This window comes from Zalophus californianus, chromosome 16, assembly GCF_009762305.2.
Source record: "Zalophus californianus isolate mZalCal1 chromosome 16, mZalCal1.pri.v2, whole genome shotgun sequence".
Classification (NCBI taxonomy): domain Eukaryota; kingdom Metazoa; phylum Chordata; class Mammalia; order Carnivora; family Otariidae; genus Zalophus; species Zalophus californianus.
In genome coordinates this window covers 30,780,714-31,047,977 of record NC_045610.1, presented here as the reverse complement: position 1 = coordinate 31,047,977, position 267,264 = coordinate 30,780,714, and the positions used below count along the sequence as shown (strand labels likewise).

The following is a 267,264-nucleotide window of genomic DNA, read 5'->3' as shown; positions in this document are numbered from 1 at the left end:
TTCAACCATTTGGAGTCTATTTTTGTGTGTGGTGTAAGGAAATGGTCCAGTTTCATTCTTCTGCATGTGGCTGTCCAATTGTCCCACCACGATTTGTTCAAGAGACTGTCTTTTTTCCATTGGACATTCTTTCCTGCTTTGTCAAAGATAAGTTGACCATAGAGTTGAGGGTCCATTTCTGGGCTCTCGATTCTGTTCCATTGATCTATGTGTCTCTTTTTGTGCCAGTACCATACTGTCTTGATGATGACAGCTTTGTAATAGAGCTGGAAGTCCTGAATTGTGATGCCGCCAGCTTTGCTTTTCTTTTTCAATATTCCTCTGGCTATTTGGGGTCTCTTCTGGTTCCATACAAATTTTAGGATTATTTGTTCCATTTCTTTGAAAAAAGTGGATGGCATTTTGATGGGGATTGCATTGAATGTGTAGATTGCTCTAGGTAGCATTGACATCTTCACAATGTTGGTTCTCCCAATCCTTGAGCATGGAACGTTTTTCCATTTCTTTGTGTCTACTTCAATTTCTTTCCTGAGTATTTTATAGTTTTCTGAGTACAGATCCTTTGCCTCTTTGGTTAAATTTATTCCTAGGTATCTTATGGTTTGGGGTGCAGTTGTGAATGGGATCAACTCCTTGATTTGTCTCTCTTCTGTCTTGTTGTTGGTGTATAGGAATGCCACTGATTTCTGTGCATTGATTTTATACCCTGCTACTTGACTGAATTCCTGTATGAATTCTAGCAGTTTTGGGGTGGAGTCTTTTGGGTTTTCCACATACAGTATCATATCATCTGCAAAGAGTGAGAGTTTGACTTCCTCTTTGCCCATTTGGATGCCTTTGATTTATTTTTGTTGTCTGATTGCTGTGGCTAGGACTTCCAATACTATGTTGAATAGCAGTGGTGAGAGTGGACATCCCTGCCGCGTTCCTGACCTTAGGGGAAAAGCTCTCAGCTTTTCCCCATTGAGAATGATATTCGCTGTAGGTTTTTCGTAGATGGCTTTTATGATATTGAGGTATGTACCCTCTATCCCTATAGTCTGAATAGTTTTGATCAAGAAAGGATGCTGTACTTTGTCAAATGCTTTTTCTGCATCTATGGAGAGGATCATATGATTCTTGTTCTTTCTTTTGTGAATGTATTGTATCATGTTGATTGATTTGCGGATGTTGAACCAGCCTTGCAGCCAAGGGATAAATCCCACTTGGTCGTGGTGAATAATCCTTTTAATGTACTGTTGGATCCTATTGGCTAGTATTTTGGTGAGAATTTTTGCATCCATGTTCATCAAGGATCTTGGTCTGTAATTCTCCTTTTGGATGGGGTCTTTGTCTGGTTTTGGGATCAAGGTAATGGTGGCCTCCTAAAATGAATTTGGAAGTTTTCCTTCCATTTCTATTTTTTGGAACAGTTTCAGGAGAATAGGTATTAATTCTTCTTTAAATGTCTGATAGAATTCCCCGGGGAAGCCATCTGGCCCTGGGCTTTTGTTTCTTGGGAGATTTTTGATGACTGCTTCAATTTCCTTTGTGGTTATAGGTCTGTTCAGGTTTTCTATTTCTTCCTGGTTCAGTTTTGGTAGTTGATACATCTCTAGGAATGCACCCATTTCTTCCAGGTTATCTAATTTGCTGGCATAGTGTTGCTCATAATATGTTCTTATAATTGTTCGTATTTCTTTGGTGTTGGTTGTGATCTCTCCTCTTTCATTCATGATTTTGTTGATTTGGGTCATTTCTCTTTTCTTTTTGATAAGTCTGGCCAGGGGTTTATCAATCTTGTTAATTCTTTCAAAGAACCAGCTCCTAGTTTCGTTGATCTGTTCTACTGTTCTTTTGGTTTCTAGTTCATTGATTTCTGCTCTGATCTTGATTATTTCTCTTCTCCTGCTGGGTTTAGGCTTTCTTTGCTGTTCTTTCTCCAGCTCCTTTAGGTGTAGGGTTAGATTGTGTATTTGAGACCTCTCTTGTTTCTTGAGAAAGGCTTGTATTGCTATATACTTTCCTCTCAGGACTGCCTTTGCTGTATCCCAAAGATTTTGGACAGTTGTGTTTTCATTTTCATTGGTTACCATGAATTTTTTTAATTCTTCTTTAATTTCCTGGTTGACCCATTCATTCTTTAGTAGGATGCTCTTTAGCCTCCATGTATTTGAGTTCTTTCCGACTTTCCTCTTGTGATTGAGTTCTAGTTTCAAAGCATTGTGGTCTGAAAATATGCAGGGAATGATCCCAATCTTTTTTTACCGGTTGAGACCTGATTTGTGACCTAGGATGTGATCCATTCTGGAGAATGTTCCATGGGCACTAGAGAAGAATGTGTATTCTGTTGCTTTGGGATGGAATGTTCTGAATATGTCTGTGAAGTCCATTTGGTCCAGTGTGTCATTTAAAGTCTTTATTTCCTTGTTGATCTTTTGCTTAGATGATCTGTCCATTACAGTCAGGGGGTGTTAAAGTTTCCCTCTATTATTGTATTGTTGTCAATGTGTTTCTTTGCTTTTGTTATTAATTGCCTTATATAATTGGCTGCTCCCATGTTCGGGGCATAGATATTTACAATTGTTCGATCTTCTTGTTGGATAGACCCTTTAAGTAGGATATAGTGTCCTTCCTCATCTCTTATGACAGTCTTTGTTTTAAAATCTAATTTGTCTGATATAAGGAGTGCCACCCCAGCTTTCTTTTGGTGTCCATTAGCATGGTAAATGGTTTTCCACCCCCTCACTTTCAATCTGGGGTTGTCTTTGGGTCTAAAATGAGTCTCTTGCAGACAGCATATTGATGGGTCTTGTTTTTTAATCCAATCTGATAGCCTGTGTCTTTTGATTGGGGCATTGAGCCCATTTACATTCAGGGTAACTATTGAAAGGTATGAATTTAGTGCCATTGTATTGCCTGTAAGGTGACTGTTACTGTATGTTGTCTGTGTTCCTTTCTGATCTTTGCTGTTTTTAGGCTCTGTCTTTGCTTAGAGGACCCCTTTCAATATTTCTGTGAGGGCTGGTTTCGTGTTTGCAAATCCTTCAGTTTTTGTTTGTCCTGGAAGCTTTTTATCTCTGTGTCTATTTTCAATGACAGCCTAGCTGGATATATTATTCTTGGCTGCATATTTTTCTCGTTTAGTGCTCTGAAGATATCTTGCCAGTCCTTTCTGGCCTGCCAGGTCTCTGTGGATAGGTCTGTTGCCAATCTAATATTTTTACCATTGTAGGTTACATATCTCTTCTCCCGAGCTGCTTTCAGGGTTTTCTCTTTGTCTCTGAGACTCGTAAGCTTTAGTATTAGATGTTGGGGTGTTGACCTATTATTATTGATTTTGAGAGGGGTTCTCTGTGCCTCCTGGATTTTGATGCCTGTTTCCTTCCTCACATTAGGGAAGTTCTCTGCTATTATTTGCTCCAATATACCTTCTGCCCCTCTCTCTCTTTCTTCTTCTTCTGGGATCCCAATTATTCTAATGTTGTTTCATCTTATTCTATCACTTATCTCTCGAATTCTGCCCCCGTGATCCTGTAGGTGTTTCTCTCTCTTTTTCTCAGCCTCTTTATTTTCCATCATTTGGTCTTCTATATCGCTGATTCTCTCTTCTGCCTCATTTATCCTAGCAGTTAGTGCCCCCATTTTTGATTGCACCTCATCAATAGCCTTTTTGATTTCGACTTGGTTAGATTTTAGTTCTTTTATTTCTCCAGAAAGGGTTTCTCTAATAACTTCCATGCTTTTTTCAAGCCTAGCTAGTATCTTTAAAGTCATGATTCTGAACTCTAGGTCCGACATCGTACTAATGTCCGTATTGAGTAGGTCCCTGGCTGACGGTACTACCTCTTGTTCTTTTTGCTGAGGTGATTTTTTTCATCTTGTCATTTTGTCCAGAGGAGAATAGATGAATGAGAGAACAAAATGCTAACAGGTTTACAACGTCCCCAGCAAATATACTGTATACAAATCAGAAAAGACCTGAAACCAGGGGAAAAGAAAGGGAAAGAAAGAAAAAAGAAAGAGAAAAAAAAGAAAAAAAGGTAAAAACAAAAACAAAACAATAGAAAAAAAGCAGAATGTGATCAAATACGATCAGGCTAGTGCATAGATCAGTGCCACACACTAGATTTTGGGCGTATTTTTGTCTGTTAGAAAAAAGTGCCTCCTAAAATTTTAAAGGAAGAAAGACATATATGTACAAAATAAGGGTTGATACAATGAAGGGATAGAAGATGACTGTAAAGATGAAAATTATAAAAGATTTTATAAAAGGATTTGATAAGATAAGAAGTTGTTTGAAAAAAGAAAGAAGATTAAAAAAAAAGAAAAAAGGGAGAGAATGTGATCAGGCAGGAGACTAGAACAGAGCCATACACTAGTGATTTAGGGTATATTTTGATCTGTTAGAAGAAATTGTATCTCAAAATTTTAAAGAGGGAACAACTTATATATATATGCCAAAAATAAGGGTAACTACTATGAAGGGATAAAATATGACTCTAAAAATGAAAAATAAAAAATATTTTTTTTTTAAAAAAAGAGATTGATAAGATGTTGTTGAAAAAGGGAAAAAGAAAAAAAAACATTTAACAAAAATTAACTTTGATGAACTAATGAATCATGGTAAAAAAAAGCCATGAATTCTATGTGCAGTATTCCCCTAGCGCTGGAGTTCTCCCATTCTCCTTGATCAGTAAACTTGGTCTTGGCTTGCTGGCTGTTCCGGCTGATCTTCTGGGGGAGGGCCCTGTTGCTGGGGTTTCCAAATGTCTTTGCCGGAGGCTGAATTGCCCTGCCCTTGTCGGTCCCGGCTAAGCAAGCTGCTCAGGTTTGATCTCAGGAGCTTTTGTTCCCTGCAAGCTCTCCGTACAGCCTTGGAGGACCAGGGCACAAATGGTGGCCTCCCAATCTCCATCCGGAGGAGCTGAGAACTTGGGGCCCCGCCCCTCAGTGCGCCCACAGAGAAAAGCAGTCACTCCCTTGTCCCTGGTCTCCGGCCGCTCTCCGTGCTCACCCGGCCTGTGATCGAGCGTTTCGATCTCTGGCACCTGACCCCGTGTGGAGTCTCCAAACCTAGCAGATCCCTGCGGTGCGTTCCCGTGCCGCTCCTCCCCGGGAAGGAAGGGGAGTCTCCCCGGATCTGCCGCCTGTTGGGTCCCTGCTGGAGGAACAGTGGCCCGACTGGGCCGCGGATCACAGTTTATGGCGACCCCAAGCTGAGAGCCCGCGCCTCAGCTCCGTCTCTGCAGCCGGCTTCCCCGCTCCGATACCTGGGAGCTCTGGCACACTCGGGCTCCTCCGGTCTTTCTGTGACCCCAAGGGTCCTGAGACCACACTGTCCCGCGAGGATTCCACCCCCCGCTTAGCCACTGCAGTGACATCCCTCAGCGGAGCCGACTTCTCAAAGTTCCGATTTTGTGCTCCGCGGCTCTATCACTTGTCAGAAGCGGCCGACGGAGGCCCCTCCCCCGCCGTCTATCCTCCCGAATATCGCCTCAGATTCACTTCTCCGCACGTCCTACCTTCCAGTAAGTGGTCGCTTCTCTGTTCAGAGAGTTGTTGCTACTCTCCTCTTTGATCTCCTGTTGAGTTCGTAGGTGTTCAGAATGGTTTGATCCCTATTCAGCTGAATTCCTGAGACCAGACGAAATCTAGGTCTCCTACTTCTCCGCTGAAACTTTTTTTTAAGTAAGGAAAATTTGTCTTTATACTATAAAGTTTTAGTAACAAAACTGTATGATGGCTGAGATAAGAATAGACAAATGGATTTGTATAAAGGAAAAAAATGAAATTGTTGGATATACTATATATTTATTATGTATTATATATAAAGGAGGCATTTGACCTCATTTAAAATTAATGCCAGATCAATTAAAGATCTAAAGATTCAAACAGTCATAATATTGAAGTAGATTAAAGAAATCTTTCCTAGGTTAACACACAAGTAAAAACAAATTAAAGATAGTCTACATTAAATAAAACTTTTGTAGGGCAAAAGATAACATAAGCAGTGTTAAGAGATAAACAGGTAAGCAATAAACTGGGAAAGATATAAATGACAGACATTTATATGTATGGACATGGGGAGATTCAGAGAGAGACAGATATATCTGTCATATATATAGTCCTTCAGCCTGTGTGTATACATGTACATAGAGAGAGACACAGAGATAGAGAGATGCAGAAAAAACTCTTAACATTGTCAACAAAAAGATAATTTATCTAATAGAAAATTGTGCAAGGTGAACAGACAATTTACATAAAAGCAAAAATTTAAAAACCTATTTGAAGATGCCCAACCTCACTACATTAAAAAAATCTAAACACAAAATAATAGTAAGATAGTTTTTTAGCCTTTCAAATTAACAAATATTTATATACATTCTTGGCAAGGGTGTGAAGAGATAGGAGCTCTTATGTACTCTTGACGGGAAGATAAATTGATGCAAATTTTATGGAAGACAATTTGGCAGTATTTACCAAACTTTAAAATATGCATATCATTTCACTTCTAGGAATCTCCTCTACAGAAATATTGGCACTTGGATAAAAAGAAATACACTGAAGCATTATTTCTAGTGGTATAAAATTGCAAACTATCTAAATGTCCCCCATGTAAAGGAATGGTTAATTAAATTTTTGTGCACACATTAAATAGCATACTATAAATCTATTTAAAAGTACAAGGCAGTTCTAGACTTACTATAATAGACTATATATTGATTAGTGAGGAAAGCGAGTTATAAAAATTTTATGGTTTGATGTCTTTTTAAAAAACTCTACTGCTGTGGTTATTACATATATCATGTGGATGTATTGGTGCGCATGTGCGTGACTGGCTTAATATGTGAGTTGAACTCAGTAACCAGCAGAAAATGGCCATGCTTTTGTTTCCATGAACCCCTTCCCAGTCATATAACTAAAACAGGCAGCCCCATAACCTCCTTTCTGATCACTGGAAGATAGATCAGTTTTGCTTCTGCAAAACTTCAGTGTCACATCCAATTCAAAACTTCTCCCCTCTACCAGCACAGTTCTAACCATAGTTTGGAGACCAGTAATGGCAAAGAGGAGGGGGGCATGTCTATTCTTGTACTCTTTCTTCCTTTTTTCCACCCTTACTGTTGGCATGGAAAAGGTGGTTTTAAAGGAAAGAGCTAAATGTCCTATGTGGCCACTGCTGTGATAATCCTATGTCAATGACCTCTGTCAAGGCAGGCTCTCTCATGTAGCTCTCTTATGGAGGTGTATCTGGGAGTTCTTCAGAAACACTGATGGAGGGGCACCTGGGTGGCTCAGTCGTTAAGCATCTGCCTTCGGCTCCGGTCATGATCCCAGAGTCCTAGGATCAAGCCCCGCGTCAGGCTCCCTGCTCAATGGGAAGCCTGCTTCTCCCTCTCCCACTCCCCCTGCTTGTGTGCCCTCTCTTACTCTCTCTCACTCTGTCAAATAAATAAATAAAATATTTTAAAAAAAAAGAAACACTGATGGGAAAATTCAACATAACCTAAAGGAGTCACTCTCCGTCTGTCCTCCTATAACCTTGTACCCACAACTTCTTACTTCTGGGGTCTCTGCACCCCAACAGACCACCCTTTGGAGAAGGCTCCAAAGGTGATTCTCCATTTGCGAAGCTCACACTTTCTTTCCCCACCACATACAACTCGCCAGACTGCTGACCCTCTCCAGTCTGTGCCACCCCAGGCAGCCGCAGACAGCCTCCTGCCCTCCTCAGACTCCTCCTGGAGGGAAGTAGTCACCAGTCACTGTGTGCATACACATCCCAAACTTCTGCGAACGCACTGCAGGTTCTCCTTGGAACCCTCCAGCCTTGCTTCACGTTAGAGCCCTTACCAACTATCCAGCTCTGCAGGCATTCAACCTGGGAGTCAGATCTGTTTTCTTTCTCACCCATATGAGCCATTCATGTAGGGGGTCCCCTTACTGGGCCTGAAATAAAGGAGGAAAACCAAAGACCTCTCTCTCTCTCTCTCTACACCTATAAATTACTTTCCAAATTAATTTCCAGCTGCTTTTACATAAGTTTAATGGTGATGTCACTGGTCTCATTTTGCTTAGTTTCAGTAAATCCCGTGTGAGTGGGTATTGTGCTTCTCTTTAGAATATGCGTCACGTATACCTATCGTCTTCATCTTTAGTGCATTAACTGCAAATCCAAAATAATAAGAAATATCCCATTTAGCATCCTGTCACATTTATACCATACATGCCCCTCTGCTTCATGCAGAGAGATATATATGTAGTTTGTTTATGATGGAACAAGATGTAGGATACCCCCAAACTGAACACCGATCAACTTTACAGTGGAATTGGGGAGCAATGTGAGGGTAACTTTTGCTTTTCACTCTATATTTCTTGTGTTGTTGACTTTGCTTACAGTAAGCATGCAATTCTTTTATAATTATAAAAACAATAAAATAGTAATGATAGTAATAATAATAAAATATTGATAATATCTGCCATTTTTAAGTCTCAAAGTACCAGGCTATGTGCTAGATGCTTTATTAGCATTATCTGTTTTAATCCTCTCCACAGCCCCATGGGTATGCCCTTTTGATAGATAAAGAAACTGAGACTCTTTGAGGCCAACTTGGCCGAAGTTCTAAACTGTACTGGGCTTAGAAACCAGTGTAGTCTGCCCCTGGAAAGCCATGGCGATTCTCCTGGTATATCCTCATGCTTTGTAGCACTTAGCAGGATCACAGGTGAGAAACACTCAATGTTGGTTGACTTAACTGCAGCCTGAGAACTGCCTCTTTGCTTCTTTAGCACCCAGCAGTGTCCTATGTGTAGTAGATCGTATATTAGATGCTCAACAAATGCTTGTTGACTGGATTGAGAAATCATATAATTTATCACTCACACCAGGACATCTCTGATAGTGAAAGTAGGTGAATGTCATAGGTGCACTGGTACAACATGTGACAATCAAGACTGTTCTGGGAAAACAAGACTGTATGGTCACCTTCTTTTTTTTTTTAAGATTTTATTTATTTGACAGAGAGAGACACAGCGAGAGAGGGAACACAAGCAGGGGGAGTGGGAGAGGGAGAAGCAGGCTTCCTGCAGAGCAGGGAGCCCGACGGGGTCTCGATCCCAGGACCCTGAGATCATGACCTGAGCTGAAGGCAGATGCTTAACAACTGAGCCACCCAGGTGCCCCTATAGTTACCCTCTTGATGAATGGATAGAAGGAAGGAAGGAAGGAGAGAAGGAAGGAAGGAAGGAAGGAAGGAAGGAAGGAAGGAAGGAAGGAAGGAAGGAAGGAAGGAGAGAGGGAGGGAGGGAAGGGGGAAGGAAGGGAAAGAAAAAGAGGGAAGGAGAGAGGAAGGGAGAGAGGAAGGAAAAGGAATAGAAAGGGAAAGAAGGGGGAAAAAGATATCCATGGTGATTTATGGTCTACACATTTTTGTAGAGTGGATAAAGTTTGTTCCTCCACAATTAATTACATGAGCCTTGAAAACAAAATAGGCCTGAGAGAGGTAGTATATCTGTGTAAATGAGTTTTAGTTATTAGAAGTTAGTGATTTTAAGTCATATTATAAAAGGGGAGGGGGGTGCCTGTGTGGCTCAGTCAGTTAAGCATCTGATTCTTGATTTTTGGCTCAGGTCATGATCTCAGGGTCATGGGATCAAGCCCCCAGTTGGGCTCCATGCTCAGCTGGGAGTCGGCTTGGGACTCTTTCTCTCCCTCTCCCTCTGCCCCTCCCCCTGCTCGTGCAGGCCCTCTCTCTCCGTCTCTCTCTCAAATAAGTAAATAAATCTTTAAAAGGGGAGGGATGAAGAGCTATCAGGAAGAAAGAGAAGGCTGAAGGTTTTGAAGGAAAATAATTCTATTTATTTTCAACTCTCAACAGACAGTGACTGTGTGAGGAGACCCAGTGATATACCAAAGAAAAAATGCCCTAGAAACGAAGTTCTTTCTAACAGTTTGGGTAGAGAGGAGGACTGGAGAGGTTCGGGTCTTCTCTGTCAAGGGCTGTGCTGGAAGCATGGCACAGCTGGCACCTCATGTCCAGACCCAGCCGAAGCCTATCCGGGGCTGTCCTCTTAGCTGAGAGAAGAGCAGTGGTGGAAGAAGGGCCTGAGCTGGGGAGTAAAAGACCCAAACAAATGAGGTAAGCTTCTCTGGACCTTTGTTCATCTGCCCATTTGGGACAAAAACACTTACGTGACAGGGTGAGGTGAAAGCTCAGTGAAACAAATATGGTGAGCACACATCTTGCTCGTCAGGGCCAGTTGTTTTTAAACAGTGGTCCATTGTTCTTAGTAAGAAAGTGAGCAGCCTGGGATCTGTGATCAGATGGTCTATGCTCTTTCCCGTCTGCTGCTGATGCTTTGGACAGTGCTACAGACTAAATATTTGTGTCCCCCACCCCCAAGTCCTATGCCAAAATCCTACCCACACCCATGTGATGGTAATTAGGAGATGGGCCTTTGGGAGACGCTTAGGTCATGAGAGTGGAGCCCCCGTGAATGGGATTAGTACGCTTATAAAACAGACCCCAGAGAACTCCCTCATCACTGCCACCCTGTGAACGCAGTAAACCCTCACCAAACACTGGATCAGCGGCCATTGCCATGACCTTAGGCTTCCCAGCCTCTAGAACTGTGAGAAATAAATGCTTGTTGTTTATAAGCCACCTAGCTTATGGCATTTTTGTTATAGCAGCTCAAATGGACTAAGACAGACAAAGCACATTATATCAGTGTTGTCCTGCAGGTCATGTCATAGGCTGAAAGATGGTTTCGGCTTGCAGAGAACATCACTGTCCATCCCACCACGTGTTCCCCTCTTCCAAGAGGATTCTCATCTTGGTGTCAGTCATAGGCTTTTCATTTTGTGGGATTCAGAGCATCATTAAGAGGCAGGCTGAATGTGAAGTCTAGACTGCTCGCCAGTGGTGGGTAGGTTCACCAAAAAAAAAAAAGTTAGGGTGTACGTGTGTGGGGGAGGTGTGCATGTGTGTTTGCTAGGGAAGAAAGATGTGAGATGAAAAGGGTTGAGGTCACCGATGAACCACAGATTATCTCCCAAACATGCTGACCCCTGCGTCTAGAATCTTCACTGTTCAACATTCAGGCAGAAGAAAACTGAATCACTCACAAACCTACATTTTCTAATGACATTCTACGTTATTAAACATTTAATGAGAAAAGCCTGAGCAGAGGAGAAGTCTAGCTTATTAAGCTAATTTTTTGCTCTATTTTTCATTTTAAAAAAGATTCAAATTCAAAGCCTGCACAACAAAGAGGTGCTCATTTCCCTTTATGGAATAATATGTTTGTTTTGTTTACTTTAAATTGGACTTAAATTAGGCCTCAGAAGGAGGGAATTCATTAAAATCCCGATCTGTGATGTTGGCAAGTTGCCATCTGAAAGTCCTGCATTCCTTTCTTTGATAGGATTCAAAGGAAAAATTATAAATGCCAAAAATAAGATTATAGTTTTGCTTGATGTGTCAATTTATAATATTTTCATCAGATTATGAAATTATAAAAGTAGAAAGATAAGGAGGAAAAAGATTAATTCTTGATAGGTAGATTTCCTTTTCCTCACTTAAAATATACATGGATGGATTACAGGCAAAATGGCGGAGGAGTGGGAGACCTGGATTTCATCTGCTCTCAGGAATTCAGCTGAATAGGGATTAAACCATTCTGAACACCTACGAACTCAACAGGAGACCAAAGAAGAGAGTAGCAACAACTCTCTGAACAGAGAAGCGACCACTTACTAGAAGGTAGGACGTGCGGAGAAGTGAATCCGAGGCGATATTCGGGAGGATCGACGGCGGAGGAGGGGGCCTCCGTCGGCCGCTTCTGGCAAGTGATAGAGCCGCGGAGCACAAAATCGGACCTTTTAGAAGTCGGCTCCACGGAGGGACGTCGCTCCAGTGGCTAAGCCGGGGGTGGAACCCTCACGGGACAGTGGGGTCTCAGGACCCTCGGGGTCACAGAAAGACCGGGGGTGCCTGAGTGCGGCAGAGCTCCTGGGTATTGGAGCGGGAAAGCCGGCTGCAGAAACAGAGCCGAGGCGCGGGCTCGCAGCTCGGGGTTGCCATAAACTGTGATCCGCGGCCCAGTCGGGCCACTGCTCCTCCAGCAGGGTCCCAACAAGCGGCAGATCCGGGGAGACTCCCCTTCCTCCCCGGGGAGGAGCAGTGTGGGAGCGCACCGCAGGGATCTGCTGGGTTTGGAGACTCCACACGGGGTCGGGTGCCAGAGATAGAAACGCTCGGTCACAGGCCGGGTGAGCAAGGCGTGCGGCCGGAGACCGGGGACATGGGATATTATGCAGCCATCAAAGGGAATGAAATCTTGCCATTTGCAATGACGTGGATAGAACTGGAGGGTGTTATGCTGAGTTAAATAAGCCAATCAGAGAAAGACATGTATCATATGACCTCACTGATATGAGGAGTTCTTAATCCCAGGAAACAAACTGAGGGTTGCTGGAGTGGTGGGGGGTGGGAGGGATGGGGTGGCTGGGTGATAGACATTGGGGAGGGTATATGCTATGGTGAGCGCTGTGAATTGTGCAAGACTGTTGAATCACAGATCTGTACTTCTGAAACAAATAATGCAACATATGTTAAGAAAAAATTAAAAGAAGAAGATAGCAGGAGGGGAAGAATGAAGGGGAGTGAGTCAGAGGGCGAGACGAACCATGAGAAACGATAGACACTGAAAAACAAACTGAGGGTTCTAGAGGAGAGGAGGTGGGTGGATGGGTTATTTCACTCAGCATAACAGCCTCCAGTTCTATCCACGTCATTGCAAATGGGAAGATCTCATTTTTTTGATGGCTGCGTAATATTCCATTGTGTATATATACCACTTCTTCTTTAGCCATTCATCTGTCGATGGACATTTTGGCTCTTTGCACAGTTTGGCTATTGTGGACATTGCTGCTATAAACATTGGGGTGCACGTACCCCTTCGGATCCCTACATTTGTATCTTTGTGGTAAATACCCAGTAGTGCAATTGCTGGATCGTATGGTAGCTCTATTTTCAACTGTTTGAGGAACCTCCACACTGTTTTCCAGAGGGGTTGCACCAGCTTGCATTCCCACCAACAGTGTAGGAGGGTTCCCCTTTCTCCACATCCCCGCCAACATCTGTCGTTCCCTGACTTGTTAATTTTAGCCATTCTGACTGGTGTGAGGTGGTATCTCACTGAGGTTTTGATTTGGATTTCCCTGATGCCGAGCGATGTTGAGCACTTTTTCATGTGCCTGTTGGCCATTTGGATATCTTCTTTGGAAAAATGTCTGTTCATGTCTTCTGCCCATTTCTTGATCGGATTATTTGTTCTCTGGGTGTTGAGTTTGATAAGTTCTTTATACATTTTGGATACTAGCCCTTTATCTGATATGTCATTTGCAAATATTTTCTCCCATTCTGTCGGTTGTCTTTTGGTTTTGTGGACTGTTTCTTTTGCTGTGCAAAAGATTTTTATCTTGATGAAATCCCAGTAGTTCATTTTTGCCCTGGCTTCCCGTGCCTTTGGCGATGTTTCTGGGAAGAAGTTCCTGCAGCTGAGGTCGAAGAGGTTGCTGCCTGTGTTCTCCTTTAGGATTTGGATGGATTCCTGTCTCACGTTTAGGTCTTTCAACCATTTGGAGTCTATTTTTGTCTGTGGTGTAGGGAAAGGGTCCAGTTTCATTCTTCTGCATGTGGCTGTCCAATTTTCCCAACACCATTTGTTGAAGAGACTGTCTTTTTGCCATTGGACATTCTTTCCTGCTTTGTCAAACATGAGTTGACCATAGAGTTGAGGGTCCATTTCTGGGCTCTCGATTCTGTTCCATTGATCTATGTGTCTGTTTTTGTGCCAGTACCATACTGTCTTGATGATGACAGCTTTGTAATAGAGCTGGAAGTCTGGAATTGTGATGCCGCCAGCTTTGCTTTTCTTTTTCCATAGTCCTCTGGCTATTCAGGATCTTTCCTGGTTCCATACAAATTTTAGGATTATTTGTTCCATTTCTTTGAAAAAAGTGGATGGTATTTTGACGAGGATTGCATTGAATGTGTAGATTGCTCTAGGTAGCATTGACATCTTCACAATGTTGGTTCTTCCAATCATGAGCATGGAATGTTTTTCCATTTCTTTGTGTCTTCTTCAATTTCTTTCATGAGTATTTTGTAGCTTTCTGAGTACAGATCCTTTGCCTCTTTGGTTAAATTTATTCCTAGGTATCTTATGGTTTTGGGTGCCATTGTAAATGGGATCGACTCCTTGATTTGTCTCTCTTCTGTCTTGTTGTTGGTGTATAGGAATGCCACTGATTTCTGTGCATTGATTTTATATCCTGCTATTTCCTGAATTCCTGAATGAGTTCTAGCAGTTTTGGGGTGGAATCTTTTGGGTTTTCCACATACAGTATCATATCATCTGCAAAGAGTGAGAGTTTGACTTCCTCTTTGCCGATTTGGATGCCTTTCATTTCTTTTTGTTGTCTGATTGCTGTGGCTAGGACTTCTAATACTATGTTGAATAGCAGTGGTGAGAGTGGACATCCCTACCGCGTTCCTGACCTTAGGGGGAAAGCTCTCAGCTTTTCCCCATTGAGAATGATATTCGCTGTAGGTTTTCATAGATGGCTTTTATGATATTGAGGTATGTACCCTCTATCACTATACTCTGAAGAGTTTTGATCAAGAAAGGATGCTGTACTTTGTCAAATGCTTTTTCTGCCTCTATGGAGAGGATCATATGATTCTTGTTCTTTCTTTTGTTAATGTATTGTATCACGTTGATTGATTTGCAGATGTTGAACCAGGCTTGCAGCCCAGGGATAAATCCCACCTGGTCATGGTGAATAATCCTTTTAATGTACTGTTGGATCCTGTTGGCTAGTATTTTGGTGAGAAGTTTTGCATCCATGTTCATCAAGGATATTGGTCTGTAATTCTCCTTTTGGATGGGGTCTTTGTCTGGTTTTGGGATCAAGGTAATGGTGACCTCATAAAATGAGTTTGGAAGTTTTCCTTCCATTTCTATTCTTTGGAACAGTTTCAGGAGAATAGGTATTAATTCTTCTTTGAGTGTTTGATAGAATTCCCCTGGGAAGCCATCTGGCCCTGGGCTTTTGTTTGTTGGGAGATTTTTGATGACTGCTTCAATTTCCATAGTGGTTATAGGTCTGTTTAGGTTTTCTGTTTCTTCCTGGTTCAATTTTCGTAGTTGATACATCTCTAGGAATGCACCCATTTCTTCCAGGTTATCTAATTTGCTGGCATAGAGTTGCTCATAATATGTTCTTATAATTGTTTGTATGTCTTTGGTGTTGGTTGTGATCTCTCCTCTTTCATTCATGATTTTGTTGATTTGGGTCATTTCTCTTTTCTTTTTGATTAAGTCTGGCCACGGGTTTATCAATCTTGTGAATTCTTTCAAAGAACGAGCTCCTAGTTTCGTTGATCTGTTCTACTGTTCTTTTGGTTTCTATTTCATTGATTTCTGCTCTGATCTTGATTATTTCTCTTCTCCTGCTGGGTTTAGGCTTTCTTTGCTGTTCTTTCTCCAGCTCCTTTAGGTGTAGGGTTAGGTTTTGTATTTGAGACCTTTCTTGTTCCTTGAGAAAGGCTTGTATTGTTATATACTTTCCTCTCAGGACTGCCTTTGCTGTAGCCCAAAGATTTTGAACAGTTGTGTTTTCATTTTCATTGGTTACCATGAATTTTTTTAATTCTTCTTTAATTTCCTGGTTGACCCATTCATTCTTTAGTAGGATGCTCTTTAGCCTCCATGTATTTGAGTTCTTTCCGACTTTCCTCTTGTGGTTGAGTTCTAGTTTCAAAGCATTGTGGTCTGAAAATATGCAGGGAATAATCCGAATCTTTTGGTACCGGTTGAGACCTGATTTGTGACCTAGGATGTGATCCATTCTGGAGAATGTTCCATGGGCACTAGAGAAGAATGTGTATTCTGTTGCTTTGGGATGGAATGTTCTGAATATGTCTGTGAAGTCCATTTGGTCCAGTGTGTCATTTAAAGTCTTTATTTCTTTGTTGATCTTTTGCTTAGATGATCTGTCCATTTCAGTCAGGAGTGTGTTAAAGTCCCCCTCTATTATTGTATTGTTGTGTTGTCAATGTGTTTCTTTGCTTTTGTTATTAATTGCATTATATAATTGGCTGCTCCCATGTTCGGGGCATAGATATTTACAATTGTTCGATCTTCTTGTTGGATAGACCCTTTAAGTAGGATATAGTGTCCTTCCTCATCTCTTATGACAGTCTTTGTTTTAAAATCTAATTTGTCTGATATAAGGATTGCCACCCAGCTTTCTTTTGGTGTCCATTAGCATGGTAAATTGTTTTCCACCCCCTCACTTTCTTTTTTTTTAAAGATTTTATTTATTTGTTTGAGAAATTGAGAGAGAGAATGAGAGATAGAGAACACGAGAGGGAAGAGGGTCAGAGGGAGAAGCAGACTCCCTGCTGAGCAGGTAGTCCGATGTGGGACTCGATCCCAGGACTCCAGGATCATGACCTGAGCCGAAGGCAGTCACTTAACCAACTGAGCCACCCAGGCACCCTCCACCCCCTCACTTTCAATCTGGGGGTGTCTTTGGGTCTAAAATGAGTCTCTTGCAGACAGCGTATTGATGGGTCTTGTTTTTTAATCCAATCTGATAGCCTGTGTCTTTTGATTGGGGCATTTAGCCCATTTACACTCAGGGTAACGATGGAAAGGTATGAATTTAGTGTCATTGTATTGCCTGTAAGGTGACTGTTACTGTATATTGTCTGTGTTCCTTTCTTTCTTTTTTTTTTTTTTTTAGACAATGCCATTATTTTTATTTAAAGCAAGACATGAAAAATTAAACACATCTGAATTTAAATTAGGGAGGAAGAAGGGATAATACATAGTGCCCAAAATATGTTCTGTGGTCCTCATGGTGACAGTATTAACCAGGCCACCAGGCCTAGGAGATGATTTTTCCCTCGGCTCCAAGGATCAACCTGCCCAGCAAATGGCAGAGAGACTGTGATAGGTGACTTTATGTGTCACCTGGACTGGCCACAGGGTGCCCACATTAAAACCTTATTTCTGGATGTGTCTGTGAGGGTGAAGGGATTAGCATTTCAATCAGTGGACTCAGCAGACTGCCCTCCCCAGTGTGTGTGGGCATCATCCAATCCATGGACGACCTGAATACAACAAAAGGTGAAGGAAGGAGGAATTCACTTCTTTTTTTCCTGCCTCACTGCTTGAGTAACAACATCGCATCTTCTCTGCTTCACAGGCCCTCAGACTCAGGACTGAATTACACACGGCTTTCCTGGGTCTCCAGCTTGCAGACGGCAGATCGGGGGACTTCTTACCCAATTTGTCATAATCTCTCTCTCTCTCTATCTCCTCTTGGTTCTATATCTCTGGAGAACACTGACTAAAACACACATAGCCAGACAGTCTCCTTAAGCTGTCTGTGTTCCTTTCTGATCTATGCTGCTTTTAGGCTCTCTCTTTGCTTAGAGGACTCCTTTCAATATTTCTTGGAGGGCTGGTTTCGTGTTTGCAAATTCCTTTAGTTTTTGTTTGTTCTGGAAGCTTTTTATCTCTCCTTCAATTTTCAGTGAAAGCCTAGCTGGATATAGTATTCTTGGCTGCATATTTTTTTCGTTTAGTGCTCTGAAGGTATCATGCCAGTCCTTTCTGGCCTGCCAGGTCTCTGTGGATAGGTCTGTTGCCAATCTAATATTTCTACCATTGTAGGTTACATATCTCTTCTCCCGAGCTGCTTTCAGGGTTTTCTCTTTGTCTCTGAGACTCGTAAGTTTTACTATTTGATGTCGGGGTGTTGACCTCTTTTTATTGATTTTGAGAGGGGTTCTCTGTGCCTCCTGGATTTTGATGCCTGTTTCCTTCCTCACATTAGGGACGTTCTCTGCTATAATTTGCTCCAATATACCTTCTGCCCCTCTCTCTCTTTCCTCTTCTTCTGGGATCCCAAATATTCTAATGTTGTTTCATCTTATTGTATCGCTTATCTCTCGAATTCTGCCCTCGTGATCCTGTAGTTGTTTCTCTTTTTCTCAGCCTCTTTATTTTCCATCATTTGGTCTTCTATATCGCTGATTCTCTCTTCTGCCTCATTTATCCTAGCAGTTAGTGCCCTCATTTTTGATTGCACCTCATTAATAACCTTTTTGATTTCGACTTGGTTAGATTTTAGTTCTTTTATTTCTCCAGAAAGGGTTTCTCTAATAACTTCCATGCTTTTTTCAAGCCCAGCTAGTATCTTTAAAGTCATGATTCTGAACTCTAGGTCTGACATCGTACTAATGTCCGTATTGAGTAGGTCCCTGGCAGACGGTACTACCTCTTGTTCTTTTTGCTGGGATGATTTTTTTCGTCTTGTCTTTTTGTCCAGAGGAGAATAGATGAATGAGAGAACAAAATGCTAACAGGTTAACAACGTCCCCAGCAAATTTACTCTACACACATCAGAAAAGACCTGAAACCGGGGGAAAAGAAATAGAAAGAAATAAAAAAGAAAGAGAAAAAAAAAAAAGATAAAGAAAAAGATAAAAACAAACAAAAACAGAACAAAACAAAAAAAAAACAGAATATGATCAAATATGATCGGGCTAGTGCATAGATCAGTGCCACACACTAGATTTTGGGCGTATTTTGATCTGTTAGAAGAAAGTGCCTCCTAAACTTTTAAAGGAAGAAAGACTTATGTATGTACAAAATAAGGGTTGATACAATGAAGGGATGGAAGATGACTGTAAAGATGAAAATTATAAAAGATTTTATAAAAGGAATTGATAAAATAAGACGTTGTTTGAAAAAAGAAAGAACAGGATTTAAAAAAAAAAGAAAGAAAGAAAAGAATAAAAAAAAGGGAGAGAATGTGATCAGGCAGGAGACTAGAACAAAGCCATACAGTAGTGATTTAGGGCATATTTTGATCTGTTAGAAGAAAGTGTATCTCAAAATTTTAAAGAGAGAACAACTTATATATATATGCCAAAAATAAGCGTAAGTACTCTGAAGGGATAGACTATGACTCTAAAAATGAAAAATAAAAAATGTTTTTTTTTTAAAGTGATTGATAGGATGTTGGTTGAAAAAGGGAAAAAGAAAAATTAAAAAAAAAACAGTTAAAAAAATTAACTTTGAAAAACTAATGAATCATGCTAAAAAAGCCATGAATTCTATGTGCAGTATTCCCCTAGTGCTGGAGTTCTCCTGTTCTCCTTGATCGGTAAACTTGGTCTTGGCTTGTTGGCTGTTCGTGCTGATCTTCTGGGGGAGGGGCCTGTTGCCGTGGTTCCCAAATGTCTTTGCCGGAGGCAGAATTGCCCCGCCCTTGTCAGTCCGGGCTAAGCAAGCTGCTCGGGTTTGCTCTCAGGAGCTTTTGTTCCCTGCAAGCTCTCGGCACAGCTTTGGAAGACCAGGGTGAAAATGGTTGCCTCCCAATCTCCACCCGGCGTAGCTGGGAACTCAGGGTCCCACTCCTCAGTGCGCCCCCAGAGAAAAGCAGTCACTCCTGTCTCCCCGGTCTCCGGCCACACTCTGTGCTCACCCGGCCTGTTACCGAGCATTTCTATCTCTGGCACCCGACCTCGTGTGTCAGTCTCCAAACCCAGCAGATCCCTGCCGTGTGCTCCCTCGCTGCTCCTCCCGGGGGAGAAAGGAGAGTCTCCCCGGATCTGCCGCTTGTTGGGTCCCTGCTGGAGGAGCAGTGGCCCGACTGTGTCACTGATCGCAGTTTATGGCAACCCCGAGCTGAGAGCCCGCGCCTCGGCTCCGTCTCTGCAGCCGGCTTCCCCGCTCCGATACCTGGGAGCTCTGCCGCACTCAGGCACCCCCGGTCTTTCTGTGACCCCGAGGGTCCTGAGACCACACTGTCCTGCGAGGGTTCCACCTCCCGCTTAGCCACTGGAGTGATGTCCTTCAGTGGAGCCGACTTCTAAAAGGTCCGATTTTGTGCTCCGCGGCTCTAGCACTTGCCAGAAGTGGCCGACGGAGGCCCCCGCCCCTGCCGTCAATCCTCCCGAATATCGCCTCAGATTCACTTCTCCGCACGTCCTACCTTCCAGTAAGTGGTAGCTTCTCTGTTCAGAGAGTTGTTGTTACTCTCTTCTTTGATCTCCTGTTGAGTTCGTAAGTGTTCAGAATGGTTTGATCCCTATTCAGCTGAATTCCTGAGAGTAGACGAAATCCAGGTGTCCCACTCCTTCGCCATCTTGCTCTGCCCCCTCCTATTATAACTTCTTTATAAGCAACCCCAAAGAGTAGCCTGGCTCCTGTCATTTTCATTCATTCATTCACTCAACATGTATTCAACAAATATTTGATTAGCAGCTACCACATGCCTGGCATTGGACTTGAAACTGGGGGCACAGTGGAGAACAAGACAATGATGGTCACTGACTTCGTGGAGCACATACTCCAATGTTCTAATTATCTTCCTTTCCAATAAACTTCTGATAATATCCTCAGATGCAGAGAAACATCTGGGGTGGCACCTTGAGGCTCACGCTCAAAAGCATTCATTCCCACCAGTGGCTACCCCGCATCTCAGAACTTTCTTCTCTTTCCACCTGGGGATGAACTTTCTTTTCACCCAGGCATTTTCCCCCTACTTACCTTTCTCAAATGTTTTAATCCCCATGTCACACAAACCTACTTGTCCATTCCATTTCTCACCATTTTTTCCCAAGAGGGGTAGAGGGTCATTATGAAAATGGAATTTTGTCAGCCCAAATTGGTCAGTCATATTGATCTTATTATAGTCAACCTATAGAGTTGAATATTCATATTATAAAACTTTATAGGCAACGCACAGTGAAGTTCATGATGAAAATAACAAATAGAGGGTGAATTTTGTATGTTTTGCATACTTTTCCCCCTAGCTGAATAGTAAGGAACCTATTCACAATTTTAGAAAAGAGTGACAAGATCACTTTTATACTTCCCATCCTACACAATGTATTTACTATTTACAAGAGCTTTGAAAATGGGAGTACTTAAACAGAATTGGGTTAAACTATAATGGGTCTCCAGCTTAAAGGGAAAAGGTATCCAGTTAATTTCTTTACACTTTCTCTTCAGGATAGTGCTTTTACCTTCCCTAAAATGCTGCATTGCAGGAACAACCAGCATTCCCCTTCTTCTCAAAGGATTTTCTGATCAAAATATAGATAGGACTGTAATTTTACCTTGTGCATAGTTACATGTTCTTCTCATGGTTAAAGACATTTGTGATTCTTTTTTTTTAAAGATTTATTTATTTGAGAGAGAGAGAGCACAAATGGGAGGGGCAGAGGGGGGAAGAAGAGAGAATCTCAAGCAGACTCCCTGCTGAGCATGGAGCCTGACACAGGACTTGATCTCATGACCCTGAGATCACAACCTGAGCCTAAATAGTTGTAAGCTTAACCAGCTGTGCCACTCAGGTGTCCCAAGACACTTGTGCTTTTGAGCATCATTCCCTGAGATGGGGAGGCTAGAACATCTGGTCTCCTGATGACAAGCACCTCTGAACTGGTGTCAAAAGTCAGGCTTATTCCTCCTGTCTTGAAAACACTCAGAACTGGGAAGGAATTGAGAAAGATGTTGCAATACAGGTGGGGCAGGGCCTAAATCAACATAAACTTTTGTGAAATTTTGATTCTCTCCACTGTCATTGACTAGCTCACCCCTGTGATGAGAGGGTGCTCATGAGGTCAGTAAAGCTGACTAAAGATAGTCAGGCAAAGCCAGGTTATTCAGGAACCTCAGAGGAGTAACAGCTGCAAATAGGACATCCTATGTTAGTGACAACAAAAGAGAAAGCTGGCATGACAGTCTCGAATGCACGGGTATAAAAATGATGCCTAGAAATAGCCTAATTCTCTGCAGTGACTTTATTGACTAAAGGCAGAATCATCCGAGTGGAAGAAATGAAATACACTTGAGAATTCTGAGTTTGTCAGCAAAATCAATGCAGAAATATGATATGGAAAATTTTCCTGGACAAAGGGAAAAGCTAAGTTGATCCCAGACTAATAGATATTAATCCATGCAAAGGAAGACTATGGCAATAGAAGGAGGTTGGTCAGTCAAAAAAGTGTAGATAAATGGGGATCAGAGCAGCAAAACCTGGCATTGTGTGCTCAGTCCTAACCAGGGGAGAGAGGTTGTACATTTGGAAGATTAACCACAGTCTGCATATCCTTCAAGGAACCACACAGTGCATTTGTTAAGAATGTCTCTAGAGTTGGATTAACCTGGTTGGAACACCGGGACCCTAGCTTACCTACCTACTTGCTTATTTACTTACTTAATTACTGTCTGGAACAAGATACTTAAATTTTCTGAGCCTTGGTTTCTTCATATGTAAAATCAAGATAATATTAACAGTTCCTTGCTGTTCTTTCTTCCTGGGAATATGGTGAAGCTACATTTCCCAACCTCTCCTAAACTTTGAGGGGTGGCCATGTGACTAACCTCCAGCCAGTAGTATATGAGCAGAAAGAATCTGCAGTTCCTCCAGGCCTGACCCATTAAAAACTTCCTATATTCAAACTTCCATCCTCTTTACTTTCCCACTGTTAGATGTGGTAAAGCCTCTAACATCCTGGATACCTGAGTGAGTGTGTGGAGCAAAGGTCCTTTACTACCTGGAACCACCTTAGACAATATGTATGATAAAAAATTAAATTCTATTGAGTAAATCATTATTCCTTTGGAGACATATTTGATACAGCAGTTAGCCATCTTAACTAGTACACCACTGATTGTTTTGATGAATTTAAAGAGATGTGTCCACGTATAAGATGTAGGATAGCACCAGCACAGAGAAAATGCTTAAAAATTATAGCTTATTATTTTTTATTCTTAGCTAACCCAGACTTCTTTGAGGCTGGTGAAGGCTTCAAGGTGGAAATTGATAAATCAGACTCAGCTGAAGTTTCTTTGTTTTTTACTTGCTATATTAGCCAAAAAGCACAACACAGGCTATAAAGGAGATGATAAATACATGTTGGCATGAGTGAACAGGTCTCCAATGCCTTCCTTTTCTTTTCAGGTGACATACCCAAGATGGGGTGGGCTCAACAGCCCACACAGAGTGAGGGAGTTGTCAAGTCAGAAGAACCCAGAACTGCACACTCATTGTCTTCATCACTTTTAGCTTGGGATTAGGAGGTGAAGTAAAGAGAGAGGCTACATCAGATCATATTTGTAACATGTCATTTGAGCTTAGGTTTACATTTTTTTTCTTGCTGAACCACAGTTATGTAAAGTTCTTTCTTCCATATTTCATTTCCTACCATTCCACTGGGTCTACTAGAGGTTTCAACACAACAGGACAAGCTACCAGACTTTTGACTTTCCTACCATCCTTCTAGCTTTCCTTGATTTCCAAATTACCATGCATTCCAATTAGCTTTCCTGCCCTCTGTAAGTAAAAACTAAAGCCCAGGAGTGAGGACACAAGCACTGGCCACAAGAAAGGAAATCCATATTACACATGAATATATTAATATGATCAGTTGTCCATCAGCCACAGGGTCATCATTCTTTATCCCCCATCCTGCATTATTTTTTTCATGATATTTACAGCTATTTAAAATTCCATTTTTTATTTATTTGCCTACTTATTTACTATCTGCCTCTTCCCACTGATGTAACACTATGAGGACAGAGACTTTATCTTCTTTGCTGCTGTATCCTAGTGTTCAGAACCAGTGTGCCAATCACCAAGTAGATACGAAAGAAGCATTTTTTTTTTCAAATGAATAAATGAATTAGTTGAATGAATGTATGTTTGTCATGGGTCGGGTTTCCTGGATCTGTTCAATTCTCGAGGACTGATCGAAGAGTCTAGACCAACAAAGCTAATTATTGGGCCCCAGACCAGATCTGGTACCAAGATAAGGTTATTTTGTGGGTATGTGCCTGGATATCCAGACAGCTGGAATCTTCAGGCAAAGTGACTCTAGACAACAATAAAAATATTTGGGAATGAATATATTTGGGAATGGAAATTTGTATATCACCCAACTGGAGATGAATCTAGCTTATTGTCACTCTATTTATTGCAATTCATTATTCTCCTTTCTGGTATCAGGAAAAGATTAGAACCCTTGTTCTTACTTAACCTGGAGGGGAAAATGCTAAGACAAGATATAATCTGCTCACTAGAACAAGTCTTGTCAAATTCATCTCATGTCTTTTTTGGTTAGGGTCATTAAACCGATGGATCTGGGGAAATGTTCTACAATAAAGGATTTCATGGGGTCTCTCAGGTTATCCTCAGAGACAAGAAGGAAAGTGGTGGAAAGTTGGCCTATGATTGAATGACAATCCCCAGAGGATGCAGCAGGGGTCTTTGGTGATGGATTTCAATGGATTTGGTATGAATACCTGGAATACACAATGATCAAATCTGTGGATCACAGACAGAGTTAGAAATAAGAACTAACACATGGGTGACAGAATCAGGTCCCACAAATTTCTTATTGAGCTGTAAAAATGGACCAAATATAGCAAGACTGAATTTAATAGAGATAAGTATCAAGGCACGCTGAACTTGGGTTCAGCATATTAATCACATATTCCATCCAACTAAATTCCTTTAAATCGACCAAACCATTTCCAAGCTGCACAGTGAATATCCTGGAAAACTCAGTCCCTGACATCTTCCAAGAGCACAAGTCTAGAGTCCTATTTCCCAAGGTCAGAGCTAACTCATTTTTTTTAAGATTTTATTTATTTGACAGAGAGAGACACAGCGGGAGAGGGAACACAAGCAGGGAGAGTGGGAGAGGGAGAAGCAGGCTTCCCACGGCGCAGGGAGCCTGATGCGGGGCTTGATCCCAAGACCCTGGGATCCTGACCTGAGCCGAAGGCAGAGGCTTAACAACTGAGCCACCCAGGTGCCCCAGAGCTAATTCATTTTTTGACCCAGTCTGTTACCAAGGCTCCTGATGCCTTGCTCCATTTCTTGACATTGGCCAAACACTTGCCCTTTGGCTCTGACCATGAGCTCCCCTCTGCTACTATAATCCCATTTCCCCTGCTTTGACCCCATCTGGTTTATACTCTAGCACCTTTGAGCCCAGTCTCCAGGACCCATACCAGCACCTTCTCTGATCACAGAAAGCTTAAGGACAGAATGCTTGAAGCATTCACCAATCTTGGTACACATAAGGAAAATGTGGGCCCTTAGTTTGCTAGAAGTACAACACAAATGGTCTCACCATGAGACAGGTTAACAAAACACCACCGTAAACTTGAGTCATAATGCCATATTCATGGTGCCAGAAATTAGAGAGGTTGTTGATGCTCTCTGCGTGCTCTGTGATAGTCACACCACATCTTGAGATAGGTACCGGCTTCTATGTATTGAACATGCTGGTGTATCTTGAGAAATAAAGTGGAGAGACTTGAAACCATATCCTATGAATGAATGTTCCCCCTTTATTCCCAGGGAAGAAGAAGGGAAGGAATTCCCTTGGTTTTACAAAAGTAAAACTTAGCTGAATACAAAGATATGCTCAATGCAGAAATTTTGGAGTAGACAGATAAGCATAAAGGTATATGTATCTTCATTCTTTTTTTTCCATTCTTTCATCTTCTGTGTGTGTCTATACGTGTGTGTGTGTGTTTATGACATTGATTCATACTTTACTGCTACCTTTTTGTACTTTATAATATATTAGGGTGGTTTTTTTTTTAAAGATTTTTATTTATTTGAGAGAGAGAGAGCATGAGAGAGGGGAGGGTCAGAGGGAGAAGCAGATCCCCCCCCCCCCCCCCCCCGTGGAGCAGGAATCCCGATGTGGGACTTGATCCCGGGACTCCAGGATCATGACCTGAGGTGAAAGCAGTCGCTTAACCAACTGAGCCACCCAGGCACCCCTATTAAGGTGTTTTGATCATGAGAATGAATATTACTCTGTAGCAGGTTCATTGAAGAATGCATGTGAGAACTTTTTAAAAGTACAGAGAGGGGATTTTTGTTTTTAAATGTTAAGAAAATATTATGTATGACTCCATGCTAATTTAGATGTTTTTTAAAAGGAAAACATAAATTATCACAACTGACCCCCAAAGATGTCCACTTAGCTGTGTCTCTAGCTTGAGGCTCTCTGGATGAAGACCCTTGTCCACCTGATCACACACTCCCCACCTTTGACACGTTTCTACCCTCTCTCTAAGGTAGAGGAAGTAGCCCTCCATTTGCCATGCTTCATCCCCTCTCCCATCTCCCTTCTCCCCTCTCACCTTTGTGAGTTCTGTCAGGTGGCTGGCCTGGGGAAGTGCCAAAGGAACCCTAAACACTGTTCTCAAACTGGCTGAAGAAGGCTAGTAACTCCTGGTAATTTCAGGCTGGTTTCCAAGCTGCTTGCTGAAGTTAGACGTGGGGACAGAGTTCTTAGGCAATTCCATTTTGCCTGCCACCTTTCCAGACTCATTGCTTGGCCCCACAGATCATCAGCTCTCACCTTCTCCCTCTGGGAAGGAATGGATGAGAAGATGAGCTGTTGTATCACCTGGAATTGGGCTGTCTCTCCCCAATCCCGGCTTCCTCTCATAACGCACCAAATCTAAATCCTCCAAAAGCTACTATGTCAGCTATGGCCCACAGCATTCCAGGAAATAGGGCCACCTGAGGACATCCCCTCAAGTTCTAGAAAGAATGGGAGAGTTCCAAAACCACCTTTCAGAGTGTATAAGCAAGACAGACTAAAGTATCCCCACTCCCCATACAGACATAGTGATGACCTGTCTCTGTGCCTTGTCTCCTGCTGTGTCCTCTGGACGGAGTGCTCTTTCCCATCTCGTGATGGCTTACTCGGCTTCAAGGGCCAGCTCAAAGCAGCCCTGCACCAGGAGTGCCAGTGATTTTCCCTTCACAAATGGCTAGCCCACAGGGCACACATTCTCCTATCTCTTATGGTACTCTTTCCTTCCCCCTCCTGTTATACTGACAAATGCAAATGCCTTAACTTCCCCCCTGGTCTATACGCTTCTTTATGGCACGGCCAATGGCTGATTTACTTTTATTTCCCCCAAGGGCAGTCAGCAAACAAACGAAGGATGCATTATTATCCTAAAAGCTACCTGAGTTCCTGGTGCCCAGGGAAAAGCTGCTTACATCAGTTTTTCCTGGGACACTTCTTAAGCAATCTCTCTTTCAAAACACACTAATTCCTGCCACCTTCCCATTTCTGGATTCTTTTCTAGCACACTCTCGTGTTCTACACAAGAAATTAACACCACCTTGACCTGCAGGCAGGGAGAGGTGCTAAGCAGTAGCCACAAACCTCTTCCACACTTCTCCATTCCATCCCCAAAGTGAACCCCTCACAGGACCTGTCTCCAATCACTTTAGGAAGAAACTGGGGGCCCCCTGCAGACGTACCCCTCTGCACAGTGAGGCAGTGTGGCCCAGTGGGAAGTGCCGTGGCCCCAAAGTTGAAAACCCAGGCTCTTGTCTTAGCTTTCTCTGACTCTGATCTGTTGAAGAGCCCCTTTCTTCCCAATTTCTTCTGTGTAGAAATAAAATCAATGCCCCCCCAAACCTCTTCCAGCTTCCTAACCCTTTAAGTAAGATCTTATGTGAAAATGAACACAAATAAAAACAGAGCTGTCCTCATTGAAATTAAAAGGGATGTGGCTTAATCTTTCCTGTGTATTTCTCTTTGTCCCACTGACTCACCTCCACCTGCCTCTGTTGGAGCCCCTGGGAACCTGAAAGGGCTGTACAGGACAATCTGAAAGCCACTGAAGAGAGACAGTCACTGAGGAGTCCTCCTAATCTGAGTTTCTGATCCCATAATGTGGATACAGTGATGGCCCAACACGGAGGGGAGTTGAGGGCAGCAAAAGGTGGTGGAGGAGAAGAACCTGAGATCCACCCAGGAACATGATCCCCCGTGTGCACAGACAGACTACATACCAACATCCCAGGTCTTACTGGTTGTGGGGCTGCTTAAGGGCAGGACCCTGTTTTATTAATCCCTCCATTTTCACTACCTAGCGCTGTGGCTGGATCAAAGCTGTCGTTTCTCCATCACATCTAATGACTCTCCGTAAGTACGAGTCCCCTTCTATGCCTCCTCTGATAAAGCATCAGGTTTACCCTGCTTTGCATCTAAACGATTTGTTTATATGCCTACCTTGTCACCATGCTGCAAGATACTCAGGAGCAGGGATAGTATCTTATTCATCTCTGTATCCCAACCAGGCAGAGAGGACAGAATGAGCCATGAGTGAAAAGTCAGGAGAATCAACCTGGAGGTGTTTGGAAAACAACAGAAGAGCCAGCAGCAGGAAGTCTAAGTGGGTAGAGGACAATAAGTTGTAAAGATAGGTCAGGATTAGAACACAGTGCCAGACTCAGGTGGACAAAAGGAAGGCTTGCAAAGGCAGGCTGGTAGAGAGTTCCTAAGTGTGGGCTCTGCAGTAGGTAAGACCCTGGTTCTGGCAACCAGTACTGTAACTTCTCTGTTCCTCAGTTCCTCCTCTGTCAACGTGAGTGGATAGCATTACTCACCTCATAGGGTTCTTTTGAGGATGAGTAAGGATGCACGTAGAACAAATCAAAACCTGAGATACCACTTCACACTTGTCAGAACGGCTAAAATTAACAGCACAAGAAACAACAGGTGTTGGTGAGGATGTGGAGAAAGGGGAATGCTCTTGCACTGTTGATGGGAATGCAAACTGGTGCAACCCACTCTGGAAAACTGTATGGAGGGTCCTCAAAAGGTTAAAAATAGACCTAACCTATGATCCAGCAATTGCACTACTAGACATTTACCCAAAGGATACAAAAGTACAGATTTGAAGGGGTACATGCACCCCAATGTTTATAGCAGCTTTATCAACAATAGTCAAACAGTGGAAAGCGCCTGAATGTTCATCAACTGATGAATGGATAAAGAGGTTGTAGTATATATGTACAATAGTACTGAACCATTAAAAAAAGAATGAAATCTTGGCATTTGCAACAATGTGGATGGAGCTAGAATGTATCATGCTAAGCGAAATAAGTCAGAGAAAGGCAAATACCATATGATTTCACTCATATGTGGAATTTAAGAAGAAACACAGAGGAAGATATGGGAGGGGGAGAAAAAGAGAGAGGGAAACAAACCATAGAGACTCTTAATAATAGAGAACAAACTAAGGGTAGATGGAGGGCGGTGGGTGGGGGATGGGCTAGATGGGTGATGGGCATTAAGGAGGGCACTTGTTATGATAAGCACTGGGTGTTGTATATAAGTGATAAACCACTGTATTCTACTCCTGAAACTAATGTTGCACTGTATGTTAACTAACTAGAATTTAAATTAAAAAAAAATTTTAAGGGAAAAATAAATAAACATCTCAATTTTAAAAAAAGATTGCACATAGAGTAGTTAGCATGGTGCCTGGCATATAATAAGCTCTCAGATGTTAGCTATTATTATTTTACCATTTTTGCATGCAATTCATAAAACATTTTTCCCAAATCAGCAGCAATTGCTCAAAAATATTTGGTAAGTAATTCCCTTTGGGGGCTGTGAAAATAGAGAAAATATAAAGGGGAGACTCTCAATAAGCTGCTTATAAATAGTTAGGCATTGTCTTAGTCTGCTCTAGCAAAACAGCACAGATGGGTTGGCTTATAAACAACAGAAATTCATTGCTTACAGTGCTAGAGGCTGGCAAGTCCAAGATCAAGGTGACAGCCTGGTGGCCTTCTGGTGAGGATCCCCTTCCTGTTCAGAGCAGGTGCCTTCTGGCTGTGTCCTCACACAGTAAAAGGAGCTAGGGATCTCTCTGCAGCCTCTCTTAAAAGGCACTAATCCCATTGCTGAGGACTCCATTCTCATGACCAAAGCACCTCTCAAAGGTCCACTTTCTAATACAATTTGGGGGGGGATAGGATTTCAACCTATGAATTTAGGGGAACACCAACATTCAAACTATAGCAGGCAAAATATGCAGACATAAAAAGAAAACACACTTAGAGATACAGAAGCATGCCTGATCTCTCTCTGTCTCTCTGTCTCTGTCTCTCTCACACACATACACACCTTTTCCGGGTGTCTCTTGGATTAGAATTCTGCAAACAGTAACTCACAGTAAGCACTCTTGACTTGGCCTCTCTGGGGTTGATCCCTGAGCCAATATGGAGGAAAGCATTCTAATCACTGTTTCCCTCTAGGAGCCTGTGGTTGCTGGGCATAAGGATAGCCTGTAATAAAATGTTGTGCATGAACTGATAAAGTAACTATTATTACTGTGGACAATGGAGTACAAGAAATAGTGCCTAGTTCATTTATTCATGCTTTTGAATTTACACTTCCCTGGTTTTGTTACACACCGAATCCATCCTTTACAAAGTGAAAGTAGATATAGATAGATAGATAGACAGATAGATAGATGAAATATATGAAATCAGTATGTTCCACTTCATAGAACTGGTTTATAAAATAGATTCGTTTTACTGTTAATAATAAAAATCTCTATGACTCTAAGGTTACACTTGCTGCTCCCAGGTTATTCTTCCCTGCCCTAGGATTACCTTTCCTGTGATTCTAGCTTGTTGGGAGAATTAAATTATTACAGGGAAAGTGCTTAGACTAGTGTCTACCTCGATTCTAATACAGTAGCAAGTACTCGAGAAATATTATTTATTATTATTACCATCAATATCATTCCTAGTATTTCCAGTTTGTCCGTTGGAGCCTGAATTTGGCAAGCCAGCTCAAGGAAAAGGGTGCCACACGCATAGTAGTAATTCACAAGTATTCCAACTCCCTTACATTCCTGGCACCGGCTAGAATTGCGCGCACTCAACTATTTGTGTTTGGGTGGGACCACGTGACTAATTCTGGCCAATGGGCTGGGACTGGAAGCAATGGCCGGCTCCTCCCAGCTGGAATATTTGTTGGAACATTGCTGATGCAGGACCCGGCAGGGTTCTGTTTTCCCTATGCCAAGACGAGCAATTTTTCAAATAATGGCTCTTCCTTCTATCTCAGTCCCGAACTGAGAACAATGACAAGATGGAGCAGAGTCCATGCCAACCTGCAACGGATATGTAGTATGAGCAGGAAATACTTCTTTATTATTTTAAGTCAATATTCCCTTGGTGATAAGATGGCTCAGCCTTGAACACATGTGTCATCCTCAATTTGACCATCAGGGCCCTATCACCAACCACACCACCTCTCCATCACTGTGACATTTTGCTATCCTTTTGTATCTCCTAGTATCAGTCAGCACTATCTCGGGCATCAGAATTTACAGTGTTGAACATCGAAAAGGAAAGAAAATGGGAGTTTCCAGCCCTTGAAAAACTTGGTTCCTTATGCAAATATGCTCAAGCCTGCTCAGTAATCTTTAAGCTGTCTATACCAGGAGAATGGGTAGCTTTGTCACACCCCAAACTTGTCTCCCAGTTCCCACACATCAGGCACCTGGCCCTTTCTCCTGTCCCTTCAACACACTGGGCAGAAATCCTTGTTGATCACTTCTCAGGACTTTTGCAATTTTCTGTCTTCGGGCCTGTCCCCAAGAGGACTGTAATTTTTTTTTTTTAATATCTGAGATTTAATAACTCTCCATTCCCTACCCCAACTCCTTAACACAATGCCTGGCTTATGAGGGGCCTGACCTCTGAAGACGTGTGTCAGATATCACATCCTACCTGACGCCCTTTCTTGACTTCCTCCTATCTCCCCCACACTGCCCTCTATGGTAGAGATAGCCAATCACTTTCTCTCTCTTTTTTAAAAATTTTATTTGTTTATTTGTCAGAGAAGAGAGAGCATAAGCAGTGGGAGCAGCAGGACAAGGGAGTAGAAGATTCTCTGCTGAGCAGGGAGCCCGACGCAGGGCTCGATCCCAGGACCCTGGGATCATGACCTGAGCCAAAGGCAGATGCTTAACCGACTGAGCCACCCAGGTGCCTCTAAATGCTGTCTTTTTAGACCAAGCTCACCGGAGATGTGTGGTATTTGTCCCCCATTCACTCTTAAGTTCTCCCAATCCTAATAAACTTTTATACTTGTTTACTACCCTTATTTGTTGACAAGCTTGTCTTGTCCTTATAGACCCTCTCCCCTAATAGGCTGAGATTTCCTGGAAAGCAAGCCTTCCACTGATTTTTGTTTATTATCTTCATAGTCCCAACTAATGCATCCCTAGTCTATTCCTGCAGGCGCTTCATGCATGTATGTTCAATTATCAGATGAACACATGACTTATATTTCCATACACATTCGCATATCTAGTTTGTAACTCAAAGTCTGTAGTGATTTAGGCTTTAGGAAAAAAGGATGAGAAAAAAAGACTTTCACAAGAAAGAAATAGAGAAAAAAACAGACAAATATATGGGTGTCATTCAAAATCAACATCTGTCACTAACAACTGTTAAACCTTCCTTAAAATGCTATGTGTCTAAAAGTCTCAGATGGACACTTTGAGGTTTCTAGTTTTGGCCTCTCCAGACCACAAAACAAAGACAATGGCACGCCATTCCCATAGAGTTGCCCTTGTGAGATCCAAGAGTAGGTGCCTCCTCAAATTTTGCAACTGAGGCTTCATTTGCCTCATGCTAGTCCAGATTCTGCCCTGGGGAGTACTCCTTGATCTTGAGTTGACAGTTGTGGAGTATTTGAACACCTAGTGTGCTGGAGGAGATCCTTCCCCTTACAGTACAAACATGCCAGTGACGGGCATGCTCTGTGTGTCATGTATACCCCGCTGACATGGCATGCAATAGACACGGTGTGTACTTTTGGAATCGCTCTTGACTCCTCTCTCTCTTCCCCATATAACCAGTCAAGTGGTGGTGAGCCACCTTTCATCCCTCTTTCCTGGGAAAAGATGATAGGAGGGGGACCAGGGCAGGACAGGAGGAACCTGGCGTAGGGTGACTGTAATTGGCTAACTGATGTGTGATCACATGTGGAAGACCCTTAAGTACTCTCTCATATAACTGGATGAGCTTTGGAAAGGATGAGCAAGTGGGAGCAAGAGTCAGTGCAGTTTAAATAATTACTCTGCCTCTGTATGCACAAGGGATATAAACCTGCAGCACAGGGTTCCTTACATTCCAACATCATCTCCCACCCCGTGCCAGTAAGTCTGGTCTCTGATCTTGAGAGTACTAGATTCATTTTGACTTCCACGCCTTAGCTCATATAGTGTCTGACCATCTATACAGCCCTTCTCTTCTCCCCTGTTTATCTTACCTAATCTGAGCATTCTGTCAAGGCCCTCTTCTATTTGCTATTTTGTTCCAGCAATCTCTGCCTATGTGGTCTCCCTCTGCTGTGAATACCTGCCATACTGCATTATCATCTACGTAGGACTTAATTACATGCTGTCTCATATCATTATTTTAACATTTTCCAAGCGTCTATCTTATCTGCCTGACTTGACCATATTCCTTCTGGGGCCAGGGTCTTGGTGGTGAATGTCTTCTGTTTTTCTCCAAGAGGCCATGTGTGTCCATATATATACAGTAGGAGTCAGATACTTACAGGAGGGGTGGATGAAGAAATAGCACATAAGTGTGGTGATTGTACACTTCCTTTATATGATCCTGCCAAAGTGAGAAAATTTTATTGCTCACCATAACTCAAGTTGTTTTCCTAGTAGTGGAGATAGATTTCCCCTAATTCATTGATGCTTTTACTCCCTCACTGGGAAGGTATATAGGGAAAATGCTAATGCACTGGCTGCATAATGTGGGGCAAGCCAAGGACTATCACCCAATCCATACCTGGGAAGGGGGGAAATACAGTTGACCCTTGAACAACACAGGTTTGAACTGTGTAGGTTCATTTATACTTGAATTTTTTTTCTGGTAAATTCAGTACAGTACTATAAATGTATTCTTCCTTATGACTTTCTTAACATTTTCTTTTCTCTAGTTTACTTTACTGTAAGAATAGAGTATATAATACATATAACATACAAAGTTTGTGTTAATCAACTGTATCATTGGTAAGGCTTCTGGTCAACAGTAAGCTATTAGTAGTTAAGAGTCATACGTGGATCTTGGACTGTACGGAGAGCCAGTGTCCCCAACCCCTGTGTTGCTCAAGGGTCAACTGTAATAGTGATAGCAGTGATAGTAGAAGTGATGTGAGGGGCATCATCATTGCTTCCTCAACATCCAAACCCAGTTTGTTTGTTTTTTCTAGTTCTCCCCAACTTACTAGTTCGGGTATGGGTACTTGATCCAACTCAGGCCAATGAATTATGAGATGTTTGCTACTGCCTCTAGGAAAGAAGCATTTTCACCAAGTGAGACCTTCCCAAAGCTTTAGATGAAGTTCACACCATGAAAGAAAGGCATGGCAGAGGAATGGAAAGAAACCAAGTCCTCATGACATTGTTTAGCTGCTGAATCAAACTATTCCTGAAGTCCACCCTACCCTGGACTTCAATTAAAGGAACTTTGTTCAAGACACTTAGTTCGATTTTCTGTTACTTGCAATCAAATATATTATAACTGACACATATATAATAACTACAATGACAGTAATAGTTGCAATACAAACAGAGTAATTGGGAGAGCTAAGGGTAATTACCAATGCAGTAATGTTGTGTAGGCTTTATTGTACAAATGTTTGTTGCTGAGAGTCCCCTAATTAAGATGTCTTCCTTGAAGAGATTGAACTTGGAGAGTATCTTAACCACATAGAGGACCTATTGGGTTGTTCATCTTGGAAGTTAAAAAAAATCTCTCATCAGAGTTGATCAGAAAGCCTGAAACATTAAGATACAAGCTGAACAGAATAGGAATGCTGCAGATACTGTATGTGACAAACTTTCTAGAAGGAAATGATTTACATCACACCTGATGCCCAGCACAGAGTCAGTGCTAAATAACTCTTCATTTTTAAAATTTTTATTTAAAAATAAATTAAGCATACAGGGTACGAAATGTAAAGGTTCCAAAAGTGTGTAAGTGTACAATCTCTTTCCTCCCCCCCACCCCTCAGTCATCCAACATACCTTCCTTTTCTTATGCATATTTCCAGAGCTATTCTATACATTTACAAACATATATGTGTATCTGTTCATACAGATGTCAGCATCCCATACATGCTGTTCTGCTCCATTTAAATTTTCTTGGATCACCGAATGGATCTTAGAGGTCTCTCCATATCAATGTCTATTGAGCTGTCCATTTCTTTTTAACAGCTGCAGAGAATTCCAAATACGCCCAATCATAATTTATGTTCCCATGAATTTGACCAGTTTTATTGTTGGACAGACCGTTTCCCATCGCGTGTGATATCAAACAGTGATGTAACGATTACCCTCCTGGAGTGACATTTCACAGAAGTGGGAGCCCATCTGTAGGACAAATTCCCAGTGGTGGAATTGCTGATTCAAAGGGCTTATGTGCAGGAACTCTGTTTTAATTTTTGCCTTAATACTGAATTCGATGAATTAGTGGGAAGCCCCCCGGGGCGCCGAAACACCGCTCCAAGGCTGCGAGTAAAGGGTGGAGGGCTGCGGGATCCGCACGCTCTACCCCCGCTCCCTCCCGGCACACTGGTGGGTCTCGCAGCCCCAGCCCGTCTCCTCACGCGGCCCCGCCCTGCGTGCGCCCCGCCCCGAGCCCTGGGCGGGGAGCACCCGGCACGTGCGATTCCACGTGAGCCTCCCGGCAGGCGTGCACCCCGCAGGTACGCATGCGCCTGCCGCCAGGGAAAGTAGGTCAGACTCCTCCTCTCACGTGACCTGCTCCCCTTAGCTACCCCCGGCGCCTCCCCGCCAGGGCGCAGCCGGGATGCGCTCTGCAGCCAACGTGACGGGGCCGGGCGCGGGTGGGGGCGGGCCCCGGTCCGCGAGCGCCCGGAGCCCGCGAGGATTCGCCGGTTCTCCTCCCTCCGGAGCGCTCCGCTCAGAAGTCGGGCGGGCAAAAGGGAGCGCGGCGCGGAGCCTCCGGGAGCCCGGCTGGAGAAGATGGGCGAGGAAAGCGACCTCAAGTCCCTGACACCGGCACTGGGCTGAGCCCCCTTTCCTGCTCTTTGAAGCAGTGCTGCCTGAAAGGAGGGAACGCGCGGCGCGTTTCTGTGTAAACCGAATCACCCCGACCGTTTGCAGTCTCTATTTGTATATAAGGTAACTCAGACATTCATAGAAACAAACTTTGTGGAAGGAAATGTGAAAGAATGTTAGCGGTTCCTGGAGTTTTGCAGGAATATTCCATAGGCCTCCCATTTCCCAACTCCTGCCCACTGCCCCCCAAAAGACACTCCCCGTAGAGGGATTTTAAGCAGATTTCTCACCTTCCACAAGAGACTGAAGAGGTGACCGTGGTGCTGTTGGGGCTGGGTGTTTAGGGGCAGGGGTGGGGTCGGTAGGAAGGCAGACTGAAATCAGCTGAAGCCTGAGTTTTCTGTATTAGGAATAATATTATTTCTTGCCCCCGCCCCTTCTGGTTTTTAACTTGTTGCACAAAGGACAGACTCCGCCTCAATGAGTTGCAATCAGTGGGGGAGACTGACAAGCACAATCAATGGCACGGGCTAGAAATCCTTTCACAGAGGTGTGCCCAGGTGTTACATAAGCACGGAGGGGGGGGGGGGCAAGTATGGCGTGGGTACCCTGAGTCTTGAAGGCTAAGTTGGAGTTAGCTGGCAGGAAAGTAAGGCAGAGGGGGTGGAAAAGGGTTCCAAACAAAGGAAGCTACTAATAGTTACTTAATATTTCCCTCAAGGAGCCCTTTACTATAATTGTGTTAGCCGTGCATGTGGTTAGAATGTGTACTGTTTCCATTTATGTTATTCTAAGCCAGTCTTTAATGAACATAGTTGCGCATAATGCTTTTACGTGTCCACTTCTAAATAAGTCCCAGGAGTGGGATGACTGTATAAAAGATACAAATATTTGGTAACTTTTAATAAAGCATGACCAAATTATGTTCCCAAAAAGTTGCACTAAGTTGTGCCAAGATAGCGTTGAAATATTTTAGCATTCGGGCAGTTAAGTGGCCCATTATTTATTTCAAATCAGTGAAGCCTGATGAGATTAACACCTGATTTAGTAGAATGCCATAAATCATAATACATGCACTTCTGGGTTTTGTGACCCATGATAAAATTCAAATTGAATTCAAGTTTAAAAAAATGGAAACTATCAGACTAGCGCGTTTAATCCTTTACAGGGAACCACCCAGCCAGGTACAAGGTTGGGGTTGGAAGGATAGGAGTGAGACAAACTAAAGTAGCACCAAATGTCTGTCTCTGATTGCTCCTTTCTTACTGTGAATTAAGAGTAACAGAGAGTAACAGAGAAGGTAGCGCCACACAAGTCAGAACAAGCCAAGAGGCTTCCACACAAATGTCACAAGAGCAGCAGATTCAAAGAGGCCCAGATTTGACCCAAGAGGCCACTGCTGGTGATGTGTTTGGGAACAAATCTCCAGAAACCTGCGTGCCTCTGAACTTGGTCTCTGTTGGCATCTGTGCCTGCAAGGAGAAAACAGTCCAGTGACATTCAGAAGAACATGGAGGAAAAGGGTAATTTATGTCATATGGACAATGAAAGCAGAGAGGATCTTGCTTTTTGCCTGTATTAAGCTAGGTCATGAAGGATAACTGAAGCATGGTGCAGTTATAATTTTCCAGAGATGTGGCTTTGTTCATCCCGTGGGGTGTCCTTAATATCCATTCTGCACGTTGTGTAATGACCGTGTATTTTAGGAGCAGGGGGCTTACCTCTCCTCAGCTCCAGGGGTTGGCCTCAGTTGAATTAACAAATCAGGGCATTGCCTTTGCTCTTTTTATGAGGATTACTGGAGTTAATTCACCAAAAGCAAATTCAGTTAGAAGAGTGTCTGGCATGTATTTAGTGCTCAATGAACATTTGTTGTTGATACTAGTGTAACAATGACTGGTTCAATCAGAGAAGCCTGGACGTGTTTCAGTGGTTATGGGATGCCAGTCCTTCTTCTTGGATGGGGGTGAAGAAGTGTGTATACCTACTGATGTCATCTTTCCACCTTGAGGGGAGCCAACCCAACCACAGGCCTGATAAACAAGGAGGGGCAGAAGAGGCCACACCCTGATCCAACTGTTCTTGCAGCCTGAGCTACCTCTGGACATTTCACTTGTTTGAGACAAATACATCCTGTCTGTTACTTCAGTTATGGAGTTGGGTTTTCTCTTGTTTGCCAGCACCCTAACTGATACCAAGCCCAGGTCCTCATTTTAACTCAAGGGTCAAAATGATGACACTGGCATTCCTTTATGAGCATGAACTTGTTAAAGAATGGGATTAAATCGTATCTCCATGGCAGATGAATACAGTGATTCAGAGTATTCATTTTCTAGGGCTGCCATAACAAAATACCACTGGGTGGTAAGACTGGGTATCTGAAAGAAAAGAAATTTATTCACAGGTCTGGAGGCTAGAAGTCTGAGATCACAGTGTTGGCAAGGTTGGTTTCCTCTGAGACCTTTATCCTTGACTTGTCACCTTCTCCCGCTGTTTTCACGTGGGCTTCCCTTTGTGTGCATCTGTGTCCTAATTTCCTTTTCTTATAGGGACACCATCCATATTGGATTAGGACTCACCCTAACAACCCTATTTTAACTAAGTTACCTCTTTAAAGACCCTCTTTTCAAATATAGTCACATTCTGAGGTAGTGGGAACTAGGACTTCATGATATGAATGGGGTGAGGGGCACAATTAATGCTATTATATGGATTATTTAAAATCAGATCCTCTCCCGGGCGCCTGGGTGGCTCAGTTGGTTGAGCGACTGCCTTCGGCTCAGGTCATGATCCTGGAGTCCTGGGATCAAGTCCCACCTCGGGCTCCCTGCTCGACGGGGAACCTGCTTCTCCCTCTGGCCCTCCCCCCTCTCATGTGCTCTCTGTCTCTCTCTCTCTCATTCTCACTCTCTCAAAATAAATAAATAAATCTTTAAAAAAAATAAAATAAAATCAGATCCTCTCCCTTATTCTAGTTCCCATCTCTAAAGTTTTTGTTAAGGGGGGGGTGTATGTGTGTGTTTGTGTGTTTGTGTGGGGGGGGGCGGAGCTGGGGAAAGGAGAGAGACTGTGTTTGGAAGAGCAAGTACATACCCAGAAAACAGCACACAGTGAACTTCTGGCTAAGTCTGCCTTTAAATATCTGTCCTCAAAGAACAATTCACATTGATGACAGGAAAGCAAATGTTAAGGTAGCTTTGGTTGTTTTACTCTTTGGGGAGATGGGTAACTTTTCTAAGGAAACTGTTTCAGGCTGACTTTTCTTTTCTCCCTTAACACTTCTTGGTTAAACTGTTGGTGCTTTATCAAAGAGTAGAATCTCCTTTCTAGACATGGTTGAGCAGCTGTTTGTGTTCTTTCTAATATCAGTAAGGCAAGTTTCCAAAAAAGAATGGACAGCTTGGTTTGCATTCCTAGGTAGATCCCTGAGATGCATGGTTTGTGCTGTAGGGAAAAGCTGTGTGACCCACTTGGGGCTGTTTGTTCACATGTCAAATGAACCTGTTGGATTCCATGATTTCTAAGTCGTTTCTGTCTACTCATCATATGATTGGATGAAAAGAAAGTGTTTTGGTTTCTTTGTTGGGCTTTGCTAGTAAAATGTGTATTTATTGTTCTCAAAAACTCTTTCCCAGCATATAAGTGGCTATGAAACCCCAGCATACAAGTGGCTAGAAAACGTCAGGTATTCACAGCAGACAAAAAAGGTGCATTTCTCTGAGAATGAGATGATTCATATCTGCCATCTTTGACTATCTGCCCATGTTTATTTCATTGAACAATTCTTTGATTGATTGATTGATTTTACAGGGGGGAAGGGGGAAGGGAAGAATTTTGGGTAGTGGAAACCACCATTATTACATCATTGTTACTCAGGGTGCCGGCCCAGGGAAGGCATGCTCCAGCCCAGAGTTTCTTAACCAGCAATACACATCAAAATCACCTTTTTAAAAATACACATGCCTGTGATTCCACTTCTCAACATTTTGAATCAGTGAGTCTGGAGAAGGGCCTGAATGTGTGGAAAGTTCTGCGGGTATAATGTCATGTACCACCAGCTCTGAGCTGCAGGTTTGGTCCAAATCCTTACCTCCTTCCCATTCCCGGGTCCTTTTAGTCAATGGTACTAAAACACCTTGTATTACAGATACAGCTCCCATTAATGAAAATATATCTGCGATCAGGACAGGCACCTCTTTTTTCCAAAATTTCTAAATGTTTTAGTTGGCTGTGCAAAAAAAAAAAAAAAATCTAAATAATTCATAAAATTTTACCTATTTTGCCACTCTGATTGCAGTTATTTCTGAAACTAGGTAGAATGTTTTGCTACAGAGCCAATGTCCTCTAAACAACAATAAAACTTTGTATGGCACTGGCAATAGATTAAGAGTAATATTTGGTATCTGTGTTCTTTGTTAAATCACTGAGGTACATTCTGGAATTACAGCACTAACATAACAGGAGGTTTGATTCCATTAACACTCCTGGAGGGTTTATTCAAGGGAGTTACGTGTGTTTGCTGAACTGTAAATTAAACAGGTTCTAGGCTTCCATTCCTTCACATTTGCTGCATATGGAATTTGTTCTGTAGCTGCATATGGAATTTGTTCTCACTGGACACCAGGAAAGAACATCCAAGGAGAGTAAAAGAGGAAACGTTACTCAAAACATAGAAAAACAAAGAATTTCCTGCTTCCTCCAGAAGTCCAGTTCTTGGAGGAGTGGAATAAGCGGATATTGTGGAGTCGAGCAGAACTGGCTCAACCCCCAGCAACTCTTGCCACAACTGGTTGACACGTGTAACTACTTGTCACCCCTTCGGAGCTTCAGGACCCTGACCTGTAGAGGGTGGAAGTCACACTCATTGGAGCTGGTTGCTCTGAGGATCGGGGTAGAGACGGTGCATGCAATATAATAGGCATCCGCAAGTAGTTCCTGACATCATCATTATTATCTCCTTAGGAACAAAAATAGGTGCAATAAACAAGAATTTGGTTTTTCTTCATAGTTTCCTCTTAATGAGAGAACTCAAAAGGAATTAGACTAAATTTAGAAAGCTCTAATTTGCCTGTTGGTAAATAAGAATATGCCAGCTTGGAAGTAGCTACCTCTCTATAGATGAAGCACAAAATGTGTACAAATACTAAAGTGTATGTGATTTTCTCAAGGGGAAAAAAGAAAGAAGCCCTTAAACTTCCTTTGAACTGCACATTAGCTGTGAATTAATAGCTTTCCTTGAAAAATAGTGAAAACTCATACTCCCTGGAGTTGACCTGCTGCTACAATTTGGCACCACTTTTTTCAGTATGGGGGACCTGGATTCAAACAGGATAGTAGTATTTACAAGACCTCAATTCTTACAGAATCTAAGATTAGTAAAGTACAGAGCAGGTGACTGTAAACTGTCCCTTAGTTGTTGTGAGGGAAGGGGAGAAGAACAATTGAGCCTTTAAAAAAAAATTAACTGGGGCACCTGTGTGACTCAGTCGGCTAAGCATCTGCCTTCGGCTCAGGTCATGATCCCAGGATCCTGGGATCGAGTCCCGCATCAGGCTCCCTGCTCGGTGGGGAGCCTGCTTCTCCCTCTGCCTGCTCTGCCTGCCCCTTCCCCTGTTTGTGCGTGCGCTCTCTCTCTGACAAATAAATAAATAAAATATTTTAAAAAAAAAAAGTGACCTGACTCTCCTGCTAGGGTGCTTGCAGAGTGTAAAAACTTTGGAATAGCAATTCCTTAAAGATTATGGACAACATTGGTCAGTATTTAATCATTTTAAAAGAATATTGTAGACTCTTCAGTGTATAAATTTCTGGCTTCCATTATTTCATTTTCTTGCTATTTAATTTTTCTTTTTATTCTGTTGTCTTAAAAAACACCATCATAATTTACTCATCCATTCAACAAATATTAAATAAATGTTGGCTACCACTCTTTTTTTTTTTTTTTGAAGATTTTATTTATTTAGAGAGAGAGCAAGGGGAGGAGTGGAGGGAGAAGGAAAGACAGATCTCAAGCCGACTCTGTGCTGAGCTTGATGCTCGATGCAGGGCTTGATCCCACAACCCTGAGACCAGGACCTGAGCTGAAATCAAGAGTCAGACAGTCAATGGACTGAGCCACCCAGGTGCCCCAGGCCACCACTCTTCATATTACTGTGTGCCAGCCAGGCATTGTTCCAGATGCCAACAATAGAGTAATGAAGAGGATGGACAAAGTTTCTGCTCCATGGAGCATGCTTTTTAGTGCGAGGAGGCAGAAAATAATTAAACAACATCATTTCAGATGGAGATACGTTTTAGGAAGAAAAACCAGGATGATGTGACAGCATGACCACCACAAAGCAGTGGATCAAGGACAACTTCAGTGTTTGAGCTGAGCCCGGAAGGACCTGAAGAAACCGTTCACCCAAAGAGCCTCAGCTCCTTTTTGTCACATGGCACATTTAACCGCTTAGGAAATCCTGCTGAGGGTTTCTGAGAGTGATTTCAAAATGTATCTTGAGTCAGATCACTTCTTAGCACCTCGCCTACTACCACCCTGGACCAGGCTACCTTCATCTCTCCACTGGTTTCCCTTTCTTCCACTTGTGTCCTCCAGTCTGATGTCCTCCAGTGTCCAGAATAACTTCTGAAAATGTAGTCACATGCTGTCATTGGCTTGCACAGATCTCTACACTGGCGTCCTATGACAAAAAGGGTCACTTTCTACCAGAAACCATTTATTTCCTCTTTCTCCAATAATAAAATTACCCAGTTTTAGTGAAGCACATTTCCCAGCTTCCCTTGCAGCCCATTTGACGAGATGATCAAATCCTGGCCAATAGGAGACAAGCAGAAGTGACGTGAACACTTTCTAGCTTGTGCCCTTAGGAGGAAAAGAGTTGTCCTTTCCTTCTTATTTTTCCTAGTTCTCTTGGCTGGCACATGGACCCATGTAGTGGTGAGCTACCTTCCACCACGGAGAAGGCAGCAAACTCTGGACGGTGGGGGAAATAACAAGAAAGATGGTTTCTGACACTCTGGAGGGCCTTGGACTGCTTACCCTCAGACTGTTACATGAGAGAGGAACTTCTGTATTATCTAAATCATGGCTATTCAGAGCTGTCAGTAGAAATGATGTGTGGTACTGCTGGACCATTCCATTAAAAGAAAAGATGCTCCCTTTTTCTTTTAAAGATTTTATTTATTTATTTGACAGAGAAAGCTAATGCGAACAGGAACACAAGCAGGGGGAGTGGGAGAGGGAGAAGCAGGCTTCCCACCGAGCAGGAGCCCAATGTGGGGCTCAATCCCGTGGGATCATGACCTGAGCCGAAGGCAGACACTTAACGACTGAGCCACCCAGGCGCCTCAAGGTGCTCCTGTTTCTGAATCCGCAATGCCTGCTCCCTCTGCTGCATCATCTTGATGCTGCCTACGTATGGACAGTTCTATGAGAGGGAAGTATACTCTAACCTATTGAAACCTCTCTACTTTTGGGGTCTCTTTGCTACAGCATCTTAGATCCTGCCTAACGGATATATTTCCTTTCACACTTAAATGTGAACTTCTTAATCTGAAGAAGAGTATGCCTATCTCCTAGGGAGACTAACACCTAGCACAGTGTTTGGAACAAGGTATATACTAAAAACATATCAGTGCCTTTCCCCGTCCCCTTCACTCAGCACCTCCTTTTCATGCCTGGAGGCCCTAAGGTGAGTGTGACTGAATTTTCATGGGAAATTAAATATTACCTGTAATTAGAAAAGGTGGTTCTTAAGAGGATAGTGTCACTACACATGTATGTCAGGAGCTGTTATGTTTTTGACGTTAAAAGGTTTCCATTTCTTTGGGAAAGTGAGGCATTGATTTCTTGCCTTTTCACTGTTATGGATAGCTTGTCATCAGATCTCTACCTGGGTTTTCTCTTCTCTGAGAACCTCAGGAATGGATTCCTTAGATATTCAGTGGCAGAAGCTCAGTGTGTAAGCACCGCTCTGGTCTTAGTCTGTTAAGGCCTGTGAATATCAACCCACTGCCAGGGCATTAATTAAACTGGGCAACAGTCAGAGCCATGATTGGGAACGCATGCTCAACCCCCACCAGCTGCTGCCACAGGATGGAAAAGGCTACCAGTGGGGTTTCTACCAAATACTAAGAATGAGGTGGGTGCTTTACATACACTGTTTCTTTCATTCCTCACAAGAGCCCTAGAAACCGTCATGATGATCCCCACTTTATTGATGAGAACACTGAGGCTTGGGGGGTTTGGCTGTTTGTCCAAGAACGCTGAACAAGGCTGTTAGAAACAAAGCCAAATTCTCTTCCATGTCTCTGTGTATTAAAAACTCTTGTTCCTCCTCGCCCCTGCCCCCAACCCCACACCCTACCCTGAGCTTCCAACATGTGAGAAAGAGGGGTGATCTTGGGATTAGGAGTCAGGAGAAGGGAGTTCTCATGACCTTGGCCACTTTGAACTCTATCTCCTCATCTGAAAATGGAAGGATGTGGAACCTGCCACCGCTGAGAAATGACCCCAGATGCCTCACAATCAGCTTATTAGGCCAATTTCTCTGCTCCCATTACTTAGGTCCACACACATCCCAGGGGCCACAGCCTCCCTGCATTCCCCAAGGAAGCCGGGGGTTAACTGCTTCGTTCACTCAACATTTGTTGAGCATGATCTAGGTGCCTGGGTCACACCAATGAACAAGATGCATAGGGTATCTGGCTTCACCGAGCTTACACTGCGGGGGGTGGGGGGGAGCTGGCCATAAACAATTACACAGTTTTAAAATTATTTGGAAAGAAAGCTTTGAGAAAAAGAGCAGCTCAACTTGAAAACGGGTAGCTATTTAGGCTGAGCGGGACAGGTTGCAAAGGAGGTGGGAGTTCTAGGGAAAGTGGCGGGAAGAGCACCAGGCAACAGGAAAGGCATATGTAAAGGCCCTGAGGCAGGAAAGAACTGGGCAGGTTTGAGGAACCTCAGTTCCTCAAACCTGAGTCAGCGAAGCTGGAAATATGATCAGGGACCAGAATCTGTGGGGCAGGCCTTGAAAAGCTGTGACAGGGGGCTTAGATTTTTAATTGTAAGGCTGCAGAGAGCCAGAGAAGGATTCTAAATAGGGAAGAAAAGTGACCCAATATCCCTATCCATTTTTAATCCTACTGCTTTTTCGGGGTAAATTTTATTGATGTATAACATATATTCAGAAAAGTCCACATATTTAAGTGTTTGGCTCAATACATTTTTAACAATGTAGAGATCGCTATTTAACCAGCATCCAGAAACAAAGTGTCACCCCAAGCCCAGAATCTCCCCCTCCTGCTTTGTTCCATTCCCTTATGCACCCCTGTCTTATGCTCCTAAAGTCCTGCAAGTGCTGATGATCAAATTGTTTTAAAGATTTGTTTATTTATTTGAGAGAGAGGGAGTGGGGGCTAGGGACAGAGGGAGAAGAAGTCTTAAGCAGACTCTCCACTGAGCCCCTATGTGGGGGGTAGGGGGATGGGGGTCTATCTCAGGACCCTGAGATCACCACCTGAGCCAAAACCAAGAGTCAGACTCTTAACCAACAATGCCACCCAGGAGCCCCAGTGATGATTAAATTTTCAGGAATTTATCAGCTGGTTGTTAAACACAGCCACTATTTTTTTTTTAATTTATATAAATTTGCATTTAAATAAGTTATTTTAAAAGCAAAGCCACGAACTTCTAGGAAATATAAACAAATATATAGTGACAGAAAGCAGATCAGTGTGGCCTGGAGATGGAGGAGGGTAGGGAAGGGTCACCAAGGGGCACGGGGAAATTTGGGGGAGGGTGAACACGCTCATTATCTTGATTGTGGTGATGGTTTCATGGGTGTATATAGATGTCAGAACTTATCAGATTGCATACTTAATCATGTGTAGTTTATTGTATTTCAGTTACACTTCACTAGAACTGTCAAAAAGAAAAAGTGCTTGGAACATAGCTCACTAAGTATTTGTTGACAAGTTAAATAAATATAGACTAGACTAGGAGAGTTTGAGGATGGTGGAAATCAAGAGTGTAATTGAACATTATTTTAATCCTGTATTCTCAGGTAACATGAGCTGTTGGGGCTTTCAAATTTGTATGTGAGTGAGGTGCTGGAAGATTGTTTGGTACACACACAAAAATGTAATAAATATTCAAAATTCACCACTTCCTAAATATTCTACATTTTATTATTATTTATGCTCTTCAGGTTACGTATATCTATTATTGTATGTGTCTAGTGGAAATCCCAGATGATGTACTACAGCACAGCCCGTCCCAACTCTGTATTAACTGACATCACATTAAGTAGCCTGAGAGTGGCCAAAATAAGGGTATTTACATCAGAGAAATCAGCCAATACTACAAAACACAGCTTTCTTTTTTTGGACAGCCAATTGCTAACCCCACATACACCCCCAAGGGTAGACACTACTAAACTGGCTTTTAAACCCATAGAAACTTTATACAGAGGACATACTCTTGGGGGGCTGATCTCTTTGGCTTCATCCACATTGTATTTGTGAGATTCATTCAGATCATTGCATGAACTGGATTCATTAGGGGAGAATGAATAGCAGGGGTCCAAGGATGGGAGAGGCGGACACCAGTAAAGAGGTACTTCTGGCCAGACTTTGCTATTGGGATAATATCTGACAATGGAGTAAGGAGAGGGAGGCAGAGCTCTGGGATGGAACCCAGTGACTGGCCCTGATCCCAATGTCAAAGAAGGTCACAGCTTCTGGAAAGGTTCTAGGACCCGGAAACTGCCCAGAGGAGAAGGAATTGAGGTCAGTATAGTAGGTGAAATGCATCTTGCCTGAAGTGGGGGCACCAGCTAAGGGATTTGTAACTGATAGTTGCAGGATTAGGTGTATAAGAAGTGAACGTATGGCAAAGGAGACGAGACTCTTGTAGACAAGGCAGATTGCAACCACGAAATGAAGACACCCGTACTTTAGCAGAAAAAGCAGGTATTATCGTAGATCCTTTGTTTTCAAGACTTCTTTGGTTTGAAACAGGATGGGGAAGGTGACTCACACACAGGAAGAGAAAGAGGATTCTTATCGCAAAGGTAAAATTATACTGATAAGCTATAGAGAGGAGAAAGCCAGGGTAAGGATTATAGGGAGGAAGGGTTGATTATTTTTTTCAAGGTTCAATATACAAAATCCTGAATGAGTTGAAAGAAAAGGAAATGCATCCATTCTTTTGTGTGTTTGTTCATTCATTCATATATTTAATATTTGTGTTTCAAGCAGCAGGCTCAGCACATTTGATGAAGAGGCAATGCCTGAGCCTAGAACTTTGCTTTAAGAGGGAGAGAAAGCATACACAATATGGAATAGCCCTGCTTTTCCTCCCCTTCCTTCCCCACCACCATAGCAATGCTCAAGGAAGATGTGCTCTGTCAGGGGGGAGAGCATTCGTTCTTTTATTGCTTATTTTTTTCAACTCTCTAGTATTCCTACTGTAGCACTGTCAAGATACTGTGAGAATTAATGTCAAGATAAACTAAAACTGATCTAGGGTAGCATTGTTTACTGTATGATCCCGGAACTCCACACATCAGGATAATTGTTCTGTAGTAGGTTGAATTTTGTACCCCCCAAAAGATATGTCCCCAAGTCCTAACCGGTGAATGGGGCCTTATTTGGAAATAGGATCTTTGCAGATTAAATTAAGGATCTCTAAATGAAATCCCCCTATACTTAGGATGGTTTTATTTTTTATTGTTATGTTAATCACCATATATTACATCATTAGTTTTTGATGTAGTGTTCCATGATTCATTGTTTGTGCATAACACCCAGTGCTCCATGCAGAATGCCGTCTTTAATACCCATCACCAGGCTAACCCATCCCCCTACCCCCCTCCCCTCTAGAACCCTCAGTTTGTTTTTCAGAGTCCATCGTCTCTCATGGTTCGTCTCCCCCTCTGACTTACTCCCCTTCATTCTTCCCCTACTTAGGATGGTTTTAAATCCAATGACTGGTGTCCTTATAGGAGAAAGTAGAGGGATATTTGAAACACACAGACAGGCAAAGGAGGCAGAGATGGGGGTGATGTAGCCACAAGCCAAGGAAAGCCTGAGCCTGCACAAGCCAGAAGAGGCAAGGAAGGAGTCTTCCCAAGGGCCTTTGGAGGAATCCTGGCTCTGCCAATACCTTGATCTTTGGCCTCCGGAACTATGAGAGAAAATTTCTGTTGTTTTCAGGCACCAAGTTTACTGTAATTTGTTAGGGCAGCCCTAGGAAACTGATACCTTGTCAAAAATGAGATGCTCAGGCACTAACCCAGTCTACTGAAAGTGAATCCTTAGCCGCAGGCCTGGGAATCTGCATTCTAACCAACTCCTCTAAACTTCGGTCTATAAAGTTTGACAGCTCCTGATAAGAATGACTGAGTGTGGCTTCTGTCATCCAGGACAAAAATAGCCCCAATAGCCCAATATTTCAAGATTTTTTTTTTCAATTAGGAAAAAAAAAGGAAATCCCATAGACTGCCTGCCATTTCCTTAGCAAAGAACACAGGATTATTAGACAATTGTATTAAATACTCAGATTACTAGTTATTGGAGACTTACAATTACTTAAGCACTGACTGCGTAGCAACTGGATGCACAAGCAAAACATGGTGGCAGGTTTCACTGGATGGGAAACCTTCTGAATCAGTGTGTGCAGAAACGAATGAGGAAGGAGAGCTGAAGGGTCAGGGTTTATTCTGGGCAGGTAAACAGAAACCCAAGCTGGAGAGGTAATGGAGAATCTGGGAGTTTCGATAACAAACACGACTAACATTCATTTTGGGATAAAAGCTGACAGGCAAAGGAGAAAGGACCAAGCTACTGAACTCTGTAAATGGTATTTCTCACTCCTTCTGAAGTAGGCATGTAAGAATAATTGAAATGTGAGCGTTAGAGGAAACAATGCTTGGGAAAACAGATGAGCACGTTTAAGTGACCTAGGCAGCTGACTCTATGTTTTGGTCTTGTTCCCATGAAATCTATATATTTATGCATCCAGTTATTGAGTGTCTTCTAGGTAGTAGTATGGTGTTACAGTGATGAATGTTGAGAGGAAAGAGCCATACCCTAGAGGGGGAGTGGGAGTGATGGACATGTAAACAAGGGTTTCAGGAATCCAAAGAAGGACTAACTTTTTCTGGGGTCTTGGGGAAGGTTTCAGCAAGGAGTGACAGTTAAGCTGAACCTAGAAATTTGAGTAGGCGTTCATCAGGTGAAGAAAGGAAGTGAGCATGAAGTATGAAAGCATGACTCCTCTGATTTACTGAGTTCATACTTTGTGCCAGGCAGGAGTCTAAGGTCTTTGTGTGTATTAATGCACCTAATCCCTACCTGTGAGGTTGGTACAGTTGTGATTCTCATCTTACTGTTGGGGAAACTGAAGCACCAGGAAGCCTAGTGACTTGCCCAAAGTCACCCAGCTAACAGATGGTGGAGCCAGAATTTGAACTCCAGTAGTGGTCTTATTCCAGAGCTGCCCACCTATATACTGCGTGCTGCTTCCTCCTAGTGGGGCTATGGTATAGATGTAGGGAAGGGGGTGGGCCGGAGCCTGACCTGAGTCTGGAGATTGGTGCTCAATTGGAATGGGTCTTCTGCACCATAGGAAGTTTGCGATTCATTCTACGTGTAGCATGGAGACACCGATGACTCATAAGCAAGAAAAAATAAAATCAGGACTTTTAAGAGACGATTTCAGTGGATGATTATTTTGGGTTGGGAATGTACAAGGAAAGTGCTAGGAGAGGAGTAAATAGGCCATTGGGATTTTCTAAAGGAGAGCTGAAAAAGTCTTCACTTAAAGGCCATGGCACAGAGGATGGAAGGAAGGGGGTATTTCTTTTTTCTTTTTCTTTTTCTTTTTCTTTTTTTTTTTTTTTTGAGAGAGAGAGCGAGCATAGGGGCAGTGTGGAGGAGGGGCAGAGGGAGACGGGGAGAGAGGGAATTTTAAGCAGGCTCCAGGCCTAGCACAAAGCCTGATGCCTGACTCAGGGCTTGATCTTAAGACCCTGAGATCATGACCTGATGAGCTAAAACCAAGAGTTAGACATTTCACCAACTGAGCCACCCAGCTGCCCCAAGGGAGAAGGTATTTCTGAGAAATAGTTAGGATCTGGCCTTAAGAACTGCATTTTGTTCTCAAAAAGCCAAATTGGAGGATAAGGAAGACAGGAGGGTCAATTCTGCAGCTTTTAACTTAGTGATTGGGTAAATTGGTACTATTACGGGAGGGAGGTAATACAAAAAGATGAATTTGGTTTCTTTGAGGGTAGGAAGAAAGAGAGATTAAAATTAGGGTTATATTGCAAAGAGAATTAGAGTCTTAGATATTTGGGACTTACTGCAGGGCTTGTGGCATCTACGCTTACTTGGTTGAGTTAGAAAATTGTACTAGCTAGTCCATATTATTTTTATTTTTATTTTCTCTATATTATGATGCCTTGACATCTTAACATTTTTCTGGCTGGAATAGGGTGAGAGGCTGTGCCCTTAGGGGTAACCAGTTCTTAAATGTAGCAAAAGACACAGCTGGGAGTATGCCTTTGATATACAGGTGAACCAATCCAGAGCCATTCTTCCTCTATCCAGCCTGGAAACCTGAAGGTTTTTTTTTTGTTTTTTTTTTTAAATACTTTGAGAGCGAGCAAGCTAGCATGAGCAGGGGGAGCTGCAGAGGGAGATGGAGAAGCAGACTCCCTGCTGAGCAGGGAGTCCAATACAGGACTCGATCCAAGGACCCTGAGATCATGACCTGAGCCGACGACAGACGCTTAACCAACTGAGCCACCCAGGTGCCCCAGACCTGAAGCTCTTTAATCATCCCAGAGTCAGGTGCTGGGCAACTAGGGATCCCCAGAACTATTCAAACTGACTAATCCTAAACTCTTCACCCTGCCCTGCCTTGCCTTCCCGTGTAAACTCCAGCAAAAGCCATGGCCTTGGCTCTCCCCTTGCCGCTGCCCTTCTGCCTCTGCCTGGTGCTGGTGCTTCCCTGCATGGTATGCCCTGCATCTGGTTTCTAGGACCTATGAGTATAATAAACTTGTTGTCCTCAGCCTCTCTTTTGTCTCTTCCTATAGCCATGCCTGACTGACCATCACCTAAAAGAGCACAGAACACCAGCAAATTCACCAACTCTGTCACCAAAAGAACCTTTCCATGGCCTCAGATTGCACTCTTATCCTTGGCCACAAACAACTGAGAGGAGAGATGAAAGAATATGTTCACCTCATTGCAAATCCAGTTGTCCTCATGGAAAAACTGTTCTGGGTGGAGAGAGGATATTATCCTCATAGTTCGAAGGCGTTTTATTAGACTATCAGCTTTCATTTGGATAAAATACTTAAAAGGATCTGAGTTCAATTTGTGCATTGTTTTGCATTTAGCTAGCATTTATAGGTGGTTGGTGGGAGTGGAACCCAGCACCTGGAAGCAAGGTAGCTAGTCTGTGACTGGGAAACATAAGAATCAAAACATAAGAAGATGAGGTTGTAATACCCAAACAGATGATCTGTAAATATGTAGGGAGGAGATCAACCAGGGCCCTTTAGGAGAGGGGAGCAGTTGTAGGGTAGTGGTGGCTTGGTATTCAGATAGACCAAGGTTTCTGAAACTCAGCACTATTGACATTTTTGAGCCAGATTAATTCCTTGTTGGGGGCTGTCCTGTGCATTGTAGAATTTTAGCAGCATCCCTGGCCTCTACCCACTTGATGCCAAAAGCGGCTCCACCCCCGGACCCCCAAAGTTCTGACAAATAGAAATATCTCCAGACATTGCCAGATGTACCCTATGGGAGGGGGCCAAACGCTCTCTGAGAACCACAGAGAGAGACTTAGATTGGTTCCCAGTTTCTGCTGCTTATAAGCTGTGTGACCTCAACGTGTTGCTCAACCTCTCAAAGCTTCAATATCCTCATCTATAAAATGAAGAATGCAGTGGGCATTTGTGATGTTGTCCGCCAAAGATTCCCTCCTCTTGGGAATTGCTCTTCCTTCCACTCCAACCATTTGATCCCAGTTGGAGTGGCCTCACTCTTACCAGCTACAGGCCACTGTGACTCAATCCAAGAATGGGCAGCTGATCTAAGCTGGGCCCATCAGAGCCCTTCTCCTGGATTTCTGGAGCTAAAACTCAGAAGGTCTTTCCCTCTCTAATGGAGGAAAACTAAAGACATGAACGCCCTGAGCTGCTGGAAGTCACGGCCCCAGCGTAGAGAAGAAGCCAGCCTGCAGGGAGAGAATGAAGTCAGCCCAAAGAGAGAAAGCATGAGACCATGAAAAGACAATGAAAAGGTTTCCAACCCCCATCCCACCCCCATTTGCCTGGGGCAGTGTGACTTTGGTTTAGGACACAACCAAGGATCTTCATCACTGGGAAGTATTAACACCTGTCTCACAGGGCTGTTCCGACACTAGGCTGCCGTGGTGCACACAAAGCAGGTAGCCTGATGCCTGGCCCATTCAGTGCTCTGCAGGCGGTGTTAGAAGAAAGTTCATTCTTCCTCTGTCAACTTTGCGTTCCAGCAACTGAACAGCCTATAGTTCAGACCGTGCTCTACCGTGCCTGTGTCCCCTGTACCTGGCATTCCCCTCCTCCCTGAGCTACTTCTATCTATAGAACCTTCCTTGAGGCCCCTCTGTGAAGATTTCCCTGAGCCCCTCCAACACAGGTTATCACTGCCCTGTTCATGCTCCCTTTTTATCTATCAATTATACATATCGCACGGAGATAGGCATCTGGTTAAGCTGCTGTCTCCCCACCTGATTCCATACTTCTTTGCTTTACTCCTCAGCATCCAGCACAGCACTTGGCCCAGAAGAGCCTTCCACTAGTGTTTTGTGCATTGAGGGGAAGAGATTAGGGTACTGTCTCAGGAAGGCAGACGTGCTAAGCTCAATCTTTTTTTTTTAATTTTTATTTATTTTTGTTATGTTAATCACCATATATTACATCATTAGTTTTTGATGAAGTGTTCCATGATTCATTGTTTGTGCATAACACCCAGTGCTCCATGCAGAACGTGCCCCCTTGAATACCCATCACCAGGCTAACCCATCCCCCACCCCCCTCCCCTCTAGAACCCTCAGTTTGTTTTTCAGAGTCCATTGTCTCTCATGGTTCGTTTCCCCCCTGACTTACTCCCCTTCATTCTTCCCCTCCCGCTATTTTCTTCTTTTTCTTTTTTCTTAACATATGTTGCATTATTTGTCGCAGAAGTACAGATCTGCGACTCAACAGTCTTGCACAATTCACAGCGCTCACCATAGCACATACCCTCCCCAATGTCTATCACCCAGCCACCCCATCCCTTCCACCCCCCACCACTCCAGCAACACTCAGTTTGTTTCCTGAGATTAAGAATTCCTCATATCAGTGAGGTCATATGATACATGTCTTTCTCTGATTGACTTATTTCACTCAGCATAACACCCTCCAGTTCCATCCACGTCGTTGCAAATGGCAAGATCTCATTCCTTTTGATGGCTGCATAATATTCCATTGTGTATATATACCACATCTTCTTTAGCCATTCATCTGTCGATGGACATCTTGGCTCTTTCCACAGTTTGGCTATTGCGGACATTGCTGCTATAAACATTGGGGTGCACGTACCCCTTCGGATCCCTACATTTGTATCTTTGTGGTAAATACCCAGTAGTGCAATTGCTGGATCGTATGGTAGCTCTATTTTCAACTGTTTGAGGAACCTCCATACTGTTTTCCAGAGGGGTTGCACCAGCCTGCTAAGCTCAATCTTAATGTTCTATGCCTGACCACAAGAAAGGAAAGAAAGGGAAAGAAGAAAGAAAGAAAAGAAAGAGAGAGAGAGAGAGAGAGAGAGAGAGAAAGAAAGAAAGAAAGAAAAAGAAAGAAAGAAGAAAGAAAGAAAGAAAGAAAAAGAAAGAAAGAAAGAAAAAGAAAAGAAAGAAAGAAAGAAAGAAAGAAAGAAAGAAAGAAAGAAAGAAAGAAAGAAAGAAAGAAAGAAAGAAAGAAAGAGAAAGAAAGAAAGAAAGAAAGAAAAAGAATTAACAGATGAGGAATAGTGTGCTTGGGGCCTAGTAAATGCAGAATCCAAGCGTCAGGAATTACTACCTCTAGTGCCTTGCAAAACCAGCAGATGTGATGCCTCCCAGACATAATGAATAGATCCTTCAGGATGCTTCCTCCTGCTCTTCTCACCCTGGCTGTGAGTCCCCATGATGGAAATGTCCACATCCACTCGGTTACTCAATTGGAAAGAAGTCACAGCAAGGCCCTGTGCACCTGGCTGACACTGCCTGATGTCATTAAGGCCATCCACCTTGCTTGCCTCACTCTAATTCCATGCTCAGCAAAACACTCCCATGGAGAGTGTCCCTACAGGGCAGGAAGCACACTGTCCAGCTGACACCAATTTTTAAGTACTGCTTGAAGTTCAAACATATCTGACATGCCCGGAGCTTCTTTCTAAAGGAAAGCCACACCAAATTAATCTGGTTGCATATGGTTTGTGCCATTTGTCTGAGTTAAAGCAGTTGCCTTGGCCTCTAGTAATTGGACCAATTACCAACGTCCGGACAAAGACACCCATTTATAGGCATTTGGTTGGCCAATCACTTATGAGATGGCTCCGTGAAAGTCTGCCCAATGCCAGAGCTCCATTTAGGATGGTGACAATGTCTACAAATCAGAACATCTGTCTTGGGATGAAGGCACAATGGATGGAGGGAAGCTGGTCCTATATCCCTGCATGATGAAAGGCCATTGCTCCAATTCTCCCTGGGTCAGCAGGATGTTTGTACTTGGTCCCTGAGCACGTGTATGCTCCTAGCAGATCGAACAAGAAATCCATCACCTCAGGGCATCTAGTCTTATATTTCTGTTGCACCTAAAGAGCCTAACATGTAGCTGAGAAATTATATTTTAGAGTGTGGTTGATGTAAGCCAGTTTTGCTAAACTTGATCAACCCTGGATCCTGAGCAATACTAAATTCTGAGTCACGGTGATTGCATGCCTCTATAGCTCAAATGTTTCTAACTTTAGCAATATTTCTTCGATTGGACACTTGTCCAATCTTCGATTTTCAAAGATTGAAATCGAAACACTTCGATTTTCACTTGTTAATCCACAAATTTCTATTCCTCTCATCCCTTAGGAAGATAAAGGAAATGGGCTTCGCTTCCCTACCCTGCCTGAGGGGCTATTTGGAATCTGCTATATTTTGTTTTCCCACTCAAACTCATATTTCTTTTGGATCCTGAGAGCAGTAGAAGGTGTCTGCCCTGGTGGGAGGGAGAAAGAGGTGAAGAAAAAAGGACACATGTGTTTGGATGGAAAGTAGCCTCTAAGATCAGACTACACAGAGATGCAGACTCTCAGGTGCGAGCATCTCCACAAAATGCAAATATGCCCCAATTAACAAGTCATCGCATTTGCTTAGCCCTTCACAATTTACCAAGCACCTCCAGATGCGTGATCTCGTTTAGTCCCCCTAGCGACTCTGCGAGCTGGGAAACACGGGCCTTAGTTTCTATTTCCCACAAAGAAAGTTGAGATCAAAGAGGTTATCCAAGGTTACAGGACAGGGGCAGAATTTGAACCAGTTGGAAGCCCAGTGAGTTTATTGGATGGATGTTTGCCATTCATTTATGATATCCAGGTTAAGAGCACAAACTTCAGAGTTAAGCAGAGCTGTTTTCAACGCATAGCTTCTCCATGTATTAGATAGCCACAGGACCGTGTCGTGTCACTAATTTCTCTGACCCTCACTGTCCTCATCTGTAGAATGGGGATAATAATGCTACATACCCTATACCATCGTTGAGAGTTATATATGAGATAATATATTAAAAGTGTTTAATGCTGTGCCAGAACCCAGTTAGGCACACAATAAATGTGCCTTCTTCTCTTCATACTGTCATGGTTATTACTTTGGTAGGAGGAGTAGTAAATACCTGGGTATGTCTGGCCCTAAACCATTCCATTGGAAAGCACAGCACTGATCTTTTTCTCACCTTTTACCACATGTATTCTTTTCTTTCTTTCTCTTCCACACCGTTTTCCTCCTCCTACCTTCCTATTCCATTTACATAAAGCGTCTGACTCTCAAACACACACCCTTGGCTTACTGCCTCTTATGTCTGTCTTAGTCTTTCTCACTGGAATTTACTAGAGCACCACAGGACTCAGAGAAAAGGTAGGAAAGCCTAGCCATGGTCTTTGACATGAGTCATCCTTCGGAGGAGAGCTTAGCGTTCCCAATCTGTGGGGTTTTTTTTGTTTCTGGTTTGCATGTTCCTGTCTCAAGCAAATAGATTTGAGGGTCTCCAGGAATTAAGCCAGTGCAATATAATTTTCCTTTTCAGTGTTTTAGCTGGGTTAGAGGTCTCAGAACGAGGAGGACGAGCTAGTTAGGCGTATCCAGCTGAACTCCCATGTGATGCCTTTCGCTTCTGAATTAATTCCCTGGACAAAGTGCCCTTTTTGGCAACGAGATAAACAGGTTCATCTAGAGGTTTGGCTCGCTGGTGTATAAAGCCCTTCATAACCACAAAGTTGGGCTCTTTCCACCCCAGGCTGCCAGCCCCTGGTCGGGTACAGTGGCAGGCATTGTACACTCAGCAAGGTTTCATACCCATTGGGAATCTGAAACACAGACACTGCTTACACCTCAAATGAGCTCTTTCTGCAGACCTGTGGACCTGTGGAGCTGGGGCCAACAATGGGCGCCTCACACCTGCACCCACGGGGCTGCAAGAAAGACTTCCTTACCCAACCTCACTACTCAAAATCCTGAAATGACTGCACAGGTGGAAACCACTGGCTGGGCAGAAGCCGATTTCCAGAGCTTCAGATCAGAGTCAGGCTGTGCTGGCATCTTTTAAGAAGTTAATTCTGAGAAACCTTTCTTCTATGAGCATTCCTATTTTTAGAACAGTTTCACACCTCAGAAGCCTCTACTATCCTTCCCTCCTTGAAGAGTTTTCCACTGACTTGTCAAATGTTCTTTGTATAATATTTGTTTGGCTTTTTCCAACAAAGGATTTTATTTTTACTTTTTTTTTAAAGCATTGAAATATTGATAGTGGTAAACAGGAGCCTCCAAGAGATGAATATTTGCTCATGTACATAAAAAAACAAGTTAGCCATTGCTTCTGCCTTCAGGCTTTTACTTAGGTTAATGTGGACAACTTTGTAGAAGGTCTTGTAACAAACCAAATGAGCCATTGAAAGCAAGCCATTTATTTTAGCCATGAACTTTGATGAACTTTGTTTTGTTGCCTGATAACAATCAGAGCCTAGGAAACTTACAAATAACATTATTCTATCCTTGAATATTTTCTCCCTTGAGGTCAAAGGTTTTGACCGGGGACGCCTGGGTGGGTCAGTTGGTTAAGCGTCTGCCTTGGGCTCAGGTCATGATCCCAGGGTCCTGGAATCGAGTCCCACATCAGGCTCCCTGCTCAGTGGGGAGCCTGCTTCTCCCTCTGCCTGCCGCTCCCTCTGCTTGTGTGTTCTCTCTCTCTCTGACAAATAAATAAAATCCTTTAAAGAATGGTTTTGACCACCCACACTTATACAGTTGTATAAATGCACCAAATCAAGGGGGAAATGAACATCTTTTCAACAATTGCTGCTAGAACAATTGGAAGTCCCCACGAGACAAATGAAAAAAACAAAAAAACAAAAAATCTTCAACCCCTACCTCAATACTGTATACAAAGTTAATTTGAGACAGGTCATAGACCTAAATAGAAAAGCTTTAAACTATAAAAGTTTTAGAGGAAAATATCTCCAAGACTCCAGGTGGTCAAAGGTTTCTTAGTTCACAGAAAGTAATAATCATAAAAAACAAGTTGGTAAATTGAACTTCATCAAAATTAAAAACTTCTGCTCACGGAAAGACAATGTTAAAACAATGGGCAAGCCACAGACTGGAAGAAAATATTCACAACACATATATCTGGCAAGGGAAGTTCTATACCAAATAGGTAAAGAACTCTTAAAATCAATAAAAACAAGACAGACAACCCAATTTTAAAATGGGCCAGAAGCTTGAATAGATACTTTGCAAAGGGAGATACAGAATGACTAATGAGCACACGAAAAAGTGGTTAACATCATTTGTTATCCGGAAAATTCAACTTAAAAGCACAATGAGACATTACTATCCACCCATTTAACACGACTAAAATTTTAAGAAACTGACACCACCAAATGTTGGTGAGAATCCAGAGCAACCAGAACTCTCAGCTGCTGCTGGCAATGCAGGAGAATTCACCTAATACAGAAAACAAAACTGTTCTGCAGTTTCTTATAAAGTCAAACATATCTCTACCCCGTGTTATAGCAATTCCACTCCTATTTGTTTATGCAAGAGAAATGAAAACATGTTCACAAATTGTGTCTGCCAATTTCCTTTCTCCGTATCTTTCCCCATGCCATTCTCTTCTGGAGTTCCTTTTTTCCTATTCCCATCCCTCTGACTTCTGCATGTACAAATATTGTGCATCCTCAGCATCCTGGTCTCAGGGGCCGGTCCTCAATGTGGCCCATGATCCAGAGTTGATCAGAGGAACTGAATTATATGAACCAAATTCCCAAGAGACTGGTTGATCAACCAGGATGCCAGTGTATCCATTTGCAATGAGAAATCTAATTTCAAGCCACAGTGTTAGGCTTTCTCCAGTGGTAAGGAAAAGATCGCTCTGGGAAACCAGATCACTTGAGCTGACAGGGGTTTCATGGGAAAGTGAGGAAGTGCAGAAAACCATGAGCAGGTGGAGCATTTTGGATGTGCCAGGGAATGCTAGTGGACTGTTACCCTTTTGTGCACCTGGAATCTATAATGTTTCTGACCAGTCTGAGAGGATGCTCTCAGCTCTCCTAGTTAGTAAGTTTACAGGTAGGTAGGGGAATGAAGGCAGGGAAATAGCCTCTTCCTCTCTGAAATGAAGGTGGAAGAGTCCTTTCTTTTGTGAAAAACAGTATAGTAGAATTGCGGGATTTGGGAAATTGATGAACGATCTTTAGCTCCATGCCCAGCTCAGACACCTTCTCTGGAATCCCTCTTTTATATAAGTACCTGTGTCACCTTCATCTATGCATTTTTGCTCTTTTAAGACTATATTATAATGTTTGCATATGTCAGGCTGTAACCTATTACATTAGAATTATGTCTTACACATCTTTTTCTCCCCAGTCCCAGCATAGTCCTTGGCATACAGTTGGTACTCAGCAAATGTAGGTGGCATTAGCTAAAAGTCTGATGTTTTCAGAATTTGGCTGAAATTTGAAACATCATCACACTATCTCAGAATGTTACTTTTTAATTATAATTTTAGAGTGAAGAGAACTGTAGAGGTCACTTGATCACAGCCCAGCTCAGAGGGGAAGGTATTTGCTAGAAGTCATCCTGCCTGGTGCCCATTTGTGGCCCTCCAGGTCTCCTGGCTTTTAGGTGCCTTCTCTCTTACACTTCTCTCCTGGGGTGAGTTTCAGGGAAGTAGAATCCATCAAGACTCCACCATATCCCACCTCAGAGACAGCCTTGACGAAGGCCTTCATGTCTCACTGAAAGAACATTTTCTTTAATTTGTGCCTATTCCTTCTTGCAGACCCTTCCCCAGATCATGCTACCCTGATCTTAGCGTGGAGATATGGGGCGAGAGGGGAAGACCCTGCCTGCCCACCTGGAGATCTCCATGCCTGAGGCCAGTGGCCACCCCAGGTGGGGAGAAGGCTCCCGCCACCGCGGGCTCCAACCCTCAGGGCCAGGTGCTTACCCCGCTGTTATGGCAGTGAAGACTGAGACCTTTCTTAAGGAATACTTCACAAAACTATTATAATTACTGTGCAAACCTTGTAACCTGACCAGGGCACTGTCATCTGTACTCTTCTACAGCAAATATTTCTGAAACTCCATTTAGTGTGTGTGTGTGTGTGTGTGTGTGTGTGTGTGTGTGTGTGTGTGTGTGTGTGTCTCCTCTGCCCTTATTCAATCGCAGGCAAATGTGTATCCCTCTGAATGCCCTCCTGACAGCGTGGGAAACCACTGATGGCGCTCCCTCTGTCACTCCCCTCTTCACACTACTTGTGTATCTCATCAGAAATTCTAGCAAGTTGTTATTTTTCAGTATTTTTGGGAATGGGGCAAGAGAGAGTGAGTGCTAAGCTTGGCTGTGGCCAGGAGAAATATTTAGAAGAGCATTTACCTTCTATTCGATCTAAACCAGACATTCTCAAACTTGCTGCTCTTTGGAACCAACCCCTGGGAACTTTAAAAACTAATGATGCCTGGATGTCAGCCCAGAGGTCTGATTTAATTGATCTGGGATGCTGCCTGGGCATCTGGGTTTTTGTTTTTGTTTTTAACTCCCCAGATTATTCCCAGGTTGAAAACTACTGAAAAACATTCCTCATTCCTCTTCCTACTCTGAAAAAGTTGAGCTCTCAGCCCTGGTCGGTGATCCAGGGGATCTAGCACCTGTCTCTACTGCGGGCCAGCTCGGCAGGGTCCTGGAAAATCCGCGCGCGCGACGACGCTAAACACGTGGCGGCGGGGCGGGCGGGGCGGGTGGGGCAGGCGGGCGGTGCCGCGCGTGGCTCCGCCCCTGCACGCCTATCGGCGCGCGGTGCGGGCCCTGACGTCACTCTTGTCAGGGCCGCGGCACATGGGCGGCCGGATGCGCTGAGCCCGGCGCTGCGGGGCCGCGGAGCGCGGGGGAGCAGCGGCCGCCGGCGCGGGGAGGGGGGTGGGGTGGGACGGCGCCCAGCCTCCGGTGCTGGTGCGTGGGGGCCGGGCCGGCGCGGTGCCTTCCGCCCTTCTGCAGCCATCTGCATATTTTTTCTTTCTTTTTCGCAATTTTGAACATTTTGCAGGACGAGGGGTTCGAGGCAGGTGAGAGCATCCTGCACGTCGCCGAGGAGCCCGCGGGCACTTGGCGCGCTCTCCGGGGACCATCTGCACTGGGAACCCGAAAGTTTTTTGTTTTTATTTTCTTATGCAGATGTATTTATAAAGATATAAGTAATTTTTTTCTTGTCCCCACCGCCTTGAAAGCGAGTACTTTTGGCAAAGGACGGAGGAAAAAGCTCAGCAACATTTTGGGGGGCGGTTGGGTTTTTTTTTTTAAGAAAAAAATTTGAGTGCATCGCGATGGAGAAAATGTCCCGACCGCTCCCCTTGAATCCCACCTTTATTCCGCCTCCCTACGGCGTGCTCAGGTCCTTGTTGGAGAACCCGCTGAAGCTCCCCCTTCATCACGAAGACGGTGAGCGCTGCCTTCCTGGCTGCCCTGCTCTGGGAAGGAACGACGCTCCTGGGGTCCCCTTCCTCGGCTGGGCAACCCTGCTGGAGCATCCATCCCCTCCCTCCCTGTCCCCTGGCACCCTATCCCTGCTTTGTTGAAATTTGAAGAGCTTACCCATCACCCCCCCCCCAAAAGAGGTGAGGGGAATCCCCTCACTGAGCAACGTTTAAAATAATGCTGGGACCGACCCAGGCTCTCTGGGTCCCGGTCCTGCGGCGCAGGTGGGAGTCGTAACTTGACAGGTCAGTGTTCCCTAGATTGAGGCTTCCCCGCACGCAGAGCAAAACCGCCTGCTCGAGGGCAGAGCTTCCCGGGCTGGGGAGGAGAAAGCAGAGGGCCTGGTTCTGTTGCGGGGGAGGGGGGTGGTCTCGCAGCGTAGCCTAGGTACTGGGATCGTGCTACTGTTTGTGTGTTAGTTGGCGTCCGGAACTCGCGAGGTGTGAGCGGAGCCTTGTGCTCTCCCTGCCAGGGGTAATTCAGAAAGCGGGGTGGGGGCTGGGGCTGGCGGGGGGAGTGGTCTCTGAGCGGGAAGCTGTGCACGCCTCCAGCTCTGACACTTTTCCAGTGCACTTTTCCTGGTGGGAGGGGAGAGCGGAGTAGGCTCACGTGTAACCGCGCAGGAGCCTCCTCTGGCTTGATCCCTTTCTTGGTAAGTTCCAAACCTCCCCCAGGCAACCTTGGCTGGAGCGGGAGAGGAGGGGTCGGGCGAGGAGGCGCCGAACCGAGCTGGTGCCGCCAGGGTTTTGTCATTTGGGCTGATGCTGTTTCATGCCTTCGATGTCACAGTAGCCAATGCGGACGGTGCGGCTTAGAGTGTAAAAGTCTTGAAAGATCATTTGGCTACAAATAGCTTGGGAGTACTCTCATCTTCTCTCCTAGCAGGGGGACAACCTGTTGCATTGCAAGAGTTGAGGGTTTTGGTTCGCCTTCTGCAAAGTATAGCTTCCCTTTTAACTCTCCTTTAAGGAGTAGCACTTGGGAGGAAGGTGCTGCCTGCAGTCTTTTGCATCTGTGGGTGTTTTAAGTCAAATTCTCAGGAGATGAGACTAGAGGATTAGAATGGATGGCAGCGGAGGCTGTGTTTCTCTGAGGAAGAAACTCAGAAGCCAGATTCCCTAATCCCAGATTCCACCCGCGCCTGAGTACTAGAATGGGCAAAATCCAGAGCAGGTTTTAAAGACGACCTGGGGTGAGCGGTACTTCCAGGTAGGACATAGCTGCATACCTCCATCGAGGGTATGTAATCACCCTTCCCGTAGCTGTGCCTTTGACAGATTGCATACATGTGTAATTTTTGTGAATTGGATCATACTTAAGCCTTTGGGGAAGAGGAGGGAAAAAAATACTTAAAAAAAAAAAAAGAAACCCTCCTTTTGTAAAATACGAGGTGCCCCAACGGCTTTCTAAACAAACATATGTGGGCTCAGGAAGTTCTCAGTTTTTCTCCTCCGCCAGCGTGAGGCATTGGTCAAGTTCCTTCAGGTTTTAGGGCCTCTATGTCTTCATTATAAATGGGGATAATAGCTGTTTGCAGGTTTATTATGAGATTTTTGGAGATAATATATGGAAAGTATCAGGTATATAGTAGGTGCTCAAAGCATGGTTTCAAAGGAGGGTGGAGAGTCCCTGCTTTACCAAAATTAGAATCCCCAGCTCACTGGCTAAGTCTGAATGACCTCATGTTGTTACTGTAATGAATTTCCTGGAAGAGAAATGATGCCTGGTTATTGGCTCTTTTTTTAAAAAATCACAGCAATTGTATGTAACTGCAGGTGTTACTTTCTCGCTGTAGATGTAAATTATTTGTCTCCTCAAATCATGTACTTGAAAACTGCATTCCCTTGTTTATATCGCAGATCAGCCTGTAGCCCTGTCCCAAGGACTAGGGCTTTCTTTCCAAAGTAAATAGGAAGATGTTGAAAAACAGGCAGAGATCCATGTCCTGTCTGAACTTTTAACTCTAGATCCACAAAAGCCAGCAGCCAGAGAAGAACCCTGGTGTTTGTGAGAACATTTTGAACGAGGTGTTTTGTAGCAGAGGCCAGGAGGGGTGATTAAAAAAGCGACACTTTTTTTTTTCTTTTTTAAAGTCCAACTTTCCCCCTTTTCTGCAGCATTTAGTAAAGATAAAGACAAGGAAAAGAAGCTGGATGATGAGAGTAATAGCCCGACGGTCCCCCAGTCTGCGTTCTTGGGGCCCACCTTATGGGACAAAACCCTTCCTTATGACGGAGATACTTTCCAGTTGGAATACATGGACCTGGAGGAGTTTTTGTCGGAAAATGGCATTCCCCCCAGCCCGTCCCAGCATGACCACAGCCCTCACCCTCCTGGGCTGCAGCCAGCTTCCTCTGCGGCCCCCTCCGTCATGGACCTCAGCAGTCGGGCCTCTGCACCCATTCACCCTGGCATCCCGTCCCCGAACTGCATGCAGAGCCCCATCAGACCAGGTAAATTCTGAAAAGGTTCTCCCTTCAGATGGGGAAGAGGGTGAAAGGGAGGGACAGGGTGGGGGGGGGGGGCACAAATATCTTCACAGTCAGGGAGAAGGGCTGGCTCTGAAAGAGGAAGCTTGTATTTCAATCACAGCCCTGATCGTCCCACATCAGTGAGCATCCATATGTCTGGGAGAGTTAGCTAAATGCAGATTCTGTGGACCCACCCCTAGAAATTCTGATTTTTCAGGGTTGGGGTAAGGGCCCAGGAATATGCATTTTGAACCCCGGGGGGTACTGATGCAGCTGATCCAAGGACTGCAGTTTAAGAAACACCAGCTTACAGTGAATGGTTTGGATACTGTAGGCACCCATCTCCTCCTGCCGCTTGCCCCCGTTCCCCAAATACATAGATATAGGATCTTGCTGAAAGATGTGGGTAGACTCTCCAAGGCTGTGTGTGGTTCACCTACATTCATTTTCTCTCACCTGAAGGGAAAAAGAAAATAGGAGTTAGAGGTGTAGGGCTGATCACTTTTTCATCCTTTCCCTGTTGCATTCTCCTTGATTGAGAGATTGAATCTAAAAGCACCTCTCCCTGTTAAGCATGGTTTAGCCTTTTCAGGACCAGAACTCCATTATTCCGATAAACCAAATTGTTCTTCCAGTAACTTTTTTTTTTCATTTTCATCTGTTCATCACACTTATTCCATGTATGTCAAAGCCTGCAAGGTCGGCTGTAAGTGGTGTTGAAATACTACGTAGAAACATCACCCAAAATGTCCAGAACTTCAAAACCCCCTGCTCAGTGCTCAGATATATACACAGGTTGAAGTGGCTCAGCCCTGGCTTTTATGCCGTTAACACTCTGGTGCAAAATGAACAGGAAGAAAGCACATTTCATGTGCACAGGTAACCAGGAACAAAGATTCAGCCAGATAAATTGTCAGGAAGGTCACCGAGCTGAGGGCCTTTGCTGCAGGGAACACAGAAAACAGGACAATGGAGGACTTGTGCTGGAGATCATTCCTGAACTTTGTGTCCTTGCCTCATGAAGAATTTCTTTGACATGCAGAGCAAGATTAAAATGGAAGGAAATGATTCAAAGGAGGAAGAGAACATCCCTGCCTTGAAGTATTAGTACTGGAGTTCAGGTCTTTCTGTGCTGGCCCCCTTCTCCAAAACCTACTTTGAGTGATAACTCAAGGCCACTGGCTGGAATGGAATTAAGTCTTAACCTCTGCCCACCTCAGGAGGCTGCAGAAGCTGGGGAATGTACTCCTTGGTGTGACCCCAAGCCCTTATTCCTTGGAATGGACAGTGCCATGGTTTTGTTTCTTCCCAGGAACAGATAATCAGTGAAATAACCATTGAAACCAGGGAGAAGGGGCTGGAGCCCCAGTGAGAAGGTGCCTCGTATCTCAGTCACTCTGCTCTGCAGAGTGAGACTTAACCACCTTGTAGCTTTAGGAAGTGTTGTAACCTCTCAGAGCTTCAGTTTACCTTTGTATCAAAGGGCATGATTTTTATGGGATTGGGTTAATGTGAACATTATATGTAATATATATATAAAGAGTCCAGTGACTAGCAGTAGATGTTCTGTTAATGAGAGCAGTTGTCATTGTACCTGTGTCAATTTTTATCGTTGATTTCAATCCTGCCTTCTGAAATACCTTCTTAAAATACTTAGGAACAGTATATAACCCTCCCCCCTTCTGGAAAGAAATGTCAAAAGATTTTGGCCAATAGTTACTGGATTGGTGTGTTCCAGCCTTAACACGGATACTCAGTTGACGGGTATTTCTCCGTTCCCTGGCAAATGCAAGATATGTGCCTGGTTAGAAATATGTATTTTTTCCCAAAAGGCATGTAAATATTGAGTCCCAACATCTTTGTTCCTACTGAGAATCAAGAATCAGGGTTTGAGATTTGGAGGCTTCCTTAGAAGCCATTTGTCAGAGCTTGTTAGAATAAGTACTAATCAAAGACTTTCAAAAACTTCGAGTGCCCCAATGTTTATAGCAGTAATGTCCACAATAGCCAAACTGGAAAGAACCCAGATGTCCATTGACAGATGAATGGATAAAGAAGATGTGGTATGTATATACAATGGAATACTACTCAGGCATCAAAAAAATGAGATCTTGCCATTTGTAATGACATGGATGGAACTAGAGGGTGTTAGGCTAAGCGAAATAAGTTAATCAGAGAAAGACAGTTATCATATGATCTCACTCATATGTGGAATTTAAGAAACAACAGAGGATCATAGGGGAGGAGAGGGAAAAATAAAACAAGATGAAATCAGAGGGAGATAAACCATCAGAGACTCTTAATTATAGGAAATAAACTGAGGGTTGCTGGAGGGGAGAGGGTGGGGGGATGGGGTAACTGGGTGATGGGCATTAAGGAGGGCACGTGATGTAATGGGCACTGGGTATTATATAAGACTGATGAATCACTGACCTCTCTACCTCTGAAACTAATAATATATTATATATTAATTAATTGAATTAAAAACATACAAAAATGTAGCAATATTAAATATAATATTTGGGAGGAAAAAAATAAAGCTGCCCAAGAATAAAAAAATAAAAAACAAAACAAAACCAAAAAAACTTGGGGTGCCCCAATCAGATTTGTAATCTGTGACAAAGAACTCCTGAGTTTCAGCAGAAATCATTTTGTTAGGTACTAGGATCAAAGGGGGCACTGGAATCTAGAAATAAGCTCTTCATTTAAATGTCTTTTTTTGGTAATGGAAACATACTTCAAAATAATCTTTGAATTGAAAACTCACTAATCCTAACGAGAAGGGGGCGGGGAAGCTAAAGGTCTTCTTCAAATGCCAAGTACAGAGACAATAACACTCTGCCATGTTGGTCACTACAAAGTTTATAATGCAAAATAAATGTCTAAGGGATGTGGACAGGATGGACAGATGGTATGTCCCAAACAAAGCTGAAAAGGAAGAAGGTTCTTGATCGTTCCATGCAATCCCAGTCATGACCAGAACAGAAATACCATGTTAACCTTGAGGAAAAGAAGTCCCCAGAAGGGAAGAGCACATGTGTAGCCTTGAGCATTCTGGGAACTGTATCATTTCAGTCTAGATCAAGATTTCTCAACCTTGGCACTGTTGAGGTTTCACATAAGTCTTTGCTGTGGGCCACTGTCCTGTGCCTTGTAGGATGTTCAGCAGCATCCCTGGCTCCTAGCCCTTAGAAGCCAGGGTGGGGGGGTGACTTTTGCCCCGCCCCCCGTGACAAGTAAAAATGTCTCCCGTTACTGCCAACTGTCCCTGGGGGGGGGGGGTACAAAATCACCCCTGTTGAGAACTACTGATAGAGACTTTCAATTTGGACAGCAAAATCTGGGCATAACTCAGGATCCTGTCACATGCACATGGATGCTTTTTGTCTCCTGTAATTCTTTCTGGCAAAACTTTTGAGAAGGTCAGGTGACATTGGGTTGCCAAGAAGAAATATCATGCTAATAAGAGCATGGTTATACGCTGTTAGTTGATAAAAGTCTGGCGTCCAGCGGATCGGGAGATAATTGCAAAGCAATTCTATTAAACATTTGTTTTCTGTATTTGCTCAGCATGCATCTTTTGAATTATGCTCAGTAGCCTGGTGTCATTAGTGCCACCTGTCTGGTTGAAAGGAAATTAAGCCATAAGCTGACAACTAATGCATTTCTAGGTCTACCCCAAGTGTGTCTTGGGAACGATAAGGTGAGCGTTCTTACTAATTCTCTTAACCACTTACCATGATGGCCCCCAACCCCCTTTCCTGTTTTATGTCCCCCATCCTTATTCCTCTAGCTGTCTGATCAAAGAATAAGTCAAATATCCGAAGAAATACAGTTTTCCTTGAAGAAGTAACTCAGGGATCCTATGAAACCTCCCATGGCTATGGGGTGATGGCTCAGCTTTCTGGGCTGACGTCTTGATGACGGTGGTTGCTGGATGCTGTAGCCACCTGCACCGTCTTCTCTGGTGTCCAAGGTGCCACATTCCTGGTGGTCTCAGGTCCGCGGAGATAGAGGGAGTCATCCTGACCGCTTCGATGTTTGCCTTTCAGTTGCTATCAGAGATGGTCCCCAGGAGTGCTCTCCTGGAGGTATGCGCTGGGTACTGGAAAAATAAGAATCTGTTTGCCCAGAGAATTGAGCGATTGCTTTAAGGACAGCAGTCCCTTTAGGGAAAGTCATCTGTAGCAGACAAAGGCAGAGTTATTTTTAAATCACATGCTTGTAAAGCCAGATTTGAAATCGTTTCCTCTGGTGGTTTTTCTTTGAATAGCTTGGGGGTGTCCTACCACAGTTAGACCCATATTCAGCTGAGAATTAAGAAGGCTGTCTTTCTAGTTGTGAGCACAGAGACCGGGTCCTGATGAAGGCTGGTTACAGAGTGAAGTGAAAACCCTTCCATTCGGCGGGTGCTGTGTGGGAAGAGGAGGGCATGAGTGGGTGGCAAAGGAAGCGTGGGGAGGTGGGGGAGAACCCATGGTACCTTTGCAAGATGGCATTTGTGTTCTGTTTCTGCTGACCTTCCTTCCTGACACGGTTTTGGCGTGGAAGGAACATGCTGGCTGTGGGATCCGAGTAATGACAGACGGGAGTTCTGTGCTGGTGGGTCTGGGCTTGTGGGAGGTCCTGCGCAGGCAACGGGAAGCTCTTGCGTTTCTCCACATCATAAGGTGAAGCTTCAGTTTCTCCCTCCCCTTAAGGGTTGTGCGGTTCTATATCTTCCCATCCAGCACATTGATATGTCTGCAGGTTGGGAGCATCGTGACTGATAGTTGCTGTGCACTGCGTCTCAAGCAGCTTGGAAGTGTTTTGCATTCATTGGGATCAAGGACATCATGAAGGGGAGAGAGTCAGCTTTCTTCTGGAGGCAGTCAGACGTTTTTCTGTTTCTTGTTAGAGTGATTCTTCCCCACCACACCCTGTAGAGGACAGGCTTGTCCTTTTCTCTTAGCTTTGATCTGTTGTGACATTCCCAGGACAGGAGTTCCTAGTCTTCTGGCAAGAGGGATTTTCAGGTGGGTGTGGAAGGCAGGTCGGCGGTGAAGAGCATAAGCTCTGGACCTGGGGGTTTGGGTTCCTGTCCTGGCCCCACATGGGCCTGCTGGGCAACTTTTTGTCGATTTCCATACCTCTTTAAGCCTCAGGTTACTCTCAATAGCAGGGAGATGATAAATAGTCCCCCTCCCGTGGGGTTTTGGCAGCATTACGTGGGGTGGCACCTGACAGTTTGGCACGGCGTGTGGCACATGGATACTCAGGGTCTGGATCTGCTGTTCTGATGTCAGTGGCATGGGAGCAGGGAAAGAACTAGACTGTATTCCCAACCCCCGTTTTCCATTTAGGGATTTGTTTCATCCAGTCCCTTTCTATCTGCAAAAATAGGACATGCTTTTCTTTTTTTTTTTTTTTCCCCCTCCACATGCCCAATCCTTCTTCTGTGTAGCGTGCTTGACTTTGGTCCTTCATTCTGGGTTAGGACAAGTGACTTCCTAGTGTTAACCCAGCAGCGGTGCTTCTAGGTTAGCAGCTCTTGTTCTGCCAGTGTGGAAAGAGCCACCGGCTTGGTGCCCAGCCCCCCTCCTACTCCCCACCCCCGGCTCTCGTGCGAGCCCTGCAACCCTGGCCGCCTGCCTGTGTGACCGTGTGCTTCAGGCACGTGGCAGTGCCCTGTTGAGCTTGCCCAACTCCGGGTGGTGTGTTGGCTTGCTTCCGTCCCCCACCCCAGCCCTTGCTTCTCTTCCCAGGCGAGCTACAGCAAGTGCCAGCAAGAAATTGTAATCCTGACCCTGGCATGAGAAAGCTGAGCCCTGTAGGGCTGTTCATACGCCAGGGAAACCTGCTCTGCCCAGCCCTGTAGCCAGACCCCAGACTCGGCCCTCTCTCCTGCGCCTGTCCGCCCAGAGGTCCTGTCTTCGCTGCACCACTGTGGCGGGCAGGATTCCTGGAGGCCGGCTCCTGCCAAGGGTCTTGGCAGAGTCTTTCCAGTTGAGCACTGTGCCTACCAGACTAGAAAAATAGCAAGATGAAGACAGAACTAGGTGGAGGAGAAAGAAAGGGGTGGGCAAGGTGGAAAGCGAAAAGCTTTGATAACATCCAAGTGTAGAAAGCCAGAGGATAAGAAGACAGCAGTGATTTATTAGGCTTCTCTGGAACCTCTCCTGCAACCGCACTGATCACTCTTCCCTGGGAGTCATTTTTTATGTCTCAGCAGTGAAAATGGAGGGAAGAGGGAAGTAGCAGGGGAAGTCACAGGATTAAAAAAAAAACACTGGGAAGGAACACGTCAGGGAGGGACAGGGAGGGACAGGGTCTGCATTTGATTCATTAATGGAGATGGTTGAGAATATCTTTCACTTAGTATATATTTGATACTCCTCCAGCAAATGTCTTGACCCAAAAGCCCCTAAACCATTGTTTTGGAATGAACCTAAATTTCCTGAAGACCTAGATGTTTGGTGCACCCCCCCCCACCCCACCCCCGTTCACAGCACCCATCAGAATGGCCTGTCTGAGGCAGCTCTGAATGGACCATAGAGCAATGGCTTAGAGCTTAAGATCCAACAAACCAGCCAACCTGGGTGTGAATCCTGACTCGTGCTTGCTCAGGATCTCGGGCAGGTCATTTACATGATCTGCTTCTGATTTCCCATCTCGAACCTTGGAAATAATCACTGGATCTGCCTCGTGGGATTGGGGAAGGTCCTGTGAGCTGGTGCATATGGAGTACTTGGCACAGTGCCTGGCACACAGTAAGCGCTCAATAACAGTTTGTAACTGCCTGTGAGTCGCATCCTCATTACCATCTCTCTTTCTCCCTGGAGGACCTAGAATTGGTCTCCTGGTGAGTCTGCATACGCTGCCTTTCCTAGCCCATGAAGGCCTCTGGTCAAGGAATTTGAATTTGTCCTCTGCTCCTCTGCCCAGTCTTGCTTGCCCCTCTTAGCTTCTGAGTTTTAAGTAACCTGGGGTAGCTGACTGCAACCTGTAATCATTCCTCCTTGCTCGTGAGATTAAAAACTAAAACAAGCAAAACGCAGTTCAAAGAAATTCCTGATTAGAAGGTTTCTCCCTGACATATGTGCTAGCAAATCAATCAATCGATGTTACCATTGAATTTTTAATAATAGGCATTAGTATTTCTACTTGAAGGCAATATAAGGACCTCAGGGGTAAAGAAGCCGTAAGGCATATCACGGTGCTGGAGGAGGAGAGAGGTCTAGTTTACCTTCCTGCTTATAAGCAAGACTTTGCATAAGCATTCCAGAGTAGTGATTCGTCTCTCCCCCAAATGGTCCTATAATGGATAAATCCTTACTCTTCCTGTACTTTCTTTTCTCATCTATAAGGTAATATCTTTTTTTGGTTTCTGTGAGCTTTCTAAATGTAATGTGCAAGGGTCCAGCATGGCCCCTGGCCCACAGGGGGCCAGCCTTACCACGCATGAGTCAGTTCTGTTACTTTTCTCTTGTCAGTGATGTGAAGGTTAGGGAGCGACAGGGGAAGTTTTAGGAGCAGTGTGGCTTGTCCTCAGAAATAGCATCAGCTTTCACTTTGTGGTGTGCCCTGGGGAGGACAGACAAGGGTACAGCTTGGCTTCTGGTCTCAAAGAGATGGCAATTTAGTAGGGAAGATAGAACTTTGAGGTAAAAAGGTGAGCGACAGGACAGAGTAGCATGTCCTTGGTGCCAAATGATGGGGACAGAGAGGCCTCCAATAAATCTACTGAAAAGAGGAGGTGGAAGAGTGATCAAGAAAGTGAGTAAAATGCTTAAAGATAAATAAGGGAGCAGTGCAGACAATAGGAAACCACCAGACCTCACAGGAAGCAGCCGCTGCCTCGGGGGTAAGAGAGCCTGAGGTGAGTCCTCTTGGAAGCGCTGGCCCCTGTGTTGGGTCTGGGAATGAGAGACGGAGCACCAGAATGGCAGAGTGGGAGAGGCAGGAACGCCCGCCGGGTGTTGAGGGAACGAGGTGTAGATCCAGTTCGGCTGGTGCAGGAAAATCCTATGAAGGAGTCAGGGAGAGGCGTCGGGAGAGGCCGGTGCCAGGCAGGCTAGCAGCTTCATGAATGCCCGGCTGTGGAGCTTGAACTCTATCCAGTAGGCAGTGGGGAGCCACTGAAGGTTTGTGCGGAGGGAAGTAGCATGTGGCCGTTTCCACTTGGGTTCAAGGTTGGATCTGAAACATTTTAGATACTTCACAATAGTTTCCTCTGGCAAACTGGGACTTCCTTATTATTATTATTTTGAAAATAAATACTCTCCCTTGAACATCAAACAGCTTTTGCAAACACAATGTTCTAATGATCTAGAGAAAGTAATTCAAAAACACAGGGTTTAGGTTTCACTTACAAAGCCCATCATTTTGGGCTTTATGATTTTAGTGATTGGGGGAAACACTCTTTGGCAAGGAAATAGTTGGAGGGATTTGAATGGTTCAGAATTTAAAAGTCCAAAAGCAGGCCTGGTCTCACAGGAGTAGAGAAACAGATTTTAATAAACCCAACCCATTAACATTCATCACTTCTAAATGCCTCTATTTTATAAGCTTACTAGGTTTGCAAACAAGTGTATTGAACTGACTTCTGAGTGTGGTTTTGTTGTTGTTCTTTGTGTATATGTGTATGTGAGAAAAAGATAGAAGACCTTAATGCCTCAGTGATACAAATCGTGCTTGATTATAAGGATTACCTGCAGCAGTAATATCCAGCTAAAAATACTTAGCCAAGTTTCTGGCCAGCTTATTAATTTCACTCCTGAGAGACAAAGGAATCATTATAGTTTTGCATTCTTGAGTCCTGACCTTGTATTTGTGGCTTCCTTCTTCCCTGAAACCGGAATTAACTGCGCATCATGCTTAGATATGGTGGATGTGGGGTGTGTGTGTGTGTGTGTGTGTGTGTGTTGCTTCAGGAATGCTGCTAGAGGAAAGGGGCCTTGTGTTGTGGGGACAGGGTCTGGGGAATGGGATGGGGACGCCGAATGGCACGTGCATAAGGTGACTTGCCCGCATTCCCCTGAAGTGTACTCTGGTATCAGGCCAAGATGACAGAAAGCTGGAGGAGTTGCCCTCACCTAAACCAGTTAACTTAAAAATAGCAGTCAATGTGTGCAGTTTCACCTCCAGTTATGTACAGTAGACAATTACGGGAGTGTTGGCAGAATTGAGGGTCTGTTGGGGGAAAACCGTACAGTACTCATTTCTGTGAAATTGGCTTCTGGTGGATACACACTCCATGACTGAAGGTGGAAATTCCTAAAATGTTTGTTTTCTTTCTGACTTTAACAAATATCCTTACTGTCTCAGCTCCCTACCCATCCAGCTCAGGATGGGAATCCAGTCTCACCTTCTGTCCTGAAAAATCACACCATTCCACTGTCACAACGAGGTTCCCGAAACTTTTGTTTTTAGAAGTATAATCTGGGATTTTCTTTTTTCATTAATGATTTTTGGAAGAATGCTTTAGAATTTGGGGTCTTATAATGAGAGATGGCTTGTGGCTAATAAAACCTCTTTCCCTCTCAAATCTTGCCTGGGAGACCATAGATTCCTAAAAACAATGAGCGCCTGCTACAGAAAGATGCTCCAGGGAGCTACAACACTAAATCATCTGTGACAAAATGTTCTCTTAGAAAGTGGGATTGCATAAATGGATCAGCAAAAATAAGTGCTTTGGCAGAAAACTCCTTGAGTGGGGAAGAGCAATGCTTTCTTTTCTAATTAGCTCTGGGTTTAACAGTCTGATTTGATGTCTTTGCTATGGAATCCAGGCCTGGACAGCAGAGCAGAGAAGAAAAGTCTCTTTGCTGCTCTGTAAGTGCTTCTGCTCTTAATGGAAAGAGTTAAGAAGCGAGGCTGTCCATTCATGCACGATAAACGCCTCTCGAATTGAATTGAATGGGAAAAGGGAAGGTTTGTTTGGGGAAGGATGCCACCGGGCCCTGACCAATGGAAATCCGTGCTGTAAAGCAGATGAACAAGATCATCGAGATATGCAGTAATCAGATTATCCACATCAGAGATCTCAATACCCCAAGATAGGAAGAGTACTACTATTTTTTTTAAAGATTACTTACTTACTTATTTATTTTGACAGAGAGAGACACAGAGAGGGAACACAAGCAGGGGGAGTGGGAGAGGGAGAAGCAGGCTTCCCGCCGAGCAGGGAGCCCGATGCGGGGCTCGATCCCAGGACCCTGAGATCATGACCAGAGCTGAAGGCAGACACGAAACAACTGAGCCACCCAGTACTTCTAAAGGAGAGTGGCAAACAGTTAAACTCCGTCCGCCCTGAGGATTAAACAGAACACTCAGTTCACCTTAGAATGGATTCATTATGCTGTGGGCTTCATTAGTTAGTATCACTAAGGAGATTAGGGAGACTTCTACTAGAGAAAAGTTTAAAAATAGGATGGGGATCTCAGATCCAGTCAAAATAATATTGCTTTTAAGAGACCAAAGGCCACTGAAAGATTTAGAGAGGAAAGAGTGATGATCTAGAATGTGTAAAGAGAGAAGTAAAAGCCTTAATAGACTTTCTGAGGATAAATTTATGAAACTGACTTTGTAAGAATTTCATAGATTTTATTTCATTACAGTTGATTTCTTTATATTAAGACACCTTCCCAGGGGAAGTAAGTGTCTTTTTTCCTGGTAGAATCTAGCATATATTTATTTCAAATGACCAGTAACCACCTGAATGATTTTTAAAATAATATCTACATCTGTGTAAAAAAATAAGTTATTTTTTAGCATTGTAAGTGAAATTTACTCAAACAGAACAGGCCATTTAGTAGCATTTAGTTACTAGATTCCTTACAAGTTTGAAGATGAATGAAATTTCACTACTCCTAAAACTAGGTGTGAAGAAGCAATTTGAATTTATTTATATTCTGTTTCTCTTCCTACCCTTCAGCTTTCCTGATAGTCACATCGCATTGATTCAGATTTTGTGATCATTTGACCTTTAATTGATGAAGCTGAAATTTACATCTTCTTTATGAAGAAAGATATCACCAAACAGATTAATGATGCAAATATAATCTTAGGCACATTTACTTATTTGAGTACAAATTTGTCTTTAAAGACCTTACCCGTGTGTGTATATAAATTGATGTTCATAATCACAGTGTGTATCAGTGAGTGGCAGGAGAAGGTCTGTCCTTTGGACATTTGTGGCAGTATAGATTGGCGTTCCCACCAAATTGTTGCAGCTTCTCTCTGTCTGCCTCCCTCCCCCATCTGCTCCACCACACTTACCTTTTATATTCATAAACTTAAATTTTCCTATACAGTAAGTGTATGGAACCAAAAGAGCATTTTTGTTTATTTACCTACCATCTAGGATGTCCTAGACCAATCCCCAAGGATAGTGTTTTTGTTTTTGTTTTTTTTTCTTGAATTCGACTAATGAAATAATCATCTGTTGGAGCAACTTCCTCTCAATCTTCCCCTTCTCTGCATCCAATAACGTGGGGGTTAAACCTCTGGCCTGAACTTAGATCTCGGCTCTGTAATTCTTCTGCCTTTGTTTTTTGCTCTGAATGTGGGGGAGATCATACCTGCTTCAGAGGATTCCTGGAGGAGTAAATGAGGTGGTACCTGCAAAGCACTTGAGCAGTGCTCAGTACAGGAGTGGTAGCTTTCATCACTGGAATCTGTATTCTCCTCTTCCTCTGCCTCCATCATCATCACGTGGACACTTAAGTAGGAGGACGTCTCGTGCTACAGTACTGATGGCCTGGAAACGGCTCTCCCACCTTCTGTTTCCCCCGTTGGTAGGGAAGAAAGAGTAATGAGGAGGCAGAGCAGCTGAGCATCCTGTGTATCAACTTCTGGGGAAAGATCTACTCCACCTGGAAACTCTGGTTGTGGTCCTGTAACAGTGTAACCACTTGCTTTCTTGGGCAGCTCTGCTAGGAGATGTATGCTCCATGGGCCAGGGCTGTGTCTTTCATCTCCGTCCCCCTACCAGCCTCTGACTCTGTGTCTGAAAGAGCGTGGGAGGGGGAACGGAGAAATGGAACTTATATACATTTCTCTGGGGACTCTCAAGCCTTTCCAACATGCTATAAGATTTGTGAGTTGGGTTTCTTCTTTTTTCTCTTTGGTGACACCTTAGAGTCATGTGATGGAGAACTAGCAGCCCCCCTCGTTGTTGGTGATTGGCTGTTTGGTGGGGAGAGGTAGGAAGGCAGGTCCCCAGTGGTAGCCAACTCCCTGACCTTCTGCTCCCCCTAGTGCAAACCTCTGAGACACTTTCTTCTTAAATCCCCCTACAAGATGGAAAAGTGGCGGGGAGGTCTCCAGATAGGAAAAATGGACCCTTCTGTTGAAGTGGAATGGGAACGTGAGGAAATTGAGAAAACCAAAGGAGATTATTTGGAAGAAAAGTATGAAAATAGTTCTTTACACAAAGGAGATGACGAGAAGTTGATTAATTTAAGAATTGGAATTAACCTGATATGACTTTGTTTTTCAACCAGATTAGAGATGTGGAGTTCTTGGCATAGGTCTTGCTATAGTACTTTGTGTACTGTACATATGGGTGTGGCAGGATAAAGCTTCTCAAGGTACAATAGTCCTGTCTTAAGATTAACAAAGTACATCAAACTAGGCAAGATTTCCCCCTCTGGATTCCAGCTAGAGCTCCCTGAGCATATTTTTACATCTAATGAAATATCTCTGCTCTTTCATAAAGGAGTGGGCACAATGCTCCTAAGTTTAAATCAGCTAAATGCATATGAAATCATAGCAATACCCATTATGTGTTAAAGCCAGGATGGTGCTAAGCACTTAATGGAAGGGGTTATAGAAAATCAGCTCATATTAGAAATGATGTTGGTTCCTGGAGTTTAGTCTGCTCCCAAGAGGATTGCATATTGTGGCTATGTCGCCAAAGTACGTTTTCTCTTTTCTTCATCAGCCCTTCCACTCTGATTACAGGCAGCTTAAAAATAAATTTGGGCATGTCTCGGTGGCCAAAAACCATGGAGATCAGGATGAAATCATCTTTGAGGCAGAAATAACAAGCTTTGATAAAGATATTCAAAGAAACACAGTCCTAATAGCACGAGCATGTCATGGTTGGACCCTCTAGGAACTAAACTAAATTGGATTTGGAGTTGAGGTCCCCTGAGAACCCATGATACCTTGGGTAGGTCACTTAAATTATGAGCCCCTTCCCCACCTTTCCTCACCCGGAACGTGGTGGCCAATCACAGGATGGTCATGGGGTTAAATTACATTAAATGGGCTAATCAGTGAAGGGACCTGGGATTGTGCCTGTTCACAGTTGTCACTCAGTTTTAATTCAGAGTGAGAATCCGGTATTTATTTATGTATTTTTAAATATTTATTTGAGAAAGAGAGAGAGAAAAGGGAGAGCATAGAGGCAGAGAGAGAAAGAGAAGCAGACTCCCCATTGAGCAGGGAGCCTGATGTGGGGTGCATCCCAGGACCCTGAGATCATGACCTGAGCCGAAGGCAGATGTTTAACCAACTGAGCCACCCAGGTGCCCCGAGAATCTGGTATTTAAAGATTACTTTCTAAAAGGTACTTGTAGTTCAGTGTTTGGACTCTCCCAGATTTCTGTGTTGTCAGGCTGAGTCTTTGCAAAGCCTCATGATGCTTCTCTAGGTACACTAAGATCTACTTTATAGTCCCAGCTGTGCTATCACATGTCTCAAGCAAGTTATCAACCTCTCTGGGGTTTTACTTCTTCATCTGTAAGGTGAGAATAATCTACATCCTTCTAATTTACAAGTATGTCATAAATATAAGTTAGCCACTAGAAAATTGACCAAAGTATAATTCAAAGTATACATTGGGTTAGCATTCTTATTTCCATTGGGTTTTAGGTGGCAAGAGGGGATAGGGCACCTGGGTGGCTCAGTCAGTTGAGCATCTGACTTTGGCTCAGGCCATGATCTCAGGGTCCCAGGATCAAGCCCCATGTCGGGCTTCCTGCTCAGTGGGGAGTCTGCTTGTCCCTCTGCCCCTCTCCCTGCTCGTGCTATCTCTCTCTCTCTCAAATAAATAAATAAAATCTTAAAAAAGAGAAAACACGTAGCAGCAATTTGGAGGTAGGCCATTTACAAGGAGCACTGAATTTGGAGTCAGCCAAATCGAGGTTCTGGAGCTAGTTTGCCAGGATTGGGTTGTGTGTCCCTGGTCACCGAATCTCTCAAGGACTCCATTTTCTTATCTGTAAAATGTGGCTGCTATTTTTAGCTCTGTGACTCTGTTCTAAGGCTACTATGAGCTGGAAGACTAACATTCAAATTTTGGTGCAAAAAATGCAGAGCCTCTTGGGGTGATGGTATTGCTCCCAAGCAAGGAGATGGATTAAGACTCTGACCTTCTGCCACTCATAAAGAATGATGGAGTTTAAACACTAAAGCTGAAAAGCAAAAGACATTTGACACCTTTGGAAAAAATAACAGCATTGGGGCGCCTGGGTGGCTCATTCGTTAACATCTGCCTTCGGCTCAGGTCACAATCCCAGGGTCCTGGGATCGAGCCCCGCATCGGGCTCACTGCTCTGCGGGAAGCCTGCTTCTCCCTCTCCCACTCGCCCTGCTTGTGTGCTCTCTCTCATTGTCTCTCTCTCTGTCAAATAAATAAATAAAATCTTAAAAAAAAATAACAGCATTAAAAGCTAGTTTCTTCCTTAAAAATGGCCTTTGTTCTGAATGGGGACTCCTGGCTTCTCTGTGGTATTCACCATTCCCGAGTAACCCTGAAAGCAGGTTATCTGGCTGGAATTACTGCTTCAGGAGTTGGGTTTTTTAGCAGTGGTTTACTAGCCAGACAAAGTAATTTTTTTTTTTTATGGGGGGGAGAAAAGGAAAACCCCAAGCCCCACAGCTCGCTTTTTTGATGGCAACTTCTCTAGGAGGGCAGTGGCCAGCTCTGCTTCCGGCTTGCTCCCCTGCATGTCTGGATTCAGGTTTGTGGCTCCCCACCCCTCACCATGGCAGCAGGCTGCAGCTCCCAGCTGGCTGCAATGCACTGGTAGGTGCCTGGAACGTCATCTTGGAAGACTGAAGCCTGGGCCGGGCTCAGTGCAAAGAGTTCTGTGATGAATTAAGGATGTCTGCCACGGGCATAGGTGGGACAGTATTTGTGCCAGGTATCTGCTGCCCCGACAGCAGGTTGGAAAGATCCTTCAGTACTTGTCCCTCCTTTGGGCAGAAGATGAAGGACTCGGGCCTGTGCGGTTTCTGGTGTTCTGGAAAAGTGTTATTCCGAACCCCTGGCACATACTATTTTGTGCTCTGCGGGAGGCTGCTTCTGGGGAGCTTGATAGAATGGAAGAAGGGAAGTCTCTTGATTCTGCACCGTGATCACAGGGCAGGAGTTGCAAGGTGGAGAAAAGTTGTAAAAGCAACAATCCCCATCAGGTTCCAGGGGACACTGCAGTGGAGGTCGGGCTTGGGTGGGTGTTCACTGCTTCAGCAAAGGCCACCACAAACCACCGAGCCTGGCAGTTGTGGCCAGCAGTCATGGCTGCAGATTCCCTGAAAAACCTGTACCTTGGAATGAACAGGAGGCTGGGCCCCTCAGTGCCTCCACACTGTGATTCTTGTGCTTCCACCTTCTTGAAGAAGGCATTGGAGAATTTAACAGTCTGCTTGGGCCTGGGATGACCTTCCGTTATCCATGCTGATGGAACCGATATTCTGAAGTTTATTTCTCTTCCATTTTAGAATGAGTTTTATGTGTCTGTGCTGTGGATCTGCTTTCCTGGTGATGTTTGAACCTGTGATGCTGCTCACAGCTCTCCCAGTATGCCTCCCATAGCCAGCCAGATGTCTCTAGCTTGGGATCCATGCACTGCGCCAGTGGAATAATAGTGGTCACATTTTATTGAGAACTTACAATGTGCTCCCTGGGATCAAGGTTACTGTGTGGCAAGGGGTGGGTCCGGGAGTGTGTGAGGCAGGGGGCGGTGGCCCTGAGGTTAAACATTGTCTGCGGAGAATCTAGAAAGCGGACCGAGAGAGTTCGCAGAGAGTGGACCTGGCTTCCTCTGCTACTGTGGTTTCTTGCTGTTTCCAGTGACTGCACTTGAGTTCTGCATACGATTAACTTTTCAATTATCCTGAGGCCGATTAACTGGTTTGCAGATTAACCAAGGTGAAGGCTCACCTGGGCCTGGGAGGTGCTCATCAACTTCGCTGCTCCATAATTAGCTGGTTATGGCTGATTGCCTGCCCGTGGTCAAGGAGCCCGGGGGATGGGCTGCTGCAGGGGAGGAGAGCAGAGGTGCAATGTCTTCCAGGACTTTCCACTCCCTTTAACCAGAGGAACCCATTGGCCCATAAAGTCCTGCCATCTCCAGCATAGTCCCTGAGAGGTTCAGAAGCTCCCTTGGGAGCCCCTGGTACTCCAGCCTCCACACACTCTCCACATTGGGAAGATCAAGTTGGCCAGAGGGCATAGTGAATTGGAAAATCCTGGAGATTGTGATCTGCTGTGTTAAAAGGAGGCTCAGTGAGCAGGGGTGGCTAATCCCCCCTTTTCCTCCTCAGCCTGTGAACCTCCCCCCCCACAAAGATACAGCTTGACAGGCTTGAGGCCCTGAGCAGTGGCTCCCTCCTGGGGTCAGAGGAGGCCAAGGCCACAGTGGTTAACGAGGCAGGAGTCGGCCACAGAAGCAAGCTCTTCATGGTCCAGGCAGGCCTTCCCATGGTGATTGTTTTGGTTGCTTATGATTCCCTCCCCATGGTTGCCTGTGTTCATAAAAAGTTGACTGCATCTGCTGGGCCGCTGTGGGGTGAGGGAATAGAAATATGTGTTTACCACCCCTTACACCAGATCAGAATATATACAATTGAACCTGGGAGTCAAACTGCCGTATTTGGGGTAGTCTCAGTTTTGGGGCGAGGTGCCCAGAATGCCGGGTCTACTCCAAATCTTGAGAAGGTGTCCACAAAGGACTACCAAGAAACATTTGCATGGGATCATGTTTGATAGGATTCCATGGATTATTTTTATTTCTCTAGCAGCATTCCCCCAAGCACCTGACAGGTCTTTTCCTCCCAGACTCTGCTCTCCATTTGCACTTGCAGGCCTGGAAGGCCTCGCCTTGACACCAATGAGTTTGCCGGCAACTGCCGTCCCTTTGCAGCCAGGACTGTGCGTGGGTTTCCCCGGGTCCTTCTCCCTGGCTCACGTTTTCCCAGGGCTGCTGGTGTGTACTGTCTAGAGATCACATTTTATTAACACAAAGAAATCTGCTTGGGCTGCCTGGCTCTTGCAGTCACGTGGAGGGAAATGTGCTCCTTCAGTACCACCAGCCTGCAGCTCTGTGCAAAATACAGTCGCGAGCTGGGCACCGGGCCAAGCTTACATTTCACTTTGGAACACACTTTCGCATCACTCCTTGGCAGAACATCCTCGGCAGGGTCTATTTGGGGAGTAAGTTAGAGAAGTGTTGTTTCCCTCCTATGAGTGGAGAGAGATAGGACCTTTAAAAAATATTTGACTCTTCCCCATCTTTGCCGTCTGCAGGGTGCCCAGGTAATGAGGCCCTGCAGCCAAAGGTGGAAGCTGGGCCTGAGAGACGCCCCCCTCCCTCCCGGGATCTTTTGTTTCCCTTGCTAAATCAGTAAACACAGCCAGGACTGCCTAGGACAGAAGCTTAGGCCAAGGTAATAACATCAAAACCAAAGTCCTGGAACTCTTGAGTAAACTGGTTACCCTCCCAGATAAAACAGCTTTGTTGTCCAAATCTTTCTTTCCAAAGATCTAAGACTTTCAAATGTTGGTCCAGGGCCAACCACTGAAGGCAGGAACTTCAGCAAGCCTCCTGGAATGGCAAACACTGTGAAAATAAACAAATGGACCTCTTCCATTCAGTTTTCCCTCCCGGTCCCTTTTTATTTACCCCCCCGCCCCTTGTACGTCACGGTTTTGTAATACCCACCCTCACCCCTCCCCCAGCCCACTTCACCTCTGGTCCTGTCTCCGTCTTCCTTTTCTCAGGGACCAACCTGATCATTTTTCCTTCAGGAAAACATAGATCTCATTTCAAAAAGAGGTATCAGGGGGCGGCCTGGGTGGCTCAGTCGTTAAGCGTCTGCCTTCGGCTCAGGTCGTGATCCCGGGGTCCTGGGTTTGAGCCCCGTGTCAGGCTCCCTGCTCCGCGGGAAGCCTGCTTCTCCCTCTCCCACTCCCCTGGCTTGTGTTCCCTCTCTCGCTGTCTCTCTCTGTCAAATAAATAAATAAAATCTTTTTTAAAAATTAAAAAGAGGTATCAGAAGAGAGAGGTTAATAGAATATACTTCTTTTGGTATCCCCTTAGACTCAGTTATTCTAGGTGGCTGCCTGGTGCCTGACTTGGGTTTGAAAATAACATTGCTTCTGGAATTTTAAACCCTCCTTAGGAAAGATCAAAATGATTCAAAAAAGATTTATGGGAATAAGGCTAACTTCTCTTCTGTCAATGAAATAGACCCATCTTGTAACAAATGACTGGAAGTAAAACTCCTCCTTCCCCGTCATGCCAAGCCATAAATTCCACAGGGATTTCCCAAGTGCTGAGCCTTATTATGGTTCTAGTGTTTTCGGCTATGGACTGTTGCTGTTGTTGTCAGTCCCATCCAGCCAAGCCACAGTGAAGTAAGATTTAAAGGACCTTTTTCCAGCAGGGTGCCTCTGCCAGGCTGCTGTTTCATAGGACAGGCCATCAATGGGAAGCCCCCTCGTTCGCCCAGAACCTCGGGGAGCAGGCTGCAGCCTCCCGCCGGTCACCTGGTGACGCCTTTGCTTACTCTGCGGAAGGGAAGTGACAGAAACGCATTCCACCTGTCACAAAAACCTGCTGGTAATTAGCTTTAAAGATAATGCCAAGTTCTCACATGGCTGGTAGATGCATCAGCTCAGTGGGGGGGGTGGAGCGAGTGCTACTTGACAGAGTAACACTGTTGCAATCACATTAGTCATTCCAGGTGAGGTTAGAGAAGGTTACTGGGGAGATGGCGGTCGCCCTGCCGTTTCAAAGAGGTCTGAAAGTACTGAGAAAGGGTTGAGGTTCAGAAGTTTATTTGAAGCTTTGTTCTCCTTCCCCTTATAAGCCAGACAGGTGTTTTTTAATCGCATTTTCCTTCTCGACCAACTGACGGCAGCTCTAGCAGATGATGGAGATGGCCTGTGGTCAGCGTCAGGTGTCAGTTGTCCATTGCTTGTGCGGATTCTCCGCTTGGTATGTCGGCCATGGTAAATGTGTAAGCCCTGGCTAGTTGTCACTTACCACCCAGCCAGGCGCCTCCTTCAGGCCTCTACCCCTTGCCCTCACTTGGGAAAGTGTCCAGGGAATGTAATTTCTCTTTATAATTAACTGGGGCAACGCACAGTGCCTTTCTTCATGCGTTATAATGGCAGAGCAGTTATCATTGGGAACAGATTATACCTGCACTGCTTTGAAAATCAGTAAGTTGTCGGTCTTGAGTCTGGCCTATCCTCATACCAATGTGAGTATTTTAATCCTGCAGGAATTTTTTTTCCATTTTGCATAAAATGAAGTCCGTGAAGGTGTGTTGCACTATGCTCTTGTCTCACAAAGCACTTCTGCATGTACGCGGTAGGTGCTTGTTGACTCTGCACCCGACTCGGAGTTTCTTAGAGGACGAGGCTTTTATCCCCAGCACCTAAACCATGCTTTAGACCACAGTTGGCATTCAGGAAACATTTGTTGAAATAACAAAGACATTACTTTCATTATAAGTGGTTTTTTTTTTTAAGATTTGATTTTTATTTATTTGACAGAGAGACACAGCGAGAGAGGGAGCACAAGCAGGGGGAGTGGGAGAGGAAGAAGCAGGCTTCCTGCTGAGCAGGGACCCTGGGATCATGACCTGAGCCGAAGGCAGACGCTTAACTGACTGAGCCACCCAGGCGTCCCTCATCATAAGTGATTTTAAAAGAGAATTTGCGCCAACTTTCCTATCTTCAGGGGTGCTGGCAAGATTGTCTTTGCAGAGGGTGAGGATGGCCTGATGAGCTCCTCTGGGACAGAGCTGAGCCGGGGTGGTCTCGGAGGAGGCAAGGTGCAGACACACACCCCTGCTGACACGGTGAGAGCCCCCGAGCTCCTCATAAGGCTCCAGTGAGCTGCTCTTCTGTGTTAACATTTTGCTGTTTTCCAATTGATTCTTTAATAGGCAAGGATGAAGAGTGTTTTCAGACAAGAGCATTTTGATGCTCACAAATAAAAGTGGATATTGACCCCCCAATTTTCCTTCCCTCAGTGACAGAGTTGGAAGGCGCTAGCTCCAGCCTGCATGTTCCCAGATCACCTGTAACAGTTCTTAAAACTTATCCAACAGGTTCTTGATTGGGATTTTAGCTGGGTAAGTAGAGGAGTTCCATGTTGGGTTGGGGGCAGGGAGAAGTGCAGAGGGACGTTTATTTTTTAAAAGCACCAACTTACTTTTCTTTGGTTCATGCCCCTTGGTGTGTGGCATGTTGGGGGTGACTTCTCTGAGTGTAGGATTTGGTTGGTTTACAGAAGGGTGCTTCTGCCCATGCCCACTGGAGTTGGGGTGCGGAGGCAGACATGCCCTGCTGAAGAGGAGGGGGGCTTCCCAGGTCCCCACCCTGAAGGCTTGCAGCCCCACACTCAGGGGCATGCTGTGGGCCCACCATCCCCCGCCTCCCCCGCAGCAATAGGTCAAGAGCTGCATTTGTGATGTCCTCAGCGTTGTCTCTGCAGAGTCCATTCTAAGTGTCCCACATGCCGTGTGCAGGAAATACAGCTTGAACCTTCTAGCGATGCCCAGAGATGCTGGAGCCTTCCCGCAAGTGCCGTGGTTCCTCACTTTACTCTGCCTCAGTTTAGCAGTATGCTGAGGAGAAGCACAGCCCTCCCACCAGGGTGAGGTGGCAAAGGTCTCTGGTTAGAAGAGTGTGGAGAATTAGTCAAGCAACTGAGGTACTGGAAACATTATTTTGAAAAAAGTTTTAAAATACAAAAAATAGTACATAGCAGGCTCCCTTCCTTCTTTCTCCCAGAATTAACAATTGAACATATTGACCTTAGCTATTCATATGCAAATGTATGTACACAGTCGTCTATGAATTTAAACATTACAGATCGCGTGGTGGGGAACTTTTTAAAAAAGAGAAATGTATTAACTCCTGAAGCAGCCCTGAAGTCGTTCCGAGTCTGTTTCCTCAGGTCTTAACTCCCTCCTAGCACCTTGCTTCCATGATATTAATAAATTAGCCTGTTTTTAGTCTAGAAAAAAAGGCCAGGCTAGTTCAGCTGAATGCTGCCTTTGCTTGGGTTGCCCCTTGTCACAGGGCCTAGGGTGGCTCTTGCTCAGGCGCTTCTGGATATCTCCCTTTGAATGTAAAAGGAGCATCCTCTAACCCTGGAGGCACATACCTTCCTCCCTCCAAGCTGAAGACAAGCAGACAAATACACAAAACCAACATTAAAAGAAGGAAAGAAGGACTTGGTGCAGCCTGAGGACTCCAGGAGGGCGTTGTGATGCTGGCTTACCCCAAGGACCCGGGGTTCCTGCTTGTCCCTCTGCTTTTTCTCCTGACTGATGAGATCCTGAGGATCAGTCAGCAGTGGGGACCAGTTTTTCTCTGAACATAGAGCTTCCATCAGACAGGATGGATAGAAAAGACACAGACTACCTCACCCTTCTTTTGCACTTAACTACGGTCTGGGCACTAGGCTAGGTGGTTTACGTGTATGATCTTATTAAAACTCAAAACAACCTCTGCGTACTACTATTATTAGTACTCGGTAGGCACTCCCAGCATTCTTTCGCAGGTGAGAAAACAGGCCCAGGGAATCGAACACATGCTGAAGGGAGCATGCTCAGTGGACTCAGGGCTGGAATATGAAGCCCCACAGTCAGACGCCAGAACCCGCCACTGCTTCTAGTCTAGAAGGCATTTGGCCTGTGGAAGGCAGAAGTCCTGGAACGTCTGAATACCTGTGTCCATGGTACACCACAGTGATTCATGATGACCCGGGAAGCTAGATGTGGAAGGGATGCAGACCGAAGGAGCCACCTCAGTCTGACCCAAGCGCGTGTCTGTGGCGGTCCTCAGTTTTCAGCAAATTCCCAGGGAGTCTGATTTTTAAAGGACACAGAGAGGCTAGTTTTCAAGAGACAGGCTTTACTGATAAATCAGGAAGGATTTAACTGAAAAATGAATTCTGCGCTTTTGTATGATTCTCAAATCCACCGTGCCTTCCAAGATAGTTTTAAATGTGAAACACCATGAAATGATAAACACGCAGATCCAGGAAGATACAGGGATGCTCCAGTTGGGTAATAGGAACATTTACTGCCTCTGAGCTCAGCCCACAGCACAGTTTGTGTAAGTCAAGACAGGATTCAGCCTTTTTGAGCCCAGCCTCCGCTGACCTGCTCCAGTGCCACAGGGAGACCTGTGGATTTCCCGAGTCCGCCACCCGGAGGAGTCCTGGGTGGGGGAGCATGCATGGGTACTCGGAGATGCTGGGCATCGGCTCTGCATTTGCTGTCGGCCGGATGAATGGAAGCAGTTGGAAGTGCTTGCTCCGTGTTCCCCTCCGTGTGCCTCTCAGAAGCATGCTTGGGGGGTGCTCCTTGCAGACTCCGCCCATGGGGCTGACAGCTCCTGGAGGGCTGTGTGTGTGAGGGAAGCAGCAGAACGTGTGCAGCCGGCACTTGGTAAATGTCGGTTCCCTTCCCTTTCCTGTGTGTGAGGCAACTTGTATGAGTGAAGCATCAGCAGTTCGGAATGCAAAAATAGATCTCCATGTGAGGATGTGGCCTCTTTTCCCCGAGTGCGGACCAGATGTCACGCTGCCTGCTGAGGACTCCAGGAATGTGGTCGCTTCCTTCTTTGGGGCTTCGTTGCTTCTCCCCATATGGAGAAGCCTCCCTTTCAATGCACTTCTTGGATCAGGGAAAAAAAAAAAAAACAAGAATGAAAAAGAAGATGGTATAAAAGTCTCAGGAATGAACTTTCTGTATTCTTCCTCTTAAAAGGGATTTGTAATGTGTTGTTTAGGTCTTAACTGCAAGTCTGATACCCGGTCATCACATCATTATCCCTGTTACTTAATAACAATAACATAATAAAAATTAATGGAGAACCACAAGCAAATGAACATTTGTTTTGGAGTCCATTTACCCATTTTCTTACCAGATATTTACTGAGAGTCGACTGCTTACCCGGCACTGCACTAGGTGTTGGGGATTCAGAGATGAGAAAGATACTGGCCATTGAACTTGAGAAGCTCTTGAGGCAAGAGTGGTCAGCTCCGAATGAGGTGTAGAGGGAGTATCAGAGATAATCCTTGATTGTGTCTTGAAGAATGAGCAAAAATTATGTTAATAGGAAGGATACATTTAAGTGACTCATTGAGTTTTTCTTGACTGATGTTAAGAATTAGTCTCTATTAAATATGCAGAGGAAAAAAGTGCACTGGAAACAATTCAGATCATAGAGTTATGTGGTAACATTGAACTGGAATAAAAAAGGGGGGGAGAGAATAAAATGAATGTATATGGTAGTTAATCCACAAAGGGGCTAACTCCCTCCGACCCAGAGAAAGGAAACTTTGCTGTACAGTGAGGGGCCTGGTGCTCGGCACTTCCAGCCACGTGTCTCAAGCGTGGTATGTTTAAAGAAGCTGTTGGGAGGTTAGAGGCGGCATAATTGATGTGATTTGACAGTTGCTGTGGCAACACACCCACTTCCAGAAAATCAGTGTTAGTGGGAGGGCAGAAAAACTCGTGGCACTTGCCCTGGGCTGCCCTGTGGCCCATACTTTCTGGGCCAAAGGTGTGGATAGATTTAGAAGGACGCATGCCCCACATGGCTGATTACCACCTGCCTTTGTGGCATTGACTCTGGAATAAGATAAGGAGATGAGTAAACCAGAGCAAAGACAACAGGGAAACAGTGCGGAGGTGGAGGGGGATGATCTGAGCAAGGAATATGCCAATTCCTTTCAGGAAAACATCTCCCCAATGTTGTATTTGAAACTATTGAACAGCCTGTGGATTTCTATGAAAAAAAAAAATACATATGACATAAATATGGGTAAACCTCTGTTTATGGAAGCAGCAGCAAAGAATGCTTTGGGCACACATAAAATCGTCCTTGGAGTAGTAAAAAGACTGTGGTTAATGAAAAATTGGTTTTGACAAGTTTTGACTGAAGAGCTGGATGATTGCCTCTAGAGCGCCATCTTCTGGCAAGTCGGAAGTATGACATGGTGTGCACACTCCTGCTTGTGTGGGCGGTGGGTTTCCTTAAGAAGCTTGAGTGTCTGATCTCCTTACATCCACAGGGGCTATTCCCCCTAGACCATTGGTTCTCACCCTTGGCCCCATGTGAGAGTTGCCAGTGGAGGTCTTTGAAACAATTTCTTTTAAAATATGGAATTACAAAAGTAATACATGATCGTCGTAAAATTAAGTCAGAACTGTACAAGTGTACAGCTTGAGTTCTTATATCTCATTCCCAGATTTAAGTGTCAACAGTTTCTTGGACACTTCCATTTTCTTTGTGTTTATAATCACATGTGTGTGTGTGTGTGTATGGGACTATGGAAATATATGTACACATACTATATACATAGAATAGCATGCATACTGGGGCACCTGGGTGGCTCAGTCGGTTAAGGGTCTGACTCTTGATTTTGGCTCAGGTGGTGATCTCAAGGTCAAACATCGTGAGATGGAGCCCCGCCTCCGGCTCCATGCTAGGCATGAAGCCTGCTTAAGATTCTCTACCCCTCCCTTTCCCTCTGTCCATCACCTCCCCACCACCAGCTCACACACATGTGCATGTGCACTCTCTCTCTCTAAAAAAAAAAATGTGTATATTACACATAGTGTATGTATACTATCCATAATGTTATGCAACTTCCCCTTTTTACTTAATACCTTTTGGGTGTCTTTCCACAAGAGAATATATAGAACCACTAGCTAATGGAATCCCATTGTCAGGACATATGCCATAATTTATTTAGCTTGTTTTCATCCCTGGTTGCCATTTTTTTTTTTTTTTTGGTATGTTTGGGTGGCATATCTAAAGTTTAAATTTCTAGATGTGGAATTGCTTGATCAAAGTGTATAGGACCCAAAGGAATTGTTCTAGTTCATACTCCCACCAAAAGTATGTGAGAAGACTATTTCCTCTTTCATTAAAACAAAACAAAACAAATGAAACACAACAAAACTACAGAGCCCAGGTCCTCTTTTCAGAGCTTCTGACTAAAATGGGAGGGGTACCGAGCATCTGTAATTTTTAAAAGCTCCCCAGGTGAATCTGGTCCCTAGCCAGGATTGGGAACTATGGCCTTACCTAGAGGGGGTAAAATTAAGAGACCGTGCTCCTAAATGATGATGCGTTGGTCATGCCCTTTCAGATCCATACAGCAAGACTTGCCTTAATGTGGTTGGTCGATTGGAGAAATAGAACAATCCGTCTTCTCTGAAGTTCCTGTTGAACCAGAGATCTTTATTTAGACAGATAAAAACATTAAATGAATCTGTATTAAAATAGTGTAGGATTCAAGTTACAAGAGTCAGAGAGTGAACACCTAGGTAGAGTTTGATACTTTTCTCACTATTCTTTAATTATTTAACCATAACCCATTTCTTCTTTTTATAGGCCTTTAAGAAATAATCATTTCATTCCTTTTGGTGTGGCCTCAGATTCTATCAGAAGTAGGTAGAGTTTGTGCATATTAAAAGTCAATACCTGCTTCTCTGATTTCAGTATGAAAAGTCCCCAGGCTGGAAAAGTCCCCACAGCTTGCCAGCTCTGGGAATTAAATTGTCTCCTTTCTCTTGCTTAGTTAGCTTCAATAGATTGAAGGGGGGAGGGCGAGGGGGAGGAAGAGAGAGAGAGAGAGAATGAGAATAGACATTTCTTCTCCAGGAGACTGGTTTTATGAATTATCCATCTTAAGGAATTATTCCAGTTATTGACCTTCTTTCGTAGCCTGTTTCAGGGAAAAAAAAAAAAAAAACCTCACCAATCTTCAGTTTTTTATCCTCCCCCTTGAGGCCATGCCTTGCCATCTTCTATATGCCTGTCCACTGAGCGGCTGCCAGAGGCCGTGTCCCTTGCTGTGTGGCTTTAGGAAGCCGAGTTACACCTTCACCCCTCACACCGCCACCCACCCGAGGACCATTTGTCTTCATCTAACAGCAGGTACTGACTCCTGCCTTTCCCACCTGTCATTTGCCCAACATCTCCTTATAGTTGGTGTCCTTGTCAACCAACTCACCCCCGATGACTAGGTAAGACCTGCCTTCTGTGAAGGGAGTCTTGTGTTAGGAAATCTGAGCTGATTGGCATTGGGGTCGGGGGGGAGTTGTCAACACATTGGAACGGCCAAGGATTTCAGAGCTAATGGGATGTTCTTGGTCCACTTAGACTCTGGTGGGACTTCCCTTCACATGCCTGGTCCCAGTGGGCGCTGGCTTGAGGAACTAAAGGAGAAAGTGTTTAGTAATGACTTGGTGTCTAGTTTCTGTTTACCCAAGAGGCACACAGATCTCACCCCATGAGAAATGTAAAGGCAGATTTTTGTCCTGTGCTGATTTCTCCATAGACCACATTACGCAGGAGCCAGATGGGTTTAGCTTGGCTACAAACCCTTTGTGCAAGGTGGAAATTTTTCAGTTTTTCTGAAACCACACATTTCTCAGAAACTGTCTGGTCTAGGATATTATGGTAGCGTATGTTAAGGAACTGTAGGACTATAGGCTGACTTACCGCAGGCTTAAAATTGGGTGAAAATTTACTGTGTCTCCCCCTCCCCCCCACCAACATGGTGGTAAACACTAGATTTAATAAACCCCTCCACTTTTATTCCTCATGTGAATCAGTGGCTGTTTGGCTTTTTTTTTCCCCCCTAGGTGGGATTTGAATTTACTTAAGAAAACCTGAGTGTATGCCTTTTCCCAAGCCTTGGCTTGCACTTGAATGTAAAAACCAGGTGACCGCTGTAAACTATATATTTTACTTTTCCCTCTCCCTAAATGACTGAGACTGAGTTGTCACTTCTTTATAATGTAATTCCTTCCATGACACCTCATCACAAAGGTGTGTGCCCATTGAGCAATGACCAGACTTGTGCAGTGAATACTTATATGAAGCTGAAGTGCCCCCTGCCCCCCACCCGGGCAGCAATTACAAGGGCTAGCATGATTAGGGGATTGCTCACCTCACCCCAAATGAGATGCTCGGGGTACAACATCCATTTTGTTTAGATAACAGCTGACTCCATGGAATTAAGTTGACTTTTTTTTTCCCCCAAGAATCCACATCCCTGATTTAGCATAACCTCCGCCCCCCCGCCCCCCCTCCCCCGGCAGTTCCTATTGCCTATGATTTCGCAACCTTTAAGAATTATCATTAACTAATAAGGAGGGAGAAAATATCCCTCTTCCTTGTTATACACCCAGCCTGTGGTATAGACATCTCGGACTGTGGGCTAGAGAGGGAATCCCTCCAGACATTCTCATCCAACATCTTCCCTACCTCCACTGCTCATGCCCTCCCAACATAAGCTTGCCAGACCAAGAATACAAAAATAAAAAGCTGTTGTGGGAACTTCAGGCAGTAGGTGTAATGGACACACAGCAAAGGGAAATATACCTCTGTTAGGCTGGGTTGTTCAGCATAGGAACACCCTTGCAAGCACCCCTCACAAAATACCCCCACAGAGATTGGAAGGTAGACACCTGACATCCCAAGATCCATGTCAGAACCGTAGGATCCCTGCCACATGCAGGGGGCCCGGGAGTGTTGCTTGAAGAAAAGTGTTGGACGCCAGCCTTTGGCCCGTTTTGTGGGTGGATGTGTGTGGGTGCCGGTGGACGTGTAGAAAGAACGTGAGGGCCTTGGAACTAGCCCTACTTTGAATGTAGGCTCTTCCAACTATTTGACCTTGAGTAAATTACTTGATCTGTCTTGTTGTATTGTTTCTCATTTGTTTAATGGAGGTAATAATGTAGCTCCTTGATTAGGAGGCACAGTGACTGCCCATCAGGGATTAACAATATAATTAGGAGAACCATCTTTTTGGTCAGTCCCATTTCACCAGCTTGTCCAAGAACTAGTTTACCTCCTCTGTCTCTGGCCTCTTCGAAGTATCCTCCATGGAATGCTTTTCTCCCTGGCCCTACATGTCCCTAAAATGTCAGTATTCCCCTAGGATCTTTTTTCTCTGCTTTTCTTAATGCCCTGTGTCCTCTCCTGGGGGGATTTCAAGATTATTAAGTCTGTGTGTGTCGTTCGGGTTGCTCTCCTGAAGCCTAGACTTGTGGACAAAGCTGAGATCCGTGTGTTCCAGCTTCTTCATCTGGACAGCACCAGCACCTCGGACTTGGTGGGCCCACAACCAGACACCATCTTTTTCTTCTGATGTGCTCACTCCACTGTGTTCCCTGTTTTCAGTGTATTTTAACCACCTCCTTTCCTGCTGTCCAGGCCAGAAACCTACAAGTTTATCTTACTCTCTCCTTCTCTTTTCCCCATATCGAGCTGGCTCACAGTGAACCCACCTCATCAGTAACTCTTGCACCTACCCGGTCTTCTGTCATTTTGTGGGGGGACCCTCATTTCTAGTCCCCCTCTCTGATCCCTCATCCACTTGGGTGCCACAGCAATATTTCATCCATTGCTCGCATCCCCTTGAGGATAAGATCTGAGCACCTGAAGCTAGTCTTTGCTCTCCATTCTTTCTACTCCTCTCTCTGCCCTCTGAGCGCCTGCCATGCCAACCGTTCAGTTCCCTGACTGGCCCATGAATTTCCTCACATCTTCATGCCTTCCCATATTCTGTTCCCTCTGCCTTGGCCGCCCCTTGTGCCTTGACTTGTGTGGCCAATTTCAGGAGTCCACCAAGATGCCAGCTCCATCAGAGAAGCTATTCCTGATGTCCCTGCGGTCTCTGCAGGGATCTGGATTAATGATCAACCTTTGAACGCCAACCTTTGGTTCCCTGGGCAAGGCTCTCTCAGAGCACTTAGCACTTGTATTCTAACCGTCCGCTTGCTCACTGTTTCTGCCTCCAGTCTCTATGCTCCCAGGGGTTGGGTTTTATTTATAAATTCTCAGAGCTTAGTGCATAGTAGGTGTTCAGTGAATGTTTGTTACACAAATGAATGTTTTCTGTTTTTCTTTTAAAGATTGACTTATTTATTTTAGAGAGAAAGAGAACATGGGGGGAGGGGCAGAGGGAGAGGGAGGGAGAACCTCAAAGCCGCCTGCCTGCTGAGCCCAGAGCCCGGGACCCTGAGGTCATGACCCGAGTTGAAATCAGGAGTTGGACGCCGAGCCACCCAGGCGCCCCCACAAATGAATGTTTTAATCAGCAAGCCTTTGCTAATCATCTTTTATGCAAGGCATTGGCAAGTCCTTTCCCTGAAAAGATTTCCAATCTAATCTGAGAATGGGTAATTGCTTAGAAGTTGCAGAGTGACTTAATCTGGTCAAAATTCTAGGCTTGCATGTGCTTCATGCAATATGATCTAGACACTAAGTGCGAGGGAAGTTAAAATTTGCCACCAACACTGGGGCAATCAGCAGGAAGAGGGCCTGAATTCAGCCCCGATAGGTGGCAGGACAGGTAGAGGTAGAGAGGACGTGAAGCAAGGATGTCCAGGAAGCCAGGTAGAGCAGCTTGGTTTGAGCAGAGACTCCACGGTGAGGGCCATGTGCCTGAGTCAGGAGGTCCTTTGTTGTCTGCAGTTAAACTGGGAGGCAGTGGGGAGCCATTGGCTGCCTTTGACCCTGGAGATGTTCTAGGAAGAGTAACCTGGTGGCCGACAGGATTGCAGGTGGCAGAGAGACCAGTGAGGAAGGTATTGCAATTGTCCGAGTCCTCCATAGAATGGCCTGAACCTGGCCCCAAACAGGGATCTAAATCGCAAGGGAAAACCTCCCATGAGCTGCAGGGATAATTTATTGCCAGAGCCAGAATGAGCCTTTGCTGTCATTCCAGCCTTGCATCCTGTTATTTAATGGGGGGGTCAAGGGGAAGCCCAGGGAATCTCCCCAAGGTTTCCATAAGCGATGGACTCTTTGGATCCAGATCCATGGCTCACTTCTCCCTCCCACATGAGAGGTGTGTGGTTAATATTTGAAGCCTGACAGGATGGAGAAATGGACAGTTGGCAGGCATGAGAGGCTGATGGTCCCTGGGAGCTTGGAGGATGGGTTTGGTCTAAACACCCTGACCAGGAGGTAACAGTGAGGCTGGGGGCAATGTGCAGTGACACCCAGATCAGGCCAGGACTCTGTGAACTTCGGCAGGAGACAGCCACACAGAGCCCTGGCCCTGAGCCAAGGCAAGGAGGCTCTGGAAACGCTTGTTTACTTTTGGGTGCTCAGCTTGGAGTCTTGCACAGGAAAGAATTTTGTGAATCTCCTTGAGAAGCTGCAGAACCACAGACACACCTGAATCCTATTCATGTTCATCCGGAAACTCGGGCTTTAGAACAATCCTGTTTTTCTTCCTATGTTTGTTTGGTTTGGATTGGGGGTTGGGGAGAGAAGGAAGGGTGTCGTTCAGGGAGAGTGGGGGCCGTTTGTTTGGCACAGGTTCATGGGTTCTCAGGGAGCGTTGGCAAACCTCACCCCTTATCTGGTTCACTGTTTCACTCCCTCCCCTAAATCCAAACAAAAAATTTAACGTAGCCCAAAGGAGAATAGACAGTTTAATAACTCGCCATGGCAGCACTTTGAAAACTGCCGGTTTCAAATGACTAGGCCTGCACATTTTCACCAACTCAGACAATTAAACAGACTCCAGGGACCTAGGTGGTGCTGATTCTAGTGCGTGTTGTCATTAAAAATGGAAAGAGCCTCTGAAAATAGACTCCAGGTTGGGAGAGCTTGTTTCTCTGCTTGATCAGAAAGTAGCCCCGTCCTACGGGGACCGAGGGAAATTGCTTAGTGGCTCACTTTCTCCATTGGAAAATATGCCCATTGGTCCTACCTACTTCCCAGGACTGTCAGGAGGGTGGAATGAGGCCGTAGAGATGCAAGGCGCCACTGACCTGGGTCCAGAGGCAGCCATAAATGCAAGCGGGTGCTGCTCCCCGTCAGCCACTCATCTGTGGAAAGTGGTGGGTCTGGATGGCATCCCCACCGTGCACCCCGTGGCAGGGGTCTGGCACTGGACGTCGGTATCCACTCGGTCCTCTCCACGTGTCTCCTGTTGCTTGTCTTCTGGGGCGTGGAGTTGCAGGGGGCTTGAAATGGTCATTCTTGGCCACTCCCACCGTCCCTGTGGCAGCTTTCGGGAGGGATTGGGCCTCCCCTCCTTAAGTAGGGAGAGCTGGAGCACAAGACAACTTCCAGACTTGGAGCTAGCCAGAGGCGGCTGGGATTTCACCTTCCAGCTCCTGGGTGTTCAGAGCACCGTGCATTTCCGGCATGGGCAGAGGGGCCCGATCTTTTCCCACCATAGCGCCGCAGCTTTGGGGTGGGGTGGGGGTGGGGCATGAGTGTGTGGGAGAAGGATAGGGCCTCTTGTTCCCTGTGATGACCCTCCATACCCACCGCAGGGGCCAGGGTCGTCCGATCTGAGAGGCGCCTCACTTGGGCCTCAGTCTTTGGCCCTGAGTTCGTTTCTGGCCCATCTTTGACTTCTCTACACCCTGGGGTGCTGTGGCAGCGATGGGGAGAGGCCCTTGGCCCACAGGGGAGGAGATGGAGGGTACCAGACCTCAGGGCCATGGCGAGAAGGCTGGTGGGCCCACTTGTGCCCTGACCTCTAGCGGGAATGTCTCTTCTGCCCACTGTTTGACTGACTTGCAACAGGCTGTGGTTATGAGCTCCTCTGGCTTCACCTTTCAGTCAGTTCAAGGAGGCAGGTTTCTTGCTGACACCGTTGGCAAGAAGCGTGATGATAAACAGCCTCGGAATGAGAGGCCTTGTTAATCCGGTCCCAGCTCCTGCCAAGTTAGGAGCTGCCGAGTCAAGTCAGGGCCATTTCGGGTCCTGATGCACAATCCCAGGGCAAAGTGCTTGTCCTGGACGTGGGGTCACATGGGGGGGGCACAGGCTCTGGGGCTGCAGCTACGGGAGAACAGGTGCTGGGGAGCGTGTGGGAGGGACACGTGGACCCCATGCCCACTGCGGGGCTCGCCTTCCTGGCCCCACCACCCACCCATCCGACGCCACTTGGCAGATGAGGGAACAAGACTCTGCCTGCCACACGACAGCCCCAGGCCACGGAGCCATTTAGGGTAATGCCATGATGCGTCCAAGTCTGTCTGAGCTTTCGGGTATACCGCGCCGTCTCACGGGACGGGTCAAAGCAGAGGGATGAAGGCGGAGCTGAGCCTCAGAACAGAGTCCCAACTGTCTCTCTGTGCCCAAACCCAGACCAAGCCCTCATGGGCACAGTGATCACTGAAGGGCATAGAGGTAGAACACGCCTCCCCCATGAAGCAGCCTTTGAAGCCAGCTTCATATCCACACAATATGCTAGACACCCTCTCTGCCAGGGATGCTTGCCTTTCTCCTCATGATGCATGGTCGTTGGCTGTCCCAGAGCTCGTTAAAGATGCCAGTGAGCGAGACGTAGTGTGGACAGGAGCCCTGAGCCTGTGGCCGGCAGTGGTGATGTCAAAGGCAGACATGCCCTCAGCTAGTCAGGGGGACTGGGGTGGTGGAGGAGAGGGAGGGAGGGGAGAGGAAGGAACGGAGGGAGAGGAAATCAGTGGCTGGCTGCCCATAACTTCCTGGGGGCCCTTGTCCATGGGCTCTTCCCACTTCTTTGGGGTCCATCTGCTGCGTGCCCATGCTGGGCTAGAGAGAAGGGAATCTGCGCGGTCCTCCCCATCCCCTCCCACTCCTCCAAGAGGAACGCAGCATGGGCAGTGGATTCAGGGGACACCTGACCCTGCCCCCCCGACCAGATTTTTAGCTGTGTGACTTGATGCAGGTGGTTTCACCTCTCTGACCAAACGTTTCCTCATCCATAAAATGTGGGACACGATCTGCCCGTGGGGGGGTGGTGGTGGTTCAGTAGAATGTTGTACATTAGGCTCCTAGCCCAGGTCCCGACACAGGACTCTCACTCCTGAAGTGCAGAGTCCCTCGTTTTCCACTGATGCAGCACTACGCTCTCTGGCCTCCACTTCTGGGGTATTTGCACAATTAAAAACTCGATTTTTCAAGGGCACCTGGGTGGCTCAGTAGGTTGAGCATCCAACACTTGATTTTGGCTCAGGTCATGATCTCAGGGTCATGAGATTGAGCACCGTGTCAGGCTCTGCACACAGTGAGGAGTCTGCTTGAGATTCTCTCTCCCTCTGCCCCTCTCTAAAATAAATCTTTAAAAAACAAAACAACAACAACAACAACAAAAACTTGGGCTTCAGAGTCAGAAAAATGGGGAGGTAAGTCCCTGTTTCATCTGCTAGTTGGGCAACCTTTGGCAAATTATTTAGCATTTCTGAGCTTGTCTTAAATTGCTTCCACATCTGGAAAAGGAGGATACTAATAATTACTTACTAATAATTCCACGTTCACACAGTGATTGTGAGGATTAGATGAGGCAGCCCGTCAGAGGGGCCTGCTGGGGAGTAAGGGCCCTACCCAGTCAGCCATCCGTATGACTGAGACTGATCACCCAGTGGGTGGGGCGTGCCTGCCTGCCAACCCATGGGATGGCACGACATGGGTACTGATGGTCGCACATAAGGGACCGAGCTGGCCTTTCAGCATCAAGCCTGACCCAGATTTCTGTTGACAGTCTTACCGCTTGGAGGGAGTCACGGGCGAAGAGCTGCTTAGATGAAAGCCATCTCTGTGGTAGGCCTTTGGGTGCACCTGTTCGGCAGCCATGAGCGTACTTACTGGGAACCTTGTCTGAATCTGACAAAAAGTCAGAGAGAGATTCGTTTTTGCCTCACGTCCGTGTGTCTGCCATGTAAGGCTCAGGACACTTAAAGAGTGTCAGCATCATGCTGAGTGAAATAAGTCAATCAGAGAAAGACAGGTATCATATGACCTCACTGATACGAGGAATTCTTAATCTCAGGAAACAAACTGAAGGTTGCTGGAGTGGTGGGGGGTGGGAGGGATGGGGTGGCTGGGTGATAGACTTTGGGGAGGGTATGTGCTATGGTGAGCGCTGTGAATGGTGCAAGACTGTTGAATCACAGATCTGTACCTCTGAAACAAATAATGCAATATATGTAAAAAAAAAGAAGATAGCAGGAAGGGAAGAATAAAAGGCGGGAAATCGGAGGGGGAGATGAACCATGAGAGAGGATGGACTCTGAAAAACAAACTGAGGGTTCTAGAGGGGAGGGGGTGGGGGGATGGGTTAGCCTGGTGATGGGTATTAAAGAGGGCACGTTCTGCGTGGAGCACTGGGTGTTATGCACAAACAAGGAATCATGGAACACTACATCAAAAACTAATGATGTAATGTGATTAACATAACAATAAAAAATTACCCAAAAAATTACAAACAAACAAAAAAAAAGAGCGTCAGTATCATGTCCGGGTCCCAGCAGCCGGGATCCAGAAGGACGTTTCCCGTGTTAGTCTTCAGCTGACCCTTTTCTTTCTCTCTCCCTTCCCTTCCTTTTTAAGACCTTCTGTCCTTCCACGTCCTTCCTCGCTCCCTCGCTTCTTCCACTTCCCCTTTCATCCTGTGCTCCTGCTTTAGTTTCTCAGCTCCTCCTTCCCGCTGTCCTTCCTCCGCCTGGTTCTCCTGTGTCTCTTGGGTCTGCTCTTTCTCCACCTGTCCCTTCCTCCCCTTCTTTTCTAGGGACTTGAGTGGCCTTCTCTCGACCACATTTCACACGGGCGCCTGGAAGTACTATGTGCAAAGTGAAGCAGAGCCCATTCTTTAAAAAGTAATGTTTTAGTTTCTGACCTTGGAAATGAAAGATGCTCATTATAGACAATTTGCAAAATATAATAAAACAGAGAAAATAGTCCCTGTTTCCCAACACAGTCTTTGTTAGGATCTGGGAGTATTTATTTCTGGTTATTCAATGGTGTGTACCAAGTGCCGCCTCCATGCAGGCTCCATATAGAAACTGGGGCTGCGGCAGCAAATAAAACAGGGTCCCCAGCCCATGGAGCTTCCATGCAGGTGGAGGGAGGCGGTCAACACACGTCGAGCAAATACAAAAGACAGTTTTGGGTGGAGATGACTATTGTAAAGGTGATCAGATGGGTGGTCGGGAAGGCAGGGTGCGGGGGCAAGTCACAGGATCTAGGAGACGCCACAAGCTGGTGTCTAAATGACGCAAAAGGCCTGGGCAGGCAGAGAGCAGGGGAAAAAGGGTTTAGGGGGAGAGAAGACTGAGCACACAGGCCTGGGTGGGGTCCTGCTTGGGGTATGTGAGGAGCAGAGAGAAGGCCAGCATGGCTAAGCATATTGAGTGAGGGGGAGTCTTGAATGTTATCATATGTGGTGATGGAAAGCCTTTGGAGGGTTTTGGTATGGGGGAGTGGCCTGCATGGGCCTGCATTTTTAGAATACCTTCTGGTAGCTGCGTGGAGAGTGCATTGTGGAGACACAAATGGGAGGCAGAAGAGCCGTTAGGGGGATGTGGCAGTAGTTCGGGGGAGACTGGGGGGGCTTGGACAAGGGGGGCACAGTCTTTCATTGTTTTAAGTATTTGTGAGGATAGTATCTATATTGTGTAATTGCGCATATATCTAGATCATTTATTGAGTACCTTCCAGGTACTATGCATTGTGTGAAGCACTTTATTTATATATACATTATCTCATTCATTTTTCACACGCCCCTATGAGACTGGCATAGTAATCTTCATCTGCAGATGAAGAAACCGAAACTCAGAGAGGGAAATTAAAGAAAGGGGAGGGCGGAGCACCAAGAGTTCTTGTTCCTTAAAACAGACCTTATTAGGAAATGGGGGGAGGGTATTCTTTGTGGTCCCTTATTCACCAGCACCCAAGTTTATAACATACTGGTGGCAGAATCAACTCAAACCCAAGTCTGACTCCTTTCACACTTTAACCACTACCCTGTACGTCGAAAACCCTGCCAAACCATTAGTGTTACTGTCTGAGCAGCTCCCTGTAGGCAGTAGCTCAGCCTCGTGGATCACTCATCTTGTTCTCATGATTCTGTCTACCAAGTAGTCACATGCACAAACGAAGGCTTATTGTTTACTTACCTGGAAATGCTATGGGTCAGTCAGGTGGCTCTGCTGAGCAGGGCTAGACTCGCACCTCAAGGGAGCTGACCTAGACTGGCCTGTGCCATGTGCCCACGTGCCCTTCACTCCCCGGTAGGCTGGACCGAGCAGGTATCAGGGGTGACAGAGGGCTGGAGAGCAGCCATAGCATGCACAGTCTCTTTAGGTCCAGCCTCAGAGCTGACACTGTCACATCTGCCACACTCTGTTGGCCAGTGCAAGTCACAATACCAGCCCAGATTCAAGGCATGGGGGAATAGACTCTGCCTGGAACTGCAAAGCCACATGGAACAGAACATGGGTAGAGGGAAGGGTGAGGACTTTGACCATTAGGATGCAGCTGCTTTTGCAGACTTTCTTGGTGAACAAGAAAAGAGGTTCCTGCCGTCAGAACAGAGACAGGCTAATTGGCCTCGGGGTCCACAAAGCCCATATCCTTCGGAGGTACTTGTGAGATTTTTATTTAATCCCTGTACATATCATGAGCACTCATTAGGGACTCGCTAGTGTTACTACGTTCTTCTAAGTTAATTGGCTCCCTGTAATGGAAGGGATTCTCAGAAGCAGGGGTGTTTTGTGGCAAAATAGGCTGTGACCCCCGATGCCAGTTTTCTTCTGAAAGCAGTGGGTGTAAAGAGGGTAAATGGTGCTATATCAAATCAATTTATGGCCATCCAGGGTCCAGAGGTGATGATGGCAAGCCAACGGACCACAAACTGGTTATGGGGAGGAGAGAAAGAGCTTGGACCAAGATCTGGGAACAGTCTTCGAATCACGAGGAAGTTCACCCATCAGTGCTAATAGAGAACACTTCAGCCAAAACCAGATTACTTTCTCTTTTCTCAGCCATCCTTTATAGAGAATAATGCTCGCCAGTGATAAACACTGGAGTATTATCTGTCCTGAAATTACTGCTGCAGATCTAAGGTTTTGTTTACTTAACTGCCTGAACAAGAAGCACAACCAAAAGGTTGGAGGTGTTGCAATTAGCCTTGAGGATGAAATAGCAACTACAGCTATGACTTATTATTGCTTTGATGCAGCCATAATGTAAACAAAACATTGACTTGAAAAGAGTTAAGAACACAGGACACAGATTGTTGCTGTCCCCATTCACTGGTGACTTCTAGCCAGTCAGCTAATTGGGCGCAAGATGCTAACTTCTTGTTAAAGTATATAAGAAATCGCCGATCTTCGGTTATCCTATTTGGAGGTTTAGTCGTGGTTAATCTGTGACAAAAGTGGAGGCCAGTTCTGCGTTTGAAGGTAATTTCTCATCTTCTTCGATTCAAGTTCCTTTGTTCCACGCTTTCCTCCAGAAATCCTCCCTGGCCCTTTTGGAAGTGACTTTCATCAAGATGTTTTTTAAAAAAAGAAAACAGTGTGTCTGCAAACTGCAGAGTCTGCAACATGGGGTTGATCTTGTGTAGCCCGGCTCTTTCAAAGCAAGCCTTGGAGAAATCCCAGGCTCAGACTTAACAAATATGGGAGAAAACCACACCATCATCTCAACAGCTTCTAAAAAGGCATTTGAGGAAATGTAATGCACTGTTTCTGATTAAAAAAAAGAAAGAAAGAAAGAACTCTCAGTACAATATGTTGGAACTGCCTTAGTTTGTCATACTGCACCTATTAGGATGCTAGAAAACAAACCTTCATACTTGAACACTTCCTAGGAAGTATTAAAAGCTTTTTCCATTAAAGGCTGGGATAAGCCACAATCTCTAGTCTTTACCCGTGTTACTCCTCCTTGTCTTGCAGAGCCTAGCTAATGCAGTGAGGTTTTATAAAAGTAGGAATTATCAACACGGAAAGGAAACAACAATTGTCCCCAGAGGCAGAAGATAAGATTATGTTCGTTTTCTCTTAGAAAACCAAGTTGGCAATGCTAGAGCAATTAGGACTAATTAGAGAATAAAAGGGGCTGGATATAAACCCAGTGTTTTAAAACTAGTAGTTTCCTCGACCCCAGCAATAACCAATTAGAAGGCATCCTGGAAGATTTACACTAGGAACAACTACTATAAAACGTTTAAGAGGTATACCTGGCAATAAATGTGAATAGTTAAAATGAAGAAAACTGTAAGCCTTAACTGCTAGGTATAAGAAAAAGACCAAAAAATAAATAAATAAAAATGAACAGTTATACTATGGGTATACTCAATATTTTAAAGACCTCACTTGTCCCCAAATTGACTCATAGCTTTCATGCAATCTTCATTCAAAAATCTCAAAAAAGAACCCCACAAAAATCTCAATAATAGGGGCGCCTGGGTGGCTCAGTCGTTAAGCATCTGCCTTTAGCTCAGATCATGATCCCAGGGTCCTGGGATCGAGCCCCACATCAGGCTCCCCGCTCTGCAGGAAGCCTGCTTCTCCCTCTACCTGCTGCTTCCCCTGCTTGTGTTCTCTCTCTGACAAATAAATAAAATCTTAAAAAAGCAAAAAGGAAACTTTATTTAGAAAGAAAAAATACCAAAGAAAATTTTCCAAAAAAGAACAGTAAGGGGTGCAGAACTTGCCTTGTCAAATATCAAGCCTTACTGATATTATTATATTAAGACATTTAGAAAACATTAAAATTCCTTGCTTATATTATACACAAAACTAAATCCTAGGTGACTTACAATTTTAAAAATACAAATCCAGGGGTGCCTGGGTGGCTCAGTTGGTTAAGCGACTGCCTTCGGCTCAGGTCATGATCCTGGAGTTCCAGGATCGAGTCCCACATCGGGCTCCCTGCTCAGCAGGGAATCTGCTTCTCCCTCTGACCCTCCCCCCTCTCATGTGCTCTCTCTCTCTCAATAAATAAATAAAATCTTTAAAAAAGAATACAAATCTATTATAGTTGTATTAGAGAAAAGTATAGAGTAATATATAAATACATATATGTGTATATAGAAAGAAATGTATACATATGTGTGCATATATAATATAATTTTTGGGTAGAAGATAAGGAAGTTAGAAGCCATAAAGGAGAAGATTTCAAGATATTACTACATTACCATGTGTAAGGTCTTGCCAATAGTGGAAAACTCTATAAGCAAAGTTAGAAAACAAACAATAGTCTGGGAGAAAATATTTTCTATAGATAAATCAGATGAAAGGATTATATCCAATCTATAAAGAGTTCTTACAAATGAGTAAGCAACAAAATCCATTTAAAAGGGAGGAAAAGACAGGAAGAGGTGGTGCCTAGCAGAAGAAATAAATACTCGATAAATAGTTGAGATGTTCAGTCTCACTACTAATAAGGGAAATGCAAATTAAAACAATAGTGATGTTTGTATCTATCAGACTGACAACATTTTAAAAATTAATATGGTGCAGAAATGTACTCATAATTGTTGGTACAAGTATGAATAGAAATGACAGTTTAACAGTACAGTTATAAACATAAAATGTACATACCTTTTGGATGAGCAGCCCCACTTCTAGGAATCCCTTCTCCAAAAATACCTAAAAATCCATCAGTTAGGAATGAGTGGGTAAATACTACTCACCTCTCCTTTTTTTTTATTTTTTATTTTATTTTTTTTTAAAGATTTTTTTTATTTATTTGAGAGAGAGAATGAGAGAGAGAGAGAGAGCATGAGGGGGGGAGGGTCAGAGGGAGAAGCAGACTCCCCGCCGAGCGGGGAGCCCGATGTGGGACTCGATCCCAGGACTGCAGGATCATGACCCGAGCCGAAGGCAGTTGCCCAACCAACTGAGCCACCCAGGTGCCCCCTTCCTTTTTTTTTTAAAGATTTTATTTATCGGGTGCCTGGGTGGCTCACTCGGTTAAGCGTCTCCCTTCGGCTCAGGTCATGATCCCAGAGTCCTGTGATCAAGTCCCGCATCAGGCTCCCTGCTTGGTAGGGAGTCTGCTTCTCTCTCTGCCCCTCACCCTGCTCATGCTCTCTCTCTCTTGCACATGCGCTCTCTCGCTCTCTTTCTCAAATAACATTTTTTAAAATTTTCAAAAAAAAAGATTTTATTTACTTAGAGAGAAAGCAAGAGAGAGAGATCATGGAGGGAGAAGGAGAAGCAGACTCCCCGCTGAGCAGGGAGCCCGATGTGGGGCTCAATCCCAGGACCCCGAGATCATGACCTGAGCTGAAGGCAGACACTTAACCGACTGAGCCACCCAGGCGCCTCAGTACTACTCACCCTTTAAAAAGAACAAAGTAGTTCTATCTGTACTAACACGGGAAATTGTATATCATATATTGAAAAAGTAATTTAAGATATGTGAGTAGTATAATCCTATTTGAGTTAAATCATTTATTTGTCCCTAAGGTTCACATCAAGCAGTTAGGGGCAGTCACCTCTGGGAAGAGAGGCTAGATGGATTGGGGACAGGGGATAGGAGCACTTCTTGACACATTTCTGCATTTGTTGAAATTTTGCAATGAACATCTTTGGTAATTTACAAAGTTTATATAATGATACATTCTTAGGTTGAAAATTCTTCCATTAAAATTTTGAAAATCCACGAAAATAGGACAAAATAATCAAGATCCTCCTTTCCATTGACCCAATAGCACTGTTGACATTTTGGAATAAAGGGGGGGAAAGTGAGTCCAGCAGCATCAACTCCTTAGAAAATATAGATGAACAAGATGGCATGAGGGTATCTTTGGGGAGAAAGAGGACCTGGTTGTTTCTCAGGTTCACCTGGATCTGTTGCCATTTGTTGTCTGACCCTGGGGAAGCCACTGACCTCATCTATGGTCCAGTTAAGTTTTCTGCATTCTGCAGGTAGGCCTGACCTACTTCCATGGAAGAAAGGGCTGGAGAGAAAGAATGCCAAGGAAGGTTCTGCCTGAATGTGCAGTGTTATTGTTAGAATGTCCACAAATGAATGTCAGAGTCCAGTGTCTCAGAGGGCCACCGTTAAAATGAGGAATACTCTTTGTAGATGCTGACCTCTGAAGAAGGTACCACGGCGAGGAGTGGGGTGGGCATAAAGTAGATAAAACATGAAAGGCCATGTTGTCCAGTAGAGGAGGGGTGTGTGTGTGTGTGTGTGTGTGTGTGTGTGTGTGTGTGTGTGTGTGTGTTGTGTGAAGCTTAACATTTATAAAGCAATAAAGGAGAACACTGCAATATAGCATCATAACAGAATTCTGAAGTAACTTGGAGCAGTTAGGTTTGGGAAATATTAATTACGAGATGCTTCCAGAGGGTAGGAGAGGGTGCATATGCCTGGGCGTGTGCCAGGTGGTGGCGGACGGTGCCGAGAGCAATAGGGCATTGGGGAGCTTTGTTACTAAAGTTCAAAGAGAATTTCTAAAGGGAAAATAAAATCCCCGTTACTCAGATATGGCTCATTGTCTGAGGCAATGTCAAGAGGCACAAGATCAAATCTAGCTTGACACCATCCAATACCGAACCCAGCAGTCTCTAGAAGCCGGCGCTGAGCGGCAGCTTGGCTAATGAGAAATCTCTGTCCTCTGCCAATGCCTCGGGGGCCCAGCTTTTCTTCTTTGGCAAGCAGGATACAAAGTGGAGTGAGGACCTCAGAGGTCACCCCGAACATTCATTTTGCAGGCTCCCCACCAGGCCTTTCCAGAAAACAGATGAGCGTGGTTTTACAGTTCACCTAGAATGGGAGTCAGTGGCTTCACGATCCAACCTGGGGTAGGTTTTAATGAAACCTGAAGGATGTTTCACACATCGTCCAACCATTAGCAGTGAGGAGTGCGGGTTGCAGCCAAACACCGCCAGGCTGTCTCCTCTCATTTATTCTCTGGGTGTGAAGGGAGCAATTGTAAAATTCAGAGGGAATTCGAAGTTAAGATTCAGAGCCGCCCACGTAAACATCGCGGGCTGTTATTAAGTTCACTCTCACCGTCTTTCAGGGGGACGACATTTGAGCGCTTCGGTGGTTGGGCCTGCAGAACCCTCACGTGGGAGTCTGGTCCTCCCTGATGTGCCCTTTCTAATTTGTGAAATACTTCCTGAACCCACCCTCTTCCCACTGTCGCCGCCGGGGTCATCACAGCAGCCTGGAAGCCAGCTCCGTCTCCTGCCGTGCCTCCTTCAGTCCATTCCTCACGCTGCCTGAGCCCTCTTTCCCAGCTTGAGCTCTGCTTGTCCCTTCGGAGCTCAGGATCCTTCCGTGACACTCAGGGCCTGGTATAGTGTCCCCACTGGGCACCTTCCTGACCACATCTCCTGCATTATGCCTGTCTCCATGCCGTCCAGTAGGTAGCTATAGCTACCCAAGGCTACCGTGGCCCCTCGAAGACAGAGCCCCCTGGCTTGTTTTTGTCCCTGGATTACCTTTTTTGCTAATCACTGTTTGTCTCAAGTCGCAGCTACACCAAGCGTCACCTCTAGAAAGTGTCCTGAACCTCCTTTGTGTTAGGTACTGTCCCCCACGCTTCGGAAGCACGGGAGGTTTACTTCTGTCCCCGCCCCTTCACGGTACCCCAGTGGGCTCGCTATGGGTCTGATTCCTTGACTCGCGTGGAAAACACCTTAAAGGTAAAAATCAGAGTGCCTGGCACATAGTTGGTGCTCCATGAACGTGTTACAGGAAAGAACGAATGCATGTAATTTTTTATTTAGTTTGCAAACATGCGTGTGGGTCTTTGTTTTGCCTGATCTGACATGAGTTAAAGTCATCAGCCTGCTGTGTTCTTAGTAACACGGTGAGGATGAATAAAATAAGCACTGTTAGTCACATAGAAAGTCGAAGACTCTTGCCACTCATCCTGGAGTATCATCAAGTAGTTGTCTAACGGGGCTGCAGTGGTGTTCCTGAATGAAAGCTCCTGCCTTGTTCCAGGTCAGCTGCTGCCAGCAAACCGCAATACACCGAGTCCCATCGATCCTGACACCATCCAGGTCCCGGTGGGTTATGAGCCAGACCCGGCAGACCTTGCCCTCTCCAGCATCCCTGGTCAGGAAATGTTTGACCCTCGCAAACGCAAGTTCTCTGAGGAAGAACTGAAGCCACAGCCCATGATCAAGAAAGCACGCAAAGTCTTCATCCCCGATGATCTGAAGGTAAATTGGAACCGGTCATCAGGCTTTGGGCACATGGAGGGTGGGATCGAGAGGCAGATTAAAAGCGTGACCTCCAGGAAGATCACACAAGCCAGTGAACAAAGGACTTGTGATTTCTGATCCTATTTCTTGGCATGTGACTCTAGGCAAGTTGCTTCCTCCCTGGGTGTCTTCTGAAATATGCCTTTTCATGTCTTGATATAGCACAGAAATAAGGAGAAGAAATAAAATGTTGGAGTGATTTACAATCCACGAAGGAAACAAACCTGCTACTATCTGCAGGGAAGCCTAGGAAAGCCCAATAAAATCAAACCAAAATCTTTCAGGGTTGGAAAGAGAAAGGAAATTATTTGCAAAGGACATCTGGACCGCGAAGTCCTTCGAGGGTTAGCTTCCCTTGGGGAATTTATTGATAATCAATTGCTTCCTTTGCCTTATAGGCCCCAGGGAGTAACAATAAGAGATAGGACTTCTCTCCACCCTCGGGTGACCTGGGTGGGCTTTTCTTAAGGAAGCTGGTGGGTTCCCTTATATATTTATATGTAATGTTTATGCTGTGTCTTAAATAATGATCACTTGAATAGCTCAACAAAAGGTTAATTCCAGGTTGTTTCTCTTTTGCTACGTTGAGGGGACATATTATTTATAAAGGAAAATAGATTTACCTTACAAAGTCTGATACAACTTGAAACAAAATTAATCTGACACATTTAACCATAATTAGGAAGAGGATTCTTTCCAAAATTATGCCATGTCCACTAATCCCAAAATAGAACCATTTTTGATTAGCGATGACTTAGAATTTTTTGTGTTTATGGTTCCTTCCAATCATATGGACAATAGAGATGTGATTGTATACATTCGAGGCCTTGAAACCAGGCATAATTAGCCTTTTTCTAGCTTCTGACCCCCCCATTTCTCAAAACTAATTGTGGTGTGGATGGAGAGTTACTTGTATGCTGGACACAGGCGAGTGTGGGACATGGTCCTGGAACCGATTTAGACCGGTTACCTGTTTGTGCTATCTAGGAAGAGCACTGGGGGAAAAGGAAATCAGCAGATTGGAATCACTGCTGTTATCTACGTACCGAGATTATCTTGAGTGAGGCAGACTCATCAAATGTCGGGGCTGAAAGGGACCTCAGGGGTTCCTTAGACCAAAATTACCGTTTTGCAGTTGAGGAAATGGAGCAGGGAGAGAGGCGAAGTAAGGTGAACTCTGCTGGTTTGTGGAAGGCCTGGTCCCCGAGTCTTCCAGTTTCCAGAAATGTCACTGCAGCATGTTGGCCGTGCCAAGAGCCACAAGAGGGGCCCTTGGGTGACAAACCAGTAGCTGTCCCCTAAGAATCCAAAGAGTAAAGTTCACAGTAGACACACCATGAAATCTAAACAAGTCTGGGAACTGATGGTCAGACCACAAGAGGGTAAGAAAGAGCCAGGGGATCAGGCCCTGGGCAGCTGAGTCTCTCAACCAGACGCTTTTCCCCCTGTTCGCCATCTGATCCTCCTTGTGTCTTAGAGCTCGTCTCCAACTCAACTGAGGAGCCATGCAGCATGTGTCTGCTTTTGAAGAGAGGAGTTTGGAAGGATGATCCTGAGCAGTAGCTCTAACTTGCAGCCAGACCTTCCCAGGGTCTCCAGATTTACAAGTTCAAAGCAAAGAGCAGGCTTACTGAATAATCCAGGTCAGCCTGGCAACCCAGAGGCCTTGGGAGAACTGTGCTGGAACTATGCATAGTACCGCTGTCACGGCTGGGCCTGACCTTCTCCCATGGCAGGTGGGTAAGCAGGCAGGACCGTTCTCCTGCCAAGTGTCCTTGGATTTCTTCAGTTATGAGAGAAGCCTCAGGCCACAGGCCGTGATCTCATGTGGAAAGGAGAAGCAGAGCTGTAACATAATTCTCCTTCTGGCGGAGGGGACTGAGCTGGAGGTGGGTGGGAGAGGTATTTGTGGCCCCTAGCATTGGACGAGCAAACCAGTCAAGCCAAATGGGCCCGTCAGTAACTGGTCTTCCCCACAGCTTGTGGGAACCCTCCCTGGCACCATTCGTTGGGGTTAGCTCACATCTCCTGGGAGAAGTTAAGCAGTGTTGGTCCTGGGATTCCTGGCTGAGAATCAGTTTAATCACCTTGACGTCTTCATGCTTTTAACTGTTCATTTGTTCACTTGACAAATATTTTTCAAACACTTGTGTGTTCCAAGCCCTGGGGATATACAGAGGTGAGCCAGAACGGACATCGTTCCTACTCTCAAGGAACTGCTAGGCTGGCAAGAAAAAAGGACCGCTGACTTGTCAGGAGGGGGCTGGGCGGGGGGTGGGGGGGGGGCAGTGTCAAATGTGAGATCTTGAGGAAGATGATGGGGCAGGACTGGGCGGGCCCTTGCTGGATGGGGTACCCGGGGGGCCAGATGGCCCCTGTTCCTGAGAATAGAGGAGGAAAGAACAGGAATGTGCCGGATTTGTCGGCCCCCCTCGGTAGGCTGCTTGCCCCTCCCCCAACCGTTAGGCCTTGACAAAGGGAGGCAAGCGGCTTTTCTGGCCCAGGGCAGTCCTCCTCCCGTCATTCACTCTAGCCTTCGGCATCCTCAGCTCCACCCCTCCTGCCAGCTCCCCTCCCACCTGAGATGGCCCCCATTCTACACCTTTCCTAGCCCCCCTGCTTGTATGGACAGATGAGGCTGGGAAATGAAAACATGTTAGAAGTGAGAAGAACTCTAAAAGACAGAAAAGTTGGTTGTTACCCTGAGGGCAGCTGCTGACTCCCCTGGTCCTTAGCACCCAGTCACACACCTCTAAGTGCAGGGCCTATGCAGTATACCCCCCTTCCCTTCCCTGCACCCTGCCCCCGGCCTCCGCCATCTCTCAGGGGCTTGTTATCATGCGCTCCTTTACCTCCCGGGCTCCTGGTCCCTTGGGTCAGGTTCTGATAGCTCCTAAGTCAGCTCCTCTTTTGAATGATCTCGTAAACCACACACCGCAGAAACATGGACTGTGGTAGATTTACTGAGACTCTCAAGGGGGTGTTGGAATTGGGGCTTACATCAAAATAACCAAACAACTGCCATCAGAACTGGAGGCTTCATGGTTGCTAATATGCCCTTAGGTCCTCCTACCCCTGTGGAGTCATTTGACTCTCTTTTCCTTCCTCCCAGCTCACTCCATCCCGCTAGCCTGGCCTCTCCCCCTTTTCTCAAGCACAGACGACAAATCCCACCAATGGCCGCAGCACACCTGCCCTGAGCTGACTTATCCAGCTATTTTTTTTTATGTTATGTTAATCACCATACATTACATCATTAGTTTTTTTTAAAGATTTACTTATTTATTTTGAAAGAGTGAGAAAGAGAGAGAGAGAGTACATGAGGGGGGGAGGGTCAGAGGGAGAAACAGACTCCCTGCTGAGCAGGGAGCCCAATGCAGGACTCGATCCCGGGACTCCAGGATCATGACCTGAGCCGAAGGCAGTCGCTTAACCAACTGAGCCACCCAGGCGCCCCACATCATTAGTTTTTGATGTAGTGTTCCATGATTCATTGTGCATAACACCCAGTGCTCCATGCAGTACGTGCCCTCTTTAATGCCCATCACCAGGCTAACCCATCCCCCCCACCCCCCTCCCCTCTAGAACCCTCAGTTTGTTTCTCAGAGTCCATAGTCTCTCATGGTTTGTCTCCCCCTCCGGTTTCCTCCCCTTCATTTTTCCCTTCCTACTATCTTCTTCTTCTTTTTTTTTTAACATATAATGTATTATTTGTTTCAGAGGTACAGATCTATGATTCAACCGTTTTGCACAATTCACAGCGCTCACCATAGCACATACCCACCCCAATGTCCGTCACCCAGCCACCCCATCCCTCCCACCCCCCACCACTCCAGCAACCCTCAGTTTGTTTCCTGAGATTAAGAATTCCTCATATCAGTGAGGTCATATGATACATGTCTTTCTCTGATTGACTTATTTCACTCAGCATAACACCCTCCAGTTCCATCCACGTCATTGCAAAGGGCAAGATTTCATGGTTTTTTTGATGGCTGCATAATATTCCATTACACACACACACACACACACACACACACACACACACACACACACACACACACACACACCACCTCTTTATCCATTCATCTGTTGATGGACATCTTGGCTTTTTCCACAGTTTGGCTCTTGTGGACATTGTATCCAGCTATTCTTCAAAGCACAGCCTTCTTCTCTGAAAGAAGGATGCTAGTGCCAGCTATTGGGAAGATCACTTTTTCACTTTGTTACATATTATTATGAAATGTGTAAAAGGCTGGGCATGCTTTATAAATAAGGAACCGGTTACCAGACTGTGAATGGGGTGAATGGCGGGCAGAAGGTGCCTGCGCACGCGCGCTCTCTCTTACACTTCCTGTCTCCGTGCAGGGCACACATTTGCCAAGGGTAATGGGCGGGTATGGGGTGCACCACTGACCTTGGGCCTTCCTCGCAGCCTGGGTCCCGACCCATGTGACCTCTTCCAATGCCAACTGCCCCTTGCATTCCTGGGGGAGGGTAAGCACTGGCCTCAGCCCACGTATTCTGGGTGACCAGTAACTGCTAACTGCATAACTGCAAGCATTAGCCTCGCTATGATGGAGAGATTTGCTGTTGCAAGTCCTTGAAAAGAAAGGGTTGCAAAACACACCAGGTGGCACCATAGATGAATTGGTAAGGCCTAAAAGAAGACTTGCATTTCCTAGTCTTCCTCAGAAAGTTTTCCTTTTTTTGGTGGGGGAGCAGTGATTGAGGGGCACAGGACACGATGCCCATTTAAGTAGTACCCAGGAGATTTAAGGTCTAGAGCAGAGTTAAACAGGAGATTAGGAGTAAATTATTTAAATGCTAGCCACCAATATGAGGATATTGATCAGTGGCAGGTGGAAGTTTTTCTGTGTGTGTGTTTTAATTTCTGTTTTTAATTACCAAGACATACATCAGAAAAAAAGGTGAAAGACCCTCCCTCTCTCTTTGGCGCCCCTCCTCCAACTCCCCTTGTAGAGGCACCAAGTTCAATAGCTTGCTATAAATCCTTCTGGGCCTCTTCCTATGAATATACAATATTATGATTTTTTAACCAAAGTGGGATGAAGCCATACATATTTATCAGCAAATTGCTGTTGTTTCCACCCACGTAGTGGTATATCATGAACATCTTTTTGGTTCAGCTGGATCATTATTTGTAACAGCTGCAGAGTATCCTTTTGTATGATTCCATCATCATGTAGTTATTAAATCTCCTACCGATTAGTTTCCCCTAGCTCTATTAGAAACAATGCCACAGTAGAAATTCTGTGCCCGTGTCTGTGTGCACACCCTTGCAGATGGGAGGAGGCTGAGATCCTAGAAGGGGAGTTGCTCCATCAATGGTGGTGCATTTCAACAGTTGATAGATATTGCCAAGTCGCCTTGCAACAATATCGTATGGACTTCTACCAACAAGCATACGAGCACCCATGGAAGGAAAGGGTTCTTAAAATAACATTTTCATCAAAGAACGCAGAGAGATCTGAGGGTAGCTTAGGGTGTGAAGTGAGCTACTTGCTTTTATGCAGCCTCTGGGGTCCCCTGGTCCGGCACGTACTCTGCGGGGCAGAAAGGAAGAAGGGGCGCGCTGTGACAGGTGCGTCCTTGCTGCGGGAGGGCAGCCGCGGCGCACGGGCCGTGGTGTCAGACAGACGTGCCAGACGGTCAGGGAAGGAGACGCGAGGTGAGATGCCTAGGTCCCTGGTGCCCGGGCGCCACCCCGAGCCCCTCCGCGGCTGAAATCTAACGTCTTGTTTCTGTCCCCCTGTGACTAATGAGCAGGACGACAAGTACTGGGCCCGGCGCAGGAAGAACAACATGGCAGCTAAGCGCTCCCGCGACGCCCGGAGGCTGAAGGAGAACCAGATTGCAATCCGGGCGTCCTTCCTGGAGAAGGAGAACTCGGCCCTGCGCCAGGAGGTGGCTGACTTGCGGAAGGAGCTGGGCAAATGCAAGAACATACTTGCCAAGTACGAGGCCCGGCACGGGCCCCTGTAGGATGGCGGTTTTGTGGGCTGGCTTTCGAATAGATGGACAGTGTGTTTCCCGCCTGATAGCACCACACCCGAAGCAACCTTTCTGACATCAGCACTTTACCAGAGGCATAAACACAACTGACTCACGTTCTGGTGTGCGTGCGCGCGCGCGCGCGTGCTTGTGCTCCCGTGCGGTCTGCGGCGCGCGCGCGTGCCTGTGCACTTGCCATGTTAAGGTAGCCCTCTCATCGTCTTTCAGTTCCGAAAAAGAAAGGTGCCATGTTTTTACTGGACTGCGGGGATCCCCCCCCCATCCTGGGGTCTCCTGCCTCTCCCTCCTTCTCCACTCCTGCCCCTTCCGGCGTCGCTCCCCGGTGGCTCCCGCCTACTCTTCCAGGACCATCTGCCCCGCTTCACCAAGCAGGGCCCTGGTAAACTAGTAGATCTCAGTTGTCAAGACTACGAGCTCTTGTTTCTGTGTAATCTGTAAGTTACCATGCTAATAAGGTGCACAAAAATCACTTAGCACTACACCGCAGCGCTCTCTCTCAGTTATAGGTTGCTTTCCTCATATTTTCAGTTTTGGTGATATTTGTCTTCAAATTTAAAGTGCTGTTTAGATTTATTAGATCCCATATTTACTTACTGCTATCTACTAAGTTTCCTTTTAATTCTACCAACCCCAGGTAAGTAAGAGTACTATTCTAGAACACAGAGTGTGTTTTTGCACTGTCTGTACCTAAAGCAATAATCCTATTGTGCGCTAGAGCATGCTGCCTGAGTATTACTAGTGGACATAGGATATGTTCCCTAAGAATTTCACTGTCTTTTAAAACACAAAAATTACAGTAATGCATTTGAGCATGCCCAGAACATCCCCAGGACAGGGAAGCAGAGGGAAATGCCAGGTCTCAGAACGAGGGGTTAATTTATCAGTGTAGGAGCCAAAAAAAAAATTGCATCTTGGAACAGCTTTGGACATTGATATGTTTGGCTTTGTTTTCTCCCCTCTCCAGTCCCCTCACCCTCCCACTTTTCTAGTTACCTTTTTCCATATCCCTCTTGATACTCAAAACAATTACTTAAGATTCAGTTTTCCCCATTTTTTTGTAATATATATATTTTTGTGAATTATACCTTGCTGTTTTTAAAAATCAGTTAATTAAGTTAATAAGTTGATGTTTTGTAAGACCCTTTATCCTAGTGGTGTCATTTTTGAATGCTTCATAAATTAATGATTCTGGAGCTTATGTTTCTTATTTTCTGTTTGCTTTTTGAACGTATGTGCTCTTAGAAAGTGGACTTCTGAAAAATGAATGTAAAAGACACTGGTGTATCTCAGAAGAGGATGGTGTTGTCACAAACTGTGGTTAATCCAACCAATTTAAATGTTTACTATAGACCAAAAGGAGAGATTATTAAATTGTTTAATGTTTATACAGAGTAATTATAGGAAGTTCTTTTTTGTACAGTATTTTTCAGATATAAATACTGACGATGTATTTTGGAAGACATATATTATATATAGCAAAGAGAAAAGGAAAACTATTCCATGTTTTAAAATTATATAGCAAAGATATATATTCATCAATGTTGTACAGAGAAGAAGCGCTTGGGGGTTTTTGAAGTCTTTAATATTTTAAGCCTATCACTGATACATCAGCATGTTTTTTGCTTTAAATTAAAATTTTATGACAGTATCGAAGCTTGGTGTGACGAATCCCGCTCTAAAATATAGAAGGAGCTTTCTTGTTTCCCATTAGGTCTCAGAAAGAAGTCAGTTAACGTCACCCAAAAGCACAAAGTGGATGTTAGTCAAATATTTATTGGATGATACACTGTTTTTTTAGGAAAAGCATCTGCCACGAAAATGTTCACTTCAAAGTTATGAGTTCCTGGAATGAAATATCACTGCAAGCACCCCAAACAATTCTGTTCTCCTCTGTGGGCACGTGCGTCTTATGCAATATAAGGTTGATATCGGTGTTATGTGTATGGTTTCTAATTTGATGGGTGTTTTGACCTTAAAGATGATTTTTCTTTTGTTTCACAAAGTTGTGTAATGTCAAGAGATTCTGCTGTTATTGCAAAGAAACAATTTGTGCTAGATTAAAACACCCTTTCATCAATGGGATTTTCTAGTCTCCTGCCTCCAGAGTACCTAATTCTTTAATGACCTGGTGGTCTCCTGGTCAGTCCACCCACAAAGCTTCTGTCATAATGTCCTAGTCTTGGGAAACCTGACCAGTAGGATATTCCTACTAGGTATTCATTTTGTCCCGGGCCACAGATGACAGCAGGAAGTGGGAGAGCATTAGAATCGAAATGCGTTGTTCAGGTATACAACTAGTGAAATAAGTAAGACCTTTGGCCAAGTTCTGAAACAGAACTGAATAAGCGGTATTCAGTAAGAGACACAGGTGGACACGCAAAGTTGGCGTTTTTATAGGTAAAAAGACCAATGGCTGCAGAATTATTAAGTGGCAAAGACAAGGAGTATCTTTAAGTGGAGAATCGATGCACTGTGGACCATCCAAGTTCACTGCCGTGTGAAATGGTAGCTGAGAAAACTCTTTTTGAGCACTGGTCATTCTTGGAATTAGGTGGTTTGTATCAAATGAGGATCGCAAATGTTTTCTGCGGAAGAAATAAAAAGATCATAATAAAACTCGTCCTTTGGTGTGCCAGGAGAGGTTTCAGAAAACCTACCTCGTCTTAAAATTTAAGAAACTTTGGAGTCTGTATGCGTGCCTTCTGTGTAGGTCATTGTCACCACACACACATGAACACTCATTCCTGGACTCCCTGCTTTCTTTCTAGGGCAATTAACTAGTAAATAAGGCAGTTCTGCTAAATGGCGTGGGCAGTCATGGCCCTATCTGGAATGACTCTGGATCAACCAGGGTCAAATGAGTTCTGCAGACTGCAGCTATTAAAAGTCCTGTTGTCATTCTTCACCTTTTCATCCTAAGTATCTTTTGGAGATTAATTACTTGGCCATTAAAAATGAATCCAAATCATATCATGCCAACATCATTTACACACAATTTGGAAGGAGCCGCCCAGGACTTCCTGACAAGGTCATGCTGTCGTTCCTGTGGACTAGACTTGCAGAGGAAGGTGAAAACCCATCAGCCTGGCCTCGCCTGCTGCTCAGGCCCCTTGAGGCTATAGGGAGGGGTTGCAAGGGCTGTCGTGATCGTTTCCTCCTTTTGAGACACTGGCCACCTTCTGACCATTCAAAACACCCAATGGGCGAGGCTGTGATGGGCCTTTCATCTTCCAGTGCGACAGGCCTCTCTGAAGCCATCCCACAAAGCAGAACGACCTCTGGTTCCTGGAGAGTGCGGAGGGGATTTGGGTGGCTAGGGTGCTGTACTAGATAACGCACAGGTTCCTCCTGTGAATCGTCACCGGTTTTGTGAGGGAACACAAAATAATTCTAAGTGTGTATTTAAAAGGTCTTGGGTGATTTTGGAAGAGTCAAAAAGAATTCTAGGTGGAGCTCCTCGCCCCCCCCCTGGGGGGGGGGGGGGCATTCCATAACTTGCAGAGTTCTGCTTGTTTTTTTTTTCTAGTAGTTTATCTAATCCACCCCACCCCCTCCAATGTTCCTTTTAGGAAAACTCACACTTTAAGAGAGTTAATCAGAGTAATCCCAAAGCAGGCTGGCTTGGCCTGCTTGCCTGAGTAGAGTGCAAAGGCTGGGATTTAACCCGGGGTCAGCAAGATGCAGGTGATGGGAGACCGTGTATGTGGTAGACCTCTTCGGCTCCCAGGGTGCTAGCTTCATGCCGAGGGCTCCTGGGCCTCCCTGGAAACACCGCGGTCTCCTTCAGGTTTTCTCTACAATTAATAATGTCATTTTAAAAATGAGCAAAACCTTATCCTAGATCTTGATTGAATTGGACTTGGCAACTGAAATCAGTACATTTTGGAGAGGGCCAAGTGTGTGTAGAGGAGTGTGTGTGTGTGTGTGTGTGTGTGTGTGTGTGTGAATAAGTCAAATCATAACATCTTTAATTTGGGAGCACCTTACTAAACGTAACAATAACCATAACCATCATCCTTTTGGCAACACCACAAACGTTGCATCTGTTAAACAGGTACAAATTCACGTGAGGTCATTTTAATTGTACACCATGATATTGGTGGTGTTCATGCTGTTAAGTCCAAACCTTTGTCTGTTATTCTTAATGCTTAATAAACTTTGAATTTTTTCCTTTCTTTCATGTATTTTTGTTGACAGTCTACTAGAAATTAGATTCTGTTCCCAATCCTATCACCAAGAGACCATTTACAGAGATTAATTACATTGATGATAAATAATACTACTGTGTAATCAGTGATACATTACTATTTATTCAGTACTTTCTGTGCCAGGCACTATGATAAACACTTACGTGGAATATTTGATTTAATCCCATATGAACTCTATGAGGTGGGGGCTATTGTTATTCCCATTTTATGGAAGAGAAGAGAGAAGGTTTGGGAGGTTAAGCAACTTTCTAACATTATATGGGTAGAGGTGACAGAAATGAATTCTGTTCCATTGGATGGGCATCATTTAGAGAGCTTCTTCCCCAAAACCAGTCCAAAGATTGGTTGGATGTATGAGAATCGACCGGGAACATATCCTAGGACTACAGATCCAGCAATCTCTGAGTCAGTAGGAAGAAAATGAATTGTTGAAGGGCTTCCAGCTAACTCCCATGTGTGGCCAAGGAGTTGGAAGCAAGGATTTACAGACTTGACCTTAATTTGAGTCCATGACTCTTGGAGGATCCATGCAGAAGCTTCAGAATTTCCATAATTACCTGAAATTGTATGCAACTTTTTGTGTATAAACGTATGTTTCTATAGGGGAGAGTCACGGCTTTCCCCACTCCCCCAGGGAACCTGTGATGCAAGATGGAATAAAAACCCCATTTATGGATTTCTAGCAGGGCCGACGCAGTGCAGTGGTGCCCGGCCCTGGCAGCCCATCAGACTCACCTGGGGAGCTCCACACACTGGCCCTGCGTGCGCTGCAGCCCAGGCCAAGGAGCTCAGCATCTTGGGCATGAGGGGAGGGGGCTCTGTGGTGAGGAGCTCGGTGATTCCAATCTGTCAATCAGCAGGCATATGACCTTGCGCAGCACTAAGCATTATTTAAACCAAATCTCCTCATCTGTGAAATGAAGGTATATTCTCCACCTCCGAGGGTTGCAGGGATGACTTCATAACAAATGCATAGTGTCTGGCACATAATAGGCCCTCAACAAGTATCTGCCATGGGGGCTCGGGGAGGGGAGCATGGGCCGGGAGCAATTTTCCCAATTCACTATCTCAGACCATTTGTTCCTTCCAAGAGGACAGAAAACAATTCTCCTGCTCAGAAGAAGGAGCAGGTAGCCGGAGGTGTGGGAATGAGTGATAGGCTACACAGATGTGGCTTCACATTCTGACATCCCTGAGACATCATCGCTTTGTACACAGGTCGGTGGGCATCCATCCACTCTGAGGCATCTTCCCATTTAGATGGAGCAGTTACAAGTGAGGGTTCAGCTCTACTTTTCTATTTTTTTTTATTTAAGATTTTTATTTGAGGGGCGCCTGGGTGGCTCAGTCGTTAAGCGTCTGCCTTCGGCTCAGGCCATGATCCTGGGGTCCTGGGATCGAGGCCCGCATCAGGCTCCCTGCTCAGCGGGAAGCCTGCTTCTCCCTCTCCCACTCCCCCTGCTTGTGTTCCCTCTCTCGCTGTCTCTCTCTCTCTCTCTCTGTCAAGTAAATAAATAAAATCTTTAAAAAAAAAAAAGAAGCACTAGCGGGGGTGGGGTGGGGAGGGGAGGGGGAAGGGATAGAGGTGGAGGCAGAGGGAGAAGCAGGCTTCCCGCTGAGCAGGGAGCCCGATGCGGGGCTCGATCCCAGGACCCCGGGATCATGACCTGAGCCGAATGCAGACGCTTAAGCGACTGAGCCACCCAGGCGCCCTCTACTTTCATCATCAAACACCTTTCTCCTCTCTCAGGGGAGTAGGCACAATGACCTTAAGATTCTCTTTGGGTGACCAATTTTATATTTGGCATTCACATCTCTTAGGGGAGAGGACTGCCTCCCCATGCCTGGAGAGGCTTTGGCCTCTAACATGGCAGGAACCGATAGGAAGACCCGTCATTCACAAGTGCCCAGTCCCCGGGGCCCATCACATGCTGCCCATGTGGGATGGCTCGTCCATTCATACTTAAAATATAACAAAGTGCCCAACCATCAAGCCCCCCTCTTCAAAGCATATGAATTAAGTTCCCTCTTTGAAAATCACTGGCTTAGAAGTCTCTTTGGGCATCTTTAGCCAGGAACTGGGTGAAAATTATTGAAATCTTGCCTTTGTAGTCGGGAGATGGCTTCTTGCTAATAAATCAAAAGGACCTTTTAGAGAAGAAAGACCCGAGTGAAGACAGTGGCAAGATTCCTCCGCCTCTCTGGGCTTTGAGTCAGTGAGGACTTGGGTCCAAAGCCTCCTCTCTCTAGCTCCTTTTCATCCTGCAAAGCCTGGCTCAGTGCCAGGAAACAATAGGAAAAGCTGTCAGTCACTGAGTCCTAAACCCTCAACCTGCCACATCTCATTTAATCCTTATGCTATGAAATAGGTAGTATTATTATCCCTGTTTTGCAGGTGAAGAACAGGCTCAAGAAAGGAAGTCAGCAGAATTTAAACCCAGGCAGAAAGTGTTTGTGTTCTACACCACTCCACTCCATGGTTTCAGTTCAGTGCTCTGCAAAGGCAGAAGGCAGTTGCCGTGGTTGGGACAGTGAGCGGGGGCCAGGCGAGCCTGGACTGGAATCCCAGATCCATTACTCACCATCCATGTGACATGGACAATTCACCAAGTCACCCTGAATTTTATCTGTAAAATGGGCATCACAGTCCTCTCCCTGTAGGGTTGTTACTAGGATTAAGTGAGAACGTGTTCAGAGTGTATAGGAATTCAACAAATACTCGCTTTTTGTAATAATCATAGTGATTGTTAATAAATGTTGCTTGATTTGATTTCACAGGTGATGTGCTACAACAGAGTTGGACCCTATATTGCATATTTTAGTGGATGCATTTTCATTCTGGTCATTCGGCCATGTCTTACATTTTTGAAGGGCCTCAAATTAAGATGTTTGATTTGTCACTAAATGAATATATATTCACAGAGATAGAATGATAACTTTTTGAGTAACTTTCTTTGGGCACTTCTTCATCTTTTGAAATATACCCTAAGATTCATAAAACAGAAGTGGCCCTAAGCCTCCCTCCACCTCTGATGGTGAGCAGGATGGGTGTGGGAGAGCTCTGCAGGGAAGGGGACAGTGGAGCAGGGAGAAGAAAAGCAGAAGCTTGTCAGGAAAAGATGGGAGGGACATTCCAAGTAGCACCACAGAGGCTGAGAGGACAGAACTCTCCTGGGAGCGAGGACTGTTGGAGTGTGGGGTACGGGGGGGGGGGTGACAGGAAACGAGGTATGGCCAGACCATGAATGTCCTTGCATGCTACTTTAAGGCCTTTGGACTTTATCCTGATCGGGAGAATGACATAAGCAGTTCCTGTATTAGAAAGATGATCCTGGCAGCTACTCAGAAGATGGATTGCAGGGAATTAGGAAGAGTTGGAGGCTGAGGGAACTTTCTACGTTAGTCTCTGAACAAGGCTCTAGGGATGAGATGGATGGATAGATTCAGGAGCTATTTAGGGAGCTGGAATCCATGGGGTTTGGTAGAAGAGTCAAGGACAGCTCGAAGGTTTCATGACATGATCTCAGTTGATCAATGGTTCACGGCCAGGGATGCACAGAAGGATCATCTGGGGGAGCTTGTAAAAATACCCATGCCTGCACCACCCTGAGACTTGCAGAATTCTGCGTGGAAGGCCAGCCTGTCCTCCTTAGAAAGCTCTCCCAGTTTTGTTTTGTTTTTGTTTGTTAAGATTTTGTATTTATTTATTTGACAGAGAGAGAGAGAGAGACACAGCGAGAGAGGGAACACAAGCAGGAGGAGTGGCAGAGGGAGAAGCGGGCTTCCGGCGGAGCAGGGAGCCCCATGCGGGGCTCGATCCCAGGACCCCGGGACCATGACCTGAGCCGAAGGCAGACCCTTAACGACTGAGCCACTCAGGCGGCCCCGAATCTCTCTCCAGTTTATTCTCCCCTGTGCCCCCTGGTTGAACAACACTACACTGCGCCTCGAAAGACCCGAGGGGGATGTGGATCAGAAAGCATAGCTTCCACTTTTCACTTAAAAAAAAAAAATAAAAATCACTCTAAAGCTTAAAGAGTTCTGAACCCAGACTTTCTGGAGCAGAGCATCCAATTAGAAAACGGGAATGCCAGAATTTGTACACACACTTTTTGGACTCCAAGTCATTTATTGTTCTGGATTATGCTGATCCTTGCCCATTGGCCTTATACAGTCCCGAGTGTGGCCGACATGCTTGTACTTTATAGGGCCCCATATCCCTCCACAGCTGCCTGAACAGGAGGGATACCTGACCTCAGAGAAGCGGCTCCATCAAATCAAACTTTGCTACTCATTTGAATCACCTGGGGGGGGGGGCTTAAAAAAAATCCTAATTCTCAGGTCATACTTCAAACCGATTGTATCCAAATCTGCTGGGAAGGGTAGAATTCAGGCGTCAAGGTTAAAAAAAAATTTCTCAGGTGATTCCAACTGCAGCTTGTGACTCAGTGACCTAAGTTCTTGCTACCCTCAAAGTGGGGGTCATACATCAGCAGCAGCAGTGTCACCTGGGAGCCTGTTAGAAACGTGGACTTTTTGGGTCCCACCCCAGACACACCGAATCAGAATCTGCATTTTAACAAGATCTCCAGGTGATGCCTGTGCATGCTGCAGCTTGCAAAACACTCCTCTAAACAACCCTGGAGGGACTGAATAAATCAGTGGAGGAGGGCATGCAAATGAGTAAAAGTCTTTGCAATCCTACAAAGTCCTTGGGCCTCTCTGATTCCTGCCCTTCTTGATGTTTAATTGTTCAGCCTCCCTTGGATTCAGTGTGATCTCCAGCATTATAAATATTTCCACTACCACCACCACCACACCTTTTATTGGGCTAATTTGAGTAGGCTTCTGTTTCTTGCAACCATGGGTGCCACAAGACACTAGCTTTTTTAAAATTTCCTTTGGTTGGAATCAACCAAAGTGCTTTGCAGACCGCTTCATTAGCATGGCAGGAGCACTCAAGTCACTGCTGGTGGTTTGGTGCAAGGTCTCAGAAGAGTTTCTCCTAAATGCCATCTTTTTTAAAATTTATTTATTTGAGAGAGAGAGCATGAGCAGGGGGAGCGGCAGAGGGAGAAGCAGACTTCCTGCTGAGCAGGGAGCCCTGACGCGGGACCGGATTCCAGGACCCTGGGACCACGACCCGAGCCGAAGGCAGACACTTAACCGACTAAGCCACCCAGGCGCCTCTAAATGCTGTCTTTTTAGACCAAGCTCTCACCAGAGATGTGCGGCATTTGCAGGTCAGTCACTATGTTCCTAAGTTGGGCTTGAGGATGCAGCCTGGAAATAGTACAGGTTTTGGAGCTAAGTCAAACCTGGGTTCAAGCCCTGGCATTCACTTATTCAAGAAACAAATACTCATCAAGCACTCACTACGGAGAAGCCCTTTTTAGCTGGTAACGTTATACTTAGTCTTTCTGAGCCTTGGGGTCATCTAATGCCATCTCAGTGTTGGTTGCATTAAACACAATAAGATATATAAAGCACCTAGCAACCTGGAATATTAGATACTCAACAAGTATTAGTTCGTTCCCTCACACTGCCCAACCCCCTTCTACCTTGACCTTGCAGGAGATAAATAAGCTCCTGGGAGTGGCCCAGGATTCATGTCCTCTCTCTGGCCTTTGAAAGTCAAATGAATAACACAACATGCTGAGGCATTTGGCGCTCTAATCCCTGAGGTTAGATTTACTTGTAGAGTTTCCACCATGACATATTACAGGAGAGGGAGTGGATTGAGAAAGGAATCTCGGGGAATTCGCATCTACTACCCTTATTTTAAGATGAGGAATCTGACATTTGTTGGTAGAGACTGGAGTCCACCCTAGGTTTGCAAACTGCTGTCTATTGCTCATGCAGTAACATCAGCCTTGCGCCTAAGAACCATATCCCATCCATCTTTAATCGTCACTCAGATAAACTGATAAGAGTGGAGGAGCATCATGGACTTTTGAATCCCATAATCACTAATTTGTGAAAGCCTCCCCAAATTTGCGTGTGCTTACGTAACCCCAGGATGCTTACTTTACTAACATGGCTTCAAGTTCTTCTAGATGCAACCCTACCACTCAGATAGATTGCAGCCCCCAAACCCACTTCCAGCTAGAAATTCTGAACCCACGACTGAAAATAAATCCCAGGATGTGAAGAGCCGGGTGGGGGCTGTGAGGTTGTCCTGGGGGTTAGTGAAGATGGGCTTCCAGCAGGAGTCCCCAGGGTGCAGTTACAATCCATGTTTCCTTCCTGTCCTGTCCCTCGGGCAGCGTCCGGAGGCTTGAGAGGTGCTCTAGAGGAAGGAAAGACATCCTCATGAACGTCTCACTAGAGGAGGACACACTCCCACAGGATGGGGGTCCCGCCATGCCTGAACACCCTTGCACAGTGGAATGTTCCCTCACCTGTTCCTCACCTCAGCCCTTGCAGCACCCCTGCGAGGTGCTCAGGGTAGAATAAATGAGGAAACTGAGGGTTAGCCAGAGCAAGTCTTGTCCAAATTCAGACAGCAGGGGGGCAATCTGTGCTGCCAAAGTATATTTTGACGTCCCTCCATTCCCTCAGGGGGCATGTGCTGACCTCGGCCCACCGCCTGTCTCTTCAGTGCCCTACAAACACACCCCAACTTCCTCAGCTCGAAGTAATGAATTCTGAATAAATAAGAAAATAATAAATGCCTTGGCCAGGGGGCTGACTCCCCAGCCTGCACGCTGGTGCTTCTCCACCCACCACCTCTGAGATCAAAGGTCATTGGTGAGGGAGAAACCAGGACCCCGCTGACTTTCACCCGAGATAGGACTGCCTTTCCTAAGAAGAATCTTCCCCACCCATAACCTTATTCTCCTCTTCCTATCTCTTCGGCCCACAGCTTTGAAGGGTAGCAAATGAGTGTCCTTTGACAAGGCTCCCTGGACAGCCCGAAGATGCCCCTCCCTGTCCTCCACCCTCCCTACTTCCTGTCGGGGCAGGAGGCCTTGTAGAAATCTCTTCACCCTCCTTTCAGCTTCCCCGGCCCCCTGCTGCTTCCCCCGAACTACTGAGGGCTGTGGACGCATACCAAAGCCTCATGAAAAGGTACCCTTAAAAGACCAAAGTGCCTTTCTTTCCTCTGAAAGAAGATGAATCTCCAAAATAGAGGAAAAGCAACTTAAAAGCAGAGAGGAGGTGGGGGACCAGAAAGATGAGCCTTCCCTTGGTCTCACAGTTCTCAGTGGGAAGCCTGGATTGGAGCTATTTGTGCACCAAGACGGCCATGCTCTTCCTGCCTCACCCCTCCCCCTCTCTCCCTCCTGGGTGTGGTAGTGGAGGGGGCTTGTGAGTGGGTGGATGTGGAAGCCAGGTGGGAAAGACCGTAGGAAAATCAAGGGTGGAGATTCAAGGCTCCAGGCAGCTGGATGGGACAGCAGAAGCCCAGACTTCCCGGCCCCCTGACTGTGACTTGCAAACACCAAGGTTGACTCTCTTAAGCAATCCCCATTCACCAACGTGTCTGTGTGAACAGGAAGTCCTGTTCCCATTGGCAGAAATCCACCCCGAGGCACTTGTAGGATCACACAGTAATGTCTGAGTCAGAGGATGCCTTAGAGATATTTCGTCTGGCAAATCCTTTTCATTTTTCAGACAAGAACATTGTCCAGGGAAGGAAAGTGACTTGCTGAATGTCACACACAGCGAAATACAAGGATAGTGACCCCTCCTTCAGCAGAGCAAACACCCTGTCTCTCTTTTGCTGTTTTCCATGTGGACCCAAGGGGCAAAGGTGATCTGATCCTTGCTTTGCTAATGGATAAGTGGAGGCATGAAGAGCCTGACTCCCTCAGCGTACTGTCTTACAGGTTTTTAAGTGTCCAAATGCTACCCATTCTTCAAGACAACTTGACATGTCACTTTTCCCATGAAATCTCTAGGCTCCTGGTTGGAAGCACCCACTCCCTCCCCTGAACCCCACCCCAGTTCCAACCCAAGCTCACCATCCACCCCTTTCTTGCTCTCCATCCACCCCTTTCTTGCGATGACTAACTCCCTATGATGATACCTTTGTCCACAACTTAAGATGTCAGCATCTTTGAGGGCAGAGATTAGGTTATGGATTGCAACCAAACCTAATTCTAACAAATGCAATGTATAATCCTTATTCTTGAATGCATTCCTGTATGTTTTAAAAGATTTTATTTATTTGAGAGAGAGTGTGTGCAAGCGCACAGCCACATGTGAACAGGGGAGGGGCAGAGAATCCCAAGTCGACTCCTCTCTGAGCACAGAGCCCCACCCGGGTCCCGATCTCACAACCTTGAGATCATGACCTGATGACGGATGCTTAACCAACTGAGCTGCCCAGGTACCCCTGCATTTCTGTATTTTTATATTATTTGTACAGAGTTAAAAAAAAAAAAAAAAAACGGGACGCCTGGGTGGCTCAGTTGTTAGGTGTCTGCCTTCGGCTCAGGTCGTGGTCCCAGGGTCCTGGGATCGAGCCCCGCATCGGGCTCCCTGCTCAGCGGGAAGCCTGCTTCTCCCTCTCCCACTGCCCCTGCTTGTGTTCCCTCTCTCGTTGTCTCTCTCTCTGTCAAATAAATAAAAAAAGGGAACACAAGCAGGGGGAGTGGGAGGGGGAGAAGCAGGCTTCCCGCTGAGCAGGGAGCCCGATGCGGGGCTCGATCCCAGGACCCTGGGACCACGACCTGAGCTGAAGGCAGACACCTAACAACTGAGCCACCCAGGCGCCCCAGGTTTGATTTCTAAATCCTAGCATAACTGAAGTAGGAGTCATTCCTCAATTTGGGGGGAGAAATATTTTTCCCCGCACATTACACTGTGATTCCACGAAGACTACCTTACCACATTGATCCTTTCCCTAAATGATGCATCCATGGACAGATGCTTACCAAGGGCTGCATGGGGGGCTGTGAGCAGGATGGATTAGCCCTGGGGGTAGACAATACAGGGTACATTGTTTGAAGGGACTTTTATTTTATTTTTAAAAAGATTTTTATTCATTTATTTGAGAGAGAGAGAGCCAGAGAGAGAGAATACGAGTGGAGGGGAGGGGCAGAGGGAGAAGAGACTCCCCGGGAATGGGGAGCTGGATGCGGGGCTCAATCCGAGGACCCTGGAGATCATGACCTGAGCCAAAGGCAGACTTTTAACCGACTGAGCCACCCAGGTGCCCCTGAAGTGATTTTTAAAATGATAATGTCAATGTTCTCTGTTTTTATGGTAGAAAATTTTCAGTTTTTATCAAATACAATAGGAATTATGATGGATTTTCTGCTGAAGGTATTTTAGTGGAAATTTTTGACTGTGGAGACTTTGGAACGCTGTTAGACAAATCCTGAAGGGAAACAAAAACGTGGAAAGTACTGCAATTTCTGTAATTTACTGAGAAGTGAGATATTTCATGTATCTCTGCCAAACTTGCCCTGATGAAGATAGTAAAATTCCTGTTTGTAAAACTGTTACTTTGTGTGAAAGAAAGTTTCAGAATTAAAATTGGCAAAAAAAAAAAAAAAAAAATCAACCGGGAGTGAAGAAAATAGCCCTGACAAATCTACCTACTGAACGTGAATTTGCAAAGACTAATCTTGACAAAATCACTGACAAATTTACAGAAGTTAAGGGACAAACAGACCTTGTAATATTATTCTTCATTAATTGCAACAGACAAAACATGCAGGTGTATGCTTTTATCCTTTACAAGAAAATACCTCAATATAATTTTTAAAAGTATTAATCTGGTACTATTCTCCTTTTGCCATATATTCTTTTTGTTGTTACTGACATGATTATGTGTATGATATTCAAGGAGAGAAAAATTTTGCAGTTTTCTGCCATTATTATTGGTTTTAAAGTAATTGTGTTGTACAGAGGAAAGGAGGCTAAAAATGATCCATTCTGAGTACATCCCTGGGTGCTCCCCCACCCCCTCCTCTGCCCCCCCGCCCCCTCTCCCTGCACCCCTCCCCCCATGGTGAACACAATTTCCTCTCAATCCTCCAACAAGACTTGCCTCACCCATCCCTCACAGCATCTTGGAAGTGAAGCTCCTATGAGGCTATGTTTCTGGCCATTTAAGGTTTATTAGTTGTGTCTTCCCTATTAAACTGTAATCGCCTTGGCTCTGGGTCCTTGTCCATTTTTATGATGTGAAAGGAGAGATACAATATCCTCCCTTGGAATCCCCTGTATGAGAGGGTTTCTCCACCTCCACACTACTGATATTTTAGGCCAGAAAATTCTTTCCTGTGAGGGCCACCCTGTACGTCGTAGGATGTGCCACATCACCCCTGGCCTCTCCCCTCCAGATGTCGGTAGCCCCCCCCCAACCCCCCACCCCACGGCGTGACCACCAAAATTGTCTCCAGAGATGACCCCGGTTGCAAACCACTATTCAGACTGAGAATCTGCAGCTTGTAGTTGAAATGGGCGTGGAAGAAGCCCTCCTCTATGTTGTTGAACTTGGACAAGGCTCCTAGCATCGCTGAGCCTCTGTTTTCTGCATCTGTAAAGTTGGAATAAGAACATCTATTTTGTTTTGATGTGAGGTTCCAAAAAGATAATGTACGTGAAAATAACTTGTATGCTCTAAATCTATTTGCGGTTGTGTGAGGTCATGATTATAAAGAGGTCAAAATTTTTACACTGCAATTCAGTGGTGGGGGGGGAATGCTGCTCTTAAAAGGATCTATAATTGATTTCATCTTTATTTGAGTCCCCAGAAAACTTAATTGGCCAATTAAGTGTAATTTCTTCTTTTCCCATTTAAAACCTCCTTTCCATTCAACTTGATCTCTTTGGGTTAATAATTCAATCAATTGAAGATATAAACGTCCAGGGCAGTTTCCCTCGAGATACCTCTCCACCTTCTCTTTCTCCAGATTGTGTCTGGGTCGGGGCGGAACTTAGGAGCCTACGGTAATGGGGGGTAGTCTCAGTTCCCCGAGTTGGCCACAAGTCGCCACTGATCTGTGGGCTGCTCTGAACTGTTAACTGGGCATCTGCGTGGGAAAGAGTCCCACCTTGTCCTTTGGAGCTTTGTGTTTGGTCCCCACTCCCTGCAGCCATCTTATCTACCCTCCAGATCTACTTAGGTCCTTCATTTCTTTCAGCCTCTGCGTCTCCTGGAGGCCCAGGAACTCCCAGGTGTGCTGCGGGCACCGAGCTGGAGTCTGAACGTCTCTGCAAGTCGGACCTCTGGCCCCCTTACCTGGACACCTTCCTCAGCCCCGGTGCCATGCTGGGTGCATTCTGGGCTGATCAGGGGCTATCTAAGACATTTACATTTCCCAGGGGTAAGTTATCATATTTTCCCATTGCAGTGCTTCTAAATTCATGCTAAACATTTTTCACCCCTCCTACCCTCCAAACCCCAGGGCTCGACCTTGATTTGGGGAGCAGAAACACCCCCATCTCAGGCCTATAACCGACTCCCCCCCTCCAGTGGCACTGCGGCCAAAGGGCTGCTAGGAAGAAAACAGGTTTATCAATACGAGAACGTACACTGAGATGTATTTCAAAACCATGAGCAGTTACAGCAAAGGCTCCGGGCCAGGTGACGGGAAAGAAGAATCCTCTGAAAATGAAAAGCATGCCCCAAACTGTCTTCATACTGCAGCCAACTCTCCTCCCACACAGAGACAACCTCCTGCCCTTGAAAAGCAAAACCTTGCCCTTCCTAGTTTCTCTGCCTCCGTTTCCCTTCCGCCTTCTTTTTCCATTGCCATTGCCATTGCCTTTCTCTCTGGACTTGGTTTCTGGCGTGGTTTGCTCTTGGGAGTTGCCCCCTGAAAAGAGGCCCTTGGGTTAGCCGAGGGCTCCCTGTTTGCTTTCCTGTCTTTTCTGGGGAAGCCGGGCTGACACAGCTGCTCTGGCAACCAGTGTTTCCAAGGAGAGCCGCCAAGCATGTGGAGCCTCCACAGGGAGAGCTGGGCCAGCATCTCCTCATGGAGAAGCCATTCCAGGGTGTTTCTTCAGAACCACCACCAAGGGCCAAGACAGACTCCAGACTTACTCACCAGCCTCAAGAGCCTCAGGAAGCAAGTCCCAGTGGCTCCATCAACAGCTTCCTCTGAAAATTCATATCACAACCTGTTCAGGGCCAACTACGCATTCTTGGTAGCACCCCCAAACTTATGCTACAAGTACGCACACACGGACACGTCTCCCCTTGGACTCTGTGAAGAAGCCTGGATTAATATAATGGAACTTCCTCTGCCACATGGACTAAAATAACTCTGGCATCCCCTTCTGGATGGATTTTAATTAGGAAAGACATAGCATTTAAGTTATGCTTATTACTTTCAGTTGCTTGTACAGGCTGTGGATTTAGGAAAAAGAAATGGAAGTCACGTGCACTGGATTTTCTAATGGGATGGATCTGGAAGGGGAAAATATGCCAAAGGAATATTTAATATCTTTCTCTCCTTCTAGGCAGCCTGGCTGAGAACGGAGGTCCAGGTTCTACTCTCATCATCATTACTAACATTCCGAGTGCCTACTCTATGCCACAACTCTGGCTAATAAGCATTTTATAAGCTTCATCTTATTTAGTCAAAAGAATTACAATTTAGCCAACAGACCCTATTGGGGACCATCTATTTCTAGGGGAGACCAAAGATGTGCACTTAGCATGAATTAGGGGTTCCTTCCTAGAGCTACCATATACCTATCTAGTGCTGGCTGTTAACCATACATATGTGATGAATCAATGTTTAAATAAATGAATGACTGAATGTAGTAGGTGTGCTCAGAATGAATCAAATGCAGAAGAATTATGTGTAAGAATGGAGTCTGTCACCCCGCTCGGCTATCTCGGCCACAGACCTTGCTTTTGAGTGGACCAGATAGTACCATACCATTCCATTCCGCAATGGATGGATAACTTTTTGGTGGAGCTTAAAGTTTGGAAGAATAGGGAGAATTTTTCTTCCCCAAATTTTTATTGGTATCTCAAAGGGGATAAACTTTTAGGACACAGTTACGATTTTAGGCAAATGATTTAGCCCATCTGACTTTCTATTTCCTCAACTATAAAGTGGCTATAATAATATCTACCAAAGAGAGTTTTCTAAAGATCATAGAAGATCAGATATGTAGCCAGGGATTTGGGGCTCAAATATATTAAATGGCTTTACCATCATTACCCATTCAATTATTCAACAAATATTTGAATATTATGGGCCATACCATATTCTAGATGCTAGGAATACCCCAGTGAAATAGATAGACAAGGCTCCTTAGTGGGTCAGGGGAAACAAACAATAAACAAATAAACAGGATAATTTCAGATTATAGTAAACACCATGAAGAGAGTAAAGGCAGAATGAAAAGGCCATGCTGGGGGCAGGGTAGGGAAACTTTAGATGAGGTCCTGGACCTCTCGCAAAAAAAGTGACTTTTCAGCTGAGATCTGAATCAAAGGGGGAAAATGCCATACCTAGGCTTTTCCTGGGGGGAAGAGAAGTTCAGTTAACAAAAATGGCACAGGCAAAGGTCCTGAGGCAGAACTGACTATGATGTGGAGACAGACAGAAGATCAGTGAGCTTAGTGAGTGAGAAGGGCCCTGGACAGGGCTAGAGAGGTAGGCAGATGCCAGATCATGGAAGGTGTTACAGGACCTGGCGAGGAGTTTGGATTTTATTCTGAGAGCTGTGAAAATATTTGGAAAGCTGCAGCAGGGGAGTGGTATGTTCTGATTTACATTTGAAAAGATCCCTCTGGCTGCCATATGGGGAGTGAATTATTGGACCTATATATGAGTTAAGTGGAATAGTTGAGGGCAGAGGTGATGGTAGCCTGGAGTATGGGTAGCAACTCTATGGAAAAGCTTGCATCCAGATGGTGAGTAAGGGAATTGGGACTAGAACCGGGCTTAGAGCAGCGTCTGTCCCTCTGACCCACTGGGTGCCAACATAAATATTCTTGCTTGCTTGCTTGCCTTCTTGCCTTCCTTCTTTTCTTCCTTTAGATTTTATTTATTTGAGAGAGAAAGACACAGAGAGAGCATGAGCCGGGGGCGGGGGGGGGGGGGGGCGGCGTGCAGAGGGAGAAGCAGACTCCCTGTTGAGCAGGGAGCCAGACTTGGGGCTTGATCCCAGGACCCTGGGATCATGACCTGAGCCAAAGGCAGACGCTTAACTGACTGAGCCACCCAGGTGCCTCTCTGCTTCTCTTTTTTAAATGGATTTAACATTTAATAGTGCTTCCTACAGAGCCATAAGGTCGCTGGGAGCTGCTAAGGTCTACACGGGAACAAGAATAACATGCTGGTGGGATAGCACCCTTGTCAGTGTACTCAGGGTTTGGTGTCCTGGAGTGCTGGACATGAAAGGGGCCAAGAGAGGCCAGGGAGGGCAGAAAAAGAGGGGCTAGCAAGGTCTTGGGGTTCCTGCAGGGAATGGGGCTTCTGAGGCATGCATAGGAAGGGTTACACTCAAGGAGGAGGAGGCCCATTTCTACTTGAGCTCAGTGACCTTGTTGGCAGCACAAGGACAGAGAATCTATGTGGAGACCGTCGGGAGAGAGAGGGTCAGCAGGAGCCTGGAGCCTGCAGAAGGACTGGGTGGGAGCATGCCCTCCACTTTGGAAACCTGAAGGGAAGTTCCCCCAACCCCCAAACTCTTCTCAGCAGTTCACGTGCTCTTTGGAGGTAAGGAGGAAAAGGTGCGGTCACTTCCGGATGCTCTGTGTTTCTCAAGTCCTGTGTGCCTCTCCATCATTACCTTTGAGACATCTTACCATGATTCTTTGTTTGTGGGTGGGTCTCCCCATGGGATAGGGGTCCCCTTGGAAGCGGTCTTATCTCCTTTCACACCCTTACACCATGTCAAAGGAGCTGGTATGCAGTGCGCAGTCAGCAGACACTTGCTGAGTTACCCAATATATGACATTTCCCAGAAGCACAGAGCCGAAGAATTGCTCTTCGTTGGGTTCTAAGAATTTATAAATCAACAAGCCCAGGGATTCTTAGCCTTCGTGAGTCACAGATCCTTTTGAGAAAATAATGGCAGCCATGGACCCCAGAAAAATCCATACCTGGAACCCGGATGTCTGACTTTCCCAGTCTGTGTCCCTTCCGCCGTGGCTGGGCAGAGCCAGCTAACATGGAGACTCTGTCACAGTCGTCACACAGAGGGTGCAAAGATAATAATCAGAAGCATACCAAGAACTGGCCCTGGGGAGAATTCTTAGAAAACAGATGATTGCAGAGATACAAAGCTGGGCTGCAGGGATCACGCTATGCCTCCTCTGGGCGGGCCAGGAAGAGTCTAAAGGGTATTTAAGTCCTGAAAGTTAGTGACAACTCTGTTGTCACCAAGAACAGGGCAGTAATACCAGCTGTGTGTTCAGGGATCCAAACTTAATTGTAAGCACTAATTAGCTCATTTTCAACCTCCTGGGTACAAACACCTCGAAGCAGCAAAGCTCTGTCTTTGCATATAGATTTATTTGGGACAAAGTCCCAAGGGGATGCAGGGCTTTGGAGGCTCCTCTGGGTGGCTAACACAGAAGGAAACACAGATTTCTGCAGGTTTATCCCACCCCCTCCCGCTTAGTGAGAGACAGAGAGACAGAGTCAGAGAATGTGTTGGAAGACATGAAGAAGGAAGAAGGAGCTGACAGTGTGGTGGGAGAAGAGGAGGAATGGGAATACAATTTCCGTACAAATCTGTGGGTCTTTACAGCCCCAAAACCCTTTCTGACTCAAAGTCACAGAAGCCTCCAGCCCTGCTCGTAGTGGCTGAGAAGACCGGGCAAAAGAAGTAACATTCCCTGTAACCATCCTGGCTGTTTTCTTCCTTCAAGAGCCATAAGGCTGGGTCCACAGGAAAACAGAACCAAACAAAACACACTCAAAAAAAGAGAACTCACTTCCCTCTGAGGACTGTCATTAAACACCAGATGTCCAGTTGGGAGAGACTCTAAGCCAAAACAGCTGTGCTTGAGCTACCAAGCCTCCTCTCTCCTTCCCGGCTTTTCAAACCACAAGTCCCTGTGCCTGTCAGTCTGATGGGAGCTTCCCCTCCACCCGATGTGCCATCATGTGAGTCCCTGCCTTTCGAGCTACAGTGATGGGTGGGGGTGATCCTGCCACTGTCACACTCTCCCCTTACGGGGGACTCCCTCCCTTCTCCAGCCCTCCCTGCCCACTCCCCTCCCACACCTGGCAAATTTGTATTCAGTCCTATTCAGCTCAGAAGTTACCTCTTCCATGTTGCTTTTATCCCGAGACTCACTTTTTCCTCTGTGCTTGAGGATAAGGACAGCTAACATTTATATATCTATTGTGTATCCACCATGTGCTACTTACAGCCTCTTCAGTCTCAGAACTAGGAATAGCTGAGATTCTTCTTCAGAACTCCTCTGCATTTATCTTGGCACTCTGAATCATTTAACTAACCATATTTCCTTTCTTTACTGCCTTGGATGCTAAGAAGCCCAGAGCCACATTTGTGACCCATTCATCACTAGCGAGGATACATGGATACTCCTACGATGTGATCGGGGTGGCTAACCTTATCTCTTGTTTTCCCTCATGTTTCCTATCCTTGCTTTTTCTTCACCCTCATTTTATTTTCTGCTTAAAAAAAGTCATTGGATTACTTTTTGCTTTGTGTGGGGAAACTCAAATCCTGTCTGAAATGGGTCATGATGCAAATAAAAAGTAAAAGGTGTGGGCGCCTGGGTGGCTCAGTCGGTTAAGCGACTGCCTTCGGCTCAGGCCATGATCCTGGAGTCCCGGGATCGAGTCCCGCATCGGGCTCCCTGCTCGGCGGGGAGCCTGCTTCTCCCTCTGACCCTCTTCCCTCTCGTGCTCTCTATCTCTCATTCTCTCTCTCTCAAATAAATAAATAAAATCTTTACAAAAAAAAGTAAAAGGCGTTGTCTATATAGCTCTGTAATTTTCATAATAATCTTGCAACTTTTTTTTTTAAGATTTTATTTATTTGACAGAGAGAGACACAGCGAGAGAGGGAACACAAGCAGGGGGAGTGGGAGAGGGAGAAGCAAGCTTTCCGCAGAGCAGGGAGCCCGATGTGGGGCTCGATCCCAGGACCCTGGGATCATGACCTGAGCCAAAGGCAGACGCTTAAGGACTGAGCCATCCAGGCGCCCCGTAATAATCTTGCAACTTTCAAGGCAACTCTCAAGGAGCTCAGAGTTTGCATAACTTATTCAAGACCATGCAACTTTTGAATCAAAGAGCCAGGAGTCAAATCCTTATCTAACTGACTTCAAAGCTCATGCTCTTGACATATAATTGCTTATACTTAGTGAGCACTAGCTCTGTACCTGATTTCACGCCGTGTCCTACACATATTATCTCATTTATTCTCATGACAACCCTAAGACGCAGCTACTCTTATCACAACTATTAACAGGTAAAGAAAGTAGGATTCACGAATTTGCGTGTCATCCTTGCGCAGGGGCCATGCTAATCTTCTCTGTATCGTTCCAATTTTAGTATATGTGCTGCCGAAGCGAGCACAAGAAAGTAGGATTCAGAAAGATCAAATCATTTGCTCAAAGTTGCTCAGCATATTGAGATTCAAATCTACGAGGCCTGAACTTCGAGTCTCTGCACTCTTTCCAGAATCTCTAACTTATAACAGAGATAAGCATGCAAAGAAAAAAAAAATCGGATTCCTAATGAAATGTTTGACTTCTTCTGAGTGTCCCCATTGCCTGGTTACATCACAAAGGCTTATCAACTGACAAATCCTATTGGAGCAATGGGTGTCTGGCTAGAAGTAGGTATTTCTGAGTTTCACAGCTCTTTATGGAGCAGATGGATCAAAAGCACAAAGTCTGTGTTCAGCACCGGATTTTAAATGCCAGCCTGAGCACTGACAGCGAGGAAGATCACGAACTACCTAGCGCCCAAAGGGTGGAAAGAAAAGCCTTTGGAAACGGCGGCCCTGCTCCCAGGCGCCATCTGGCAGTAGGGATGGGGAACTGCTCCCAGAAGGAAACCTACCTGCATAATGAAAATTCCCAAGTACCGTTTACCGGGGCTCTAGTGCGCTGAGGGCTTAATTGCGTAAGTGAGAAACTTGAAACTCACAGTAATAAGGAATTTGCCAAGTGGTTGGACCGCCATTTATTTAGCCTATCTGGGCCTTTATTTCCACTGTCCCGTGCAAACTCTCAAAAGTCGCATTCTTTGGTGGCTCCGGCCTTCTCCAGCCCTTCACAGCTGGAATCGGGAATGTGCCCCACTCCGTATTGAGGCACTTGTGGGGACAGGCAGCAAACATGTCAGCAGTGAGGACTACTAGGGCCGTTGTCCTCTGTGTGCCCACACAGTTGGCCCAATTCACAGTAGGGGCCTCCTGCCCTGGACACTATGTCTGAGGCTCTAGCCCAGAGTTTCAGTCAGCTCAGTTGGGCCTTATGAGCCCCTATTGCTCCCACCAGCCCCCTCTCCCAGGGAGTGGGGAACGCCGGGTTCTTCTCCCTAGTTCACTGATTATTGACGTGGCACTGTCATGGATCACCAAAAAAGCCAGCCCCGAACCACATCACCGCCCTCTGAGTGCAGTTTGGAACTCTGGTGTTGACGATTTCCCACATCATGCCTAGAGTTATCCATTAGCTGCCTGGGCTGCCCATAGGGGAAGAGCCCCCGCCCCTAAGCTGGCTCCCCTCAAGCTGTGCTCTTCCTGGCCCCGCAGTCACCAGGGACAAGACAGTGAAGGCTGCCGATTAATTCTCACACAATTGCTATTGTCCTTTGAGAAATGTGTGGAGTGGATGGAAAGGGGCCAGAAATTTGATAGATCAAATGTTGCCTCGCTTTTCCAAAAGGGGCAATGATGGATCCTTGGTACTTCAGTAAGTATAACATTCTTTAGAAGCAAATGATGTGTGAACAGTAAAGAAATAGTGAATAATAGGAGTTGGGAAAATTCGCTGTGAATAAATCATGTAAAATTAACCAACTTTCCTTTTTATTTATTTATTTTTATTATTATTTTTTAAAGACTATTTATTTGACAGAGACAGCGAGAGAGGGAACACAAGCAGGGGGAGTGGGAGAGGGAGAAGCAGGCTTCCCGCGGAGCAGGGAGCCCAATGCGGAACTCGATCCCAGGACCCTGGGATCATGACCTGAGCCGAAGGGAGATGCTTAACAACTGAGCCACCCAGGTGCCCCACCAACTTTCCTTTTTAGAAAAAGGTGTCTTACTGGTAGATTTTGGAATGCTACAGACGCAGTTTGGAAGTAAAAGTGCCCAAACTAGTTAATGGACTAAATGTCCCCCGGAGGGGAGAGCCTGCAGAGCCCCAGAAGGCTGGTCTGTGCTCCGACTTGGGCCAGTAATGTTGTCTATGACTCCAATGAAACAAACAAAAGCATACTTACTGATGCCAGGATTCCAAATTATTTGGCATCTTGGAACAACAACAAAAATCAAGAAAATTAAATTTAATTAGTGAAAATGAAAAGCCTTACACCTACTTGAAAACAATCAGATACAGGAAGGAGTAGCCAGCAGTTCAAGAAAAAGACTCAGGGTTCTGAGGACTACAAACCAAGGGCGAGTGAGCAGTGGGATGCAGGGGCCTGGGAAGCATTGCCCCGGGGGCTCCCGTTTGCATACAACAGAGCAAAGACTTCTGAAAATCCACCCTTCCACAAAAGCAATGAGAACACTGGCAAAAATGATCAGAATCAACATTTTCCGAACTCTGGAAAGTAACCAAAGTCTTGCAACAATCCAAAGAGTATTTATTCAGGAAAAATGGCTGCATCTTCGTCAACAAGAGTGTGCTTTGTGGCAGTTTACCTATTCCCACCCACTGCCCTTAGATTTATATAAGTATAAATATATATGATATATGAAGATACAACTATGTATATTATATACGAGTATGGGCATATTACTAAGATAACGTGTATAGAACATCTTAGCAATGTGCCTGGTACACAGATACCACTTCATAAATATTAGCTTATTAATGACCCTTTTCCCTTTCTTCCCTTCCTTTATCAGTTCTGCCTTCATACATGCTCTGTTGCTAGGTCCCCTTCATTCTTCTTCCTAATTTCCACAGCAGCCGGCAAGAATGGTGGCCTCCTGCGTCCAGGCCAGGGCTCCCATTGATAAGTCTGGCTCAGGCTAGGTTGTCTCTGGGAAGGGAGAGGCAAATGTGAATTATAACCAAGGATGAGAACCAAGATTCATGCGCAAAGTGGGGCTCAGACCCTGGACGTACACTAGTGTAAGGCACTGGACAGAATGTGAATGAAAGCAGAAGTGAAGCAAGGAGGCAGCGGACAGAGGGCGGAGGGTGCAGCTGGGATGGAGGAAGGACATGGAGCGGGGGCGGCGGGCGCAGCGTGGTGTCAGGTCCTGGGTTATCTTTCCGCCCCATCTCCCTCCATCCTCAAGTCATCCTTTCTCCTGTGTCTTCATCCGTCCACTTTACTGTTTGGACAGTTGCAGTTGTTTTCAAGTTGTGTTCCATAGAGATACACCCAAGGCTCTTCCAGCGTCTCATTTGATTTTGGAAAACCTATATCCAATTTGCCATTTGGGGAACTGTAAGAAGGTGAGAGAGAGGTCTAGTCGGTGAAGACTCCTGTTTCCACCCGCTTCAGTCACTGTTTCATGGTTCAGCTTCATTTTTATTTTCTTAACTACTGGGGTTTTCTCCTGAAATTTAGTTTTATTAAGAGCTTTTGCTTTCATCAAGTTTGGCTTTGCACTGGTCTATTGCAATCTTGTCAGAGGGCATCTCTGCCTTTTTCTTTCACTATTCTTTCCTGCACTCCACTCTGAATAAATCATGCTAAATATCTTCTTCATTAAGTTCCCTCCTCCTTGCTCCAGAATATCGATTGACTTTTTGTCATCCTCTGAGCAAAGGTCAAACCCTTGGCTGAGCCTCTGGGGCCCTCTTCAATCAGAATGAAAGGAATGGGATGATGCCTTATGCTGTTAGGATCCTTGATGCATGGCACACACTAAGTAAATAGCCACTTCATATCTATGATTGTTCCTGAAGGGAACCTCTGCATTCTCCCATCTCCTAGAACACTATCTTGCACACAGGAATAGTACCTTGTAAATCAAATGAGACTTTTCTCCTGACAGCAGACTTCCTGTGTCTGTACAATAAAGCTTCAAGTTGGGGGAATGACCTAGTGATGTTTAGGAAGGGTCTTGAATTCCTGTCTTCGGTGGAAAATAGTATGGTGATGTTTAGGAAGTGCCTCCAACTTCTATCTTCTGTTGTCTGGAAAGATACCTAGTTCTGGTTGGCCTACAAATATAACCATGGGGATGACCTAACCAAAGATCCCTTGAGTGCTTCATCTTTACACCTGGCTCTTGATGACCCCTTGTGGCAATCTGTCACCATGCAGAGGTTACCAAGATGAACAGACGGCTGTCCTCCCGTGGGTGCCTAACTCTGAGCCAACTATTTCCCATGCATTAATCCATGCATCCCACCACAATCCTCTTAGGGAGCCACTGTGAGTTTTACAACCTGTTCTAAGTAACATAGCTAACAAGTGGCAGAACAGTGACTTGAATCCAGGCAGATTAGAGAGTTGGTTAGGCTATCAGGCCCCCCAAATTACTTTAGATATTCAGCCTAGAGGCCATCAGTTGATTAGGATTCTCACAAAAAGATTACAGCCCACATTAAATTCCTGTATGGGGAACTTGGACTTGACAGCACCAGTATTTTCAAGAATCTTAAGAAATATCTGAACTTCTGAAATGCTGCATTCAATGAGAACTGGAAATACATCGAAATATCTCAAAGTCTTATTTCCAATTGCATTAGCGAAAGTGAGATTTTTTTTTTTTTAAAGCAGGTGAGTAATTTTTTTTTAAAAGGAGTTTGTGCTCTTAGCCCCGATGCTAACATGACCAGAGACACTGTGGTGGGTATACAAAGATGAATTAAAAGATGGGACTTCTGGAATAATGGAGTAATAAACTTGGGAGACTTTCTACCCAGCAAAATAAAAATTTGAGAAAATGATTTTAAACAGCCATCCCTTAAAGTCTCTGGAAAGTGTCCCAAGGGTATACAGCAAAAGAAAACCTTCTTTCAGGAAAATCTATAAAATCTCAATTAAGAACAGCGCAAGTCTGTGGCATCTGAGCCTTGTTCTGCTCCATTGTCCTCCCCACTAGCCCCATGTTATGGAAGCTCTGCCTGGGTCATGTGCAGCCACAGGGCTCCAATGTCCCTTAGACCCTAGTCTGGGGCTGTGGTTTGACTTCTGAAGGGGCAGGATGCTGATGTTTCTCAGTTCCCAGCCCCATTTTGTGGAAGTTCTATTCTAGATAGGCATGCCAAGAGGACTGGGTCTCCTTTTCTTTATCTAGCCCCTGGTAGGGCAGAAGCTCTGCTCCAGTCATGGTAAGTCAGTGGTACTGGGGCCCTGTTTGCCTACACTCTAGCTTCCTTGCAGGGCAGAAATTCCATGCTGGGAAGGGCAAGCTGAGAAGACAAAGGATTCCCCTTCCCCTGGTACCCCCTCATAGAACAGGATGTCATCCTGGGGAAAGAGGGTCTCTGAACCAGCTCCAGTGCAGTAGTGGAGGGGTTCTGCCTAGTGGGAAAAGCACACCCTTCGGAGGAAAAGCTCCACAGCTCTGCCTTAGGGGACTGACTTTATTTGGGATAAAGTATGGAAGACTCTATGACGATGAACATTGTTGAAAATAATGGCCATCTTTGTGGAAAGCAAAAGGAGACTGGTATCCATCTGCATGATACAAGCAAAATGGCAGGGCAGGCAGAAATTTAACAGGGAAAACCAGGGAAAGAGAAAGCCAAGAAGAATTCTCCTTCGATCCCAGTCAGCTCTGGGGGTCAGGAAGGCTGGACTGCGCTGCACCCCTCAGGAGCAATCAGAGCGGGATGAAGACAGAAGTCCTCAGGGACTCTGAGAGGAGCCGTTTTGGAGTAGTAAGGGGAGATACCGGATCAGAATGGGCACAAGGGTAAAGCGCGAGCAAATGTGAAGAGAGGTGGAGATAGTTTGTCTGAAGGAAGCGTGAGGAATCAAGAGAATAGGGTGGAGTTCCACAGGGGTGTGGGATCATCAGAGTAGTTTTGCTAGTTTGTAAAGTTTTTAAGATGAAAGCTTTTGCACGATGTTTGTGTGTAGACGGGATGGATCAAATTAAGAAGGGGCAATTAATGATGTGCAATAGTAGGGCTATTGCCTTCGAGAGAGAGAGAGGACCAGGTGCACATGAAGAGGCCGGCCTTGCAGAGGAGGGGGACACTTGCTCCGTTGAACCAAGAGCAGAAGCAAACACTGAGGCTGACACAAGCACATGTATCGAACTGGCAGCAGCCCTTCTATGTGACGGCTTTTACTTTAACCACCAAAGTGGAAAGACAAGAATAGGAAATCTGGGGAGAGAAGGGGCAGACCAAGCTCACCAGATAGAGAGAGAGACATTAGGAATCCGCGGCATCACAGTGCACCCTTTCGAAGCGAGTTATTCATTTAGAGTGACAGCAGTTTGCTCCACATTGTGGTTTCCCATGGCCATTCTTGGGGGCGCTGGGGTAGGAAACTGTTCAGTCTGTGAGACGGATGTGATGAAGAGAGAAAAGTGATGACACTGATAAATCATGAAATAGAAGCCATAAAGAGGTAAGTGATGTCAAGAGAGGGCCAATCAACAAAAGAAAAAAGTAAGTCATTGGACTCATAGGTCAGAGGCCTAGAAATTGGATTTGCAAAACCATGAATTTTGGAAGGGGTGCAGGTATTTGACAATGTCTGGGGCAGGATCATGGGCATGTGAGTTGAGGTACAGTTGAGAAGTTCACTGAGTTGATGTGTAAGGCGTTGGGTGAGCAGCCTCCCTGCAGATACAAGTTATTACGCTCGATGGCATTGATCACAGGAGACAATGACCGTGAATCAGGTCCTAAAGTCTTCAGTGAAGGAGAGCAAATGACAACTAAGGCAGGGGAGTAGGGAGTAATGTGGGATAGCATGAGCTTCAAAGGAGCTGGGTTTGTTGTGCTGTTGTGTGTATTGGGTTTAATTCGTTTTCATAAGAGGGCAGGGGAATAATCGTCTGGAAGTAGCAATGGTAAACAAGGAGGACCATTATCCTTCCATTGGATCCTGAGCTATGAGAGAGGAAGGGGGCACACAGTCACCTTGGGTTTCAACTAAGGCAAGTGGGTGTTGGAAATACTCGAAGATGTGTTCGAAGCTATAGATGCGTTTGCTGATCACTTAGTGGAAGTTCTTGGTGGCAGGGGTTAGGAGGGAGGGAAGGAGGAAGGAGTTGGTCAGACGAGGGGATGTACAGATATGCTTTATTTAAAAAAAAAACAGGAGTAGCATTGGTGATTGGTAAAATACCTCACTGTAATGTAACTGGCTAATGATGTACTTTTATATGTGTATAAAAAACAATCTCCTCCTACTCAGTAAAATAACTACAGAGAATCCCACCAGCCTCTGATTTTATTTTTGTTTTTTTTTCTAGCATTTTAAATGGCTTCCGCATCCATTTAGACACCTCGGGCCCTCGCTGGTGGTTTTGTGGCTTTGAGTCCGTTCAGCCAAGCTGGAAAACAAATCTTTAGGAAATGTATTTGACTTCACTCTGTGCCCAACGGAAACAAAACAGAATATCTATTTCATTAGCACACCAGGACCTGGGAGAGGTGAGAATTCTCTGGAAAGAAAAGTACAAGAGGGCTCAGAGAGATGTCAGGCAAGCACCACAAACTCTATTTTACTTCTTTCCAGACCATATCTCAATCAAAGCAGCTGGACTAGATAAGGCTCTCTGGTTTAAGATGCTGAAATCGATATTCAGATTAAAGGTAATATGAGGACGGCTTTCTGTCTCAGACGAAGGGTTTTGTGTGAGGAGACACAGCAGGCGAATCAAAGGAAGTGCTATGGCTCCCAGAGAAAATGAGAACAGGAGAGGGAGATGGGGAAAATGGCTTAAATGACCAAAAGAAAGGCTGCACTTGTCTACACAGGTGTGGCCCGCCTGTCAGACAGGTCAGACTGCAGACACCCATCTGCTGCTCTGAATAATGACAACGAGCCACCTGCAGGGACCCAGCTTTTGATTGCCTCGGCAGTGTGCTGGGACCACAGGGCCCCAGTTCCTCTTCCTCCTGCTAGGAGACACGTGGAGCCATTCACTGGAGACTTATTTAAAGATATTATGTTGATAGATTAAATGGGATAATATGTCCAGCCCGCCTGGTGCGGAGGAAGGCTACTTTCCATTTCATTTCATTTGTTGTAAAAACACAGTGTGACAATGGACAACACGCATTTGCTCTAAAGAACTGGTTTTCCTTCCCTCTGAACTTTAAAACTGCAATAATTACAATCCTGAAATGCTCATTGCTGTTGTTGACTCGAAACGGCTCTCTCTGCATTGGGTGAGATTCCACGTGAAATGAGTTTCTATCCATGAAGGATTAGTTAGCGAAGTTGCCTCACCTGGAAGGTGGTCTCCCAGCAATGATGATAATTATCCTTCCTGAGATGCTCCTGTGTGTCAGCTGGGTGCTGTGCTTAACACGCATTATTCCCTTCCCCAAGACACTCTGTGAGAGAGGTATCAGTATCCCAGTTTTATAGACAAACAACAAAGCTAAAGCTTAGGAAGGTTCTGCTGGTCAGCCAAGACTATCTTATTAATGATCAAATTCATAAATAAAAGACTTTCCTTAACTTCTGTCATGTCAGTGGTGGAGCATTGCTAACCTTTGTTTAGACTTTAAAGCCCTATGAATCTGTTCCTTAAGCCTGGGTCACTGTGATCGAACACAGGAACATACAGTTAAAAATGACAAGTGCAGCTTTTTTTTTTTTCCGTCCGGCAGCAGCCATCAGCTCAAAGGTAGGCCAAGATGGGCGCTTACAAGTACATCCAGGAACTATGGAGGAAGCAGCGGTCCGATGTAATGCGCTTTCTTCTCAGGGTGCGCTGCTGGCAGTACCGCCAGCTCTCTGCGCTCCACAGGGCTCCCCGCCCAACCCGGCCCGATAAAGCACGCAGGCTGGGGTACAAGGCCAAGCAAGGTTATGTCATATATTGGATTCGTGTGCATCGTGGTGGCCGCAAACGCCCAGTTCCTAAGGGTGCTACCTACGGCAAGCCTGTCCATCATGGTGTTAACCAGCTAAAGTTTGCCCGAAGCCTTCAGTCTGTTGCAGAGGAGAGAGCTGGGCGCCACTGTGGGGCTCTGAGAGTCTTGAATTCTTACTGGGTTGGCGAAGATTCCACGTGCAAATTCTTTGAGGTCATCCTCATTGATCCATTCCATAAAGCTATCAGAAGAAATCCTGACACCCAGTGGATCACCAAACCAGTCCACAAGCACAGGGAGATGAGAGGGCTGACATCTGCAGGCCGCAAGAGCCATGGCCTTGGAAAAGGTCACAAGTTCCACCACACTATTGGTGGTTCTCACCGCGCGGCATGGAGAAGACACAATACTCTCCAGCTCCACCGTTACCGCTAATATAAGTAATATTTGTAAAAAATCTTACCTAATAAACAATTTAGGACAGTCATGTCTGCTTAAAAGTGTTATTTGTCTGTTAAATTGAGTTGTCTGCACATTGTTCCATGAATGCATTGTCAAATTATGAAAGTTAAAGTGCAATAATGTTTGAAGACTTTAAGTGATGGTGTATCTTGTTTCTAATAAGATAAATGCTTTTGTCTTTGCTTTATCTTATTAGGGAGTTTATATGTCAGTGTTTAAAATGCTGTTTGGTATAATAGGTGTAAAATAAATTCTGTAAAAGTGGAATGCAAAAAAAAATGACAAGTGCATATTCCTGCCTATCTTGTTTTTCTTGAACACTGATGATTGTGATCAAAACATAGCTTCAACTATAGGAATCTACCCTTGGGTCTCTTGTCTTCTCATGCCTCTCTGTCTCTCTGGGCAATCTCACTCATGCTTAGGGCCTTACCTGCCAACTCAACTCTGGTGACTTCAAATCTTTAATTATAGCTCAATCTCTTTCCTGAGTTTCAGACCTATATATATATCCAGCTACCCATGAGATATCTCAAACTCAAGAGATTCCAGACAAAACCCATCGCATTTGTCCCAAGTCAGCTTCTCCTCTTCTAGTCCCTGTCCACCCAGACCACCATAACAGGAATCTGCAAGTCTTCATAGACTTTTCTCTCTCCCTCTCTTCATATATCCTAATGGTGGCCAAGTCCTATAGGGGAGAGGTTCTCAGAGTAAGGTCTCCAGATCACCAGCATCAGCAGCTGAAACTAGTTAGACACAAAAATACTTGGACACCACCCTAGTTCAGCCTCTTTGGGAGTGGGACCCACAATCTGTGGTTTAACAAGCCCCCCAGGTGATTCTGACACCTGCTCTAAATTGACCTTCCATAATATCTGATTACCCCAATCCTGAAGCTTTTACTGCAATAATTTCCTAACCAAGTGCACCCTTCTCTACTCTTAAATCCCTCCATGCTATCCTCCCCTTTCTTACCAGAATGTTCCCTCTAAATGCAAATCTGACCATGTCTCTGCCCTACATAAAATTCTCCAATGTTCCCCCAATGCTTAAGCAGCACTGCCTACTAAAAATATAGTGTGGGCCACATATGTAATCTTTTTATGTGGCTCCTGGAAAATTTTAAAAGTTAAAAAAAAGTGAAATTAATTTGAACAGTTACTGAACCCAATATATCAAAAATATTGCAATCTGTCACCAATATAAAAATCATTAATGATATATTTTACATTCTTTTTGCATGCCAATCTCTGAAATCTGGTGTATATTTTTACATTTATGTATCTCAATTCCAGATGTCAAATTTTCCTTGGAAATGCTTGATTTATATTTAGATTGCAGACAATTTACAATGGAGTTGAAAGAACACATGTACTTACCCACGTTGTTCCAAACACACTTAAAAGTTTCCCAGTAACGGAATTGAATCCGTTTTTAAGTTTAAATGAACTAAAATTAAACATTAAATTGCTTAGTCACTCTAGCCACATTTCAAATGCTCTATACTCTCATGTGGCTAGTAGCTACCATATTGGTCAGTGGGGTTTAGAGGACCAAATTCTGACCCCCAGTATGGCTTCCCAGGCCCTCTATGAACTAGCTTCTCTCCAAGTTCATCACTATATCCCATCATCATCCCTTGCTGCACATAATGATTCAGTTACACAGCAGTGCATTTCCTAAGATATTCCATGACATTTCACGCCTCGGGGCCTTTCCCATGACACCTCCCCTCCCTCAATTACTCTGTCTCCCCATCCATGTGTCAGAACCTAACTGCTTTTCAGACTCAGCCCAAGAGGCACTCCCACTATGAAGCTTCCCACCTCTTCCCAGGACTGACCGACCAATCCCTCTTCTAAACTGAATCAAACTCTGTGTAAATCTCTAAGACTCACGTAAGATTGCATTTCACTTGTTCATGGGTCTCATTACTAGAGAAGAAACTTCTAAAATCTTGTTACTCGTTTTTTTATATCCCTTGCACTTGGAACATCATCCAACGCTAACAGACACTTAGAAAATGTTTGTTGGACCCACACTCGTACTCTTTGTTTCTGTTACTCTCCCCTCCGTGGGCCTATGAGGCAGCCCTGTGCTAACACTGAACTGGGTGTTTTGTTCTCATTGTCACATCACGGCACTGTCTCCGAAGCCCTAGGAGTGAGGTGGGCTTTTGCCTTCCCATTTCTTCCTTCTCCAAAGGTGATGAGACACACCTTTGCTGGTGCCCCTCACAAAGGATTTAGAAACAAGGTTGTACATTCTGGCTATTGTTGGCATTCTCTGGTTTGCTCAGGCCAAGTCTCTTAACCTCTCTGAAGCTTAGTTTCCTCATCTGTTAAGTGGGGGTGGTAACAACTGCCCTCCTCATGGGGCTGTGCCGACCGAATGCACTAAGGGATGTAATATGCTTAGGAAACTGTGACAAGTTAGGCGAACCTACGGGCTTATCATCATTTCATCTCAGAAGGTCACCAACACGGACTAGAAGAGGGATCACCTCCTTTACACAAGAGTCTACACTGCCTAAAGAGGCATAAGAAGAGGGAACTCGGTTCATGGACAAGGTTCCGGCTGGTAAGGACAGGCTGCTTCCTGTTTTGCTTTCTTCCTCACGTTCCATTCCTAGACGGAGAAAATGCTCCTTTACACTCTCCACTCGTTCTAGTGTATTCTCAACCACTACATCCGTCTTTTTTCCCCTCCAACTCTTCTCTTACCCTCTTGTGATCTTTCTGCATACAGGCTGCTAGATAAAAGGTTTCTGGAGTCAGGTGGAGCTAAAAAGCAAGACCACCACGGTAAAGCTATTGGGTCTTACAACTGACATCACAGTCCAGGTGTGAGCTGTAAAGATCAAACAAAGTACTTGCCGAGCTAGGCTCCCTTCTGCCCACCTCCGTCTCCCAAGAGGAAGAACCTCCACAGGTTCGAATGAAAGCAGAGGATGAGTGCACCGAGAAGGGGCCCTTCCCAGAATCAGCTTCAAAGGGGAGTAGGATGAGAGTGTCCCCAGGAAAGTGTGAGGGTGCAAGAGTAGAGGAACCCTTCCCTGATTCTTGCCTGGGACCCGGGCAGGAACCCCCATGCAGGTGTTCCTCATATCCTGTGGTCTGAGAGCAGAAGGTAGGGATGATTAAGTGAGAGGCTGAGAGCACAGAGGGTCTAGAAGAGCCACTCACAGTTTCTTAGGCTCCAAAGCAGTGTTGGAGAATTCCCGATTTCCCTTGAACTCCAAGGCGGACAGTGACAGATAGCCAGCGGGTGGATCCTGACGGTGTCTGTGTTACGATGAAGCAGATGGACAGGCAACCACACCGCAGGTAAGCACACCTGAGAATCAGGCAGAGGTGGACATAATGGTGATAGGTGACACCCAGGTTTTCAGTGCCTCCCCCCACCTCTCCTCCCCACTCAGCACATGACCCTCGGAACTGAGACACAGCCCTAGGAAGTCCCAGGAAGGAGGAGAAGAAAACATGGAATTCGCTGAGCCAGCCTGGAATTGGCTCGACTAAAGATTCAGTCAGGAGGGGCCAGGGAGGATGGAGACATAAAGTCAAGTTACAGAAAATCACAAAATAGGGATGCATTTCTGATACCCCTGAATCCTCTATAAATGTGTTGTTTATATGTCTGGATCCCTGCTGGATTGTAAATTTCTTGACGGTATGTTCTGTGTCATGCATCCTTGCTTCTCCCAAGCCAGGGTTTGCACATCGTAAGCCCACCTGACAGGTTTGTGAACTTGCTCTGAAATGAGCAGGGGTGGAGAGACTATGTTTTCTTGGCACACCTGGGCTGCATCCACTCTTCCATCGCTTATCCACTGCTACAACTCAGGAAGCATGTGTGCTTTCTCTCACACACTTGTTCATTCTTTCCCTCAGAAAATACTGATGGAGTTCTTGAACTGTAAGGCTCTACAGATGTGAATGGGGAGGGGAAGCAGAGATTTAAAGTGATGTATTTGCATGCTTTCCTTTGTCTTGTTTTAAATTTTCAAGAGTCCTTGCCTATCACTTCGTTTTGGCTTCACAGCCACAGCAGAGGTGAAGGAAAGCAGATGGTGTTAACTTTACTGTTCAGGTGAAGAAAAAGAGAGACAAGTTGAGATCTGACCAAAGTGACACAGAAATCTGTGATAGAGATGCAGGGGTGAGGGAGGAGAACTTCAGTTCTTCTGATTCTTTGCTTTGTGCTCTTAGGTAAAAAGACATCAGAACGTATGCTTAACCTCAGTCGGTTAAGCATCTGCCTTCAGCTCAGGTCATGTTCCCAGGGTCCTGGGATCGAGTCCCCAGTCGGGCTCCTTGCTCAGAGGTGAGTCTGCTTCCTCCCCCCTGCTCGTGATCTTGCGCTCTCTCTCTCCAATAAATAAATAAAATCTTAAAAAAAAAAAGACCATATGTTTGGGTTCAAAGCACAGTCAGCCAAATGCTGTATGATCCCACTTACATGAGGTACCAAGAATAGTCAAATTCATAGAGACAGAAAGTATAATGGTGGTTACCAAGGGTTAGGAGTATGGGGAATGGGGAGTTATTGTTTAATGAGTATAGGTTTTTGGTCTTGCTATAGAAAGAAAAGGTTTCTGGTTGCATTAGAACATGAATGTACTTACCACTACTAAACTGTACACTTAAAAATGGTTAAGATGGTAAATTTAATGCTATGTGTATTTTAGCACAAATTAAAAAACATGGCAATCTGGTATTTAGGAAGTAAGAAAATTACAGTCAATATTGGCAGGTCATGCGATAGGAGTATGATACAACCATCAGATGTTATATAATTATACATAGTATAAGAAATCTTATGATATTTAAATTTTAAAACAATTCAAAACTCATATTTAAAGATATGCAAATATAAAAATGAAAATAAGTGAAGGGTTAAAGATGTGTAGGAGTGTATATGTATAAACTTTGTGATGTTTTATTTATATTATTCTACAATATTTGTGAAAGAAAATTGGTACTACTCCTCCAAAAAAAAAAAAAAAAAGGCAGTCAGCCAATGGAAAGAGTTGCCAGTGGCCAGAGCTAGAACAATTTAAGCAACAAAATAAATAGTATTCATACCCAAAGAATAAAGTAAATATCCACGAATCTATACTGATATAAATAAACGACCAAATAAATAAATGAGTAGAATAGCCAGATATCACTGAAGAATTCCAGATAATTTATTTCGATATTCTGCTCTAAAGGAGGTAGAACAGAAGTCTCCACTCCGTGTGAGCTTCCTTCCTAAGTGACTTCCTTCCTAAGAACATAGTATGGAGGAAAAAAAAAGAGTAAACTTTACAGTGAAGAAACCTGACAAGCAGCACCTCGGGCAGGTGATCCAGGTCAACATCAATAGTGATAAGTCACGTTGACAGTCTGTACCCTTGGTGTGATGTAATGAGAATGGCACTTTACCTCTGTGATTATTCCTCCCCAGGAGCCTTAACCCCAGTCTAACTATGAGAGAAACATCAGATGAATCCTTGTTGAGGAACATTCTACAAAATACCTGACTAGTACTCCTCAAAACTGTCAAGGAAAGTCTGAGAAATTGTTACAGGCAAGAGGAGCCTAAGGAGACAGGATGACTAAATATAGCTTGGATGGGATCCTGGAACAAATAAAGGAAATTAGATAAAAGCTAAGGAAATCTGAGTAAATATAGGCTTTAGTTAATAATAATTTATCCATTTTGGTTGACTAATTGTGACTAGTATTTCATCTTAATGTAAGATGTTTATAGAGGAAACCGGGTGTGGGGATATATGGGAACTCTACCATCATCACAACTTTCCTGTAAATTGAAAATTATTCTGAAGTTAGAAGTTAATTAAAAGTGAAGTAAAGTTTTTTAAAATAATACTAATTGTACGGTAAAAAAAAAAAAAGTGCAACATTTTTTTGCCAGCATGATAAGGGAAAGGATGGGAGGAAGGTGCTATATGATTTTACCCTGCTCTCCCACGAGTCAATAAGGTTTACAGTCAGCTTTGGTGGAAGTAACACAGAGAAGGGCTCTCGTATTCCTGTCACAAGTATGTGGCCCCTCCAATGTCTGGCTGAGTCTGGACAAACACATTTGCCATGTCCTCATCTCCAGATGAGGCTTTCTAAGGTCAATACGCCTATGTACGCCTCTTTGGTAATTCAGAATCCAGGAATGAGTGAGAGACTGGGAGTCAGAGTACCTTTGACTGTCACCTAATTGCCATGGCCCTGACTTGACCTTTCTCAGTCTGTATTTCTTCATAAAATGATGATCCCTGGAGTAGTACAAGGTTAAATGGCGTAAGGTATGTGAAAGCTTTCTATGACCTAGAAAGGACTATGAAGTCTTATTCTGGAATGTCCTTGCCTTTTGGGAGACTAGGACTGCCTGTGTCTTTTCTCCTTTTAAACAGTACTCTGGCTTATTCAATCAATTCAGTTCAACAGACATTTGTCAAATATCATTAATATGTTAGGCACATTAACAAGTGCCTCACCCGGGTAATGGTGTCCCTGGAAATGTAAGAAGATGGAGAAACTTCAGTTTTTCAGCATCTTCATGGGAAGAGCTATATGTGTCTGGGTAGATGAGCTGCCTGGGGTGGGGATCGTATCCCACAAGAGGCATGCATCAGTTATAACACTCTTGGTTGTTGGGCATTGAAAAACCCAATCAAAATGGTCTGAAGCTACTGGCTTACCTAACTGGAAGGTTCAGAGTCAGGTGGACTTTAGGGTTCAACCATACGGTGGCTTACCCATAGCACCAAGGAGGTGATTTTTTTCCTTTTTCTGCTCTGTTATCGACAGTGATGGCTTTATTCTATAACTAGCTCCCCTCAGGGTATGGGATGGCTGCCAGTGGTAGCAAGTGGGGCTCTTAGCTCCCTTGTTCACGATAAGGTGAGGTGGGGAGGGCACTTACAAAACTAAAGCCATATCCCATGACCTTGACTACCCTATCTTAATCAGCCACTCCTACCTCCAGTCTCTTGCCAGTACCTAACTATGCATTATTTCCTTCCCATCTTAATATTATTTTTAATTTTATTTGTATATTTACTCATTTATAGTCAGCACCCTCCCCCCGCCACCCCCACCCCGAACATAAGCTCCATTGGGTCATGGATTTCCTCTTGTTCACCACTCGTCCCTAAACTACCTTCTAAAGAGAGCAGGTCCCTCCTCGACCTATAGGAGAGAGGCTGAGTCTGTTGCAAGGGGTCTTCCGTCCCTGTCCTCCTTCCTAAGCCCATGCCGATTCCTGCCTGAGTCCTGATTGCTGGGGGGTAGGTGCTACCAATCAGGATTTTACTAGAGTAAGAGGATCACAGGTGCCACGTGGAGGAAGGGCTTTCTAAACAAAGGCAGCCCAAGTTGGTCTAGTCTGGATGGAAACATAGGACAGTTGACCAGAGAAGCCGAGATAAAGATTGGGAAGACAAGACTGATGGGCAAACTGTCCTCAAAGGAAGGAGGAAAACGAGTGGTGGGTAGCACAGTTGGTAGTCAAGTGGGTGAAAAGCAAAATGACGTAAGATGAAGGTTCAGGACCAAGTCTGAACAGAGGGTGGCTCTGGCAGAGCTCTGTCATGCAAGCCTTCTGTCTACGTTCCTGAGCATGTGAACCACGCTGTGCATGGCAGGGCTCTGAGGGCTCCGCGAAATAGTACAAAGATCTCACATTTTAAGAGCATTTCATAACTTATAAAACCTATTCCCAGACATTGTCTCAGTTCATGGTCACAGCCATTCTGTGGGGTTAGTTTGATCATTCCTATTTTGCAAGTGAAGAAACCAACCCTCAGCATGACTTTCCAACAACCACGCAGTTCAGGGGAGGGGAAGCCGGATGTGGGTATTCTCCTTCAAGTCCTGAGCTCATCCTACCTCGGTGCAGTTGGGGAAGGATGGGTCACAATTTCCTGTGATGGAAATGCATCCTTAGGCTCAGGTTTTCCTGTTTTGCATTATGTGTCTTTCTGTTTAGAGTTGAGTTGCTATGTACTCCTGTGTAAATATGAAATTTCCCATAATAAAAAGTTAAAAAATAAGAACAGGGTCAAAGTGGTCGGTCAGGCCCTCGCAGGGAAAATCGAGGGACGGTCAGGCCCCAAGGAAATCAGGTGCTCAAAGGTCTCAGCTTCAGCGCTTTAAGATTTGACTTAAAAAAAAAAAAAGATAAAAAGAACATTTGGGAATAAGGAATAAGAAAAATCATGTGTGTGCTCAAGCAGCTAAAAAAAAAAAAAAGGCACAAAGGAATGAGTTGTTCCCTCTGGGTTTTATATTCTCTTGCCAGATCCTTTAATTATGCTTCTATTCTTTTTTCCCAAATTTAATGTTCCCCCAGACTTAAATAAAGAGCAGATGATGTTTCATAGAAGGCTTAGTAAAGTGGCCATTCGGAAGTTATTTTTGCCCGGGTGCATGTTCTGGCTTGATCTCCAATTCACTGTGTGATCTTGGGTTATTATTTAACTCCTTGGAGGTTCACTTTTACCAACTGTAACAGAGGAATTAAAACATTTGCCACCAAATGGCCTCCCAAGAAAACAGGCAAAGAATGCAGGGTGATAGCCGTGAAGGCACTTGGACACTTCCAAAGAGGAATGTCTTAAGCTAGAAGACGTTATTATTAGAGCATTCTTCAGAATCACCTGGGTGTGTGGGTGGCTACAGTCCACGGTCCTCTGCAGCCTGGGAATTAAAGCTGGAAGGACTTTAGTGATCCTGGCTGGATCCCGGCCAGAATGGGACCTCAGGTCTTTGGAAACTGGTGCTCCTTCTGCTTCCTGGTTGATCTGGGTGGTTTGACGTAGCTTTCACCCTGTAAGGTGTTATCATTTGCTCTGATGCTTCAGGTAACAGCATTGTAAGAAAGAGGCGGGGTCAGTGTTTGATCATCCATGCTAATCTCAAAGAGCCCGTAATATCAAGGAGTGTGGGTCATTTTCATTCAGCATTGCAATGAAAAAAAAAAAAAAAGTTTTACCATATTAATTTTGTTTTGCTCAAGCTGAACTTTGTTAAGATGGAAGGGCGAGGTGGCCCAGACAGACACTAGGTGGCGGGAGGGAGGCTATCTGGAGGTGAGCCTGGCTCAAGGCTCCCTCTCTGCTGTCATTTGTGAAGATGTCCGTACACATCCGACAGCCTGATCTCCAGGATCTTGTCTTCTCAGCACTAATATCAACAAATGCTCCCTTCAATGCCAGTGACCATCAAGTCTTCGTGCAATCATTCATTCATTCACGTATTCAATAAGCGTGTTCCAAGTAGCTCCAATGTGTCAAGAAGCTCTTTGAAGGATCAGCAGTACAGAGATTAAAACTCTTACCTTGAGGGCTGTGGTGGGGAACAGATGAACACAATACAGTGTGATTACCAACTGTCACAGTGGAATTCCTTGGGAGAATGTGAAGGAGGAGCCCCTTCTAAGCCCAGCGGAGTCAGGAAAGACTTTCAGGAAGAGGTAACACTTGAATTTGGACTTGAAGTTTAAATAGGGATACTCAGTGTGGATGGAGGAAGGTGAGGGCAGGGAGGGCATCGAGGAAGATGGAACAGCATATGCAGAGGCACGGAGGCATGATAAAGCAGTGGCATATTTGAGGGATGGCAGGCCTTCTGATTGGCTGGAGGGTAGCTGGGAGTAGGAAGAGGGGAGTCCACACAGGTAAGTAGGTACCAGATCCGGCACTAAGCTTATCCTGAAAGAGAAGGGGAATTATGTTAGAGAATCAGACCAGATTCTCATTTTAGAAATAGCACTTGGCTAGAAATGTAGAGACTAGATGAGAGGTGTGTGAGGTCGAAGGAATGAGGTGGATGGGGTGGGGTGGATGGCAGAAGACTTGCTGGGAGCAATCATAGTGAACAGAATGGGTAAGGGCTTCAACTCAGGTGGTGCCTGTGGAGGAGGTACAGAGTTCGGGACAGATCTGGGAGTGTGAGATTTGTGAACTGGCGGAACATGGGATACATGTGTGGGAGGGAGAGGTCCAGAAGGACTCTCAGGTTTCTGGCTTAGGTGATTGTGTAGATGATCATACTGCTGGCTTACACAGGAATACAGAAGGCACATCGGGTTTGGGAGAAGAGATGACCTATTTAGCTTTGAAAATACTGACTTTGAGGTGGGTATGGGACATCCATGTGAAAACAGCCAATGGGCGAATGGGTTTAAGGACTTGGGAGACAGGAGAGTTTGGGGCTAAAGACCCTCACCATGCATGTGGGTGATGTCATTGAGGGTTAGAGGGCTGAGGAGGACCCTGGGGAACCAATATTTAAGGGCCAGTAGAGGGGTCGGAGCCAGGAAAAAAAAGGCACAGGGCAGAAATGGAGGGGAGGTGGGGCCCAGATGCAGCAAAGTCCGGGAGGCCAGGGCTGGGGAGATAGAAGAGAGATTAGACAGTGCCATCAAGTTCCTCAGAGAGGATAAGAACAATACAGGCCCCAAAACAGGGCAAGGGAAGACAGGGTTGGTAGCACAAGCCCCAGGCAGCAGATGGGCTTGAGCAAGAATCTCAGATGGGAATAGGGCCACCATTCACACAGGGTGAAAGGAGCTGAGTAGGGGAGCAATCCGCCTGCACCCCTTTGCCCTAATTCTAGCCAAGGGCTCTTTCACAATCTTCAGAGCACCTCTGATGAAGAATGATTGAGAATGTTATTCAGCACTGACTGTTGGGTCCTGTGTTAGGTACTTTTTGCAAATAATCTCACCCGAGCCCTTTGAGGCTGAGAGCACAGTCCTCCCTTTCAAAATGAGGAAATCAAGGTTCAGCACAGCCAAATCACTTGCTCCTCTCTTCCCTCTCCACTAGTTGTCAGGTCACAACCCCCAAAACACATCAGTGAAGAACCATACCGGGGCTTGGCATATGTGGAGAGCTCACTGGCTCGAGTTCCTAAAGCTGATGAGTGAAGAGAAACTTGAGCCAGATGTAGGGTGCCTCCTGCCAGTGATGTTCCACATGAACGAGTTAAACCAATGGGCCGGAGAGAGAAGACACTGCACAAAGGACCTTTCTCTTAAAGGTTACTCAGTAAAGGCCAGCCAGGGAGAGGTCAGGGGAAGAGGAAGGTCGGGCAGCTACCTTCATCTCCCTCCCAGGTACTGAGTAGCAAATCTCCCCTCTAAAACAGTTGGACAATTTAAGGCTGCTTGGGAATACACTGGCCCACTTTTTAAGATTGGTGCTCTTTATTTTTTATTTTTTTTTGAGAGAGAGTGAGTTCTGCATTTTCACAAGCAGGGGGAAGGGCAGAGGGAGGGGAAGAGAGAGAGAATCTTAAGCAGGCTCCACACTCAGCATGGAGCCTGGTGCAGGGCTCGATCTCACCACCCTGAGATCATGACCTGAGCTGAAATCAAGAGTCGGACACTTAACTGACTGAGCCACCCAGGCGCCCCTAGATTGGTGCTCATTTTTAAATTCACATTTATATAGTGTTTCACTAACCTCTGAGGTTAGTCTTATTACATCATCTGCATTTTCTTTTTTTTTTTTAATCATCTGCATTTTAAAGATAAATAAACTGAGACTCCAGTCAAGCTGCCCATGTCCTTTCTAATACTTAGGGGCCAGGGTTTCCTCTTTATTCAAAATCCAGATGCCGGATAACATAACACCTAGCAGTGGATGATTCCAAAAGAAATGACAAGTTTGCTGCAGAAAAATTCACATGCATACAAGATCATCTTATACACACACACACACACACACACACACACACACACACACACGGGACCCTCAGTCTGCACTGAATAGATACTATCACCTCCCCTCCCACACATCCCATGCAGCATTTCCCAAGGGCACCTCATGCTGCTCCTGAGCCTACTCTGCCTACCCCGGCCATGTGCTCCTTCCTATGCCTGGAATGTTGTCTTTCCCCTACCCTGTGTCGACCCACTGCCCCCTCACTTCGCCCCTCTCTGTGATTCCTCACTCACCCTTCAAGTCTCAGCTGAAATACTGCCTCTGTAGGGAGGACTCTGACCCCCCTGGGGAGAATTAATTACTTCCTCCTCCAATAATAGCATCCAATACAACACGGTAATTATGTTGCATTATAATTGCTAATTTGTTTCCAGTCTGTCCTTCTCCCCAGGAGATTGCGGAGCCAGGGAGGGCAGAGACTTACTCAGTACTGTACCCCTGGCCACTAACACATGTATTGACACAGGGCAGGATTGTGGTGGTGAATGATAGGGGGTGGAGGAGGCACTATAGACGTCTCGGATGCTATAAACAAAGAAGGAAAACATCTTGGCCCAAACAGAAGTTTCTCCTTCATCATCTCCTGCCTGGGAGGCTAGGTAACACCTGCTTCAAAGGAACCTGATGGGTTTGAACAAATGCGCTGCTGAATAGAGCGTTGTCCTTCAGGCGGAGTTTAGCACAGGGGACCCTTTAAATGATGAATTTCTTCAGTGTTCTCCAAGGCAAGAGCTGCATCAGGCAGGGAACTCGAACTCAGGCCAGCAGACTTGTGCACAAAGTTAGGGACGTCTGGTGAAAGGCTAGTTAGGTCCGCAGCATTCTCTCCTTGTCTGCACATACTTTGCACTGGAGTTCACCAGACACAGGCATCTGGATAGTGCCAGAAACCAGATCAGCAAAAACATATCCGGCCTCGAATCCAGCTGAAGGGAGGAAGGGCAGAGAATCATAGCAACAGGCAGGGGTTTTTGTGTTTTTTTGGTTGGTTGGTTGGTTTTTCATTACAGCATCATCCCCAATGTGTAGACCAGTCCATGGCACATACCTGATACCCAAAAAATACGTTAAATGAATGTACGACTAGGGGACTCTACAATATCACTGGGTAAGTCATGAGATGGAGAAGACATGATAGCACTGTAGTTAGAAATAATTCTCTCATAAGCCACTAAGAGTTGGTCTAGTGGGTGAGTCTCCCAAGAGGCACACTCACATAACAGCAGATAGTGACCGAACTGCTGTCCAAAGAGTGCAGGTCCAATTAACTAAAGGCCTTTGGTCTAAGTGGAATATACACGTTCCCATCTGGGCACCAAAGGACAACTGCCCAGCTTCTTCCTTTTCCACCATTTTCCATGCAGTATTCAGCCTCTGTCTCAGGAAATTCTGTGACTATTTAAAGAACATTTGCTACAAAGGGCACAAAATCATTAGAGAGCCTGCGGTGACCACATAGCCTTGACCAGCAGTTGATCCGGGGCCATTTTTAAGGGTTAAAAGATGCACAAGATTTTTTTTTTTTTTTTGAGTGCTACTACACTGTTTCTTCAGGTTGTTTTTGCATGAAAAATCTCTGCAGGTGGGCTATAACCATAATTTTAAAAGCTTGGCCATATGGGAAGGAAGCCAACATTTATCTGATGCCAATCATATGCCAGAATGCAATAAACTAGACACTTTTGGTTTATTCAATCCTCATGACTGCACTATGAGGGAAGTGCTATACCCCTTTTGCAGATAGGAATTGAGGCTCAGAGGTAATCCGTAACTTGCCTAAGCTCATCCAATCTGTCACAGGCTGGCTGATGATTCCACGCCAACTCAACACATAGCTCACAGATGGGCTTCAGAAAACACTCGTGATTTTAAGAGAAGCAAATCCTCTTGATCAATACATTTTCCTGACTTTCAGAAACGGACACATTTGATTGGGCGTACCAAGGTTGGCCTGGCACAGAATGACAAAAAGACCTGTGACTGCTCGGAGGAGATGAGGTAAGCCTCCAAAGCATATTTTCCCAAGGCCCCAGTAAGCCTGGCCAGTCTATTTCGGCTTAAGCCTTCTGACTGCAGTGAAAGTCTGAGTGATAATGAGCTGTGTAGGAGAAGGAGAGTGTTCTGTTGTGTTGAACAGGCCCCTGATGAGAATAGCTTAACTCCCCTTGCAAAATGGTTGGAGTGCAGTGGCACTGTTTCTGGGGAAAATAACATCACCAATCCATCGCAGAGATGTAGGTGGGAATGGCACAGAACGTAAGAACATGTTGGCACTATCTGTTTAAAATAGCAAAAGCAGCAGAAAGACATGAACACAGTCATTCTAACCTTGTTAAACTAAAAACATTCCTTGGGCCCTCTTGGGAAACTTTATTGCGCTTCAGAAGGAGGGAGGGGAACCAGCTTCTTCGTGGTCAGTTTCATCTGGAGATACTCCTATTCTACTCTTCCTCTAACTGGCATAGGAGAAGAGCAGACACAACCCAAAGACACCCAGTCAAAATGCGGAGGTTTGGAGTACAAACCTTATTACTTATTTTTAAGAGGTCTTCCTTTGGGTAGACCCATCAATAAACCTTTAACCAGGAACTGCACTCCTGAGAATGAAAACAGACTCCAGGCTTCCTGGGTTCGATCCAGTTCTGCCACTTACCTTGGACAAGGAAACTCATTCATCTGTGTTTTCTCATCTGTAAAATGGGGATAATAAAATTATCTACCCATAAGGATTTTTGTAAATGTTCAATGAGTTAATCCGTACAAACTAGCCGTCCCCAATACACGGGAAGCCCTCAATTTATTATCATTACCTTATGGACTCAATCATAAACATGGACAAAAGCTATGCGCTGGTATCACTGCAGTACTGTTTATAAAAAACTGGAAACAAGCTAAAAATGCAAAATTGAGTGAACGATTAAGCAAAACAGGCTGTATTATCTCCAGTCCAGAAAAAAAGGTGGGGCCACTGAAAATTCTGGCTATGAAAACTATGTAATATTTTGTAAATGTTTATAAAATAAGTGGGGGAAAAAAGCAGTACACAGAATCACATATATGGCATGTTTACAGGAAATACATGAAAATGTATTAGGATGAATGAACTCTGGGTGATTTAAAATTTTTCTGTGCTCTATTTTCCCAAGTGTTTTATACATTTTCAGAGTAAAGATATACAAAATAGTATTTAAACCTTATGTTAAAGTTGCCGCTTTTTGAGTGTAATCTACACTAAGGCTCAAGGGTTGCAGAACTGTTATTTTTATTTTATTAATATGTTCAGAAAAAGAGGACCTAAGGGAAGTAAGGTAGGTAATTTTCCAGGCTTATAAATCATTGATAGTTGGTTCTCCGGAAGCTTCAAAAAATAAGGCTGGTGTTTTTCCTTATTTAGGATACACTATCTAGGATTTCCATGACAATTACTCATCAACTTTCCTGTGGTTGCCATGAACGTTCTAGATGACCCTCCGTCAGGAAGCCAGTAAGGCCAAGGAAGCTAGAAGTAGGCTCCCGGCAGGCAGTTAGAGCCTGCTACAGTATTCATGACAAGAGGTGCTCGGTCCAAACCACTTCATTGTCAGTCTCTCTCCTCCAACCCGCCCTCTTCCCTCTCGAACGGTGAGCCCACTGCTTTGCCACAGGCTGAGGACAGAGGTGGAGGAGACTCAGTCCTGCCTTGAAGGAGGTCAGCCCTGGGAGCAGAGCAGCAGACTCAATCCTAACGCAATGTGACAGGGGCCACCCTATCAGTGCTGTACAGTCAAAGAGGAAGGCATCTGATGGCAGTTGGGAATGAGGAAATGTTTGCCAGGGTAGGAGAAAGGCTGCGGAAGGGCATCCCAGGCTGAGGAACAGCAGCTGCAAAAGCGCCAGGAGGGCACAATGTTGGGGGGGAGGTTGTGAAACTCACTGTGGGGCTTTAGTCTGAGAGGGAGGATGAGGAGTCGGCACGTGAAGACGCCGGTGGGCTGGCCTGAGTCGCAGGGGCTGAGTCAGTGGACGTTTTAAAGCAGGGGACAGCCATGCTTGACTCTACTTTGGGACGATAATGCTGGTTGCAGTGTGGCGGCTGCGCTCATTTGGGGGGTGTACCCAGGGGCAGGGGTACAGCGGAGGTGGCTAAGCAGTCTGAGGGCTGCTCGCAAGGGCTTGGCAGGGCCTTGAAGAGGGACGGGGGGGTGAGCAAGCAGATCAGGGAGTTGTGACTGAGGCAGAGGGGACAGTTCTGGCTGACTGCCTGGATCTGAGTGTGACACAAATCAAGGATGGTTGGGAGGCTCTGGCCATGGCCTGAACTGAGACAGGGAACTTCAGAGAAATGGGCTTGGTGGTGGGGGAAGGAGGGAAGATAATGAACTCAGTCTGGGACAGGTTGAGTGGAATGTGCCAAGGGGCATCTGGGCAGTTGATGAGAGAGGTCTGGTCTTTAGAAGATAGCTTTGGGCTGAAGATGCTGATCAGGAAGGGGAGAGCACAGGAGTGGGCAGATGCTCTAGAAATAGAAGAGGCTACCCTGGTGGACTAGAGGCCAGAATTAGAGGGAAGAATGATGCTTTAAGACACTCAGTCTTCAACATTAGGTTTGATGGAGGGTTGCCTGAGGGTTTTTACTGAGGCTCTAAATGCCATCCACACTAAATGAATTTTCAGTTCAAGTTTGATCTGTTTGCTATTGCTGACTTTGAAAATGCAGTTGTGTATATGGTGACCTGCTTTCCTGTCCCAGCTCCCCGACTCTGGAGGAAGGAGTCAGACCTCTCTGACTCTGCTTCCTGTTCTGTAGAAAGGGGGAGAATGGCATCGAACATTCCCTTCATTTGCAATATGATGTATGTCTGGTTGCTGATATAAAATTGTGTAACCTCAGTCCTATGGTATAGTCTATAAACTAAACCAAAAGGATTCTCTTGGTAAAGATACATCATTTATAAAATTTACAATCTTTAGGCCCCAACTAGCATATTTTTTAAACTGAAAACATGTGCTGATTTTAATGTCTGAGCTGGCTCTGGCATTTCAATTATTAAAAAGTGGACTAGAAAGTTCTAGATGACAGGGCGCATTTGTTTCTCTTTCTATCCTGACTTCTCCCCCCCCCCCAAAAAAGGCTAGTATACAAATTACAATGCTAGATGAGCTCAAGCTCTCAGACATGCATTATCATCTTCACAGCCATCTAATTTAGAGACAGTGGAACAAATCCAAGTAACAATTTTATTCTAGTCTACAGCACATTTTTTTACATACATTTTAGTGGTTTCGACAGTGTTACTTTTGAGCAGACTTTAAATGAATCCACAAAAGTTAATATGTTAAAAACAGAATAAACACAAAACAACAGGCATCAGGATGTTCAGAATCATGCAGATAGGAGTGCTCTGGTTGGTGTGATCACTGGGCACCTTGCCTATTTAAGAATCTACCAGCAAATACCAGTTCTTTATACCCATGTAATTCACCCAAATCAGGGAGTTCTAAATATGCACACCCAAAATAAACCCTCTTTTAAAGCCACAACAGTACAAAATTTCAATGAATAAGTCTAAATGTGTCGTCAAGCCAATTATTCCACTGATCAAACCCAAATCCAGCAGTCAGTATCAGCAAGGATCTAAAGGCAAGGTTATTTCATTTATTAAAACACCAACAGGAGATTAATAAACAAAACAACTAATGTTAATCTTAATATAAGACACGGAAGGAAAACCAAAAATAATATATTAAATACCACTCCATTGAGCCAGGATACAACCCATGAACTACAGATACATGTTTCTATCTGCCAAACAATGCTTTAAATATTCTTCTATGGAAAAGAAAAAACTCTATCAGGAGGTACAGGGGAAGGATAGGAATGTGAATTTGTGCACCTAATTCCACAACTGAAAATGAGTATCAAACTGATAATATTAAGCTAAGTGACAATGACTTAACCGACGGGCATCAAACAGGCAATACCACTATTCACTGTAATTCATAACACTCTTCAGAGTCTTCAGTGGATGACCACTCCAACAATACCATCATAATACAGATGTGAATACTCATCCACTGTTGAAAGAGATCCTGAAGAAAACATGGCAAAGGCATAGAGAAAAAGTTGCATCTTTTGAAAAAGTTAATGATATCAAAATACTTTTCCATCACTGGTAAACCAAACTAGGTCAAGTATATGGCCCAAAGCAGCATGGAGTTCAGAGTCAGAGGTTGGCAGAAAAGTTTGGAAAACCACAATTTTTAAAAATTGGCAATTTCTCTATGCTTAATAAAACTATCAGAAGAGGTATAATGTTCGTTTGTGGAATGTTGACAGCTTGCTGAAAAATTCACGTGAATGAGGAACCGCAGAGATGCGCTTCAATGAAGTCGTCTTTAAAAATTTACAAAAAATGAAAATTTCTATTTAAAAAATAACCATGTTATGCCAAGATGAAACATGGTAAAAGTAGTGTTAAGTTCTGTCCATGATTCTTCACACAGTTAACGGGAAAGTGATAGAAACAATTTTCTCTTAAAAAGGAAGCTTTGTTGTTACACTGACTTTTACAATCTGACCTAGTAATTTAGAAAAATCATGTAGTAAAATCTGTAAAATTAAAATACAAAATTCTGTTTTGTAAACATCGGTTGGCCAAGTCTATCCGGAGTCCTTCATGATAGTGGAATGGAATGAATAATTAATTCACTACCTTTTTTATCTGCTGTGAGGGGGAACATTCCAGAACACAGCTTTTGTACTTTCACAGTAATTATATTCAAAAGATATAAAGAAAGTCAGTGCAGTTGTCTTTTTTTTTTTCCCTCTGTGCAATTTTCAGCTCTTACCCCACTCCCAAGTGCCATAATTGAAATAATACTGGTTTCGAGACCTAGTACAGATGGGTCATAAATGCCGCATAAAGTCTGTAGGACTTCGATAAAGGTATTTCCAAATGGCATAGTAATGCACTGCAGCTGCCGTGGCCACAAAGAGGTGCCAGATGGCATGGGCAAAGGGAATGATGCCATCACTCTTGAAGAACACAACTCCCAGGCAATAAATTAAGCCCCCACAGGCAAGTTCATGAAGTCCATCCGTGTTATTCTGTCAACAGAGGAAAAAAAGAGGTTGTGATGTTACTCTCGATGTGACAAACTAGAGATCATTGCAATTCCCCCGCAGCCTGCTGATCTTCTAGACAATGAAGGAGCCGCACAGACAGCATCCTGCTCAGTAAACATGAACTAAACTGAAAAGTCTCTCATCCGTCAGGCTGGATTACCCTTGGGGGCTGGCGGTCTTGACTGGCAGAGAAGTCAGGTTACAGGCCCCACGGTGAAAAGCAGCAGCCTCTGCTCATCTATGGCATGCTGAAGCCGACTGCAATCACACCCAGACACAGGAGTTCAGGTTAAGAAAGTACCATCTTTGGCTTTCACCTTCTCCTTTAAGAGCTTTCTTCCATACTAAGGCGCACCCACACCACCGCATTTATAATTGACATCTCGGCCCATCCTCCTCTCAAACTGTTCTACGCTGATTGCTTTTCCAAGACTTCCCCTGCTTGTGTGAGCTTATGGCTTCCTTATGGCTGACATGGGCAAATCACAGCTACAAGTGACCTCGGAGATCAGACAGCACGTTAAGGATAACATACTTCCTGACCTTCTAGATGTTGCGAGGCCTTTAGGTCTGTGAGCCTAGGCGTTTCTGAGCTCAGCAGGAAGTTAAAAGTCACATGTGCTTTAACACAAAAAGGAGAATTTTTAGGCTGATCTTGGTTTTCCAAGACCTAGGCCCATCTTCAAAATTAAAGTGGGCTATATGAATGAGGGGAAGAGAACAGAGGCAAGGCTTAGGAGGCTGATGAACAAGTCAGTCCCCCAGATTCCTGAGGACTAGGAATAGAAAGATCTCAGGTTCTGCAGGGTGGTGAAAACCTAAGCCAGACTCTGGCAAGGCCTTGGAAGGGGATGCATGTGTGGGTGTCTCAGAGGCCTGGGCACTGACAACTGCACACTCATGAGCTCTGGAGCCTTGGACTGCGGCCAGGTCCAGCTGGGAGCATGGGGAAGCTCTTATGCAGCCACCAACTTAAAGCCCCATGCACCTAGACAGTGGCAGCAACAGACAACCACGAGCTCAGAACCAGGCGTGAGGATCTAGGGCCACAGGTGGGGATCAGTCCTTTCTTCAAAGTTCAGGTAAGTCCCCACGGTTTTTGTAAAATCAAAAGATGGGGAAGGAGCCAACCCAAATCAACTGGTAACGGGTTTCTTATTAACCTTTGTAAGATGTAAAGTCAGCCAGACTGATTTTTATCAAAAACAAACAAAAAAACCCCCAAATACCACACATTTATTATTACTTTAAGGTTACAAAACAACTGATACCTATTATTATACAAAATTCTCTGCGTATGTGCATTAGGGACATATTTCTAGAAGGTCTTCATCAGATTCTCGAAGGGGCATATAATTCCCAAACAGTAAAAAGTCATTCATCTAACATAATTCATCCTCCTCATTTTAGAGATGAAGAGAGTAGAACCAGAGGAATGAAGTAACCTGAACAAAGCCATAGAGCTGGTCACTGCCCAAAAGATAGCACTCTTTTTTTCTTTCCACTGAAACAATAAGCAAGAGACCAAGCCACGTACAGAGGTTGGTTCTGATATACATTCTGGTAGCAGACAGTTCCTCAAGACACCATATTTAACTTATTAACTTTCAGGGAACCAGACTATAGTGAATCCTAAAACAAAAGCTGTTTTCTTCATTGCCTGTGTCATTGCACTTTTATTCTATCCTAGGCACTGTTCGAAGTGTACCCATGTTTACTCATTTAATCTTCACAACCCTAAATTAGGTACTGTTAGTATCCCAACTTTACAGATGAGAACACTAAACAGAGAGAGTACATAATTTGCTCAAGGCCACGTAGTGTTTAAGTGTCAGAATCAGGATTTGAACCAAGGTGGTCTGGTTCCTGAACTTAAATTCTTCTTTGGGGGAGGGGGAGGGAAGAGTGGAAACGGGTCATTATTTATTTATTTATTTATTTATTTTTAAAGATTTATTTATTTGAGAGAGAGAGAGAATGAGAGAGAGACAGCACGAGAGGGAAGAAGGTCAGAGGGAGAAGCAGACTCCCTGCTGAGCAGGGAGCCCAATGTGGGACTCGATCCTGGGACTCCAGGATCATGACCTGAGCTGAAGGCAGTCGCTTAACCAATTGAGCCACCCAGGCGCCCCGGAAACGGGTCTTTTTTTAAATTGATGATTACTTTACAGAGTGTAATACATAAATACTAAGTGAACACCATGGGTCTTGATAAATGCATACATCTATCTAACCCATACCCCGATCAAGAGAGACCACTTACCCCAACACCCCCTCCCAATCCTGGACAATCTCTTCCACCAAAGCAACCATTGTTCTTACTGCTGCTATCACCACACACTAAGTCTGTTTTAGAACTTCACATTAATGGAATGATACTGTATGTCTATTTTTGTATCTGGCTTTTTTTTTTTTTTTTTAAGATTTTATTCATTTGAGAGAGAGAGAGGGAGAGAGTGCACAAGCAGGGGGAGAGGCAGAGGGAGAGGGGGGAAGCAGACTTCCCGCTGAGTAGGAAGCCTGATGTGGACTCAATCCCAGGAACCTGGGATCACAACCTGAGCCGAAGGCAGACGCTTAACCATCTGAGTCACCCAGGCGCCCCTGGCTTCTTTTTTTATCAGTTCTTTCCATCTGGGGCTTTATGGAGGTCTTTTTGTAGATTATGTTTTCATTTCTGTTGGGTAGTACCTGTTGAGTCATAAATCTATGTTTAATTTTATAATAAATGGCTAAATAATTTTCCAAAATAGTTCTGCCATATTATACTACCCCCAAGAATGAGTTGGGGTTCCAGTTATTTCACATCTTTGCCAGAATTCGGTGCTGTCAGTCTTTATTTTAATAATTCTCCAGGGTATATTCTGGTAGCACATTGAGGTTTTAATTTTCATTTCCTGATGACTAATGATGTTGAGGGCTCTTTCAAGGGCCTATTGGATATGTGTGTACCTTTGTGAAGTGTCTGTTCAAGTGTTTTACCCATTTTTATAGGACTCTTTATTACTCATTTGAAGTATTTTATATAGTCCATATACATGTCCTTTGTCAGATACATACAGAGAAAGCAAGTATTTTCTCCCAGTATGTAGCATGTCTACGCATTTTCAAGTTCATTGATCTTTTCTTCTGTAGTATCCAATCTGTTGTTAACCGCTTCAAAAAATTTTTGTTATCATATTGTTTTCAGGTCTAGAATTTCCACTCAGTTCCTTTTTTGTAGTTCCATTTCTTTTCTGAGATTCTGCATTTGTTTACTCATTACGTTTTAAAGGCCTTGTATGCTAATTTCAACATCTCTGTCATCTTTGTATCTGTTTCTATTGACTTGTATTTCCTTAGGTGCGTGGTGTCACATTTTCTTGCTTCTTGCTTATCTACTAATATTTGTTTGGATAAATGGATGCCAAGCTGTGAGAGTATAGATTTTGTTGTGTTCCTTTCAATAATGTTGAGTTTTGTTCTGGTAGGCAGTTTATGTACAGAGGATCAATTTTATCCTTTCCAGGTTTGTTTTTGGGCTTTGTTATGGCAGTTCCAGGGTAGTCCTCACTCGAGAGCTGGAGTAGTTCTCCTAAGTGTGGAGGTCGACTTGCTGGGTTCAGTTGAACACCTGAGTTGCTCAGCATGGTGTCTCCACTGTGGCTGGTTGGCCTCTGATATCTTCCAGCACCAGGCACCTCTGGACTCTCCATTATCCCACAGCTGTCCCACAGCTGTCCCACAGCCACTCGGCCAGGGCATGCAGAGACTTGCCCTGCACAGATGCAGTGTGGTATTTGGGCAAGGACTCAGGGAAACCCCTTTGTAGATTTCTGGAGACACTTCTATGTGAAGCTCCCTCTTCTCCAGAATCCTCCCCCAAAACTGCAGCAGGCTCAGTAGCTAAAATACTGATTTGTTTCCTCCACCCTGACTGCTGCTCTCTGGCTCCACTTTATTTTGTCGCAGTTTGGAAAGTGTCCCCAGGGAGAAAACTGGGGCAAATTTGAAGCTCATCTTTTGGTTTCTATTCCCTCAAGGGACACAGTCCTGTGTCTGTGGTCCAATGCCAAGAAACAGTTGTTTCCAATACTTTGCCAGTTTTTTATAATTCTTTATGGCAGAAGAATAAATCTCTGATAGCCCAATATTCCAACCAGAATCAAAGCTTTGAGTGTCCAATCACACTGTTTGTTAGTTCAGATGGCTTATGAGGTTCTTTTTGATCTGGTCTCTGTCTAGCTCTCCAGCTTTATTACAAGACTTATGCTATCTGCATAATTACCCACCTCAAGCATAGAGGCACACTCCAACAGGTACACACATTCATGTTCCAAACAATGAACTACTTTTAATTCTTAAAGGTGCTAGTGCTTTCCCCCTCTCCAGGCCTGCCTTCATGCTATATTCTTTCCTGTACAGCTTGCATCATCCCTCCTATCCCTAGGCTCTCTTCTGTCTTTATGAATCAGCTTGAACATCATTTCCTTTAGTGCTTGGATCATGTGCTCCCATAGCAGCCTATGTTTTTCCCAATCGAAGACATTATAAAACTTTATGATAGTTTCTTATTTAAAATGAACTGTAGGTTCCTGCTTGGTGCTGAGTTCTACCGGGGGGAGAGGGGGTATGTGAGGATTATCCTGTTTTGACTATCACAAACGTTAGTCACTGACTATTGTATGACTTGTGAAAATGCCAAGATTTAGGGTAGTAAAAATACTGGATAAACCTGCTCTTATGATACCCCAAGGGAATTTATTTGATGTTCTACTGTAATGATTAGTAACCTACACACACAAACCTTGCTTATGTTGCTTTGGGTGTCGTGAATTGCCCTCTAACTATATGGCCTTCAAGGCAGATTTTCTCGTTTCCATCATTCACCTCCTTCCCTTCACTCTTCCCTGTTGCCTTTACCAACTAAATTATAATTTATTTTTGGTGCTAGGTAATTATTAAAGCTACGATAAAGCTCTTACCTTAAAGAAACATATTTTGACACATTCTCGTAAGACCTATCCTCTGAAAAAAACAAGCAAACCTGTAACTTCTAAACCTTTTACAGGTATTTTTGTGACCAGGTAGGGGCTATATACATTCTTAGCTCATAGGCACAGGAGTGAAATTATAAGTACAATTCTTCTGACCTTTGTAGACTGAGAAAATAATTCAAACTAGACACATTATGAGTTCCTTAATTAATATAGGGGCGAATGCCAAAAAAATGCAGAGCCTAAGACACTGGAGCTAATGGCACAAAATAACCAGTTGGATGGGATCACAAGGCTATAATGATATGCTTTTCTTTCAAATTGATACACACAGATTTTCAAAAGCAATTCAATTTGAAAGGAAGTTCAAAGCATACACACTGACTGCCTACTATAGGTAATGTTACTTCCACCCATGAAAGTCCTCAAAAGAAATTTTCAAGCAAAGTGTAAAAAAAAAAAAAAAAAAAAGAAAAGCACTTTCCTGAGAAAGAGAAATAATATATGTGACTTAAAAGCAAGTGAAAGAAAAGTAAGAGTGAAGACTTTTGGGAAATACTAAATAAAATGTTGACACAACTGACCTCTTGTGGTCCTTCTAATTCTTAAGATTTAATAAGTCAATAATTTATAGGTTTTTTTTTTCATTGTAAGACATCAAAAAAAATTTACCCTCCTCCATGGATTTATAGTTAAGACACTAAACGATTCAGGCAAAAATACTTATCTGCAGGTGACCTCATGCCTCTTTGGGAGAAGGGTGGGGTAGGGGTGGGGTGAACAGAATGGCTATCCAAAAGCAACCCATAGAGAAGATGATCATATGGAAAGAAATATACTTCAGTATATAACTTCTCCAAACTACAACCAGGAGCTAGTATAGATTGCAGGCACTTTGTTATTTATATACTTTTTCTTTGGAGTTAATGGAGATGTCATAACTTCAGAAAGAAAAGCTACATGTCATATCTATGGACCAATGAAAAGCCCCAGCAATTTAAAAGGAAATAAGGTGAAATACTTAAAATTATGAAGCCATTTCTTACCATTGATGTCACCACCAAAGCTGGAGAAAACCCCATTGTGAGATAGAAAAAGAGCTCAACCACCTTATACCTGCAGGATAGAAAGGCAGTTAATTGTATCTATTCCTACAATATTTATGACAATTTCCATTCCAGCTCCCCCCACCTTTTTTTTTTTTTAAAGAAATGCAAACTCTTAAACTATTCCAATGAATATATTTTCCCAGGAGACCATTAGGCCTCTAATTAAAATACTATAGTTGAGTCACAATGAACTAGCGTTTCTTACAGGATTGAAATGGCATCAAACGCCACATGCGACTTGGAAAATGTTTGCTACAAAAAGTGTTATTACTGCATCCAATCCACCATGCATTTTCCCCCTCCCAATCCCAGAGTGTTTGCCCTCCTCACCACTCCTATCCACAGCTATAAGAAACTGAAATTATGAAGACAGACAGGGATGCTGCGTGGGGCCGGGTTTATCAGTGGCAAAGGGATGTTAGCCCTAAGGAATGAAGGGCATATAGTTTTGTTTGTCCCTTTATTTTGCATCTGCACAAACTCCAACTTGTAAGGCTCATCGCATTAGGCTATAGAATGTCTGAAAATGCTAAGAAATACACTGTACTAAGATTCAGCTCACGTTTCTGCCTAATCAAAGTAGGCTCTAAGTTCCTTAGAGGCAGGGGCCAAGTTTCGTTTATGTTCGTATCTGCAAGGCCTAGCATAGTACCTGGCATGATTTAGGCACTCCCTAATACTGCCCAACCAAATGGTCAGGGGCCAATCACATCTCATTGTCCGTGTTTTATACTCAGAGTCCACTATGAAGTAATCTTATCAGGGAACTGGGGAAGAATGGGTTTGTGGGTTTGGTGTAAAAGGAGGCCTGGAATAGGAGAAAAGACAGCTATTTTATCCAAGGATATAAGTTAGGTGTTTGAGCCCAAGAAGCAAACTGTTTCCTCGAATTTATATATATACTATATAACACCACTCAGAATAACTAATTGTGGTCAAAAATGCAACTTAAGTGAATTTCAAAGTCGTAAGTTAGTGAAAACTGCCATTTTCTTCTGAAAAGAGGAAACAATTTAATACTTTGTGATAAACACAAATTATGTTCAATTCTTAGAGCCATTCTGCCAATGACAATAGATAAGCTAATAAATTGTACTCAGGGACAATGATTTCATGCTTGTGAGTTTCTCAAATTCAGGCACGTGAAATAAGGAAAAGAGCCATGGGATAAGAACTAGGACTCTTGGGTCCTAATTCTAGATGAATCACTAATTTGATGCACATCCTAAATGGTCTCATTTTTTTAAGCATGAAGCTGGAATAGATGACTCTGAAGGTCTCCTCTGGAGCCGTGATGCTAAATTTCAGTAAGCTTTCCTTTTGATATTTGCTTAATACTTATGACTATGGACTAAAAATAACAGGTTAAAAAATGTGCCCCATGGTTAGGATATTAAGAGTTCAGATGCTCTTCCAAATATCCCCTTTCTCAGGGAATCCTAGTTTGGAACATCTTCTGGGTTCCCATCTAGGTAAGTGTTGTTCCAGTGCTTATCTATTATCTTCAGTCTTCATTGAAAGCTCAAAAAAGCAGTTTTTATTCTCATGTGCTAAGTATGGATCACAGAGTTTTAAGGCTATTTTGCTGCTGATAAGGCCAGTCGCCTGAGGATGTGAAGTGACATCCGAATGACTAAAATGGTAGTCGGTCTGTCCCTCAAATGCATCCTATCATACATGTGCCATTTAGTTCTTCCCACAGCAATCTGTCTACCAATAATGAACACCAAATGGCTTCAAAGATTTGCTAAAAGCAATATATATTCTATTTATGTATTTCTACTATTCTGAAGTGTAAATATAAAGCAAACTGTCGTAACGTCAACAGAATTTAGGTAGTTAATTTTAAAACTATCAAATGTAAATTATTTTCTCTTACTTTTCATGGTAGAGAAATACATAAATGGTTCCTCCAGCTGCCATGAGCCAGATAAACCAACGCATATGAGATGCCAGGGGTCCAAGTTCACGGAGATTTAACCTAAAAAATTGTAAACATGACAAAAAAGAACAGAAGTGATAAATGAAGGGAATTCACAGGACCTGTGTTTTCCTCTAGGCTTGAAAACTGGGCAAGCAAGTACTAGCATAAAACCAGGATGAAAAGGCATTCAACATGCCATGGAGGTATTCAGGCAATTTAGGTAAAATTAATAATTCAAGGATAAAATTGTTAGTTGACCTTTGACTTAGAATTAGTTCCAACGTGGTTTAAAAATGGAACCAGCTAAAAGGAGATATGCAGAAGTGAGTTCCACCACACCTGTGATGCCCGACTTTCCTTATTAGGCAGACTTGCTGTCAAATCAGCTTAATTCTGATAATGTATTTGGGAGCAGATTGCTTACAAAGCTTAATGAGTACCCTGAACAGAATCCTCAACCAGGATCCCATACCCACAGCAGATACCTAATACACAGACCCAGTATCTCCATTACCAATATCTCTGCCAAGGGAGAACATGAGAAGAGTTAGCTCAACATATGTTATGAAAGACATTTTGTCAGAATTTAACTGTGGGCTCTTGTAAAGCTTGAATTTTAAGATGCTGCAAATTCATTTGTACTCATTTCATATTAAGAATAGCTATGATAAAAAAAAAAACCCAAATGTTATTCTGATTGGCTATGAGTACAAAATTATTATTTCCAAACAGGAAAGGCACTACCTACCTATTGAAAACAACAGGTGAACAGGTTGCTTACTGTAATATTTGATTCCTCAGCTTTTAAAAATTTTATTTCCTTATTTTAAGTCAGGGAATACTTCCCAAAAGTCTGTAAGTATTCCTGCTCCAATATGATGCAGAGCTATAATTTAGTGAGAAGTATTAGGGAGAAAAGACACTTTTTTATTCCAACAGATAATTAGGTTTCTTCTTAATGACTGATGCTGAGTAAGTTAGAAAGTAGAGGCCTGCTGTTTCTTGTGACTACTGCAGTTGAAATTCACAAAATGAATTTCTGAGTGTTTAAAACTGGACCATGTCTTGATAGAGGGAATCTAATGTTCCTTTAATCATAGGTTTCCAGGCAACAAAAGATTCTATCTAATCTATACCAAAAGGGCTGAAAGAGCAAAAATTGAATAGAATACTAGGTATTTTATTTTTTTTTAGTATTTCATTTTTATTTTTTTTTTAAGTAATCTCTACACCCAACATGGGGCTCAAATTCACGACCACCTCCTCCCGCCCCCCCCCCCCCCGCCCGAGATCAAGAGCTGCAGGCTCCACCCACTGAGCCAGAATACTAGGTGTTTTAAATAGCTAACTAATTAGTTCTCTTACTTGTACGGCTAAAGAAATGAGAAGTGCACTCCATATATAGTAGCTACTGTGCTGTGAAGTGAATTGTAGACAAATAGGATAAATTTCCAAAGTCAGCCTGTTTTCCTCACACATATTTACAGCATTTCCACTTAAATGATTAGATGTCCAAGTACTCTGAACAGCCGCAGTATATAGAAAGAACATGGAAGGCAAAGGTGACATATTTCAAAATGAGTGTGCTACCTACACACAAGTTCCTGGCACTTCCTCGTGAACAATCCAATGCCAGATATATATTCTGAACAGCAGTGACATTCTTCCCTTAAAATCTGCAATCTGGCCCAAGTGAAAAAAACAAACAAACAAACATGTATGCATGTGTTGGAAGGAGAGGGATGGGGTATATGCATGGGGCAGGGAAAGGAGGAAGGGAAGGAAGGACAGAAATTCTATCCCAAAACACACTACCTTCAAACATAGAAAGGCAGTATCTTACCATGGAGCGTAAGAAGCAGCAATGAAGAAATAAATAACCATTCTATCACACATGTGAAAACAATGCTCCACTGTCCTAGTTGGGGGAAAAACATGTTAGGCAAAGTTTTTAGAAAAGTTTCAGACTGGCAGCATGGGTTATCACTCCAGCATGTTGTAATTTCCATTCCTGCTCTAGTTTCTTGTGGAAGTTATAACTTGGCTTTCAAAGTCACACAGCTAGTTTTTTTAATTTAAATTCAATTAGCCAACATATAGTACATCATTAATTTTTTATATAATGTTCAATGATTCATTAGTTGCATATAACACCCAGTGCTCATCACATCACGTGCCCCCCCTTAATACCCATCACCCGGCTACCCCTTCCCCCCACCCCTCTCCCTTCTGTAACCCTCAGTTTGTTTCCTGGAGTCCAGAGCGTCTCATGGTTTGTCTCCCTCTCTGATTCCTTCCCGTTCAGTTTTCCCTCCCTTCCCCTGCGGTCCTCCACGCTATTCTTTATGTTCCACATTTGAGTGAAACCATATGATAATTGTCTTTCTCTGCTTGACTTATTTCACTTAGTATAATCCCCTCTAGTTCCATCCATGTCAATGTAAATGGTAGGTATTCATCTTTTCTGATGACTGAGTAATATTCCATTGTATATATGAACCACATTTCTTTATCCATTAATCTTTACACAGCTATTTTTAATAACACAAAGCCACATGTAAAAGCTTTACATTATTTTTAAGCTTTCACATACAGTAGTCACCATGTATGAGATACAGGGGCAGAACCCCACAGTAATCAGGAGCTCTGAATTTATTTTGGTTAAAATAAACAAACAAAATCTGTGGTTAAAAAAACAAAATCTGTCTGGCTGATATTTTCCATTTCTTTTAGATCCTATGTAATAGAAAAATGAAATTCCTTGAGGGCAGACCACCCCTCAACCCCCATCACTGTGCAGGGCAGGAAGTAGTTCTTCATCTTTCTAGAATGTCTTCAGAGAACCTCTCACTTCAAATATCTTAGTGTAGACAGTAAGTTATAATAAAGGAAATTCAGAAACTAATTTAGGAACAGCAATAACCAAAACCAAAACCAAAAAACAAAACAAAACAAAAAAACGCATTTGCTGCAAGCAGGTAGCCACCTGGATTTCTAAGTGGGTTCCTCCTTCCAAAACTGAAAATTCAGGAAGTGTACAAAGATCTGGCGTGATCAGTGAGGTCTAGTCACCCAACGGATTAGACAGAATCTGCCCTTTAATGAGGTGATTTAAAAGTATGAATGCATTGCATCGTCTTGAATCCATTTTCAGCATTCAAGGGTGAGAGCTGTAATTTGGTTTAGGGCTAGTGTTAGATTTTGCCTCACCACATACACAGTGTCAACCAAAGCAAGCTGAGGATGTTTTCATGACGGTTATTGTTCATCATGTTAGTGACGTGAAAATAATTTAGGTCACAGGTCTAAAAAAGCAAACACTAGATTAATGCTTCTCAAACTTGACTGCATATCACAATCACCTGGGAAGTTTATAAAATATAGCCATAAACTCTAGTCCAGAAGATTGTAAATTTTTAAAATGGCTAGAACATGGGGTACAGGGTGGAGGGAAGAAGAGAATCTTTTATTTAACTCTTTGGGTGATTGTGATTCCTAGCCAGGTCTGGAGCCTTTCTAATTCAGCTTTCTAGACTGTTACGCACTTGTTACAGCAGGTAAAGTCAGACCTATAATTTTATTCAAGATCCACCCCGGCTTCTCTGACCCTCACTTTCCTCACAGGGAAAATAGAAATGACAACATTTCTATCATACAGTATGTGTGAGCATTCAGTGAGATCACGTAGAGCAGGTGTTCATTAGCACAGCTTCTAGCACATAGTAGGTACTCAATAAATGCTCATTCCCTTGCTTCTAAATAAGGCTATATTTGGATATTAAAAAAAATTAATCCAGAGCAAAAATCCACATGTGGCTTGATTCTAGCAGTGCTATTTCAAAGTTCAAGAGACCCTGGTTTCTATTACACCTTCTTCAGCCCCTGGGAGGGAGGCCCTGAATACCGAAGGATTCATCTACAACTCTATTGATTCAGAAATCTAGACATCAAAGCCAAGTCAGCCGAGGCAACCACAAGTGTCGGATTGTGCCAGGAAGATAATGAAGTACTCTGGCCTTTGGTCTCTGTGACAGTATGTGCTGGGGAGACAGGTACTTTTGAGGCTTGTGAATATACCCCAGCGAGCCCTCATGATTCAATGCTGTGGTTTTATTTTAGGCCCAAGGAATGGTCACCTAGGCATAGGTAGCAGGCTGGGAACTATAAGCAGTATTGAGATGGGTGTGGATGAAAAACCCCTAGGACTGGGAGTCAGAGGTCTTAGAATGATCAGACTCTGCCAGTCTCACTGATCTGAGCTTCAGTTTCCCCAGGTGAAAATTAAGGGGTTTGAATTAGAAAACCCCTAAGGATCCTTCCTGCTCTGAAACTATGATTCTACTTATAAGGAGACCAGTAATCATCTCACGAATCCCAAACCCTGTTCTTAAATAATACATGTCTTTTTAATATTAGATTGTTTGAATTGTTTGAGATTTTTTTTGGCATTCTGTAAAACCAAAAGCTATATTCTATTATTTTAAAACACTCTAAGTCTGCTCTGAATCCTCCTTTTACGAAAAGAAATTTTGCGCTTTTGGGTTGTACGGAATGTATTCCATAAGCAACTAAATGGTGTGCTTCTCCCTTTGCATGCCCCAAATTAATCTTTCACTCAAAGGAGGAATGCTTTTATGTCCTTATTGGGAGTCTAGTGGGCCTGCTTTGGGTTGGAAGGTACCTGACAGCTAATATGTGAATTCTGTTTGAACAGATACACAGGACCTAATTCTGAAAGCTGAACTTTGCAAAACAGTAAACCCAAACTGCAGCAAACCTCCTTACATGACAAAGTCCTGGTCATTTATAATTTTCAAATCATTTTGGCAGGCATTATCTCATCCACCTATCACAGAACCCTGGAAGTCAGGCATTATTATTCTCGTTTTAGTGATGAAGAAACTGAGGCTCCCTGGGGTCAGGTGACTTACATAAGGCTGAGTGGCAGGGCCGGGCTGACTGCAAGTTCAGTGTACTCTGTCCCTTCTCCACAGCCACCGCGCTCTTACGTGTGCTATGCCTGACGACATTAAAGGACAGGTTTTGGGATTTTACGATGTATAAGTCTTGGGGAAGCAGTGTGGTTTTGTTGGTGGCTGCTGAGAAAGGCCTGCTTTCTTAGATACATATGGGGGTCCTCTAAGTCTGTCCAATCCATTGGAAATTTCCTGAATAATGGCATAGCATCATAGTCTATGAGGCAAGAAAATGTCTATCTACTCTGTAGCTTCAACCTGACTGAAACATGGCAGGAGGGGAGGCTACCCTGAGTCTGCTATTCTGATCTGGTGAACTAGCGTGCCATCCACGGTACCTTAAGTGGCTCTTCTTCCACGACACAATGTGAAATACTGTGGAAACGATGAAGAGGGCGCAGAGGCCCATCCCGTAAATCCATGCGGTTATCTTTTCCCAGCAGTCGTCCGACAGCCGATGCAGGAGGGCACTGCCCACGATGGCCGGAACGATGAGGAACTGAGGGAACAGCGAAGAACAGTAAATACCCTGGGTTTGGCGAAACTGAGATCTCTGTTCAAAATACACAGGTTTCCCAGGGACAGTTTTAGAAAGATCATTTTAAACATTTGCCTCTCGTGGATGCGGTGGTCGGCGACAGCATGGCTGACAGCGAGTGCTGTTCAGGGCCCAGGAACCGTGCCCACCACTGGGTACCCGAATAAGTGGTAACGGATGCAACATGACTCAACTGTGGCAGAGCGGATGTTTTTTATCCTAATTTCATTACATAAGAATGTATTTCACCCTATTCTCTAATGTGATTTAAAGTGGGTACTTAAAATATACACCACATATGCAAAATCAACTGTACAACTTGTGTTCTGATTGTTAGTATGGATCTGCACATTCCACCAATTTGGGAGGTAGTGCCAAGTGAAAGCATTTCTGGGTTATTTGTTTTTAATAGCACCTTTCAGGTAAGCAAGGGTAATCCATTCTCACCTACTCAAGCAATTTTAAGAGACCATAATCTTACAGAGAATTTTGCTTTCTGTACCATAGTTTATACTCCACATGGACACAAATTTCAATGGCCGTCATATGAGTACCACCACTAAACTTTTTTTTGAAGACTTCCTCTTTTTAGAGAAGTTTTTTTGTTCACAGTAAAACTGAAGACTAGTAAACATTTTATAATAATAAACATCCTCAGGAAAAATAAAGTACTTTATTAGATATTAGAATAAGCATACCTGGTAAAGAATGCAAACTTTAGCAATCTTATCTTTTTTCCCCAATACCTATTTTTGCCCTCTTGCAATAAAATATCATATCTCTAGATAAGATCAGCATTTAAGTTTCAAATGCTGAAGTCTTCGCTGGCCCAGACGATATGAGAAAATTAATGACAATAAAGTAAGTTTTTTGTAAGACAGAACTTAATTATTTTGAGATTATGTCCTTTCTACTTTTTCATGTTAAAGTATCCTCTCTTTAACGAAACGATGACGATGGAAGTGTTTTTGTTCTGTTTTGTCTGTTTAGAAACGTTACTGCTCTCTGGAAGCCAAAAATCAGGGGTACAGTTTAGTAAGTTTAATAAGATGACATTTTCTGTTCTAAAAAATTAACACAGAGGTTTCGTCAGTTTTTCCCTTAACTTTGTTTTTTACAAGTATTCCTTAACTTATGACATACCCAGGAGATTAAGGGATCATTCAAGTCCATCTCCAGCAAATAATATTCCTAAAGGTGAGCTGTGCATCTCAGTAGCCAAACTATTATATTTAAGTGCTCAAGATAATGCTAAGTAACGAACACTTCATTGATTACTTTCATTGGTCAGTGGCACGGAAACTATCATGGCACTGGACCTGTAACTTTCATGTGTGTTTTGCAGTTGGTAAATAGAAAAAATAATGGATGTATATTGGAGCAATGAGTGAAGGAAGAAGCCAAATAATTATTCAAACTTTTATATTCCTTATATCCTAATGCTGTCCTAGACTTAAATATACACATACAAACACAAAACTTTTTCTTATGGGTCTGGACAATTATCTTTGGAAATAATTTTACTTTTAGCTGTTAAATTCATCAAATATTTGCTCAAGAATAAAAGATGGAAATTCTGACAGGTATCGAAGACAAATCAAATCAGGCCATGCATTCTTTATTTAGTCCAAGTTGGTACTCTAAACATTTTGACCCTCTGCTCAAAGCTCACTCCACATAAGTGTGTCACTAAGCCAAAGACAGGGGTCAGCTCAAGTCTAAAGAATTCCACTAAATCCTTCCTGTTCCCAGAATCTAAGCCATGGGTCCAGGGAGACTCTCCACTAGAGAGGTTACTCCCAATTTCATTACTGAAGCTCTTTTACATAATCCAGGGCAGGCATGTCAGGTACTAATTTTTCCCTTTAGGAACATTCCAGCATATTAATTATTTAAATAAAAGTCTTTTTAGCACCCAAGGCAAAAGGACATCCAGTGATAAATTAGGATGATATTTCAGTATTAATAAGTATTATCTGAAGTCCACCATTACAATACCTAAAACAGATGCTTCATAAAGTTTGATTTATGCTAAGGAATGACCAAATGGCATTGTTCTATGAGATTATAGAGGATTCTACTAGAAATCAGTTTGGGGTTTATTTGGCATCATTGTTTCTTTATAGAAAACACTGTAACTATTCTTTGGGGAAGAGGATTAAAGACATGAAAAGGCACAACTAGAATTCAAACAAATTTTATTATAATGACATATGTACTAACACTGTCTTGTACTGTCTAAAATAATTAGCCTGTGCTAAGCACTCTTCATGAAAGGATTAAGTTGGGCTCCTTCTCTTTTTCTTATCTTCAGCTATATAGCAGCTACCTCCTTTCCCTCCAAAGTCTCACTAAATGCAGCTTTCAAAGGGAATAACGAAACCAGAGATAAAGGGACATTCATAATGACACAAGAAAATGTCAATAATGCGACCTTAATAGGAAAACTATGAAAATACATATTCATGAACACAACACGCAAATAGAAGAAATGCACCAAAGTGTTAATTTATTTCTGGGTAGTTTTGTTTTTCTTACATATTCTTCAGTGTTTTCTAAATTTCTTATAATGAGCATGTTTTGCTTTTATAAGGAAGAAAAACGTTCACTAAGAATTTAGGGATCAACTCAGCTTTTTCTTCAATAATGTGGAGTAACATCTGCTCTGAAAAGCAGTAGATGCTGTGGAGGTGGGGAGGGGGTGGCTACCTGTTTCAAGGGATCACCTGGTAAGAAAACACCTTTTTCAACAACACCGTGAACTCTCCTTGCCACATGAACACAGCTGACTGTCTTGAAAAGGTGATTCACTTCATTGCAGAGGTGACAGTCCTCATAAATAGTTGTCTTTTTGGTTTTCCTATAACTAGGGTACTTAACTATTATTCTTCTACAGAAGATCTTGTCAGAGAAAATCAGTTTAGGATGGACAGAGCTGGCTGAGCACTCGAAGGGTCTGATACGCTCACACAGCTTCTGGTATCATGACCCAACACTGATGCACTGGTGGGTGAGGTCACAGAGCTAGGTATATCCAACCAACTGGGCCGAGGGTACGAGTTACCTCCTCTCAGCAGAGCCTTCTGGGAAGGACACAAAGGGCAGAAAATGCGTACTCACTGCATGTGTGTAACAGTTAGCAGCATGTTCGTAACAGGTTGGTTTGTAGCGGCCATTGGCTGGGGCCCGGTGGTTCATGAACCTGGACAAACAAAAAGACATCACGTGAGACAACCTCAAAGCATGTAAAGAACAATGGCGAAGGCTGCCAATATTGTTTAGTCTATTCTAATGGAAGAGGCAGCTGCTGGAAATACCTAGTTACGGGAACAAGACCAAAGCCACTGAACAGGTGTAAACTGAGCCAACAGCCATGATCCAAAAGCAATTGCCCTAGTTTATAGGATTAAGTATTCTTTCAGCTTATTCAAAAGAGAAACCTCCACCAACCAAAAGCAAACAGAAATCAATCATATCCACCCCCTTCAACTCATACTCCCCCATGCTAAAAAAAAAATACATATGAATAAAAAAAGGCACAACCAAATCTTAAATCTCAGGGAAAAAATTCAAGGGAATCTTTCTAAACTTTACAAATGCCAGTAACTGCCATTCAATGAAAAGGGATACAATATAAGATTTCAATTTTCTCTCCCAAAATTTATAAAGCTTTACACATGGAGATATTTACACCCTACATTCCACAATTAGCAGGCCTGTCCAACTAGTTTCCCTATATTGCATTACCTGTTCCAGCACCAGACGGCTTAAATAAATGATACCTGACTGTCTCTAGGCCACCTAAACTAGAGGTATGTTTTTACCTGGATTTTTTTTCCTGAGTTAAAACAGTTTGCTTTCAAACCCAAATATATAGTACCTGGTACCCTGGCTATAAAATTCATACATACATACAAGTGTGTGTATGTATCTAAATATCAAAGTCGGTTATACATATAGACACATACCCATATTCCATACTTCTCTTTGGGCCAACTTTGTGGAAACAGCAATACAGTGAAAACTATGAATACCACGGGACCTGAAGATAGGAACAGTATTCTTCCACTTCGGTAGGGAGTGAGGATCCTCCAAAACCCCACCCACGCCCAGGCCATGTTTCATGAGGGATGCTGGTTTAGTCTGTTCTCTGGAAAAGGGGAGATGTAAATCCAGGAAGATAAAAAAGCAGCTGCCCGAAAGCAGCAGATGCAGAGAAACAGGTGAAAGAGCCCCACAGCACTCAGGTCTCCGAGGCCCCACTGCGTTCCTGTGCAAGACGTCAGCAGGTTTTGCGCTATAAATTATCCTTTTGCTTGAGCTACTTTAAGATGGGGGGAAAAGGGGGAGATTTTGTCATCTGCCACTAACGAGTTCTGACCAGTCACACCTTATTAATTACCATGATGAAAAATGGTACCAGGCTGAACCAAATGGCAAAGCCAGGTCTGAAGCACATGGTCAAGCCATCCTAAACAATGCCCGGCTTAGGAACAAAAGACTAGCATTTCTCCCTGAATTAAAAGGGTCTGTTATCCTTAGAGCAAATAAATAAAGAGAAAATGGCAGTTCCTGTCAACCCAATACACAGAGTTTAGGTGGAAAATCCAATGGGGAATGAATTTGGGACAGTGATGATATTTCACTTGGACCATCAACGGGTTAGTTATCTAACTAGTGTGCAGAATATATATTATTGAATGGAATTTGCCAGATGGTTTGAAAACTGTTTAAGAGAAAGGTACAGTTAACAGCTTCAGAATTTATCCAAGCTATTCTTGCACATAGATAAAATAAATCTTTTCTCCCCTGCTAATCCTTTAAGTAACTTTACTAATTTCCTAAGGGTCAAGAGTGTTGCTACATAGCTCTTATTAGTAAAAAGGAAAATAATTGCAGTCTTGAGAAGAATGCTTTAAAAGCATCCCAAGCATTCAAGGATCTACCTCATCACTCCCAGACACAACAACAGACTTCTAAGTAGCATACCCTATCAGGAATTTTAAAGGGTAAAGAGGAAGGCTCCAAAATGGTAGAGGGTAGATTAAATTGAGAGTGTTCTGTTTAGGGTGCAGTAAGTAGGGTTTGTCTACCCACCACCAGGCTGAAGACTAAAATAGCAATTTATATCTCTGGCAGCCCAATCTAAAAATAGTCAAGCCATTACAGAGCAACAGAGATAGACTTTCACATTTTCTCCTAAAAGCAAAGAAACTGGGTGGCCATGTTTGTGACAGCTTCGTCCCTGCCCACCTGGAATCACTGAGAGTAAAAATAAACTCTTAAGTTGTAGAGAAAAATATCCCACCTACGTGACTGAAGGTAGTCTCTTACAGCCTGAGCCAGATTTGCACAATAAGGCAAGGGAAGAGCAAGACTGAGAGGAACCCATCACCGTCTGGGGCTCAGGGAAAACCACGGCACAATGTGTTCTGCTGAGAAATTTACAATGCAATCAAGCCTCCAACATAGCCTCCTGAAGAAATCATTCCTAAAACCTAAATGGAAAAGCAGAAGTAAAATGCAAATTTACTTCCACACGATGAACCTATTCTATTCTCTTCTCCCAAAAAGAATGAGAAAGGTTCTCAAGTGTTACAGAAAACGGCAGTCATTTATGGAAGCCGCCTCTACCTAAGAAGTAACCCTAACGGTAATCTGATGCTAGAAGAGCATATCCAGCAGGTTTTACAGGGTTTGAGGGAAGGTAATTTAGTCCTGGATATGGGAAACACACTTTAATAAAGCTAGTATTTAATTTTTTTGAGGGGGGAAAGGCAGAGGAAGAGAGAATCTTAAGCAGGCTCCATGCACATCGCTGAGCCAGAAGCTGGCTCAATCTCATGACAGCCAAAATCAAGACTCTAATGCTTAACCAACTGAGCCACCAGGCCCCCCTAATAAAACTATTATTTACTCGGGTTTGTTCACTCATTTCCTCGCTTTCTCTTTCAACACCCTCTTGCTTCCCTCTTACCCAGCATTCTTAAACCCCAACCTCCCATGACAAAATTTCAAAACGCTGGAGAGAAAGAACAGATAGCCCAAAGCACTGTGCCTTCTGAAAGTAAATCTATGACCCACCAGCGTATCTCTGAGGCCCAAGGTCAAATCCTAGAAGTTGTCCTTGATTCCTATGTCTTCCTCATTCTCTAAATACAAGTGTTGTCAATACTACTTCCAAATATATTCCAGATCAGCCTAGTTCTCTACAGTCCCACAGACCCTACCTTACACATCAAGACATTGACATCTCTGGCCTCTACAAATACAAATCTCAATCAGTCTCCCTGATTGTCCCCATATAGACTCTTTTCTTCATTCAGCAGCCACAATAGTCTATGAAAACCAGATCACAGCACACACCCCAACTCTGGCTTAAAACCTGCCTTTGGCTTCCCAAAGTAGCCCACAAGCTGGGCCCCACTGCTTCTGCAGCCTCAGGGAGCCACCTTCCTCTCACTCTCCACCCTCCAGCTACAACACCTCCTTTCTGCTCAAGCCACCAAGGTCTCATCTGGCTCCGGGCATTTGTGTTTGCTGTTTACTTCTGCCTAGAACATTCTTCTCCAGAGGTTCAACTCTCCTCACCTGTCAAGCTCAGCTCAAATATCACCTCCTCAGAGGTTTTCCTGACCATCCTACCTAAAATATCATTTCAGCCCTCCCCACCCTACCAGAGCCCTTATCAGAATTAGTAAAAATTGTTTTTTTCCGACATGTGTTTTTTTTAATTTCATCTTTCCCTACTGTAATGTGAATTCCAAGAAGGCCTTCTTGTCCACCATCTCATTTCCAATCCAAAGCACAATACCCAGCTTATTGCTGGAACTTAGTAAGTAAGTGTTGAATGAATGAATGAATGAATAGATAGAAATTCTGCCCGTTGCTTAACTATTTTATCTTAACTGAGAGATATCCGGTTGTCAATTAGTTCCACTTGGGATCCAACAGGTTCTGTATGTAACAAAGAGAAACAGGCAATCTTAGGGCCAAAAGAACCCTGAGTCTCATAAAAGAAAACTCTTAAAGGCTAAGACCATGGTTATTCCAAGGGCTCTTTTTTTTTTTTTTTTAAGATTTTATTTATTTATTTGACACAGAGAGAGAGCGAGCGAGAGAGGGAACTCAAGCAGGGGGAGTGGGAGAGGGTGAAGCAGGCTTCCCGCTGAGCAGGGAGCCCGATGCGGGGCTCGATCCCGCAAGGACCCTGGGATCATGACCTGAGCAGAAGGCAGACACTTAACGCCTGAGCCACCCAGGCGCCCCCCAAGGGCTCTTCCAACAGCACTTGATGGGGCAACATAAGCCAACCCCTATACACAGTACCTTATTATTAGCCAATTTATGAGTGAGCATAGTGTTCAGGAAGTGTCCATTGCCAGAGGTGGTGATACTGGTGGACGGTATTTAACTTAATTATTAAATAAGAGGGAAGGCATATATATAAGACTACCCCATGCCTGTAATTCAATGCTCTAAGAACATGTTAAAAAAAAAAGGCAACAGGCAGTCCTGGAAGACTTCCTAACGCTTGTGAATAAGGTACTTTATCACATAGTCAGTGTGAAGCTAACCAGTGGTCACAGGGCTGGAGCTGAAGCAAGGAGCATCCTTTTCCTTGGATTTTTGGTGGCAAGGCTGGAGAAATGAGAATGCACCGACACCATACAGTAGAAGCTCTGTGGGTCCCCGGCCTCAGCGCTGTACACGATACTGTGTAAGCAGGGAGAGAGGTGAACTGGCAGCGTGGGTGGTGGAGAGGAACAGGAAATTGAATTGAAACGGGTCTACCCTTCCCTAGCCATGTGACTGTGGCACGTTCCCTTTTATTCTCTAACCCTATTTGCTCGTCTATTAAATGGGTATAAATATTTGTCTTCCAGGGTTAGAGCTGAGAATGAGATTGGTAATACACAAATACCCAGCCACTGCCTGGCACAAATAAGCACTCAATAAATGTTAGCAATTATTCTAATCAGTCGGGGATGCTGTGATAGGGAGAAAATGACTCTGGGAGAGGAGGGTGTGGGGGGAGACTCAGATGTGGAAAAGATAAAGCACGAGAAAAATATGCTCTGTGTCCCAGTGGCATTTTTCACATCCTAAACTTTTTGAGAAGCCATGAATGCATAGAGCTCTCCACTTAGGACAGTGGGCTAAATTTCTTCACAGCCTTCCTCTGCAGAAATGGCAGAACTCTGGAAGTTTATCCAAAGCCTCAATGACCACAATTCCATTATAGAACAAACCAGCAAGGTGTTCATTTCTTGTAATTTAGACATAGCTACAAACTATGGCCTAATGAAATGTTTTTACTGCAATCAAACGCTCTTCAAGGGGGTCTTGATAAATCTATCAGGAGAAGTAACACATGCATTCAAAGACAGTACGTCCCTCCCTCCAGTTTCTCTGTAATGTACCTACCTATAACTTTTCTGAATGCTCAAAAGATAAATAAGGAATATGCCTTGAAGAGATGATGAATAGTACTCCCAACATTTTATGTTGTACAATACACAAAAAGGACTTTTTTTGTTGAGTTAATTTGTATTTGCAAGCTTTATGTCCAAGTTCAAATTTACCCTGAGAAATAGCTTTCCAATTCTGTATGTAATAGAAAAACAAGAAATTATGTGATCATTCAATCTTCAAAGAAAATCAGGGGTAGGTGGAGATGCCATCAAGAAAATAAATGTTAAATATCCATTGACACTGTGTACTCACTGAGAAAATTACAAAGTCTGTGCCACACCAAAAGAAATGCCTCTATTTTTCACCTTTAAATGAATGAAGTAGAGCACAAAATCATATTACTACACTGATGATAAGGACTGGGTAGGTTAGCATCCAGCAAAGGTAGTTCAGTCAGCTGAGATGGTAGGATCTGAAATGTTTTGTTTTTTTTTTTTCCATTTCTCTTAACATTGTTTTAATGTTTGTGCAAAAAAAAAAAAAGGCCTTTTTTTTCCTTTCTAGAGAATTCAAAGGATAGGAAAGAAATACAAATTCAATCAAATAAGGAAGGGTAATTTCACAGAATATTGCCACTGTTCTCTGAAAACAGGAAGCGCACAGATGTTCAAAGAAGTAAAACCAAATCAAACAAACCACATGCACAGGGCTTTACCAGTCATACTTGAATGTATGTTACTTTCTCCCTTAAAGCCCCTCCAACCTTCATTCCTGACTTCATGTTCTAAAGCCAGACATCATGGTTCCTTTTTGCCTTCAGAAGCACTGATATGACGTTCCCACCAAGGGAATAGCGCCAGGCATTCAACACCCTGAGTGATAAGCAATATTCATAAGTTAATCCAAGTCTTCAAACTCATCACCCTTCTAATGGCACGGCCCACCCCAACTCTTCCTATGCATTGTTGGCTCCTTTACCCTTTGGGACTGGGGGAGGAATGAGAGAAGCACAACGGGGGAGCGGGCATCCTAAGGCTTAGGGGGTTGGAAAGGGAAAAAAAAGTGCAGTTCGAAATTCTGAAATAAAAGGCAATGTCTAAAAACTCAACAATAACCTCCTTGGAAGATCTGCATGCATTCCTTTTCTTCTTTCAAATTCCCCATCACTGCACACCAAGCTTGCCTGCTAGTGAAGGTCTGGGAATGGGGCCATGGCTGACAGATTCAGACAAAGGATCGAGAGTTAAACAGGGGAGATGAACTTTCACCCACTTAAAAGAAGAAGAATTGGGGGGGGAAAAAAAAGCCCAGAGCTTCCTCTCAGAACCATGGGCCAGCCTCCATCCATTGCTAAATGTCAGAGACCTGAGACGGGATTAAGGCCACCGTGCCTCCCTAGGCTGGCGTTCCCACCAGCTCTCCAGTCAATGAGCTGCCGGCCAACCTTCCGGTGGCACCTCCTGGGTTCCTCCTCCTCATTTCCTAACACAGGCGCCTCAACAGCAGCTCTCACCACCCGAATGCTAACTTGTCCCTTCGCAGTGCCCAATACAGCACCGCCCTTGGACGCTAAACCAGCAAGCTCAGAGAACTAGCAAGGCCACACCTGGCCAGGCAAGGCTAAACCAGAGGAGCATGCCTCAGTTTCCCTGTTGCTAGGGCCGATCACACACAAAGCACTAAAACGCCCAGCACCCCGTTTTACGACAAATCTTGCTGCAGGGCGCAGAAGCTGCTCGGCCCCTCTTCCGCGCGCCCCGGGAGCCCCCAAGCTGGGGATAACGGGTGGAGGCCAAAGCCAGGGTTGGAGTAACCGGGGTCGGCGTCTGGGGCTGAGGTTCCGGTCCTCAGAGCCAGGCACTAGCCCTGTTGGGATGGGGGTCGGTAGGATGAAGTCGGGTGAGCAATGGGATCCCCTGGAAGCAGGGCAGGCTCGGGGTTCGGGGTCTGGGAACCCGGGTCACACACGAGATCCCGGTCCTCGGAGGAGGGGGATCGCCCAGGGACCGCAGGGCGGGGAATCCCCCGGGAGCTGGTCCTGGGCCAAGGCGCGGGATCCGCGGGGGGGGGATGGAACCAGGTGAGGAGCTGGGACCCACGCCGGACGGCGGGATCTGGGACCCGCTGCCGGCTCGGGCGGTGGGGCAGGGGCGCCATCCCTCTCTCACCGCTGGAATCGATTCTTGAACCGCATTGATCCTCCGCTCCTCCTCGAGGGCCGGGAGCTCCGTCTCGTCCGCGCCGGCCGCAGGGCGCGCGGCCCTCATCGGCTTGGGCTGCTCCGGAGGCCGCCCGCTTGCCTGGCGGACCGCTCGGCGAGGCAAGATTGAGTGGGCCAGGCCGGGGATCGGGACAGGGCCGGGGCCAGACCCGGCGGCTGGGGGCGGGAGGGAGGCCGCTTAAACGGCCCCGGCGCCTCCCGCCTCCCGCCTCCCGGCTCCTCCGCCCACGGGCGCCCGCGCCCCGCCCCCGGGCCCGGCTCCACCCCTCCCAGCTCCGCCCGCCTGCGTGCGCCCACGGCCGCCAGCTCGTCACGAGATGGGCGGCCAATCAGCACCCCGAGCGGCGCGGCGGCAACGCTGCCATTCATGCCGCAGAGCCCGGGAGAAGAGGCGGAGCCTCGTGTTCGATGGGGCGGGGCTATGAGAGAGGAGGAGGGCTGGGAAGGCGGAGCACTTCTAGAAGGGGTGGAGTTGGACGGTGGAAACCGAAGAGGCAGAGGCCAGAGGAGGAGAAATTGCAGGAGGAGATAGGCCAAGAATCTTAAGAACAATTGCGAAGAACTCCTGTCTGCGTTCTAGTCCTGGCTGTGTGGCATTCCTTCATTCTTCACCATTCATTTCTTCATAGCTCCGTTCATTTATTCCTTCACCATTTTGAGGGCCAGCTCCGCCTAGGCTATTGTGCGAGGCCCCAGGGCAGTTTTAAAAACCTTTCCTTGTCTGCCACGTGAGAAGGTTGGTATCACTAAGAAACTCTGAGATTCAGTGACAACCACAAATGGGGGTAGCCTCCACAGGAATCTGTTTATTGCTGTCCCCTCCAATTTTTTTTTATTTTTTTTTTTTTAAGATTTCGTTTATTTGACAGAGACACAGCGAGAGAGGGGACACAAACAGGGGGCGTGGGAGAGGGAGGAGCAGGCTTCCCGCTGAGCGGGGAGCTCAATGCGGGGCTCGATCCCAGGACCCGGGGATCATGACCTGAGTCGAAGGCAGACGCTTAACGACTGAGCCACCCAGGCACCCCCCCTTTTTTTTCTTTCTTTCTTTCTTTCTTTTTTTTATCTAGGCAGCTACAAATAAACCAAACACTAGCGGTGAATCGGGTCCTGTTCCTAAACTTAAACCCCGAGGACTGGGCGCCTGGGTGGCTCAGTTGGTTAAGCGACTGCCTTCGGCTCAGGTCATGATCCTGGAGTCCCGGGATCGAGTCCCACATCGGACTCCCCGCTCAGCGGGGAGTCTGCTTCTCCCTCTGACCCTGCTCTCTCTCTCTCTCTCAAGTAAATAAATAAAATCTTAAAAAAAAAAAAAAAAAAAAACCCGAGGGCTTGCTGGAAGAGACATTCAAAGGAAAGTGAATGATGGATGGCTTCTTGATCCTTTCTCTTATCACTCCTGGAATTTAGGTGTGCTCCCCTCCAGGTAGCCAGTCCACACCCATCCTCCCCCATCCCAAACTGGTGATTCTCAAGGGGCTGTTAGACCGGCTTGTTAGGAGTGTTCACTCTGCATGCAGTGGAGCACTGAAAAGCTGGAAATTCTTTCACCCAGAATTCTAATTCCTTTTCCTTGAACATCTCCCATCTGGGAGGTGCTTTCCATGGTTATTTCATTAATTTCCCCAGAAACTCCAGGAGACAGGCATTATCTTACTCATTTCACAGATAAGGAAGCTGAGAAGTTTAAAAACTTGCCAAAGGCAAATCTAGGATTTGTACTCAGCTTTGTCTAACATTAAAACCTCCAATCATTTTGGTACAACACACTGCCTCTCCCTAGGAGTTCAAAAATATTTTATTTATTTACTTTTCGAGAGACAGAGAGAAAGAGAGAGAAGTGGGGGGTGGGGAGCAGAGGGCCAGAAGGAGAAGCCGACTACCCGCTGAGCCGGATGTGGGGCTGGATCACAGCACCCTGGGATCATGACCTGAGCCAAAAGCAGGCGTTTAACCGACTGGTACCCTCTCCCTAGGATTTTTAAGTAGTAAGCCTCTTTAAAACAAAACCAAAACTTTTTTTCTACACCAAGTGAGAAATATGAGCATGGATTGAAAGTTTACTAATCTGTTCTGTCTGGCCCCTGGGCAAATAAACGGGTGACAGTGGGAAAGGTTACAAAGGAAATAACTAATAAAAATAGATTAAAAATAATATGAAATAATATAAGAAGGTTTAAAAAAACAACAAATCAATGGATGCTAGGTCACCTTCTGTCAATGACTTAGGAATATACAAAGAAAAGAGGCTCTCAGAATGTGGTGGGGCTAATTAGGGAAAATGGTGCAGAAGAGAAGGAAGTCTGGGGATGGATTTTGAAAGAGATGATGGGCATGACTTGGCACAGCCTTTTATAAGGGGAGAATGGCTTGAACAAAGATGTGAAGTGGTTAGTATGGGCAAAATTTGTGGGAGGACACCTGGATTTAGAAACACCAATGTGAATGGTATTTACCCAAGGGAAAAAAATGAGCGAGATAAAAATCAGATTAAATCGATAGAATAAAATCCTTGACCTACAGTGTCTCTTCCATAGAAATGCAGGAATATTAACTGAAAGTGGCTTATTTTCAACAATATGATCACAAATTTAAATCAGCCTCATTGTTGGTAAAACTCCTCCCCGAAAGTAAAAGCAATCCTCAGAAGATAAAAATAAAATACAAGACAGGGCGCCTGGGTGGCTTAGTCGGTTAACCCATCTACCGCTCAGTGGGGAGTCTGCTTTTCCCTCTCACTTTCCCTCTGTGTTCTCCTGCTCTCTCTCTCTAATAAATAAATAAATAAAATCCTAAAAAAAATAAACCACAAGAAACAGCTTTGAATTAATTATGTAAACACCTGCCACATTTTTTTTTAAAGGAAGATGTCCATTTGGATCTGGTTCTGAGGAAAAATCCCAAATATGTTTGCAAAAGAGGTATTGGATTCAACTTAGAGATTAGTGTTATGGGAGGGGAAGAAAATGGGAAGTTTTTCTGCATTAGCAGAATTACTGCATTAGAGAATTGTTGAGCTCAAAGACATAGTTGTTTCTGCAAAATGGTGGGCCCACATTTGCATGGGCACGGGCTGTGCCTAGAAGAAATAATTTGTGATGGACCGGGTGCCAGCTACAGAGGAATCTCTTGGGAGAACACCTGCTCTGCTTGCTGAGGGGCACCGAGTTTCTGGACAGGATGCTGACCATACTAGGAAGCACCTGGAACCCAGTCCTCTGGCTGCCACTGCCCAACCAGAAAGTAGCAACTCTGCTCAAGACAGGGATTTCAGCAGATAGATGCTCAGGAGGGTTGCTGAACTTCTGATTTCAAGTCTTATTTTGTGACTTGCTTCCAATCTGTCTCTTTACCAATATGACAAAGTAAAGCAATTACTAAAATGTCAATGGTCCCAGCCTTTTCCAAAGAGAGGAATGCTGTCTTTTCCTACTTAGTCTTTTGTCCACATTCCCTGATGCCATGACCTGAATATTTGTGGACCCCCTCCCCACTCCCAAATTGATCTTTTGAAATCCTAATGCTCCATGTGACAGTATTAGGAGATGGGGGCCTCTGGGAGGTGATTAGGTTAACCAACACCCTCATGAATGAGATTAATGGTCTCTTAAAAGAGGCCTGAGGGAGTTCACTGGCTCCATCTACCATGTGAGGACACAGGGGGAAGTTGGCAGTCTACAACTGGAAGAGAGCTCTCATCAGAACTCAAACATACCGGCAATTCTAATCTTGGACTTCCAGCCTCCAGACCTAGAGGCAAAAAAAGTTTTCTATTGTGTATAAGCTACCCAGTCTGTGATATTTGGTAGCAGCCCAAATTGACAAAAAACACCTGACCTTTGAGGAATACCTGTCCCTTTTATGCCCAGCTCCTGGACTTCCATGATGAAAACAATTGAAGAAAACAAAGGAAGAAAGAGAGACCCAGGAGAAAGAAAGGATTTAGGAAGACAAGCTATATTGATTTACACAATGAAGCTGAGTGAGGGAAAAATACTCCCTCATCTGCAGAATATTGGTAAAGGTATTTTATGAGGTGGGGAGGGGTTTAGCTAAGTGAGAGGGTTCAGAGAATTATGGGATATGAGAGAACAGGAAAGAGATTGTGAAAAGTTTTTCTAAAAGGTATGAGTTGGTTACTCTAATATTTTCCAACAAGTAAAGTTTAGGATCCCCCCTCCCTTTTCTTAAAATTATTTTCAGCTCCTCGGTTGTATTTATTTGAAAGTGATATCTTTCAGAGACTGGATCACATGGTAGGAGGGTGTACAATGGTTACACAGATTCAACTTTCTGAGTGCCTAATGTGGTCCTAGAATTATTGCAGGTACCGGCTTATTTTACCCTTAAGACCAACCTGTGAGGGAGATAATGTCATATCTATTTTATAAAGCAGCAAAAGCTTAGAGAGGCTTTGTGAGTTACTTAATTTTGTAAGTCTAAGTGAAAAAGTCACAATTTGAGCCCAGTTTTTCTGACCCCAGGAGGGTTCCTTTTCCCCCAAGCCTCATCACAGTATTCTATTTGTTCATGACAAATAGAAAGTGCTGATGAAGAATCATGACTTCTCTGATCCCAGGGTCCTGGGATCGAGTCCCACATCGGGCTCCCTGCTCCACGGGAAGCCTGCTTCTCCCTCTCCCACTCCCCCTGCTTGTGTTCCCTCTCTCGCTGTGTCTCTCTCTGTCAAATAAATAAATAAAATCTTAAAAAAAAAATCATGACTTCTCTTGCAGAGAGAAAAGCAGCGTATGCTGGTGTGAATACCCGTGAACATTTCTAAACTTGCACACACTGAAAGATGATGCTCTGAAACTTCACCTGCTATTGGATTGTGTCCAGGCCTAGTGTCATTAATTTATTTGTCAACTAAAAGCAACTGGGCCTCCTTGGACAAGCCCTTGCACCTGCTGTATAAATTTCTTCTACTTGGAAGGAACACAAACCTGAATGATTCTCTAAAAGCACAGACTGTTACTAAAGTTTTTGTGAATCCAGAAAAGGGAATTACATTGTGTATCACTCTTGTTTTTTAAGATTTTATTTATTTACTTGAGATAGAGAGAGTGAGAGAAAGAGCACAAGCTGGGGTGGGGGGCAGAGGGGGAGGGAGAAGCAGGATCCCCACCGAGCAGGGAACCTGACTCAGGGCTCGAACCCAGGACCCTGAGATCATGACTGAGCCACCCGGGTGCCCCCCATTGTGTATCACTCTTAAACATCTGTTTCTCCAATGCCCTACATCCTATGGGAGCTGCCATTTCTTTTTCTCCCAAACATCCCCATTTTCCCATCCAACATATTTTTGTCCACACCAGTGGGGAAGAACCTCCACCCCCAGAAGGTCTGTCTGTACATTTTCTCATGCAAAGAAATTAGGTCTTTCTTTCTTGGCTTCTGTCATTAGCAACCCCAACAGTCACTCCACAGAAGCAAAACAAAGGGTCTTCATGGAGATCTACCTTCTTTAAAAGATACGGAAAGGGAAGGACTTGAAAATAACGAGTAAGTTATTATGTTTATTTATCACGCATTTATTGAAAGTCTAATGAGGTGCCAGTACAAAGTTGTATGAGGTGCCCTAGCCTCAAAGAACCTCCAGGTAGTGGGAAAGAAAAATAATTGATCTTAAATCACTATTCACTGTGTTAAGTGCTGTGATGGAATATTGTTAATGATTCTTTAAGGACACAATAAAAATCTCTAATGATACTGAAGCTGGGTGCGGGGGGGGGAGGGTGGTTTAAGAGGAGATGACACTAGGACTTAGTACCCAGTGATTAGATGAGAGAGAGTAAGTAAGCTAAGCAATAAAGATGTTGATATTCAAAGGAGAGAGAGCACAGCAAATGCAAAAGCATTCCATGTTGGAAGACTTGCAATTCCACATGATACAAGTGAAAGGCATTTGTGGGGAAGTATAGACAGAGGTTGAGGTGTAAGAAGTGTTCAGATTATAAATAGAGTGCTGTTATGCTAAGCCAAGGAGATTTGCGGTTTATACTGTAAGCAGTAGAGACCCACTGAAAAACTTTAAACAAATGAGGTGAGGAGTGTTATATTTAGGAAGATCTCATGACAAAATTTGTTTGGAGGGGTATGGATGAGAATGATGGTTGTCTATATCTGTCCTTGCAATGACGATAAAAGTGTTCTATATCTGTGTTACCCAGTACCATAACCGCTAGCCACTTACGCTGTTGAGCCCTTGAAATGTAGCCAGTGCATCTGAGGAACTGCATTTTTACTCTCATTTCGTGGTCACTTATTTAAATTTAAGTAGCCACATATGGCTAGTGGCTACCATATTGGACAGTGCCACTAGATAGCCTTCTCCTCTCTCTCTCTTTCTTTTTAAGATTTTGTTATTTATTTTAGAAATTTTTTTATTGCAATAGAGTTGACACCATGTTGCCTTAGTTTCAGGTGTAAAACATAGGGATTCAGCTTCTCTATACGTTATGCTGCGCTCACCACAAGTCTAGCTGCTACGGTCTGATTATCTTTCTCCTCTCTTTATCTGTACTCATGGAAACCCCAATTTATAAGCTGGGCACATGGCTGCCCAGAGTAAAGACTGCATTTTCTACCTTGCCTCATAGCAAAGTGTGGGTCATATGACTAAGTTCCAGGCAATGGGATGTGAGCTGAAAGTATAATTTCTGGGTTACGCATTTAAAGGTACACGGTGCCATCCCCTTACCAATTTCCCGGTCTCCACAGGCTGGAGTGTGGACACGAAAGAGGCAGTTGGACTATGTGGCATAGCAGAGCAGTAAGCTAGGAGCCTGGGCCTCAATGGCGTTGGTCCAGAGCTGCCATGCCAGGCAGAATTTTAAGTGTGAGAGGGATGAATTTCCATCTCATTTATACTCTAGTTTTACACTTCTGTCATATATGAGTTATCCGAGCCGACACTGAGTAAAGCTGGAAGTAAAGTGACCGGTTAAAACAGGATTAGAATAACGCAGGCAGGAAGTATTGAAGGACAGAACTGAGGCCATGCCAACGGGGGTGGAGAGAAAGGAACACATCGAAGAAGGACCGAAGGGTTCTTTGTAAAGAGGAACTCTGAAGACTCAGAGAGGAATACAGTTTCATCCATGACTGCTTCTGTGAACATTACGTTAAACTCACAATTCAGTACCATTTAAAAATAGAACTCTAATGAGCAAAAGAGGAACAAAAATAGGACATATACTCTTCCCCAGACCCAGCTGAGATCTACTGCACTATAGATATAATTAAATCAGTATAGTACCCTGACCTATTCAGAAGCTGAGAAATCTTAGTTTGGGACTAAACAAAGGAGGGAAAGCTGAGAGCTAACATACGGTACAAGTTAAGCTCTAGAATAATTTAAATCTGTGTATTTTGTGCTTGTAGATCGCCGACTCCACGTCAACAAAAGACACTGATGACAAGTCTTAAGAGACAACTTCATGAAAAGGTAAAATTCATTTTAAACTACAGCAAAGGGGCGCCTGGGTGGCTCAGTCAGTTAAGCGTCTGCCTTCGGCTCAGGTCATGATCCCGGGGTCCTGGGATCGAGCCCCATGTCGAGCTCCCTGCTCCGCAGGGAGCCTGCTTCTCCTTCTACCCCTCCCTCCTGCTTGGGCTCTCTCTCTCTCAAATAAATAAATAAAATCTTTAAAAAAATACCGCAGCATATCTATTGTCTGCCAACAATTGCCTAAGACTTTAAGCAAGTTTCCTATTCCTTTTTCTACACTAAAACTTTGTAAATTGTAAAAAAAGAAATTCTGGTTGGCTGCGTTTTGATCACGAATGATCTTATGGTATTTTGAATAAGTAAATGAATGATTATTTGTTAAGCACACGTTCCTATGCCAGGTGCTTTTGAAGGTGAGAATTGCAGAGAACTTTGGCTGCGTACGGACTTCATCTCAAACCTCTGCACTAAGAGGATTGACCAACCCTCTAAAGGCTCCTAGCAGCCTAAAAGGCCTTATCCCTGGGGCTACCCAGTCCCCCTTTGAGTTCCTATCTGGAAAAATTCAGGGCTATCAAAATAATTGGCTGTTTGTTCTTGCCAACACCTGACAACAGGCCCCTGACCTCTCTTTCTTAGAGCATTTACTTAAAAAAAAATTTACGATTGTAAATCCCTCCTCTGTCCCTTTGAGATGTATAGGTATCTCCTACACTCAGGAGAGTCTTTCTCCCAGACCTGAAAGCCATTCCTTTGGAAATTTAATCATCAGGAAGGATAGGGCCTCTGTCTCCCAGTCTCTGTGGGAGGATAGAATCCTCGCTCCAGTAATTGCCAGCTTGCAGACACAGCTGGCTTAATCGCATTTACGCTAAGCAACCCTTGGTAATTTTTCACTTTCCCGACTCCACTGGAGCCCTCATGGCTCCTCCACCCTCACCGCCCCCCCACCCCCACATTCTGCCTTTAAATGCCCAGCCACCTTTGCAAAGATCTGAATGGATCTCAGCTCTTTCCCCTACTGTCATCAGTTAGTCATTAGCTACTGCATAAAATATGTTTTCACCACTTCAACTAATGTTGGGCTTTGTCTGTCCTTGACACAGGCAGGAGCCCACTGCATGTGTCTCTCTAACACGGGCTTTATCATCCTTATTTTAAAGATGAGGAAATTGACCCTCCTAGAGACGAAATAATTCACCCAGGATCACATTTGGTTGTTCATTAGTATTTGAGTCATAGGATTACATAATTATTGAGTGGCGGAGTTCGTCTTGTTCAGCCTTCTCATTTTACAGAGGATTCTGAGGACTGGAGAATTTAAATGTTACCCGTTGTAAGAGCCAGAACTGGGTAGGGTTGTCAGATCTAGGAAATAAGAATACAAGGTGTTCAGTTAAATTTGGATTTCAGTTAACAACAACTAATTTTGTGGTATGAGTCTATCCCATGCGATATTGGTTGCTTATTCATTATTTATCTGAAATTCAAATTCAGCTCAGCATTCTGTATTTTATCTGGCAACCCTATCTCAGGATTCCCCCCCCCCCCCGCCCCCGGGTCCTTCCCACTCCTCATAACTTCAGAAAACAAAAGCATCAACTATCTCATAATTTCTTTGTAGGAAATGTTGGTCATGTCTCCATGAATTGCAAGATAGGAAGACCATGGTTTAGTGAGTTTTGTGGTTTTGATGAGACACTAAGCCTTTCTGAAGTTGGGAAAACCCCACAAAGTAATATTTATGAGGGAGACATGGTTCATTTACAAACAAATTCACCAAAAAAAAAAAAAATTAAACTATATTTAAAACCCCTCTGTGTCTGGTAAACTTAACTCTATCAGGGAGTCTCACAGTTGCCTGGACTCTCAAGCTAACATTCATCTGGCCCATCTCTGTATTGCTATGCAAGTTTCTCCCCAAACAAATAGTTAAGCATCCCCTGAACAGGAATCACAATCCTTGTTGAGGGGCTGGGTAGGGGGCCATCTAGGCCCAAGCTGGCAGAGAAGATAAGGTTTGGCAAAGTAGAGAAACATGGAAAGACACAGAGCCGAGACTGTGGAGAGTCGGCCCAGGAGAGTGTCTCTGCAGATGAGTAAACAGAGCCATGGAAAAATAGATCTCTTACTGGTAGAGACTGGTGCTTCCAGAGCTGACTCATGAGTGATGTTAAAAAGGAGGCAGCCGACCCAAAATGGAGTCATTTATGCTAAACCCCACTGCAGCAAAACAAGACTTAATACCTAACCTAATTGCAGTTTTAACCCTAAAGGAATGTAACCTTTAACCAGTCAACGTGGAGTTACCTGGTCAGCGGGAGTGAGATAACCTGCTGATAGACCCTTTCCATTCCCCCTTAGGAAGGCCACCGTGCCTGAAACAATTCATCCTTTGCTGATAATTGCCTTGTGGGGGCCCCTTTCCAAATTTAAAAGCATTTCCTTTTCTCCAGCTTGGTGGAGCTCCTTTCTATTTGCTAGATGGGACGCTGGTTGAATCGTGACTAATAAAGCCAACTTGATCTTCAAATTTACTCAGTTGAATTTTGTTTTTTAACAGCGAGAAAAAAAAAGAATGTATTTTTCTGGTAATACCTGTGACTTTGTAAACAGAGACACGAGTGAGAGAAACGCCATGGTGATAACAGTACCTTTCTCTTTACTGCCTGATGCAGCACCACTGATAAAAGCCAGGGTTTACACACAAGCCCTGCCAGGCTTTAAAAAAAAATGCTCCCTGTTTGCACAGCCTTTTCACCTACTCTATCTTAGGTAAACGGCAACCACACTCTTGGCTGGAAGTAGGAGGCGGGACAAATGTTTTGTTATTGGCAGCCCCTTCCCCCACACCCATTTTTTTAAATAAAGGAAGCTGTTGAGATTCAAACACATCAAGGACCAGTTCAAGGTCACACCCTTATTGAGGTAGCAGAGCTAAAAAATTATTCGTTGTTAACTGAGATTCAAGTTTAACTGGGTGTCCTGTATTTTTATTGACCAAATCTGTCTCTGAGTAAGGAATTCTTCCCTGAGCAAGAGGGTCTGCAGAGTTGCAGCTGAGCTAGGTGGGGGACCATGCCATGAATGTGACCTCTGAGTCCACAGGCTGAACATTCAATAGGGTGACACAGACTTTGAACAAGCGCACAGGGTTCTGTTCATTGCACAGAGGCCCCACTTGATTCAGCTCACGCAAAGGTCAATTTAACATAAGCAGTTGGGTTTGTGTAATGCTAAGGCAGGAAACACAATATTGCCAAGCTCCTGGGAATTTTACAGCTGACAGGAAATGAGGTCTTTCTGTGGCTGCGTGATCTTTCATTTAGGTTTGCTGGTCCTCCTGTCCTTACTGTGTTTTCCTCCTTAGATTGACTTCCTCAGCTTACTCCTTATCTTGTCTGGGACCATCAAAGGGATGCCCCAACTCTGTGTCTTCAGGACATTTCATCCTGCCCTGCCCTGCCCTAGAGAAACAAACATTTTGGCACAGAGATTAAGGGCACAGACTCTTGAGACAGATTGCTGGAGTTTGACTCCTGATTCACCACTTAACTTATCTGGTTCCAGTTTCCTCATCTCGAAAATAGGGGCCTCAACCTTATAGGATATTGTGAGAAGTAAGATAATGTCCTTAAATACCCAGCGTAGAGATGGCGTATAGTACATGCTCAATAAATACAGCTATGTTGTTATTATAGCAACTCTGGTGTTTATAGCTCCTGGCTAAGTATTTCCAAGTCCCAGTTCGAAATTCTCAGTGGAAAGAGCAATTAGCTGAGCTCGATTTGCCTCCTGACACCATAGGTAAATAGGCTTTCTATGAATTGGCTGCCTTGATCCAATCAGCACAGGCTGGAGGATGGACTATGGTAGAACAGACACAATTGACTCTCCAACCATTTCATCAGAGGCTGTGAGGTGGGGGGTAGTTCTTTTGGAAGTGAGGATGGGTGTGGCCAGCACCTGAAAAAACACTTAGTACTAAGTGGATGCAAGAATTTATTCTCAGACATTAAGTATCTAAATTTAATAAGTGCTCCCAGCCCCTGAGTTATAACCATCTCCTTTTTCTTGCTCCACTTGGACTACTTAGGAATTCTTCCCAGTCTCCATTCTGTTTATATGCTCTCCTACATCCCAGAGATTCACATAGCCTGCCCACTTTCATCAAATGCCTACAGTATATAAGGTAACATGGCCTATACCGCGCATATTGCAAAGGTGGTAATGGTGGGGTTGGGTCGGAGAGTGGGATATAAAGATGAATAAGGAGCAATTTCTGTCTTTTCAGACACTTAAAATCTGGTGGGCTTCCGCAAATCTAAGCCAATATGGTAACGGAGCCATAAAGCATTAAGACACCACAGAGAGGGATAGATACATTCTGTCTGTGGAGGTTTTAAAGGAAGTTTTCATGGAGAAAGTATTTAGCCTGGATGATGAAGGATGGGAAGATACCAGCAAAGGTAAATAAAAAGTTGAGTAAATATTTTTTAAGCTTTTATTCATTTATTTGACAGAGAGAGAAAGAACGAGCACAAGCAGGGGGAGATGCAGGCAGAGGGAGAAGGAGAAGCAGGCTCCTCGATGAGCAGGGAGCCCAATGCGGGGCTCAACCCCAAGACCCTGGGACCATGACCTGAGCCAAAGGCAGACGCTTAACCGACTCAGCCATCCAGGTGCCCCTGGGTTGAGTAAATATTATGAGTAAGTTTTCAGAGACGGGAAGATATAGAACCAATGGGGACCACAGTTAGTGGTCTGGTTTGGTTCAAGTGTAAGTTGCTGACTTAATGAGAAGAATGTGTTATATGTGTAGAAATGTCGGTATCAAATCATGAATGACTTTGATGCCGAGCTAAAAAGTTGGTTCTTCACCTTATAGACAGGTAGAACCTCTAAAAGAGAGGTAATAAAATACCTGCTGTCCATTTTTTATTTTGTTTTATGTTCTTCTTTTGTTGGCTGCATGTGTTGTTAAAGTGTGTCCATGTAAGTGGATCTTTGTCCCAGCTCCTAGAAGGCAGGAATTCTGTAATACCTAACATAGCCTGAGTACTAACCTTTGTACTTGCCAAGTGCTAATCTAAGTACCCGACATGTATTATATCCTTATAATAACCCTCTGAGCTAGACATCATTGTCCCCATTTTACTTATGATGAGGCTGGCACTGAGCAGAAAACAATTTATCTAAGGTCGCCACCTGGAACACGGGAAAGCTGATACCTGACTGCCTCCCGCTAGCAACAACAATTCTGGGCTTAAAGGAAATTAATGTATTTCAAGCTACATACAAGGTGATATTTTTGATAATCATGAAGATACGAGATGGAGGAAGCCTATTTATTTATATGTGGCCTTTCTCTGCATCCGAGAGATCAAAATGCAACCTTGACCCAGACTTGGGATATGGGGGGAAGATCCCTGCCTCGAAGACCAGAGAGCAATTTCCCAAAGGACTTCAGTCCCTGAATAATTTATGCAGTGACTCATTCTCCCTCTCATATGGAACTTTCACTTTCCAAACCAGAAGAACAAATGGAAGCCTGGGTGTTTTCTTAGAATCATCGAGTTTTTAGAGCTGGAAGGACTTTTAACTGTTGCTCCGTTCAACATCCCCTCCCTGAATTCAATTCTTGGCTCTGCCAGCTACGTTACCATCTGTCGCAAGCAGTTCGCAGCCCCCCACCCCCTTTTTTTCCCACCACCCGACGCTTGAGGGATAATGCTCACATGCGAGATACATTACCTCTGCCAGTGAGGTAACACCGTTTGTGGGTTGTGTGCAATTCCTGGCACGCCAACTTTGGGCCACACCTTTTCTTCCCATTCCAGGGGAATCGATAATGCAAATAATTAAGACAGATGTTATTACACAGACAGATGTGATTATATCCCACAGTGTATTTTTAAAGTCATTCATTGGCAAAGGTTGGCAGTTTAACAGCTAATACCAAAATTACTTATAACACCCTGCTCGGTTGTTCTTGAGCAATAGGTTTTGTGGACCAAAGTGCTGATTTTGCCAGTGGTTGAAATCACCCAGTGACTAGCAGTTCACCATTTCTGATGGGAACCAATGACAACTTTGGACAGTTTTACTGTCAGCAAATTCTTCCTTTCATTCAATGGAAAAATGTCTCTAACCGCAACTGGCCTATTACAGTGCTGAGAAGTCTATTTGTCCCCTGCTCTGCATTCTCTCCTAATGTTCTCTTTTTTCTTTTTTAAGATTTTATTTATTTATTTGTCAGAGAGAGAGCACAAGCAGGGGCAGTAGCAGAAACAGAGGGAGAGGGAGAAGCAGGCTTCCTATGGAGCAGGGAGCCCGATGAAGGACTCCATCCCAGAACCCTGGGATCATGACCTGAGCCAAAGGCAGACGTTTAACTGACTGAACCACCGAGGCATCCCTCTCTCCCAATGTTCTTAGAAACTATTCTAAGATTTCATAGTATTCAGGTCCTTCTCACCATTCCACACACTCAGCAGATGACATTCCCTGGGACACTCTAAGTGCTCAGAAAGTATTTGCTGGGTGATTATCTCTCCCTCTATAGAACAGTTGGCACGAATGCCCTAATTTTTAGACTCTACCCTCACAAAATCTTGTGTTTTCCTTCTTGCCCCAATCTGAGAGAAAGGGGCTTGTTCTTTCTATAAGGCTTATCCATCCATTTGGACTCTAAATTGAATCCTTTTTAGCTAATTCAGGGACTTGTTTGCTTTACACATAATAGTGTCATTCCTCTTGGGTAGAAATATTTTCTTTCCTCAAGGGATAACTTCACTCTGAACAAATGTGCCTTTTCAGAAATTTGAGTAGTGAATTTAATGTTTATCAAAGAAACTGCTGAGCAGTTCATTCACCTGCTATGCACTATTCTTAATTTTAGCTGTATATCAAAATTACCTGAGGAGCTTTCAAAGATCCTGATGCTCAAACCATAGCCCACATCAATGAAATCAGAATTTGGGGGGTGGGAGTGAGGATAGGAAGTTCTCTAGGTGATTCCAGGGTACATCCAAGGTTGGGAACTATTGGTCTATATTCAATCCTTGCAACTCAGAGTATGGTTCTAGACCACCACCATCACTGTTATGTGGGAGCTGGTTAAAAAGGTAAGGCTCCATCCATCCATTGAATCAGACTCTGCATTTTAGCAAAATAACCCTGGTGATTCCTACGCACATTCAAATTTAAGAAGTGGTGATCTAGACCAGATGCTAGAGCAGGAATCAGCCAGCTAAAATCTGTATGTCAAATCCGGCTCACTTGCTTGCTTTTGTAAATACAGTTTTATTAAACAAACCACCCCCATTTATTTACATATTGTCTATGACTACTTTTGTGCTACAATGGCAGAATCAAGCAGTTGTAACAGAGACCTTAGAGCTGACAAAGCCTAAAATATTTACTATCTGGCCCTTTACAGACAAAGTTTGACAACCCCTGCTATAGAGGATACAGTGTGAAGTTCAGCTGAGAAAGCACCTCTGGGCGTTTGTCAGAGCACAAGTGGAGGGGATGAGAAGATATATCTGCCTTTACACTGGTGATGTCCCTTATGAGGACAGTTCTTCTAGCACGCAGGCCTTTTATATCCACTTTCCAGAGCTCTCCTGCCAGAACGAGCCTGTTGTTTCTAATAAAATTAATTCTGGATATGTTCTCCAGAGAAACAGATGGGCTGGCACAAGTCCGCCCTCGGAATCATGCTCAGGCACAAGCAGACATTTTATGTCATTTAAATGGTGTTGCAGAATCATTTGACTAATGCAATATTTCAAAGTCTCTACTGGAAAAACAGGACCGCATGAATCAGAAAGATGAGCCCTCGGGTCTGACCGTCAGGATGATCTCCTTCACTCAACGTTCCCTCAAAGATAAGAAGGTTTCTTCCTCTTGCTCCCCCTCTCTCTGTATAAGCTTGATTATATCTTTTGATAAATGTGTCCTTCATATTAATTAACTGCTGGCCTCCAGTTAGAAAGTCAGAACTTACTTGGTTTGTCCAGTAAAGGGGTGCATGGAGCTGACCTGCTCTAGGTGACATACTTTTGCAAGATCGCCCGTATAGGCTGGGTTCCAATCTTTCCCCTGTAATTATGGAACAGAGAGAAGCTAACCAGTTCAGGGTGATACTCATCTGTGCCCTTGCCATACTGGGCACTGTCTAGCATTGCTGCTCAAACTCAAACGTGTTAGAGATCACCTGACCTTCTAGTTAAATTACAGATTCTGACTGAGGAATTCTGACCCTGGGCCTGAGATTCAACATTTTTGTTTTTGTTTTTAGCAGGATTCAAGGTGAAGTTGATGATCCTAGGACCAACTCACCTTGAATAGCGAGAGTCTAGGGCAAGGGTTGGCAAAGCATGGCCTCTGGCCATATCCAGCCTGCTGTTTCTGTAAGTAAATTTTTATTGGAATTCAGCCATGGTCATTTGTCTCACATATTGTTTGTGGCTGCGTTCATGCTACAATGGCAGAGTTGAGTAGTTACGACATAATCTATATGGCCTGCTAAGCCTAAAATATTTACTATCTGCCTCTGGCTTCCTGAGGGAGCCTGTCAGAGTCATTTATGGGAAGGACATTTTCTTGGCACGAGATGCATTTCTTTTAAGGAACTTATTTAGATGCATGAATCTGGGTCCTGCTGAGGCCCTCTGTGCCATGCACGCCTCTCTTTCCTGCCATCGAAGTCCTGATGGAAGGTGGGCTGTTGGAATCACAGTGGTGCTGACTGGGTCCCCAGGAAGGGGACTCTGAGGTGGAAATTTGTGTGCAGAAGTTTTATTAGGGAGGGCTCTTGGATTAACACCTGTAGAAGGGAGAAGAGTGAAGGGGAAAAGAGGGGAGAGAGGAGGAAATGGAAGTAAGAATGGGGGACAAGGAGAAGATAAACTGCAGTGTAGTCCTAAGGGAGGCCTTAGCCAACCCAATGCGGGAAACTCTGAAGCTGACACAGCCCTTCAGACTGGTCCCCAAAATTGGGCGAGAGAGTCAGACCTTTGGAACCCCCACCCAGCTTGCCTGAGGATGGGACATGTCCTTGGACAGATGGTTCTCTTCAGCCAAGATAATTCCTGAAGGGGCCTGAGAGCTGAGGGCTGTCTTCTGGCAGCATTCCCAGCAACTGGGGAAAGCAAGTCTTTCCTTTTTTCCAGAAGGAGATCTGGAAAGTACCCCACAACCTGTATTCCACAGGGTGTCATTAGGGCTCCCATCAGGTGCCAAGCAATACGTTTGCTTATTTCATCCTCAGGACCATTGTAAGGTTGGAATTATTCGCTTATTTTGAAAGATGGCCAAACAGAGACTCAGAGAAGTCAAGTAAATTTCCCAGGGCCCCACAGCAAGGAAATGATAGATAGTGATTCCCATTTAGATTTGCTGACACAAAAGGTCACGGTTTTCCATTAAATCAGCATTTCCCAATTTGTACTCCTCAGAACAGATGTTAATAGGTGTTACATACAGGAGATTTAAAAAAAGACTATACGGTCAAATAGCTTTCGGAAATCTTGCATTATTAAACAGAAATAGGTTTCCTTACATGCCAATGCACAGTGTGAACCTCCGAGAGAGTTATTAATAGGCGTTTCCCCCCAACGTCAATTGAAAATGGAATTGTTTTGTAGCAGAATGTACTTGGGATCCCATTTTGGGACACAACGCTCATTACTCTAACCGGCTGCCTTTTGAAGTCTCTTTCCATGGGAGGATAGGAGAATTTGCCCTGAAAACATGTTCCTGGGACAGTTGCCCGCACACTCCTCCACCTTCCCCCTTTCCAAGAAGGGAACTTTCATAGAGCTTTCCTGCAGAAGGAATGGAATGTAGAGTTTACACTTTGTTGCCTTTGGTCCTGATTTAGAAATACTGGCGCGGATGTTCTGGCCAAAGGGAGGGGTTCAGCCTCTGAGCAAGGATGGCACTATCAAAGGGGAACAAGGTCTTTCCATGTTCCCACCCATGCTTGGCAATGAGCAAGGTCCTTTTCCCACGGCTATGAGGCACGCTGGTGAAGGCCCTCCTTCCACCCTGGAGGCCTTCTTGGGTTTAGTGCTACATCTTGAAGTTAATGGATACACTATATATTTTAATAAGTAAGGACAGACAACTGACAACCTTAAATTGAAATCCCTTCCAAAGAAAGTTTGAAATGCCTCCATTTAAAAGTGTTTTTGAGGGGCACTTGGGGGGTTCAGTCAGTTAGGCATCTGCCTTCAGCTCAGGTCATGATCCTGGGGTCCTGGGATCAAGCCCCGCATCGGGCTCCCTGCTCAGCAAGGAGCCTGTTTCTCCCCTGCCTGCCACTCCCCCTGCTTTTGCTCTCTCTCTCTGTCAAATAAATACACAAAATCTTAAAAAAAAAAAAAAAAAGAGTTTTTCAAAGTGTTTGTGTGAAATAAAGGTGAAAAGTCAATCACAATGCAAAGTTACTTTTGCTAAAAACCTTTTCCTAAGTAAGAAAATGTTGAGGGACTGCTCTGTCAGGGAGCTGGGGTGGGACTGGTGGCAAGAAGATGGATGGAGGGTGGGCGGGGGGGTGTGGGAGTTAGTCTTCTGCTTTGATGTCCTTCTCACGGCCCAGTTCTGGCAAGGTCAGATGCCTTGCAGTTTGCCTTGAGGTTTCCAACTGCAATATAGGGTCATCAGAGACCTGCGTGAAACTTACAGAAATCAAACCCAGGGCCCATTTTCAACAATTCAGTTACAAGATTAAAATCCTGTCCCCTGTAATCACTTGGAAGAGTTGGGCTTGGCCATTCTTTCTGACTTGAAGATGGATAGGCTACTTGGCTGATAGAGTTTTGGAGACTGAACAGATTGTAGCAGAATTCCTGTACATCCACCTACCAATCTGACTATTCCTAACTTGTAGGTAATTGAAGGTTTACATTACGTAGGACACTTCGGTGGCATATGAAGTTGAGGAGGTAGAGAAGATTGAGACTTGAACTTAGCATGCCAGACCATTTCTAACTGGAGGGACAGACTTGCAATTTAAAATGCTTCCTGTCCCCCACCCATCCCACGCCCCATTGCTTGAAACTTGAATCTCCTGCCTCAGCTCACAAGGGGGCGGGGGGATCAGATAAATGGACTGGTGGGATGAAAAGGAGGTCAGGGAATGGCCACAGGGGACACTTTTAAAATAGAACCATAAAACTTTAGAAGGGAAGTAATGTACCCCGCTGTAAGAAACTTTCTTTAAAAAACATTTCCCTAGGGGCGCCTGGGTGGCTCAGTTGGTTAAGCGACTGCCTTCGGCTCAGGTCATGATCCTGGAGTCACAGAATCGAGTCCCGCATCGGGCTCCCTGCTCAGCAGGGAGTCTGCTTCTCCCTCTGACCCTCTTCCCTCTCGTGCTCTCTCTATCTCATTCTCTCTCTCAAATAAATAAATAAAATCTTAAAAAAAAAAAAAAGATTGTTTAAAAAATAAATAAATAAATAAAATTTCCCTAATTGAACAAAATAAAACCAGCTGTGACACTGATTATTCTAAGCTCTGGTGACAGCAAGGCTCAGTTGGAAAGGATCTCATGCTTTCTGTGGCCAAACTCTTCATTTCACGAGAGGGGCCCGGGAACACACAGCCATTCGAGGCCACAGTGAGACAAATGGCCACAACCTTGGCTTGGCTGCTTCTGTTTCCTGCTTTCAAAACCGAACGAGTTAACCCCTAAATTAAAAACTGAACAAAATTCTGGCAGGATTGAGGTCATGTTATTACACAACTTCCTAGAAGATGGAGCTTGAAACAGTATCAGTAGCTGCACTAATGAATATTTAAGGGATTAAAAAAAAAAAGAAGACATGAGTTTCCCAGGTCAGGAAAGCACTCAATAATCTGGAATTCCATGTGAGGGTTTTCATTCCAAGTTTGCCTCTTGTCTTTTTTTTTTTTTTTTGGCATTTATTGTAAGTGAAATAATTCACTTCAGCCCTGTTGGGCAACGGCCTTGAAACAGCCCCATGTTCTTTCCTTGTGAGATTTGTACCATATAAATGAATATTTTCCTCATCACCAAAGTGAGAAGAATATTAGTACCTGTCTCATAGAGTTGTTAGGAAGATTAAATGAGCTGTTACTATAAAGTCTTAGAACACTGCTGGACACATAGCACACACTCAATAAACACTAACTTTCCCCCTAATTTTGATGTTTATTTTTTAAAATAAATTTTAATTTGAAATGTTCAAATATATGGAAAACTTGAGAAAATAGTACAATGATCACCCAAATACTGAATATCCAGATCTAACAGCTGTTAACACTTTGTCATATTTGTTTTGCTTACACATAGGCATGTGTGTGCCCGTGTGTATATTTTTTTGTAAAACCTTTTGAAAATAAGTGTTGACATCATGATCCTCCAGCCCTACATACCTCAGCATGCATGCCATAAAAAGAAGGATCACACATAAGAAAATAGGCAATAATTCTCTAATACCTAACTTCCAGTCCATAATCAGATATTTTTAATTGCCCATTTTATAGCTTTTTTTTTAAAGATTTTTTTTTATTTATTCATGAGAGACAGAGAGAGAGAAAGAGAGAGAGAGAGAGGCAGAGGGAGAAGCAGGCTCCCAAGGAGCAGGGAGCCCGATGCGGGACTCAATCCCAGGACCCCGGGATCATGACCTGAGCTGAAGGCAGATGCTTAACGATCTGAGCCACCCAGGCACCCTAGCTTTTTTTTTTTTTAACCAGAGTCCATTGAAGGCTCACACATGTATTTTGGTTTTATTTCTCTTTAGTCTCTTATAATCTAGAGCCACAGTCCCCTCCCTTTCTTACTTTCTATGACACTAATGTTTTAAAGTAAGGCCAATTGTCTTGAAGAATGTCTTATGATCTGTCATTATCTAATTGTTTGTGGTGTTATTTTAACGTATTCCTCTGCCTTGTATATTTCCCATAAATTGGAAACTAAGTCTAAAGGCCTCATTAGATTCGGGATACATATTTTAGGCAAAAATACAATGCATCATAGGTTATGTTGGGTATTCCATATTGTATCATTTCAGTAGGTACGCCATGTCAGGCTGTCAACATTAGCTATTACTATTATCAGGAAAGGATACAGTACTTAAAACTTCTCCAGTGGTCCTTTGATAAACATGCCCAGGACATGTTCCAAAAAGGAGAATTAATCTCTGTTTGTTATGGTGGTGGTGGTAGAGGGGGTAAAACCACCACCAAAGAATTTAGATCACTGATTTCCATTAGAGACTTTGGATTACTGAGTATCTAGGCTGGTCCTATAGAGTGTCTCCTGGCAGGTTTGGGGTTGAAATTTCAATTCAATTAATTAAAAACATTTCAAAATCTTGCTCTTGGCCAGATATTGTGTCAGCTACCTGGGATGGGAGACAAACATGAGCTTAAGAGCTACAGTCTAGTGACTTCTCAAAATGCTCGGACACTGGCTAAAGGGAATCACCATATTTACTCTCCTTAAGACCATTATTTGTAGGCTTTCTGAGCCATATTTGTTTTTCTTTTCATTCTTTAATTATTCTCCAAGTTCAAACAGAGGTAGAACCAGGGGCTAACACAACAGAGGAGGCCATCCACAGCAGAGACCTAATGAGGATGTAGTTAGGTAATATTCAAAGGGTGATGTGTTAACATTCTTTCCATTCACTCTGTCATCCAAAAAAACAAACTCAGCTCAGGAAATTAGCTTGGAGTAGACCCGAAAAGCTACTGTTAATTCAGTTGCAGTTTCTGCTTTGTCTGAAGATCAGTTTTATCAATATCTACTGATTTTTTTTTCTCCACATGATAATTTGTTACATGTCAGACAGTTTCAAACCCTGGCTTCCCCTTACAAGAGCTGTGCGGTTTCAGATAGTCAACCTCACAGTTTCCAAATCTCTTTTTTTTAATTGTAGTGAAATATACATGGCATCAATTTCACCATCTTAACCATTTTTAAGTGAACAGTTTGGTGACATTCAGTACACTAACAGTGTGTGCAACCATACCACTATCTATTTCCAGAACTTTTTCATCATCCCAAACAGAAAGTCTATACCCATTAAACAATAACTCCTATTCTCCCCTCCCCTCAGCCCTTGGTAACCTTTATTCTACCTTATGTCTCTGTGAATTTGCCTATTCTAGGTACCTTGTGTAAGTAGAATCATATATTTGTCCCTTTGTGTCTGATTCAATTCATTTAGCGTAATGTCTTAGGCATAATGTCTAAATGTTTCATCCATGTTGTATCACAGATCAGAATTCATTCATTTTTAAGGCTCAGTAATATTCCAGTGTATGTGTATACCACATCTTGCTTATCCACTCATCTGGCAATGGGCATTTAGGTTGTTTTCCCCCTTTGGGCTGTTGTGTCCATTTTTTTAAAGATTTTACTTATTTATTTGAGAGAGAGAGAATGAGAGATAGAGAGCATGAGAGGGAAGAGGGTCAGAGGGAGAAGCAGACTCGCCACTGAGCGGGGACCCTGATGCAGGACTCGATCCCGGGACTCCAGGATCATGACCTGAGCCGAAGGCAGTCGCCCAACCAACTGAGCCACCCAGGCACCCATCCATATTTTTTAAAAGGGATGATAATATCTATTCCACAGTCTTGTTGTGAGGATAAGATAACCAGGAAAAGGTCTGATACATAGTAGGTACTTAGTTAATGTTACTTTCTTCCTTTCTTCTGGTTACAGAAGTTCATTTATTTCCTTTAGAATTTACACAAGGGAGTGTGATGGGGGAGGACAGGATCATTTTTTTCTTGTGCCTTTTTCTGATCCTCTGTTATTATGTCTCTAATTGATGGCTTGGCTCTTTAAATGACTTATGGGAGGAAGTTTTCCTTCAGATATGCTGGGATGTGGGAAGGGGACCTGAAAGACAGAATGAGGGGGGAAGACAGAAACAGTCACCTAGTCAGTTATAGCTGCTAAGCCTAAGAACATTTGTGAGCTGAAGGACTTGTTAACTTTTTCCAAAACAGCAATAGAGCTTACTGCAGAGATAGTGATCTTTGAAACTTGACCCTCCTTATTGCAAAAGCCTCAAGTGTTCAGATCTGGGCTATCAGGACTGGAAAATGAAGATTTTTATCTCGTTCAATTCTTTTCTTTTTTCTAGGGCAGATGCTTTCCTCCAAATTGTGGTAGGAGGGGGCAAAGGGCTATGCTTTTCTTCTGTAACTTGGAAGAAATATGTGCTTCAAAGGATCCCGAGAAAGAACATATTTAATCTTGAATTTGAAGGGTATTCAGAGTATGCCACTCCAAAATATGCCACTCTGACATGAGGATTATTTTGAGCTGGAGGTCATTAAGAAAAGCCAGACACAAGGAAAACTTTCTGCCCTCTCCCTCTACTGGGAAGGGCAGGATGATTCTCAACCACTGGAGACAATTCTACAGGCTCTTCTCAGCTCCCAGTTGGCACCAGAGGAGTCTACTTAACAAATTTTACTAACTAGCCCTTATTTTCTCCTCACATGTTTACCTTCCTACAATTTGCCACCCTAAAAACTCAAAGTTCTTTTCCTTTGTCTTGTCACTTCAATACAAATTTAGTGTTCTTTTGTTAAATGCTATATAAACCCAAATTCTTTTTTTAAAACTATTTTATTTATTTGTTTGAGAGAGGGCAAAAGCGAGAGAGATCACAGAGGGAGAGGGAGAAGAGTGGAGAGCCCCTGAGTGGAGAGCCCGATGTGGGGCTCGATCCCAGGACCCTGAGATCATGACCTGAGCCGAAGGCAGACATTTAACCAACTGAGCCACCCAGGTACCCCTATATAAGCCCAAATTCTAAGCAACCCCTTTAAGCTACTTATGCTTGTGTACTCCTCAGTGTATGTGTGATACGGCTAATAAATGGCTGTATGTTTTTTTCTTGTTAATCTGTCTTTTCCACTCCGTTTTTCAGGGCCCCAGCCAGTGAACCTGAGATGAATAGAGAAAAATATTTTTTTTCCCTCCCCTAGAAATAAGAGCTTCTAGAAGCCAGCTATACTAGGCCCCTCTCTTTAGAAAGCCAATGCCCAGACAGCTGGAGAGACTTGCCTCTCTAGGGTCATAAAACAGACTGGTACACAGTAGGGACTAAAAGCCTGATCATTTCATGCTGAGCTGAGTACATTCTTCTGTTGCTTTGCAAATCAGCTGATGTCTAGCTGATTTTCCAATCTTTGAGTTGTAAGGGAAGTGCCCAGGATACTCTTACTGAAGGGTTTCTAGAAGTTTCTGTGTGGGAGCAGCACTCATTATAAAACGACCTACCCTATGCAGTCTTTTATGGGGCTCTGTGAGGGAGAAATGAAAGAGATAGAAGTCATGTTGGCATGGGGATTCCAGAGAGGAAGAATGAATATCTGAAAACAGCATGAGGGCATATTTGGGGTGGAGTGGTAATTGGTATCTGTAGCAGGCTTAATGATGGTCTCCCCAAAATATACATCCATGTCCGAATCCCCAGAAACTGTGAATATTACTTTATGTGGTAAAAGATTTAATGTCCCTTTATTTTTTTAAAGATTTTATTTGACACAGAGAGAGAGAACGTGCGTACAAGCCAGGGGGAATTGCAGGCCAAGGGAGAGGGAGACGCAGGCTCCCAGCTGAGCAGGGAGCCAAAATCTACTGTTAATTCAGTTGCAGTTTCTGCTTTGTCTGAAGATCAGTTTTATCATTATCTACTGATTTTTTTTCTCCACATGATAATTTGTTATGTGTCAGACATAGTTTCAAACCCTGGCTTCCCCTTATAAGAGCTGTGTGGTTTGGGATAGTTAACCTCACAGTTTCCATTTTTTTTTAATTGTAGTGAAATATACATGGCATCAATTTCACCATCTTAACCATTTTTAAGTGAACAGTTTGGTGTCATTCAGTACACTAACAGTGTGTGCAACCATACCACTATATATGTTTTTTCTCGGGATCCTTTGAAGCACATATTTCTTAACTGACTAAGCAACCCAGGTGCCCCTGAATTGCTTTATATGGCAAAAGACATGATTGAGTTAAGGCTCTTGAGAGTAGGAGCTTAGCCTAGATTTTCCAGATGGGCTCCAAATGTAATCGCAAATATCTATAAGAAAGAAGCAGAGGGAGTTTTGAGACAGAAGAGGAGGTGGCAAAATGACAATAGAGGGAGGCAGACATTGGACTGAGATGGCCACAAGCCAAGGCCTCCTCAAGATGCCAGAAGCTGACAGAGACAAGGAAGGATTCCCCTTTAGAGCTTTTGGAGGGAATGGCCCTGCCAACACCTTGGTTTCAGATTTCTAGTTTCCAGAATGTGAAAGAATACATTTCTGTTGTTCTAAGACACTCAGTTTGTGGTCATTTGTTACATCAACTGCAGGAAACTAATACAATATCTAATCTTTGACTCTAAAAAAATTACACAGGGGCGCCTGGGTGGCTCAGTCATTAAGTGTCCACCTTCGGCTCAGGTCGTGGTCCCAGGGTCCTGGGATTGAGCCCCACATCGGGCTCTCCGCTCCGCGGGAAGCCTGCTTCTCCCTCTCCCACTCCCCCTGCTTGTGTTCCCTCTCTCACTGTGTCTCTCTGTCAAATAAATAAATAAAATCTTTAAAAAATTAAAAAAATTAAAAAATTAAATTAAATTAAAAAATTACACATATTTAATGTATACAATTAGTGGGTTTAAACATGTGCGTTCCTCTGTGAAACCATCACCACAATCAAGGTAATAAACATATCCATCACTTCCAGAAGTTTTCTCCTGGCCCTTTTTTTGTGTATGTGAGGTAAGAACACTTAACTTGAGATCTACTCTCTTAACAAATGTTTCAGTATACGATACAATATTATTCAATGTAGGCACTGTGTTCTGCAGATCTCTAGAACTTAATAATCTTATAGAACTAAAAGATTATACCTGTTGAACAGCAACTCCCCATTTCCCTCTCCTCTAAGCTCCTGGTCACCACCATTGTATGCACTGCTTCTTGGAGTTAGACTATTTTAGACATTTCACATATGTGGGATCACGTAATATTTATCCTTCTGTGACTGGTTTCATTCACTTAGTATAATGTCCTCTAGGTTCATCCGTGTTTTCATAAATCCCAAGATTTTCTTCTGTTTCAAGGCTGAATAATATTCCATTGAACATACATACCACACTTTATCTGTTCATTGGTCAGTGAACTCTTAGGGTGTTTTCTTATCTTGGTTATTGTGAATAATGCTGCAATGAACAAGGGAGAACATCTATATCTTTGAGATCCTGACTTCAATTACTTTGGATAAATACCCAGAAGTGGGATTGCTGGATCATATGGTAGTCCTAATTTTCAATTATTTGAGGAAACTCTGTGTTGTTTTTCACAACAGCTGTATCATTTTGCATTCCCACCAACAGTGTGCAAGGGCTCCAATTTCTCCACATCCTTGCTAATACATCTCTTTTTTAAAAAATAAAAGCCATTGTAACAGGTGTGAGGTGATACCTCATTGCAGTTTTGATTTGCATTTCCCTGATGATGAGTGATGTTGAGCATCTTTTCATATGTCTGTCGGCCATTCGTATATCTTTTTCAGGGAAATGTCTATTTGAGTACTTTGCCCATTTTTAAATTGGATTATATGTTATTTTTTCTATTGAGTTATAGGAGTTCCTTGTATATTTAAGATATTAATCCTTTATCAGATATATGGTTCACAAATGTTTTTCCCGGGGTGGGGGGCAGAGCAAGATGGCGGAGGAGTAGGAGAGCTGGATTTCGTCTGGTCTCAGGAATTCAGCTGAATAGGGATCAAACCATTCTGAACACCTACGAACTCAACAGGAGATCGAAGATAAGAAGAGTAACAACACTCTGAACAGAAAAGCGACCACGTTCTGGAAGGTAGGACGTGCGGAGAAGTGAATCCGAGGCGATATTCCGGAGGATAGATGGCGGGGGAGGGGCCTCCGTAGGCCACTTCTGGCAAGTGATAGAGCCCGGAGCACAAAATCGGAACTTTAGAAGTTGGCTCCGCTGAGGGACGTCGCTCCAGTGGCTAAGCGGGGGGTGGAACCATCGCGGGACAGTGTGGTCTCAGGATACGACTCCCGGGTATCGGAGCGGGGAAGCCAGCTGCAGAGACGGAGCCGAGGCGCGGGCTCTCAGCTCGGGGTTGCCATAAACTGTGATCCGCGGCCCAGTCGGGCCACTGCTCCTCCAGCAGGGACCCAACAAGCGGCAGAGCCGGGGAGACTCCCCTTCCTCCCCCGGGAGGAGCGGCGCGAGAGCACACCACAGGGATCTGCTGGGTTTGGAGACTCCACACGGGGTTGGGTGCCGGAGATAGAAATGCTCGGTCACAGGCCAGGTGAGCACGGAGTGCGGCCGGAGACCCGGGAGACGGGAGTGACTGCTTTTCTCTGGGGACACACTGAGGAGCGGGGCCTCGAGTTCTCAGGGCAGATATTGGGAGGCCACCATTTTCACCCTGGTCCTCCAAAGCTGTACCGAGAGCTCCTGAGAGCAAACTGGAGCAGCTTGCTTAGCCCGGACTCACAAGGGCAGGGCAATTCCGCCTCTGGCAAAGACATTTGGTAACCACAGCAACAGGCCTCTCCCCCAGAAGATCAGCAAGAACAGCCAGCAAGCCAAGACCAAGTTTACCGATCAAGGAGAACGGGAGAACTCCAGCGCTAGGGGAATACTGCACATAGAATTCATGGCTTTTTTACCATAATTCATTAGTTTTTCAAAGTTAATTTTTCTAACTGTTTTTTTTTTAATTTTTCTTTTTCCCTTGTTCAAACAACATCTTATAAATCCCTTTTTAAAAAAAACATTTTTTATTTTTCATTTTTAGAGTCATATTTTTATCCCTTCATAGTAGTTACCCTTATTTTTGGCATATATATATAAGTTGTTCTCTCTTTAAAATTTTGAGATACAATTTCTTCTAACAGATCAAAATATACCCTAAATCACTAGTGTTTGGCTTTCTTCTATTCTCCTGCCTGATCACATTCTTTCCGTTTTCTTTTTTTTCTTTTTTCTTTTTCTTTTTAAATCTTCTTTCTTTTTTAAAACACCTTCTTTTCAATTCCTTTTATAAAATCTTTTATAATTTTCATCTTTACAGTCACCTGCCATCTCTTCATTGTATCAACCCTTATTTTGTACATATATAAGTCTTTCTTCCTTTAAAATTTTAGGAGGCACTTTCTTCTAACAGACCAAAATATGCCCCAAAGCTAGTGTATGGCACTGATCTAAGCACTAGCCTGATCATATTTGATCATATCCTGTTTTTTTTGTTTTGTTCTGTTTTTGTTTGTTTTTATCTTTTTCTTTTTCCTTTTTTTTTTTTCTCTTCTTTCTTTCCATTTCTTGTCCCCTGGTTTCAGGTCTTTTCTGATTTGTATAGAGTGTATTTGCTGGAGACGTTGTTAACCTGTTAGCATTCTGTTCTCTCATACATCTCTTCTCCTCTGGACAAAATGACAAGACGAAAAAAATCACCTCAGCAAAAAGAACTGTCTGACAGAGAACTACTCAACACTGACATTAGTACGATGTCTGACATAGAGTTCAGAATCATGACTTTAAAGATACTAGCTGGGCTTGAAAAAAGTGTGGACGTTATTAGAGAAACCCTTTCTGGAGAAATAAAAGAACTAAAATCTAACAAAGTCGAAATCAAAAAGGCTATTAATGTGGTGCAATCAAAAATGGGGGCACTAACTGCGAGGATAAATGAGGCAGAAGAAAGAATCAGCGATATAGAAGACCAAATGATGGAAAATAAAGAGGCTGAGAAAAAGAGAAAGAAACAACTACAGGATCAGGAGGGCAGAATTCGAGAGATAAGTGATACGATAAGACAAAACAACATTAGAATAATTGGGAACCCAGAAGAAGAAGAAAGAGAGAGAGGGGCAGAAAGTATATTGGAGCAAATTATAGCAGAGAACTTCCCTAATGTGGGGAAGGAAACAGGCATCCAAATCCAGGAGGCACAGAGAACCCCTCTCAAAATCAATAAAAATAGGTCAACACCCCGACATCAAATAGTAAAATTTACGAATCTCAGAGACAAAGAGAAAATCCTGACAGCAGCTCGGGAGAAGAGACATGTAACCTAGAAAGGTAGAAACATTAGATTGGCAACAGACCTATCCACAGAGACCTGGCAGGCCAGAAAGGACTGGCAGGATATCTTCAGAGCACTAAACGAGAAAAATATGCAGCCGAGAATACTATATCCAGCTAGGCTATCATTGAAAATAGAAGGAGAGATAAAAAGCTTCCAGGACAAACAAAAACTAAAGGAATTTGCAAACACAAAACCAGCCCTACAAGAAATACTGAAAGAGGTCCTCTAAGAAAAAAGAGAGCCTAAAAGCAGCATAGATCAGAAAGGAACACAGACAACATACAGTAACAGTCACCTTACAGGCAATACAATGGCACTAAATTCCTATCTTTCAATAGTTACCCTGAGTGTAAATGGGCTCAATGCCCCAATCAAAAGACACAGGCTATCAGATTGGATTAAAAAACAAGACCCATCCATATACTGTCAGCGAGAGACTCATTGTAGATCCAAAGACACCCCCAGATTGAAAGTGACGGGGTGGAAAACAATTTACCATGCTAATGGACACCAAAAGAAAGCTGGGATGGCAATCCTTATATCAGACAAATTAGATTTTAAAACAAAGACTGTAATAAGAGATGAGGAAGGACACTATATCCTACTTAAAGGGTCTATCCAACAAGAAGAACTAACAGTTGTAAATATCTATGCCCTGAACATGGGAGCAGCCAATTATATAAGGCAATTAATAAAAAAAGCAAAGAAACACATTGACAACAATACTATAATAGTGGGGGACTTTAACACCCCCCTGACTGAAATGGACAGATCATCTAAGCAAAAGATCAACAAGGAAATAAAGACTTTAAATGAAACACTGGACCAAATGGACTTCACAGCCATATTCAGAACATTCCATCCCAAAGCAACGGAATACACATTCTTCTCTAGTGCCCATGGAACATTCTCCAGAATGGATCACATCCTAGGTCACAAATCAGGTCTCAACCACTACCAAAAGATTGGGATTATTTCCTGCATATTTTCAGACCACAATGCTTTGAAACTAGAACTCAACCACAAGAGGAAAGTCGGAAAGAACTCAAATACATGGACGCTAAAGAGCATCCTACTAAAGAATGAATGGGTCAACCAGGAAATTAAAGAAGAATTAAAAAAATTCATGGAAACCAATGAAAATGAAAACACAACGGTTCAAAATCTTTGGGATACAGCAAAGGCAGTAGTGAGAGGAAAGTATATAGCAATACAAGCCTTTCTCAAGGAACAAGAAAGGTCTCAAATACACAACCTAACCCTACAGCTAAAGGAGCTAGAGAAAAACAGCAAATAAAGCCTAAACCCAGCAGGAGAAGAAAAATAATAAAGATCAGAGCAGAATTCAATGACCTAGAAACAAAAAGAACAGTAGAACAGATCAACGAAACTAGGAGCTGGTTCTTTGAAAGAATTAACAAGATTGATAAACCCCTGGCCAGACTGATCAAAAGGAAAAGAGAAATGACCCAAATCAACAAAATCATGAATGAAAGAGGAGAGATCACAACCAACAACAAAGAAATACAAACAATTATAAGAACATAATATGAGCAACTCTATGCCAGCAAATTAGATAACCTGGAAGAAATGGGTGCATTCCTAGAGATGTATCAACTACCAAAATTGAACCCGGAAGATAAAACCTGAACAGACCTATAACCACTAAGGAAATTGAAGCAGTCATCAAAAATCTCCCAACAAACAAAAGCCCAGGGCCAGATGGCTTCCCAGGGGAATTCAATCAGACATTTAAAGAGGAATTAATACCTATTCTCCTGAAACTGTTCCAAAAAATAGAAATGGAAGGAAAACTTCCAAACTCATTTTAGGAGGCCACCATTACCTTGATCCCCAAACCAGACAAAGACCCCATCCAAAAGGAGAATTACAGACCAATATCCTTGATGAACATGGATGCAAAAATTCTCACCAAAATACTAGCCAATAGGATACAACAGTATATTAAAAGGATTATTCACCATGACCAAGTGGGATTTATCCCTGGGCTGCAAGGCTGGTTCAACATCCACAAATCAATCAACGTGATACAATACATTAACAAAAGAAGGAACAAGAATCATAGGTTCCTCTCAATAGATGCAGAAAAAGCATTTGACAAAGTACAGCATTCTTTCTTGATCAAAACTCTTCAGACTATAGGGATAGAGGGTACATACTTCAATATCATAAAAGCCATCTATGAAAAACCTAGAGCCAATATCATTCTCAATGGGGAAAAGCTGAGACCTTTTCCCTTAAGGTCAGGTACGCGGCAGGGATGTCCACTCTCACCACTGCTATTCAACATAGTATTAGAAGTCCTAGCCACAGCAATCACACAACAAAAAGAAATCAAAGGCATCCAAATCGGCAAAGAGGAAGTCAAACACTCACTCTTTGCAGATGATATGATACTGTATGTGGAAAACCCACAAGACTCCACCCCAAAACTGCTAGAACTCATACAGGAATTCAGTAAAGTAGCAGGCTATAAAATCAATGCACAGAAATAAGTGGCATTCTTATACACCAACAACAAGACAGAAGAGAGATAAATCAAGGAGTCGATCCCATTTACAATGGCACCCAAAATCATAAGATACCTAGGAATAAATTTAACCAAAGAGGCAAAGGATCTGCACTCAGAAAACTATAAAATACTCATGAAAGAAATTGAAGAAGACACAAAGAAATGGAAAAACGTTCCATGCTCATGGATTGGAAGAACAACATTGTGAAGATGTCAGTGCTACCTAGAGCAATCTACACATTCAATGCAATCCTCATCAAAATACCATCCACCTTTTTCAAAGAAATGGAACAAATAATCCTAAAATTTGTATGGAACCAGAAGAGACCCCGAATAGCCAGAGGAATATTGAAAAAGAAAAGCAAAGTTGGCGGCATCACAATTCCGGATTTCTAGCTCTCTTACAAAGCTGTCATCCTCAAGATAGTATGGTCCTGGCACAAAAACAGACACATAGATCAATGGAACAGAATCGAGAGCCCAGAAATGGACCCTCAACTCTATGGTCAACTCATGTTTGACAAAGCAGGAAAGAATGTCCAATGGCAAAAAGACAGTCTCTTCAACAAATGGTGTTGGGAAAATTGGACAGCCACATGCAGAAGAATGAAACTGGACCATTTCCTTACACCACACACAGAAATAGACTCCAAATGGTTGAAAGACCTAAATGTGAGACAGGAGTCCATCCAAATCGTAAAGGAGAAGACAGGCAGCAATCTCTTCGACCTCAGTCGCAGCAACTTCTTCCTAGAAACATCACCAAAGGCAAGGGAAGCAAGGGCAAAAATGAACTATTGGGATTTCATCAATTAAAAAGCTTTTGCATAGCAAAAGAAACAGTGAACAAAACCAAAAGACAACCGACAGAATGGGAAAAAATACTTGCAAATGACATATCAGACAAAGGGTTAGTATCCAAAATCTATAAGGAACTTATCAAACTCAACACCCAGAGAACAAATAATCCGATCAAGAAATGGGCAGAAGACATGAACAGACATTTTTCCAAAGAAGACATCCAAATGGCCAACAGGCACATGAAAAAGTGCTCCACATCGCTCGGCATCAGGGAAATCCAATTCAAAACCTCAATGAGATACCACCTCACACCAGTCAGAATGGCTGAAATTAACAAGGCAGGAAATGACAAATGTTGGCGGGAATGTGGAGAAAGGGGAACCCTCCTGCACTGTTGGTGGGAATGCAATCTGGTACAACCACTCTGGGAAACAGTATGGAGGTTCCTCTAACCGTTGAATATAGAGCTACCGTACGATCCAGCAATTGCACTACTGGGTATTTACCACAAAGATACAACTGTAGGGACCCGAAGGGGTACGTGCACCCCAATGTTTATAGCAGCAATGTCCACAATAGCCAAACTGTGGATAGAGTCAAGATGTCCATTGACAGATGAATGGATAAAGAAAATGTGGTATATATACCCAAGGGAATATTATGCAGCCATCAAAAGGACGAGATCTTGCCATTTGCAATGAAGTGATGGAACTGGAGGGTGTTATGCTGAGTGAAATAAGTCAATCAGTGAAAGACATGTATCATATGACCTCACTGATATGAGGAATTCTTAATCTCAGGAAACAAACTGAGGGTTGCTGGAGTGGTGGGGGGTGGGTGGGATGGTGTGGCTGGGTGATAGACATTGGGTAGGTTATGTGCTATGGTGAGCACTGTGAATTGTAGAAGACTGATGAATCATAGATCTGTACTTCTGAAACAAATAATGCAAGATATGTTTAGAAAAAAAGAAGAAGATAGCAGGAGGGGAAGAATGAAGGGGACTAAGTCGGAGGGGGAGACGAACCATTAGAGACGATGGACTCTGAAAAACAAACTGAGGGTTCTAGAGGGGAGGGGTTTGGGGGGATGGGTTAGCCTGGTGATGGGTATTAAAGAGGGCACGTTCTGCGTGGAGCACTGGGTGTTATGCACAAGCAATGAATCATGGAACACTACATCAAAAACTAATGATATAATATATGGTGATTAACATAATAAAAAATTATAAAAAAAGGAAATGTTTTTCCCATTCTATAGGTCGCTTTTTCACTCTGTCGATTATTTTCCTTTGTTGTGTAGAAGCTTTTTTGTTTTATGTAGTCCTTATCTAATTTTGCTTTTGTTGCTGTGCTTTTGGAGTAATATCCAAGAAATCATTGACAAACCCAACATAAAGGTTAATCTTTGACCTTTTATTTTTCTTCCTTGCTATCTCCCATGTGGGGCAAATCCCCATTTCCCTTCCCTCTATTTGTCTGGTTATGTCCCTTCTGCTCTTGAGAGGCACAGAATGTAGATCTCTGAATGTTCGAAGTAGATCCCTTAGTCCTTTGGTTTCACTTCACAGATGAGGTGCCTGAGGTCCAGAGAGGGGAAGTGATTTGTCTCTACGCTCACAGCTGCTTAGTGTAAGCTCAGACTTGGTACCTGGGTCTTCTGATACCCAGATATCTTTGCTTTCTGTTTATAGCTTAGAGAGAGAGAACTTGAAGTTGAGCTAGGAGACAGAAGTTCACAACCTCTTTAAGATAACATGAGGGGGCGCCTGGGTGGCTCAGTCGTTAAGCGTCTGCCTTTGGCTCAGGTCATGATCCTAGGGTCCTGGGATTGAGCCCCACATCAGGCTCCCTGCTCCGCAGGAAGCCTGCTTCTCCCTCTCCCACTCCCCCTGCTTGTGTGCCTTCTGCTTCTCCCTCTCCCACTCCCCCTGCTTGTGTTCCCTCTCTCGCTGTGTCTCTCTGTCTAATAAATAAATAAAATCTAAAAAAAAATATAAGATAACATTAGAATAGCACAGATAATGTGCTTAGGCACCTGTAGAGTGACACAGTAAAACTGGAGAGTCCCAGAGATTCTCCCAAAAAAACACATTTCTTTGTTTTTTTCTTTCCTTCTTTTTTTTTTTTTAAGATTTTATTTATTTATTTGACAGAGACAGACACAGTGAGAGAGGGACAACAAGCAGGGAGAGTGGGAGAGGGAGAAGCAGGCTTCCCGCTGAGCAGGGAGCCGGATGCGGGGCTTGATCCCAGGACCCTGGGATCATGACCTGAGCTGAAGGCAGATGCTTAACGACTGAACCACCCAGGTGCCCCTTTCCTTTTCTTTCTTTTCTTTTCTTACTTTTTTCTTCTCTTCTTTTCTTTTTTCTTCTTTTCTCTTCCCTTCTTTTTTTATATTTTTTAATTTTTTTATTATGTTAATCACCATACATTTCATCATTAGCTGTTGATGTAGTGTTCCATGATTCTTTGTTAGTGCATAACAACCAGAGCTCCACGCAGAATGTGCCCTCTTTAATACCCATCACCAGGCTAACCCATCCCCCAACCCCCCTCCCCTCTAGAACCCTCAGTGTGTTTTTCAGAGTCCATTGTCTCTCATGGTTCGTCTCCCCCTCCAACTTACTCCCTTCATTCTTCCCCTCCTGCTATCTTCTTCTTCTTTTTTTTCTTAACATATATTGCATTGTTTGTTTCAGAGGTATAGATCTGTGATTCAACAGTCTTGCACAATTCACAGCACTCAGCATAGCACATACCCTCCCCAATGTCTATCACCCAGCCACCCCCTCCCTCCCACCCCCCACCACCCCAGCAACCCACGGTTTGTTTCCTGAGATTAAGAATTCCTCATATCAGTGAGGTCATATGATACATGTCTTTCTCTGATTGACTTATTTCACTCAGCATAACACCCTCCAGTTCCATCCATGTTGTTGCAAGTGGCAAGATCTCATTCCTTTTGATGGCTGCATAATATTCCATTGTGTATATATACAACCTCTTCTTTATCCATTCATCTGTCGATGGACATCTTGACTCTTTCCACAGTTTGGCTATTGTGGACATTGCTGCTATAAACATTGGGATGCACGTACCCCTTCAGATCCCTACATTTGTATCTTTGTGGTAAATACCCAGTAGTGCAATTGCTGGATCGTATGGTAGTTCTATTTTCAACTGTTAGAGGAACCTCCATACTGTTTTCCAGAGGGGTTGCACCAGCTTGCATTCTCAACAACAGTGTAGGAGGGTTCCCCTTTCTCCACAACCCTGCCAACATCTGTTGTTTCCTGCCTTGTTAATTTCAGCCATTCTGACTGGTGTGAGGTGGTATCTCATTGAGGTTTTGATTTGGATTTCCCTGATGCCGAGCGATGTGGAGCACTTTTTCATGTGTCCGTTGGCCATTTGGATGTCTTCTTTGGAAAAATGTCTGTTCATGTCGTCTGCCCATTTCTTGATTGGAGCATTTGTTCTTTGGGTGTTGAGTTTGATAAGTTCTTTATAGATTTTGGATACTAGCCCTTTTTCTGATATGCCATTTGCAAGTATTTTTTCCCATTCTGTCGGTTGTCTTTTGGTTTTGTGGACTCTTTCTTTTGCTGTGCAAAAGCATTTTAATTGATGAAATCCCAATAGTTCATTTTTGCCCTTGCTTCCCTTGCCTTTGGCGATGTTTCTAGGAAGAAGTTGCTGCGACTGAGGTCGAAGAGGTTGCTGCCTGTCTTCTCCTTTAGCATTTGGATGGACTCCTGTCTCACGTTTAGGTCTTTCAACCATTTGGGGTCTATTTTTGTGTGTGGTGTAAGGAAATGGTCCAGTTTCATTCTTCTGCATGTGGCTGTCCAATTTTCCCAACACCATTTGTTGAAGAGACTGTCTTTTTGCCGTTGGACATTCTTTCGTGCTTTGTCAAACATGAGTTGACCATAGAGTTGAGGGTCCTTTTCTGGGCTCTCTGTTCTGTTCCATTGATCTATGTGTCTGTTTTTGTGTCAGTACCCTACTGTCTTGAGGATGACAGCTTTGTAATAGAGCTGGAAGTCCGGAATTGTGATGCCACCAGCTTTGCTTTCCTTTTTCAATATTCCTCTGGCTATTCGGGGTCTCTTCTGGTTCCATACAAATTTTAGTATTATTTGTTCCATTTCTTTGAAAAAAGTGGATGGTATTTTGATGGGGATTGCACTGAATGTGTAGATTGCTCTAGGTATCATTGAGATCTTCACAATGTTGGTTCTTCCAATCCATGAGCATGGAACGTTTTTCCATTTCTTTGTGTCTTCTTCAATTTCTTTCATGAGTATTTTATAGTTTTCTGAGTACAGATCCTTTGCCTCCTTGGTTAAATTTATTCCTAGGTACCTTATGGTTTTGGGTGCCATTGTAAATGGGATCGACTCCTTGATTTCTCTCTCTTCTGTCTTGTTGTTGGTTTATAGGAATGCCACTGATTTCTGTGCACTGATTTTATATCCTGCTACTTGACTGAATTCCTGTATGAGTTCTAGCAGTTTTGGAGTGGAGTTTTTTGGGTTTTCCACATACAGTATCATATCATCTGCAAAGAGTGAGAGTTTGACTTCCTCTTTGCCGATTTGGATGCCTTTGATTTCTTTTTGTTGTGTGATTGCTGTGGCTAGGACTTCTAATACTATGTTGAATAACAGTGGTGAGAGTGGACATCCCTGCCGCATACCTGACCTTAGGGGAAAAGTTCTCAGCTTTTCCCCCTTGAGAATGATATTGGCTGTAGGTTTTTCATAGATGGCTTTTATGATATTGAGGTATGTACCCTCTATCCCTCTACTCTGAAGAGTTTTGATCAAGAAAGGATGCTGTACTTTGTCAAACGCTTTTTCTGCATCTATTGAGAGGATCCTATGATTCTTGTTCTTTCTTCTGTTAATGTATTGTATCACGTTGATTGATTTGTGGACGTTGAACCAGCCTTGCAGCCCAGGGATAAATCCCACTTGGTCGTGGTGAATAATCCTTTTAATGTACTGTTGTATCCTATTGGCTAGTATTTTGGTGAGAATTTTTGCATCCATGTTCATCAAGGATATTGTTCTGTAATTCTCCTTTTTGATGGGGTCTTGTCTGGTTTGTGGATCAAGGTAATGGTGCCCTCCTAAAATGAGTTTGGAAGTTTTCCTTCCATTTCTGTTTTTTTGGAACAGTTTCAGGAGAATAGGTATTAATTCTTCTTTAAATGTTGGTAGAATTCCCTTGGGAAGCCGTCTGGCCCCGGGCTTTTGTTTGTTGGGAGATTTTTGATGACTGCTTCAATTTCCTTAGTGGTTATAGGTCTGTTCAGGTTTTCTCTTTCTTCCTGTTTCAATTTTGGTAGCTGATACATCTCTAGGAATGCACCCATTTCTTCCAGGTTATCTAATTTGCTGGCATAGAGTTGCTCATAATATGTTCTTATAATTGTTTCTATTTCCTTGGTTTTGGTTGTGATCTCTCCTCTTTCATTCATGGTTTTGTTGATTTCGGTCATTTCTCTTTTCTTTTTGATAAGTCTGGCCACGGGTTTAGCAGTCTTGTTAATTCCTTCAAGGAACCAACTCCCAGTTTCGTTGATCTGTTCTACTGTTCTTTTGGTGTCTCTTCCATTGGTTTCTGCTCTGATCTTTATGATGTCTCTTCTCCTGCTGGATTTAGGCTTTATTTGCTGTTTTTCTCTAGCTCCTTTAGCTGTAGGGTTAGGTTGTGTATTTGAGACCTTTCTTGTTTCTTCAGAAACGCTTGTATTGCTATATACTTTCCTCTACGACTGCCTTCGGTGTACCGCAAAGATTTTGAACAGTTGTGTTTTCATTTTCATTGGTTTCCATGAATTTTTTAAATTCTTCTTTAATTTCCTGGTTGACCCATTCATTCTTTAGTAGGATGCTCTTTAGTCTCCATGTATTTGAGTTCTTTCCGACTTTCCTCTTGTGATTGAGTTCTAGTTTCAGAGCATTGTGGTCTGAAAATATGCAGGGAATAATCCCAATCTTTTGGTCGCGGTTGAGACCTGATTTGTGACCTAGGATGTGATCCATTCTGGAGAATGTTCCATGGGCACTAGAGAAGAATGTGTATTCCGTTGCTTTGGGATGGAATGTTCTGAATATGTCTGTGAAGTCCATTTGGTCCAGTGTTTCATTTAAAGTCTTTATTTCCTTGTTGATCTTTTGCTTAGATGATCTGTCCATTTCAGTCATGGGGGTGTTAAAGTCCCCCACTATTATTGTATTGTTGTCAATGTGTTTCTTTCATTTTGTTATTAATTTCCTTATAAAATTGGCTGCTCCCACGTTAGGGGCATAGATATTTACAATTGTTAGATCTTCCTGTTGGAGAGACCCTTTAAGTAGGATATAGTGTCCTTCCTCATCTCTTATTACAGTCTTTGTTTTAAAATCTAATTTGTCTGATATAAGGGTTGCCACCCCAGCTTTCTTTGGTGTCCATTAGCATGGTAAATGGTTTTCCACCCCTCACTTTCAATGTGGGGGTGTCTTTGGGTCTAAAATGAGTCTCTTGCAGACAGCATATGGATGGGTCTTGTTTTTTAATCCAATCTGATAGCCTGTGTCTTTTGATTGGGGCATTGAGCCTATTTACATTCAGAGTAATATTGAAAGATAGGAATTTAGTGCCATTGTATTGCCTGTAAGGTGACTGTTACTGTATATTTTCTGTGTTCCTTTCTGATCTATGCTGCTTTTAGGCTTTGTCTTTGCTTAGAGGACCCCTTTCAATATTTCTTGGAGGCCTGGTTTCGTGTTTGCAAATTTCTTTAGTTTTTGTTTGTCCTGCAAGCTTTTTATCTCTCCTTCTATTTTCAATGATAGCCCAGCTGGATATAGTATTCTCGGCTGCATATTTTTCTCGTTTAGTGCTCTGAAGATATCGTGCCATCCTTTCTGGCCTGCCAGGTCTCTGTGGATAGGTCTGTTGCCAATCTAATGTTTCTACCATTGTAGGTTACATATCTTTTCTCCCGAGCTGCTGTCAGGAGTTTCTCTTTGTCTCTGAGACTCGTAAGTTTTACTATTTGATGTTGGGGTGTTGACCTATATTTTTTGATTTTGGGAGGGGTTCTCTGTGCCTCCTGGATTTGGATGCCTGTTTCCTTCCCCGCATTAGGGAAGTTCTCTGTTATAATTTGCTCCAATATACCTTCTGCCCCTCTCTCTCTTTCTTCTTCTTCTGGGATCCCAATTATTCTAATGTTGTTTTGTCTTATCGTATCACTTATCTCTCGAATTCTGCCCTCGTGATCCTGTAGTTGTTTCTCTCTTTCTCAGCCTCTTTATTTTCCATCATTTGGTCTTCTATTTTGCTGATTCTCTCTCCTGCCTCATTTATCCCTGCAGTTAGTGCCCCCATTTTTGATTGCACCTCATCAATAGCTTTTTTGATTTCGACTTGGTTAGATTTTAGTTCTTTTATTTCTCCAGAAAGGGTTTCTCTAATAACTTCCACGCTTTTTTCAAGCCCAGCTAGTATCCTTAAAGTCATGATTCTGAAGTCTAGGTCCAACATCATACTAATATCCGTATTGAGTAGGTCCCTGGCAGGTGGTACTACCTCTTGTTCTTTTTGCTGAGGTGATTTTTTTCATCTTGTCATTTTGTCCAGAGGAGAACAGATGAATGAGACAACCAAATGCTAATAGGTTAACAACGTCCCCAGGAAATATACTCTATACAAATCAGAAAAGACCTGAAACCAGGGGAAAAGAAAAGGAAAGAAAGAAAAAAGAAAGAGGAGAAAAAAAAGAAAAAGAAAAAGATAAAAACAAAGAGAAACAGAACAAAAGAAAAAAAAACAGAATATGATCAAATATGATCAGGCTAGTGGATAGATCAGCGCCACACACTGCATTTTGGGTGTATTTTGGTCTTTAGAAGAAAGTGCCTCCTAAAATTTTAAAGGAAGAAAGACTTATATATGTACAAAATAAGGGCTGATACAATGAAGGGAAGGAAGATAACTGTAAAGATGAAAATTAGAAAAGATTTTATAAAAGGAATTGATGAGATAAGAAGTTGTTTGAAAAAAGAAGAAGATTTAAAAAAAAAAGGGAGAGAATGTGATCAGGCAAGAGACTGGAACAATGCCATACACCTCTGATTTAGGGTATATTTTGATCTGTTAGAAGAAACTGTATCTCAAAATTTTAAAGAGAGAACAACTTATATATATATATGCCAAAAATAAGGGTAACTACTATGAAGGGACAAATATGACTCTAAAAAAGAAAAATAAAAAATGTTTTTTTTTAAAAAAGAGATTGATATGATGTTGGTTGAAAAAGGGAAAAAGAAAAATTAAAAATAAAAAAACAGTTAAAAAATTAACTTTGAAAAACTAATGAATCATGGTAAAAAAGCCGTGAATTCTATGTGCAGTATTCCCCTAGCGCTGGAGTTCTCCCGTTCTCCTTGATCGGTAAACTTGGTCTTGGCTTGCAGGCTGTTTGTGCTGATCTTCTGGGGGAGGGGCCTGTTGCCGTGGTTTCCAAATGTCGTTGCCGGAGGCGGAATTGCCCCGCCCTTGTCCTTCCGGGCTAAGCAAGCTGCTAGGGTTTGCTCTCGGGTGCTTTTGTTCCCTGCAACCTGTCCGTACAGTTTGGAGGACCAGAGTGAAAATGGTGGCCTCCCAATCTCCGCCCGGAGGAGCCGAGAACTTGGGGACCCGCTCCTCAGTGTGCCCCCAGGGAAAAGCAGTCACTCCCGTGTCCCCAGTCTCTGGCCGCACTCCGTGCTCACCCGGCCTGTGACCGAGCGTTTGTATCTCTGGCACCCGACCCCGTGTGGAGTCTCCAAACCCAGCAGATCCCTGCGGTGCGCTCCCGCAAGCCCAAGCTGAGAGCCCGCGCCTCGGCTCCGTCTCTGCAGCCGGCTTCCCCGCTCTGATACCTGGGAGCTCTGCTGCACTCAGGCACCCCTGGTCTTTCTGTGACCCCGAGGGTCCTGAGACCACACTGTCCCGGGAGGATTCCACCCCCTGCTTAGCCACTGGAGCGACGTCCTTCAGCGGAGCCAGCTTCTAAAAGTTCCGATTTTGTGCTCCGCAGCTCTAGCACTTGCCTGAAGCGGCCGATGGAGGCCCCTCCCCCGCCGTGTATCCTCCCGAATATCGCCTCAGATTCACTTCTCCGCACGTCCTACCTTCCAGTAAGTGGTCGCTTCTCTGTTCAGAGAGTTGTTGCTACTCTCTTGTTCGATCTCCTGTTGAGTTCGTAGGTGTTCAGAATGGTTTGATCCCTATTCAGCTGAATTCCTGAGACTAGATGAAATCCAGGTCTCCTACTCATCTGCCATCTTGCTCCGCCCCCTCTCTTCCCTTCTTTTTTCTTTTGTGGAGGAGGTGGTGAGCACCACAAGCTTGTTTTCTTCTGTTATGTGCAGGGAGGGGTGTTTCAAGTTGATATGCCATAAGAGTTAGAATTACAATTCTGGAGCTCGGAGGGTAACTTTCCACTTTGGGGTATTGAGGCCTCTCCACACACTGGGCTGGGCCCACCTGCAGTCTTAGGCTGGGCCTGGGGTCTGAGAATCAAGGCAGCTGGGTGCTAGGTGTCCTGTGTTGGGGCACCAGGTCTCAGTATATCAGGGATCACGGTCAAAGGCATCAGACACTGGATCTAAGGGTTTGGCATTACAGTTTCAGGTGCTGTAGTACGAGGGCCTGGGAAACAGGCATTAGAATTCAAGGGTATGGAGTCTGGGGAATTACAGCCAAGAGTATTCCCACCAAGACACATTTTTAATCCACCTACTTCCCCCATCTCCCTCGGCCCCACCTCACTGCTTAAAGTCCCCAGTGGCTTCTCATTGTCCTTAGACTAAGATCCAAATTCCTGATTGTTGCCCATAAGGCTTTATGTGATCCAATACTTGCATCTTCCCCAACCTCATTTCCTACCACTATCTCCATCCCTCACTACCCTCCAGCACCGCCAGCCTAGTCAGAAGTTGACCTCGTCCTGGAGTAGCCCAAGGTCTTTCCTGCCTTTGGGGACTTTGCACTACTCTTCTGTTTGCCTAGAATGCTTTCCTCATGGTTCTTCCTGTGGCTGATGCATGTTTACTGTCAAGTTTCAGCTCAAATAGCTCTCCGGAGAAGACTTAAAGTGGGCCCTGTCTATTTCTCTATATGTTTCTTACTACATACAGAAGCTATCTTGTTTATTGGTTTATTAGCCTTTCTTGCCACTAGAATAAAAATATTTTGAAAAGGACCTTGAGAAAGAGACTTCCTCTCTGTGTCTGGAACAGTGCCTGACACATAGTAGGTACTTCATAAACATTTGTTGAACAAATGAATTTGCTAGCTTTTCTAAACTAGGTGACCTGAGAAATTACTATGAAATACCCTACAAAAAAAGATGTAAGAGTTCTGGATCCTCGTGAACATCCATAATGTCTATCAAAGTCTCTGAGAAGTTCTAAAGTAAACACTGCAACAAACCCAGGATTCCCCAGACATATCTGACCACATATCCTTTTGTCAAGGAATTTGTATAAAGATTCTTGAGTATAGGTGTTCTGCAGTACACAGCCTGGGTCCTTGTAGTGTAAAAATCCTGCTGCATCCTGTTAAACTACCAGTTTGAAAGTAGCCTGTTTACTTCAGACTGTTCACTCATGTGTGCAAGCCCAGTTTTGAGTATAGAAACAGCAGAGAAAAGTTGGTTGTAGAACTGGGGTATATGGTCATGCTGGAAGGAAAACCCCCAGGAGGGAGAAGGTGGAGCTCTGACATTGGCCCCTAGATCACTAACACTGTCCGGAGGGGAGACGGGCTGGACCAAGTAGTCAGCTGTTTAATGGGGCTGAACTGCACAAAGAATTTGCTGTGAAACATCTGACCAGAAGGTTCCAGCTCTCCTGGCTCCAAGTGCTCAGCTCACATAGTGGCCATCCTGTTCTGGAAAGTGGGCTTCGTCATCACTCAGCTATATCCTGCCTCTGGGTGACCTGAGAGTGACCTAGCATTGTTTGCTTTCTAAGAAGAAAAATGCATCCGTCAGTCATTGCTGTATTTAGTTCTCCTCTGCCTCCACCAGCCCCACCCTACTCCCCCAACTCTTTATGTGTTTCCTTGAACATAAAGCCCCAGTGAGGACAAAGCCATTAGGTCATGGTTAGTGAGATCAGATATCCTCCTTTTGTAGTTGGTTGAGCTGAAGTTTGGAGAGAAAAGGTAAGTTGGTCAGTGATCCCAGTCTCCTGTGCGATGGCTGGGAATGGGAGGCTGTGTTCCCATGCTGTCACACACCCTGCTTTCTCAAGTACCCTAGCTGGCCACTTCCTTGGAATTTGAGGCCACAGAATGTGGTCTCCAAGCATATAGGTCACTCCTGTTTTCCACTGTCCTTGCTTCCCTTCACTCTGAAGAGGCCCTCAAACCATATCAATTATCCTACAGGTCTCCTGCAAGTTCAGTACTTGTCCAACTAAGGGTCCTTGCTTTGAGAATGTCAGTAGGGGTCCCCAGGTTAGTTTTTAAATTTTATTTAAAACTTTTTTTTATCGAAGTATATCATATATACCAAAAAGGGCACATATGTACACTAAATGGATTTTTAGAAGCTAAACTTAAATAACCAGCCCTGAGAACAAGAAACAACATTACCAGCTCCCTGGGAATCCTCATCACTCCCTCCCCCAGCACATAAGAATTTAGCACAGTATTTATCCAGTCTACTGCTAATGGTAGGTCCCCAGGCTTTACCAATAAACTCCACTGACATTCAGAGTAGTTGATCAAGGCTATTCAAACATGGCAATGGGATGAACCTTTATTGGGTGATATCTGTAGGAAAAACCTACATTTTTTCCCCATCTGAGGATCAGTAGCAGAGCCCTAATTTCTCTAGGAAATATTTGCCAGCATGGTATCATGAGGATCTGCTGTCTGGTATAATCCATTCCGTTCCTGAGTAAAGAGAAGTCGGGCTGAAAGGACGTCAGCACAGGTTAGAACCAAGCTACTTCCTCTTCCCTCAGTGTCCTCTGGTCAGCAATGGAACTTCTGACAAAACCGGAAGTAACTTTCCTAGGAAGCAGGTGTTGGATATGTGTTTGGTAGGAGCCTTCGGAATATTCATATTAAAAAAGCTGTTTTATAGAGATGCTCTCTAGAAGGGGGAAGTACTAAGAGGTAAATGAAGCCCCTAATTAAATAAATTAAGATAGGAAGATCTGAGAAAGGGAGTGTCGGTGGTATTTTGATATGCATTACAGAAGAGAAAGAACCGCTAGAGTCAGAAATCACTAAAAAATAAACAATCCCTCCCTCTTAAGGAGGAATTACCCTCCTTAAAAAATGACACTGATCGTTTTGCTTTTAATATTATCACCAGCTGTTTTTTTTTTTAAACCTAGAAAACAGAAAGTAAAAAATTTTTAAATGTTAACTTCACAATTGGGGATAACCACAATTAGCTTTTTGGGATGAATCCCCTTTCAGTCTATAGAAATATATTTATATACCTTCTTACAATCATGATGATAGTACATTTAACTGCTTTGCAACTTGCTTTATTTCTCTAAAAATGGGTCAGGGGACTTCTATGTAGATAAGGTACACAGGCAAGTTCAAAACCTCTAGCTTCTCATTTGAGAAAAATTGAATAGGGAAGGCAAAATAGTAAAAACAAATTTAAAAACTTCACAAGTAATCGCGAATATCTTCTCACTAACTACTCTTCTGTAGTATGATATTTAATGATCATTTTCTTTCTAGCTAGAAGAAGGCCCATAATGTACTTAACTTATCTCCTACGTGTGGACATCAGGTAATGTCTAATTACTCACTGTGATGGGTAGTCTTGGAGATCTCTGGGCACATTCAATATTGTTTACTTAGAATAAATTCCTAGAAGAAAGATTGCCCAGTCAAAAGCTATGCACTTTTCAAACCATTTAGCTGCTGATGCCTGAACCAGAGCTAGAGAGGTTGTACCGATTTATAACCCCACTGGTAATTTCTGTGAGTGCCAAAGCTGAGTACATATGAGCATTTAAAGGAGTCTGGTAATTACCAAAGTAATTACCAATTACTGTGTGGATTCTTTAACTTGGGTTGTGCATGGAGCGTAAGTTCTCATCTGGTCTCTGATGCCACTCCCAATAGAACCACCAGCTACCTATCTTTTCCAGTCCTGTCTCCTTCTCGTCCGATATGAGGCACATGTGCACACATCTGGACTCCCACATCCATAACTTAACTTTCCTGTTTCTTCTCCAGATGATGCTTATACTCCATCTACTCTCACCTTGGCCTTCCCAGTCGGATCTCTCAGTGTACCATTTGAGACTATTTCAAAGGCCACATCCCACATCAGGTCTTTCTTGGTAGTCTCAAGCAAACGTAATTTTCCCCCCTTTTTTCCATATTTCTTTTCTGTTCATCAGCTTACCCTACCTATCCAGAGTTAGTTCCAGAACAAGAGTGCAGCCCATTCCTTGATTCTATCTGGCGCTAGAGTCAAGTCACGTTTCCTTGCCATGACTCAGTGTTCTCATTTGGAAGCATACGAGAGCTAAACCCGACTATATGACTTTGAAGTACCATTTCATCTTTAATGACTTACCATTTAATCTTTAGATATGACTTATTCCACATCTAGGATAGTGATCCTGAGCTTTCCTGAAGCCACAGATGCCTCAGAGAATTGGATGGAAGGTTTGGGCCCCATTTTCCTCCACATGGATTCATAGGTGTGGGTATGTAATAACAATATGGTTATTAAACCATCACTGGAAGTACCTTGAAGGAGTGGAGGTTAAGAGCTGTGACTGTAGTCTTGTTAATTTTGTTTCTCTCTCGAGTATAGTAGGAAAGCTTAATAAATATTTGTTACTGTGGATCTTATTCAAACTGTAAGGTGGTGAGACCAAACAATAATTATGTAAGTGTACTCCTTGGGGCTTAAGAATACATTTCATCACTTTGTACCCAATTTTGCTATTAATTCCCCACTCATGTAAATACATTAAAAAGGCAAACTGAGAGGCTGAAAATGCATTTGAAATAGGCCATGATCTTTCATCTTTTAGGCACCATTAAACATCACGCATTTTGGTGACTCCTAAGTAGCAGTTTGCAATTTCAGACTTCCTCAGCCAGAGGACGGGCGGATCAGTAAGCAGTTAAAATGAAATATTATTCCTCCAACACAAGGATACAGACGTGGAAGAGATTAGTTCATGGAGTAGGAGGAGATTGGGAGAGGATTAACCAGGCTGTTTTCAAATAAGTCTGCATTATTAGAAAAATACATAAGTGTTCTCTAAATGAAGAACTGTATTTACATAGGCTTGCATTAAAAAAAAAATCATGTTGACAGTTCTCAAGATCTTTATCTGGCTTTCTCACCAAAGGGAAAAATATTTGCGTATGCCATTAACCCACGGGCAGCGCCCACTCTTGACACTAATGGGAATAGAATTAGAATTTTCCTGCTATCTGAAAGACCACACTTGGATATGTGCTCTGTTTTCAGGTTGTGCATTTTTCTCTTTTGTTCCTCTTTCTTACATTATATTATGTTGAAATTAATGCAATGTAAACCGTTTAGTCAGTCTGAGGACATTAGTCCTGTATTTTGAACTTGGATTTTTTTTTCTCTTGGTGCCATCAGTACCAAAGCTGAGAATAATGAATGATTCAATCTTGTGTCTGGCCATTCTATTACTTACTACCTCTAACTGCTCCTCCCTCCAAGCAGACAAATAGTCCACAGTTACAGGGCATGGCAAGAGGAGGTTAATTCATACTTTTTCTTTTTTTTTTTAAGATTATTTATTTATTTATTAGACAGAGAGAGACACAGTGAGAGAAGGAACACAAGCAGGGGGAGTGGGAGAGGGAGAAGCAGGCTTCCCATGGAGCAGGGAGCCCAATGCGGGGCTGGATCCCAGGACCCTGGGATCATGACCTGAGCCAAAGACAGACACTTAACGACTGAGCCAGCCAGGCGCCCCAATTCATACTTTTTCTGATGATGCTGGTGTGCTGTGCTGACATCCACTTGCGTAGAATGAGAAGTTGACTCACACTGTTGATGATTCCAGTTTTAAATGATCTGTGTAGCTCTGTTGCTTCCAGCTCATCTGGGTTTGACTCATCCCTCCAAAGTAGTCTTTGCACCCAATGTGCCAAAGTTCAGGCCTAGATTTTTGTTGTTTTTGTTATGGTTCAAATGTCCCCCTTTGGAAAAAAATGGAAAACCCACTTGGTATCTACACAATATATGTGGTTTTTAATGGGTCTTTCATGAGCCTGAGCGTACAGGACAAAAAATTGGCTCAAGTGTCTCTGTCTCAGAGAAGCGGTCCCTGAGTCTCAAGATAGTTAGGATCTCCTATTAGAAACTCTCATACCACATAGTTATTTACAGCTTTAGGATTATTATGATCACATTTTTATAGTTAATTCTATAGTTATTGACTGTCTTTGTCTGCAGGGAACTTTGTCTTTTAAAAAATCATGTCTCTATATGCAGGGTTTAACCAAGTACGTAGAACATACTAGGTGCTCAAAAAGTTTTCTTGAACAAATTACTTTTATTATTACTAACTCTAGAGGTAGTAGTAGTAGATATTTGTAGAGTTCTTTAGAGTTTACAAAGGACTACACATTAATTCATCATGCATAGATCTTTAAAAGGGTGCTGAGTCAAAGAGAGACAGTACAGACTCTGTACTGCAATACCATTTATGTATGTTTAACACACAAATATGCAAACCAGCACTCTATATGTTTTAAAGATCTGTATACACCTAAGCATGTATAGTGAACACCTTTGAGAGAGAGTCTGGAGGGACAGGAATAGCAGTGGTGTAAAGAATAAATTGTGAGACATAACAAAATTAAGCAGGAGTGAGGCCTCACACAGACTAAGAATAATAGGATATTAGGAACTGAGAAAGATGGTTATCTCACCTCTGACCTAAGGCCAAGGAGAGAGAGCAAAGGGAAAGAGATTTATCTAAATCTCTAAACTAGATTTTGGAAAAATCTAAAGTAATTATTTGCATCATATTTTGATTGCATTCCATTTCTCAAATACCTGATTCTTGATCAACATCACCATACTCCTCAGAACCATTGTTCTATTTCTCTTCCTTCTCTCTTTTCTCTTGGTCAGACACTGTCAAAACATCTTAATCAAAAAGCAGTGATTTTCCATGCAATAAAGCCAATGAATCTCAAAGCATAATGCTAGGTGAAAAAAGCCAGACTCAAAAGGCTACAGTGTTTGAATCCATTAACATGACATTTTGGAAAAGTTAAAACTATTGGAACAAAAATCAAATTAGTAGTTGCCAGGGACTGGATGTGGGGGAAGAGGGTTGACTATTAAAGGACTTTTTGGAATGATGGAAATAGTCTATATCTCGATTATGGTGGTGGTTACATAACGGTATTCATTGGCTAGAGCTGCCATAAAATACAACAGATGGGGGGTGGGTACAGAAATGTATTTTCTCTTAGTTCTTGGAGGCTAGAAGTTCAAGATCAAGGTGTTAGCAGGGTTGATTTCTTCTGCGGCCCTGTCTCCTAACTTATAGATAGCCACCTTCTTGCTGTGTACCTCACGTGGCCTTTCCTCTGTGTGAGCACACTTCTGATACCATTTCCTCTCATTATAAGAACAGTAAGTCCTATTAGATTAGAGTCCCACCTGAGTGACCTCATTTAACTCTAATTTCCTCCTGAAAGACCTTATCTCCAAATACAGTGATATTGAGGGTTAGGATTTCAACGTATAATTTTGGGGGTACCCAATTTAGTCTGTAATAACAACCATATAATCAAAATTCACAGAATTCTGCACCCTAACAGGGTGTATTTTATTCTATGTAAATTATACTACAGTAAATTGAAAAAATAAATTATTCATTTATGTAAAAATTGTGCTCTGCATTTAAAAACAGAAAACAAATACATTTCTGTGAGTATCCAGGAAAATATAACTTGTTTATTGTTATTTCTTCAATGAGGAGAAGAGAACAAAAGGACCTTCCCCAATCTGCCCACCTGCTCCCCAGTTAGTAATGAATGAGTTAAAGGTATCCTTGAAGTCATATTGTTTTTGGTTCTTAATAATGGTTGGTAAATAGAACAAGTCAGGGCAGAGAGCTCTTGCAGAAAAAGGCTGCAAATGTAGGCTACGTTAGGAGTCCACTGGGAGACTGGTCTGGAGTGGCAGATGGGAAAAACCGTATGTATGGGCAGTAGCCAAATTCATATTTTTCTGGGTAACTCCTTTGGGTGCTAGTTGAGGTCAAACTTAAAATAATTTAGGACAGATTTGGGGGCAAGCAGTCTGGTGTCGTGTAAAGTATATGGCCTTGCATTAAATCCTGGCTTTAGATGGATAGATGAGTTTCAATATTGCCTTCTCTACTTATTACCTTGGAAAAGTTATTTAACCTCTCTGGATCTTCATTTTCTCATCTGGAAAATGGGCTAATAAGAGCTAGCATGCAGGGTTGTCCTGAGGATTTGAAATAAAGAGTGTAAAATCCCAGTATGGGGTACTTGGTAGGTATTCCATAATCTACAGCACTTCACATTCATTGTGATTTTGGACAGCAGAATTCATAATGGGTCAGACCGAGAAATAGAACGTCAGGCTTATGGGGTCATGGGCCCCTGATGTGGTCTAGTTCTTGCTCTCTTGGGGGCCAACTGCTGTGTGTAAGGGATGATGGAGGACCTCTGCCCCCCACCCATTGGACCCCAGAGTTACTTTCTGGAACTCTCTGTTAGAGTCTTTTCCTTATTATGACCAATATCATACCTAAAGAGCTGCAGGTTTATCTAGATTCACCCAAGGGAATTTTGGCTTCTGAGTCAGAAGGAAAAAGTTTTTTCCTGTCCTACTTGGGGTTTCCACAGGATTGCCCAGGCTTGATAGTAGTAGTATAATTAGGAGGTGGACACATATAATAAGAGAGTGTTGACTAGCAAGTCCACTGCTTGGTGTGGTGGAAAGTACTCTGCATTAGAAAATAGGAAGCCTTGACCATTGATCTGTTTTATTCCCCAAGTAAGTGATTTGAGGTAGATAATTGTTCCTCTTTGGGTTTTGTTTTCTGACTCTGTGAAGGGAAAGGTTGAGTTAGAGAACTTTTAAGATCCTTTCAGCCTCTGAAAAACAAACTGAGGGTTCTAGAGGGGAGGAGGGTAGGGGGATGGGTTAGCCTGGTGATGGGTATTGAGGAGGGCACGTTCTGCGTGGAGCACTGGGTGTTATGCACAAACAATGAATCATGGAACACTACATCAAAAACTAATCAGGTAATGTATGATGATTAACATAACAATAAAAAATTAAAAAAAGATCCTTTCCAGCTAGGATATTCTTTTTTTTTTTTTTTAAGATTATTTATTTATTTATTTGACAGAGAGAAACAGCAAGAGAAACAGAGGGGAGTGGGAGAGAGAGAAGCAGGCTTCCCGCCGAGCAGGGAGCCTGACGTGGGGCTCAATCCCAGGACCCTGGGACCATGACCTGAACCGAAGGCAGATGCCCAATGACTGAGCCACCCAGGCGCCCCATCCCCCACCCCCCCACCGCAGCTAGCTAGGATATTCTAATATTCTACGGTGTAGAACTGGAGAAATGTCTGAATTAATCGATTGATTTCTACAAGGCTTGATGCCGCATTTACCCGATGCTGAGCTCTGGGCTACCTTCTTGGCAGTCAGTGATGAGCAAGCCAGACACAAAACTCTCTCAGCCTGACCTTCCATTTCTCTTTCTTTTTTTTTTTTTAAGATTTATTTATTTAAAGTCAATCAGAGAAAGACATGTATCATATGATCTCATTGATATGAGGAATTCTTAATCTCAGGAAACAAACTGAGGGTTGCTGGAGTGGTGGGGGGTGGGATGGATGGGGTGGCTGGGTGACAGACATTGGGGAGGGTATGTGCTATGGTGAGTGCTGTGAATTGTGCAAGACTGTTGAATCACAGATCTGTACCTCTGAAACAAATAATACATTATATGTAAAAAAAAAAAAAAGAAGATAGCAGGAAGGGGAAAATGAAAGGGGGATAATCAGAGGGGGAGACGAACCATGAGAGATGATGGACTCTGAGAAACAAACTGAGGGTTCTAGAGGGGAGGGGGGTGGGGGATGGGTTACCCTGGTGATGGGTATTAAAGAGGGCACGTATTGAATGGAGCACTGGGTGTTATACGTAAACAATGAATCATGAAACATTACATCAAAAACTAATTATGTAATATATTGTGATTAACATAACATAATAAAGCAAAATTTTAAAAAGATTTATTTATTTATTTTAGAGAGAAAGAGAGCAAGAACGGGAGGGGCAGAAGGAGAGCGAGAGAATCTCAAGCCGACTCTGCACTGAGCACAGTGCCCCACGTGGGGCTCCATCTCATGACCCTAAGATCATGACCTGAGCCGAAATCAAGAGTCTGACGCTTAACTGACTGCGCCATCCAGGTGGACCCTGACCTTGCATTTCTACCACACTGCTACCTGTCCAGGATCAATTCCCACTTAATGCTTTTATTAGTGACCTAGAAGCCATGTCAATTCCATTTGTGGGAGGTTCAGAGCTGGGAGTGTTGACATTGTAGAATCTGACTCTTGCAGAATCAGGTTAAACAACAAAACAAAAACACTTTTAAAGTTTGAAAAGGTGGACCAACACTCACAAGATAAATACATAATTACAATTAAGCCCAAATAGAAGAAAAGTCCTTAACTTAGGTTTAAAATAAATTAAATTTACAGATAAGAGGATAAGCCATACAAGGTGGTAGCTTTGAGCATCTGCCCTGCTCTTCCACTCAGGCTCCTGGGGGATCACATGGTCACAAAGTAACATTAGTCACAAAGTTGGAAAAAGATTGAGTCTCCCTAAGATCTCTCTGCCTGGCAGTCTTACGATGTCAGTGCCATGGCTGGGAACCCGTTCTTTCATCTCTTCCCTTTGCAACATTCCCCTACCTTTCTTTCATTGGCTCCTTTGAGAGCAGGATGTGCCTTCTCCAGCATTGTATCCACGCCTGTATCCCTAGCCCATAGTTCTTTGATTTGCACATTACAGGCAATTAATAAAAGAGAAATAATTCCTGCAAGGAGTCCATGTGAAAACAGACCAGGAGTTTTAAGTGATATCAGTTAGCCACGTGATGGAGTCACCAGGAAACACCAAGATCACCACGGGCTGTGTTAATAGAAGTGTGTAGGAGGCAGTAAGAGGACTCTGGACTCTGTGCTGGTCAGGCAAGCTCATGAACGTTGTGCCCCACTCTGGATATCACGTTTAGTAAGGATATTAAAATTGGAGATGATCCAAAGAATGAACAAACTGGCGGCAGTATAGTGAAGCGGTTAAGGGCTCCCACTTCGGAGTCAGATGGACTTGTTCAGGTCTAAACTCTGACATGTATCGTGCGAACTTTGGGAAGTTACTTAACCTCCCACAGTCTCCGTTTCCTCATCTATACAATGGAACTAATTAACACTACCTATCTCATGGAGTTCTGGCAAGGATTATGATGACGATGATAAAGTATGATTTATATTTGAAGGAGTTAGAGGTGGTTAGCCAGAAACTCTGGAGCCTTAAGAGTTGGGGGAGTAAGGGAAGTGAGTGTGAAGTAATGTCTATCTAGATCATTGAAAACCTGCTGGTGGGCACGGGTATTGGACTACTTGTGGGTAGATTCAAATGACAGATTTAGGTCAAATAGTAGGATTTGCAAAGAAGATAATATTGCCTCCACATGTGGCAGAAATTTTGGCAATCATTGTTTAAAAATGGAATTCAAGACCACAAAGAGTGTTCAAGCAGATGCTAATTTCCATGTCTTAGGGTGGTAGAGAGGGGCATCCTGCACTGGGTGAGTGAGTTTGGGCCCTTAGGGGTTCCCAAATTTAGCAGTGCATCAGAATCATCTGGGAGTAGAGCTCAGGAATCTCTAATAAGCACTTTAGGGGGTGCTGATAAAGCCAGTCCCTGCATAGGTAATTGATGGTCCCCTTTCACATATAGGCAACTATGATGGAATCCTGGTGGGAGGTAATAAGAGCAGGAGACCTGAAGATAAGAAAGTGCCGAGCATATTTTGGAGTCATTCAGTTAAAATAGAGGTGTCAAGTAGAAGAGGGTTTAGGCGTTTGGTTGGAAAGATGTTAGGACCAGCAGTGTGAAGAGCTGTCAATACTGGGTAGGGGAATTTGCAGGTTATCACTCAGGGTTCCACGATAAACTTAGTACAAAGGTAGAAACAAAAATTTCTCATTCTGGAAAGGCAAGTTAAATGATGAATAACGGCAATGCCAGACACAATATTCCTTCCCTCTTGGAGTTCACCATCTTGTCACCTGTATCTTTCTTTTTTTTTTTTTTTTTTGTCACCTGTATGTTAAATCATCACCTTCCATTGTCTTCATTCCACAGCTGCTCTTAGTTAGACAATGCACAGTGATTGGTCCATGACCGGGATGTGCCCTTCTATCCAGAGCACGTGGAAAGACAAGGAGGGCTTTCATTTAGTAGTCCTCCCAGTTAGTAGAGGAAGCACCCTTGAGTCGGCTCCCCTGAAAAGCAAGTCTCAAAATCACAGTCTTGATGACATCAGAGGTGCCTCAGGCTGGAAGGCAAAGTTCAATTTTCCTCTTAAGTTGGGATAAGTACTTCGGCCTAAGTCCAATGGACTCAATTCTTTAATGTAAGTGCTTTTGTTCTTATCTCAAGGCAACTCTTAAGCTAATTAGTTGCAATTATTAGCTCTACTGCAGAATGCACAACGACAGAAGGGGGAAATGAGGTCATTAGGGAGATAAAATCGGTGTCCTGAGACAGCAAATAGAGGAACTGCAACTGATCACACTGACCAATTTAAGTCTTTAAAGAAAAATCTAAAACCAAAACCTACTCCTGAATCCTCAAAGAGCCAAGGACACATAGAAGTGCAAAACAGGAGGCAAATACTGTACTTACACAATGTTCCTTCTAATATCTGCCCACATCCTGAAGCAATGTCCCTAAGGAGGGTTTCCTGTGGGAAGAAATCACAGCAGACAGAAAGAACAGTGGGGCTGGTCAGAAGCTACCCAGGTGTAAAGGCTCACTTCTCACTCTCCTGTGGGACTGGGGGTCATTCAGTTCCGTCACCCACAGGAGGGTAGAGACCCCAACCTTGCCGAGTGTTGGGGGCCTTGTGTGTGAAGCATCTAAGGTTGATCCTACTTTGAAATTGATAAGTGTAGACTGAGTTTCTGTTTTTCTCCACTGCAATGTGGCTCTCCGTCTGCGTCAACATGTGATTTGCTTGGCTCCTTTTGTGCCTTTGTGCAGATAACTGCCCTTTTCTAGGATGGTCTCTGCTATTCCAGTAATATTCCCAGCCAAACACAGGTAAATTCACAGCTTTTCAGGGAGGCACTATAATAATGGGTCCAAGAGTCTGAGAGATGTATCAGTTTCCTAGGGCCGCCATAACAAAATATTAGAGACAGGGTAGCTTCAAACAATAGAAATGTATTGTCTTATATTCTGGAGGCCAGAAGTCTGAAACCAGGGTGGGAGCAGGGTCATGATCCCTCTGACAGCTCTCTGCGGGAGATTCCTTCCTTACCCCTGCTAGTTTCTGCTATTTCCCATCCATCTGTGGCATTCCCGGGCTCGCTCCCCTCACATGGCTATCTTTCTTCTATGTGTTTCTGTACCATCTTCCCTCTGCCTGTCTATCCTGTGCCCAAATTTCCCCTCTTCATCAGGACATCGGTCCTGTTTGGTTAGGGCTCGCCTAATTGCCTATGGAGTGACCCTATTTCCAAAGAAGATCTCATTTGGAGGTACTGGGGTGGGGGGTGCCATTCAGCCCATAACAGGCGTCTTACAGAGCTGGGTTCAAATGTTGACCCTATCATTTACCGGGCATGATCTTGACCAAGTTATTTACTTCTCTGGCTGGGCCTCTGTTTCCTCATCTCTCAAATCAACCTATAGGATTCATTACCTTACAGGTTGTTGTAAGGATAAAAGGGGATACTAGTTGCCAGGTGTATGGCAAGTGATGAGAGAGGAGTGTATTTCCATGGATATATCACTCTTTGTGTATTCTCAGTAAGCATCCCTGTCACTGCAGGTGTAGAATCTGGCAGGTGTTGAATGCATTCAACCCTGTAGAATGCACTGAGTTCCTAGCTGGATCACCACCACTGTTTTTTCCATTAACATTACTTTCAACCATCTGACCCTTCCTTCAGAAACATGGTCATTGCTGAAAAAGCCTTTACTTTCCCATGAGGCATGGCATGACTGGTTAGGATGTCCGATAGTAACCTCATCACCACTTCCAGCTGAGCACCACAAGCAGAGAGTGGTAGAACAGAAGCAAATGGGGTGGGATCTCATGCATACCTAGATATTTTGTTATTTTGGCACAGGCATGGGTGAAGGGGGCTGGGAAGTACACCGTGAGCTGAACAGGAAAGGCAGGGGCAGGGAGAAGGGCGCGCTCTGAAAAAAAAAGCAATGACCTTCTGGCTCCCTAAAGCCCCAGGCCTAAATATGAAATGGCTGGATGCACAAACACAATTTGGGTTTCTCATAAAATCAAAAGCTAGTGTAATAATGGTATCGTAGTTATGAAGGAGTTGTATGCTTAAGTATTTAAGGGTGAAATCTCTCCCAAACATCCCAGATCTGCTAAAATAGACTCTTGATAATGGAGCCTGAGCATCTGTATTTTTAAACAGATTCTCCAGGTGATTGTGTTTAACATGCTTATGGGTTGTTTTTTGAGATACATTGATTTACTCCAAACCCACATCTCTTGCTTAAATGCCCTCCCAATGTAGTGTAGAAGCACAGAGATGCAGGATTTCTTCTGATTTCTAATAATAATTATCATGTGAGTAGTATTTTATAGTAGTTGAAGGAAGTCTGGTCTGGAATCAGGAGACCCTCAAGTCTAATCATCATTTTCTTTCAATTTCCCCATAGGAATTTGGACTAATCGCATAACTGCTGTTTCTCAGAGATAATGGTTGCTCCTTACACTACATTATAGTCATCGCAGGGTCTATATAATAGCAGGAGCAACCACGATTATCTCTTATATGCAATGTTACAAAATTTCTTCTTATCTTGGATTTTTCTGTGCTTCCCAATTTCTCTAGGCAAATTATAGACTGTCATCTTGTACTTATCTTGAACTTAGCTGTCCCACACTCACAGTAAAAAACCATAAGGGAAAGTTACATTTATATGTGCACACACATGCAGACACACATTCTCTCTCTCTGTCTCTATTGCCCCCTTTTTCTTTCTCTCTCTCTCTTACACACATACCTTTAATTAAACAGCCAAACCAGATGGCACTAAGTCTCAAGATACTTTACATGTAGGCAATCCTCTTTGACCCTTACTCAGAGCTTAGCAATAGGCTCTTATTTTCCATATAATTCTAACAGAACTTGGTTATCTAACTTCCAAACCTCATGTAGAAGAGAAGCAGCCAACAGAACAAAAATGGGATAAAGTAGGTAGATACATGGAAAGCATCAAAATCTGAGTGTGGAATGCCCAGGAATCAAGGCAGGGAAAAAAAAAAAAAGAAAGAAAAAGAAAAAATTGTAACAGAGCAATCTGGAGCCCCTTGGTTTAGGGATAAATAATACTTTGTGACTCCATGGATCCTGGGAATGCTGTGATACAGCACAGCCTGATCCCTTCTGTTTTTGATGATGACTCTGAGTCATCAAGGGGGCTAAATTAAGTTCTATATTTTCTGTTTAGGAAGCATGGACATGGGAACTCTAGCTAAGAAAGATTTATATCTAAAATGTTTAAAACTTTTAGACAAGATTTGGCTTTTGAGAATCATAGAATTTTAAAGTTGGAGAGCATCATAATCTTAATAAAATTATAACTTATCGAGTAGGTAGGTATTTGACGATAACCCTTTCCATTGAGCTCACCAACTGTATGTAACGTTTTGCTACCCATTAATTATAGTTGGTGAGCTAGACAAAGGAAGTCTTTTTATCCTTTCTAAAATTGTAGAGAAGAAACTAGAGGAAGAGGAAAGAATTCGTCAATTTCTACAAATAGCACACATCCAAACACCCTTCCTACTGCTTCTCTTCAAGTACCTTGTATTCTCCGCCACATCTACACATCCCCTCCCCATTCCATCTGCTTCGGCCTGCCCCACCACACAGGCCCACATCTATTCCTATTCTTCAGTCTGGCTAAGTGCCACCTCTTCCAGGAAGCTGTCTGGAACCTTCAGTTGAAACTGGTCTCTCCTTTGAGGGGCACCTGGGTGGCTCAGTCCGTTAAGCATCTGTCTCAACTCAGGTCATGATCTCAGGATCCTGGGATCAAGCCCTGTGTCAGGCTCCCTGCTTGGCAGGGAGTCGGCTTCTGCCTCTCCCTCTGCACCTCCCCCACCCCCGTCTTGTGCTCTGTCTCTCTCTCTCAAATAAAGAAAATCTTTTTTTTTAAGATTTTATTTTTTTGACAGAGAGAGACACAGCAAGAGAGGGAACACAAGCAGAGGGAGTGGGAGAGGGAGAAGCAGGCTCCCCACTGAGCAGGGAGCCCGATACGGGGCTCAATCCCAGGACCCTGGGATCATGACATGAGCCAAGGGCAGATGCTTAATGACTGAGCCACCCAGGCGCCCCTCAAATAAAGAAAATCTTTAAAAAAAGGAAACCTGGTTTTTCCTCTGAACTTTCATGGATGTTACTGATCTCTCTCTTCTATATTGTATTATAGGGTTTTTTTTTTTAATTATGGCTTCTTTCTCTTTTTTAAAGATTATTTATTTATTTGAGAGAGAGAGAGAGAAAGAGAGCACAAGTTGGGGAGAAGGACAGAGGCAGAAGGAGAAGCAGACTCCCTGCTGAGCAGGGAGCCCGACTCGGGTCTCCATCCCAGGATCCAGAGATCATGACCTGAGCTGAAGGCAGACACTTAATCGACTGAGCCACCCAGGTGCCCTTGGCTTCTTCCTCTTAACCTGTAAATTGCTTGAGGACAGAGTCTGGATTTAATTAACTTCTGTGTTTCCAAAACACCTGGCATAGTGTCTCATATGTAATGGGTGTTTGATAAATGCTTATTGAATAGATAAGTGAATGAAATAAGCCAGTTATTTATTCTTTGCATTGGTCAATGCTACCTTGTTGTCACAGAGAATTGGGGAACTCTGGGGGAAAAAGGAATTTACAAACCGAGACACTCATATGAAAAATTAACACTGATTCTTTTTCCCTTAGTGGAGTAACAATTTCCCCTCTTCTTAAAATGTGGGACCCACAAGAGATGGCCTCTCACAAATAAAGAGAAAGCCATGGAATATCATCATGTGGCACTGTACTTAGTCAGGGCTGTAGCTTCAAAGCACATTTGCTCGACATTCTGCAGCTTGTTGACCCTTTCTTTCTTTCTTTCTTCCCTTCATTTAAAGAAAAGGGAGAGAGAGCACAGGCTGGGGAGTGACAGAGGGAGAAGGAGGGAGAATCTCAAGCGGACTCTCTGCTGAGCATAGAGCCCAATGTAGGGCTCCATCTCATGACCTTGAGATTATGACCTGAGCTGAAATCAAGAGTCAGATGCTTAACTGACTGAGCCACCCAGGCGCCCCTGAAGTATGTTGATCCTTAACAAAAAGCAGTCTAATAACACCTTATACTGGTGTAACATGCAGGTTGCAAAATGCTTTAATATACCCAATTTCTTTTGGCTGTCATAACAAAGTATAACGGCAGGTAGGACAGATGTTATTATTCTTGCTTTTCAGATGAAGATTCTGAAACTCAGTGAACTAACATAAATTACACAAGGTTACATGAGAAGAGGCAGAACCAGGGTCATTTTTGCCAGCTCTCTGTCTAGCACCTAAGCCAGTAAAACACACAGAAATTACTAATTCAAATCTTTCTTGTTTGGTTCAGCTCAAGTGTCCTTTTGCATCTTGAACACCCGTGGTAAGCATTGATTCTACCATTCATTTTGCATTTGTATTGTTAGGATTTTTAAAAAAATAGAAATAAGGTGATGATTAATTTTATGCATCAATTTGTCCAGGCCATGGTACCCAGATATTTGATCAGTCATCAGTCTAGATATTACTGTGAAGGTATTTTTTTCAGATGAGATTAACATATAAATCTTTGTGTAAAGCAGATTACCCTCCCTAATGTGGGTGGGCTTCATCCCATCTATTGAAGGCCTTACGAGAAAAAGATGGAGGTCTCTCAAGGAAGAGGGAATCCTGCCCCAAGAAGCCTTTGGACTTGGGTTACAACATCAACTGTTCTCTGGCTCAGCAGCCAGCCTGCTTGCCAAACAGATCTTGGACTTGTCAGTCCCCAGTTATGTGTGGAAATTCCTTAAAATAAACCTCTCTCTCTCTCTCTGTGCATACACATTCTACTGGCTCTGCTTCCCTGGAGAACCCCGACTAATAAAGACAGCTAATTGATGAGGATAATTTGTTTTATAAATGTATTTAAATTTAATGTACAAGAACTTGATGAATTCATAATGATACCAAACTTTTTTAAAAAGAAAGAAAGAAAAAAAAAAAGAAATCTTGCCATCAAAAAATAAGCAAACAAGTAAACAACTTCAAAAAACACAAAAAAACCCTGGATACCATTGGAAGTAACTAGGCTTTCAACTTCTTGCTCTGAAAATTGACCATTAAAAGGAAAGAGACAAGCATTTATTCTGTTCTTCCCATATAAAGTGTACTGGAGAGTCCTAATTGATGAGGGAAATTCTTCTTTTTCTTTGGGGCGGAGTGAGGGAGGGGCAGAGGGAGAGGGCGAGAGAGTTTTTTTTTTTTTTAAGATTTTTATTTATTTGTCAGAGAGAGAGAGAGAGCACAAGCAGGGGGAGCAGCAGGTTCCTCACTGAGCAAGGAGTCCAATGTGGGACTTGATCCCAGGACCCTGGGATCACACCCTGAGCTGAAGGCAGACGCTTAACCAAGTGAGCAACCCAGAGGTCCCATGGAGAGAGAGAATCTTAAGCAGGCTTCATGCTCGGCATGGAGCTAGAAGCAGGGCTTGGTCTCACAGCCCTGAGATCATGACCTGAGCTGAAATCAGGAGTCGGGCGCCCCACTGACTGAGCCACCCAGGTGCCCCGAGGGACATTCTTCTTTACAAAAGAATTCCAGGTGGTAAATGTGGAAAGAATGATAGAGCTGGGACTATTTCTAACCTCTAATGCGATAAGGCAGGTGATAATCAACAATGGGTTAAACCATGAGAGGAAAAGTTGATGAAGAGCTTTACAATGGCCTGATCATGCTGCCACCACCTGAATCTACTCGTCAATTTGAGTATCACTAAAAGTGGGACAATCAGACATTGCGTAACTCCTTACATGAGGCAATATACAGCAAACAGGGACATCTATGAAGAATTCTTGCCAAAAAAGAAGTTGAACCTGAATCAAGCCTTTAACTAACTTCAGTGTACAGGAAATACAGAAGCTAGAAGAACAAATTAAAGGGAATAATGAAACAAATGAGCAAACGCCAAGTGGGTAGGGTGACAAAGAATGAAAAGGGTATTATTCATAATTATGCTGGGTCAAAAGACAGACTGGACTGTTCTATGCAAAACAGGAGGAATGGTCATTGTAAGAATTTGGTACGTATTTTTGGGTTTGCTGATTGCAATGACATGGCCCAAATTTGCTCACCTATTTCCTTCTTTTGACCTTCAGTGAACATCCCAAAGTCTGTCTCCTGAGTCGGATCAGGACACTAGTTCCATGTCGGCTGAGTCTGCTCTAGAAACTGAACACACTTGCCATGTGATCCCTGGAGGCACTCACATCTCCTCTGGCCCCCAGGCAGAGGCATCCCGATGTCAGTGGGTTGGCATGGAGGCTGCATTATGAAATGCTCCTCCAAAGGCCCTTTGCCTTTCTTTTAAATATTTGCACAAGTACTACAGAAAAATTGGAAACTGCACCTAAATAAAAAGAAAATAATTTTCACAATTGCTGAGGGCTCAGTACTACTAATATTTAAATGCATGTGCTTTTAGAGATACATACATTTTTTGTACTGTAATGGAATCATAAGTATATACCCTTCAGCAATTTGCCTTTTTCATTAATATTATATCATTACCATGTTACCACACTAATGAATTCATTGCTACAATGAATGCATACTATTCCGTTGTAAAGATGCACCATAATTTATTAAGCCATTCCTGGTTTTGAACATTTAGCTTGTTGCCAACATTTTGCTCTTTATTCATCTTTGTACGTACTTCTTATATACTTATTCAGTTTTTTTTTTCCATAGAAGAAATTTCTGAAAGTAGAACTGCTGGGTCAAAATGCTTTCACATTTCAAAGGCTTTTGGCATACATATCTGATCACTTTGTTCTATAAATAACTGGTGTAGATGTATATGCTCAGCAACAGCATGTGAGCACCCGCCTTTCATCGTTGTCATCATCATCAACATCATAATCATCAACACAGCTAATGTTTATTGAGCTCTTCCAATGGACCTGGCAAAAGTCTAAGCATTTTATTCATAGCAACTCATTTAATTGTCACAACTCCTCCGTAGTACTGTGATTATTCAAAATGTATGATGGAGAAACTGATTATGTTTAAAAAACCAGAAGTATGTGAATGAAAAAAGTAAAAAGAAATATAATTTCCCCCATCTTAAAATCCCACTCCATTCAATAGCCACTGTTAAAAGTTTGTGCCTATTTGTCTAGATATTTTCTATGCACAGAAAAACATTTAAGTGTGTGAATGTACTTTGTTTTAAAACACAGAAGAGATCTTACTACATGTACATCAAACTCCTGTTGGTCAGCATTTTTCTTCTAATAACATATTATGGTCATCTTTCCATGGCAGTTTGTGCAGATTTACCTCTTTGCCTTTTATGGTTGTGTGACATTTCATTGTATGAATGTACCATATTGGCTCATATGTCCCTCTCGTCTCCCCAACCAGGCTGCAAGTTCTGTAAGTCTGTATAACATGACTCTATGGCATTCAGCAAGGTCTGATCTCATAGTAAGTGAGCATGGAATAGAAAAATAGTTTTCTGTAGATGGTATATTTTCTCCAATATCTGGGTATATTAAATGGAATTGCCCATCTGAGAAATGCCACCCTATGGACGTTATCAATCCTTAGGCTTCATTTGATGCCTTTAGCAACTGACCGCAGTTGGTTGGGTATTTTTGTGGGAGTCATGACATCTTTGAAGTTTACCAATTAGTTCATCATCCAAAGCATCTCAAATAGATGGAAGATTATCAGAAAGGCATTCGGGTACTGACCATGCCATCTGTGACCCTCAGCAGGGCACTTTTCCTTTCTGCTTCCCTTCATTGTTGCATTAGAGGTTTGGACTGATGAGCTGGGAGGGTCCTACCTAGCTTGGAGGTCCTATGAATTTACAAGCCAGAGCAAAGTCCACCTCTGTGAGCCATATGGTAAGAATGGGTGACAGGTCATGTTCCCCAAATAATCATTTTAATTTTCGGCATGTGTACTTGCCACTTTTTAAGGTGAAAAAATGCAGAAAGAAGATCATAGGATATAGTCTGAAAATGAGAGTACAGTAGCCAGATCTGCCGGATGGTCTCCCAGAAGCAGGGCAGGAGAAAATGGGTCTACGGTATCTACGCTATTCATGCTCTCTGACTTAAAGAATTTTCCAGATAGCTCTGCAACCACCATTTGGAATACTCTGTTACAAGGGTGCAGAGATACATTAGCTAGGGTCATATGTAAAGTCACTTGTATTATTTAGAAAATGAAAAAAGATACCAAGTTATACACATGCTGTGATTATTTTTTTAAACTATGTTAATCACCATACACATGCTGTGATTATTAATATGTAGTATATATATATATATATATATATGGCAGAAAATGCAACAAAATAGCATAGTGGTTATCTCTGGGTAATGGGATTATGGATGATTTCTATTTTCTTCTCTATACTTTGCTCAAAGTTTCCCCAATGAACAGGCATTTTTTTTTTTATAATCAGAAAAAATATGATCAGAAAAATAATTATAATTATTAATAAAAAAACATGCATACAGTTACACTAAATGCTGTTGGAGGTCATTTTGGGTGGTTAACATCATCATTATCTCTTTACTTTCCTTTTCCATAGTTTTCAGGCTTACCTTAACAAACATGTATTCATTTTAGAAGGATAAATAACCCCACTAGGACAATACCCTATCCTAGATTCATTCTCTCCCTCTTCCTTTCTAAGAACCCTGATTTAGGGGGGGCAATGTCAATGTAGCCAGGAAAAGTCTGCATCTTCCAGCTTCCCTTGCAGATAGGAACAGATAGTTGGTGAAGTTCTAGCCAATGAAATATAAGTAGAAGGTGTTAAGTAGGTGTCTCACCTGACTGGTATGTGCCCATTTGCCCTTCCCCTCTATTCCTCTCCCTGCCTGGAACTCAGACGTAAGGTTTGGAGCTGCAGTAGCCATCTTGTAATGAGAAGACAACCCCATGGGTGGAAATCATGAAGTAAAGCTGGTGGATCAGAAATGAAGGTGCCTGGAACATTGAGGACATCTTGGAACCACTGTACCAAGGCTGAACCATTTCCCTCCCAACCTCAGGATGCAGGAGTACAAAGTTCCCATCATGTTTTAGCCATTGTATCTTGTGTCTTTGTTAATCATAACCAAATACAAACTCTAATACACACACTTAAGGAAAAAAAAGAACAACTTTTTAATTCTTAACCACCGTGACCATCTTAAAACAAGGTTTTAGGGGGAAGGTGACTGAAATTCACTCAGGATGGAAATAAAAAAGCAATGTTCTACTAAAAATTAAGGATTGTCTCTGAGGCTTCCATAAATCTGATCTGTTTCACATTGTCAACATTCCATGCATGGTGGTAAGTTCATTATTTTTACATTTGGGGACAAGAGTTTGCTAATACATCCCAGAAAACTAGGAAACCAGTGCATCACCATATGCCTAAGCTGAGGCCATTTGTCATGGTTTATGCTCCTTACAAAGAGTGCAAAGACTTCGACTTGAAGAAGCACCAACATGGGGATAGTTAGTTGAAATGTCAGCTGGAAAACATGTTAGACAATGGGATATGTGCATCCTGTGGAAGGAAAGGACTCAGCCCTCTGTGAAGCTTCCCTTTGCAGCTCCCTGATCAACAACAACATCCCAACTGGAGGCAGTTTTCAGGACAAATCCTCCTGTCCCTAGTTGCTTCATTCTAAAAGGTGAGGGTGAGAAGAGAGGAAAGGTCAGGAAAAAGTAAAAACGTAGGGTCAAGATGGACAGAGCTGGAAGGCCCCTGGAAGGTTGCATTAACTTCAGTGCTTTCTTTTTGCAGATGAGCAAATAAGGCTGAATGCCTCCCAGGAAGTTAGTGACTGGGTTAGAATTAGAGCCCCCACTAGTAGCCCCCAGTCTGTCCCGTAGAAATGGAAATATGGATGAGAATCAAGCACGGAAGCGTGGACAGTATCAAGTCAAAGAAGGAGCTACAGCCACTTTCCTGAAGCCTCCACAGAGGAAAAGAGGAAGCTATGGTGATCAGGTGGGGCTGGGGCCGGATTGGGTAGAGCTGGAAGGTTCTCATCTCTGTTGATCGGGCTTCTCAGCCCTCCTTTTCACAGTGCCTACGTGACAGCCCTGGCATCCTTTCCATCATCCATTCGTTAGGAGACTACCTGCGGCATCCGCAGCCATCCATGCTCAGGACATCTGAGCAGCCCAGCTGCCTTCCTACCTTGTCTGGGGCACTTTGCATCCACAGAAGAGTAATTCCTATTCTACAGCTGAAGTAAAGATTCTCCTTTCTTTTTCCAACAAAGACATCACCAAAGGACAGAGGTTTCCTGATGTGTTCAGTCCTTTACTGGGTGGTGGGGAACGCTGAAACATATATAAGACACTCATTCTTTTGTTGGAGGTACTTAAGATCCTGCCCAGCAAAGAGAATTCAGAAGAGATGAATAAGATTTTTACAAGCCAGCAGAACTCACCTTTGCATATAAAAAACTCATCAAGGAATTCTGCCAAAACATATTTAGTGATACAAAGATCTAGTTCAAACTTGAAAATGATTGCTTTTTATTTAAAAAGATTGCTTTTTATTTTTATTTCCTCGATCAAGTTCTTAGATGGGGTTCCCATCCCAACTCAAACCTAAGCAAAACCTGAGGTTAGGCGGGGGGAAGCAATGTAGTAAAGTGGTGTACAACAGGTCTCCAAGGTGAGGTGGTCTCCAAGGTGAGGTGTACAGGAAGATCTGGATAATGTACATATATGTGGTCTCCAAGGTGAGGTGGTCTCCAAGGTGAGGTGTACAGGAAGATCTATATAATGTACATATATGCATATATGCATATGTGTATATATAATGTGCAAATCTACACATATTTAAATATAAATAATTTAAATATATATAAAAGTATACTTATTTAGATAGATATGGTACACACATACACACAGGTGAGTGTTGAAATCATCTTTACTGAAAGTAATACAGGCTCAGTAGTGTTTGGAGGCCACTGATTGGGCTTTAGAGTCTCTGCTGCCAAAATATATAAAATTGGGAAAACAATAGTACCTCTTAGCATTGTAGTGAAGGTTCTGATAATATATACAAAGTGCTTAGAGGTTTTTCCTTCTACTTGGCAAGCTTCATGAGGACCGGTCATGTGCATAAGGTATCCTCCTGGGCCTGACAGGAGACCCGGACAAAGTAGGTGCTTTCCAAATATTTGTCAAATAGGGAAGTTGTCAATAAATATATGCAATTGCTTCCCCATTAATTGAAACTCTGCCGTACCAGCAACAACATTGGAGTACACAGAAGTGAGGATGGTGTATGATTGAGATAACCTTTAATCACTCCCTATATAAAAAAGGTGATTCATTCACAAACTTAGGCAATATATTTTTAGTAACAAATGATTTTTGGCACACACCTCGTAACTGATGGTGATTCACCAATATGCTATGGCCCCATCCACGAACTAGCTATTTACTTACTATACCTCGTGATCTAATCTGATTGGATTTTTTCATGAGACATGTTCGTTCATACAAATCACTGTATAAACAGTTTTTCTTTATAAAACCCAAAAGAGATAAATGAGAGAAAATGAATGTAAAGTCTAAGAACAGAAGAGATGTAGGTTAAATATCGGGAAACTTTTTTGATGGCAAGAGTTGTCAAATTCAGTCTTGTTGACGTTGACAAAACCAGTTGTCCTTGTCTGGATCTGCTTTTCGTCCTGAGTAGGTATATGATGACTGTCACACGTTAGTTTTTCTCCAACATTCTATTATAATATTAGCTTTCCTCCTGCCCCTAATGGCAAGCAGTTTTTCACTGATCAATTGCCATGATAAAAATGCCTTCATCAATTCTGACAATTCAGTTTTGATTCCAAATTCCATGGCCACAGTTCTGCTAAGCCACTCTTGGGCAATTTCAAGCCCTCCTTTGGAGCAGCACACTTTTCTCTCCCTTGGTCCCCTTCATCCTTCCAAACCACGTCCTCACCTTTCTAATATTTCCTGAGCATTGCACTTCTGTCAACTTTAGACAGCCGAGGCCACCAGGCTGTAGATGTGTCAGAGAACCAGCAGATCCTGGTGTTTAGTTAAATAACAGCTGAGTCTACAGAAGCCTTGAACACAAAATAAATATGTGCAGACCACTTCTCATTATCTTGGGAGGATGTGAAATAGCTAAGATCTTTCTCAATCCCAGTGTCACAAAGCCCTTATCTGAACACTGACAGCCCAAGAAGGTAAAGTCCAAATAAACCGTTACAGCAGAGGTAGATAATACATGTACTCTGAATTTCTATAGTTTAACCACAAGTGTTCTCAGGGAAGATAAAGTCATGAGAAAAAGGCTGTCTTCGATACTACTGAGCTGAACTGGACTTCATCTACCCTCTAGTTCTTGGGGACTTTTGCCCTAATCAAGAGGATTGTTGGGGCGCTTGGGTGGTTCATTCAGTTAAGCATCTGCTTTCGGCTCAGGTCATGATCCCAGGGTCCTGGGATCGAGCCCTGTGCGGGGATCCCTGCTCAGCGGGGAATCTGCTTCTCCCTCTGCCTGACCCCCTAACACCCTCCCCTGCTCATGTGCATGCTCTGTCTCTCAAATAAATAAATACAATCTTTAAAAAAAAAAAAGGAAGGACTGTGTTATTCGGTGCTTCTGCAGAAGTAAAGGCAGTGGGAGACATTCACAAAAGTGTGGACTTCCTGCATCCAGCTTGGTGAATCACTCCATTACTCTGCGTAGATTCTGGGCAGCTATGGAATTATAGGGCAAACTCAGGACTGAGTCAGAATCCGTGGGTTCTGTTAATCCTATTCTGTTAATTAAAAGATTTATGCAAGACAATCTGAAACTCCTTCATCTCTAAAATAAGAATAATTGTTCCTCCCCCCTACGAATTGTCATTTAATTTTAAATAATGAGCCAGGCACTCACTAAGTGGCTTTTAAAGTATCTATGGGACACTATAGACCTATAACCTATAGGTCCTATAGTCTGGAGAGACTTGGATTCTTTAGGGCTGGTTCTGACTTTTTTTTCCCCTTTAACCCAGTTGATTTGAGCTTGGACTCCATAGCATCTTTTCTTTGTGACTTGTTCCTTGGTCCTCTATAGAACTGAGAGTTCCTCACTCTTAACAATTATCCTTCACATTTTATCTAGCAAAACCAGCACATTTTCTTCCTAGAGACATTTTTTCTGTATTCTACCCTCCTTAAGAATACAACAAATGATTACTCTGCTTATGCAGGGTCTATTTCCTAGGTAACTCTGACCAAGCTTGGCCTTCTAGCTTCTGTCCAAGGACCAACTCAGCATGCTGTCACATCCAAAGGAATAGTGTCACTGACCCTAAAGGGCCTTGAAATGGTAAGCATCCCATCACATGTACTAAACATTCCCTTTAGACATGGTATTAGTCTGCAAGGGCTGTCCTAACAAAACATCACAAACTGAGGGGCTTAAGCAACAGAAATGAATTGTCTCACAGTTCTGGAGGCTACAGGCCTCAGGTCAAGGTGTCTGCAGGGCCCTGTTCCCTCCAAAGGCACCAGGGAAGGATCTCCTCTCTTTACCTGCTGGTAGTTTCTCAGCAAGTGGTCACATGATTCCCGTCTTCACACGGTGTTCTCCTTGCAGCAGGTCAGTGTCCAGAGTTCCCTTTATTATAAGGATACCCGTTATATTGGATTAGGTGTCCACCCTACTCTAGTAGGACCTCTTATTGACTAATTACACCAGTAATGATCCTATTTCAAAATAAGATCGCATCCTGAAGTACTGAGGTAAAGACTTCAATGTATGGATTTGGGGGTGGGCACAGTTCAGCCCATCACAGACCCTTTCCCCTATTTCCAAATTTCTAGAGCATGTGGCAACTCTCAACCCCACATTCCTGTATCTCAATGCTCCCATAAATGAGCCTGGACCTGCCTGTGCTATCTGGGCTTTCAAGTGATGAGGTCCTCCAACTTATTTTCACTGTATCTGCTGGTATAATAATGATGGCCTTCATTTTGTTGAAATTCTACCTATGCCAGATACTTTATATATATTATTCTAAGCCTCAGTGGCGTTAGCATTACACTCATTTTTAAGGTGAGGAAAAAGGCTTAGGAAGTTAACTGATGCCCAAATGGCTCAACAGCACATAGTGACAGAGTGGGACTTGAGTTTGGCCATTTCTGGTACAAAGCCCATCTTAGACCACTCCATCCTGGCAACTTCTGGAACCCCAGATGATAATGTTCTGGCCAAATTATAATAATTTATTTTTCCTCTGATGGAAACTCTGGTCATCTTATTCAGAGGAGAAAATCTGAAAGGCCATTAGATTATTTAACGGACATTTATAGCAGCTTCCTGGGTATGCAGTTCTAGCACGGGAGAAAGGCAGTGTGGAGTGAAGGAACATGGGCTGGCTACTTACTGCTCTGGAACGGCTGGGAAAAAACAAGTGGCAGAAAACCACATATTTAGAACTGAGTTCAAATCCTGCCTCCCACGTGTACCAGCTGTGTGGCCTTGGACAAGCTCTAGGGCTTTCCTCAGCCTCCATTTCCTTATCTTTAACTGGTTTTCATTGTGTCCATTTCACAGGGGAGGAGGAGGGTTAAAAGAGATATGAATAAACAGTATCTGGTATGTAGCAGATTTGTGATACATCTCCATGCTCTCCCTCCCTTCTCTTGCCTTGAAAGCATTTTCTTTGTGTCCTTCCTACAGCTATCATCCGAATTGGGCCACGATCTTGCATTTGCTTTCATAAAAATTGTGTGTGATGGGAGAATAATGTATTCAAATGAGGTGGACTAAGGACATCTTAATCCCATAAGGAAACAAAAAATAAGGCCGTATTTGAATGTTAAAAGGACGTCCGGTTCTAGCCAGCAATCCATTCCACCAGCTTTGGGGAAAACATTAGGTACAACTTCACAGCTGTGCCATGAATCATTCCACTGGGAAATAAAGCTTTATTTAAAAAATAAGAAATAGGGGTTCCTGGGTGGCTCAGTGGGTTAAGTACCTGATTCATGATTTCTGCTCAGGTCATGATCTTCTGAGTAGGGCTCCATGCTCAGTGGGGAGTCTGCTTGTCTCTCTCTCTCTGTCTCTCCCCCTATTCACCCTTTTTCCCTCCCCCTCTCTCTCAAATAATAAATGGATAAATCTTTAAAAAAAAGAAAAGATAAGAAATAAATAATGAAGTTTTAAAATACAAGCAGGTAAGAGATGGTGCTATAGAAAGAGCACTGTGAGGGGTAGGGGTTCGAGGGAAAAGGGAATGACAAGGTCATAGTCCCAGCTCTGAAGCCAAGTCCTGTTGGGGACAGCACTCCTTCCAGGCTGCTCTCCTCATTGGCAAAATTCTGAAAGGTGTTTCTTGTTCTAAGATTCTAAGCATACATTCTAGACAGAAAAGTTTGTTTTAAATGCTGAGAAGTCAGTTCCTGCCTGTAGGACACAAATGGAATGAACCACAAATCGAACAAACTAGAGGCTTGGAAAAGCTTGATACCTCTTATTCCAACATTCACTTTAGAGTCTTTATAGTTTCCTTCTTTTGTGTCTCTCGCCTGACTTTATTTCTGTTCCCCTTATCTATTTTTGTTATTACTATTATTTGGTGGGTTTTTTTGGTTCTTCTTCTCTCTTCAGATTCATTTCTCTACACTCCATCTCTGTTAATCGGTCCTCTTCAACTGTCCCCATTATGGAATTGAAACATAAGTGAAAATATGTCCATTTAAAAGCGTGTGGAATGGATGTTTACTTTATATTCTTAACTTTAAAATTTGAAGAATCAAACATTTTATATTTCTCTTCCTCAAAAGGCTAAATTAACTATTATTATCACTTTTTTTATGGTTGACTGACTTTTTTTTTCTCCACTGATACGTTTTTGTGTCCACTGATACGTATGCTCCCACGAAAGGGAAAAGAAATAGGAAGGTTAGCCCAGGTGAAGCTCAGGTTAGGGAAAGGGCAGGTTCTTAGAAGCTGCTTGTGAATTTACTGATTTTCCTATTCATTTTATATTTTCATTATTAAAGTGAAGATGATTTCTTGACCATAAGAGAAAAAAAAAAAAAAAAACCTTCTGCGGGATTTTCAATATAATTTTAAAATCACATATTGAAGAGAAAATATGACTTTCTGCTAAAATGTGAACAAAATTTGAAATAAGTCTTAAAAAATCTGAAAACAAAATAAGTGAGATTATCTTTATTTGTGTTATGGCTACTTAACAATCCAAAGGTAAAACAGTGCGCATCGCTGAAGCTGGCAGAGTAGGATGGGCCAGTCCCTCCTCTTTAGTTTTCTATAGGATAAATTGAGATGGAATTTCTCACTTTTTCTTGACAGGTTTGGAAACCGTCAGACTTTCATAGTCAGTGAACTCTATAATTTCTGTGTCCCAGCTCTATTTATGCCTTTCCTTCTGTCTAAAATGCCATTTCCTGTCTTACCCTTCAAGCCCCCGGCATCCTTTAGTCCTTCTAGAAAATGGCTCCTCATTTTTTCAGGACGCATAATCTTATGAATGATGCCTGAGTCCAAGATGAAATTGGCCATCCAACATTATTTAAATGTTTCCTGAGCCCCTTCTGTGTGGTAGGCACTTATGTCTCTATGGTCTCCTGCACTCTGTGTGGACTTCTCGCAATGCCATGCTTTCTTGTCCTTCGCTGGGGAGGCCATGCCTGACTTTGTCTCTCTCTATCAGGCAGCAAAGATGGGAGGGCCGCAGTCATGACACAATTTCTTTGTTATTTCCACACAGGGCCTGATTGGAAGAAGGGGTTTCATAAATCACTAAGTGAATATGCAAGTCACTCTGAGCCCAGGGAAAGGACGATTCATAAAAACATACAATAGAAGTAATAATTCAAAATCGTAGAAATAGATGAGCGAGCAGGGAAACAAATGTATTAGTTAATAGCAACAATGAAAGGGAGAGAGATGAGAGTGGGCAGTGCTCAGGGGGTGAGAGAACCGAAATACCAAAGCTATAGGATGTCAACATTTTGTGGTGAGTCTTCAGGAAACTTGTTTTGGAACAGGATTGGAGTTTGAGCTTCTCAATGAGAAGTATGAAAGGAAATAAAATTAATAATATTAATAATCATTAATAATTAGCTAACCCTAGGTGCCAAGCACTGTCTTAAGTGCTCTCAGTGAAATAACTCATTTAAATACCCCATACAGCCTATAGGTCCTGCCACTAGCCTTGGGGCACAAAGAAATGGCTGTGGTCACACACCTTGTGAATGGAGGAGATAGGGTTTGAACCCAGGCTCCAAGCTTTGCTGGTTAGCCACTGTGCTCTATGATTACTGTGTTCCCCATACTGACCCACAGGGGAATAGAATGTGAGGAGCTGGTGTGTATAGAAAGAATAATAATCTCAAGTCTGGAAAAGTTCAATGGTTGCCTTGGAGAGATAATCTGCTAAGCATAGGGGAGATGCAAGCTAGTCTCATTCCTCTTTACACACACACACACACACACGCACACATGCGTGCACACACACGCACACACATGCACACACACACACAATTGTCTTTTGTTTTTTAAATGCTTTGAAAGGGAGTCAAAGATGCTACCCCAAAATATGACATTTTGGCCTACTAATTATTTTGAATTAAAATTACTTGAAAAAGAGCTGGTGCAAGAAAGAACACTTTGACCCTCCTTTGTCCCCCCTGAAAGCAGGAAATAAATCTCCCATATGAAAGCTACCTGTACCAGGAGGGCAGAAGGTGTTCTTGTCACCAGAAATAGGGAATTTAGGGCCAAGAAAGCTATATAAACAAACCTTGTTACTTCCTCACTAATTTACTACCCCAAACCCAAGCTTCTTTGCCTTGTCAATTCTTCACAAATTTATCTTTTTTTTTTTTTTTTTTTTTTGTCTAAAGGAGATAAAATCTGCCTGCTCTGGTCACTTCTTTGAGCTCATATTTTTTATGGGGCTTCCATAGGTAAAAATTAAATTTGTTTTTCTCCCGTTCACCTGTTTTATGTCAATGTAATTATTGGACCAGCCAAAGAACCTAGAAGGGAAGAAGGAAAGAGTTTTCTACCCCTGCACCTTACTCAAATATCAATCTCTCCTAGAAATGGCAAGGACAACACCACCAGGAAGGGCCCAACAACTTCACTAAACTATAGTATTAATGAGATTTTGCATCTGGAGAACTTGACCAAAGGCCGCCTTGGTCTTCTTACCTTAAACGGTTGCTTCATCCACAAAGAGGGTGACGAGAGAGTAGAAGGTAAGGCAGAGCTCCCACTTACATAGCCAAGCAGGACTGGTGGTACGCCGAGAGAATCACAGCCACATGGAGAACAGTTTGTCCAGAATGTCTAGTGCTCTCTCCCCTGTCGCCCTTAGCCAGCCTCATACCATTGTGCTTTTCTTCCCTAATGGAGCAGAATCCCCAAAATGAAGGCTGGGCCTCCTCGCCCAGGGATCCGCCGAAGTGCTCTGCTGCATCACCACCAAGCGGATGGAGGGCTGGGCATCAAGGGTGGTCTCGGGAGCATACTCCTTACTGGGGTCCTTGCCTCGGCAGTCATACAGCACGCAGGAGATGAGGAACACCAGGAGCAAGATGACGTAGCTGGCTACTAAGATGATCAGGTTCAAGGTGACAGGGTCAATCTCCAAGTAAAACTCCATCACATCTCTCACGGTTAGGAAGTGGGTCTAGAGAAAGGCAACAGGGCCAGCGTGGGGATTGCAGAGAGCAAACCCTAGCTCATTGGAATAGCTACACGGACTCTGGAGTAAACATACGATAATCCCCATTGCTCCAGGAGACCTCAGAGATTAAAGCTGCTCGGTTTAATAACTTAAGCTCTTGCTGTTAATCCCACAGCCACCAAAACACAGAAGCTTTCTCTTGTCAATTTACCTCTGCAGAGAGAGAAAGAGATGGTCCAAATGTTATTAAAGTGTGGTATATAAGCAGAGTGTCCATCTAATTCATCAGCTAGAAGGTGGTTTGGTGAGAAAAAGTAAGTGTTGTTAATAAGCACCCTGTTAAAAAATGGGATGGTCCTGGAAACATTGGGAAGTATGGTTACCCTTTATGTAAGGAGGTTTAAATGCCAAGTATCCATATAGGGAGTGATGAGCGTGATCAGGTCAGTGGGGTTTGGAATAGACATGTTTCTTTAATAAGAGGGCCCCATTCAGCACCTGACATTTTCACCAATTCTTCATTTGTTGTTGTTTTGCCCTCTCATTCATTCAAAAATACTTTCTGGCTAGGTTAGGACGGGTAGGGGAGATTCTTCTAGCCACAGAGAAACAGCACTGTGAAAGATCTGAGCAGGAAGAAGCATGGAAAATGGGAGGAACTAAAACAAGGGCAGCATGACTAGAGTCCAGAGAGAATGGGGAACATAAGGGAAGAGAGGTAGGTAGGGGTCAGGTGGCAGGGGACTTGTGGGCCAGGCTTGAGACTTGATCCTAGAGCAACAGGGTTCAGGGAAGTGACAGGACCGGAGGTGCATTTTAAAAAGATTGCTCTGGCTGCTATGTGGAGAAAAACAAGCAGATTGGAAGGAATATCAGATAAGAATGCAGATCTCTCTTGATTTATAGATCACCATCCTGCCCCGGTAGTCCTGTACAGGGCCAACCCCATGGTGTGCATCCTGTGTCATCATATGGGACCCCATGCTCAGAAGGGCCCCATACCTGTTTAATGCTCTGCTGTCACCATCTTGAAGTTCTTTACTATTATTTATTTTGGATTGGGCTCATAAATTATGTATCTGGCCTTGATCTTATATATACAGTTTTGGCCAGACAGGACCACTTCTCCAAGAGCTAATGGGATGCTTTGATACTCCTAGCTAAAGGCCAAAGCTCCCAGAGGTCTGTGGTTTCTCACTGTTGTTAAGTTTTAATGGCCTAGCAGCTTCCTGTCTGGTCTCTTTATGCCCAGCTTCCACGGGAAGCTGAGGGTTCAGGGAATGCTGTAAAAAGGAGTTCTTATTGCTCTGGAGACCTTTTTAAAATAAAATAGTCCATGATTCTGTGGTTGTGGACTAACCTGTGAAATTATACTTAAGCTGAGAAATAGTCCTCAAACACCGTAGGTTAGAATCAGTTGGGTTCCTTAGGAATATGGGTTCCTGGGTCAGCCCCAGATCTACTGAATTAGGATCTCTGGGGCTGGAATCTGGGAATCTGCATTAGTTAAACATCTTTATAATTTTGATAATTTTGATATGCAACCAGAATGGAGAATCTTGGCCCTAGGAGTGTGAAAGCGAAGTCACCAAAGCCTTGGTTGTCTGCCAAGAGATGTTACAGGAGATTTTCAACAGAGACTTTAACACCATGTGAGGTTGTGAGTCTCACAGGCTCAGAGAATTTCTTTTGTCAAAAGGAAGTCCCTTTCCTCATGGCTACATTTACCAAGCTCATAGGAGACTGCTGTTTAAAACAGAATACCAGGGGTGCCTGGGTGGCTCAGTCGGTTAAGCGGCTGCCTTCGTCTCAGGTCATGGTCCCAACGTCCTGGGATGGAGCCCCGCATCGGGCTCCCTGCTCTTCCGGAAGCCTGCTTCTCCCTCTCCCACTCCCCCTGCTTGTGTTCCCTCTCTTGCTGTGTCTCTCTCTGTCAAATAAATAAATAAAAAAATCTTAAAAAAATAAAATAAAACAGAATACCAATTTATTAAGGCACAGTGAAAAATACAACTGTTACAAGGACGGAAGGGCTTGTGCTGGAACCACCATAGCTTTTTCTCCCCGGAGGCAGATCTACAAAGTCCATTTATAATCAGAAAGTTTCTTGGCGAGCACAGAATCTCAGCAAGGGGAGTTGTCTGGTGCACCTGTAAGTCACACGCGGTGATCCCCAACCACAGCCAGGTTTTAAAAGGTAGCATTGTGTACTCCTGAATTCATTTTTCTGTCCACTCTGAACTCTCGATCCTTGACTTCTATAGTAAGCGGATGTCTGTACAGCACAGGTTCTTTCCTATAACAATATTTAGGGAGTTCTTTGATGATTTTAAATAGAAGACACAAAGACTGCCTAACATCGACTCTGAAATGAGAACGACATGGTTTTGGTCCACATTAAATTACACTGAAACATGGGGCAACGGTTGTATCTAATGGAGTTTTTCAGATTCGCTCCAGATCTCTCTGTGCGACGATGATAACCCTTAACTATGGTGGCTGATTCAATCTGGCCTCCTCTCTTCTTGCCTGGTCTCAGTTCTGCTGATTCCCTGCGTGGTGTCCTAGAATATTTGGTTCAAGGCTGTTGTTTTTGGTTCGGTATCTTATTACTATCTGCAGAGAGATGGGTGGTGTTTTTTGTTTTTTTTTTGTCTTTGTATTTATCAGTGCTTCAAGTTCATTTCAAGTCCAGAGTTGTGGAAGTTTTGCTTCCTTCCAATGTGTTGGGTGAAATGCTGGCTCCCTGTTTTGCTTAATTAACTCCAGGGATGGTGGCTTTATTCACCCTGCAGCCAGCATCTCTGGAGTATCTGTTCTGATCTTTAAGGAACTTTCCTCTTGTGCCATCTAGTGGCCAAGGCAGAGGCTGCTAAGTAAAGTAGAAAGTTGGCAAAAAGCAAACTGGGACAGCTATTTCTAATCGTCAGGAGAGGGTGACATAGGTAATGATATCAAGTTACATTTCAGAACAACTCCTTGAGGTCGTCAGGACATACTTATTCCTTCGTTCATTTACAAATATCTATTGTGCACTTACCATGTGCTGGCTGGCTGCTAGGTGCTTTGGAGCTTGGTAATATGATCAATATTGAAAGGACACTACATGCCCAATGTTAGAGAACCCCAAAGAAAAGTAAAGAGGAATTATCAACTCCATTTTAGGAGCGAGGAAAGAGGTGAGGGAATTCTAACAAGTTCATTCTCTTTCTTCTTCTCATCCTTCTGTCTCTCTTTCCTACTGCCTAAAATATAAATCAAGTTTGTACATAGAATAACCCGTGCTATGTGCCATGGGGCATTTGAAAGCCAATCAGATAGGGATTCCATGGGTTCTCAGTTGTGTACACATTTATTTACAGTATAGTCCATATTGTCTGCTGACCTGGAACATCACTTAATAATGCCAGATAGGGGCAGCTGTGTGGTTCAGTCGGTCAAGCGTCTGCCTTCTGCTTAGGTCATGATCTCAGGGTCGTGGGATGGAGCCCCGCATCAGGCTCTCCACTCAGCGGCAGGTTTGCTTCTCCCTCTCCCTCTGTGATCTCTCTCTCTCTCTCTCAAAAATAAATAAATAAATAAATAATCTTAAAAAAATAATTGCAGATAAATATGTGTAAATGCATTTCCAGGCAACTATAGCTTATTCCATAAAACACCAAAATATTTGGGTATTTAACTATTCTGGGTAGGAATTTATTTCTGATATCACACAGTGCCTTGCTTTCTCAATAAAATGCAGCATCCCAAAAGTCTTAGAGCAGTTTTAAGTTTTAATAGCTTTGGAGGTAAAAGCGTCACACACTTATAAAAAAAAAAGTCGTTGGGAGTTTAATTATGTTACTGTTGAGGACGTTGAGGCTCAGGGAAGTGACGTGCTTAAGGCCAGATGGTAAATGCTGGAAATAAGACTTGAAACCAAGTTCTTTGAATTCTAACATAGTGCTTTTTTCCACTGAAGCTCTTGACTGGTTGGAGTGGGAATGACAGAGAGCTAGATGCCACAGGTGCTAGAAAAGTGAGAATGACAACAATAACGAACGAAAGTGCAGCCTTCTATATTGTGAAAAGTCTACTTAACCTAACCATTTGCACACAGGGTACCTGGGTGGCTCAGTCGGTTAAGTGTCTGCCTTAGGCTTAGGTTGTGATCCCAGGGTCCTCGGTTCTCTGCTCAGTGGGGAGCCTGCCTCTCCCTCTCCCTCTGCCTGCAACTCCCCCTGCTTATTCTCTCTCTCTCTGTCAAATAAATAAATAAAATCTTAAAAACCCCCAAAGCAAAAAAAACCCCAAACAAAACAAAACAAAAAATATTTACACTAACAAAACATAACCGTATTCATAAGCCACTGCCCTTCTCAACTTCCCAGTTGGAACCTACCAAACTGCTCATCTGGGAGCCTCTGGAGAAATGCTCCCACATTTTATCACAGAGGAACTTCCAGATCTATTTTTCCACCTGTACTGGGTTGAATACAGTCTCCCTCCAGATTCATATCCACTTGGAAACTCAGAAGTTGACCTTATTTGGAAATAGGTTCTTTGCAGATATAATGAGTTGAGTTAAGATGAGGTCACAGTGGATTGGGCTGGGCCTTCAAGCCAATGACTGATGTTCTTATAAGAAGGCCACGTGAAGACACGGAGACACACACAGAGAAGAATGCCATGAGGAGAGGGTGACAGAGATTGGAGTGAGGTGTCTAGAAGCCAAGGGGTGCCATGGGTTGCTGGCAACCACTAGAAGCTAAGAGAGAGGCAAGGGGCAGATTCTTCCTCTGAAACTCAGAAGGAACCAACCCTGTTGACACCTTGATTTCAGACTTCTAATCTCCCCAACTGTGAGAGAATAAATTTCTGTTGCTTTAAGTGACCCAGTTTGTGGTATTTTGTTACAGCAGTCCTAGGAAACTAATACATGATCTCTCTAATGCTTAGATAAAACCAAGGTTGGCTTGGAGCAAACTGTGAGATATACAAAGCTCTTTTGGCACTTGCGCCTTCTAGCCCTGAGTTAGGTTTCTAGCTTCTTCTTGGGTATGGCTCCATGAAGAAAATGCCCAAGATGAAAGAAAACTTTTGTATGTGAAATTTGCTTCCATAAAAAATAAACACAAGACCTTCAGTTTAAAATAGCAACTGGCTGGCAGTCCCTGATGTAGCCTTTTATATCTTCCCAGTAAAATTCCTTGGAAGACACAGAAAAATATAAAAAAAAAACTACAAAAGAAATGAAAAACAGTGTGGCAGGGGATAATATTTTTAAGATGTTAAGGCATTGCTTCTCCCCTTTTCTCCTAGCAAGAATTATTTAAACCCATTTCTCTTCTTCTTCATCATCATCTAGAATTTCTAAAGGTAGTGACTCTCAGGAGAGATACAGCCCAGAAGAGTCAAATTCATCATCTTAAGCTTCTTTGTAGACTTCATAAATTTATACCAGAGTCCATAGACCTAGAGACAGGCATTGTGGGGAGAGCAAAGGCCATTTTTAAAATTATAAAATATTGTCTTTGTGCATCAAGAGACCAAGAGCACAGAATTTATACCACAGGCCAAAATATAGCAAAGACAAAGTGAAGAATGTGAGCAACTTTCCTACTCTGAAGGCAATAAAAGTTGAAAGAGGGATTCCAAGGGGGAGGCAACAAGGACCTAGATGTTTGTGTACTCCTATGAGGGCCCTTTCCTTCCCCCATATACTTCTATTGGTGGAGAGACTATAGAATCACCCAGATGGACACTCCAAAGCAAAAAGTGTTGGGCTTTGATTCCAGAGTATATCTCTGGGAAATTGTCAGGTTCTTGGAGAAGCCCCATGCCCTATATAACACTGAACAGCAATGGGCTGGAATTGTAGAGAACAATTTCCAAGAACGGTGGCTAACTGGATGAACCAGGGCCACCTTACAACTGAAATCATGCCAAGAGGCTCCAGGGAAAATAGCCAAGAGTTTCTGAGACTCCAAAATGGGATTGAGATGGAAGAGTTGAGAGATGTCTGATTGAAAAGGGCTCATATTTCTACCAAGGGCATAGACTTAGCAGATCTAACAATTGCAGGACAAGGAGATTTGGACATGAGCAATGATATGGCTGGTACAGAGTCTGATGCCCAAGGCCAGATGAGATAGGCCATATCTCAGTGAGGAACATTGAAGACGAATGATAATGTGTAGACTACATGTTCCTTCCCCAAAGCTGGGACATAAGACCCCACAAATTTAGATGATTCCCAGAAAGAAGAAAACAGAAAGAAGGAGAAAAAGAAGAATGCAGCATTTGAATAAGTATTTACTTCCCCAAAAATGAAGCTTTAAACAAGAAAATAGTTGATTTGCTTTTAATGACAAGATTGAGTTTTCACCATTGGAAGACACAGGGACTTCTGAACTAATGTATTTTAGTTATAGAGAAGTGAAGGGAAATAGGATTTTATATTTGAGTCATGCCTGTAAGTTATACAGCCATTAAAATAAGGCTGAAAGACAGCCTAATACCAGAATTTGAGAAGACTGTTGACTAACTATAAGGTAGTTGGAGCTGGATTGAGAACTATTTTAAACAGTTTTCACTGCAGGGCATAATTAGGGCTTACATTATGAAACAGAGAATATTTAAGGATAGTTGGACATTTCTCCAACTAATTCCACCATCCACTTCCGTATCATAGACCGAGGATCCATAAAACTTCATTGCTATTCTCCTATGACTAGTCACTATCTCCACCCCATCCTCAGCATCTTCAATCCGAGAGAAGTGAGTAGAGAAGGAAGGGGAGTGGTGGTGGTACCTTTACATATGGGCAGTTATTCCCCACAAGTAAAAGATAAAGGTGTCCAGTGTGATGATTTGATATATGTTATATGTCAGTTATATCTCAATACAGCTGGGGGGCAGAGAATAAAAGAAAATAAAATCTTTTTTTTAAAGATTTTATTTATTTATTTGACAGAGAGAGATACAGCGAGAGAGGGAACACAAGTGGGGGGAGTGGGAGAGGGAGAAACAGGCTTCCCGTGGAGCAGGGAGCCTGATGTGGGGCTTGATCCCAGGACTCTGGGATCATGACCTGAGCCAAAGGCAGATGCTTAATGACTGAGCCACCCAGGCACCCCAAGAAAATATATATTTTTTTAAATAAAAGGATCACCAGTGGTGGGTATTAAGGAGGACACGTACTGCATGGAGCACTGGGTGTTATACAATGAATCGT

The 267,264-nt window shown here is 43.8% G+C and overlaps 3 protein-coding genes and 1 non-coding gene across 10 annotated transcripts; 2 read left to right on the top strand and 2 right to left on the bottom strand.

The window, feature by feature from the left end:
- Positions 1-28,039: 28,039 nt before the first annotated feature.
- Positions 28,040-115,133, top strand: HLF (HLF transcription factor, PAR bZIP family member). Of its 3 annotated transcripts, none has more exons than XM_027624945.2 (4): positions 28,040-28,058; positions 63,422-63,757; positions 106,746-106,966; positions 112,793-115,133. In XM_027624945.2, exons 1-4 carry the CDS (start codon positions 28,049-28,051, stop codon positions 113,009-113,011), a joined length of 786 nt encoding a protein of 261 aa, XP_027480746.1. In that variant the 5' UTR covers positions 28,040-28,048; the 3' UTR covers positions 113,012-115,133. The 3 variants fall into 3 exon arrangements, with proteins under 3 accessions (XP_027480746.1, XP_027480745.1, XP_027480744.1); XM_027624944.2 differs by lacking the exon at positions 28,040-28,058 and adding an exon at positions 60,718-61,268 and having other exon boundaries at positions 112,796-115,133; XM_027624943.2 differs by lacking the exon at positions 28,040-28,058 and adding an exon at positions 60,718-61,268.
- Positions 113,244-187,007, bottom strand: MMD (monocyte to macrophage differentiation associated). 5 transcript variants are annotated; one of them, XM_027624949.2, is made up of 8 exons: positions 186,722-187,007; positions 179,259-179,340; positions 175,939-176,099; positions 172,468-172,542; positions 170,580-170,681; positions 168,638-168,707; positions 146,962-147,112; positions 113,244-115,626 (listed from the first exon to the last, which is right to left on the bottom strand). In XM_027624949.2, coding segments are annotated over exons 1-8 (669 nt in total). In that variant the 5' UTR covers positions 186,748-187,007; the 3' UTR covers positions 113,244-115,624. The 5 variants fall into 5 exon arrangements, with proteins under 5 accessions (XP_027480750.1, XP_027480749.1, XP_027480748.1 ...); XM_027624948.1 differs by lacking the exon at positions 113,244-115,626 and adding an exon at positions 123,277-123,538; XM_027624947.1 differs by lacking the exon at positions 113,244-115,626 and adding an exon at positions 136,364-137,378.
- Positions 134,626-134,732, bottom strand: LOC113908419. The gene has a single exon (XR_003515484.1). It is a non-coding gene; the product is annotated as a U6 spliceosomal RNA (small nuclear RNA).
- Positions 143,096-144,040, top strand: LOC113939232 (60S ribosomal protein L15-like). Its single transcript, XM_035724527.1, has one exon. It carries the CDS (start codon positions 143,132-143,134, stop codon positions 143,744-143,746), a length of 615 nt encoding a protein of 204 aa, XP_035580420.1. The 5' UTR covers positions 143,096-143,131; the 3' UTR covers positions 143,747-144,040.
- Positions 187,008-267,264: the final 80,257 nt, after the last annotated feature.

Bases quoted from the DNA above. Each gene is read 5' to 3' on its own strand.
- HLF (XM_027624943.2), top strand. From the start codon at position 61,154: ATGGAGAAAATGTCCCGACCGCTCCCCTTGAATCCCACCTTTATTCCG. The intron at 63,758-106,745 runs GTAAATTCTGAA...GCCTTGTTCCAG, and splicing joins GCAGAGCCCCATCAGACCAG to GTCAGCTGCTGCCAGCAAAC. The intron at 106,967-112,792 runs GTAAATTGGAAC...GTGACTAATGAG, and splicing joins TCATCCCCGATGATCTGAAG to CAGGACGACAAGTACTGGGC.
- LOC113939232 (XM_035724527.1), top strand. From the start codon at position 143,132: ATGGGCGCTTACAAGTACATCCAGGAACTATGGAGGAAGCAGCGGTCC.
- MMD (XM_027624946.1), bottom strand. From the start codon at position 186,747: ATGCGGTTCAAGAATCGATTCCAGCG. The intron at 176,100-179,258 runs GTGAGTACGCAT...CTGTTCCCTCAG, and splicing joins CTAACTGTTACACACATGCA to TTCCTCATCGTTCCGGCCAT. The intron at 162,598-168,637 runs GTAAGAAATGGC...CTCTGTTGACAG, and splicing joins CTTTGGTGGTGACATCAATG to AATAACACGGATGGACTTCA.